We start from the raw sequence: 227,597 nt of genomic DNA, 5'->3' as shown, positions 1-227,597 counted from the left end.
AGCAATCCTAAGGAAAAAGAATAAAACTGAAGACATAATATTACCTGACTTCAAATTATACTACAAGGCTATAGTAACCAAAACAGTGTAGTATTAGTTAGTATAAAAGTAGACACGTAGATCAGTGAAACAAAATAGAGAACCAAGAAATAAAATCACATACTTACAACCAACTTATCTTTGACAAAGCAGATGAAAACATACATTTAGGAAAGGATGCCATATTTAATAAATGATGGATAAAAGGATAGCCATATATAGAAGAATGACACTGAATCTCTATCCTTCACCATATACAATAATTAAAGACTTAAATGTAAGACCTGAAACAATAAAAATCCTAAGAAAAACTCTTCTGGATATTGGCATAGACAAAGAATTTCTGACTAAGCCCCCAAACCAAATGCAAGAAAAACAAAAATAGACAAGTGGGACTTAATTAAACAAAGAAGCTTCTGCACAGCAAAATAAATAATCAAAAGAGTAAACAGGCAAACTATGTATCTGACAAAGGACTAATATCCAGAATCTACAAGAAACTCAACGACTCAGCAAGAAAAAACAACCCCATTAAAAAGCGGGTAAATAACACAAACAGACATTTTTCAAAAGAGCATATACAAATGGCCAAAAATCAGGAAAAAATGCTCAACATCACTAATCATCAGAAAAAAAATTAAAACCACAATGAGATAACATCTTGCTCCAATTACAATGGCCATTATTTTAAAAAATAGATGTTGGCATGGATGTAATGAAGAAAGAACACTCACATAATGTTGGTAATAATGTAAATTAGTACAACCTCTATGGTGATAATTATGGAGATTACTCAAAGAACTAAAAGTAGATTTACCATTTGGTCCTGCAATCCCACTACTGGGTATGTACTCAGAGGAAAAGAAATCATTATATCAAAATATACCTGCACTCATATATACACATCACAGTTCAAGTCACAATAGCAAAGGTATGGAATCAACCTTAGTGCCCATCAACTGATGAGTGGATAAAGAAAATGTGGTATTGTATGTGTCATGGAGTACTACTCAGTGATAAGGGAGAATGAAATAATATCTTTTGCAGCAACTTGGATGGAACTAGAAGCCATCATCCTGAGTGAAGTAACTCAGGAACAAAAAAACAAATGCCACATGCTCTCACTATGGGAGCTGAACTATGGCTACGCAAGTACACAAAGTCTTATAATAGACATTGGTGACTCAAAAGTGTGGAGTGGGAAAAGGTGAGGGATGAAAAATTGCCTATAGGGTACAATGTATTATACACTATTTTGGTGATGGATATAATAAAAGCCAAGACTTCACCACTAAACAATATATACAAGTTAACAGAATTTGTATCCCTACATCTATTAAAAAGAAAAAAGAAAATGGCATAATATTTGCACACAATCATCCTCCCATATACTTTATTTCTTTCCTTTCCTTTTTTCTTTTCTTTCCTTTTCCTTTTCTTTCTATTCTCTTCTCTTTTCCCTTACATTCCCCTCCCCTCCACTCCCCTTTCCTTCTCTTCACTTCTCTTCTCCCTTATATTCCCTTTCCCTCCACTCCCCTTTCTTTCTCTTCACTTCTCTTCTCCTCTTCCATTTTCTTTTCTTGATAGGGTCCTGCTATGTTTTCCAGGCTGTAGTGCAGTGGTACACTCAGAACTCACTACAATCTTGAATGCCAGGACTCAGGTGATCTTCCCATCTCAACTTCCTGAGTAGCTAGGACTGCAGGCATGCACCACCATGTCTAGCTAAATTTATTTTGGTTTTTTGGTTTTTTTTTTTTGTTTTTTTTTTTTTTTTTGTAAAGACACAGTCTCAGTATATTGCCAGGCTGATCTTAAACTTCTGGCCTTGAAAAGTCCTGGGATTATAGGCATAAGCCACCATGCCCAGCCCTCCCAATACTTTAAATCTTCTCTAGATTACTTATAATACTTAATTCAATATTAATGCTATATAAATAGTTGTACTATATTAGTTTTTGTGTTATTATACTGTTATTTTTTGTTGTTTTTTTTCCCAAGTATTTTCGATCCACGTTTGGTTGAATCCAGGGATGTGGGACCTACAGATATGGAGGTCCAACTGTATTTGATAACAATTCTCAAATACTTTGTGCCCAACCTCCTACACAATCTGCTAGGTTCAAACCTACTTTCAGACCCACATCACTGGGTGCTGGTCATTAGGATAGCAACTCATGACCCTCGATATATTTAGAATCTAAGTCTCGACCTTTTTATACAGGTCTACATGAACAATCCATTGCCAATGCTATAGCTATTGTTATCTATTGCTGTATTACAAACCATTCTAAAAGCTAATAACTAAAAACAACAATACTTGCTTTTTCCATTGGACCAGGCTTGGAAGAGGATTATCTCTGCTTCACAGTCAACTGGAGCAGTTCAACTGTGGCCAGGAGGACCTCTTTCCAAGAAGGCTCTCTTGCGTGACTAGTGTGGTATGTTGAATTATGGGTATTCTGTCTTGGACAGAAAAAGGTGTGAACCAATGTTCTAGCATCAATGTAGTACCCAAACACTAGCTATTTAATGTTGGGAGCAAATGAAGTTGAAGCCAAGCCAGGGCACAGGAAGCCCTGCAATGTTTCCCTGTTTGCTCACTCAACTCTTCCTGGCACACTCATGTCAACAGTTTTAGGTACCAAATAGTAAGTCACAGCAAACATCTGGCCTCTGCTGATAGTTCTTCTGGGCTCATATTCTCCCAGGCTTATCTTCTCCCCTTTTGATTTCAAAGTTTGACTTCTTTGTTCACAAGTTGACTTCTCTTTTCTCCGCTAGCCATGCTGGAGTTTGTGAACCTTGTTTCAGGCTCTGCATGCTGACGCTGACAAGGCAACCCTAAAGATGGTTTCTCTGGCCCCTCAGCCTTCACACATGGTGAACACTCATCTGAGACACTGACCCCTCAGGCCTACCCAGGCTCCCGGGTGCCATACTGCACCTTCTTATGCAGGAAATGAGACTGACATAATAGACATAAGGCTCCAACACAGGAGGACAGACCATCCTCTTATCATTACCCATATCACTACAGAAAATTGTACCCAAAGTGATCAGAGCAGGGGCAATTCAATCTACATTTGATTTGGCATGCATGATGATGCTACAGAATACTTTATGTTCTTAATCATGTTTAGCTGAGACTAATTGTTAAATTTAATTTTCTTTCCTTCAGTAGACGCTATTTGGGTAGTGAGGCCAGCCAAGCATATATGGACAAATAAAATCGAGAGAACAGAGAAAATATTTTAACAATCTTTACCACAGATAATCCACCAAATTGCTAATAACTACAAAAAGTTGGCATTCATTATAAATAAATGGGTAAATGCTCTCAGAATTTTTAAATTCTCCAAGTCAGAAATCCTTGAGAGCAAGCAAAAAGCTGAGTCATTTAAAATAAAGGAATTTTATATAACGGTTAAGAGCTAAATTCTAATATCAGTTCTTTCACTTGCTAACTGAGGACAAGATTTTTATACTCTGAGCCACAGTTTCCTAGGATAGTATTTTTGAAGCCCTCTCACTATAACGCAAGTAGATTCTGGATAAATTAAAGAAAAATTTCAAGCTTTTTGGTATATTATTCCACTCCCAAGAAAGTAAAAAAACCTCCCCCACTGCCTAATAATAATAATATAATAATAAAAAGGGACCATTAGCAGAAACTGAGTGGTGAGCACTCAGCAAACAAGCGGACTGGAATTGTGCTTGTGGTAAATGCCAATGGTCCAGGCCAGGGGGAAGGGGGCCTACGGCCCACAAGAGAGTGGAAGCCAGACTTGAGACTTTTGAAGTAAGCCACAGTAAGCCTTAGTGAAAGGTTGGGCCCCCAATAAATGGCATCAAAGGCATCTTATCTACACCCAATCTGTCTCTACAAAGGTTCTGGGTAAAAAAAGATTAATATGAAAAATAATAATAACAATAATAATTTCCCTGACAATTAAAAACATCCTTTCATTTGAGTCTGAAACAAGGCTGAAAGCTTAAGATCTAAAAATCTAGCCTAATAAGTTAGAAAAATAACACAAAAAATAAATCCAAAGGCACCGATGATAAATACTCTCTCATACACATTGTTAATGCCTGGGGTCATTTAAAAGCAGTTCCTTTAAAGCAAAAACAGTAAAGACTCTGGAGTCAAACCACTTGCATTCAAATGTTCTTTGCTACCTGTGTGACTTTAGGCAAGTTAAAAAAAACTTCTATGTCCTTTATTTTCATCACCTGTAAAGTGGAAGAATGATAGCACCTACCTCACAGGGTTATTGTCAGGATTAAATAAATTGATCTATCTAAAAAACATTCAAGCTACACAATAAACACTATATGCATTCCCTATTAATGTTATTATTGCTTCTATTCCACATTGACCAGTGACCCAGATGGCATATTGAGACAAGAAAAAAGTGTCATTATTCACATATGATATGGCCATCTTCACAAATCATTCAAAAAGTATTTTGGAAAAATTAGAATTTAAATTTGTTATTATAGAATTAATATAAATTTAGTAGAATTAATGAGAGGGCTTAGCATAGCATCTAGCTATATGAGCAATATGCAAAAAGACACTCATAATAATTAGGCAATTCAATTCAGCAATGTATATTAAACATATTTTCTCAGAACCAAGTTCTAACTTAGTGATGTGGCTAGTTTTATAACTTAGTGATGTGGCTTGTAAGGTGTTGAGGTTTAGAAAAGATGTCTTATATAATTGTGGGAATGAAACATGACTAGGAGTTAGGAATGGTACATAGTTATACTTAGTGTTAATCAACTCAAAATGAACTTAAAATTATCTTAGTTGATTCCTTCCTTTTCCTTTTCAACCTTTAAATTGAAAAAACATTTTTGTCTACTTTCTTCTCACTGCAGTATTGATCTACCTTTTTCCCATGGCATAAATTATATAAACATACTTCATATACTTTCAAAATCTAAGACTCATGTTTGATTTTCAATATTATTAACCATAATGTAACACTGCCTTACCATATTAGACCACTTTATCCCTCAAAGTTCTTTCCACATCATAAATTAGCTCATTCCCATAACTATGAGATGAGTAATATATTTCCAGAATCATATCCCAAGAAATATTAAAGATCACATTCTTCAGAATTTAAAAATGAAATAAAAGAGGACCATTTACAAATAACAAACATTACTGTCATAAACTAAGGTCTGTGACTGATCCACTTTTGTACTATAAAAAATATACATTCTAATGAGGCCATAAAATAAACTAAGACAGCAGAAATGATTAATTATGAGAAAGCATGTTAAAGTAGGTTATTTTGATCAAAATTACACTTGATGAAATATCTCTAACAAACTCCTTGGTAAACCCCTCTCCTGTATAATGCAACTTCATTATGTCTGGTATCACTTACATTAATTACATGGCTTATATTATTGAAAAAGTGCTTTCAACATTTTCACCCTCAATTATAATATTCAGTTTAAAACCATTACCCTTTCTTACCCACCATGTTCTGATATTAATGGACTTTATGAATATAATAATGCTGGCATTAACCACCTAGTTTCAAATTACTGCACAAAGTACACCAATTTTTGAAAACATAGAGGTTTGTGAACCAGGTATACTAGTAATCTGTATTTAGCCATCTCATTCAGATCAACTTTAAAGTGTAGCATATTAATATTAAAAACACAATTGCAGGTCGATTTGAAGATGATATAATATAAAAAGTTAATCACAAAGAATGAAAAAAAAAAAACCCTGAGAAACCAATATACAAATGAATAAAAAAGTATCATAAATATAAATTAATCATTTGAAAGATGACTATTTCCCCTATATATTTAAATTATTGATGGGAAACATTAAGAAAAAAAGGATTTGGGGCTAAAGTTGCTAATGTTAGTTTCTCTATAAATTGCACTATAATTTAATGCTTATTCCACTAATCATTTTAAGTATTTTTCAATCAATAGCTTAAACTCAGTAAGAATGTACTATAAAAATGTGCAAGGCAGGTAATCTTGAAACAGAAGTAGATTATTTTCAGATGATTAAAAGATGAAATGTGGCAACAACATTTACCATTTGCTTCCTCCTGTATTTTGGGATGATGATTTATTTGCATTTCTGCAAAAATAAAAGTGAAGTGCAGTTAATAATAGATCTGATGACATTATAAGTAAGGGGAAAAAAAAGAAATGCAAGTTTAACTCTTTAACAGTGCCAGATTCTTAGGCTGATTTTTAACTTGGAGGAGGGCATACAACATTGCCAAGACACATATTTATATATGTTTTTATTTTCACTGTTAGGAATAACTATAAATCCAACATAAAAGGTAAACTATCACAGGGGACATTCTGGGGCAACTGGGGAATCAAGTTCCATGACGTCCAGATGTGATAAAATCATCTTGTACTTTCCTCTACTGATGGTTTCACTAATTCTCACCTTGAAGATAAAGTTCAATTTCTGAATGAATTATTCCTTGAGACATGAAAGGAAGCCATCTGAGGAAAAGGGGAAAAAGAGAGAGGTAAGAAAAAAGAGAAAGAGAGAGAGAAGAAAAAAGAAAATTATTTGTTTTCTCAATTTCTATAATAAGCTTGATTCTACATTAATTTTGCACATTATAAGGTAACTTTATAAAAATAGCTTCTTACACAGTCAAACACAATCCAACCTATTCCATACTCATTTTTGTGCTAAGAATGACATTGTAACTGTGGCTTGAAGAATAAAAGATATAAGTTGCTGACCCTGCTAACCACCTCTCCCGGCTTATCAGTCTGTAAATGCAGCCAGGGCTCCAGCAGAGCACTCACAGCGCCCAGCTGGAGCAAAGGCAAGAGCAGGTTTAAGATTTTGAGCAGGATACCTGGGCCAGCCTAGAAAGTGTAGCCTGCTCACTGGTTTGAGAGAAACTTGGCACAGAAAAATAAATTACATCATTTTAACATTTCCTCTATGAGAGTCTGTCTTGTTTTCACATGGCTTCCTCTAAAATCTTCCTCAGTATCTGCAAAAGAATATCAGTGAAAATATTGCCATTTTGAAAGATATGTTTAGTGTAAATAATAGGCTTAAAAGTCAGTGAAAATATTGCCATTTTGAAAGATGTGTTTAGTGTAAATAATAGGCATATGGGGAAGATTCCCCAAAACCCAGTCAAACTTCTGTGTTAGAGGCTTCCTTTTGCAGAAAAGTTCAGGACTGGACTCAGAAAACCAACTTTAGCACTAATTGGCTTTATGATCTTACCTCTTGAATCTTAGTTTCCTTGACTAAATTACCTCCCTGATAGAACTATTGGGAAGCTGAAATGAAAAGTCATGTACAAGCATTTTTTGTACTATTAAGTGGTACATAAATTTTATTATCATCCTACAAAACCACAATTACTGCTCTCTCACATCCAAACATACTTTTATTTCTTCCATCCATCCATCCATTCAATAAATATTCAGAAAATGCGTTCTGTGTGCCAGGCACTTTGCTAAGTGCTGGGACTACAAGAAGAACAACAGATAAGGAACCTGACCTGAAGAGCTTCCAGTGTAAAAGAAGGAACAGAAGTGTAAAGACATAAATGTTATGAATTGCAGTGTGTGATGTAAGAAACACAAATGCTACAGGGACAGAAAAGGAGACTGACCAAATCAGTGGCAGGAATGGGGAAGTGCAAAGGCTTGAAGAAAGAGAAATTTCAACAGAGAGGTGATGTTTGAGCTGAAGGTTGGCAAACTAGAAGTCAGGAAGAGCACCACATAGAAATAGAACAGCACTGCCAAAGGTACCCAAGTATGAGATTCCAGGTGGCTGAAGCACAGGAGGCTGCTGGACAAGGCAAGATCAGGTTAAGAGCTTGTGTGGGGGTTACTTTAAGGGGAGATCATAGGATCTGAAAATATCAAGCAACTTAGAGGTTGCACTGTAGGGTTGACTCCACCACACTAGCCTTGAAACTAGCAGATAATGGCAAGATGTAGGGTATAAAGGTAAACTGTGAGCTACATAGTCCTACCCAGCTGTCACGGTCACTCATCTCTCCATTTTTCAAAAACTATGAGATCCCAATTCCTTCTGACCACTTCAGCTCACAATATTCTTTCTCTTTCTCCTCTGGGATCTAGCAACACATACAATTTATTTTACACCTTTAGTTAGCTTCTAAATATGCAATCTTACTTTATTAGTTATGTTTTGGTTTATGTATCCCATCTTTCCAACTAAATTGTTCTCTCCATAAAAAGTTTACTTTATATGCCAGAATAAAGGCAGCCAGCTTTATGTTTAAGAATGCAGGCTTGGATTTGATGTGGAATCAGACTGCCTTGTTTCAAAACCTGGCTCCAACACCCATGAGTTGCACAATCTTGACCCACGTTCTTGATCTCTCTGAGCTTCAATTTCCTCAATTGTAAATTATGAATATTAACAGTACCTGCATGATAGCAATACAGGAATAGGTGTATATAAATTTACCATGGTATAATAATTACTATTATATTTTCTCATCGTCAAACACAGTACCTTGTATATACTGTTAAAGTAAATATATTTGGAGTGATTGCCAGTCAACTAACAATCATCCTCCTTTTTTCAGATGTGCCATAAAGAGGTGGGTCTTGAATAGTAAACCATATTTTTGCATTAGGATAAGAAAATTATCCCAAAAGCCAGTGAAAAGATGGGAGAATTGGAGCAGTACAGTCTAAGAGGTACAGTGATAATATTAAGGAGTGGAATAAAAAGCAAGCAGGAGAAGATTGCTTGCCCAAGAACACTACACATTCTATGCAGCCACCATGCACAAATAGCCATAGATCACCAGGGAGTTCTCTTTCGCTGGCCTAGCTAGTAAACATAAAGACAGGGGGAAAATTCTCCAAGTCTTTTAAGATTAGAGTAGAGAACCATGGATGTTTGGGTGATTCTGCCCTAAAACATGTGGGGTGTTTTTGCTAGGGAAGAGGCATAAAAAGGTACTCCTTATAGATTAGATTTTGTCCAAGATATGTTTTAGATATGGCAACCACACATTTCAGATTGGAAGTGGTGGAAGAAATACTTGAAGTTTCTATGTCTCCACCCCCATCCTGAAAAATGAGCAAGATTCATCCCTGCGCCTCATTCTGTCAGTTTCCCACCATCACTACTTGTCACTTTCGCACCAAGGAATGGCTCAAACTGACAAAGAAGAGCACAGAAATCTGCAGCAGCACAAATATATACTCAGAATAGCAAGAAATGATTAATAGTGGCCTCTTTCAGGAAAAATAAATCAGTAAAGTTAAATGATTGCTCACTGCCTCATGATAATTTTTATTATTCTCTTCTCCCCATAAAAATAGTATTTTACATTTCTATACTTCATCAAAATTTCAATATCCTTTTTTATCTATATCATTCGTCATTTCCCCCAATTTCCCAAAAAGAGAAAAGAAATCATTTGTATATAAGCCGAACTATTTTGAAAATAAATAAATGCATAAATTATTTTCAATGAGACATCTGAGGATGTTATAAAGAGAACTCATATAAAGATTAGGTGACCTCTAAGGTTTTTCCCAATTTGGAATTCCATTATGTTTTCCCTCCCTCCCTCCCTCCCTCCCTCCTTTCCTTCCTTTCTTCCTTTCTTCATTCCCTCCTCCATTTCTTTCTATAAACATTGGCCAAATTTCTACTTGGAACAATAACAAAAAAACATTCTGGACAATACAAAGAAATGTATGAGACCCTACCCTTAAGAAGCTTATCTTCTGGTACCTGAGATAAACATTCACAAGCCATGACCATGGATGACATTATACGGTAAGAATTGCACAGAGGTCTATGTCAAGCCCTGAAAGGTTTTAAATAGCGTAAAGATGAGCTCACTTTTGGCTGAGCAAGCAAAGAAAGCTTCATGGCATGGATAGCATTTTATTCTGGACCTTGAAGGATGAGAATAAGCAGAGGAAAGAATAAAATGAGCTAAGACATGTGAGGTCAGAGAGTACCAATGTCCCTTGAGACTATCTAGGGAAAGGGGCAAAAAAGTATCTGGGAGAACTGGAAATGAAGCCTAGAAAGGCCAATGGCCGGCAGGGGATAAGGGGTAGGGTAGGGGTGGCTAGTTAATTTCATTTTAAACCTGTTGCCACAAACTAACAACTTCAGACTGAGCAGGCCTAGGTGCAAAAGTTCCTTTGGCAACTGTACCTATGTTAAAGAAGGGTGCTTTTCAAATATGGCTATCTTTTTCCTGTCCTTCTTCACAAGTGGTATACTCAGCCCTGCTCTGTAAAGGACTCAGTTTATGAATTTATTTACAAATTCACTAATTTGGCATATACTTCCTGAGTACCTACTCTGTCCTATGTTTGTCCTATGTTGTCCATTGAAGGTCTTGATTACAACCTCCTAAGTGCATAGGCCTTCATGTCTGATTTTCTTGGAATAACCACAAGAGTTGGCACAAGACAATTTAAGCAAGAAAAATGCTTTGTGAATAATAATGATGGAATGATGCAAGGGTGATTATCTGTCTTGCTTCTTTTTAAGAATTTCTTACATGAATACTGGCCCTGCCGGTGCCGGCCACAGTAATTGAATAGTCAAAATGCCCCTCTTCCATGCAGTCATGGCAGAGCCCTGCTGTAGTTGTGGTCAGTCAACTAGCAACTTTAGTATTTCAAGACTGAGATCCTGAGAACTATGTTTTGCTTAAAAATCTACACCAATGGGACACTTGCCTTTTTTTTTTTAAACTCTCATGCTAATTCAAAGAATTATTCTTTGGCTCTTTATTATTAACACTTAAAAATGGGTATTAAGTGACAATTTTTTACATATGTATTAATTAGATTAAGGCATGCTTAAAACTTTAGATTTCACATTCTAATTCTAAATCCATCATTTAACATGATTTCCCTTAGGGTTTACAGTGTCTTGATTAATATATGCTCTTTGGTTCAAATTATTACACATGTAAATTTAACCTATTCTATTCCAGAAACCATGGCAGAGAGTGAGAGTAAAACTATAAAACATTAGCCCAACCTTGAAGAAAAGTCAACTGAGAGTTAGAGAGGTAGGACAGAGACATAAACACACAAATACAATTTAATGTAGAAGTCTGAGTTAATGTCATGCACCTTGTGAAAGGTGTACAGAAAAGCAGCAGTCTCCCAACCTGAGGCTTCAGGAGAGATTTCCTGGCAGGGTAGACATGTTTTTTGTCAACTCACTAGTAAACATATCTGTGAGAGCCTCTAGGAATCCAGGCACCAGCAAAGGGCCAAGAGTTAGGAGCACCCAGAAGTGACAGCAGCACCTGAGAACACATCACAGCTGATGAGGAGCAGAGAAGAACATGTCTGCTGCAGAGTCTAGGTGCAGCCTTATTCTGTGGCCAAAGCTGGCTTCAGGTGCAAGGTTCCCATAGAGGGCAAGCCCAAGGGGGTAAGGCCTGCCTCACCTGCCTGAGGGGCCTGTAATTATTTTAGTGGAAAACTAGGCCCTTTTTTCAACCATTAGTAAGAAGACGCTGAGAACTATGAAACGGGCCGGGAGTAGAGGCAGCATTCCACCTACCAAACACACCCAGAATTTTCTAAGAGTCTCTTCTACCCCCAGTGGAAACCTTTTTAAGTCTTCTTTTCTTCCACTGTAGACAAAGGAAATAATCTCAATCTTTCTCAAGAAAAAAATGGGAAGAATCCTGAATAGAAATGAGGCAGGAATACTTCACAGGCACTAGCTGCAACATCAACTCTCAGGAGCCCTGTGCCGCATCGTGTTCTTCTTTCTCAGGTGACTATGCCTCCCTCAGGGTCACTCCACCTATCTGACCAGTTTGGTCTTGAGAGGACAAAGCTAGTCATGCTTCTCTGCCTTGACAAGTTAGATAGTTTTCTAAAATATTAGTTATTTTTGCATCTATAAATTGTCTTTCTATTTAGAATTGCCTTTATTTCAAATAACTTGCTCCTGTAAGCTCATGTCAATGTCATTTCCCAAAGCTGTCAGGAGTGATAGGAGGTGACACTGACAGGCTCCTGACTCTCCTAGTCTCTAGGTTGAAGAGCTTGGCCCTCCTAGGTCAAGTGGGTTAACAAATATGTATCACAAATGACATTGTTTCTATTAAAAGAGAAATACTAATTTATATTTAATGATTTCATCATTAAAGTCAAAGCTCACACATATACACACATACACAATACTACAAGTTTGGTAACACAGTAAAGTTTAGAGATCCCTAATTTAATGCTAACAAACTTTGCATTGCATAGTACATTACAGGATCTACTCAAATAGTTTACTGAATTAGTGTTCTTCCAAAATTCATGACCACAGAGAATCTCACAATATGACCTTATTTGGAAATAGGGTCATCGCGGTTATAATTAGTTAAGGTGAAGCCATACTGGAGTTGGTTGGGCCTGGTCCAATGACTAGTATTTATATAAGAAGAAAAGAAACACAGTGACAAAGACACACAAAGGGAAGACAGCCATGTGACAATGAAGACAGAGACTGGAGTGATGCATCTGCAAGCCAAAGAATGCCAAGGATTGCCAACAACCCCCAGAAGCTGAGAGAGGCCAGGAAGGATTGTTTCCCAAAGGCTTCAGAGGGAGTGTGGCCCTGCTGACACCTGGATGTGGCCTCCAGAACTATGAGAGAATAAATACATTTCTGTTGTTTAATGCTATGAGGTTTGTGGTAATTTGTTATAGCAGCTACAGGACACTAATACAAATAGTATATAGGAATATTTATGCCAACACATAAAATCAGTTGACTGTCTGCCTTATTCAAATACAAATGTTTCATGCTACAAACCTCAAATAGCCAAACGTTCAGTGTAAATGGTAGAAAGTCAGTGGTGTAAACCTCTATCTATATTAAATGTACAAAAGGCAGAAAAATATCTTTAGGCATAGAAATAAAATAAAACCATAGGGACGTGGGTGTTCAATTGAAGAGGGGAAAAGAAAAAGAAGCTGTGCATGCTCAGGAGGAAGCCACTGTGATGCGGAAGTGTTCACCTCCCCCCAAAGCTCTGCTTTGTATTTCACCTAAGCATTTCCCCTGAGTGCACAAAAGGAACTAGCACTTGGTGGTCTTTCTCTCCACCTTAATTCAGCTGTGCTATAAATTCCCACTCTTTGAGGAAGCTCCAAGGAGCATGACCAAGATTTTCTTTCCTTTTCCTTTCTGTGAAGTGTCTCCCTGAGCATATCTGTAGCCTGCACCCCAGAACTAATTACCTACATACAACAAGCACGCCCAGCATCATGCCCCACCCAGTTCCAGCACCAGGACTGCGAGAGATTGTCCAGTCTGGCTCCTATGTGCAGCCACAGCTTTCCTTCCCCTCAGAGAAGAGTTTTAGACTCTATCTGCTTCAGAGGACACTGTCCTTGACCTTTCACATGCATAGAAAAGGCTCTGGGAGGAGAGAAGCAACTACATGTGGCCTCAGAGTAGTCTTATTCTGTTGTAGAAAAGAAACTTCTATGCCCATATTTTCTTCCTAGTCCCATACTCTTTTGCTTCTTTAAGAATTATGGAAGTAAGACCTGCCCCATCTCTTATATCTACAGAATAGGAAGGAATGATTCTTACAATTTACCTTCTTCATCAGAGTATTGTATAAATGAGCACTGGCTACCATTTCTTTGAACCCTATTATATTCAAATATTAGCATTTGATTATTAGGATCATACATCTCTGTTATATTGTTTTTCATTGTTTAACATATTTTATAACTAAATTTTTTCAGATGCAACCCACTGAAACTACATAAGCTACTACATATGTCTGTTCCTTCCAGAGGAGGTCATACTGGTACAGCACAAACAAGAATAAGGAGATGAGAGTGGAGGCAGCAGGGCAAGGGTGGTGGGCAGCCCTGGTGGCACGAAATGCATATGTCAGCATGAACAGTGGCAATGAACACATCTAAATTATCCCCCAGAAGATTTCATATTTAAAAGAAATCAACTAAATTAATGTGATAAAGTATATCAAAAAATAAAGAAAAAAACACTGGATGAAGTACTTTCTAGCTTTTCTGATGAGGGGAATAAAACACAACTATCACCTTGCCTCTAAGAAGCCTATGTGCTGTGGATGGGAACAGGCAGGAAGTTGATGCTGGGTCCTCTTCAGTGCTACGTGTCACTAGTCAGTGCTACGTGTCACTAGTCAGATGGAGGTGTCCATGCTGTCCTGAGTAAGCATTGAGAGAAGAGATAAGTTATTTCAAATTGGGCCAATTATTTCATGCTACAGGCCAAATTTGAATGGACACTTGAAAAATGGGCAAGATATTGATGGAAAGAGTTGAATGAGATAGGGCATTCATTCCTCTGTGAGGAACAGCACACTCAACAAAACAGAAGCAATATGGAACAGAACTCGTTCAAGTAATGACAAGTAGACTAAATTGACTAAGATTTTGCACTTCATATGGAACCAAAGAAGACCCCATATAGCAAAAGAAATCTTACACAAAAAGAATAAATTGGGAGACATCAATTTACCAGACTTCAAGCTATACTACAAGGCTATAGTAACTAAAACAGCATGGCACTGGCACAAGAACAGAGACATACCCCAATGGAACACAAGTGAAAACTCACGGATAAAACCATCCTCATATAGCCATCTAATCTTTGACAAAGCAGAAAAAAACATACAATGGGAAAAGAATCCTTATTCAATAAATGATTCTAGGAAATTGGATAGCCACATGTAGGAGACTCAAACAGGATCTGCACTTCTTACCTCACAAAAATCAACTTGTGGCGGATAATAGACTTAAACCTAAGGCATGAAACTATAAGAATCCTAGAAGAAAATGTTGGAAAACTCTTATAGACATTGGCCTAGGCAAAGAATTTATGAAGAAGACCCCAAAGGGAATCATAGCAACAATAAATATAAATAAATGGGACCTGATCAAATTAAAAAGATTCTGCACACCCAAAGAAACTTTCACAAGAGCAGACAACCTACAGAATGGGAGAAAATGTTTGCATGTTACATATCTGATAAAGGGCTGATAACTAGAATCTATATATATAACCCTATCAAAATGTGGGAAAAGGACATGAACAGAAATTTTTCAAAAGAAGATAGACTAATAGCCAACTAACATATCAAAAAATGCTCAACATCTCTAATCATCAGGGAAATGCAAATCAAAACCACAATGAGATATCACTTAACTCCAGTGAGAATGGCCTTTATCAAAATGTCCTAAAACAATAAATGTTGGCGTGGATGCAAAGAGAAAGGAACACTCCTACACTGCTGGTGGGACTGCAAACTAGTTCAACCTCTGTGGAAAGCAATGTGGAGATACCTTAAAGCGATACAAGTGGATCTACCATTTGATCCAGCAATGCCATTATTAGGCATCTACCCAAAAGAATAAAAGACATTCTATAAAAAAGACATCTGCACTAGAATGTTTACAGCAACACAATTCACAATTGCAAAGTTGTGGAAACAACCCAAGTGCCCATCAATATATGAGTGGATTAATAAAATGTAGTATATATATACCATGGAGTTCCACTCAGCCACAAAAAACAATGGTAATATAGCACCTCTTGTATTATCCTGGATAGAGCTGGAATCCATTCTACTAAGTGAAGTATCAGGCGGGGAAAGGGCAATATATGTAACCTAAACATTTGTACTGTTATAATATGTTGAACTAAAATGAAAATTTTAAAAAAAGACCAAAAAAAAAAAAAATCTTGCAAGAAGACAGTTATAAAAACAAATTGGGGCTGGGTGTGGTGGCTCACGCCTATAGTCATAGAACTCTGGGAGGCCAAGGTAGGAAGATTGCTTGAAGTCAGAAGTTCAATTACCAGCCTGAGCAAGAACAAGACCTGTCGCTACAAAAAAATAGAAAAATGAGCTAGGCGTGGTGGTGCATACCTGTAATCCCAGCTACTAGAGAAGCTGAGGCAGGAGGATCACTTGAGCCCAGGTGTTTGAGGTTGCAGTGAGCTATGATGACATCACTGCACTCTAGCAGGGGTGACAGACAAAGATTCTGTCTCCAAAACAAACAAACAACCAAATAAACAAAAAATAAATTAGAGGGGAAAAAATAGAATCAGAACATATAAACCCTTGAATAGAAGATCAGGAATTTTTGTTTTGTTTTGCTTTTTTGGTAGGCAATGAGGATTATTGAAGATTTTTAAACATGGGAATAGAATAATTAAAATACAGTTATCAGAACAATACTTTTACTCACATTTTTTCTTAAAAAATTTTAGGGCAAAACTATACAATATAATACTAAAGAATAAAATTAAAAAGGAAACAAAGGAAAAATGAGAGAAGAAAATATAAGGTCAAGTCAGGATGATGCTATTATAATATGATGAGCTTGGAACTGGTGGTCAGTAGGCTGTAGAAGACAGACTTGGGAGACAATCAGAAGACTGTTGTGATGAGCTAGTCTTAATGAAACAGGGGCACCGATGGGAAAGAGGTAGTAGTAAGAGAAAAGAAGAAATGAATTAAACAGACACTCTGAACAAGGAATTGACTGAGTTTAATGACTAAAAAGACAAAAAAGGGGGAAGGGCCTACTGTTGTCCCCATTGTTCCTGCTCATCTGCAGTCATCTCCTGTCATCTTTGGTGTCTGCGTTTTTGAGTGGCATGCCTTTAGTAATTTTAATTGAATTCCCTCATTTTTTGCTCCACTTTTTGCTTGCTACTTAAAGTTGCAATTGCCTGGGCATCTCCAAATACATACCCTTGAATTTCCCAATGCCCAGTTTTGCCTGTATTTTGTCTTATTTCCTATTGATTATCTATTTGAGAAAAGGGCTGTTGGGTAGCCCCATACACTGAATATTCAAAATTTTGAAATGGAGCCCTAAGTTTCTCACTCTCACATCTACAATAGATAGAGTTTTAATGTAGAAAGCTGCTCATACTCAAGCCCATTCATGAGTCCAGGTCCCATCCTCCTCCTTGTGATTAACAGACCAAGCAACAAGACACTTAAGTGCCCATCTAGCGAAGCTGGGAGTTTTCTTGGGTTAGCGGGCTCAGCAGAGAGCCTGGCTTCTTCCTGGGAAAATAAGTGACACTTACTTAAGCAAGGAGGTGTGAGGCTTCTGCCAACGAGATTTCAAGAAGGGAGTCTGTGTGAGACTGGGGCTCAAACCTAAAGGCAGTTGGGCCATGTCAGGAACAGAGAGTTGTTTCCGGGATTTACCCTTATGGGGCTCCAGGGAAAGCCCAACTTACCTGGAATTTAATCTCTTTCTTATGTTCTGCTCTGAAAATTCTCCATAGAGTTTTCTACACTTAATTCCCTTATAAAATTGTTATCACACTGTAATTTTAGTAATGTAAAGAAACAAACATTTAAACAAATATTCTCACTATATATGAAATATTTCCAATATTAAATTTTTAAGGCTTTTGTGACACATAGAACATTGTGATAATAAGAAGTTACAAGACAAGACTTCCTTACGATGGTTAGCAATAGATTATTTACTTAAGTAATCAATGAGTGATACATGATGTGGAATCCTGAGTGACACAAATTCATCACTTACACACACACAGAGCAGCATCCACAGCGTGACACACTCTCGTGAAGTACCATAGAGAACAGCATTACCTTTCACAGGTGAAGATGGACTCACATAAGGTATTGGGTTCTCTGACGATGACCTTTTCACAGTACCAGTACTGTGATTTGTCACTGGCCTCACAGCGCAACAGCACCTTCTGCAGCTTTCCAAGCGACACTGCTTCTATTTGAAATTTATCAATCTAGTGCAGGAGACAGAGAAAAAACCCCACAGAAATAACTAGAGTCTAGCACATGACAAATTCAGGCAATAATAATAGCCCTAGGACTCCCAGAAGCAGCACAAGACTTTAAAAGAGAGAATGTTACTACAGTAGTATCAAAAGAGGCAATGGAGGAAGAAAAATAAGCAGATTATTTTTTATCTAATAAAAATATATTTCTGGGTGTTTTTTCTCTCTGGCAGTTTTATTTTCTCCATTTGTAGTAGCATCCAGTGTAACAAACAAACAAACTCTAACACAAAGGCTTCCAGTCTGTAGCTTTTCTGTCTCTTAGACCCCTGCCCATGAAAAGCAGTTAATTAGATGGTCAGGTTGACAACCACGTGGCCTAATGCACAGTACATTTCCTTTCTATGAATGCTGATAGACTCTGAGGCATGTGGGACAAATTTTCTCTCCTTCCTTCCTTCCTTCCTTCCTTCCTTCCTTCCTTCCTTCCTTCCTTCCTTCCTTCCTTCCTTCCTTCCTTCCTTCCTCCCTCCCTCCCCCCCTTTCTCTTCCCCCCTTTTCTTCCCTTCACTTTCCTTCCTTTAATAAATCCCTCTCCTACACCTTCCTCTGTAAATAAAAATAGAATGTATTGCTGGGTTTCTTGTGAAAAAGCATCCTTTAATCCTCATCCCTAAATAGAACCAGTATGTCATATCAAAATGCACTGCCATTTCTGGAGAGATGCAGGGCCTGAAGTAAATGCTACACTGATTGGAATAAAAAGAACTCCTTCACATATCACTTCTTTATAGACTGTTGTTAAGAATAACCATCCTGAATCCTCTGAGAAAAGGGTCATGAATTTAATTAAGTCTGAGAAGTTCCCAGAAATTACAGTTTATTCTTGGCCATTGTTACTCTACTTGAAGGTAAAACTATGAATCCATTATTGTTTGTGTTTCCTATACGGCGGGCTGTCTTAACAGCTGCCTGTACTTTTACCAGGTTAGATTTCAATTTGATATTTGAAGATATACTACCTATGTCTCAACTGTTGGTTCCACAACGTTGATGGAAATCTCTTGTTTAGGCCAGAACCAAACGATTACTAGTTAAATAATGACGTTTCTATAAACCTTATGACGATTGCATGTGCACTGTCTTGAGTGTGCCTAGATTAATCTCATTGTTACCATCCTGCATTCCCAGGGTGCCTCTACAAGGGACAATTTATGATGTACATCACCTGTTATAGCAGGTGCCATTTATGCCCTATCCCATGTCCTCTGGGTCCTTTCTGGATTCATCTGCTGCCTTAGTAGATAGTTTAGGCATACTGATGGCTTTTTATCTCAAATCTGTGTCTCCTACTTCTTTGCCTGGGGGCGTCCCCTGGTGGGACAATTCTAAAAGATGTTCCATAGGGTTTCTGTGGCTGTCCTGAACAAGGAGGAACCCCAGCAGTAGCTAGCTCACTGATGTCCCTATATTGACTTTTTTCCTCTTGCCTCATTGTTCCCAATCCTTCCTGTCTCAGGTGCCTGCTGGGATTATCTTCCAGACAAATTACCTGCACCCAAGTCTTTGTCTCATGTTCTGCTTTGGGCAAAGTCAAACTATAATACCTTGAGGTCTGGAAAGACAACCTGAATTAGCTTTCTGCTTTTTCTCTTTTATCTTAATATAACTTTAGGTTTGAAGACAGAATTAAACTGCATCTGTTATGTATGTTTCTGCTTTTGATTACTCTTCTTTATACGCTGATTGCAGCTATACTTCCTACCCAATTCTAATTTCAGTCCATCATATACCCTCCCCACTCTCTGCTAAATGCTAAACACAACAATGAACTGAAGAAGATCAATCATGAAATGACTTGTGAGATCTTAGCGTATAACGTGAAACAGCACTGCTATAAAATGAAACATGCTGGCTGACCAACTAGCAGGCACAGGGCAGATGGAGCCTCTCCATTTATGTGAAGTGATGTGGAGGAAGAGCCTGGGTCTGCTGCAAAGCTAGTGGGGCTCTCTAGGCGCTAACTTCACCCATTAGCACAATAATAATTATCATGGTATGTAAACTTTTGTTTCTGTTCCAAATTAATAATTCACTTGTGATACCAAAACATAATTTTGTTTTTGTCTCACTCATTCATTCTGATGTAATCTACAGTGGCAAATAAAAGGAATAGGTCAGCTTTAAAATTTCTGATGTTTCATAATATTTCACAAACTATAACAAAGTCTGAGAAACAGCAATCTCAAATTGGTTTAAAGAGTCTTCTTTCCTAAAAATATACCTTTAGTTTACATAATCCCTAATCTTAACTTCAGAGCCCCCCAATAGTACCTTCTTTCCAAATCTGACAGAATAACATTACAAATTAACTGGGTGGATAAATATCTCACTGCAACTTTTCAAATATCTAATATATAGAAATAGTTATGCTCATATACAAAGGATAGAAAGAATTAATGAGAGGCTTGGGTATGAAAATAATATACTTGGCTCCTTCATGATATTTTATTTTCATTCAGCTGTTTTTAAAAAACATCATTGTATTATTATATGAAATATACATTATGTTTTATATGAGAATTCCTGTAATCTGAATTCATTTATCAATTCAAGGAGTCTCTTGGTTGAATCCTGAATTGATAAATGAATTTATGTGAGGCATTCATATACGCCAACAACAGTAAAAGTGAGAACCAAATCAAAGACTCAATTCCCTTCAAAATAGCAACAAAGAAAATAAAGTACCTAGGAAAATATTTAACTAAAGAGGTAAAAGACCTCTACAGGGAGAACTATGAAACACTGAAGAAGGAAATAGCAGAGGATGTAAACAGGTGGAAGACCATACCATGCTCATGGGTTAGCAGAATCAACATTGTTAAAATGTCTATACTACCCAAAGTGACCTACAGAGTCAATGCAATCCCTATTAAAATACCATCATCATTTTTCACAGATATAGAAAAAATAATTTTATACTTCGTATGGAACCAGAGAAGACCCCATATAGCAAAATTAATCCTAGGCAATAAAAACAAGATGGGAAGTATCAATTTACCACACTTCAAACTATACTACAAGGCTAAGGTTATTAAAATAGCTTTTTACTGGCACAAGATCAGGGACATTGACCAGTGGAACAGAACAGAGAACCCAGATATAAAACCATCCTCATATAGCCATCTAATCTTTGACAAAGCAGACAAAAACATACACTGGGGAAAAGAATCCTTATTTAATAAATGGTGCTGGGAAAACTGGATAGCCACATGTAGAAGACTGAAACAGGACTCACACCTTTTACCTCTCACAAAAAGCAACTCATGCTGGGTAAGAGACTTGAACCTTAGGCATGAAACTATTAGATTTCTAGAGGAAAATATTGGAAATACTCTTCAAGACATTGGCCTAGGCCAAGAATTTATGAAGAAGACCCCAAAGGCAATCACAGCGGCAACAAAAATAAATAAATGGAACCTGATCAAATTTAAAAGCTTCTGCACAGCCAAAAAACTGTCAAGAGAGCAAACAGACAACCCACAGAATGGGAGAAAATTTTTGCAAGCTACATATCCAATAAAGGGCCAATAACTAGAATCTATTTAGAAATCAGGAAAATCAGCAAGGAAAAATCAAACAACCCCATCAAAAAGTGGGCAAAGGACATGAACAGAAACTTCTCAAAAGAAGACAGAATAATGGCTAACAAACATATGAAAAAATGTTCAACATCTCTAATCATCATGGAAATGCAAATCAAAACCACAATGAGATATCACTTATCTCCAGTGAGAATGGCCTTTATCAAAAAGTCCCCAAACAACAAATGCTGGCATGGATGCAGAGAGAGAGGAACACTCCTACACCGCTGGTGGGACTACAAACTAGTTCAACCTCTGTGGAAAGTAATATGGAGATACCTTAAAGCAATACAAATGGATCTACCATTTGATCCAGCAATCCCATTACTGGGCATCTACCCAAAAGAACAAAAGTCACTTTATGCAAAAGACACCTGCACTCAAATGTTTATTGCAGCACAATTCACAATTGCAAAGCTGTGGAAACAACCCAAGTGCCCATCAATACATGAGTGGATTAATAAAATGTGGTATATGTATACCATGGAGTACTATTCAGCTATAAGAAACAACAGTGAAATAGCACATCTTATATTTTCCTGGCTAGAGCTGGAACCCATTCTATTAAGTGAAATATCCCAAGAATGGAAAAATAAGCACCACATGTACTCACCAGCAAATTGGTATTAACTGATCAACACATAAGTGGACATATAGGAATAACATCTATCGGGTGTTGGGCAGGTGGAGGGGGAGAAAATAGGTATATACATACATAATGAGTATGATGCGCACCAACTGGGAGATGGACACGCTTGAAGCTCTGACTCAAGAGGGGAGGGGGCAAGGGCAATATATGTAACCTTAACATTTGTACCCCCATAATATGCTGAAAAAATAAATAAATAAAAAGAAGTCCTCTAATCTGGACTTTCTGACCTTTTAGAATAATGCCTTGTACTTTTCAGTCCTGACAAAGCATATTCATATATCTTCCTTATTTTTTCAATTCATTATTTTTTTCTTTTTATTACATGTTCACTTATTTTTAATGTCTTTTTCTTTGTTCTATTATTTATTATTGGTAGTGTGTCCCACTTTTCTTTCAAGAAAAACTTCTAAAACAGAGCACATTAGGAAGTCAAGTCAGGAAAACTTGTGTTAAAGATGTCTTAAAACTAAAATTGGAGAGTGTCAAGGACCTTTTAAATTTTAAATCATACATGGCCATTTTCAGAGAGACTGCTAGGAACCTTAGAGGTTATTTACACAGACATACCTGTCCTCTTTGAAATTTTACTGGCATGTTAGATTTGTACAGTTGTCTAAGGCCAGAGTCTCCTCTTTCCCCATAGAGACAAAGGAAAACCTCAGATTCTGTCTCTGCTTGCTTCAGTTGCCCAGTGTACACATCAATCTGGTATCTCACCACTGGCAAAGCGACATGGAGAGAAAAGAAGAAGAAATCTGTTACCTTGGAATTCATATAAATAGAAAGCAGATCCATGGGTTTTTAGGCTATAGTAAAAAAACATCATATGAGAATTCCTCTAATTTGTACTTTCTGTGTCTATGGAGAGACTTTTAATTATTAATTTTAATAATAAATGGGCATTTTTACACCATGAATTAATGCCCAGAAGGTTTATAGATTTTTCAGAAAGAAAAATAAAAGATTTTTTTAAAGGGTGTTCTTCTCTATATGACTTAGGAGGACATTTAGTGCTTAGAATTTTAGTGGCTAGGGAGACAATGTTATTGCACATGATGCTTAAAGTTTAAAATGATACAAGGTTTGATGAGGAAATAAATCAAAAGTGAGATGCTGGCAGGAGGAGGCCAGCAGTCCCAGACAAAGTTAGGTAAGGCACAGCCATGACATCTCTTATCTATCACAGCCTTAGCCTTTGTGACTATAGCTGGGCCACAAGAACCACTGTGAGATTACATTTAATCCCAGATCCACCAGTGACTCATGCTGTAACACTAGAAAAGTCACTTCTCAAGGGATAAAATAACTCTCTTAGACATAGGAAAAATATTCTATAACTAAATTGTTCAGATGGAAATGTAAGCAACTATAAACCAATTTTTATATGGAATATATGCTATTGAAGATTAATAACACACATGGAAAAATAGCTTGTCCTTCTTTTACTACAGGAAGCTCACAGACAATGTCCCCTTCTGCTTGGATCCGAGACAGCCACATGTTTGCTACAAAATTGAAGATCTTCTTGCTTTTCAAATGTTGCATGGTCACCTGGGATTAGAAGAAAAAATGGGTACATTGTATGATTTCCAACTTCTCCTAGAACCCAAATTCAAAAGGTACCCCAAGGACTGCTAAAATGTACTGCATATTCTCATGATGGTGGTGGCGGTGGTTGTTAGTTATAGTGGTATTACTAGTGGCTGTTGCTCATTAGGCAATTATTATTCACCAAGTATTATGTTTAATGATTTTATTTTCATTATCTTTTAACTGTCACCACTTAGATTGGTAAAGTTCTTACAATTTCATAGATATGACAATGGATGCTTGAAGATTTGAAACAGACTCTGCCTGATTCAAAGTTCTCAATTTCACCTATGGTAGTGACCAAAATAAGCAATCTATATGAGGAGCTCCAAAGAGATTTTTGTGTTCATGTTATTCATCAAAGCAAGTCATAGAGGAGAACTTTTCAAAAAATCTCTAATGCCTTTTAAGTATATTTATAACATCTGTAAGCTCTGAATAAGCCCTCAGTTGCCGCAGCCAAATTGCCTGCCCTTCCCAGCACGTGGCCAGTTGCCTTTGCCTCCCACTCAATGAATCCTCCACAGACCCCTCGTTAGCCCTTGCCCCTTTGCTCACACAAAGGCCCCTTTCCCTTTCTCTTCCCCTTTACCTCTCAGTAGAATAGCAGAGGACTTCCAGATGGAATTTCATAATTGTTTGCCTTCCCTCCCTATCACCAATGGATGAAATATCCCTGTCCTTTTAAGATAATAGTTAATCTTCTAAATAAGTACCTGTCCTTTCTTAATTTCCTCTGCCTCCTGGCCTTAGGAGCTGGTGCCATCACTTCTTAGGTGGGTTATTCTTAGAGCTTGCTGCCATAACTCACTCTGCCATTCTTGCTCCCCTCTAACCCTTCCTTTAGGCTGTTTCACAAGGGATTATTCTAAAACAGAAGTTTGATCATTTTGCACATTGCTCACAACTTTTTCAACAGTCCTACCTATAGTATAAAATCTAAAATCCTCAACACAATGAGCAGTTTGTGGTCAGGCTGTTAACTTGCTAAATACTTCTCCTTTATCCTGTATTCTAGTTGTACTGATCTGTTATCTGGTCACATTCCTTCTCATATCAGTTTTCACACACACTTGTATCTCTGCTTATGATAACTTTCACCTGACTCATTACCATGATAATCTGCCCATTTTACATAGCTTAGACACAGTCCCTTCTAAGAAGTTTTTTGGTGAGCCCCTAATCTGGTCTGGCACCCCTGCTGTATGATCCATGGCAGCCTGCCCACTCATGACTTCACACCTAATATTTGGCTGACTTGAGGGAAGGAACCATGTCCTGCTCATCTTGGTACTTCCACAGGCTTTCATGAGGAAGTTATGGGGTTGTTTGCTCAATGAATCAGTAAATGAATAACCATGTGAAACAGGCATTTGTCAACACAGGCAATGAGACTAAATCAGCACACCATTAATGCCTGACTGCATCTTTATTTGCTCCAGGCAAAAGGACATGAAAAAAACTCTGGACTTGAAGTCAGAAAAACTGTGATCAAAATCTAGATCTGCCATTTTCTAATTGACCATGAGAAATTCATATAACTACTTTGAATATCAGTTTTTTCATCTTTAAAATAGAAATAATGACTATCTCACATGATTGTTGTGGAGATTAAATGAGATTATATGTCAGAAATGTGTAATACTTTATATAAACTGTACAAATATTTCATACTAACATTAGCCACATTTATATATGCATACATACATAAACATAAAATAGGTTAATATATCCTACTAAACATGGAAATATCCTCTTCCTGGATGATATTATGCTTTATTTTATAGCAATTAGATAAAAAATTCAGGATATGAATAGAGACCAGTCATAAGGATTCATACGTTTTTTAGTCCTGATCAGAAGCAATGCTCAAATAGAATTATTTTTAGGCCTCTGCCTACTCATAAGAAACTTCAGTTGTTCCAATGGTCCTGAGACTCAGAGCCTGAGTTGCTTATTTGGAAATTGGAGAGATAGCAGTGGCGGATGAATGAAAGGAAAGTGAGGCTGAGGCCCTATTTTATGGGTCATCTTGTAGCTAAGGTTTCAGCAGTGAGAGAGGGTATTTAATCCTTTCTATTTCCCTTCCTTCCTAGAGCCTGTTACATTCATTACTTTGTTTTATTTGAGACAAGAAAGAGATAAGTCCCTGTGCTATTAGTAGACAGAGGGGCACATCTCTCAAGGACCAGCAAAGAGAATTCCTAAACAAAAAGAGCTAACCAAGGGTGCAGGGGAGTTCCCAGCCGCTGCTACATGTATGCAAGAGGCTGATGCCAAGAAGCGCATACAGACCCTTAACTTCTTTGTAACCACATTTCTTACGATGGATGCACACAGCACTACACTGGCACGGTTGGGAGTTTGACAAGAAGAAACTGTCTCTACCATCAAAGAAATTTTATAGATTATCTCTGAGGTATAGACCCCAAACATTTAAATAACATGAGACTGTAACAGTTGCAGTTACTCCAACTTGAAGCAAATGATCACTCTTTCTTTTACAATGTCTAATTGTATGTTTGCTTAAGAATTTCAGGACAAGCTTTGAGCAGTTAACTATAGAACCGAGATCGTGGGACCCACTCTCCCCAAGAAAAATGCTAAGCAGTTAATCTTCAATTCTCTTGTAGTCGGTCTGACACCAACCACACAGTCAGATGGCCCTTTACTCAAGGTAACCAACAGAACAAGACATGCTGATCTGGAGGCAGCCAGCCCCTTTCCCCTTTAAAAATCCTTCAATCAGCCAAAGGAACTTGAGATGGTCTTTGGGACATTAGTCCACCATCTTCTCAGGTTTCTGCCTCTTGAATAAACTTGCTTTTCCTTCCACCAAATCATCTCTCAAGTTTGGCTTTTGAGCAGCAAGCAGCAGACCTGAGTTTGGTTGCAAGACTACATTAAAGCAGCATATGAATACACAATTACTAATACAGAGGAAGTTTTGTAGGGATTCAGAATAATGCAAAGGTCATGATACAGTAAGAATAATTTCAGATGGAAACATGTTTCAGATAAATGAGGGTTATAAACAGGTGAATGGGAATCTCTTAGATTCTGGACTTAAAGCCTTCACCTTGAAATACAGTAGATCCTCAAATAACATTGTTTCATTCAGTGTTGTTCTGATGAAAAAAAAAAAAACAAACCAGTTATGGCTGGGGCCACTATCTGTGTGGAGTTTGCATGGGATTTCTCTGGGCCTTCCAGTTTCCTCCCATGTAAAGATGTGCACATTAGGTGAATGGGCATGTCTACATAATCCTGATATGAGTGAGCATGGGTGTATGTGAATGCATCTTTTGATGGGATGGTGTCCTTTCCAGTTGGCTCCTGCCTTGCGCCCTGAGCTGGTGGCATAGGCTCTGGCCACCTGGGACACTGAATAAGCAAGTTGGAAAATGAAGGAATGATAAATTATTGTCAAATAAAAATGTGTAAAGTCTGTGATAATCACACAAACATATGACAATAAACAATGCAGTAGAGTCACAGAGTAGCTACTGGTAGGACACAGTAAAAAACACGTGGCAAATTGAACAAACCTGGATTTCAGAAAAGACTTTGGTTTATGGTCTAGCACTTCTACTTACTAGGTATATGGTGTTAGTTTTATAAAAGTTCCACAAGATGACTTGTGATCTTCAGACTCTCATTTGCAAAATTAGCTTTGTAACCTATCTTGCCAGGTTGAATAGTGCTTTAATGTAATAAAATGAGACCAAAACACCTTATGGAAAACAGTTTGTAAACTGTAAGTGATTAGACAGAGGAAGTTATTTCCCTATGCAGAGTTTTGTAAAGAGTCTGGTGATATCTAGGAATAGTGTTAAGAGAGCTTCATTTCAGAACATCTGATTTTCCCAGTTGGCAGTAAGAGGGTGGTTCATGTGACTACTGGTAGGAGCCAGACCACTTCTTTTCAGAGCCACATGCTAGCTATGAGATATCGGCATTGCTTATATTCTCTAATACTCAATTTTCTCAATTGGGATAATAATACTATCTATTTTGCTGTAGTCTAAACATTAAAAGTGATAATGTATACCCCTGAGTGGTCAATAAACGTTTATTATTAGTAGTAAAAATAGTATCGAAATTAATCACAGAGATTAGAGAACAGAATTCTTAACTATTACTTGGGATTGTTTATAGTTCTTCACTCTTCAACATCCTCCTAGAGATTGCACAAGGAAAACTTCAGCCAAATGCTCAGTTATTCACTACCAGAAAGACAAATTCTATTCCGAATCCCTGACTCCTACTCTACTCGGGTAAGCTGACCAGGACCCTCTGGGCAGACACACAATAGTTTCCTTTGCTTCTCTTCCCCTTAGCCAATCTGAGGTAGCTTCTCCTGCTTCCTCTCTTCTGGGCCCCTCCCTGAATTCTCTAGCTCATTAGTTAAGTGGTTCATAAACAAAAGACTAAACTTCTCATTGAAAAAGAAAGAAACCTACAAAGTCTTTGAATCCCAAAGCTATACTCTAAGATTTCTCTCCTACTCATCCCAACACTCCAAGAAAGATCTCCAGCGCGTCTAGTCTCCTGGTCTCCTAGATCCCTATATAATCCTCACACGCTTTCTCTAAGATGGCTCCCATTCTGGTCCTTTGTAGCTCAGGCAAGAATAAGAAAAAGGGTGTCCATTCCTCTCTAAACCGTAGGGACTGGCATGGTCCCAACTCTTTTCCAAGGCTTTACCTCTTCTTTTATGTCCTTCCTTGAGCCCTCTCCTGTCCTCAGTGCCTAACTTTACTGTCAACTAACACAACCAATGGAGCAAGGATCACATCCAGGTGAGCTGGAGGGAGGGCCATGACTGTGGCCAGAACACTCAGGGTCATGAGGACAGAGTGAGCCAGCTGCCCTGTGGCCTAGCCTGGCTCCACATCTTTCCTGCCTGTTAGGATAGAGACTAAATGTAATTAATAACCAACAATAAAGGCCACCATCTATATGTGTATTCTACTTTGTTTTACAAAACAATCTCCATATTTTTATTTAATCCTAAATTTACTTTTTTTTTAATTTTAGCGTATTATGGGAGTACAAGTGTTAAGGTTAGGTATATTGCCCATGCCCCCCGCTCCCCTTGAGTCAGAGCCTCAAGCGTGACTATCCCCCAAAAGTTGGACATCTCACTCATTGTGTTTGTATATACCCATCCCCTCCTGCCCTCTCCCACCTGCCCGACACCCGATAAATGTTATTCCTATATGTCCACTGAGGTGTTGATCCGTTAATATCAATTTGCTGGTGAGTATATGTGGTACTTGTTTTTCCATTGTTGAGATACTTCACTTAGTAGAATGGGTTCCAGCTCTATGCAGGAAAATACAAGAGGCGCTATATCACCATTGTTTCTTAAAGTTGAATAGTACTTCATGGTATACATATACCACATTTTATTAATCCACTGACGTATCGATGGGCACTTAGGTTGTTTCCACAACTTTGCAATTGTAAATTGTGCTGCTATAAACATTCGATTGTAGGTGTCTTTTTCATAAAGTGACTTTTAATCTTTTGGGTAGATTCCCAGTAGTGGAATTGCTGGATCAAACAGTAGATCTACTTGTATTGCTTTAAGGTATCTCCATATTACTTTCCACAGAGGTTGAACTAGTTTGCAGCCCCACCAGCAGTGTAGGAGTGTTCCTCTCTCTCTGCATCCATGCCAACATTTATTGTTTTAGGACTTTTTGATGAAGGTCATTCTCACTGGAGATAAGTGATATCTCATTGTAGTTTGATTTGCATTTCCTTGATGATTAGGGATATTGAACATTTTTTCATATGTTTGTTGGCCATTATTCTGTCTTGAGAAGTTTCTGTTCATGTCCTTTGCCCACTTTTTGATGGGGTTATTTCACTTTTCCTTGCTGATTTTCCTGAGTTCTAAATAGATACTAGTTATTAGCCTTTTAACAGATGTGTAACTTGGGAAAATTTTCTCCCATTCTGTGGGTTGTCTGTTTGCTCTCTTGACAGTTTCTTTGGCTGTGCAGAAGCTTCTTAATTTAATAAGGTTCCATTTATTTATTTTTGTTGTCGCTGTGATTGCCTTTGGATTCTTCTTCATAAATTCTTGGCCTAGGCCAATATCTAAAGGAGTATTTCCAACGTTTTCCTCTAGAATTCTAATAGTTTCATGCCTAAGGTTCAAGTCTCTTACCCAGCATGAGTTGCTTTTTGTGAGAGGTGAAAGGTGTGAGTCCTGTTTCAGTCTTCTACATGTGGCTATCCAGTTTTCCCAGCACCATTTATTAAATAAGGATTCTTTTCCCCAGTGTATGTTTTTGTCTGCTTTGTCAAAGATTAGATGGCTATATGAGGATGGTTTTATATCTGGGTTCTCTGTTCTGTTCCACTGGTCAATGTCCCTGATCTTGTGCCAATGCAAAGCTGTTTTAATTACTATAGCCTTGTAGTATAGTTTGAAGTGTGGTAAATTGATATGGAGTCTTCTCTGGATCCATATGAAGCGTAAAATTATTTTTTCTGTATCTGTGAAAAATGATGATGGTATTTTAATAGGGATTGCATTGACTCTGTAGGTCACTTTGGGTAGTATAGACATTTTAACAATGTTGATTCTGCCAACCCATGAGCATGGCATAATCTATGACCTGTTTACATCCTCTACTATTTCCTTCTTTAGTGTTTCATAGTTCTCCCTGTAGAGATATTTTACCTCCTTAGTTAAATATATCCCTAGGTACTTTATTTTCTTTGTTGCTATTTTGAAGAGAATTGAGTCTTTGATTTGGTTCTCACTTTTGACTGTTGTTGGCGTATATGAATACTTAAGATTTCTGTGTATTCATTTTGTATCCTGAGACTTTACCAAATTCATTTATCAGATCAAGGAGGCTCTTGGTTGAATCCTTGGGGTTTTCTAGGTATAATATCATGTCATCAGCCATGAGTGAGAGTTTGATCTGTTCTGCTCCCATTTGGACGCCCTTACTTCCACTATCTTGTCTGATTGCTGAAGTGAGGACTTCCAGCACTATGTTGAATAGAAGTGGCGATAGTGGGCAACCTTGTCTAATTCCAGTTCTAAGTGGGAATGCTTTCAATATTTCCCCATTCAGTATATTGGCTGTGTGCTTGTATCGTTTTTAGGTAAGCCCTGTCTATGCCTATTATGTTGAGCATTCTTATCATAAATGGGTGTTGAATTTTTTTAAATGCTTTTTCTGTGTCTATTGAGAGGAAAATATGGTCGTTCTTTTTGCTTCTGTTTATATGTTGAATAACATTTATAGATTTGCATATGTTGAACCATCCCTGCATCCTTGACATGAATCCCACTTGGTTGTGATGGATTATTTTCTTGACAAGCACCTGGATTCAATTGGCTAGGATTTTGTTGAGAATTTTTGCATCCATATTCATAAGGGATATTGGTCTGGAGTTTTCTTTTTTTGTTGCATCCTTTCCTGGTTTTGGTATCAGGGTTATGTTTGCTTCATAAAATGTGTTGGGGATTCAATCCTTCTCGATGTTGTGGAATAATTTCTGCAGGATAGGCACCAGTTCTTCTTTGTAGGTGTGGTAAAATTTGGGTGTGAAACCATCTGGTGCAGGACTTTTCTTTTTAGGAAGTTTTTTATTGCTGTTTCAATTTCAGTACTTGACATGTTCAGGAATTCTATTTCTTCCTGGTTGAGCCTAGGGAGGCTGTGAGTTTCTAAGAAATTGTCCATTTCCTCCATATTTTCCAGTTTGTGCGCATAGAAGTTTTTGTAGTATTCATGACTTATATCTTGTATCTCCATGGAATCCATTGTAATTTCTCCTTTATTTTCCTGACAGAGCTTATTAGAGATTTTTCTTTTCTGCTTTTCATTAGTCTAGCCAATGGTGTGTCAATTTTGTTTATTTTTTCAAAGAACCAACTTTTTGTTTTGTTAATCTTCTCTATAGTTTCCTGTTGTCAATTTCATTTAGTTCTCATTTGATATTAATGATTTCACTTCTTCTACTGGGTTTTGGGTTGGTATGTTCTTGTTTTACCAGCTCTTTGAGACGATTCATTAGGTTGTCTATTTGTGATCTTTTCGACTTTTGGATATGGGCATTTATAGAAATGAACTTTCCTCTCAAGACTGCTTTAGCTGTGTCCCATAGGTTTTGATAACTTGTAAATGTCAGTCAGGCCCATTTGTTCTAGAGTTCTGTTTGTCCATTATTTCTTTGTTGATTTTCTGTTTGGAGGATCTGTCCTGTGCTGTCAGTGGTGTGTTAAAGACATTTACAGGACCTTCTACCCCCTAATCACTAAATATACGTTTTTCTCATCAGCTCATGGGTCATTCTCTAAGACTGATCATATCCTAGTACTCAAAGCATGTGTCAAAGAATTTTAAAAAATAGAAATCATACCATGTGCCTTTTCAAATTACAATGGAATAAAAGTAGAAATCAAACCTAACAGGACCTCTCATTTCTACACAAAGTCATGGAAACTAAACAACCTTCTGCTGAATGATCACTTCATAAGAGGAAATCAAGGTGGAAATGAAAAGATTCTTTGAACTAAATGACAAAGGAGACACAAGGGTTTCCCCCATGATATCCCTGTTGAACACTACAGTTTTTTGAGCACCATAGTTTTAGTCTCTCAGTACCAATTTGATGGTGAGTAGATGTGTAGCCCATTTTCCAGGTCTTGTGTCATCTTGCTTTGTATTACAGGCTTAAGTTTAATCCAAGATAGCATAAACAATGCTAGTTCACTATCGTTTCTTAGGATTGAATGATATTCCATTGTGAGTATATACCACATTTTAGTTATCCATTCATGAATTGACGGACACTTGAGTAGTTTCCATGACCGTGCAATAGTGAATTGTGCTGCCATAAACATTCGAGTGCAGATATCTTTATAATACAGTGACTTATGTTCTTTTGGATAGATGGCCAACAATGCTATTGCTAGGTCGAATGGTATTTCTATTTCTAGTTGTTTGAGATATCTCCAAATTCTTTTCCACAAAGGTTGAACTATTTTGCAGTCCCATCAGCAGTGTAAGAGTGTTCCTGTCTCTCCACATCCATGCAATCATTTGTTGTTGTGGGATTTCTTGATACAGGCCATTCTCACTGGGGTTAGATGGCATCTCATTGTGGTTTTGATTTGCATTTCTCTAATGATTAAAGATATTGAACATTTTTTTTATATGTTTGCAGGCCATTATTCTGTCTTCTTTGGAGAAGTTTCTGCTCATTTCCATTGCCCATTACTTGATGGGGTTGTTTGATTTTTTTTTTTTTTGTTTATTCTTTTAAGTTCTAGATAGATTCTTGTTCGAATATTTTGTCCCATTCTGCGGGTTGTCTATTTGCTCTAGTGATTGTTTCCTTGGCAGTGCAGAAAATTTTTAATTTGATCAGATCCCATTTGTTTATTTTTGCTGTGGCAGTGTTTGTCTTGGAGGTCTTCCTCATAAATTCTTTGCCTAGACCAATGTCTGATAGGGTTTTCCCAACATCTTCTTCTAGGATTCTTAAAGTTTCATTTCTTAGGTTTAGGTCTGTTATCCATCTTGAGTGAATTTTTGTAAGGGGTGAGAGGTTGGGGTCTTGATTTGCACTTCTGCATATTGCTAACCAGTTTTCCCAGCACCATTTATTGAAGAGAGAATCTTTTCGTCATGGTATATTTTTGTCTGCTTTATCAAAGATTAGGTTACTATATACAGATGGTATGATCTCTGGAATCTCAGATCTATTCCAGATATCGATGTTTCTGTTCCTGTGCCAATACCAGGCATATTTTACTATTATTGCCTTATAATACAGCTTGAAGTCAGGAAGACTGATCCCTCCCAGTTTGTTCTTTTTACTTAAGATTGCTTTGGTTATGCGTGGTTTTTCTCTGGTTCCATACAAAGCGAAGGATTATTTATTCTAGATTTGTAAAGAATGCTGGTGGTAATTTGATGGGAATTGCATTGATTCTGTAGATCACCTTAGGTAATATTGACATTTTAACAATATTGATTCCTCCAAGCCATGAGATGGTAGATTTTTCCATCTGTTTAAATCATCTGCAATTTCTTTTTTTAGTGTTTCATAGTCTCCTTGTATAAATCTTTAATATCTCTCGTTAAGTATACTCCTAGGTATTTAATTTTCTTTGGGGTTATAGTAAAGGGTATTGCATTTTTGATTTGAGTTTCTGCTTGATGGTTTTTGGCATATGTGAATTCTTCTGATTTGTGTATATTGATTTTATAACCTGAAACTTTACCAAATTCATTTTTTCAGGACTAGGAGTCTCTTGGATGAATCCATGGGGTTTTCTACATATAATATCATACCATTGGTGAAGAGTGAGAGTTTGATCTCATCTGACCCAAGTTGGATGCCCTTAATACCCCTCTCATGCATGATTGCTATAGCTAAGACTTCGAACACTATATTGAATAGGAGGGGAGAAAGTGTGCATTCTTGTCTAGTTCTGGTTCGAAGGAGGAATGATTTCAATTTTTCCCCATTTAGAATGATGTTAGCCATTGGTTTGTCATAAATGGATTGGATAAATTTAAGGTATGGGCCCTCTATGCCTATTTTGTTAAGGGTTTTTATCACAAAGGTATATTGGACTTTATCAAATTCTTTTTCTGCATCCATTGACAGAATCATATGGTCTTTGTTCTTGACTTTATTTATAAAATGGATTGCCTTTATAAACTTGCATATGTTGAAGCAGCCTTGCATGCCAGGAATAAACCACATTTTGTCATGGTGAATTATTTTTTTGATGTTCAGCTGAATTCTATTTGCTAAAATTTTGTTTAGGATTTTTGCATCTATATTCATGAGGGATATTGGTCTATAATTTTCTTTTTTCGTTGCATCCTTTCCTGGCTTTGGTATCAAGGTGATATTGGCTTCATAGAATGAGTTAGGAATGATACCATCCTTCTCAATGGTGTGGAATTGTTTCTGTAGTATAGGTATGAGTTCATCCTTGAATGTTTGGTAGAACTCTGGGGTGTAGCCATCTGGCCTAGGACTTTTCCATTTGGGGAGGTTTTTAATTACTGCTTCAATTTCTGATCTTGTGATTGGTCTGTTCAGGAACTCATTTGCCTCCTGGGTGAACTTAGGGAGATTGTGTGATTCCAGGAATCTATCCATTTCGTCTTTGTTCTGTAGTCTTTGGGCAGATAGATTTCTATAGTAGTCAAACATAATGTTTAATATTTCTGTGGAGTCTGTTGTGATCTCTCCTTTTTCATTTCTTATTGAAGTTATTAGAGTCCTTTCCCTTTGAGTTCTTGTCAGCCTAGCCAAAGGGCCGTCAATTTTGTTGATCTTTTTGAAAAACCAGCTTCTGGTTTTGTTGATCTTCCATATAATTCTCTTATTCTCCATTTCATTTAGTTGAGCTTTATCTTAGATATTTCTTTTCTTCTTCTAGGATTGGAATTGGTTTGCTCTTCTTTTTCCAATTCCTTGAGTCTATTCATTAGGTTGTCGGTGTGTAATCTTTCTGTTTCTTGGATGTGAACATTTATTGCTATTAGTTTTCCTCTCAGCTATGCTTTTGCTGTATCCCTAAGGTTTTGCTAAAATGTGGCTCTGATATCGTTTGGTTTGAAGAAATTCTTGATTTCCTTGTGAATTTCTTCCTTGACCCAATAGTCATTCAACAGTGGGTTGTTCAGTTTCCATGACTTAGTGATATGGTGTGAATTTCTGTTAGAGTTGAACTCTAATTTTATACCACTATGGTCAGAGAAGACACAAGGCATTATTTATATTTTCCTGAATTTTTTTGAGATCTGCTTTGCAGCCGAGTATGCAATTAAATTTTGAGAAGGATCCATGGGCTGCTGAGAAGAATGTAAATTCAACTTATTTGGGTGAAATGTTCTGTATAGATCTGTCAGACCTTTTTGTTCAATATCTTTGTTTACGTCCCTTATTTCTTTACTTAACTTCTGTTTGCAGGATCTATCCAGTTCATTTAGTGGTGTATTAAAGTCCCCTGCTACTATGGCAGTATTCTTTAGGGTGGTATTTAGCTCGGCAAGGTTTGCTTTATGTAATTGGGTTCTCCTGCATTGGGAGCATAAATATTAAGAATTGTTAGATCTTCTTGTGGGATCTTCCCTTTCACCATTATAAAGTGGCCTTTTTTATCTTTTTAACTTTTGTGAATTTAAAATTAATGTTGTATGCAAATAATATAGCAACCCCTGCTTTCTTTTGACTTCCATTTGCTTTGACAATAGTTTTTCATCCCTTGATCTTCAGCCAGGAGGCATCTTTATGGTTTAGGTGAGTTTCCTGTAGACAGCAAATACTAGGTTTGTGGAATTTTATCCACTCTGCCAGCCTATGTCTCTTCAGAGGACAGTTTAAACCATTTACGTTTATTGAGAGAATTGAAATTGGAGGAAGATTTCCGTTCATATTGATGGGTGAAGTCTGTTGCTTTGACTTAGAGCTTGAGTCATCATGAAGTTCGAGATCTAGACTTTAGTTCTTTGAGTATTTCATTTTGAAGAATATCTATTGCCCTATTCACTATGGAAGGTAGGTCTTGGAATTTCCTGTAGTGCTGGTCTGGTCGTTGCATATTCCTTCAGCGATTGCTTGTCTGAGAAGGATTTTATTTCACCCTTATAGATGAAACTTAATTTTGCCAGATAAAGAATTCTAGGTTGGGCTTTGTTCTGTTTTAGAAGATTAAGGATAGGCACCCACTCCCTCCCGGCTTGTAGCATTTCAGATGCGAAGTTTGCGATTAGTCTGATAGGCTTTTCTTTGTAGGTTATTTGTTGTTTACGCCTTGCTGTATGGAGTATTGTTTCTTTCACATTTACTTTGGTCAGCTTAATAACCACATGACGAGGCAATTGCGTATTCGCATTGTGTCTCCCAGGAGTTCTGTGCGCTTCTTGAATTTGGATATCCAGATTTCTAGCTAGGCCCGGTATATTTTCCTCCAGTATGCTGTAAAATAAGTTTTCCAACCCTTGTGAATGTTCTTCATCCCCTTCAGGAATGCCAATCATTCTGAGGTTCCACTTTTTTACATAATCCCATATTTCCTGTAAGCTTTGATCTTGTCTCTTGTTTCTGTGCATCCTTTCTTCCTCTGATTTGTTTAGCGTGTAGATATAATCTTCAATCTCTGAGATTCCTTCCTCAGCATTATCTATCCTGTTTTTGAGGCTTTCTACTGTGTTATGGAGTTCCTTGACTGTTTCCTTCATTGCTAGAATTTCTGCTTGGTTTCTCTGAATTACTTCTATATCTTTGGAGAATTTTTCAGTCATTTCCCGGATTGTTCTTGTGGTTTCTCTATGTTGGGATTCTATTTACTCTTTGATTCCATTGAGCTTTCTAACAATCTATATTCAGAATTCTTCCTCTGTTAGTTTAATCATATCATGTAAATTGGTGTCAGTTGGTGTAGAATGAGTATATTCTTTTGGAGGTGACCTTTCTCTCTGATATTTCATGGTTCCTGATGTTTTTCACTGGTTCTTCCTCATCTGGACACTTTGTTGAGGACCAGAGGTGTTGGAAGTGGATTATAAGCTGTGTACTTGGGTTCAAAGGAATGATTCTTGGAAGACCTGGGGAGGATGTGTTCTGGTCATGTGTCTTCTCTCCCAAGGGTTCTTTGAGTCCTCAGAAATAGCAGCCTCCTTTGCTTCTCTGCCTTGCTAAGACAGGCTCTACTCTCCAGGCACAGAACGCCAACCACTGAGTGCAGCAAGATACCACTCAGGTGCAAACTTGTGAGATAGCTGCCGAACAAAGCACCACTCTCAACTTTCCACCCTTATAAATTCAGCTTTCAAGGCCACCTGCCTGATTAGGGCAGAAGGGAAGACTGAGTTTACTACCAGGGCAGCCCTCCGCAATGTTTTCACACTAAGGAGTGGCTTGGTGGAGCTAGGAAGTAGCTGCTGGGTTTGGACCCTCTCCCACTTGCTTCTGCTTTAGCGGAGCGCTGGGAGCTCAACACGTTGCCTTCTCCGGAGGCCCAAATAGATCTGCCAGTTTAGGGTAGACGAGGTGGCAGAGAAATGCTTGAGCGCTGCCCCCCACAGCATCTCCAAGCATCGGGGCAGTGTCGCAGTGCTAGGAAGCAGCTGCAGGGTTTGGACCCTTTCTTTCCCCGCTACTGGTTCAGTGGGGTTCTGGACGTTCAGAGAGGTTCCTTCTCCAGATGCTCCAAGAGTTTGTCTGGTTTAGGGTAGTGGAGAAGCCTGGAAAACTCCTCCAGCGTGGTCCTCCACAGCTTCTCCAAGCCTTGGGGATAGGGTAGCAGGCCAGGGGAGCGGGCACAGAGCTGGGCCCTTCTCCCTACCCACTACTGCTTCAGCGGCGCTGTGGGCTCAATAGACTGTCCTCTCCTGAGGCAAGAACAGTTCAGCTGGTTTGGGGCACTGGGAAAGCAAGGAGAACGTCTCCCACACAGCTCTGCACAGAGTCTCCAAGCCACGTGGGCTTGCCGGGGGAGCAGGAGAGCAGGCACGTGGCTGGGCCCTTCTACCTACCCACTACTACTTCAGAGGCACTGTGGGCTCGATAGACTGCCCTCTCCTGAAGCAGGAACAGTTCAGGTGGATTGGGGCCCTGAGTAAGCCGGGAGAGCACCTCCCGCAGGGCTCTGCACGGAGTCTCCAAACCGCGGGGCTGGGTGGCAGGGCTAAAGAGCGGGTGTTAGGTTCAGACCCTTCCTGCATTCCCCACTGCTTCAGCAGGGCGCTCTGTAGAACTCAAAATGCTGCCTGCTTCAGACTCCCCTCCAAACTGCTCATCTGCCCACGTTGCCACCACCCATCAACTTCAGGCAGTTCCCTGCCTGCATGGGCATTGGGACCAGTGGGGAAGGGATCATCTCCTCGTGTGGGGGAGAAGGGATGCCTTCTCTGGCCAGCCCGTGGGACATCTGATGGGCAGGTGTGCTCCTTCCCCACTATACTTCCGACTCCCTGGGTTTTGTGAAAGAATTTCGTTCCACCTTTAATTGTTGTCCATATTTCTGTATCCCAGTGTCTCTTTGCAGTCCTGCAAATCTGCTCCAAAGTAGGTGCAGATGGCCTGCATGTGGTCGTCCGTTGTGTGGTCGTCCGTTGTCTTCACCCTTCACCCCAAGAGCCGAGAGTCAAGAGGTCAGCCCTATTCTGCCATTTTCCAAGCACTCTTCCAGCCCTATTCGCCATTTGTTTAGATCAAGTAGAGTTTGCTTTATAAATCTGGGTGCACCTGGGTTGGGTGCATATATTTAGAATTGTTATGTCTTCTTGTTGAACTGTACCCTTCACCATTATATAGTGACCTTCTTTGTCTTTTATTACTTTTGTTGATTTAAAAACTAAGTTATCTGTAATCAGCACCACCACGCCAGCTTTCTTTTAGCTTCCGTTTGCTTGAAATATTGTTCTCCACCCCTTTACCTTTAGTCTAACTGCATCCTTGCAGGTTAGATGTGTTTCCTGAAGGCAGAAGATACTTGGCTTGTGTTCTTTTATGCATTTGGCCAGCCTATGTCTCTTGAGTGGGAAGTTCAAGCCATTCACATTTATTGAGATAACTGATAGGTGGGGCAGATTTCTGTTCATTATGTTGGGTTGAACTTTGTTGCTTTGTTTTCTCTCTTGTGCCATTGTGGTTTCTGGGCTTTGATCTTTAGCTTTTGAGTAGATTTACATTGGTGATTGTTTATTGTGCTGATCTGTGGGTAACACTGTTTTGAGTACTTCTTGAAGGCCTGGTCTTGTCTTGGTGAATTCCCTCAGTCTTTGCTTATCTGAGAATGTCTTGGTTTCTCCTTCATATACAAAACTTAGTTTAGCAGGAAATAAGATTCTAGGCTGGGAATTATTCTGTTTCAGAAGAGTGAGAATGGGGCCCCAGTCTCTCCTTGCTTGTAAAGTTTCAGTAGATAAGTCTGGCGTTATTCAGATTGGCTTTCCTTTGTATGTTACTTGCTTCTTTGATCTTACAGCTTGTAGAGGGGCCTCTTTAGCTGATATTTTGGTCAGACTGATGACTGCATGTTGTGACATCTCCCTGTTTGCATTGAATCTCTCAGGGGTCCTTTGAGCTTCTTGAACTTGTATATCAAGATTTTTACCAAGGCCTGGGAAATTTTTCTCTATTATATCTTCACATAGCTTGTCCAACACTTGAGTGTTTTCTTCTTCCCCTTCTAGTAACCCTATAACCCTCACATCAGGTTTCTTCACATAATCCCACATCTCTTGTAGGCTTTGCTCTTTTCTCTTGTTTCTCTGCTCTATCTCTGTGACTTATTTATTTAATTGGAAGGTGTTATCTTCAATCTCTGGATTCTTTCTTCCGTTTGATCTACCCTGTTCTTGAGGCTTTCCACTATGTTTTGTAGTTCCCTGAATTGATTCTTCATTTCAAGGAGTTTGGTTTGATTTTTCTTTAATAATTCAATTTCTTTAGTGAATTTTTTTTCCAGGTCCTGGAATCTTTTTGTGTTTTTTGTGTTGGTTATCTAGTTTTTCTTGCAAATCATTGAATTTTCTTACAATCCATACTTGAAATTCTTCTTCTGTCGTTTTAGTGGTCTGATTTTGGTTGATGTCCATTTCTGAGGGGCTGGTGTTCCTCTTTGGGGGTGTGCTTTCCATTTGGGTTTTCATATTTCCATAGTTCCTTCACTGATTTCTTCCCATCTGGATCAGTTGTTGCTTCTTACCTTTAGGTTTTCATTTGGGTAATGATACACCCTGTTTAGTCTCTGAACCAGTAGGTGGTGTTTGTGTGTGACATTCGACCACACCCTGTATAAGTCAGTAGATGTCATAAAAGGGTGTACAGAATGTCCTCCCTGTCAGTAGGTGGCACTTGCTGGGAGGAACAGGCTAAAGTATTGTTTTGGGGTCCTGTAACCAGCTCTTGTTCCACTGGAGAGGCACTCTAGTGCCTCAGGTGGTGGGTGGGGCCCTGGGACTTCCAGGTGTGTCCTTATTCTCCACCTCAGTGAGGGCTGGTCTGGGAGTGAGTCTGTGCGGAGCTGGGTTGGTTAAGCCTGCCCTCAGGCATCACCAATGCCTTTAGCAGGGGTCAAAGTTCTGTTCTCTGCTTTTAGGAAAAGCTGTAAGGGAGGGGCTGGAATGGCCCCACCCAGTCAGAAAGTCTGCGTGTGGTGGGGGGGCTGTCCGAGACCCACATTCTCGAGTGGGCCCTGATCGTTTCCACTGTCCCCAACTCCGTGGCTTCTCCTGGGCCTCTGCCAGCAGGCCAGACCCCACACCACCGGGTCTACCCTGGCTGAGATGTAGGCCGAGAGGCTCCCTGCACCAAGTTACTGCCTGGGCTGGGCACATGGCCCCCCTTGGGAGGAGATTTGCCCTCAAGGATGCTGATCTGCCCTTTAAGGCACACACACCCTAGCAGGCTCCTTCACGAATATCCCCTCTGTGCTCTGGGCAATGCGAGACCTGGGTGCATGGGATCTGGTCAGCAGGTCTGACCTCTGGGCCCCAGAATTCACTCCCTGACCCCCCAGGGAGAGGAGTGCCAGTCCCAATTCACCCATGGGAGCCCAAGCTGGGTCGATGTCTCTCAGCCTCAGGGTCTGCCCCGTTCTCCTGGAATCACCCAGCCAGCAGCACCTGGTTGGGCTGGCGGGTAGGGAGCTCACAATCTGAGTTCCCCTCAGTCAGCTGAAAGGCCCCAATAGGGAAGGTCCCAACAGGGAAGGTCTTGTTCCTTGGAGATGCCTCCAGCTGGTGGCTGTATTGTCTCTCTCAGCAGCTGTGGATAGGGAAGGGGGAGGGGAGAATGAAGCAATATGGCACCTGCCACATGGCTCGGGTCTGTGCACACGGAGGTGCCCTGAGGGAGTTGGGAGCCTGGTGCCACGTCCGCTACAGGCTTACTGCTCACTGGCGGTGGCCATCTCTGGGCTGGTGTCCGCAGGTCTCTCCTCCTGCTGGGGAGCCCACCAGCAGTCCGAGATGCAAGGGAGGGGGAAGTTGACTGCTCTACCTATCCTTACTGCTGGTCTCCAGGCTGCTCCGGAGGTTTCTTCTTCCAGTTCTCCTCTGCAACCTCCTCCTGTGGAGTCTCCCATAGTCTCTGGTACCCCTCCTTCCAACCCTCATCCAATGTATGCTCTTCTGCTTGCTTCTTTCTTCTAATTTCTTCTAGAAACTATCTTTTTTGCAAAGACACTCTGTCTGGAGATGTTTCTTGTCTGCCATCTTGCTCTGAACCCCCTAAATTTACTTTTAAAAAAAATGTTTAATGTTTAAATTTGTTTTTTGTAGAGACAGGGTCTTGCTATGTTGTCCAGGCTAGTCTTGAACTCCTGGCCTCAAATGATCCTTCTGCCTTAGTCTCCCCCAAAGTGCTGGAATTACAAGTATGAGCCACTGTGCCCAGCCTTATTTAATCTTATCTTTTCTTGGAGTAAAAATTATATACAACTAAAGTTGATAATTTCTGAGAGCTATACATGTAGCCTAGTGCCTGCTGGACACTGGATATAAGATAAACACTGGATAAAGGAGATAAAGAATATATTAGGATGAAAAAGGTTGAGAAAAATGCTTTTAGAAATCCTACTCTGGAACATTATAAACTTTTGTTTTATAAAACAAAAGAATTTGTAATACTGCTATTCTCATTATATATTTGACTTATATAAAGATTTCTCTAAAAAATAAAGGCAAATAGTTACCAAAACATTTGTTGGACATAAAGTATTTACAGTACTCTACAAGATCTGGTACTAAGGAAGGAAGAGTGAGTTTTGATGTTAGTATTTATTTTTATGGAGACAGAAATATGAAAATATAATAAGCTTTAAATGTGTTCTTAGAGAACAGTTTAAGTGTTCTTGAAAATCATATACAAAGTCAAAGCTTGACTCTAAGTCTCCTTATTTCTACATCCTGTGCCTTGTGATAATACCCTATTTGTTACAAGGACTGTACAGGGGGATCAACTATGGTATTTACAATTGACTGAGGAACTATCAAATGCATGAATTTATCTTTGGTTCAGATAAGCTGGCACAACTTTGAGAATGTTTCTATCAACTGCTGGAGTCCTTTGAGATTAAACATTTGACTGGAGATTTTGTGAGAAGCTGGTGCTTCCTGCTGTTCATTGAACTAGAAAATCCTCAAAAACAAACTATTTTTCTTACTGCATTTCAGAACTTGTTCTCTCCTTTCTGTGGTTGTTTCTCGAACCCTGAACTAAAGAAGTAACTGAAAATAAAAAGGAACTGAAAATATTTACAAGATACTTCAAAACTTGAAAAAAAAAAGTTGTTTTGAAAAACAAAGCCATTTCTTACTTAGTTTAACTAATCTCAAGACTCGCTGGAGCTCATTTCAAGTAGGTTATTTCAAGTAGTAGTAGGTTAAAAATAATAACAAATTCACTAAAACCTACAACACACTTCAATTCAAAGGCTCAGCAGAATCAAGAAGGTCCAGAGAGTTCCGAGTTCCTATTCCACGAGAGTCAATGTATCCAGTTAATGTACAGCACGTGCTGCAGAGGCAGTGTAGACACTGAGGAAAGCACCAGGCAAGGAGCCAGGAGAAGGTGCCCTGGCCTCATCTCACTACTGACTCTGTATGACAAGGCCAAGCCTCTGAAACTCTCTGGGCTATTTCTTCTCTCTCTCTTTCTCTTTCTCTTTCTCTTTCTCTTTCTCTTTCTCTTTCTCTTTCTTTCTCTCTCTTTCTCTTTCTTTCTCTTTCTCTCTTCTCTTCTCTTTTCTCCCCTCCCCTCCCCTCCCCTCTCCTTTCCTCCCTTCCCTTCCCTTCCCTTTCTTTCCTTCCTTCCTTCCTTCCTATTTTGTCAAAGAAATTCCAGCCCATATAATTGGAAACTAATTATGGTTTTAAGTCTGGTTATGAAAATAAATAAAACATAAAATTACTTTAAAAAGATTATTTTTTCAATTATATACAATCTTGAGATAAAATATAAGAAATACTAAAAAGATTTAGAAGTAGGTATAATATAGAGGAAGAGGGTAAAAGGAAGAGAGTGAAAGTGTTCTAAAATCCTTATCTGTTTAAAAATTTCAATACATTTGGGGCACAAGTGTTTTTTGTTACATGGATGAATTATTTAATGAAGTCAGGGCTCTTTAGTGTACCTGTCACCAGAATAGTATACACTGTATCTGATAGGTAGATTTTTATCCCTCATCTGCTTCCACTCTGCCCCCTTCTTAGTTCTCAATGTCCATTACACCACTTTATGACCATATATGCCCCTTGTTTAGCTTTCACTTAAAGAGAGAACATGTAGTATTTATTCCATTCCTGAAACACTTCATTTTGGATAATGGTCTCCAGTTCCATTGAAGTTACTGCAGAAGACATTATTTCATTCCTTTTTATGGCTGAGTTATACTATGTGGTATATACATACCACATTTTCTTTATCACAGCTGATAGGCACTTAGGTTGATTCCATATCTTTACATTATGAACTGTGCTGTGATAAACATTTGGGTGCAGGTATCTTTTTTATAAAATGACTTCTTTTCCTTTGGGTAGATACCCAGTAGTGGAACTGCTGGATCAAATGGTAGGTTTATTTTAGTTCTTTGAGGTCCCTCTAGGTTGTGTGGCAACAGTCACTCTGAGGCAGAAGATGAGTACAGCTCCAGCAGAGTGAGCCAGGGCAGAGTGGTTAGAGAAAGGTCACAAAGGTGGGCAGAGACAGATTAAGCAGGGGGAGAGATGATCTGATTGATGTTGATACAAGATCACTTTGGCTGCACACTGAAGCCTGGATACAGGGAGAAAAGAAAAGAAGCTGAAAAGTTATTATTATAGGAGACCTTTGCAGCTGAGAGAAGAGAAAGAATGGCAACTTGGACTAAAGTGATGGTAATAAGACGGAGGAAAAAAATACACAAAATCAAGATAAGTTTCAGCAATATAGTCAGTAGAGGATTTCCTGAGGGATTGGATTTTGGATGCAAGGGAAATAAGACAATATAGGAAAATCTGTAGGGTTCTGGCTTATATAACTAGTTGGATAGTGACACTACCTACACAGATGAGCAAGACTGAAGGAGAAGCAGGTTGGGTGGGGGAAATCAAGAGTTCTGATTAAATGTTATTCAATTTTTTCACTTGATATCCACAATTGTGAGATCATCAGGGTAGGTATTATTGAGCCCTATTTTAAAATAGGGAAAACTTAAAAAGTGATTGGATGACTTTTTAGGAATTAAACATCTTTCAAGTCTTTTGACTTAAACTCTAAAGTTTCTTCTGTTTTTTGAGACAGAGTCTCACTGTGTTTCCCAGGCTAGAGTGCTGTGGCATCAGCCTAGCTCACAGCAACCTCCAACTCCTGGGCTCAAGCAATCCTCCTGCCTCAGCCTCCTGAGTAGCTGGGATTACAAGCATATGCCACCATGCCCAGCTAAGTTTTTCTAAATATTTTAAGTTGACCAATTAATTTTTTTTCTATTTTTAGTAGAGATGGGGTCTCCCTCTTGCTCAGGCTGGTTTCGAACTCCTGACTTCAAGCAATCCACCCACCTTGGCCTCCCAGAGTACTAAGATTACGGGCATGAGCCACTGCACCCGGCCAAAAGTTTCCTGCCTCAATTTAAATAGTCAAAGTCAACTCTAGAGAAGAAACCTAAGATTAAAAAAAATAATAATTAGTTTTATATAACATCATTTGCTAAAATACATTCTTTTCTTTCTTTTCTCAATATATAAAGTTAATTACTATCTGTATTCAGTTATAAAGCCATTTTATTTTGGGTCCAGGCTACCTGTTACTTGGAATCAATTTGGTGACTTGGATTAATATTTTGTAACAGTATTTTGGACACTAGACAACATGGTTGGCTACTGTTTATTAATATGGCTAATACAGGAAGTCAGGACTCTGAGAAGGCCCCTAAAGTATGATAAAAAAAAAAAAATTTTAAACCCTGAATAACACTGATCTACCACTAGACTAAAAACTCCAAACTGCCAGAGTATCATGAAAGGATGCAGCTGTTCCCTGTTCAAAATCTAAATGCTATGCAAAAGGGATTCACTAATTTTAACTTGGGACACTAGGAATAATTTTAACAAACACTTGGTATAAGCACTGGCTTCCTCCAGACAATGACATCCCAGAAGTGCTTTCACTGTTCACCACAAGGCTATTGGTTATAAACAGTTCCTCATCATCAAAGGGGGAAACCTTCACGGCCTATGTCCTAATAATGGTAGACTTCCACATTTTCTCAGTCCACAAGGGGCAGTCTTTGATCATTATAAAACCAATCATTCTCTTTTTTGAAAATGTTATTTTCTTTTGGCTTTCAGGTTGAAGCATCATCTAGTATTATTCTATCTATACTAAAAAAGATCCAAAGCCTTGAGCTTTCCTTTATCTCTGATACAGAGCTGTCAAGTGTGAATACTCTGAGAAATTCAATATGGCTGAGAAAAAATGCACTGATATTAAGCTTCAAAGTCAAACTTTATGTTGGCATAGATCAGGAATATAAAAAAGGTGAATTTCTAAAACATTTTTTCATTGAAGCATATACTCCTTTTCCTTTAAACAAATGAATGAATAAAATGCTTAAGGAAACAGCAGTGTCTTTATCACATAAAATATTCAGCATTTGTTTTAATTTCCTAAATTAAAACAAGAGACTATTTTAGGAATGCCCTCAGTAGAAACTAAGGCTCATTTGCTGAGCTCCCCCTGCTGATTTACAACAGCAAATATTAGTTGTTTCACAAGAGAACATTACCATTAAAACTCACTCTTAGTTTCTCAGAAACTTAAAATTCCTGGATTACTTTTAAAAATTTCAGCCAAGTAGTTAAATACATGTCCTAAAAATAGCTGACTGGAACAGACATATGGTGGTACATACAATGCCTGAATTAGCATATGAGAATTCAACACTAAGGTTATAACTTCTAGGTCAGATTACCCAACCTTTCTGCTCAGAACCTGAGAGTAAAGGAGAAATCAATTTAGTTCCTTCCATAAATCTCTTTGAAGACATATATAAAGAGAGAAAGAGGCATTTTCACTGGGATAAGACAATTAAAATCACAACTCTAAAGAGAACTAAAAGCACAATCTGGTTTATAGTCGGATTAATGGTGGAATGAATTCTTTGAAGACAAGAACTATATCTTAGTCATGCTAGCATACTCAAATATCTAGCAGAATCCCTTCCACATAGTAGGTGCTGTTGCAGTATGTGATAAAATACTTTGAATATGAATACAATTGTATGCTTTTACAAAAATCTGTGCCATTATTAATTTTAGCACCAAAGTAAAGGAGAAACCTGATGCTCTCTTCCTCCCATCCTAACACATCAAAGTATTAAAAAAAAATTACTTTGGTCCTAATCTGTTCTGAAATATAATTTGACTAGCATAGTCCATGTAATATATGAAAAGGGAAATACTGATTAAAAGGACTATATCAAAGACATAAAGATTACTGACTTACGCCATTGAGCAAATGAATGTGAATGAATAAAATTTGTATTGCATAGTGATAAACTTCCAGTGCATTTGTGAAGTACTGAGATAAGAGATAATGACTGGAGTTTATCAGACAGAAGATGGTAGTCATATATAGAGAATTCTTTCTACATGCCTGAGTAGAAATGCAAGAGAATGAAAGATCTAGAAGTCTATGTATTTACCAACTGACTCTACCTAAACAAGGTCAAGCTACTTGTGTCTGACAAATTTTAGTCTACTGAAAGACTATTCAAACACAAGGAAACTATTTCAGCCCTGCAAGAAGACACTTTCCCTCTTATTGAGGAACAAATCATTTTATATATGCAGGTATATAATATTTTGTGACAATCCATGAGTGTCACTGATCACTGAAATATGGAATCTCCAAATAACATTCTATTCTCCACTCTTCAAGATCCTTTTTGTCCACAAGCCTTCCCAGTTCCTCCAGGGACTACACTTATCTTTCTTATTGGAAACCTACTGCTATTAGCACCTCTACATAGAGTTGGGACTTTAACCATCCTCAAATTACCATATGTTTGTTAATTCATCTTGTTTCTCCATCTAGATTGTAAGAATAAACCAATGTTCACTCTCATTTTGCAGCATTGCAGTAGTTAAGGGCAGACCTATGGACAACTCATCATTTTCTCTTAGATATATCATCATCACTCAATAATTCACCCACCTAGCTGTTTCTAGGTTAAAGTGGCTCTTTGGCATCTCATGTTGATTACCTCTCCCAGATTTATACACAGGCCTATGGAGCTCAAAAGAGTGAATTGGTATATTATCTAGTCATTTTCTAAATCATATAAGTTATAAACTCCTATATACTGTTAACTATGATTAGGTTCATACAAACTTAAGTCCTTTTTCCCAGTGCATAAGTGTTATATAAATGACTCAAAGATAACCTCTGTATATTGGCCCCCATGTTGTCTATTTCTTCTTGCAGGCTGAGACTCATCAAGACAAAAGCCCATGGGCACAAAATTCAAATTTTTAAAAATCCAATAACTTTAAAAATAGCCCAGTTTTTACCACAATAAAAGCATAGCCCCAACAAGCACATCTTTAACCATTTAGAGACTGCCTGTTCTGCAAACCCTACAAAACCTCATTCAACAGCTGTTACACATTTGTAGGATAGGGCCTTTACTTATAAGGCCCCAAGCTGCAAGGGCACTTTGGAGTTCTCTGACACATGTCCCTGCTGTGAGTTTGAAGACATCACCTAGACTCCATAGGAGCCTCTTGCCCTCCTACCCTTCTGAGTATAGCCCTACACTGTAGCCTCTGGAAAGACTCTTGCTGGAAGGGACTTCTTCCACATGCAAACTTGTTAACACATCACCCAATAATACATGTGTGTTATTGCCTCTGCCTCATGGTCATATCTTTTTCCTTCTGCCCCCAAATGCTCTTAAGGATACCTCTCTACTCTTCAAGATCCTTTTTGTCCACAAGGACAAAACCCCTACAGTAATGTACAATATTCATTTCATGGGATGTTAATAGATTTTACCTGAAAAATATGGTCCCATGTTGAAGTTAGTTTCGGAAATGCCATTAAACAGATTTCTTTACCACAGGGCATCTCAGAGCCTTCACTATATTTATTTGCCTTATGACTCTCCAAGAGAGCAATGAAAAACTCAGTGTTTCAAAAACTCATTTCACCATGAAAACATTTATTGGGGAGCACCTTGTGAAAGCAGGGGCACCACATCAGGCTTCTCACACCAGGGAAAGTGGCCTTTGGGACGAGATGAGTGGGCATTAGGGGGAAAGATACTTTTCTGTATGTCTCACATAAATACTGGTTTCTAAATACCATTCTTCACTAAATTAAACTAGGGGCCCTTCAGAAATAGCAGATTCCAGGATTAGAGAAAATAAAGTACTAGATGAACCTGAAAAATCTTTTGATGGCAGAAAGTAGTCTTCCAAGAATGCATGGTGACATGTCAAAAGGATATAGGAGTTTAAAGGACCAAAGTAAGGATGATCTTAGCTTCAAAATAAATTATGATAAAAACAGATTAACCCGTCGGGCGTGGTGGCTCACGCCTGTAATCCTAGCACTTTGGGAGGCTGAGGCGGGTGGATTGCTCAAGGTCAGGAGTTTGAAACCAGCCTGAGCGAGACCCCGTCTCTACCAAAAATAGAAATAAATTAATTGACCAACTAAAAATATATATACAAAAAAAAAAAATTAGCCAGGCATGGTGGCGCATGCCTGTAGTCCCAGCTACTCGGGAGGCTGAGGCAGTAGGATCGCTGAGTCCCGGAGATTGAGGTTGCTGTGAGCCAGGCTGATGCCACGGCACTCACTCTAGCCTGGGCAACAAAGTGAGACTCTGTCTCAAAAAAAAAAAAAAAAACAAACAAAAAAACCAAACAGATTAACCCATTAAATAAAATAAGATTCTGCAAGTACATGCTGGCATACATAAATAAATGAAATTTTTAAGTGGGGAGAAGGGAAAATTCTACCTTGTAGTGAGGATGCCAGCTAATAAATGGAGAAGTGACAATAGAATTTAAAAAAATCACCATGTGGCAACCATCATAGTAATGACTGATTCAAGCAACAATCATCAGTGAATGCTAAAATTACATGAAAATTTTATGATGAATAAGATATTCATATAGTCAAAGTATCATTGGGTACCATGTCAGTTAATCTCAAATGACACACACATATTTTAACAGGTAATAGTAAAATAGATGGAGTGCATCCTTAACAACTAGGGAATGTGGGTGAAATTAGAGTTCTTTGTTCCATTAGTATAATTTTTTTAGAAATTTAAAATCACTTAAAAAAATAAATTAAGGTATAGGAAATCCCCTTCTTTCATATCACTTGGATGGTTTAACCACAGTTCTAGTTGCTCGATTCATTCACCAAATCAATTAATTAATGTTCTATCCACTTTACTCTTCACAGAGGCCTTTACCACCAATCAAAGGAATGGATGGTGCTTCCTTCGGTTCCCAGGACTGAGTGCCCCCTCCTTGGATAGCTTCTGCTACAGATGTTTTCATCCACTGGAGAATCACTACACAGTGATGTTGCTATACCTCTGGAACATCATTGCCACTCAAAGTTCTCAGAGAAAGCACAAACCATGCTAGTGACTTGTGCGTTCTCCTAACTCATGGGTAAGTTTTTTCTAAAATGTTCTGACTTGTCTTTCTCAGTAATTCGCAATTTACAAGCATAGGGGTTGTAATTTTACTAAACTCTGCGGCATCCATGATTTTTGCATCTTCTTAAAAGGTCGTTGTTTCTCTCTCTTTTAAACTCTTTCAATGCTTCTGAATAGAAAAACTTTAAAGTCAACATATGGTTTCCTCCCATTCTAGCACATTCTTTCCTCATCTAGCACAATGCAGGGCATATATTAGGGACTAATTAGATACTTCTTGACTAACGGACTGGAACATATTTACCTGTTTCTATACTATAAAAATATACTTCACTATATTAGGCAGGTAAGAAAGGCTATAATAAACATTTCAGCAAAATTAGCATATTCTCATTTATTTTCTTCATGACACAACCAAAGACACAATAACAAAAACCACAGATAAGATTAAGAAACATTTAAAATGAAATAAAATATTTTGCTAGATTCTATCACTGACATAAGAAATTTAAACCTCAAACATTTTAGTATAACATATCATGTACTGTAAAGGAATCAGTGACAAACATAGTATCTTAAGCTAGAGAGAAGAAATGTTCTATGATTCAAACTATGTCATCTGACATCTATATTGAAGTCTCAAGTCTTCTAAGATTTCAATTACCATTTATTTTTGAAAATAAACTTAAGGCCCAATTATAGTCCTTAAGATCTCAGTCTCCGAGTTCAACATACAACAAGACCATTTACTAAGTAATCTCAAGCAAATTATTTAACTTTATTGTGCCCCAGTTTTCTCTTCTATAAAACAGGATATTACTATTACCTATATCAGAGAGATACTATTAAAGACAAATACAATAGTATTTGTAAGGTAGCTAGTATATGTTCACCACTCAACAAACATTATTATCATTATTGCAATGATTAAGTAAAAACAAACAACAAAAAATCAGAATCCCAAAGTTCATACATAGCATGATTCAATTTCATTAAAATGGCAAAATACATATAAATATGCATATATGTATATTTATATGCATAGTCAGACATCATGCATGGCTTAACAATGGGGATACATTGTTAGGCAATCTTGTCATTGTGTCATCAGCATGCACTTGAGCAAGGCTAGATGTTCTAGCCTACTATACACCTGGACTATATAGAAGACTTTATTGCTCCTAGGCTACAAACCTGTACAGTATGATACTGTAATGAATACTATAGGCAACTGTAATACAATGGTAAGTATAATATCTAAACATACTTAAATAAAAAGATCCAGTAAAAATACAATATAAAAGATGAAAAATGGTATATCTGTATAGAGCACTTACCATGGGTAGAGCTTGCAGGACTGGAAGTTGCTCTGGGTGAGTCAGTGAGTGAATGGTGAGTGAATGTGAAGGCCTAGGACATTACTGTACACTACTATAGACTATAAACACTGTACACTTAGGCTACACTAAATTTATAAACATTTTTCTTCAATAATAATTAAACTTAGCTTTCTATAACTTTTTACTCTAAACTTTTACATTTTTTAACTTTTTGACTCTTATAACATTTAGTTTAAAACACAAGTACATTGTATAGTTGTACAAAATACTTTCTTTATATCCTTATTCTATAAGCTTTTTTCTATTAAATATTTTTTTATTTTTAAACTTTTTTTGTTAAAAACTAAGACACAAATGCATATATTAGCCTAGGCCTACACAAGGTCAGGATCATCAATATCACTGTCTTCCACCTCCACATCTTGTCCCCCTGGCAGGTCTTCAGGGGCAATAATACACATAGAACTGTCATCTCCTATGATAACAATGCCTTCTTCTGGAATAACTCCTGAAGGACCTGTCTGAGGCTGTTATAAAGTTAATTTCTTTTTAATAAGTAGAAGGAATACACTCTAAAACAACCATAAAAGTATACAGTATAGTAAGTATATAAACCAGTAATATAGTTTTTCATTATCAAGTATTATGTACTGTACAAAATTGTATATGCCATACTTTTATACAACTGGCAGTTCAGTAGGTTTGTCTACACCAACATCACCACAAACATGTGAGTAATGTGTTCTGCAACAACATGATGGCTACAATGTCAATGGCACTAGGCAATAGGAATTTTTCACCTCCATTTTGATCTTACAGGACCGTGTGGTATATGTGGTCCGTCATTGACCAAAAAACATTATTATGTGGGTCAGGGCTTTATTTTATATTTATATTTTACATATATATTATTGTATATAAATATATATACAAACAGAGAGAGAAAGAGTGAAGACATATGTGAGCACATGAGAGATTCATAGAAAAAAGATTTGAAGAAAATGAACCACCAGAGTGGTCATCTAATGATCAGTGAATAATAACTTATTTTTGTTCCTATACTTCATTGTATTTTCAGATTTTCTCCTATGAACACAGATTACATTTACAACTATAACTATAAATATGCTATTTTTAAAAATATCTTTCACAAAAATGAGCCATATTTGTGTAGAGTGTTATGTCCACAAAAATTTTGTTCACATTATTTACAATATAGATAATCCCCAACTTACCATGATTCAACTTACAATTTTTCAACTTTATGATGGGTTTATTGGGATGTAACCCCTTGTAAGTTGGGGAGCTCCTTATGACTTACAATGGGGTTACAGTTTCTACTGCATGTATATCAACTTTACACCATCCTAAAGCTGTAAAAATTTTAAGTCAAACCACCATAAGTAGGGGACCTGCTATTGTGTTGCTAGCATTAAATGCATTTTCAACTTAGGATATTTTCAATTTATTAATACTATAGATTCATTGGGATGTAACCCCAAGTAAGTCAAGTAGCATCTGTAATTAGAAAAATATGTTATCATTCTCATAGCTTTATATAGCCTGCTTGCTTCTTTTCATCAGAGAATAACTATGAAACACAAAATAAAAAACATGATTACCTTCTCCAAGTTCCACTCAGGTTGCTCACTACTTCCATCATGCTCTATTCTTATCTTATATATCTTTCCAATGCTTCTTAATTCAACCTTAATGAAATGCAAAAAAGAAAAATTACCAGAATGTTTTAAATTAAGCACATTAAAAAATTCTTTCTCTTCTTTATACTAAATTAATTTTTCGCTTCCTGGTAGTTGAAAAGCTCTCAGGGACCCTTTCGAAGTCTAGAAATGAAGTCCTCTTAAGAAGCTATCAGTGACTCTCATAGAAACAGAATATGAGAAAGAAATACCATGAGACTTAACTAAAAATATGCAAAAAGAGTCAAATGAAAGAATAGGATAAAGAACATACATATGCTCAGTTCTCTGACTACCACACATTTCTCACTAGAAGCCAACACTTTGAGTTCCAGTGACAGAAAGAGGAATTCATATTTTAAGAAGGAAAAAAAAAGCTATTTTCATCAAAGAAAAGCTAAATATAGTAATTTCTACAAGTTTAAGGAAAGTACCTATGAGTCTAGAACTTCCTTCTACTCTGAAAATCCATTCTTCTTTTACTCCTAAGCTAAGATACAGATGTTCTAGGTTCAAGGAAGAGAAACAAAACAGAGTATGTGTACTGGTTAATTTTTGACATGGCCCAAGAGTATTTGTTAATCTGGGTATTGTAAAGAACCAGCTTTGGAATCAATTTTGACTCAATTGGAAGGCAGGCTGTTGTAAACTGCATAAAACATGGTGTTTCACATCTCTGGTCTTCAATTTCTTTATCTTTTGAATGGTCATAATACTCACAGCATAAAATTTTCAGCTCAACTAAATAAATTTTTATTCAAACAATTATCTATACCTGTGCAAGATCACAGGTATACAAAGATGAAAAGGATGGCACATTCCCTAACTAGAAGAAATGTATAACTAGCAAGGAAGATGGATTTACATGCAAATATTTTAATTATAATAAAATACATCCAGGACACTGAACTATGAGGATTAAAAAATGTCATACACCACCTTGTTGGCTTACATAATAGCCAACATCATTATTTCTACTACAGATGCCCATCTACCTCTATACTAGATATGAGATACTATACTAGATAGATAGGCACTTGCTTATTATGTTTGATTTACATTACTGCCTACCTGTGGACTAGACCCTGAAAGAGCTGGGATGGTTAGGTGATCCCAAAACCATCAGAATTCCTTCATGCCCACTTCCCATGCTTAGAATTCTCTTACTTAAGTGCCTATCGCCACTTTCCCCACTACAATATAGTATTATAATAGCCCTGGACCTGTTACAACACCAAGTCATAGGGATTACACTGGCATTGACTTAAAGAAAGAAACAGAGGGCTGTTAATCCCCCATAGCCAATTTTGCCCTACTTCCCTATTCCCAGAGCTGGTGTCATAGGCAGAACTCAGAAGCTAGCTCTTCCTTCCAGAGGAAGTAGGAAAATATCCCACAGCTTGGACCTGGTTTGTCTCTGAAAAGTAACCGAACCTTTAGATGGTCTTTCATTGTCTCCAGAATCTATTAGCCCTAAATGTAAACTTCCCCTTTCTTCACATTCTAATGGAAAACAATAAAGGGATATCTGGTCAGGTTACCAAGCATATGTAACTTCATGCCCATCTGCATGTTACTTCAGGAGACCAGAGATACCATGCAGCTCAGTGTCAGCAAGGGGAAAGAACCTGACATGCATGGTCTCTTCCAATCTGCACAGCAGCTCCATGAAAAGTAAGGCCTTTTTAAGAGTTTAAAGGATGAAGAAACTCACAGGTTAAGTAATTTCTTTAAGGATACACAGCTGAATACACAGTGAGTTCCAAAAGTAAAACCTGAACCCAATCCTGTTTAATCAGAAATAACACACTGTCCTCAAAAATGGCTACATGCTAACTTCAGGACTGGAAGGAAGAAAAGAGAATGAAAGAAAAATTTAGAAATAGCAAATGATGCCAATAAAAAGGAACAAGGGAATCAATGCCCACAGAAGACAGCAAGAGAGTATGAACTACTTAAGTAACCCTAATCTAAGATTCTTAGACTATCAAGAGGCCTAGTCCCAGTGTTCCTTAACCCTTAGGCCAGTGCTTCTCAAACTTAAGTGCCCACGCAAAGTACCTGGTGATCTTGTTACAATGCAGATTCTGATCCAGTAGATCTGGAGTGGAGACCATCAGTTTGCATGTCTAGCAAGTTCCCAGGTGATGCCTATGTTGTTGGCCTGGGGTCCCCAAGACTCTAGACTCCTGGGGGCTTTCATACCTGGCCCTAATTTCCACCACTGAGGTAATATCTTGAAACTATTCACACTTCACAATAAATGAAAGAGGCTGGTAGAAAACATATCCTGATGCCATTGACTAGGAGAAGGAGAGTCCTTGTTGACTGTAATGACATCTGTCATCCACAGAACACTTTCTATCTACCTGGTACAAGGTACAGCACACACATTTCTAGACTTTCTTTAAATTTTACAGCAAGACTTTTAAGTGAGTATCAGTACCCACTTTGTACTAAGGAGGAAACTGAGGATTAATGAGGATAAGCAATCTATTTAAGGTCACAGAACTAGTAACAGGTTGATTTGAAGCTGGTATCCATGATTCCAAGGCCTCTATTCTTAACCAACTTAAGACATCTCCTATATGTCAACAGGATTCTTTTTTAAGTTATACATATTTTCTCTTTTTGCCATTAGACTACCATTAAATTTAGAAAGAATGGATATTACTGCTTCCATTCTATACATAAAGATAATGCTGGCTTAAAGAAATTAAGCTATTAAATATATACTTAAGATCATATACCTAATATATGGGAAACAAGGACTTCAAATCCAGCTTACCCAATTTGCAGTCTAGTGCTATAACTGGGATTCTCAACCTTGGTTGCATTTTAGAATAACTTGGGGAGCATCTAAAAATCTCAATGGCCAGGCTGCACCTCAGACAAATTAAACTAGAATTTCTGGAGATAGAATGAGGCATCAGTAGTTTTTAAAGCTCCCCAGGTAATTCCAATGTGCAATCAAGACTGAGAATCTATACCATTCATTCCAAGATTTGACTTTGGGTAAATTTTTCCAGAAAAACACTGATAGGATTCATCAGCACATAAATATATATGCCACAAGGTATATTGCAGGAAATAATAGACTTTCGTGGGTTGACATATGAATCTAACCATACATGTGCATTCAGAGTTCTAAATCATTTTTTGAAATAAATATGTGTATAAGGTATGACTGCCTATGCATTGAGCCAAAGTGCTCTTCCATGACTACAGATAACTGCTTTTCTTTACTAAAACTTAATTTTTATGATTGTAAAAGTAGAATAATAGGCTAGGTCTGAAGATCTAGAAACCATTCAGGTATTAGTGATTGCTCGGTACTGTAGCCCCAAACAGCTTTGGCTTCCTGGAGACACAAGGTGGCCTCATTCTCTATCTTCTAGTCAGCCTTAGGATGCAAAAGGAACACTCTATGGCTGCTGTTTAACAGTACACCAAAGAACCATATAGCTTTCATCATGTTGTGGGGGAGGGAGCAGAAGGCTGGATTAGTGAGGTGGAATGTAATTGTCCTAATTGAAATTTGGCCAAAGCTCTGAGGAACTAGGAGAGGCAACCAGCCATACTCAAGCCTAGCAGCCCAGTATTCTCTGACTGTAAGAAATAAAGGAGAGATAAATTAGAATGATCATGGGCAGAGCTTCAAAATACTGCCTGTGAAGATGCCAAGAAAATTATTTCACACCCATACAGCTCAGCTGAGCAACATCTAAAAGTATATGCAAGTAAATGAAAGAAGGGTTTTAATTACCAAAAGAATATAGAGATATGGTTTACAATCTGGTTATAATTTGAGTTGAGGCTGATGGTTTATAGGGCCAGTTGCAAACCAATGGCCAAAACAAACTGTCTTTAAAGAAAGTAATTTTCTTCTACAACTTTCCTTGCTTGTGTAAGATATGTGAATAAAAATATTTCCTTTGATTATTACAACAGGCATTAAGATAACTAACTTATGGGGATTCTAATAGATCAGAGATTCATTTTATATAGGACACACACACACACACACATACACACACACATTCCACACTTTTATATTAAAGAAATGGCTTTGAAATGTTCAAAGAAAAATATTACTGCCGATTTTGTTTATCTGAAACTCATCCACCTGTCTTGGAAGGAAGAGTGGCTCAGGGCTGTCCTTGCTAAGACTTATTGGTCCACTGACTCCTTCATCTCCATACACCCAGAGCGTGACATTGGCTTGAGTCCCTGTATTTCCCGTCAGCACTAACACCTTCCATTCATCTTCTGACAGAAGAGTCTCACTACTTTGGGAATGTCTGATTTCTTCTATGGGGGACAAAAGGCATTAGTAGCAGGTCAGATACAATATCAGGCTGACAGAATCCTTTGTCATACTGGAGCCAAAGGACACCAAAACCAGGTGGGGTGGGGTGATGTGAGGTAGGGGGTCACTGAACTGCAAGGACACCAGGGAGCTAATTTGTGTTTGTCTGCTCATAGCAAGGTTCTGGTCAACTGAAACTCAACCACTGAAGTAAACTGAATTAGAACAATAAACATCTGAAGTGCCTGCCAATCTTTCACTTATCCTCAGTGCTTCAACACAAATGGGAACACTGGAGTTTGTGGTTCTGTAATCCATAGATTTTTTTAAAAAGCCACCTGCCTGGCTTACAGATTTTATATAGAACTACTACAATATAAAGTAACCAAAAAAAGTGGAATTGAAACATGCTTTCAAATGAGATACAAAATGACAAATTGAGAGCAAAGAAAAACTTTCTGAAATATTTCTGGAAAAAAAAATACCTACCGGGAGAGGGCAATGGAAAGGATCGGGAACTAAAGACAGAATTTTCATACATACAAATGGCAAATGGTCCTGAGGTACTTAGAGCAGTTATCCAGAAGAACAAAAGATGCACAGCACTGGTATTTCAGAAGGCAGCCTCTAGCAGCCAGTAGTGCCCAAACAGCCACTCTTTGTTTGTAAAGAATGTTGTGAAGTCCAAAACTAGAATGGTCACCTTCTTTACGCTTTCTTTAGCCTATTGCCTCACCTAAGCAGATTACCAGGCCCATGCAGGGCTGAGAGTATTTCCCAAACCACTCTACATGAGTTCTCTGAAATTGCTACAACTATACCTTAATTCTTAACTGATATTTTCAAGTACAAATCTTACACACTTAAGATAATGAGGTAAATTTCCTCATGTTAAATGGTTAAAAGGTAACCAGAACTCTTTTCTTTCCTTTAATTCTGTGGTTTGAAACTATAAACAGCTGTAGGCGGCATCTAGGATCTTATCAACAATGACAACAAACCCAGCAAATAAGTAGTTATTCCTGCTGAGTTATAATGAACTAATTTTAAAATAAAAGCTATGCAAAAACTTACAAATAAAAAAATGCTATGAAAGAACTGACATTCATTTATGAAAGTTATTTTCCCTTTATTGTCCTGGGTAATTTCTGTCAATATAACAACAGGCATTTTCCCTTCAATTATAATAACAACTATCACTTTTTAAGCTCCTACTATATGCTGGGCTCTGTGTTGAATGTTTCATATGCATTTCTCATTCAATCCTCATTACAAACCCATGAGGTGTGGCAAATTGCGATGTCCATGTTAAGATGAGGAAAAGAGGCAGAAAAGTTAAATAATACGCCCAAGTCAAATAATAAGTAAACTATAGAATGTTTAACTCCAAAACGTCTACACTTAAACAAGCTTGATGCGTATTCTGTGTTCACCTAAACACAATTCAAATGGACACAGCAGCAGCAGCTTTGCCAGCATTTGAGGTTTTCTTTTGTGCTAAGTTCTGTCTTAAGCACTTAACATTCATCACCATGTCACTCTCACTCAAACTTCACACTACTCCTCCAAGGTACTGTTCCCTATTAAGCAGGTGGACAAACTGGGACTTAGAGGTTAAGTGACTTGCCCAGAGTTACACAGGTAGTCATAAAGAACTAAACTTCAAACCTAAGCAAAGCAAATGTGAATCCCATGCCATTCTGGGTATAATATCTAAGGTAGCTGACTGGAAAGAACACAAAAATTTGTGTAACAAAATTTTATGATACAACCTAATTTTCAAATCTCAAATATTACATGTGGACACCTGACTGCCTTGCCTGCTATTTCTACTCAAACACACCTGGAATTTTCTCAGGCCCTACACAACAGTGTAACCAGATCTCTACTGACAAAACTCCACAGCACATTCAAGAGTTCCAGAGAGTACGTGCATAGAGTACTTTTTAGGATACTAATCATATACTTCCTTAATATCTTACGAATATCTTAGTCATCTAAAAGGATCTCAGTTCAAGAAATCAGCATTTACTCAGTTCAAGAAATCTTATTTAGTCCCTGTTATTTGCTGGGCACTGTGTTAGGTTCATTGTTCTTTTATAATAATGGAAATGATTAAAAGTTTGAAAGATAAGTAATGCCAGTCTCACTCTAGAGATACAGGCTATCTAGTGGAGAAGAAAGACATATAAATATTTGGATTCCAAATATCCAAATACAACCATAGAAAACAAAAGAAGCACTGCAGGTGCAGAAGTCCAGGTGCAGGAGAGAACAGGGAGTGATTGACTGAAGGAATGGGCAGAGAGGGCTTTATAGAGGGAACCTCAGTGCTGGATGTAGGAACTCAGCATTTTGCAGAAAGACAGGAAGGGCATTCCAGACAGAGGGAACAGCATGCCTAGCATATGCACAGCTTGAAGCAGTGGACATGCTGGAAGAACTGCAGGTGCCAATGTTGAACAGAACATTAGACATTATGTGTGAAGAGGAAAGAGGGGAACGTGAGATCATGAAAGGCACTGGCAAGTTGGAAGGGAGCTGGCCCGTCCTTGCAAAGACAACAAAGAGCCAGTCACAATTTTAAAGTGCAGTGGTGATATGAGCTGAGTACTAGAAAGATCAGTCTATAAAAGGCTGAGCTATAGCAGGGAGAGACTTGAGGCAGGAAGGCCAGTGAACACACAAGGAACACTGAAAAGTGAACAAGCACACAAACAAACAAACCTCTGGAATGGAGTCATGAGACCATGGTTAATTGGTTTTAGTTTTTTAGGTATCCATACATGAGTGCACATACATCTGTGTATGTGTATTTAGCTCGTTTGCTTGATTTAACCTGCAAAAGACTTAATGGCTTCTAAGGTCCCTTCTTCCTGCACTAACATTATGTCATTTGCACAAACATAACATGGGGTGCACTCATGTTATAAAAATTGATGACTTAATATGATATAATCTATAATATAGAATGAGGTATTAAAGTGTGTGCTGTTACCAATTAAATATGAATACCATCTAAGGCTATGATCTTTTGGACATGAACCAAAGTCCATTAGTCTCACACTATAAATTTCTTCATCTGAGAACTATAAAAGCAGTTGCTTTTAGTTGACTACAAGTTTAAAATACTTTTAAGCTAGGAGAATATTTGATGGGGACCCAAGATTAGTCAAAGGACTCCTTTAGTGTCTCCCTGAATAAAATCTATGGTACTGAAAATGTATTCAGATGACTCAAAATTGTTCTCCTATTAAACACCAATCAGATTGACTCACATACACACACACAAGTGCTAAGCTACCTTTGTGCTGCTGGTCCTCTGAAGCTCTAGAGGAAGAAAAGTTACTTATAGAAATAAACAACAAATTAGCTAATTCTAATAGTTCATGGTTGATTATGGTCAGCTTAAGGCATAAATCACCATCAAAGTGTGGCCATAAAAAGGCAACTTGTGTAAGCCTTTGTATGCTATTCCAAGATAGCAATTGAGAAAGCTGATTTGTACTAAAAGGTAATGAAGCAACTGAAAAAAAAGTCTCTTAACATTTGATAATACAGTATCAGAAAAACAGTGATTGTTTAACCATAATTTCAAAAAATATAAAATAATTTGGAAAAATACAAAGTGTTCTCCCTATAATCATCTTGCAATGGAAAAATGTCTATTTTTACACAATTAACATAAATAGTCTTATTTTATTCATAAACTTATCAGTTTCTCAATTTAAGGTATAGTAGGCATTTATACAAAGCACAAACCTGGTAGGGATAACTAACAAACAGAAAACAGGATCAAATAATCACAGATAAATATTAAATAATATCAAAGTAAAAGTCTACATCTTGGTTGAAAACATCAGTTATATATTTTATGCTAAAAGTATATTATGAATAAATATCCTAATGATCTTAATATCAACCAAGAATGCAATAAAAATGCCTAAAACTGTATTCCAAGCCTAGATTGTATTAACTGATATATAAGGTCCACATAAAAGGAATGCTATTGTTCTGAACTCTGAAGATTATATGAGAAGACAGGTCTCTACTTGGAGATTCACACTTTAAGAAAAATATTCATAAGGTAAAGATTATAAAATCCATATATAGCAAGAAACTATTAAAACAATATATTTCAGGGCTGGGAGCAGTGGCTCATGCCTGTAATTCTAGTACTGTGGGAGGCCAAGGCAGGAGGATCACTTGAGACCAGAAGTTTGAGACCAGCCTAAGCAACACAGTGAGACCCCATCTCTACCAAAAATGGAAAAAGTAGCCTGGCATTGTGGCGCATGCCTCTAGTCCCAGCTACTTAGGAGGCTGAGGCCAGAGGACCGTTTGAGCCCAGGAGTTTGAGGCTGCAGTAAACTATGATAGTGCCACTGAGATCTAGCCTGGGGGACAGAGTGAGACTCTATCCCAAAAGACAAAAACAAATAAAAATATTTGACACAGAAGAGAATATACTACAAAGAAATACTAAGAATCCACTTTTGTGTGTGTATATGTGTGCATATATATTTAATATATGAAGAATATACTATAAAGAAATGAGAATATACTAAGAAAAAACAACAAAGGTTGTTTTATAGTGGAAGATATTGACTTCCTGTGGGCCAAAAGAATTTGAGTAGGTTTTCTGTTCAACATAAGTGATTAGGATTATGTGAAATGGAATAGTTTATTTCTGCACTGTTCATGTGAACTCCTACATTGCTTTTGTCATATGAAAGGTCCCTTCAAATCTTCATTCTATGATAAATGAAAACATACACTACCTTCACACCGTAATTTACTACAATAGCATAGGCATAAAATAAAAAAATCTACACTTCACTCTAGATGGTGAGTGCTATTTTTTTTATGCTAAAAGGAAGGACACAAAAATCACAGCAGAAAGAATAATTAATATAACCCATTCCCTGGTAATTCCATTTATAGGAATCACTCTAATGAAATAATATAAAATATCAATGAGTATCCATTGCATGTTATAGTAAGGGACTAGGTAAATAAGAATGGTACATCTATACAATGGATTATTGGTAGTTATTATTTTATAAAAGCTATGTAATATTCAAAGCAGTTGTAATGTTTATTATCTTCTATTAATTGAAAAGTAGATTACAAAATTATATACTCAATATAATCTATATGTATGTATATATACATAGATACACAAATATAAATAAATTTTAAAGTATTTCTTGGGGAGGTAGTAAGATGATATAATTTTAATATTTTCCTATATGTTTGTGTGTTCTACGTTTTTTCAAAATAAATTTAATTTACTGACTACTGCAACTTAATAATAGATTTCATATTTTTTTGGCCCAGGTTTCTTTGTTTTTTACAGAGTTGGCACCGAAATAGTTTTAAAGAAAGAATATGCTCTAGCTTAGACTTTGGCACAGATTAGGGCTTGCTCAGCAACACTGTCAAGCACACCACCCCAGACAGATAAGGACGAGTGTGACTGCTGCACTGCACTATTCAAGTGCCCATGCACAGAGACCAGGTACTGGAGGCGAGACTTGAATCACATTTGTCTTCCTGGGTTTTGATTTACTCATTCATAAAAATAAGAGGTTACAGTAAAGGATTTTAAGGACAGTTTCAGTTCAGAGCATCAAGTCATAAGTCTCTTCTCTTTTTATATTTAGTTTGAACATGTTTAGATGCATTGTTTCCAAACCTAAAATTATACAAAAGTAATTTATATTTTCAAATAGTTTTTAAAATATGAGCTTTCAAAGTATTTATGAAGTACTATAATATCTTAGATTTGCTTTAAAATAATCAAATAGAGGGCAGTATGGGGCATAGTGTGAAGGACCATAACTCAAACAAGATTAGGCACAAGCTGGTAATTGTTGAAGCTGGGTCATGGATACATGGGGATTCATTATTCTATTCTCTCTGCTTTAGTATATGTTTTAAATTTTCTATAATATAATAAAAATTTTTCTTTTTTAAAAAATAAGTTTCCTTCCTCAAATATCACCAGCATAACAAAACTACGATCATAATTCAATTTTGCCCTAAAGGGAAACCCAGCACATGTAATGGCACCTTATCTTTATTTACTACTACAAAAGAACTATTTATTGTACATTTGCTATTTTAAGTTCTAAATCCTCTTGCCCCTTTGATGTATGTTCCATCTTTCTCTTTAGTAAATAAGCATTTTGAATGAAGTGAGGACAGGTTTATTTTGTCAATAATTCCTAATCCCCAAAACCTTATACATCTTACCCTATCCCCACAGTAGACTGACAAACATAATTTCATTCTTCAGGAACTGATAATTGTTTTTAGATGTCTTTAAAAGTAGAAAATAAGTTTTCTAATATATTTTTCAACTAACATATATTTTAATATAAATGGCTAAAATAACCCAAATCTATCTGACAGAACAGTTAAATGTAAAAGCAAGAGGAAGATATCTCTTGCAAGAAGCAACTTTTAACTACTGCAGCCATCTGATACAAGTAAAGGGAGCCATGATCTAATTGTTCAGAAATGGATGGGAGCCTTCTAGGTAATATTCAAACATAAAAACATTTTTTTGTCACCTAAAGTCATGGATGCTCATAAAACTATTCCTACTGCAATCAGAGACGGTAAAATTTAAATAAATCATGGGCATTTGTAGGTGGCATTTGTATTAGGGAAGCTTCATCATCTGGACTTCCAGGATTTCATGTCCAAGTACAAAGTCTGTGGTATGTCAATGTTTTTAAAAGCTCAAGAATAAATTAAGCTCAATCTCCCTTTCTCCTCTCCATTTCTACTGAATTGCCAATAACTACAAAGAAGAACTTAAAAGTTTTTTTACATGAATTAATGACTTAAATTTTATTTTCTGTAGAGTATTCCCTGGATGTTTCCTTCATCTCAATTATCAGTTTTAGCCTTCTAGTTTTGCATGACTGTTTAATGTTTATCTGATCTGCTCAGCTATAAATTTCAAGAGGGCAGAACCCAAGTCTGTTTTACCCATCAGTGTATTTCCTTATATATGACATTTAGTAGACACACAGTGCATATTTGGTGACCAATTAAGTGAAAGAATGAATTGAAAAGGTCTATATTTAACATGAGGGCTAATTTTCTCATTTTTGCAAATTAACTTAGTATCCTTTAATAAAAAAATGACATCTTCCAATTCTTAAATCTTTAACAATGGTAACACTTTTTAAATGTTTTTGGCAAAACGGAAAAAATTTTATGAGACATATATAAGTTTTTTTTCTTAAGCATTTTGCCATTTATTTAAAATGTGTCTTTTCTTGGAGATTTTAGCTACCATGCTATTTTCAAGCAAGTCAAATTTTACTTGAGGTGGCCATCCCTGATTTAGATGCCATTACTTCCTTACACAAGATTGAATTCTTCTGCAAGAAATTTTAACTAAGCACTCATGCAATGTGATTGTTCACACTGCTCCATGGATTCATGACATGCCATGGAGATATAGAACTGGGACTAGGGCAATGCAGCAAAAACCAAGGGGCTGATTTCTCTTCCCTATGGTTGATGTGATAATACCACAGGATTGTCAGCAAGAGACATTTATTATCTTACTATCTGAAAGAAAAGCTAGCACACCCAATAACTAATTTATGAAAATCACTTTTTTAAAGGTAACATTATAATTTATTATTCTCCCAAGATGAGTTTTTAAAAAATATTCAGAGACAACTGGTCACTGTTTCATTTTACCCAAAAAAGACTAGATTCTGATGCACAGAACTTATCAGATATCATATATTATATTTAACAGTCAGAAAAAAGGTAATACATTTAAAAGTAAGAAAAATGATCAAAAAAACCAATACAGAAACCAGAAATTCAAGCCTCTGGAACCTAGAGCCCTTTTTTCATGCTTCAATTTCTATATCAGAGAAATTGAGATTATTTTTGTTGTCATTTATACTTTGGTGAGAATTTACTCTTTTTCATAAAATATATTCATAAAATATTTTGTAGGTGATAGTCTAATCAATGTATAATACTATATTCTTTTGAAATTTTTCTGGAGGGAACATTAAATTTAAGACAAAGAAATAAACATGTTCTTAAATATATGTATCCTTTGAATATAAAAACTACCGTGTTTCCCCAAAAATAAGACAGAATCTTATATTTATTTTTCCTCAAGAAGACACCCTACGGCTTATTTTCAGGGGATGTGTTATTTTTTTTTAAGTTCGGTACAACAATCTACATTTATTCAAATATAGTTAAGTCATTTTCTTCTGGAACATCATCATAACTCTTCAAACCCCAAATTGCATCCTGAATTTCTTGCGACTCTATTTCCTTTAGAACCATTGGCCCCAGTCTCTCATGTCAAGGAATAGAGCTCTCATGGGGCAGATGAGAAGGGCTGCTCGTCTTCTTTACCGCTCCACAACGAAATGCATGGGTTGTGCAAATACTCTGCGTAGCCATGCCCATCACTAGGTCTTATTTTCGGGGTAGGGCTTATATTGCACAAATGCTTAGAAATCCTGCTAGGGCTTATTTTATGGGTAGGTCTTACTTTGGGGGAAACACAGTAACAGCTTATAAGCAGTTCATGTGGAATAACATAATATATATTATAAAAATAATTTGATGTTCTTCCTGAGCTGGCCACATGACAGAACCAATGCAGTAAAACAAACCAAAAAAAGTAGGCAAAATAACAAAATAAAAAGCTGTTGCTTACCTGGAGTTGAAGAAAGTAAGGTACTCCTGGCCTCAGATTCTCGTGGTAGTTTTTTCTGTTTTTTTGACTCATGGATCTTTTCTTCCCCTTGACTGGGTATTGCAGACATTCCCATTGGGTTTTCTCTGCCAACTGAAATTAAGATTTTAAAAGATGCCATCTTTTCAAAATCACTTGTTTCCTCTCAGAATACTCACCATATGTTCAGCTATGCAAGTTTAAGTTTTGTTATTGTTTCCATTTCAATGCCTAGTCAAATCTTTTTACTCCGCATTACACAGTTAACAGAAAGTGACTTTTTATTCTTACCACCAGGCTGTACATGGATGGTATCCCTATAAAACCTATTCATTGCTTTGTAAATACAAATAATAGTTTCACATCCCAATATGAATCAAATGACTTATTCAGGATGTTTTTCTTACAGATTCTTTTCTTATAGATTCTACATGGGAATTTCTTTAATAATCTGGTACTCTGCCATTCTCAAAGGGGGAAACTGACTAAAATGTCATTCAAGCAGAATTTCATGTGACCTTTCTGAAATATGAGAATCAAAGAAAAATACACACATCTATAAATAAAGAAAAACATCAGCCACTTTTCTGCCTTTTATTTAGAAGCAAGTTGTTTAGAGTCTTGTTCAGAAACAGAAATTTCCAACTTAGTTGAATAATGACCTCAATTTTATAGTTATATGCTCATGAATGCTATTTATATTTAGGATTTCAAAGTTCAAGTTGTTTGTGTTCATTCTTTAGGATCAGGCATAGGATGGTTATTTACTTTTTAAATGGTGGCAATTCACACTATAAATGTTAAGTTTTAAAGATCTCATCGGCAAACAAAATATTATGTAGATATCTGATTCTATAATATATAATAAAAAGTAATAGTAACTACTTCTTAACATATTTTTATACAACATAATAATACAATATTCATAACATGCAAGTCATTTTCTGGAAATGTCATCCAGGACATCCCTATTCCTTTTGCAGAGAAGGCTGCTCAATTTGCCTTTAAGCCAGGTGGGTCCAAAATCGACCATCTGGGGGATGAATACACTTGAAGCTCTGACTCCGGTGGAGCAAAGGCAATATATGTAACCTAAACATTTGTCATCTGTACCCCCGTATTATGCTGAAATTTAAAAAAATCCAAGTACTAAAGCAGCCATCCAATAATACTCTGAAGCAGAGCAACTCTTAGCAGTATGCTCTCTTTGTCTGACTTTCACAATTTAAAAGGAATGTGAAATCAATAGCAATGTAAAATAAAACCTGTGATGAAGGAACGAGAACTAGAATTTGATAATAAAAATATTACCACAAGGTATATATTACACATATAGCTTGATTTAAATGATTAATTAATCACTTCAGGTAGCATCTCATTGTACCACAAATTTAAGTTGTATCCAGAGCCACCAGACTATAAAGGCAGTAACTCCACAAAGTCAATTAGTAAAAATCTTTTGTCTAATGAAATGTCAGCTATTTAAAAAGTAAAATACATAAAAACTTATCAAATAGCAATTATTCTAGTGCCAAGTTACTAGTGCATGACTAGTTTAAATCTATATAACCTATTTTATTATCTGAGGCATATTTTGTTATATTTTTCTAAATAATATTGTTATGTACATAGCCAGGATGTGATGAATTGGATATGTGACAGTATTTCATTTAGATTTGTATGCTTGAATGATCTCAGCAGACTAGAATGAAGCAAAAATAAATTTTCCAAACATTTTAATATGAACTTCCATAAGACTTGAACCTGAAATAAATTCTTATTGTAATGAAAATGTAACATCTGAACCATATATTCAGTCCCGCATTTTTTCAAGTTACTAATAGCCAGAGTCTCCTGATTTGTATACAAAGTGTGGCTCAAATCATAAAAGTCGGCTGAAATTAGAATTAGAATCAGAATTAGAATAAGAAGAGGCAAATTTCTGTGCATAAGTCTCTGTTAAAATATTTATAAAAACTTGAATATGTTCATTCTTTCCTAGGTTTTCTACAAAAGTAATACTACATTGAAGTTAATGAAAAATTACATGTTATATTGATCCAAAGTTCTTTAAACAATACCTAGCAGTGGGTCTTATTACATGGAATTGTAAGTGTGAGCTTATTATCTGAAGCAACGGAATGAACAAAACTTCCCAATAATCCACATTTCCAGATAATCAATGGAGAACCTTGACCACAGGCTCAGTGTAATAACTGGACATGTTAGCCTAAGGGATCAGATCTTTCCACACTTTCTCCTATATATAAGGTTCGTAGTGCTGTAAATATAATGTCATGAAAGAGATAAGAGGTTTTGCTGCACAAGCATAGCTAAATAGTAGTGGTATAAATGACTTTTATTATAAATTCTCAATATACAATAAATTAAACCAAGTCCTAATCAAACTATAGATAAAGAAATCAAGTTACAGAGAAGTCATTTATTCAAACTGATTAAAAGAGGAGATGAGATAGTATCTCTTGCCTTCCAAGAATCTGTCAATTCTATTTAAATTGCAAAAGATATACTAAGAGGTGCTTTTCCTTTCTTTAAGAATCATAATAGCAAATACTTGTATAGCACTTACTGAGTATCAGACACTCTTCTAAGCACCTTATCTATGTTAACTCATGTCATTCTTACACCAAAACTGAGTCAGGCACTCTTGGTCCTCATTTCACAGGAGAGAGGCATGCAGCACCTAAGCTGTGAGAGCATATCACTGGCAAAAGGCCAAACCAAGACTTAATACTGGCAGTCAGGCTCTCAGAGCCTATGTGCTAAAATACCTTCCTTCTCTCTCTACCCTGCTATAGTTCTGAGACTCTTATTGTTTGATGGGTGGACCCAGTCAATGGGATTGCCCTCATCCTAGGCTGGACATAGCTGTGCCTCCATACACTCATGTGCCTTATCAAACCAAACAGTGTTTAGACCCTTACTTGAAGCACTGGTGCTTCCATGGAAGGCAGGACCACTCATTCAGGTTGCATGCTAGGAGACAACAGGTACCTTCTCCAAGGGACAGTCTCTACTGGAGTCTCTTCAAATACAACCTTACTGTTCTCTTCCTACCACAATCTCTTCCCATTCCCAAGTCCCCTTATTCCTCCATGTGCCTCAGGACTTTAGCTCTTATTTCCAGAAAACTATAAGGAAAAGTTTATGCTGCTAAAAAAAAAAAAAAAAGCTATGGAGTTGGGCTGCTCTATCTCTGTACTGAAACACAAACAATTCAAAATTCCCAATTTCAAGGAAATTTACTTGTTTATTATTTAGGTATAGGGAAGATTCTATCTATAATATGTAGATAGTGCAGTTAGAAAAAATTCTAAAGTGGAAAAAAATGACTTGGGGAATTACTACAAACTTGTAAATAAACATTCTGTTAATCTTCACAAAACCCTGTAAGAGAGAGTTTTTAACACTCAGAAATCCCACTGGGATTCTCTTCTTGTGAAAATGGGAAAATACTACTAGAAACTGTATTTTGAAGAATTGTTGATGCTTTCATACCCTTCCTCAGAATTCCTAGGATTCCTAATGCTCCAATAAAATTTCTAGAGCAATGTCTCCTGTATTCTTGACCTTGCTAAAAATAGGAGGTTGAAAAGAGAAGAAAACACAATCCATCCATGCTCTAATAATAGAACTAAATTATAGAGACTATAAAGATGAATGCCTTCATTTCTATTGGATCTGTTAGTACTAATACCCAAGTTGACAAATGTAGCCTTTTATTGTCTCTCTGTTATATCTTGCCACAAATAACTTTTCTTCTTCTCATTTCCTTTTCTAAGTATTGCAATCTCTTATTTCTCATGGTTTCTTCTCTGCTCCCTTCTTTCCTATTTCTCCTTTCTTCCTGCACTGCTATTTCTCACTGTTCTTCTTCTACTCCACCCTTACCCTTCTGCTTGATTTCAAGTCGTCTGTTCCCCTGTGGAGCTCCAGCAGCAGATGGCACGCCCACTTTGTTGAGTAGGAGTGCCATTCTGTGCCAGCCTGCGGGAAGACAGAGGGTGGAGGGAGGGGTGGTAAGCATGTCAGCAAATTAAGGTATACTAGCCCAACAATTTGAAAAATTTTAAATATAGCAACTAAAGGCTGAAACAGAATTGATACAGATATAGCAAAGAACAGAGCCAGCTATACCATCATGTTAAATTGAGCCAATTAACATTCTTATTTTAAGCTATCTTCTGTAGGATATTATACACACACACATAAAACATAGGTGGATTCTGATAAGAAAAGAGAAGCTAAATAAAAGTCAGACTAAGAAAATCACCTAGATTTTGACTGAGCCAAAATACATGGAACCACATCAGGCAAAAATTAGCAAACTAAACTTCAAGATGACTTAAAAACACAAGAGTTACTTCATTAACCTTTGAGTTCAAGCAAATACATCTTAAGATTAAATTGCTTAAATAAGCTCCTCAGATCTTCACTTCAATTTGCTAAAGAACCTGAACTTAGATATGAGAGAAACCAGTTTTAATGTTTCCCTGAGACTTTTTACAAATTCAATTTATAATCTAAATCCCATTTGTGTTGATCTTTATTCCATCTCTTTTTATACCATGAGCATTAAAAATTAATAGCAATGAAGCTCAGAATATATCTAACAGCCTCATCCCTCTCAGTGTATATGCACATATACTTAGAAAACAAAATACTCAAATATATACATGCACACACACGAATGCATATACATACAATTTAAAAAGTTATAAAGGAGCTCGATGTAGCAAAAACCCTATACCTAACATTATCTGAATATTTCAGACAAGTGGTCTTCATTATGTTTTTCTTCCATTGCTTTTAGAATTATAACAAACAAAAAAGCCTAACAGCATGGTTCGTTCAGTAATAATGTGATGAAATTATCAGTAACTATACACAAACCATCATAAATCAAACCAAAATCAAAGTATCTCAGAGTAAACATACATTGGATAACTTGTGGATAGAAGCAAACATTCTCATCTTTGGTATAAATCACTGGTTTTGCCTGTCCATCTGACTGAAGTCCAACAAACAACCCTGGGCTATCTGTAGATTCCAGGCTTATAGATGCATTTTCCAAGTTCTTCTTAATTTTAAAATAACAATCAGTATCTCCTGTACCCTGCAATCAATACAAGAAGATTTCATAAATGAGAGAAAACACAAAAGGACAGAATTTAAAACCTGTTACTTGTAAGAATTTAAGTTTGCTTAATTTTCCAGTAAGCATGATAAATCTAGAATCTTTTTGCATAAATTGTCCTGTGTGCTTTATCCTGTTCTATAACATCCAGAAAGAGAGACCACACAATGGGCTGCATACAAGGACATACACCTTTAGACAAAGTGCTCTGAATCACAGAGAAGCTTCCACTAAGGAGAATGTGTATGCTGTATTTCCTTTCAAAGTTGCTCACCTCTACATGTGAACAAAGAACATTAAAATGTGAAATTTTCCTTTTATAAAGTACTCTAAAAGTGATGGAACGGTGGGCAGTTCTTACCATAAGTCCACTTACATTTAAATATAAACCAATTTTCTGTGCTATTCTGCATGTTCCAGATTAAATTTTCATAAATAGCATATACATAAATTACCCAAAGATGATATAGGAAAACATTTAAGAATTGGATGCCTAGCAGTAATCTACATGTCCTTCGATCATTTGAACACCTTTCCCTTCCTAAAGGCATTTATAATCTAATATTAGAAAATATTTTGCCTTTCATTGCTTTGAAAGTTTCTCTTATATTAATAGAATTTCAGAGCTCTAGTAAATGAGTTTTGTGAGAATAAGTTAAAATTTACAATAGCAATTACTGTTTTATTTGTAATAGAAAATTATATTCTGATCTCTGCTCAAATGTGAGCTTCTTGTTGATAAGAACCAAGTCTGTCTATCTCTCTCTTTCATTTTATAAATATAAATTAAGCAACTTTTCTCTCTTCCATTCTTGTTATGGATACAATGAGACTGTGGCCTTGATTTGTTCATGGCAAAGTAGAGAAGATGACCACACATATAGATAATAATAAGCAGAGCAAGGTGGCTGGGGTGTGGGGATAGGACATTTCAGAGAGAAGGATACCATGAACAAAGGCAGGGAGGCAACAGGCAGCATGGTATGTGATGAACAAGGATCTTAATGTTGCTGAACAACAGAGACAGGAAGATTAGCCTCAGTTTGTATACAACACAGGGAGTTTTGGTCTTATTTTAGACCATGGGAGCCACTGAAGAATTTTATGGACAGATCTCAAATTGCTTATAGGACATTTCTTGGATGCCCTTCTAATACCTCTCTAAAAGAAAAATCTCATTATTTACTCAGTTGGTTATGTACTCCTTTGTAGTTTTCTAATACCTATCAACAGAACCTCAAGTTCCTCCTATTCTTCAAGTATACAGTCTTGGAGCTCCTTATTACTTTTTCTTTTTAATAAACTTTATTTTTTCAAAGTTTTAGATTTATAAAAAATTGAGAAGATATTAATACTACAGAGTTCCCATATACCCATACCCATTTCCTCTATTATTAACATCCTATATTAATATGTTGTATGTTATAATTAATGAATCTATGATGATATTTAATATATTATTAACTAATATGTTATTCAAATTTCCTTAATTTTTACCTAATATCCCTTTTCTGTCCTGGATCCTATCCAGAGCCCCACATTACATTTGGTAGTCATGTCTCTTTAGGCTTCTCTTGGCTGTGACAGTTGGGTAATATATGTATGACAGATATTACAGACTCATAGACTCTCCTTCCTTTTAGTGACCTTGACAGTTTTGATGAGTAATGGTAAAGAATTTTATAGAATGATCCACTATTGGAATTTTTCTGATGTTTTCCTCATGATTAGATGGGGGTTATGGAATACTGGGAGGAGGACCACAGAGGTAAAGTTGCATTTTCATCACAACAGCAAGCATACATAATTTATAACTGCTGATGTTGGCCTTGATCATCTGGCCAAGCTCTGGGCCAGCAGAGCTTGCTAGATTTCTCCATTATAAAGTTACTCTTTTTCCCCTTTCTACACTGTACACACAGGAAGGAAGTCACTATGCTCAGCGCACACCTAAAGAGTAAGAAGTTGTGCTGCAACATCCTGAAGGCAGAGTATCTTATATAGTTTATTTGTAATTATTCTACCAAAATATTTGTTTCTTCTCTCCTATTTATTTATTTATTCAATCATTTATTTATATCAGTATACACTTGTGAATATTTATTTTATACTTTAGGTTATAATATAATATTTCTTATTTTGTTGCTCCAATTGTTCCAGCTTCAGCCCTTGGGAGCTTGTTCAGCTGGCTTCTGTGTCCCTTTGACATACCCCCATTAATAGGAAAGGCGGCAAGAGGGAGAACAGCCAAGGGGGGAGAAGATTTTGATTTTTTGTTTGTTTGCATTTTTTTGTCTGTTTGTTTAGTGCTATCTTAACTTTCTGGTGCCACAAGATGCTCGAGCTTTATCTTGTATATTTTCTGTCACAGAATCAACTATTTCTCCAAGGAGCCCTGGCTCCTTTTATTGAAGAATAACATTAGAAACCAAGATCTGTGTACTAGGTCTGCTTGTTGTTCAGGGGTTTTGTTACTTCTAGGCCCTCTTATCTGATAAAGCAAAAATATGTGTTTATCCTAATCCACATATATACATATTTATAAATATTTCTATATGTAACCATCCATATCTATATTAAGCCAAACATGAACTTATACTCATGTCTCCAATTCTAATGGATTTCCATGGATCCATTAGATCATTCTATGAATTATTAATTATTTGGGCTTATTTTCCTTGCTTACCTGTAAACTCCCACTCCAAGAGTAAGAAATCTGGCTCCTACCATCTACCATTCACTTACTTGTTTCATTCCAATATACGTATATAGTATCATCAGAATTGTTAACACTTATCACCATGGGAAACAACTTTATCAACCAGAGTACAGGTCTTATGTGCAATTCCCTTTTGCCTTCAGTCTTATCCACTTCATTCATTTCCAAAGATAATTAGGTCAGCATATTCTCCACCATCCCCTTCATAGAAGATCTTTTATACATTTGTATGAATGTCTCATCATCATCTACATTCTTGTCTCAGACTTCCAGCCCTCCTAAATGATATTTTTATTTGCATACATAAAGGTTCACTCTTCATACTTTACAGTTCTATGGGTTTTCACAAATGCAAAATGTCTTGTATCCACTATTACAGCAGCTTACAGATTAATTTTATTGCCCTAAAGATACCCTATTCTTCACCTATTCATTCTATCCTCCCTTCCTTCAAACCCCAAGCAACCACTGATCATTTTATTGTCTCTACAGCTTTGTATTTTCCAGAATATCATATAATTGGAAATTGTATAATATGTAGCCTTTTTACACTGGCTTTTTACACTTAGCATTTAAGTTTTCTCAACGTTTTCTCATTGCTTAAAGCTCACTTCTTTTTATTCCTGAATAATATTCAATTGTATGGATGTACTACAGTTTATTCATTATCTACTGAAGGACATCCTGGTTGTTTACAGTTTGTGATGATTATGAATAAAGCTGATATAAACATTCAGGTGGGAAGGTTCAATTCTGTGAAAATTATAAGGTCTGTTTCTACATTCATTGTTTTTGCATATGGACATCTAATTTTTCCAGCACGATTTGTTGAAAAATCTATCCACTAGGTTGAATCAACCAACCCTACCACTCTCATGGCCCTCCTTCTGCTTCTGAGGCCCGGATCAGAAATCTTGCTTCTGGCTCCTCCTCAGTCCAGGCTCTGAATTCGTTACGTCAGAGCCCAAGACTCTATCTCTATGCCTCCAGAGCTCCCATTAGGCCCTGGACACTGTCCTGAGATTCTGGCACTGCACTGGGACCCCCAAACCACACTCCAGAGCTGCCACCATTGCCACAGGGCCAGCAAAACTACTCCAAAGTCCAATGTCCTGTCAGGGACACCCCTGTGAGTAGAACATAAACAAAGAAAAAATGAACTTAAACTGAACTCTAGAACAAATGGGCCTCATTGACATGTACAGAAAGTTCTACTCAAAAACCACTGAATATACATTTTTCTAATCAGCTCATGGGCCATTCTCTTAGACTGACCATATTGTAGGCCACAAAGCATGTGTAAAGAAATTTTAAAAAATAGAAATTATACTATGCATCTTCTCAGACCACAATGGAATAAAAACAGAAATCAACTTCAACAGAAACTCTCATCTCTACAAAAAGTCATGGAAACTAAACAACCTTCTGCTGAACAATTATTGCGTTAAGTAGAAATTCAAGAGGGAAATCAAAGATTTTTGAAATAAATGATAAAGGAGACACAAGTTATAAAAATCTGAGGACACAGCTAAAGCACTCGTGAGAGGATAATTTATATCCATCAATGCCTACATCAAAAATAAAGAAAGATCACAAATAAACCATCTAGTGAATCATCTCAAAGAACTGGAAAAGGATGAGTAAACCAATCCCAAACCCAGCAGAAGAAAAGAAATAAAAAAGATCAGAGCAGAACTAAATGAAATTTAGAACAAAAGTATATATACAGAAGATTAATAAAACAAAAAGTTAGTTCTTTGAAAAGATAAACAAAATTGACATGCCTCTTGCTAGATTAATGAGAAGCAGAAAAGAAAGAACTCTAATAAGCTCCATCAGGAATGAAAAAAGCAAAATTACACCTGATGCCACAGAAATACAAAATATCATCTATGAATACTATACAAACCTCTATGCATATAAACTGGAAAACAGGAGGAAATAGACAAATTCTTAAAAACACACAGCCTCCCTAGCATCAATCAGGAAGAAACAGAATTCCTGAAGAGACCAATATCAAGTACCAAAATTGAAATACTAATAAAAAACTATCCAAAAAAAGAAATGTCCCAGACAAAATGCTTTTACACCCAAATTTTACCATACCTACAAAGAAGAACTGTGCCTATCCTGAAGAAATTATTCCATAACATTGAGAAGGAAGAAATCCTCCCCAGTACATCTTATGAAGCCAAGATTACCCTGATACCAAAAACAGGAAAGGATGCAACAAAAAAAGAACAGACTGATATCCCTTATGAATATAGATGCAAAAATTCTCAACAAAATCCTAGCAAACCGAACTCAGGTACTTATCAAAAAAATAATCCATCATGACCAGGTGGGCTTCAGTACAGAGATTCAGGGATGGTTCAGCATATGCAAATCTATAAATGTAATTCACCATATCAACAGAAGCAAAACAAAGACCATATGGTCCTCTCAATAGATGCAGAAAAAGCATTCCACAAACTCCAACACCCTATTATGTATGATAAGAATGCTTAACAAAATAGGCATAGACAGGACTCACCTAAAAATGTTACAAGCCATATATGACAAACCCACAGCAAACATCATACTGAATGGGGAAAAACTGAGAGCATTCCCAGTGAGAACTGGAACTAGAGAAGGTTGCCTTTATCAATGCTTCTATTCAATATAGTGCTGGAAGTCATAGCCAGAGCAATCAAACAAGAAATAAAGGGTATCCAAATGGGGCCAGAAGAGGTCAAACTATCACTCTTTGCTGATCATATGATCTTTTATCTCAAAAATCCCAAAGATTCTACTATGAGACTACTGGAATTGATAAGCCAATTCAGCAAAGTCTCAGGTTACAAAATCAAGGTATAGATATCAGTAGCATTCCTATATACCAACAACAAACTGAGAAACAAATCAAAGACTCGATACTCTTCACAATAGCAATAAAGAAAATAAAATACCTAGAAATATATTTAACTACAGGGAGAACCACAAAACACTGAGGAAGGAAATAGCAGAGGATGTAAAGAGGTGAAAAACCATAGCATGCTCATGTGTCGGTAGAATCAACATTGTTAAAATGTCTATACTACCCAAAATGATCCACAGATTCAGTGAAATCCCTATTAAAATGCCAACATAATTTTTCACAGATCTAGAAAAAATAATTCTATGCTTCATATGGAACCAGAGAAGACTCTGTATAGCAAAAGCAATCTTACACAAAAAGAACAATTCGGGAAACATCAATTTATCAGATTTCAAGCTATACTACAAGGCTATAGTAACTAAGGCAGCATTACACTGGCACAAGAACAGAGACATAGACCAATGGAACAGAACTGAGAACCCAGAAATAAAATCATCCTCATATAGCCATCTAATCTTTGACAAAGAGGACAAAAATACATACTGGGGAAAAGAATCCATATTAAATAAATGCTGCTGAAAAAACTAGATAGCCACATATAGAAGATGGAAACAGGGTCTGCACCTTTCACCTTTCACAAAATTAAGTCATGGTGGATGACAGACTTAAACATAAGGCATGAAACTATAAGAATTCTAGAAGAAAATGTTGGAAAAATTTTTATAGACATTGGCATAGGCAAAGAATTCATGAAGAAGACCCCAAAGGCAATCACAGCAAATAAATAAATAAATAAATAAATAAATGGGACCTTATCAAATTAAAAAGCTTCCGCACAGCCAAGGAAACTACCATGAGAGCAAACAGACAACCTACAGAATGGGAGAAAATATTTGCATGTTACACATCAGATCAAGGCCTGATAACTAGAATCTATATAGAACTCAGGTAAATCAACAAGAGAAAATCAAACAACCCTATCAAAATTGGCCAAAGGAAATGAACAAAGACTTTTCAAAAGAAGATAGACTAATGGCTAACAAACATATGAAAAAACGGCTCAACATCTCTAATCATCAGGGAAATGCAAATCAAAAACAATGAGGGCGGGGCGCGGTGGCTCACGCCTGTAATCCTAGCACTCTGGAAGGCTGAGGTGGGCGGATTGCTAGAGGTCAGGAGTTTGAAACCAGCCTAAGCAAGAGTGAGACCTCATCTCTACTATAAATAGAAAGAAATTAATTGGTTAACTAATGTATATAGAAAAAATTAGCCATGCATGGTGGCACATGCCTGTAGTCCCAGCTACTTGAGAGGCTAAGGCAGCAGGATTGCTTGAGCCCAGGAGTTTGAGGTTGCTGTGAGATAGGCTGATGCCACGGCACTCACTCTAGCCTGGGCAACAAGGCGAGACTCTGTCTCAAAAAAAAAAACAGAAAAAAAAACCACAATGAGATATCACTTATCTCCAGTGAGAATGGCCTTTATCAAAAAGTCCCAAAACAATAAATGTTGGCATGGATGCAGAGAGATAAGAAAACTCATATACACTGCTGGTGGGACTGCAAAGTAGTACAACCTCTGTGGAAAGCAGCATGGAGATACCTCAAAGAGCTAAAAGTAGAACTACCATTTGATCCAGCAATCTCATTACTGGGCATCTACCCAAAAAGAACAAAAGACATTCTATAAAAAAGATATCTGTACCAGAATGTTTACAGTAGCACAATTTACAATTGTAAAGATGTGGAAATAATCTAAGTGCCCATCAATACAAAAGTGGATTAATAAAATGTGGTATATGTATAGCATGGAGTTCTACTTAGCCACAAAAAAACAATGGTGATATAGCACCTCTTGTACTATTCTGAATAGAGCTGAAACCCATTCTGTTAAGTGAAGCATCCCATGAATGGAAAAACAAGCTCCACATGTACTCACCATCAAAGGCATTAACTGATCAATACTTAAGTGCATATATAGTAATAACATTCATCAGGTGTCCGGCAGACGAGAAGGGGGAGGAGAGGATGGATTTATACACACATAATGGGTTTGGTGCGCACCATGTGGGGGATGGAGAGCCTTGAAGCTTGACTCAGGTGGGGCAAGGCAATATGTATAACGTAAAAATTTGTACCCCTGTAATATGTTGCAATAAAAAAAATTTAAAGTAAAATAAAATAAAGAAGCACATTTATGGTCAAAAAAACCTTAAAGAAATGTAAGGGTCATTTAGAGAATTTCAAAACACACCAGAGATCTTCAGCAACAGACTGAACCAAGGAGAAGAAATGATCTCAGAGCTTAAAGACAAGACTCCTGAGCTAACCAGTCAATTAATGAGGCAATAAACAAAAAAAGATGGAGTAATCACTTAGGTCGATATGGAACTATGCAAACGGAACTAAGGTATGAAGTGTAGGTATCCCTAAGAGAATATAAGAATACTAAAAGCATAGAAAATCTAATCAAGGAACTTATCAAAGAAAACTTCCCTGGTATTGCCAGAGATCCAGACATCCACATACAAGATAGTCACTAAACACCGGGAAGATACATAGCAAATAGGCCACCTCCAATACACACAGTAATCAACTGGCCAAAGCCAAAATCAAGGAGAAAATTCTACAAGCAGCAAGACGTAAGGAACAACTGACCTATAAGGGAAAAAACATCAGGCTAATAGGAGAATTCTCAGTGGAAACGTTACAAGCCAAAAGGGAGTGAGACCCCATCTACAATCTTCTCAAGCAGAACAACTGCTAGACTAGAATTTTGTATCCTGCAAAACTAAGTTTCACAATTGATGGGGAAATTAAGTCTTTTCCAGACAAACAAACACAGAGGAAATTTGTCATTACCAGACCTGCCCCACAGGAAATACTCAGAACTGCATTATACTCAAATGACAACAATACATACCCACCAGTAAAAAACTACTCAAAAAACTAAAGCTTATAACTACTATAAAACAATACCATAGTAGAAAAACAAAGCAATAAGGTATTACCCAACATGATGAACAGAAGAGCATCTTACATATCAATTCTCTCTATTAACATTAATGGTTTAAATGCACCATTCAAAAGATATAGGCTGACTGTGTGGATGAAAAAAAATGCAACCCAAGTATCTTCTGCCTCCAGGAGACACATCTTAACCTCAAAGATGCACACAGTCTCAATGTGAAAGGATGGAAGATAATATTCCATGCAAACACCATTCTCATATCAAATAAAATTGACTTTAAAGCAACAACAGTAGATAAAGACAAAGATGGTCATTATATAATGATAAAGGGAACAATTAAACAAGAAGACATAACAATCCTAAGTATTTATGTACCTAACACAGGAACTCCCAGATACATAAAACAAATTCTACTAAAGCTAAGCAAGGAAATTAATAATAGCATCATAATTGCCAGGGACTTCACCCCACTATCAGAGCTAGACAGATCATCAAAGCAAAAAATAAATACAGAAGCACTAGACTTAATTGGGACCCTAGAACAAATGGACCTAACAGATACTTACAGAACATTCTACAAAAAAATATTACTAAATATACATTCCTCTCATCAGCACACAGGACATTCTCCAAGACTGATTGTATCTTAGGCTACAAAACATATCTCAACAAATTTAATGAAAGCAAAATTATGCCATGTATATTCTCAGACCATAGTGTATTAAAACTAGAAATAAATTTCAAGAGTGACAATTCCAAAATCATGAAAATTAAATAACCTGCTACTGAATGATTACTGGGTCAATAATGAAATTAAGATGAAATCAAAAGATTCCTTGAACTGAATGACAAAGGGGACACAAGCTACCAACATCTACAGGATGCAGCAAAAGGATACATAAGGGGAAAATTCATAGCCTTACAGACCACATCAAAAAGTCGGAAAAATCAAAAATTAATAACCTAATATTAAGTCTCAAAGAGCTAGAAAGGAAAAGCAAACCAAACCCAAAGCCAGCAGAAGAAAAGAAATAACGAAGGTCAGAGCAGAAATAAATGAAATGGAAAATAAAAAAATATCTAAAAGATCACTGAAACAAAAAGTTGGTTGTATGAAAAGATGAACAAAATTGATAGATCTCTTGCAAGATAAATTAGGGATAGAAGAGAAAGGACCCAAATAAGCTTAATCAGAAATCAAAAAGGAGATATTAAACTGATAGCACAAAAATAAGAAACTTCATCCATGAATACAAAGAAAATCTCTGTGTACATAAACTAGAAAATGCAGAGAAAATGGACAAATTCCTAGAAACACAAAACCTTCCAAGGCTCAAACAGGGAGAAACAGAACTTGTGAAAAATCAATAATGAGCAGTGAGGAGATTAAAGCAGTAATAAAAAGTATTCCAACAAAAACAAAAGCCACAGACCAGATAGGTTCACAGCCAAATTCTACCAGACCTACAAAGAAAAACTGGTACCTATAGTACAAAAATTATTCTATAACATTGAAAAGGAGGGAATCCTCCCCAACTCATTCTTCAAAGCCAGTATCACCTTGATACCAAAGCCAGGAAAGAACACAACAAAAAAATCAAATTATAGACCAATGTCCCTTATGATTATAGATGCAAAAATCCTCAATAAAACATTACCACATCAATAATAAATCAAAAGAATAATCTACCATAACCAAGTGGGCTTCCCCCTAGAGATGCAAGGATGGTTCAACATATGTAAATCAATAAATGTGACTCAGCACATAAACTGATGCAAAATCAATGACTATATTATCATCTCAATAGATGCAGAAGAAGCATTCTACAAAATCCAGCACTCTTTCATGTTAAAAACCTTCAACAGACTAGGCATAGAAGGAACATATCTCACAATTATACAAGCCAAATATGACAAATACCGAGCCAATATCATACTGAATGGGAAAAAGTCAAAAGCATTCCCATTAAGAGCTGAAACAAGACAAGGATGAACACTATCACCACTACTATTCAACATTATTGGATGTTCTAGCCAGAGCAATCAGGCATTAGAAAGAAATAAAGGGTATCTAAATCAGGAAAGAGGAGGCCAAACTATCGCTTTTTGCTTTCAATATGATCTGGTATCTATTATAGAAAACCCCAAAGACTCCACCAAGAGATTTTTGGAATTGATAAATAAATTCAGCAACATCTCAGGATATAAATCAATGTATGCAAATCAGTAGCACTGCTATATACCAATAACAGCCAAGTTGAGAGTCAAATCAAAGACTCAATACTACTCACAATAGGTACAAAGAAAATCAAATACCTAGGGATATACTTAACCAAGGAGGTAAAAGATCTTTACAAGGAGAACTAAGAAACACTGAGGAAAGAAATTGTGGATGACAGAAACAAATGGAGAACCATATCCTGCTCATGGTCGGTAGAATTAACATTGCTAAATGTCCATACTACCCGAAGTGATTTACAGATTCAATGCAATCACTACAAAATACCAATAGCACATTTCACAGACCTAGAAAAAATAATTCTGTGCTTCATTTAGAAACAGAAAAGAGCCCAAATAGCCAAAGCAATCCTAAGTAAAAAGAAAAAGAAAAAAAAAATCTAGAGGCGTCACATTACCAGACTTCAAACTATAGTATATGGCTATAGTAACCAAAACAGTATAGAATTGGTACAAAAATAGAGACATAGACCAATGGAACAGAATAGAGAACCCAAACAAAACCATCTACCTACAGCCAACTGACCTTTGACAAAGCACACAATAATGTACACTGGGAAAAGGAAACTCTATTCAATAAATGGTGCTAGGAAAACTGAATAGCCACATGCAGAAAAATGAAACAGAACCCCTATCTCTCAACACTCACAAAAAACAATTCAATATGAATTAAATACATGAAATCATAAGAATTGTAGAATAAAATGTGGGAAAAATTCTTCTATACCTTGGTCTAGGCAAAAAAATTTATGACTAAGTCCCCAGCGGCAATTACATCAACAACAAAAATAAATAAATGGGACTTGATTAAATTAAAAAGCTTCTGCACAGCTAAGGAAATAATCAACAAATCAAATAGACAACCTACAGAATGGGAGAAAATATTCTCAATCTATATATTTGGTAAAGGGTTAATAACCAGAATCTACAAAGAAATCAGCAGGAAAAAAAACAACCCCATTAAAAAGTGGGCAAAAGACATGAACAGAAGTTTTTCCAACAAACATATGAAAAATACTCATTGTCATTAATCGTAAGGGAAATGCAAATTAAAACCACAATGAGATATAACATTACCCCAGTTAGAATGGCTTTTATTAAAAAGTCTAAAACCAGTAGAGGCTGGCATGTTTGCAGAGAGAAAGGAATGCTTATACACTGTTGGTGGGACTGCAAATTAGTACAACCCCTGTGGAATACACTGTGGAGATTTCTTGAAGAACTAAAAGTAGACCTACCATTCAATCCAGCAATCCCACTACTGGGTATCTACCCAAAGGAAAAGAAGTCATTTTATCAAAAAGATACCTGCACTTGAATGTTTATTGCAGCACAATTCATAATTGCAAAGATGTGGTATCAACCCAAGTGCCCATAAATTCATGAATGGATTAATAAAATGTGGTATATGTATATCATGGAGTACTACTCATCCATAAAAAAGAACAAATTAATGCCTTTTGCAACAATATGGAAAGAACTCGAGACTATGATCCTATGTGAAGTATCTCATGAATGGAAAAACAAACACCACATGTACACTCTAATATATTGGAACTAACCAGTGGGCACACAAGTGCACAGAGGGAAGTAAAAGTCATTGGAAATCAACAGGTGGGAGGGAGGAGGAGGGGATGAGCAAAAATCCACCTAATGGGTACAATGAACATTATTAGGGGGATGGGCACATTTATAGGCCCAACCCAAGTCATATATCAAAAACATTTGTACGCTCTAATTATTGTGAAATTTAAAAAAATCTCTGCTTCACTGCTAACCCAATTATTATTATCTTCTGAACAGAATAAGAATTTATTTATTTATTTTTATTTCAGCATATTATGGGGGTACAAATTTTAAGGTTTCGAATAATGCCCTGCCCCCCCACAAGTCTGAGCTTCAAGCATGACCATCCCCCAGACAGTGCACATCTCATTCATTATGTATGTATATATATACCTGCCCCCTCCTCCCCTCTCCCACCTGTCCAATACCCAATAAATGTAATTCCTATGTGTCCACTTAGGTGCTGATCAGTTAATAACAATTTGCTGGTGAGTATATGTGGTGCTTGTTTTTCCATTCTTGGGATACTTCACTTAGTAGTATGTATGGGTTCCAGTTCTATCCAAGAAAATACAAGATGTGCTATATCACCATTGCTTCTTAGAGCTGAATAGTACTCCATGGTATACATATACCACATTAATCCACCCATGTATTGATGAGCACTTGGGTTGTTTCCATAGCTTTGCAATTGTGAATTGTGCTGCAATAAAATTTCGAGTGCAGGTGTCTTTTTTGTAGATTGTCCTTTGTTCTTTTGGGTAGATGCCCAAACGACTGCTGGATTAAATGGTAGATCTACTTGTATCACTTTAAGGTATCTCCATATTTCTTTCCACAGAGGTTGAACTAGTTTGCAGTCCCACCAGCAATATAGGAGTGTTCCTATCTCTCCACATCCACACCAACATCTATTGTTTTGGGACTTTTTGATAAAGGTCATTCCTACTGGAGGTAAGTGATATCTCATTGGGGTTTTGATTTGCATTTCCCTGATGATTAGAGATGCTGAGCATTTTTTCATGTTTGTTAGCCATTATTCTGTCTTCTTTTGAAAAGTTTCTGTTCGTGTTCTTTGCCCACTTTTTGATAGGGTTGTTTGATTTTTTCTTGCTGATTTTCGTGAGTTCTAAGTAGATTCTAGTTTTAGCCCCTTATCAGATGTGTAGTATGCAAAAATTTTCTCCAATTATGTAGGTTGTCTATTTGCTTTCATGACTGTTTCTTTGGCTGTACAGAAGCTTTTTGGTTTGATCAGATCCCATTTATTCATTTTTGTTGCTGCTGTGATTGCCTTTGAGGTCTTCTTCATAAATTCTTTGCCTAGGCCAATATCTAGGAGAACATTTCCAACATTTTCCTCTAGAATTCTAATAGTTCATGCCTTAGGTTTAAGTCTTTTATCCAGTGTGAGTTAATTTTGTGAGAGGTGAAAGGTGTGGATTCTGCTTCAGCCTTTTAGAAGTGACTATCCAGTTTTCCCAGCACCATTTATTGAAAAGGGATTCTTTTCTCCAGTGGATGTTTTTGTCTCCTTTGTCAAAGATTAGATGGCTATATGAGCATGGTTTTATATCAGGGTTCTCAGTTCTGTTCCACTGGTCAATATTCCTATTTTTGTGCCAATACAAAATTGATTTAATTACTACAGCTTTTTAGTATACTTTGAAATCTGGCATATTGATACCTCCCATTTTGTTTTTATTGCTTAGAATTGCTAACCCAATTAAAAGGATGTAGATGAGAAATAAAAGAAAATATGTGGTTTCTGGATGCAAAAGGGTTTTCCTCTCTGTGTGCTCTCCTTCACATTAGCAACAAATGCTGACTAGACAAAGCCATGCTATAATATCTGACACATGCTCACAACACTGCAAGCTAATATAATATCTAATGCCCATTTCCTTATAGAAGGATAACTCCTAGTTACCATCACCCAAGTGGTATTTTGAACTTCTCACGTTCAATATTTTTGAGCACCTACCAAATGCCAGGTCTTGCTGTAGAATTTCAGATATTTTAACAAAGAAAGGAAACAAAATTCTTCCCCCTGTGGTGCCTGCATTCCAGTAGTATACATCTGTATACTGAAGTATTATTAATGGTAGTTGTCAGCCTTCTCTTTTCCAAGTGAATCACTTGACAATTTATTCCTTTCTTAAAAGCCAATTTTCTTTTGAGGGGGAAAATCTTCATTGTTGTCCTCAAAGTGCTCAAGTATAGTCTTCAAATTTCTTTTATTCTGTAAAGATTAAAACTAATGCATAGACTGTAGTCTTCTATAATAATGAAATGTCAGACCAGTTTGTAGAAAATTCAAACAAAATAATTAATCTTGCATGTGGATACCTCTACGTATGCAAACACCATTTATTAAAATTAGTTTCTTTAAAATTTTTTGATTAGGTAAAACATTATTTATAATTATTCACATAAAACTAAGTAAGACTTTCACTGAATTTTATACTTTTGAACCCACTTGTCTAGCAATAACCCATTTGTATGCTTTCATGTTTTCATATTTCAACTTAATATGAATTACCTTTAATTTCTAAACTATTTGAATGTGTAGAAATATATTTTGAGTGAAGAGGCAAACTCAGATAAATCTACAATGACAGAATATTTCCAAGTTTCTACAAACTAAACTCTTGCTCATATACAAGTATCCTCTAGTGACAGTGTGGGGTGTGTCTATGTGTGTCTTGAACTTATTTTTCCTACAACTCCTACATCTTTTTTATTTTGTACTCATGCTTAGCAAGTTCCACCCATGTTGTTTTGAGGCTTATTTTTCTTTTTTAAGTTAACAGCTTTACAATTATCTCTAGTGAACTGCATGCTGTTTTTATTGCTTACTTGAATCTCTACTACATCAAAATCTATTAAAGTGATTTACTCCTCCAGGATAAAAATTTTGTAGTAACAGAAATAGAAATATTTGTTACAGGATCAGAGTCACTTGATTTAAATGTGTGTTTGCTTATAAGAAATATTTTCAAATGTACAATGGCAGACACACTGGAATCATCATACTTTTATTCGGTTTATTATAATAAGCATTTGTTGAGTAGCTACAAGGATTGAAGCAGTATTAAGGTATCCGAGCATGCATTTCTATTTACCTTTGAATGCATCTTAAATCCCTTTGGAGATTATAAGCATGCCTTACCATAGCCTTTAAACATGTGCAAACTTCAGTAATTAAGAACATTATTACCAATCTGTTTATAAGAATAATGCCAATCCAGTCTAGTGATTCCTGGTCAGATACAATGGAAATGAAAAATAATATGCTTCATTGTTATGTAACAATACTAGTTCTTAAGAGCAAAGAAGCATATGCATTTTGACTAAAATGTCTCACTACAAAAATTTCACATGAAGAATTTTAAAGTCAGACAAGTAAATTAATGAGTCATTAAACAAGTCATAATATAAAGGAAATACTACAATACAAGGGACAGAAGATATAAATGATGAGTTTTCTGTGTAGGCTCTTCTCTATAAAAGTACCAGGTAAAGGTTAAAAATCAATGTTTGAGTAACAGACACCATCAGGAGGTAGCCTCAGAGTGCTCCTTTAGGCTTCCACTAATATTAATAACACAGGTCTGGTATGCACAAAACAACTGGCCACATGGGACCCAGAAGAGAAGCTCTAGCTGACCCTGATGTGCAGTGACAGGGTGTGTGAGAAGCCATAGCCAAGGGCCCAATGAAAATCTAGGATAGGCCTGATCTGTACCATGCCCAATAATGATGATGGAATATAGGAAACACTACTCAAAAATATGGCACCTTGGCATACTAAGTATTTTAAGCTGAAGGAAATTGAGAAAACCACAGAAGAACGAAGGTCTCACTGAACTTCTCCTGCCCATTTTCTCTTGAAGCAGGCCATAGAAACTGAAATTCCTCTCTCCTCTTCCTCCTCTGAAATAAGCCACAGAAACTAGAATTCCCCTTGCCTCTTATTCCCTGAACCAGGCCCTCAAATCTGAAAGGTCACTCTCACACCTTCTCCCATTTTCTCCACTAAAGACCTTCATGTCACAAATGTCCTCCACTATACCTGGAGAGAAAAAAATACCACACAAGGACTCCAAGAAGAATGTGAACAGATAGCCCTCACAGTTTCTCACCATTAGATGATACCCTTTTGTTCTCTAATCATATTTTTGCATAATTGTCCTTAAAAATGACAGTTTTTCTTGGGTTTAGGGTCTTCATTTCTGGAGGTTCCTGTGCTACATAAAATTTATATTAAATAAATTTATATGGTATTCTCTTATTAATCCTTTTTTTAATAGAGTCTCAGTCACAAGCCTAGTGATGAGTGAAGAAGATATTACTTTTTGTTACCTACAATTAAAAGCATTATATTTACAATAAAAACTCTTCAACCCATTCAATCTTTTAGTAACTACACAAAAGGAGTCATAAGATCATTTACATAGATCAATTTTAGGTGAAGACCTATTGCTGCTATATGCTTGCCTGACTGCGATGTAAGCTTAGGATTAAGGAGTGTCACTACAAATGTAAGACAGCTTGCTCAGGCTTGGCCACGTGCTAAGCATGAAAATACAGTCTGCCTCCTCCCTTTGCTTTCCTTGCTGATATGGTTATGGTATCAGGGAATTCACCATTGGCCAGAGTGGTGGCACACTTTCCTACAATTTACAGAGTATTCAGGAAAATCTGGCTTTGTGGACGGGCTCCTTAAAATTTCAAATCTTTATTGCAATAACTTCCCAATGTAATAATGTTTTTTTACAAACAGGTTTGGAATTTTTTAACAAAATAACAGAAAACTAGAAACCTCTACAGAATGTTTACACCTCTGAGTTCAAGAAGTAGATGAGCAAAAGTTACTGACCTGTAAGTATGTCAATGGCCAGGAAGACCTCCCAAACCTTACCTTAAGACAAAGATTTTTACCAATGTATAAAATGATACATAGTAACAGTATTTCTTCTGCAATCCTCAAGGAGTATACCCACCTCACCTTATGCTGGAAGTTGATATTGAACTGGTACACATTGGTAGAGCCATACCCATTTTTTAAATACTGAAATACTTTTATATTTGATGTTGAATTACCATAGTCTGAGCCCTTTGTGTCTCTCTGAGGTTCTGGCTGCCCCAGAATGTGAGAGCCCCCAAGGTCACAGGCCACTCCAGGGTTAGGCTGGATCCCAGCAGGAAGAATGGGGGACTGACAGCATGGCCAGGCAATGCCTCATTCCCATCTTGGATCCCCAAAGCTCCTTACTCCTTTTTTTTCCCCAGAGTTACATTCTAGGAGTTGTAGTACACTGAACTGGTTGTTAAATGCAGTATTTTGAATATCACCTCAACATATATGGCTGGTTTGTCCTTTTATATGGCTCCCCTTACCAGTCTCTTTTCTGTTACATTCCTGCTTCCTACATATCTGTTGCCTTGAGAGGCCTCAGAGGAGTGACCTTAACATTCTGGACAAATCACATGTAACTAACATGTGGCATGTTCATCTCCAAAAGGCCCAGAGAATCTCTGCCTCATGTCCTGTATTCCCTATTTTAAGGTTCTCTATATCAAATTCTGTGTACCAAAATCATTTATGCTCCTTTGCCTTTATCTCACTGGGTTCTCCTTTTTGGCTCTCTCTGTCCACAAACAGAACAGATGAATCTGCTTTTTTACATATTGTGAAATATTCTTAAGACATTAATACTTGGGTTTAAAACGCCAATGCATGATTGCCTGCCTCAGTTTCAAAGTGCATAGGAAATACTGAACTAAGCATTTCATGCCGAGAAGCCTTTCAGTGAAGGGAAAGAGAAAAGGTTCCCAGCACTGACACAAAGCACAACACAGGCTAGAATGGCACAGAGCTTCTCCTACCTATTTATTTCAGATCCAATCACTCACCTGCCAAGCTGTCAACAGGCTGGTTCTTGGAAAATTGCGGGAGCAGAAAATCTTGGTTTAGTATTTGGAATCACTGCCCCCTCTCATGTATCTGGACCCTGGTCTCCTCATGGGGGTCAACCCAGTGTCTCCATTCTGTTATCCTCAATACTCCACAACAGGGGCTTAGTAAGTGAGCCAATCCTGGGTGAAGTCTCAGTTCTGACACTACCTGGGGGACCCTGGGTAAATCACTCACACTCAGCTTCTGCATCTGAAGATGAGCAAGGCAACATTCCTTTGTGGTAGGATAATATTTCTGTTTTAATCTGTTTATTTCTACCCATCTGCCTATGCTTACCAGATTCTTTCATATGAACACCAAGGACCTCTTCCATTCCCTCAGCCTAATCAGATACAGCTGAGTCATCCACAGCACCAATAGGAAGAAGAAGAAGAAAAATCACAAGTATTTAGCATAGGACAGAAAGATTTCATTATAAATTTGCAGAGGAAGTGTATTCACTTGGAGGGTCAAGATAACCAACACACTAAGAAAAAAATGGAAGACACAGAGAGGTGCACACAAACTGGAAAGGGAGGAATGGAAGAACCATGAAAACTGTCATCTAACTTGAGTATGAGGCAGTTAAACAGAGGGTAACTGACCACTGAGCTGTCCCTTTGGTTTCTGTTCAGGGATGACACAAATTTCCAGTGCCGGCCCACCCCCCACATTGGAGTGACACTTCTCTGTGCCCCCAGAAACTGCCCATCAACTTCCAAAGACACATACTGATATAGTTTAGGTATTTATCCCCTCCAAATCTCATGTCAAAATGTGCTCCCCAATGTTGAAGGTGGGGCCTAGTGGGAGATGTTTGGGTCATGGGGGTGGATCACTCATGAAAAACTTAGTGCCATCCTCATGTGACACGCCTGCTTCCCCTTCATCTGCTGCCATGATCAGAAGCTCCCTGAAGCCTCACCTGAAGCAGATGCTGGCACCATGCTTCTTATACAACCTGCAGAACCATGAGTCAAATAAACCTCTTTTCTTTATAAATTACCCAGCCTCAGGTATCTTCTTTATAGCAATGCAAATAGATTAAGACATACACCATAGCATGTATCATACAGTGACAATTTACTTCATGGTTCTGAATACTCCTAAAAGCCCCAGAAAAGAAAGGTTTTACACTTGTAAGTCAATCAGGGATGTTATTTAAATGTGCGTGTGTGTGTGTGTGTGTGTGTGTGTGTGTGTGTGTGTGCGTGTGCTTTTCCCTTTTGCTTTGTGAATATTAGTGCAGCTTACCATACAAAAACTTGCCAGTTTTCAGGAAAGACAGGGGCTCAGAGGATGACAAAAGGTCTAAGTCCTCCCTCTGCCTACCCCACAAACTCATGCAAGTTCCCCCATATAGCTACATGTCATACTGGTAAAGAGAAGAGAGAAGGAGGACCTCTGAATTTATACAAAAACTTTGGTTTAAATTATACTATTCAAACCAGAGTAGATGGAGACAGCCTTAATAGGAAAGTCAAATGTGCAACCTTATATGTCCTTCACCCTATAAGATTATGAATATATAAAACCTGTTATGTGAGTTGCCTCCCAAATCCCCTCCTAAGGCTCAAGATGCTAGAGAAAAAAACACTAATATTTAGAATTTAAAATTACTTCCTTAGTCAAAGTGCAAGGTTTCCAATGGTGGAAATTTGGGTACCAAAAGGAGCAAACATTGTTGAGTTACTTTCTAGAACCTTGGTTCTCAAAGTGTTGTTTGCAGACCAGCAGCAGCAGCAACAGCCGAGAGCTGGTTAGGCATGTAGACACTCAGGTCCCACGCAAGTCTTTCTGAACCAGAATCTGCTTTCTAACACTATTCCCAGGTGACATGTATACACATCATGTTTCAGAAGCGCTGTCTGTAGAGTCAGGCACCCTTTCTTATACCAGGCATGTGGCTTGCCCTCCTCACTTATTAAAAATGCCAGTTAAGGGGGGACCACCACTGATAACATCCAATTTCCCAAAACCACTCAGAAAGTGCTGTTCTCAGGTTTATTAATGGCAAATGTCTTAAAAATTTGCTGAGAGAAATAAGAGCAGATGCTTACTGTTCCATCACACCGACCATCCTTAATCCTTAGATACATCTGTGCATTTTTCACACTTTCAAACATGCAAATCCCAGAGCTGATTTTATGCACTTTCCAGTAGGATTTTTCAGACTGGTTTCCCACTCCAGTGCAGCTCCCATCAGGCTGGAGACACAGGGCCTGACACAGGCTTGTAGCAAGTAGAACCACAGCACTGTTGAGGAACATTCCCTTCAGAGCAACAAACAGAAGAGAAAGGCAGTAAAAAAACAGGCTCACATTTTGCTAGAGAGAGGCCTATATAGTCAATTCTCTTTAAAGGGCTGCAGTCATAAGGATCTTATCGGAAATTTGGTGGCTGAAAATTAGCAAAAGAAATAAATAATTTAACAGCTACACAAAGCTATACAAAACTAAAGAAGGTTGATTTACTTCAACCATTATTTATTGAGAGTATAAGGAGTCAGAATCAGATGCTACAGATTTAAGAAAGATATAAAATATAAATATTTCTCTTAAGGAATTTACTATCATAAACAAATAATTTTAATATTAATACAAACCACAATAAAAAGAGTGTGCCATAAGAGTACCTGAATGATTAAATGTATGCTATTGATATTATTTAAATGTATGCATGTAGGAATGAATGAAAAAGACATCAACCACAATTAAGGTATATTTAAGTAAATCATAAGTTAATTGTTAATCTAAGAGGAAGATATAAAAGACTCGTGAAAGTTAATTAGAAATATGCTAACATGGCTGGGAAGTGTGGGTGAAGGGAGAAAAAAGAAATATATTAATATTGCAAAGAAGTGTATAAAAGACAAATATACAAATCACAAAAGATAAAATACAAATGGTCCATAAACATAAGCAAAGGTAATCCATACTAGTAATAAAAAAATACAAGCTAAAATTAAATGTTTATTCCTCTAGAAAATTGTCAAAGATATTCTCTTTAAGGGACATACTCAACACCAAGATCAGTGAGATGAGCATTTTCCTAAATTGCCAAAGAATAGTGAAGAATTTAATTTACCTAGAGAAGCATGGCCTTTGCCTTGGCTTCTGAGAGGTAATCTCTATACCCTTGGAGCATCATGCCTGATAGGTGTGTCTTTGTTTGCTTGGGGACCTCAGGCCAGCCAGACAGTAACAATGTGACTTGGGGGGGGTATGGGTCAGAAGGCATCAGGTGACCTCCTGAGATGCTGGAGACTGAGATCAGCCACATGGACTCCCTACATGATGGAACTCTAATAAAGACTCTGAACACCAAGGCTTAGGTAAGCCTCTAGGATGGCAATACTCGCTGCACACTGTCACACATCAGTGTGGAGAAAGTGCCCTGACTCTTTCAGGTGGGGAGAGAACAACTGGCTGTTCCATATTTGGTGCTTTTCCTAGACTCCGCCCTATGTGTCTCTTTTTTAATCTGTATTCTTTCTCTATAATAAACTGTAATTGAGTAACTATGAGTAAACATCTAATTTTAGCTTGTAGTTTTTCTGTTACTCATATGGATTACCTTGCTTTATGTTTATTCCACTTTCAGTGAGTTCTGTAGTCCTTCTAGTGAATTATTAAGTCTTGACAGTGGTCTCAGGGACCCCCAAACTCAGGGACCCCCAAACTCTACAGTTGATGTTAGAAGTGAGGGCAGTAATATAGAATGTTCCCTCTAACGTCACAGTTGCCTTAACTTTCATGGGAGCGAAAATTGGTACATTTGGGGAATAAAATTTGGCACTATGCTCCCAGAGCCTTAAAAGTTTCATATTCTGGCCTTTAAATTCAATTTCTAATTTTCTAGGCTAAGAAAATAAGAAAAGATGTAGTCAAAGGCATATGTCAAAGTACATATTATAGTATCATATGCAGAAGTGGTAAAATAAAGAAATTAAATGTTCAATAATAAAAACACATATACATGTGTATGTGCATATATATATACACACACATACATATACACATATAATCCTTGTTTGGGTATTATGAAACCATTAAGTTTCATCTCAAGTTAAATAACATGCTTTGAGTTAAAATTATGTTCTTTTGGGATAAATAATAATGTGAGGAAATGTTGATTATATAGTAAGTACAGGCATACCTTGTTTAATTGTGCTTCACTTTATAGTGCTTTGCAGACATTGTGTTTTTCACAAATCGAAGGTTTGTGGGAACCCTACATTGAACAAGTCTATCAATGCTATTTTTCCAACAGCATGGGTTCACTTTGTGTGTCTGTGTCACATTTTGATAATTATCACAATATTTCAAGTTTTTCATTATTATTGTATCTGTTATGATGATCTGTGATCAGTGATCTTTGATGTAAGTATTGTAATTGTTTTTAGGGTCCATGAACCATACCTATATAAGATGGCGAACTTGATCAACAAAAATTATGTGTGTTCTAACTGCTCCACTAATCAGCTTTGCCCTCATATCTATCTCAATCTCTCTCTCTCTTTCTCTCTTTCTCTCTCTCCTCTCAGGCCTCCCTATTCCCCAAGACACAACATTATTGAAATTAGGCCAATTAATAACCCTACAATGCTCCCTAAGTGTTCAAGTGAAAAGAAATCACGTATCTCTCACTTTAAATAAAAAACTAGAAATGATTAAGCTTAATGAGGAGGGCATGTTGAAAGCTAAGAAAGGCTGAAAGCTAGGTCTCTTGTACCAAACAATCAACCAATTTGTGAATGCAAAGAAAAAGTTACTGAAGAAAATTAAAAGTGCTTTTCTAGTGAACACACAAATAATAATATTGCTGATATGGACAGAGTTTTAGTAGTCTGGATAGAAAATTAAACCAGCCACAATATTCCCTTAAGCCAAAACCTAATTTAGGGCCTTGCTCTCTTTAATTTTATGAAGGCTGAGAGAGGTGAGGAAGCTGCAGAAGAAAAGTTGGAAGCTAGCAGAGGTAAATTCATGAGGTTTAAGGAAAGAAACCATCTCACAACATACAAGTACAAGGTGAAGCAGCAAATGTTGATGTAGAAGCTGCAACAGGCTATCCAGGAGTTCTAGCTAAGTTCACTGATGAAGGTGGCTACACTAAACAACAGATCTGACATGTAGATGAAACAGCTTTACATGGAATAAAGGTGCCATCTATGACAGAGAGAAGAAGTCCATACCTGGCTTCCAAGCTTTAAAGGACAGGCTGACTCTCCTCTTAGGGGCTAATGCAGCTGGTGACTTTTACTTGAAGCCAATTTACCACTCTGACAATCCTAGGGCCTTTAAATATTATGCCAAATCTATTCTGCCTGTGATCTATCAGTGGAACAATAAAGCCCAAAGAACCGCACGTCTATTTATGGCATGGTTTACTGAATATTTTAAGCTCACTGTTGAGACTTACTGCTCAAAACAAAAAGATTTCTTTCAAATATTGCTGCTCATTGACAATGCACTAGTTGCCCAAGAGCTGTGGTGGAGATGTTCTAGGAGATTAATGTTGTTTTCGTGCCTGCTAACACAACACCCACTCTGTGGCCCATGGATCAAGGAGTAATTTTGAAGTCTTATTATTAAAGAAATACATTTCATAAGGCTATAGCTTCCATAGAGAGTGATTCCTCTGGTGGATCTGAGCAAAGTAAATTGAAAACCTTCTGGAGAGGTTCACCATTCCAGATGTCTTGAAAACATTCATGATTCACAGAAGGAGATCAAAATATCCACACGAATAGGAGTTTGGAAGTTAATTCCAACCCTCATAGATGACTTTGAGGGGTTCGAAACTTCAGTGGAGGAAGTCACTGCAGATGTGGTGGAACTAGTAAGAGAACTAGTATTACAAGTGGAGCCTGAAGATGTGACTGAATTGCTAGAATCTCATAATAAAACTTTAACTGATGAAGAGTTGCTTTTATGGATAAGCAAAAGTAATTTCTTGAGATAGAATGTACTGGTGAAGATGCTATGAATACTGTTAAAGTGACAACAAAGGATTTAGAATATTATATAAAGTCAGTTGACAGCGTAGCAGCAGGGTTTGAGAGGATTAAAAGAAATTGTACTGTGGGTAAGATTCTATCAAATAGCATTGCATGCTACAGAGAAATCTTTCATCAAATGAAGAATCAATTGCTAGGGCAAATTTCATTGTTGTCCTATTTTAAGAAATTGCCACAGATACCCCAACCTTCAGTAACCCTGATCAGTCAGCAACCATCAACATGGAGGCAAGATCCCCCACCAGCAAAAAGATTACAACTTGCTGAAGGCTCAGATGATTGTTAGTATTTTTTAGCAATAAAGTATTTTTAAATTAAGGTATGTACATTTTTAAACGTAATGCTATTGCACACTTAAGACACCACAGAATAGAGTAAATGTAACGTTTTTATGCACAGGGAAACAAAAAAAATTCATGTGACTAGCTTTATTGAGATATTCGCTTTACTGTGGTGGTCTGAAAACAAACCTGCAATGTCTATGAGGTATGCCTTTATAAAAAATTTTAAAAACTAAAAGATTTTAGTTTGAATCATGATCCACCATTTACTAACTATGCTATACTAATCAATATTATTAATTTCCCTGAAAACCTTTTCCTTCACCTTTAAAATATAGATAACAATATCTGTCAGTATTTTTATGATGATTAAATTTAGTTCTGTGTGTGGTGAAGTTCTCAGTAAGTGCCTGGCACAAAATAGTAAATTTCATAAATGACTACTATTATATTAATATCTTATTTTTAAGATAAATTTACAAATACATACAATAAAGAAGCATAAGCAATATAAAATGATAACATGACATAAGACTGAAAGGGTATAAATTCTAATTGTTAGAAAAGTTAAATATATAAACATTTGTTTGATTCCCAAATGTAAGAATCTCTAACTTTTTATTAAGAAGTCCCACATCCATAGTTTTAACCTTCAACTTCAATCAGATACAGAATGTTAATACTATCGCAGCATCATTGCTGCTAAGGCTGCCATCTCTGTTGCCTTTCAAAGACTGGGCAAATAGAATGGTAATCGGCACCACGCCACCTAGTGGGAAGTGATCAGATTACTGCAGTATGATTCAATTCGCGTGTTTTCCTCAATAGCGCAAAAGAAAGTAGGTATTTAGCAATATAAATTTTAATGACTTTCCTCCATTTTACCTTGACAAAAATCACAAACTCTTTTGAAAGGTCTGCACAGCCGGCTGATGATTCATCAGCTATTCTGCCATGACGATCAAAAATAACCCTGTGACCAGGAACTAGTGCAGACTCAAGAAGTGCACAGCGGTTGGGCTGATAAAGCACCTGCAGCTCAGTGGCGGCTCCACCACTAGCCTAAAAGAAAAGAAAAACTCTAAATCAGCAAGAGAAAAAAAAATTAAAAGTTGACATTTTACACACACACATACACACACACAGGTCTACTTTACTTTATAGAATCCTTGTACTATTTATAAAATATCACAATTTTGTATGAATAATTCAAGGGTTTTTATTCCCCAGCTTTATTTCCAGTGACTTGTTTCAAGGACTTTCTTCTCTTGATTTCTCAGAACTCACGGCAGAGTGTTGAATAACACTAAGTCCAGTGGCAAGATAATTTCATGAGATGTTAATATGTATTTTATCACTGTTTATTTCTCATTTCTTCATTGTGTCCTCCTAACTTAAGACAATTTGGGACTAAAAACTGAGATTAACAAAAATCTTAACTCAGTCTTAGGTTTTGCTTTCAAAAGACTAAACAAATTAAGGAAGTTATGCTACAAGTTTCATAGTTTCAGGCAGTATTTGAGGTTCTACCCCATCCCACATCCCCTCAGTGCCCCAGGGAGGCAGTAGAGCCTGAAGAGGAAGGGCCCACTGGTGCACCTAATATGGCTGGGTCCAAGACATTAAGTCTACCAACCTCAGCAAAGTTCTATTGACCAAATACAGCAGGGAAGCAGAAGAGCTATTCTTCTTCAAGAAACTATCTGACATTTCATGAGCACAGCAAAGTGATCAGTGTGGACCAAAGCTATCAAGGCTATCACCAGATATCCTAAGGCCCCATATGTAAAGGTAAATATTTTACCCCATAGGTAAAATATTCTGTGAAAGAAGTTTGGTCATTGTGGATAACCACAAGAGTCTCAGTGTCCCCATCCTTGAAAAGGAGATAATACTTACCTCTTGGGGTAGTTCTGAATTTGAAAAAGTGTGTCGATATGACAAGCACCAAAAATGTTTCAAAACTGGCCTGGTTTGGGGGTTTTTTTGCAGAGTTTAACAGATAAAATTAATCTATTAGTCTGTTTTCTCCTTGCTAGCAGAGTGTCTGCCTTATTCTAGGGCACAATGTGAGTTTTACCATTCATCTGAACAATTAGTTGTCAACCAATGAAAATAAAACATTTTTAGCCTCATTTCACTAATATATTTTTTTCAAATATTGCTAAAAAAAAAAAAAAAGATGAGTCTCTTAGTACATAAGATAGAATTCTCACCAACCTGGTATTAATAGAATAGGAGCTTAAAAGTAGAGAATTTGATTTTAGAAAAATGTAGTAATAAGAAATTTCTTCAACTCCTAATTCAATTGAGTAAATTCTATACCCACTACATTCATATTTATTATGCACTTACTATGACTGGGCTCTGTGCTAACCAGAATGTGCTACAAAGTAGAGTGCAAGATACCTTACTGTAATGTTCAGAGCCAAGGAGAAAAGGCTTCACTAATCACTTAGTATGAATTTCAGGCCTATAAGTAACACACATTTTCTTCCAATAATTTTTACTTTCTTTTACGTGAAATAACATGCTATGAGTTAAAATCATTATGTAATCTTATATAATGTTACATGAGTAAGCTGTAGCATGAGTGTTAGTGTCAGATTGCTTGTGTTCAATTTCTGCTTCCACACTTACTAGCTTGTGACTTTGTGCAACTCACTTAACGTACTTTATATTCCCCTTCTGTTAAATAGGGATAATAATGAATTGTTTCATACCATATATTTAAGGATTAAACATTATAATATATATTAAGCACTTAAAACAGTGTGTTAAAGTTACACTACGCTGTATCATTTTTCAGAATAAATAACATGCATGCATTTTATAGACAGTTTTACATATTAAAAGCTACTTTTCAAGCTGGCTCATGTTTGTAGTCCCAGCTACTCAGGAAGCTGAGGTGAGAGGATCACTTGAGGGCAGGTGTTTGAGACCAGCCCAAGCAATATAGTAAGACCCAGTTTCTTAAAAAACAAACAAACAAAAACCCTGCTCTTTCAAACCTAAACTAAGCAACACAAAACATAATTAGGTAAAAATTACTGTTTTTCCCCCAACACTATGCTTCCTATAGGGTCCACTGAGAAGTCAGTCTCCTCTTGAAAGCTCATTAAAATTTTGAACATTATCAGAGAATTGATCTATTTGTCCAAATTCCAATTGCTGAAATTTAGGACCATTTATGGATCAGAATCTCAAAAATTAGTGAAAGAAAACAGAATAATGAAAAAAAGTACAATCACAAGCCAAAGGAAAATATAATTTGATAATCTTACAAAATATTTTATGCAAAAACAGATTATATACGGACACAATACTACTGATATACAGCAAAGAGAAAATTTACATACCATTCCAGTGACAAAGCCATTGTCAAGAGCAAGAGAAAGATGCCTCATCTCATGACTTTGGAAAATGCATATATTTCCTTTGTTGAAAATAACATCAAAGAGACCTGGAAAACATTTTTCAAGTATTAGCAAGTAATTTGGACTTTTAAAACTTTTCTTCTTATTCAATTATATACTGAAATCTCCTAATTATATTTTATGACATCTCTCAATAAAATGTTTTCAGTCAAAAGTAAAATGTCTTCCCACAGTATGTTCAGTTAGTGAAAATTCATAACATGTGTTCTTTTTCCATGTATGTATAATATATCTGAATAACATCATCTTAAAAATAGGTGATTCCCTGAGTTATGACTTATTTCCTAATGAGTTGCTGAGGTCTGTCTCTATGTGTTGTGTATATATCAGTGTGTGTGTTGTGTATGTACACATCTGTATATATATATACATCAATAATACACAAATACATTAAAGTATTTATATAGTATAAAGTATACAACATAAAATATGTAATGTAAATTATATAATGTCTTTATAATGATTTCATGGTAGCAAAGTTGGATTTTCTGAAATGAATCAATCCTTGTTTTCTTATCATTGTTAACATAGCTCATTGCGTATTCACTCAAAACTTTGAGCCTAGTCAATATATACCAAAAAGAAGGATTATGATAGTTATTGGGTAATTTAGAGTTCCAAATCACAATTTTAACATGGAGTTATTAATACATTTGGTTGAATTATTCACTTTATTATATGTGTATATTTGCCTAACATTAGTAAATGCAATTAATTAATTCCATCTTTGTATTTTTATTCCAATTAACCACATGGGCAAATACTTTTAGTTAAGAACAAGGTCTGATGCAGAGGTTAACTACAGAACTCTAAATTTTAAAAAGATTTCACTATATGTTTAAATGATCTTATATTCATTTAAGATCATATTTCTAGAAATGAAAGGCTTAGTTCATAGACCACTCCAAATGGAAAGCTTTCTGCTTAATCTCTATTTTTGTCTATCTAATAAAATATACCTTAAATGTTAAGAAATAAGGATCTTCATAAGATTATACCATGTCAATAAGGCCTTACAGATATACTGGGGGCTACAGTGTTCCTGAAATAAGGAAGGAACCAAGAAGCAGGAATTCTGACTTTGAGTCTGACAGAGTCATTAGATAACCTTGGAAAAAGCACTTTGCATCTCTCTGTGTACATTTCCTCATCAATAAAATCAAGCAATTCTGAAAGGAATTCTTGGACAAAGAACCAGACAGAGAAAAGAATTATAGCTTATCATCACCAGATATTCATCAGAAATAGGGCTGAAAACTATATAGATCAATCACTAGCTATGATCTAAGAGAGGAATCTGAATTCCATTAGTACCAAGTAAATAGGTAAGAAAATCAAAGAAAATCCACACAGGTGGTAAGTTTTAAAATTGGCTATATTTTTCTATATTCAAAGGAAATTAGAGAATAACCAGCACAAGAACATTTTTTAAAGATGCAGCATAAGAGAAGAGAAATTATTACCCTCTTCAGCACACTGTATAAATTACTTACTAAATAAGCAATAAGAGAAATTCAGAGGCCAGGCACAATGGCTCATGCCTGTAATCCAGCACTTTGGGAGGCTGAGGCAGGAGGATTGCTTGAAACCAGGAGTTCAAGACCCAGCTGGGCAATACAGCAAGACCCTGTCTCAAAAAAATTCAGTAGTTTGTCTACAAAACCCTAAGGAGATTCAAGTAGCTTATGTTCTATGAAATAATTCTCTTTAAATTCTCACTTCACTTTAATTGAAACTGAAACTGGAAATTGAAGGGATGTATTAGAGGTATGGTGACTGTATGACTGACTTACAACCAGAACACTACTGAGAGTGAAAAGGGATGCCAAGGAAATGGAAAACTGAGTCACAAACAAAAGTGGATGAACTAGGGTAGGGTCCCTTTAACTAAAGTTATGCTTTATGCAAGAAAAAGACCTTAGTCTTACCTTTTAAAAATTAAAGACTATGTGTGCTTTTATATGTTCCAAGTATACATAAAAATTTAAAGTATATTTTCATCATTATTTCTACTTTAATGGCAGGAATGTAGTGAGTTTAAGACTCATGCACCACTGATATAACTTCTGGAAAGAGATGTGACAATATGTATTAAAAAACTTAAAATAAATCTTTATCTTCAACCTAGTAATTCTATTTTTCAGGAATTTTTGCTAAGAAAATAATGTGATAAAAACATCAGAGATGATGGAACATACAGGTATGTCTGTAAGACAGACAGCATCATATCCCTTGGCAAGTCTACACAATGGTGTATACACAGTAGTCCCTATTTATCCACAGTTTCACCTTCCACAATTTCATTTTCCTGTAGTAAACTACAGTCTGAAAACATATTTTGAGAGACAGCATGATCACATTCACAAAACCTTTATTACAGTATGTTCTTATACTTGTTCTATTTTATTATTATTTTTGTTAATCTCTTGCTGTGTCTAATTTTTAAATTAAATTTTATCATAGATAAATATGTATAGGAAAACATAGTATGTATAGGGTTTGGTACTATCTGTGGTTTCAAGAATCCACTAGGGGTATGGAAATGTATTCCTCCTAGATAAGGGGGGACTGCTGTATAATTGTAATGCCTTTGAGAATATGTAATGCTATCGAAAAATACTCATGTAATAATATTAAGTAGCAAAATTAAACTTTATGTTGAATATTCTGCTTAGTCAATTGTATTTTAAAGATTACATGTATATACAATATGTATATTTCATATAATACTATATATGTTTACATATTTGTATACATCAAGACTATTAGAAAAATGCAACAAATTTATTGGTTCCCTCTAAACCCATTATCTAGGGTTTAGAGGGAAGTTTTCACATTTATGTTTTAATGTATTCCCCAAATATTTTACTATGAGTATATTAATTTCTTATAATTAGGGAGAAAAGTTATATCAAATTGCAACTAAAATTTTCTAGACTTTTAAAAGAGATAAATAATTTCAAACTATGGAACAGAAAAATAAAGGCCTATATAGGAAAAGAAATGGAATAGATCTTCATAACAAAAGAGAGAAAGTAAAAGAAACAAAAAGCATAATACAAAATGTCCTAAGTTAGATACAAACATATGCCCTTTGACTATAAACTTCCCCACCACAGCAAAAGATATTCATAATTAGCTTTTACTTTTTTAATCTAAACATATTACAATTTTTTTACAAGAACACTGAGAATTAACAATGTATATATGTGCACTGGACTCACATAAACAATAGGAAACCATATATGCAATATTAACATCAGTTATGTAGAATTAAAGGCACACAGGATTGAGACACTGAAAGCCTTAATAGTGAGAAAATAAATGAAGTAATATTTATGAATCTTTATACATCAGATTATAGCATCAAACATATAAAACAAGACCATTAGAAACAGATATAAAATAGTAATAAAAAATTTTAACACAAAACTCTATTCAGGCAGAATAAAAATGAATGCAGACAAGATGGTTAAGCTAACATAGTAGTTAAGGTCCTAGATTCTGGGGATAGGCCACCAGGGTTTGAACGTTGGTTCTATAACCTGATAGGAAAGGGATCTAAATCTCCTTGGGCCTCAGTTTTCTCATATGTTAAATGATATTAGTATATAACTTATTAGAATATTGTGAAGATTAAATGAATTAATATTAGTAAAGAATTAAGAATAGTGCCTGGCACATACAAAATGGTATATATTATTAATATGTTTGCTTTATCAAAATAAAAGTATGTAACTTAAATTACTTATACTTCATATACACACATTTATAATTTTATTCTCTATATATAGAACATGTATCTTCAGAATATAGGGAACATTTGAAAAAACATACCTTACAATATACCACTTAACTAAAGCCAAAAAAAGCAAATTTTACAGAATAGGCAAGATTCTCTGAATATAATGCAAATAAGGCATCAACACAACTAAGTTTAAAAGAAACAACAGAGAAAATAAGAAAAAGAGAAATTAAAAACTCTCCCAAATAACCTCGAGCCAAATAAAAATGAAGCCAAAGTTACAATGAGAAGTAAATGCGTAGTTTAAAATCAGTGGTTTTCAACCAAAAGGAGTACTCTAGAAGAGCATATCTGAATAAAAGGACAGATTTTTTTTTTTCAAATTACACATATTCACACATCTGCTCCCCATGGATTGATGTTTATCACCCTAGAGGTCTGACTAAGTATAATTGCAATAAAAAGCAACTATGATTGACAGTACTGTTTTATATCCTTCAGAGGCATTTGGATGTCTTATAAAAAAAGCTGATACCTGTTGCCTCAATTGCTTTCAATTAAAGTTTCAGGCTCAGGTTCTTCTATGCACAAGTTCTAACTTGGAAGAACCACATACTTCCTGTGCTCAATAAACCATGAAAGAACAGCAGACTATGGTACAAAAGGCCTCAATGCATTTCCTAAAATTAGAATAAGCTGAAATAAGTTGAAAAGACTTCTCCTCTCCCCAGAATATAGGTAGAGCCACACAAATCTCATTTGAATGTAAACTCCAAGCAGACAAAAATTTTACTGTAATATCCCCTGCACCTAAAACACTATCTGGTACATGTTAAGTACTTAAATGTGTGTGTGTGTGCATATGCATTTAACAAATCTCTTCTGTGAACAGGTTTATAATTTCTTTAAAAAAAAAAACTAAAAATCTCATTTAGCCTATGAAGAGATATCCATTATAAATAAGTAGGTTTTACAGGAATGGAAAGATTATTTAGTTTTAAGAAAATGTTTATTCAAGCAACATAAATTAACTATAAATCTAATATGAAAAACAGCATTATAAATCCAGTAGATGCCAAAGAAAAATTTTTAAAAATTTAACATTCATCAGACTGAAGAATCTTAACTAAAAAAAAAAAAAAAAAAAAATTTAACATTCATTTCTCATTTTACAGTCATATTTAAAAGGGTTCTTCGTAAAATTATATTACTTTCTTATCACCCTAAAGAACAAGTATTTAAAAATAAATAATCATGCTTTTTGGTGGAAAACGGTGAACTAGAAGCAGCCTGTGAGGACTCGGCTCTCAAGGAAAGGAGTGTGAATTGCAAGCAGATGCCTACCTGTGGAAAGCTCTTCTCAGAAAGAACACTGCGAAATCGCAGAGAAGCAACGTGGGACAAAGAAGGTGACCAGGCAATACATTCAATAAGATGGAAGAGATCTGTGAGGAGGCATCTACACACAGGGATGAATGGGATAGAGTGCTAGGGTGCTCACCCAGCAGGCACCGTGGCCAAGTTGTAAGAGCACGGCAGGCCTCTGGATGGACTGCCTAGAGCCTGCACAGAGCCACTGCACCAGAACACAGGCACAGTAAGGATCTACTGGCAGCAGATCGCAGGTTTCTGCAGCTGACACAATCCTGTGCTCTCAGGTGAAGGCACTAGTTGCGCTTGACTCAGCTTTGCAGCAGTAGCCTTCACATCACCTCCACTGGGCAGGGGAGGGAGCAGATTGAGCAGAGGTTCCTCTGAGCCATACCCTGTGACTGGAACCCAAGCAGCCCTTCCCTTCAGTGCAGCAGGATCTCAGCAGAGGAATTGCTTTGAGCGCTTCAGTCCCTGACCTGTGAAGCTTTGGGTGACTGCTTCAGTGGGACCTGGGAAGATGGGGAGCAGTCCACTGTCCCTGGGCCACTGGAACCAACCCCAACCCACGTGACCTGGCATCCACAGTCCTCAGCCAGCAAAACAGCCTGCCGCCTGCATAGACCTGTCTCCATCACCCAAGTCAGAACAGCTCACCACCTCTGTGGTCCAGGTAAAAACAGCCGGCTGCCTGTGTGGTTCTGCCTGCATGGCCCTGCTTCCAGCTCTGAGACCCTGCTTCTGGATCTTTCCCAATCCCCGCTCGGAAGTACTTGCACTGGTGCCTGAGGCTCCACCCCTGTAGTCCCACAGCTCCTGCCAGACACAAGACCCTGCCCCTGCAATTCCAGCGCTGCACCTGGACCCTCAGACACCACCCCTGAATCTCCACCACTGCCACAGGGCCCGTGGAACTGCCCCAAGGTTGAACACACTACCAGGAACCTTCCCAGCCTCAAGCCAACAAAGCACCTGGACTCGGTTTGAGCAAACACCCACAACCCAGGAGCCAACAACCACTGCCGAGATAGCTTAACTCAGCTGCACTGTCACCTTTGCAAGGAGACTCCAGGCAGAGCAATCCCCACAATATCAGCCTCCGAGGAGAGGGTCTCACCCAGCCCCCAATTTGAACTTCATACAATGACCTGGAAAACAACACCCAGCATAAAGATCATCCGGCACAGGCTTGCACTGTGGCAATCAGGTGAACACAACAAATCACAACAGCTGCACTATGTAGGCTTTTAGTGCACACACTCCTCCCTTATCACAGCAACATTTAAGAGTAGAAAAAAAGTACCATCAAGGGACCTCCCATTCTTTAAACAGGAGAGTTCCCAGCAAAGAATATGTGCCCTGCAAACCTATTATCCCTGAGACAAGAAAAGAGGTTTCAGATGAGAACTCAGCAAAAGAACCTTGGCAACATGAAAAAACAAAATAGTTCAACATCCCCAAGGGATCACAGTACGGCTACAGTAGTGTACTCCAACAATAAGGAAATTACCAAAATGAGAGAAATTAAATTCAGAATATGGATGACAAATAAGATGAATGGAATTAAAGAGAAAGTAACAAAAACAACAAAAAGAAGCCAAAAAAGTATTTCAGGAAATTAATGAAAAAGTCACTAAAGAGCTAGACAACATAAGGAAGGATATAATAGAACTTAAAGAAAAGAAAAAGTCATTTAGGGAATTTCAAAACACAGCAGAAAGCATCAGCAACAGACAAAACCAAGGAGAAGGAAGAATCTCAGAGCTTGAAGACAAGGCTCTTGAGCTAAACCAGTTATTCAAAGAGACACAGAACAAAATAAAAATGGCTGAGCAATCACTTACATATGAGACTATGCAAAGCGAACTAACACACAAATTGTAGGTAACCCTGAGGGACAAGGAGAAAGAGCTAAAGCATGAAAAATCTAATCAAGGGATTTATTGAGGAAAACTTCACTGGTATTGTCAAAGATCCAGACATCCAGATACAAGATGGTCACTGATTACTGGAAAGATTCATCGCAAATAGGACATCTCCAAGACACATAGTAATCAAAGTGGCTAAACTCAAAATGAAAGAGAAAACTCTAAAAGCAGCAGGACATAAGGAATAACTAACCTATAAAGAAAACCCTTCAGGGTAACTGCAGACATCTCAGTGGAAACATTACAAGACAGAAGGAAGCAGGGCCACACCTTCAGTCTTCTTAAGCAGAACAACTGAAAGCCTAGAATTTTGTAGTCTGCAACATAATTGATGGAGAAATTAATTCTTCTCCAGATAAGCAAACACTGAGAGAATTTGTCATGATCAGACCTACCCTACAGGAAATACTCAGAAATGCATTATATACAAATCAGCACAATAGATACCCACCAGTATAAACCACACCAAAAAGCTAAAGCTGGCCGGGCACGGTGGCTCATGCCTGTAATCCTAGCTCTCTGAGAGGCCGAGATGGGTGGATTGCTCTAGGTCAGGAGTTTGAAACCAGCCTGAGCAAGAGTAAGACCCTGTCTCTACTATAAATAGAAAGATATTAATTGGCCAACTAATATATATAGAAAAAATTAGCTGGGCATGGTGGCACATGCCTGTAGTCCCAGCTACTCGGGAGGCTGAGGCAGTAGGATTGCTTGAGCCCAGGAGTTTGAGGTTGCTGTGAACTAGGCTGACGCCACAGCACTCACTCTAGCCTGGGCAACAAAACGAGACTCTGTCTCAAAAAAAAAAAAAAAAGCTAAAGCTCACAACCCATATGAAACAATAGCAAAAGTAAGAAAACAAACCAATAAGTTACTACCCCACATGATGAACAGAACAGCATCCCACATATCAATTCTATCTCTTATCATTAATGCTTTAACTGCACCACTCAAAACACACAGGTTGGTTGAATGGATGAAAAAACACAAGCCAAGTATCTACTGCCTCCAGGAAACACTTCTAACACACAAGGATGCGCACAGGTTCAATGTGAAAAGAAAGAAAAAATATTCCACGTAAACAGAAACCAAAAGAGAGCAGGTGTAGCCATTCTCATATCAGATAAAACTGACTTTAAATCAACAATAGTAAAGAAACACAAAGATAGTCATTACATAAAAATAAAGGGAGCAATTAAAACATAATAATCCTAGATATATACACACCTAACACAGAAGCTCCAGATACATAAAGCAAATTCTACCAGAGTTAAGCAAGGAAATAAATAATAATATCATAATTGCCAGGGACTTCAACATCCCACTGTGAAAGCTGAAAAAATCTTCAGAATGGAAAATAAGCACTAGACTTAAATGGGACTAAAAAAAAAAAAAAAAAGGACCTAAGGGATATTTACACAACATTCTACCCAAAAACTACTGAACATACATTCTTCTCACCAGCTCATGGGACATTCTCCAAGACTGATCATATATCTTACGCCACAAAATACATCTCAAAAAATTAAAAAAATCGAAACCATACCATGTATCATATCAGACCACAGTGGAATAAAATGCAATCAATTTGAAGAGAAACACTGAAATTTACACAAAGTCATGGAAATTAAACAACCTTCTGCCGAACAATTATTGGGTCAATAATAAAATTAAGATGATATCAACAGATTCATTAACTGAATGACAAAGGAGACACAAGCTATCAAAATCTATAGAATTTGGCAAAAGCATATTTAAGGGGGAAATTCATAGCCTTTAATGCCCACAACAAAAAGACAGAAAGATCACAAATTAAAAACCTAATGTCAAATGTCAAGGAACTAGAAAAGGAAGAGCAATCTAAACTGAAAGCCAGCAAAAGAAAACAAATAACAATGTTCAGAGAAGAAATAAATGAAATGGAAAAAATAAATTAATACAAAAGATCAGGCCGGGCGCAGTGGCTCACGCCTGTAATCCTAGCTCTCTGGGAGGCCGAGGCGGGCGGATTGCTCGAGGTCGGGAGTTCAAAACCAGCCTGAGCAAGAGCGAGACCCCGTCTCTACTATAAATAGAAAGAAACTAATTGGCCAACTAATATATATAGAAAAAATTAGCCGGGCATGGTGGCGCATGCCTGTAGTCCCAGCTACTTGGGAGGCTGAGACAGAAGGATCGCTTGAGCCCAGGAGTCTGAGGTTGCTGTGAGCTAGGCTGACGCCACGGCACTCACTCTAGCCTAGGCAACAAAGTGAGACTCTGTCTCAAAAAAAAAAAAAAAAAAAAAAAAAAAGATCAACAAAAAAAAGTTGGTTCTTGGAAAAGATAAAATCGATTGACCTCTTGCTAGATTAACCAGGAATAGAAGAAAAAGAACCAAAATAACCTCAATGAGAAATGAAAAAGGAGATGTTACAACCAATACCACAGAAATACAAAACATCATCCATGAATAGTATGACTATTTCTGTGGACATAAACTAGAAAACACAGAGAAAATGGAGAAAGTCCTAAAATAGCACAACCTCCCAAGACTCAATCAGGAAGAAATAGAACTCCTGAATAGACCAGTAATCAGCAGCAAGATCAAAGCAGTAATAAAAATACTTCAATGATAAAATGCCCCAAACCAGATTAATTCACAGCCAAATTCTACCAGACATACAAAGAAAAGCTGGTACCCATACTACAGAAAGTATTCCATAACATCGAGAAGGAGGGAATCTTCTCTTAATCATTCTATGAAACCAGTATCATCTGTATACCAAATCCAGGAAAGGACAAAACAAAAAAAGAAAACTACAGATAAATATCCCTTATGAATACAGATTCAAGAATCCACAATAAAATACTAGCTAAACGAATCCAATAGCACATGAAAAGAATAATCCATTATGACTTCATTCCAGGGAGGTGAGGATGGTTCAACATATGTAAATGAATATATGTGATTCACCACATAAATAGACGCAAAAACAAAGACCATATGATCATACCAATAGATACAGAAAAAAACATTTGACAAAAATCCAGCACGCTTTCATGTTAAAGATCCTTTAAAAAAAACTAGGCATAGAAAGAACATATGTCATAATTATAAAAGCCATATATGACAAATACACAGCCAAAATCATATTGAATGGGGAAAAGTTGGAAGCATTCCCAATACGGACTGGAACAAGACAGGGATGCCCACTGTCTACCACTTCTGTTCAACATAGTACTATAAGTCCTAGCCAGAGCAATCAGGCAAGAGAAATAAATAAAAAGAAAAGAGGAGGTCAAATTATTGCTTTTTACTGATGATATGATCTTGTATCTACAAAAACCCAAAGACTCCACCAAGAGATTCCTGGAATTGATAAATTCAGTAAAGCCTCTAGTTATAAATCAATGTACACAAATTAGCTCTTTCCGTGCTTAGCGCAGCCATGGCCCGCCGTCCCAAGAAGCATCTGAAGCATGTAGCAGCTCCAAAGCATTGGATGCTGGATAAGCTGACCGGTGTGTTTGCTCCTCGTCCATCCACCGGTCCCCACAAGCTGAGAGAGTGTCTCCCACTCATCATTTTCCTAAGAAACAGGCTTAAGTATGCCCTGACAGGAGATGAAGTGAAGAAGATCTGCATGCAGCGCTTCATTAAAATTGATGGCAAGGTCCAAACTGATATAACCTACCCTGCTGGATTTATGGATGTCATCAGCATTGACAAGACTGGAGAGAATTTCCGTCTGATTTATGACACCAAGGGTCGCTTTGCTGTTCAGCGTATCACACCTGAGGAGGCCAAGTACAAGTTATGCAAAGTGAGAAAAATCTTTGTGGGCACAAAAGGAATCCCTCATCTGGTGACTCATGATGCTCGTACCATCCGCTATCCTGATCCACTCATCAAAGTGAATGACACCATTCAGATTAATTTGGAGACTGGCAAGATTACTGATTTCATCAAGTTTGACACTGGTAACCTGTGTATGGTGACTGGAGGCGCTAACCTGGGAAGAATTGGTGTGATCACCAACAGAGAAAGACATCCTGGGTCTTTTGATGTGGTTCACGTGAAAGATGCCAATGGCAACAGCTTTGCCACTCGCCTCTCCAACATTTTTGTTATTGGCAAAGGCAACAAACCATGGATTTCTCTTCCTTGAGGAAAAGGTATCCACCTCACCATTGCTGAAGAGAGGGGTAAGAGACTGGCAGCCAAACAGAGCAGTGGGTGAAATGGTCTCCATGTAACATAATAACATGTTAAAAAGTTATTTGTACTTAATTAAAGATATTACAGTGTGAAAAAAAAATCTACACAAATTAGTAGCATTTCTATATACCAATAACAGTCAAGCTGAAAGTCAAATCAAAGACTCATTATCATTCTTAATAGCTACAAAGAAAATACTTAGGAATACACTTAACCAAGGAGGTGCAAGATCACTACAAGGAGAACTATGAAACACTGGGAAAAGAAATCGCAGATGACACAAACAAATGGAAGAACATACCATGCTCAGGGACCAGTAGAATCAACATTGTTAAAACGTTCAAAATGCCCAAAGTGATTTACAGATTCAATGCAATATGCCACAAAATACCAACATTGTACTTCATAGATCTAGAAAAAAATAATTCTATTCTTTATTTGGAACTAGAAATGAGACCAAAGAGCTAATGCAATCTTAAGCTAAAAGAATAAATCTGGACACTTCACATTACCAGACTTCAAATTATACTACAAGGCTACAGTAACCAAAACAGCATGTAATTGGTACAAAACAGAGACATAGACCAATGGAACAGAACTGAAAAGCCATATATAAAACTATTTACTGATAGCCAACTGATCTTCACCAAAGCAGACAACAATATACACTGGGGAAAAGAAGCAATATTCAATAGATGATGCTGGGAAAACTGGATAAACACATGCAGAAGAATGAAAGAGAACCCCTATCTCTCACCACTGACAAAAATTAATTCAAGATGGATAAAAGACTTAAATGTAAGGCATGAAACCATAAAAATTCTAGAAAGAAATATAGGAAAAACTCTTCTGGATGTCAGCATAGGCAATGAATTTATGACTAAGACCCCAAAGGCAATTACAGTAACAACAAAAACAAGTAAATGGGACTTGATTAAATTAAAAAGCATCTGCACATCAAAGGAAATAAACAACAGAGCAAACAGACAACCAGACAGACAATGGGAGAAAATATTTGAAAACTATACATCTGATAAAGGGATGATATCTAGAATCTATACAGAACTCAAGCAAATCAGCAAGAAAAAAACAAACAAACACATTTAAAAGTCATCAAAAGACATTCCAGTGCAGATGTCTTTTTATAGACTGTCTTTTTCTCCTTTGGGTAGATACTCAGTAGTGGTATTGCTGTATCGAATGGTAGTTCTACTTTTAGTTCTTTAAGGTATCTCCATACTACTTTCCATAGAGGTTGTGCAGTTTGCATTCCCACCAGCAGCAAATGAGTGCTCCTATCTCTCCACATCCATGCCAATATTTGTTGTTTTGAGACTTTTTGATAAATGCCATTCTCACTGGAGTTAAGCGTTATCTCATTGTGTATGGATTTGCATTTTCCTGATGATTAGAGATGCTCAGCATTTTTCATGTTTTTTGGCCATAAGTCTATCTTCTTTTGGAAAGTTTCTACTCATGTCCTTTGGCCATTTTTTAATGGGGTGGTTTGATTTTTCTTGCTGATTTTCCTGAGTTCTATATAGATTTTAGTTATCATCCCTTTATAAGACATGAACAGAAGCTTTTCAAAAGAATACAGATGAATGACCAATAAGCATATGAAAAAAAATGCTAAACATCACTAATCACCAGGGAAATGCAAATTAAAACCAAAATGAGATGTCACCTTCTCCCTGTCAGAATGGCTTTTATTAAAAAGTCCCAAAACAATAGATACTAGTACCAATGCAGAGAGAAAGGGATGCTTATACACTATTGGTGAGACTACAAATTAGTACAGCCTCTATGGAAAACAGTATGGAGATCCTTAAATAACTAGAAGTAGACCTACCATTTGTTTTAACAATCCCATTACTGGGTATCTACCCAAAGGAAAAGAAGTAATTTTTATCAAAAAGACACCTGCACTAGAATGTTTATTGCAGCACAATTCACAACTGCAAAGATGTGGAATCAACCCAAGTGTCCATCAACTCATGAGTGGAGTAACAAAACATGGCATCTGTATACCATGGAGTACTACTCAGCCATAAAAAGGATCATTTACTGCCTTTTGCAACAATTTGGATGGAACTGGAGACCATTATCTTAAGTAAAGTATCTCAAGAATGAGAAAACAAACACCACATATACTCTCAAATAAAGTGGAACTAACCAAAGGGCACACATGTCCACAGAGTGAAGTAAAAGTCATTGGAAATCAAGCAGAGGAGAGAGGGTAGTGGGAGAGGGAGAAAAATCTACCTAATAGGTACAATGAACATTATTCAGGTGATAGGCACACTTATAGCCATGACTCAAAAATTACAAAAGCAGTCAATGTAGCAAAAACATTTGTATTCCTTTAGTATTCTGAAATAAAAAATAATAATTTAGAAAAAATATTATTTTTGCTATTGACCTCAAATTTGAAAAGGCAAACTAATGATAGAAGTAATTTTAGAAACACCTTTAATACATATAATTTTGAAAAAATATTTTAAAAAGTCAAACATTTAAAAACCAAAACTAAAATAAAATAATGGCTAACAAACATATGAAAACATGCTCAACATCTATAATCATCAGTAAAATCCAAATAAAAACCACAATGAGCTATCACTTATCTCCAGTGAGTATGGTCTTTATCAAGAAGTCCCGAAACAATAAATGCTGGCGTGGATGCGGAGAGATAGGAACACTCATACACTGCTGGTGGGACTGCAAACTAGTACAACCTCTGTGAAAAGTAATATGGAGATATCTCAAAGAGATACAAGGAGATCTACCATTTAATCCAGCAATCCCATTACTTAGCATCTACCCAAAGAACAAAAGACATTCTATAAAAGACATTTGCACTCGAATGTTTATAGCAGCACAATTCACAATTGCAAAGATGTGGAAACAACCCAAGTGCCCATCAATACATGAGTGGATTAGTAAAATGTGGTATATGTACACCATGGAGTTTTACTCAGCCACAAAAAACAATGGTGATATAGCACCTCTTGTATTATCCTGGATAGAGCTGGAAACCATTCTACTAAGTGAAGTATCCCAAGAATGGAAAAACAAGCAGCATATGTACTCACCATCAAATTGGTATTAACTGATCAACACTTAAGTGCACATATAGTAATGACATTCATTGGGTGTCGGGCAGGTGGGAGGGGACAGGAGGGCATGGGTCTATTCGCACCTAATAGATGACATGTGCACCATGTGGGGGATGGACACATTTGAAGCTCTGACTCATATGGGGCAAGGGAAGTATATATAACCTACGCATTTGTACCTCTGTAATATGTTAAAATAAAAAAAAATTTAAATCAATAATTACATCATATATAACATAAGGGAAACCTGCTTCCCCCAGGCTTCCTCTCTCACACTTCCTTCAACTGCACTATAAGGCAGAGGGAGCAATCTTTGATTGGTGATTTTGAAAGAAGGAGCTGGTTATGCCAGCTTAGGCCCTGAGAAAGAAAAATAACTTTTTATCTGAATAATTCCAGCCCCTATAAGTTATTATACCCACATAGGCATATAAAATATAACAGCAATACTCTGGATTCTCTTCAGATCATACAAATCTTTTGTCTTTTAAAATATAACAGCTGTCACAGCTCACTCCCCCTTGAACCAAATAATTACCTCTTGAAGTCACTTGCCATGCCATGTAGACTAACTGATGACAAGTAGCTGTAAAATGCCATATACCCTATAGTCCAAAAGTGCATAGCCAATCACTAACCAATGTTATTTCTGTAAACCAATGAGAATTCCTGAGGAACTTTTGTAATTTCCCCCTCTCCTAATTTGTTTTCCGTTCTTTAAAAACGTGAGCCTCTCTTTTCTTCTTAAGAGAATTCTCCAATGCAACCTTGAAGTGTGTCCCTGGCTGCGGTCATCAACATTGGCCCAAATAAACTGTATTAATTTTGCCTCAGCTGCTTCTTTTAGGTTGAGAGCCCTTTCTAACTCCAGAAATGGCATCTTCCCAAAGAGTCCTCTTGTTATGCTCTCTGACACTGGTAAGGGGCAGCAGCTGAAAGTGATCCTGTGGTTACCCTACACTGCCTATGCTTGAGTAGGAAATTTCGTCTCATTCTTGGGAGGGTCAGAAAGTCCTTTGAGCTGAGTTATAAAGTCTCCACGGGACTCCACCAGCAATAAAGCTGAGATTTTGATTTCCATTTTTCTGTGTTCTGTGTCTTGCATCTTAATTTATTATGTATACAAGAGTGTAAAGAGGTAATATTATTTATCAGCTCCCCTTCAAATACCAAAATCTCAATAAATAATAAAGAAATTTCATTAAGATTTGCTACAAAAGAAGAATGCTACTATTACCAATGTTATTTCTCCTTTTATATTTATTTCAATAAATATAGGGGGTATGAGGGCAGCTTTGTTACATGGATATATTGCACAGTGGTAAAGTCTGGGCTTTTATAGTGTACCCACCACCAGTGTACATTGTGCACACCAAGTAATCCCAGAGGTTTTTATATGCTATCACTAGTTTCATTCATTTAAAAAACTTTGTAATTTCGATTTTTATTTCATCATTGACCCAAAAACATTCAGGAGCAGGCTGTTTAATTTCCATGTATTTGTATAATTTTTAGAATTCCTCTTGGAATTGATTTCTATTATAGTTTTATTCCACTGGGGTCTCAGAAGATACTTGATAAGATTTTGATTTTTAAAATTTTTGAGATTGTGTTATAGATTGATATATGGTCTATCTTGCAAATGTTTCATGTGCTAATAAGAAGTCTACAATTTGGGGATAGAATGTACTGTGTCTGTTAGGTTCATTTGTTCAAGTCCAGTTTAGTTCCAGTATTTCTTTATTGATTTTCTGCCTCAATGATCTGTCTAGTGCTGTCAGTGGGGTGTTGAAATCCCCCACTCTTAGGGTATTGTTGTCTATCTCATTTCATAGGTCTAGTAGTAACTGTTTTTGAATCTCGGTGCTCTGGTGTTGGGTGCATATATACTGGGGACTGTTATATCTTGTTGAATTTATTCCTTTATCATTATATAATGACCTTCTTTGTCATTTTTACTGTTATTTAGTTAAAGAATGTTTTATCTAAGTATAGCTACTTCTGCTCACTTTTGGTTTCCATTTGTGTGAAATATCTCTTTCCACTCCTTTACTTTGAGTCTATAGAAGTCTTTATAATTTAAGTGAGTCTCTTGTAGGCAACATACATTTGGATTCTGCTTTGTTATCCATACCACCAGTCTATATCTTTTAAGTGGGGCATTTAATCCATTTACATTCAAATTTAATATTGATACTTGAGGTCCTGTTCCTGTGATAATGCTGTTACCCCATTTCCCTATATTCTTGATTGTGTAATAAAACCTAGGAGTTTTATGATTTCATGTCATTTTTATAATAGCAAGTATAACCTTTTGTTTCCATATTTAGAATTCCCTTGAGCATTTCTTATAGGGCTAGTCTAGTAGTGATAAATTACCTTAGCATTTGCTTGTCTAAGAAAGACTTAATATCTCCTTCATTTATGAAAAGCAGGAAACAAAATTCATTGCTTGAAGTTTTCTCCTTTAAAAATATTGTATATAGGCCCCCAATCTCTTTTGGCTTAGAAGGTTTCTGCTGAGAAGTCTGCTATCAGTCTGATTGATCTTCCTTTATTACAAGTGATCAGATATTTTTCTTTAGTTGCTCTAAAACTTTTTCCCTCATGTTGACTTTAGATAGTCTGGTAAATATATGCCTGGTGAAGCCCATCTTGCAATATATCTTCCTGGTATTCACTGAGCCTCTTGTATCTGGATGCCTAAATCTCTTGTAAGACCAGGGAAGTTTTCCTCAATTATTCCCTCAAATAGTTTTTCCAAAGTTTTTACTTTTTCTTTTTCTTCCTCAGGAATACCTATGACTTGCATATTTGGACACATTACATAATTCCATATTTCTCAAAGGCTTTGTTCATTTTTTAAAATTTATTTATTTTTGTCTAAGTTAATTTGAAAAACCTGCCTTAAAGCTCTGAAATTCTTTCTTCTAGTTGTTATATTTTTTGAGCTCTCAACTGCATATTGTAACTCCTTCAATGAGACTTTCATTTTCAAAAATTCTGGGTTTTTAAAAACATCTCTTTAGTCAATTTTTCATTCATACCTTGAATTATTTTTTTTCTTTTTGTTTCCAACTTTCTCTTAGATCCCATCAAGTTTCCTTACCATCCGTATTTCAAATTCTGTATCTATCATTTCAGAATTTTCATTTTGGTTAAGATACATTGCTAAAGAGCTTGTGTGATCCTTCAGAGAGTCATTAGACTCTGTTTTTTCATACTACCAGAGTTCTTAGGCTAATTCTTTCTCATCTGGAGAAGCTGCTACTTCTTATTCTTGAATCTACTTTGGTTTGCATCACACACCACATGAACCCGTGCCACACTCTTCTCTCAGTTGACAGCAAGGGCTCCTCCCCCACGCAAAATCAGTTCGTAAATCTCATCCCCATGCTTTTGAGTGGCATGATCAAGTCCTACGGGGATGTGACCAGGCCAGGGGACCTGTCCTCAGGACCTTGATTTCAAGCATTGACTATGATAGGAAGGGAAGAGCTGGTCCTAGGCTGCCAGTGGAACTCTCAGGTGGCTCAAAGGCAGTTGTGCTGCAGGCCTGCCACCAGGAAGGGCATGCTTCTCTCCAGGGGATCAGATAGGTGGGCAGCTCTGGGGGAGGCCAGCAGGTGTGGGACACATGGGCCAAAAGCTCTTTGGTCCCACAGTAGCCCGCAGCTACAGTGGCATAACTTGTCTTTGAGGCATGTGAAAGCGTCCAGCCTCCCCACTCCCTACCTGGCCCAGCAGCCTGCAGAAGCGGTAGTGGCCTCAGGGAGAAATCAGACCCTTGGGGATGGGCTTTCAGAATGGTTCCACACTGCAGCTGCTCAAAGTTCAGAAGCCTGTGGAATTCCACTTGAGTTTGAGCAGTATCTCTGTGTGATCTCCAGGCAGCTCCTTATGCCAGTCTCGAGGCCAGTGGGGATTGAGGAGCTAGAATTGTAAAAGTCCATGGCAGGCGTGTGGAGCACCAGGGGTCTCTCACTTACCCCTCCCCAGGGTCTAGCTCCAGGGGCCACTCAAGGCTCTAGTGACCCAAAGCAGGCAGCCCTGCTTCCTATTCCTTTACACTCAGCATCTCTCATTGTACATCTGTTATATTACAGTGTTCTTTCCAAAATGATTTACTCAAAGTGTGGGTATCTTCTCAATATTTTGGTTCTTCTATGAGGAAGAGGCACATACCAGCTACATCTGGTCAGCCATCTTGCAGAATCCTATTTCACTTTCTTTAGGATGTTGTTAGCAGTGGAAAAGTGCTTGAAATCCAAATAATAGATGTAACTATAATATTAGTAAATAGTAGATAAATGTATTATGTTTCTAAAACTTGAAAAAAGTCTTTAATTATAGTACAGTTAAGAAAGTAGGTTTCAAGATAAATATATAAATAGATAAAAACTATACCTTTCTACATATTTTAAATATGTTAAATTTATAGTGAGAAAAGGTTCTATTTCCAACCCAAATAATTCAATTTTTAGCAACCAAAAATCTAGGAATAACATCAACAAGAAAATGAAGGTACCTACGTGAAGAAACATCAACAGCACACACAAAAATATACATACACACAAACACACACATATATATTCCTGAATCAATAGATAGGACATATAACTCCCTTCCTCAAAACACTTTACTGCCTTTAGAAAATTGTTAATAAACATATAAATCCATAAAAACTACAAATGTTCACAGTACTCCTACTTTTTAAAAAAAATTGCGATAAAATAAAATCCACCATTTTTACCATTCTAATGTATATAACAGAGTGGCATGTGGTTCATAACCATGTTGTGCAACCATCACCACTATCTAGTTCCAAAACTTTTAATCACTCCTAAGGAAACCCATTACCATTAAGCAGTCAATCCCCATTCCCTGCCTCCTAACAACCACTATTCTACTTTCCATCTCCGTGAATTTGCCTCTTCTGGATATTTCATATAAATGGAATCATAGAATATGTGGTCTTTTCCATCTTATTTCACTTAGCATGATGTTTTCAAGCTTCATCCCTATTGTAGCATGTATCAGTACTTCATTCCTTTTTATGGCTGTGTAATATTTCATTGTATTGATATACCACATTTGTTTATCCATTCATCAGCTGATAGACATTTGGGTTGTTTCTACCTTTTGACTATTGTGAATAGTGCTTCCATGGATATTTGTGTACAAGTTTTGCTTTCAATTCTCATGGGTATATACCTACTAATTGAATTGCTAAGTCACAAGATAGTTCTATGTTAACTCATTGGGGAAATGCCAAATTGTTTTCCAAAGAAGCTGAACCATTTTTATACTTCCATTAGCAATATATGAGGGTTCTAGTTTCTCCACATCCTTGTCACCATTTGTTATTGTGTGTTGTTTTTATTATAGCCATTCTTGTGGACATGAAGTGGCATATAATTTTGGTTTTGATGACACTGAACATTGTTTCACATGTTTGTTGGTCATTTGTGCATCTTCAGATAAATATCTATTTGGGTACTCTGTACATTTGTTTTAATTGGATTATCTTTTGTTATTGAGTTGTAACTTTTTATATATTTTGGATAATAAACCCTTATCAGGTATATAATTTGCAAATATTTGCTTCCATTCCATGTGTTGTCTTTTCTTCTCTTGATGGCATTTTTTTTTAAACTAGAGATACCAGCACAGATCTTGATAGTATCTTTTGATGCACAAACATTTTTAATTTGATGATGTCCAATTTATTTTTTCCCTTGTGCTTTTGATGTCATACTATTGACTATTGACTATTCCAAGGACATGTAGATTTATACCTATGTTTCCTTCTAAGAGTTTCATAGTATTAGGTCCTACATTTAAGTTTTTGGTTTACTTTGAGTTACGTTTTGTATATGTTGTGAGGTAAGGGTCCAACTTCATTCTTTTGCATTTGGATATATAGTTGTCCCAGTGCTATTTGTTGCAGAGGCTATTCTTTCACTATTGTATAGTCTTGGCACCCTTATTGACAATCAATTGACCATAGATTCATGGGTTTATTTCTGGACTGTCAATTCTATTCCATTGACCTATATCTATCCTGTTGCCAATACCACTTTGTTTTGATTACTTTAGCTTTGTAGTAATTTTTGAAATCAGGAAATTTGAGTCTTCCAATTTTATTCTTCTTTTTCAATATCATTTTGGCTATTCAAGGTCCCTAGAAATTCCTTATGAAATTTATGATTAGTTTTTCCATATCTGCAGAAAAAGGGTGTTGAAATTTTGATAGGGATTGCACTGGATCTGTAGATCACTTTGGGGAGCATTGCCATGTTGACAATATTAAGACTTCTGATCCACAAACATGAGATGTCTTTACATCTACTTAAGTCTTCTTTCTTTCAAAAATGTTTTATAGTTTTCAGTGTTCAAGTCTTGCTCTTCTTTGTTGAATTTATTTCTAAGAATTTGATACTATTATAAGTAGAACTGTTCTCTTGTATAAATATAAGTATTTTTTGTGTTGATCTTGCCTCCTATAACTTCTATGAATGTATTTATTAGGTGTGATAGTTTCTTTGTGTGGATCCTTGAGGATTTTCTATATATGAGATCTCATGTATAAATATAGTTGTACTGCTTCCTTTTCAACTCGGATGCTGTTTATTTCTTTTTCTTGCTTAACTGCTCAACCTAGAACTTCCAGTAAAAAATTTCAATAGAAGTGGCAAAAACAGGTATCCTTGTCTTGTTTTTGATTTAGGGGTATAGGGACAAAAAGAGAAATCTTCTCCCTTCACTCTCTGAACATTTGCTAAAAATGAACTTACAAAAAATAGAATAGAAGAAAAAGGCATATAAATTTATTTTAGCATGCATAGTATGGGGAAATCACAGGAGAAATGATTACCCAGTAACCCAGGGGGATAAAGATGCTTCTATACCCTTCTTTATAGGGAAAGGGTATATGAGGATATAGGAGGAAATGATTTTTAGGGGGAAAATAAATGGACTCAGGAGGTAGACATTATCTTGTAAATGATTCTCTTTAGAAGTTGAATGGGATCTAAGAACAAATAACAGTTTGGGACAATGTTTTGAAGTTCCTCTGGGCTTTAGGTGTCAGTGTTAAAGTCTCTTCCTCTGTGATATGAGTTTTAATCTTCTCTCATTAATGAAATTTTAGGAAAAGCATCAATGGTATTGGTGTTCCTTTGTGGGTGGGGTCCAATTTTTAGGGAGATGAGCAAACTTCAGAGAACAGTTCATCCTCTGCTTTGGGAGAGAAAGAGGATTAAGGCAGGGTGGTCAGAGAGACCCTGAAGCTGCTTCTTTAGTTCAGCATGTCAAAGCACAACATTTTGGGATATCATTTTCTGAGCCTCAACACAGAGAAAGCCTTCAGTCTTTAACCACTAACTATATTGTCAGCTGTGGATTTTTCATAAACGTCCTTTACCATGTAGAAGGAATTTCTTTCCATTCCTAGTTTGTTATGTGTTTTTTATCATGAAAAGTGTATGATTCATTATTTTTATATTAGAAATATTTTTTTCTAATCTTTGCACTACATTCTACAGGGAACATTTTGTAAAATACACCCACAGTCATTAAAAAGGCATCAATAGTAACATCATAGAAAAATTACACTGACTATTCAAGACTTTCCATTGCACCACTACAGAATGTAGAAGTAAAACAAGAAATAAGAAAGAAGATGAGGATCCCAAGTACAAATTAGAACAATACTGCCCTTCCCATACGTAGCCATAACATAGTGTGAAGGGAAGGTGAAGTTCTTCCTAGTGCCCAGAGTAGGAAAATATTGTGAGCAGTAACTTTACAGAACAGTGTATTAACTGTTATATTAGTGATTTATTGCTGTGTAACATATTACTCCCAAATTTCACAGCTTAAAACATTTATTTCTTACAATTTCTGTAGATGAGGAATTTAGGAGTAATGTGTCTGGGTGGCTCTTCATAAGGTTGCTGTTGAGTTGCTGATTGGAGCTGTAGTTATCTGAGTTATCTTGCAAGATAACTCACTCACATAGCGTTGGCAAGAGACTTCTGTTCCTTGCCAGGTCAGCCTCTCCATGGGGCTGCTTGAATGTATTTAGGACATGCTGGCTGGCTTCTCCCAGAGTGAGTGATCTAAGAGTGCCAAGAGAAATCTGCAATGCCTTTTATGACCTACTCTTGAAACTCACACACAGTCATTTAAACCATATTCTTTTTCTTAGAAGAAAGTCATTAAATCTAGCTTATACTGAAGGAGAGAAGAATTAGTTTCTACCTTTTGAAGAGAGCAGTGTCAAGTAATCTGTGGAAATATTTTAAAGCCACCACACTGAAGAATGGAATCATCTTTTCCATATGCAATAGTCTGACATAGCACCAAATAAACATTCCAAAAACAGAAAACAAAAATCCATTAACGGAACCTGGTAGAGCTATTTACATAGATAGATCCATGCATAGATAACAGAGGACAGAGGATAATGACACATTAGAAACTTCCAGTTACAGAATATATTATAAATATTTAAAATCCTTTTAATAATATAAAAATATATCTGAATCTAGATTTTAAATTTTTTTCTCTTGAAAAACTATTACTATAAAATGAGAAAACTATATGAATATATATCATATAATAAATCTTTTAAATTTCAGAAGATGTCAAGTTTGTGAAACTAGCTCTGATATAAAAGTAGCCATCAAGGGTTCAGTGTTAAAAAATTGAACAGCTTTGGTTGTCTGGTCCTTTGTTTTAGTTATAGGATCCCCCAAATAGACACAAAAGGACCTGTTTGTGACTGCCACTGCCAATATTGTTACAATATTGGTTTTAGTACCTACGAGCTTATGATCATAAAATAAACCTCCCTGTGGCATTTCAAAGAACTTCTCAAGCTTTGTGTCTGCTTTTAGATCGAGAAATGATTCAGCAGCACTCAGAGAAATCAACATTCAAACTCTCTGAGTATGGAAATAATTAAATTCACAATCAGCTTAATGACTAAATAGAAAGACTGACTTATGGTGACAAAATTATTGTTTTGTGGAGTGAAAATATCTCAGAAACATGCTCTTAAAATATTTTCCTGAAAAGATGTCTACAGGTCAGCATTGTTCACCACAACACTTTCTACGCATGTGAAAACTGATTCATGAGTTTATGGGACACTGAGCACAACATCAGGAAATAATCCTGCCAGTAATTATCACACATAAAAGACCTCCTGTTGCAAAAATGTCAGTTACAGTAAGGAAAATTACTCACACTCTCCTGCACCTGCCTTTTCTAGGACTGCTCATTCAGCTTTCCATATGGTGGGATTAAGCATATTAAGAAGCTAGAAACACTGAAGGATGAAGTTTCTCTATTTTCATCATCTACTGGTTAGTTTGGTCTACACAGAGGATCACATGCTGACAGCTAGTGCTGGCTGTGAAGCCAGTTCTTTCCTTAGGACCTCTCTGCATGGCCACCTGAGCTTCCTTAGTGCATAAGGGTTGGGTTCAAAGAAGGATTAGTTTAAGAAATGAAGGTAGAAGATGCAGATCTTACAAGTTAAGCTGTTAATTCAGCTGCATCCAATTATTCAAAACATGGAGAAAGAGCTGACTCAGAAAGGGGTGAGGAAATCAGCTCTACTTCTTGATATGGGGATAGCAAGTTCCACTTATAAACTGCCTGTGAAATGGGTACAAGATGACAATTTTCTCTATTCCCTAGATGTTTCATGTTCCTGCATGGTTCAGTCCCTCTGAACAAACGCATTTATAAAATGTTTATATGAGGAGACATTCCAGCATAGGAAAGCTTAAAGAAATCTCTCTCTTGAAATGACCCAGGAGAGAGAGATTTTCCTGAATGTTGGTACCCCCATAATATTCTGAAATTAAAGAAAAAAAAGACCTTTCCTTCCCCTCCCTGGCAGATATTTGCTTACATCCCAGAATAAAGACAGGTTCTCTCTGTCTCTGTTTCTCACTCTGTATATTTGTCTCATTCTCTGGAAGAAAGGATGGATAGCCCTATACAAGATCAGTTTCCTAATTTGTAAACTGTACACAACTGCATGTGCTGGTCTCACCAGGTCCTCACTTCATGACACTGCAGGACTAGGTTTTAGGGAACCTGACACAAGATATTTCTCTGGCTGCCACATTTGCTATGAGAAATAAACAGTTTTGGTCTCTGACCCAGTGGTCTCATGTTTCCTACAAGTAGGATAAAACTTAGATAGATCCTGATTTAACAATAGGAGGATGTTTTTGTGGCCATATTTTCAAATACATACGACCTACCCTACTAATAAAATAAAAGATTATCAACATTGGCAACAAGGAACCCAGGGAACAGGATATGAAGGACCATATTGACTGGTCTAAGTGGATAAGTAATCCCAAGTGGGAACCAACAGGTGAGGAAAATGTCTAAAGAATAATTTTGGAAAGAGAAGCTACTAGAAAGTATTCTTAGATGGCCATATATTTCCATAGAGAAGAAGATTGGAATATTCCCTATGAACTGAAATATGAGGTAGAGGGAGTTGCATTTTAAGAAAATGCTATAGGTTAATATTTCTAGTTCATCCTAGAAGCTATTTGAACAGCACAGTTTCTAACAAAGTATAGTGAAGTTGAATTAATAGATACAGCAGACAAATTTTGTGTAAATAGTAAAAGTCCAAATTTCAAAAAGAGTTGGAGGTTTGGATTTATAGTCAAAGATCTACATCATCAGTTTATTCTCTTTTTGTTAATTCTTATGGTTATAGCTTCATGACATGGATATTAAATATCAAATCCATCTTTGCTTTGCTTAGTTTTTCCTTTGTACCTTCATTATGACACTATCTACAATGGTTATTAGAATTGTGGTATGTATTTGTTTTCTTCATTAGATTATCAATCTCTGGACTTTAGGATAGTATTTCAGCTATTTCCATGGCTCTCAAATTATTTAACATGGTGTTTTGAACAGAATAGGCACTCGATGGTAGAACTGACTTAATTCCCTAAATTATCATATTCAAGAGCCACAACTGCTGCTCTTTATAAACAGTTAATATTCATTGCCTACATTTTATTCTACATTTAAGAAATACCAAATATAAATTTTTCCTAGTATACTGTTCTACATAATGACATTGTCTTGCCAGATTTAAAGCCTGTCATTTATTGATCATTTGTATTAATGCAGATAGTGAATTATTTAAATGGCCTAATACTGGTGTAAAGCCATAAACCCATATAAAAAATAAGCAAAACTATAAATTAAACTGTGTCTAGAAATCACCTTCCTTTAGTTCTAAGACCTGTCCCGGCACCATACACTTTGTCCAGCGATTTTACCGTATTTGTCTCTCTTCTCCCCAGTGGCATCAACAGTGCCATCTGGATGCAGACGGACAAACCCTCCAGTCAGCCTGTTGTAGAACTGAATAGTATTTCCTTCTCTGAACTTCCAGCTTTCTGCAGTCCACTAAAAAGAAAAACAAACAAAATGCCAGTATGATAAGAAACAAAGAGAAGAAATTACTAAGAAACATCCCTTACTAAACATTATACACTGTTTTGTTTTAACACATCAAATAGCCATTTGAACACTGTATTAAATAATTTAAAGCCCAAAGCAAAATCTTACTGTTTGTTTTCTCTTAAGTTCTACCTTCTTCCCTGAGAAAATAAAGAGAGGACCATTAATTTTGACAGCATCATGCTTTGTTCAATCATAATAAAAAATAATTTTCCAAGAAGTGTGTGTACGTGACACTTACTTGCAGAGAAGATACTGTTATCACTGGCATACAGTTCTACTACAATTTTACTATCATCTTCCCCTTGATCCAGCCATCTGTGGAAAGAAAAGTGTATCGATTATTTTTAGGCTTTATATTTATACCACCATTGGTAATTATCTACCTAGGTCAAAAATAATGGATAGCAGGAATAGGAAAAGACATGGATATCTAGCTGTTAAAAACAGAGGAGTACAGAATGAAAAACAAAATTCTAAAATGACTATAAGAGTACAAGGGAGTTGGAAGCAGCAGCTAGTATCTGGTAAGGATACAATATGTTTTTCCCTAATCCACTCAATCAGTCTGCTAACTGCCCAAGTCATAGATTTTATGTCCCTTGCATCAATTATTTTATCCTGTTCTTTGGCCACCAACTACAGTTCAAACTCCAGACAGTTATTTCATAAATGGCTATTATTGGTTCCACAGGGAAAAAGGCAGGAGGGTGTTGAAATAAAAAGCAAATCTATCATCACTACTGGGAAATAACTCAAAAATCAAGGCCTATTGACAGTGGGTCAGCAATATTATCGCTGCATAAAAAGCTACTTGTAATACCATGTACATTTATTATTTTTGAACCTAATTTAGGACCCAGTCCAAAGGGAATATGTTTTCTTATGAGAGCCTTTCATTATCCTTACTGATATGTAGAGAGATATATTTTAATTTACCATTAAATACTAAATTTATATCATCAAAAATGATGATAAACATATGGATATATTTTTCAATAGAAGCAGCAGCCCCTAAGATTAATGTTGACAAAAGTTATCCAACAAATCATCAATGACTAGGAATAACTGAATAATCTATCCAGTTCTCAAAAATACATGAACTTGTATTTTTGAAAAAAATGAATTTGTTCAATGTAAAAGCACACCTACAAACCTGTGACAAAAGAAGGCATATTTGTGGTTTGTAGTAGGATCCTTGATGACAACATCTTCAAGAAACCAGCCATTTCCTATACACAAATTAAAGAAAGAAAAGTGTAATGTGAATATGTATGGTACAGCATTATTTCAAGTTTTGAGAAATAGGTTCTAATTTCCAAATATATATAAAGGCTTTGTACAACATAATGCTTTCATATTTCAAATAAAGCAAGATGTAACAGAAGTAAACTGCAAATAACATTTAAACATATTTCTTATACATGTAACAAAAGCACAGCATCATTTTAGGGCTTCATGTTTTGTAATATCTATTTTAATATGTTTTTTCAAACAATTGAAAATAGAACAATCATGTAGCTGCTCTTGATTTCATAAACTGCATTGATAATCCTGGACCTAACATCTTCAAAAGAATATATACTTGATGAGTTAGCAATACTTTCCATTTCTAGAAAGTTACTAAAGTTCAAATTTGGACCAAGTCTACATGAACAAAATATATATTTTTTGATTGGCTAGAAATGAACATTCAGAATTCCTGTCCAAACACATAGACTGAGCTGGTATACCGAGGCAGTTATTTCTTTTTAAATGTTTAACTTCATATTAATTTGCAAACTGGAGTTGGTTAAAATATAATTTTATTTATAGATAAAATATTTTAATTAATCATAGTGGTTTTATCTATGTAAAGATCCAGCTCAAAATATATCCTCCACAATTAAAATCTTGAGTTGATGAGTTTATACTAATCATCCCTAGAAGAAACTTTTTGCTTACTCTTAAGCTTCATCCCTCATCACATTCTACCATCACTGAGTGATGCCAAACTTCTCATAGTTCCCTAGGTTAGTAGTTCTTAAACTTAGCATGCATCTGAATCACCAGGAGGGATTATAATAGCACAGAGAGCTGGGCTCCACATTCAGGTTCTGATTTAGTAGGCCTGGCATAGGGAGCCTATGGTGACCAATTGGCCCAAGGCAGAGAGGTTTCCCAGGATGCAGGATTTTCACTGCTAAAACCATGACAACCATAGGCAAACTAGGATGGTTGTTTATCCTAAATAAGACCTCAAGAACTGAATTTTTAACAAGTCCCCCGGCAATGCTGATGGTCCAGGAACCACACTTTGAAAACCACTGCCATAGATTATTCACATTCACAATTCTATGCCTTTACATATGCTATTCTTTCTGTCTGGAATGAAATCCCTCAAAATATTATTATTTAATTTCATTTTAAATGCTACCAAAAAAAAAAAAAAAAAAAGAATTACTTGTCTCCTTTAAAGAAAAATAAAATGTTACCAGAATTCTGAAGTGGGTTTTAAGAGCTACTGAGAAAACTCTTGGAGGTAATAAGGTATTGATTTTTAAAAAATTATAAATAAGTTAGATTAAAACTATTAATGCAAAAATATATTGCCTATATTTTGAGTATGTTTTTCATGTAAATAAGAAAGACCCAGGAGTAGATTTAGAAATAGAAAATACGAGTTCCTGAAGAAAGCTTAGGCTATTCCTGCAGGGATCAGGCAAAAAGAATAGGAGTTAAACAGTTATATAAAATTCTACTGAATGTGCCACTTTCTTATACCATACATAGAATAAGTAATTGTATATTATTAATTAATTAATGTAATATTTATTTTTATTGGATTGGGTTTAAGAAAATGGACAAAAAAGGTATTGAAACTGTATATAATGCCAGCACATACAAAAAAAAATCAGTTAATTTAGTCTATACATTTCTAATTTTGTTCTAGGCCTATATACAGCATGCCCATATGTATCAAATTGAATCCTACTGTGTAAAGGTGCCCTGTGGTAGTAGATATAAGCTATGTGCTTACCACATGGTTCCTTCTTTCTGGTTACACAAGATGGCTACATTTCTCAGCCTACTCTAAAATTAGGCAGTGGCCATATGATTCATCTCTTGCCAATGGAATGAGAACAAAAATTATATAAGTCACTTGCAAGCTTAGCCTTTAAATTTTACTCCATCCCCTGTGATTCTCTGGCCGATTCCACCTCCTGTGGTGACTTCAACAGCCATGTAGCACCTGGAGCAACCACACACTGACGAAGGCCTAACCCAGTTCACTGAAGAACAGATGCCTGGGAAACTTTCCAACTCCAGACTTGTGTGAACAATAAATAAACACTTGCTGCAGGGAGCCCCTCATATTTTGGGGAAGTTTGTTACAGCAACTAGTGAGTATTAATTACTCTAAATATATATCCGCTTTGTTCACTTGACATTATACACTAGCATTTCCATATTTTTTCTAAATATTCTCAGACATGATTTTTAAAGTTCTGTTGTATTTCAGTATGTGGACATACCATATAAAATATATTTCCTATTTTAAGATAGGGAATTTTACTATTATGCATAATATAGTTATAATTTTGAACATGCATTTTATTTATACTTCTCAATTTTTTGATAACTTTCTAGCTGGAATTACTGAGTTGAATTAAGTGGTATTTCCAAATAACACTTAATAACACTAATAATGGAACACTGCATTATTTGTCCACAGTTCATCCTCCCTCACCCCACTCTACCCCACTGACTTTGGTCTTGGCCATTTTCTTTGATGAATTCATCACAGCCCACAACCAGGAGTAATCCAGATGTCCTTCAACAGGTGAATGGTTAAACTGAGGGAAATCCATACCATGAGATACAAAAGGCAATAAAAAGGAAAGAACAATTGACATGCACAACTTGAATGAATCTCTAGAAAATTATACAAGGAGGGAAAAAATCAATCCCAACAGATTACATAAGATTACATTTATACTGCTCCTGAAATGAAAAATTTTAGTAATACAGTATAGATTAGTGGTTGCCAGAGATTAAGATCAGGGCATTGGGGAAGGGAGTAGAGAAGAAAGGAGGTGTATGTGGCCATAAAAGGGCAACATGAAGGATCATTCTAGTGATGGTATTCATCTGTGTCCTGATTGTATCAATATCAATATCCTGGTAGTGGTATTTTACAATAGCTTTGCTAGATGTTACCACTGGGGGAAACTGGGTAAAGCGTACAGAGATCTGCATTATTCCGTATAACTTCATTTGAATCTACAATGATCTCAAAATAAAAAGTTTAATTAAAAATGTAGCTTAGAATTGTTAAGTTTTTATTTCTTCAAGTAATAAAAATTTATTTTTGGTCATTCTGGATTTTTTTTAATATCCATTGCTCTTTTTTCTATTAAGTCCACTTAAAACCTAGTTTAGAGCTTATTCTGTACTACTGATTTAGCTGTCTGTCTATTACTGTACTTTTTACCAAACTACATTTAAAAATGATGACCTTTAATTAAGCATTTTAATATGAAAATCTGTCTTGTTAATTTTTTTACAAGATGTTCTTGGCTATTACATCCTTTTAATTTTTCCAAATAAATAATAGAATCATTTTAAGAGCATCATTGAGAAATAATTTACAGACCATAAAGTTTACCTGTTTAAATAGGTTCAATGGGTTGTAGTATATTTTCAGGGTTGTGCGACCATCGCCATAACCCCAATTCAGTACATTTTCATCAGCCCCAAAAGAAACACTGCATCTATTCATATATACCCTCTCTTCCCTCTCCCAGACCTAGGCAAACACTAATCTACTGCCTGACAGATATACTTCTCCATATTTCAGATAAACAGAATCACACAATAAGTGGTCTTTTGTGACTGGCTTATTTCACGTAAGGCTAGAAACGAAACTCTGCTACCTGTCTCAGAACTTACCTTTGGGTGAGTTGTGTTGCTCTGCATTTCAATTTTTCTCCCCTCTGAGTTTGTGATGTCTCTTGATTAAAATTAGTAGGTACATTTATATATTACTACTCCTCTCTATTAATTCTCTCATTTCCCCACTTGTGATGTTCCACTTGATTTTGGAGCAACCAATAGTCATTCTATAAAGAAACATTCTATAAAGTCGTTCTATAAAGAAACCACTGCGGCTGTCTCTTTCCTCTGTAGTCTGGGATATTATATAAAATGAATCTGGCAGCAGATTGCTATTGCCAAACAATAGGCAGGCATGGATGCAATTTGGCTTACCAAAATTCTGGAGTCTTTTTACTGCTGATACACCACAGAAACAGGCAACTGGGGCCTAAACTTAATATGTGGTGCATAAAACCTACACCTCTCTCACCAAATGAAGACAGTGCTTCTGGAGCACCATGAGGACTGGATTACACAGCCAGCCATGATCACTGGTAAATGAATCATTAAGGAACAAATAGGGTCTCTTATTCTAAAACCTATAAATCAAATTTTCTTGGTTAGAGCCCCCAGTACTTCTTAATATGCCCTTCAGATAAGGCCAGTCTAATAGAAACGGGACTGTATTTTTTATTGTTGATATTAATTATTAGACACGCATATTTTAGCTGCTACTCTGAAGAAGACATTTTTTATCTTATATTTTCAATCAAATATTACTAGTATATAAAACAACCACTATTGATTATATATTGATTTAATATTTAGCCACCTTATAAATTCTCTTATTTCTTTTATTCATTTTTCAGTTGATACTCCTTGAATCTTAATAGACATTTTTATCTCCTGTAAGCAATAATTTTAACTTCTTTCCAAAATATAACTGTTTTACAAATCTTATTATAATTCTTGGTATGATGCTTTCCAAAGAATAATTAGTATATATTCATAATGAGAAAAATCTTTTTCCTATTTCTGGTTTTAATGGATTTCATTGTTTAAGAGGTTGGCCTAAGTTAAATTTTTAAATAATTTTAAATAAATATTTTTTCTGCCCCAAATTCTTAAAAAATTTTTAAGAGGAAAAGATCTTAACTGTTATCAATTAATTTTTCTGCTTCAACCTTTTGAGGTGATGTATTTTATTAACAGATTTCCTTATATGGAACTATCCTTCAATTTCTTGGCATAAACCCTACTTATTGTTATGTATTGATCTTGTTATGTATTATACTTCTTGATTTACTTTTATACATTTCACTTAGAATATCTGTACATAAATTTATCAGTGAGATTGACCTGTAATTCTTCATCTAGAAAATGAAATCCTTGTGAAACCAATGGCATTGGTTTCTGCACTGTGCACAGTTGCTGAACTGTGCAGATTCTCGGAAGTCACACATCATCAATTTTATTTGAATATTTAGGGTAGGGGAAATGAGAAAGTTAACCTCAGTTTAAAATATTTTAAAACAAATATGAAAAAATTATCATAATTATTTACTTGAATTTTTAATCTAAAATATGAATATAACAAGAAAAATATTTAATAGCGCCTTTAGAATATGTCCTCTGAGATCCATAAGAGTTCCTGCTCACATTTTGAACATATTAGAAGACAAATGTAAGAATTATGGAATCACATTTCTATATTTTGTACATATTCAAGTTTTGGTACCATTAAGTCTATTTAGAAGCCATCTGGAACCTTCTATATAGCACTGGAACTGTCTGCTTCTTGAACATTTTAGAGCAAGTACTCATAAATTTAAACACAGCCAGTACTTTTTGGACATAATTAAGCCTTCTAAAAAATTTATTTCTATTGACCATTCTTATTTTCTACTTTTTCTTGGGTCAATATTGAATCATATTTACTTTCTTGGGTCACTCATAATTTATCAGGCCAAATTTCTTGGGTTGATTTTTCTTAGTCATCCTTTTCATAAAGTTTATTAGACTAAAACTGAATATAGTATTTTCAAACTTTTTATAACCTATGTATATTTACTTATTTTATCTAATTTTGGGATATATTTTCTTTCTCTATTTTATTTTTTAATTTTTTTAGAGACAGGATCTCACTATGCTGCCCAGGTGGTCTCAAATTCCTGGGCTCAGGTGATCCCCCCACCTCTGCCTCCTAAGTAGCTGGGACTATAGGTGTGCACCACCATGCCCAGTGACTATCTTTTTTATCAGATTTTTCAGTGTCTGGTTTATATGTGTCAGCTTTTTTTTCCCTAAGAACCAGTTCTTATAAGTGATGTCAATTCTTCTGTTTTTCTATATTTTGTCTTTGATTTCTATTTGTATCTTTATTTTCTTCCTCATAATTTTCTCAATATTTCCTTATGCTTTATATACCTTTTTGAAGTGTTTAATTCACTTATTTTTATTTTCTCTTTATTAATACTTCTCGTTGTGATTTACAATAAGAAATATATTTTTTGGTCTTCTTCCCTTCTTCTTTGGTTTCCTGGCATACAGCTCCTAAAATCTTTGGAATTGCCAAAATAATTAAGTGTCTTTTTGTATGCGAATGAGATGACTAATGGCTGCTGCTCCTGATTAGCCTTAGCCTCAAGGAGGGATCTGGGTGGCCTGAGGAACCAACCACACTGATGTGAGGGTTGGAACTTTCAGTTCCCCCTCCAGACCTGGGGGAAAAGAGGAGGAAAGAAGGGCTGAAAGTTGACTGGATCACCAATGACCAATGATTTAATCAATCCTGCCTATGTAATAAAGCCTCCATAAAACCCTAAAGGACAAAGTTCAGAGAACTTCCAGTTTGCTGGAAAGGTGATGCACCTGGAGAGGACCTGGAAGCTCCATGCACCATCCCATACACTTTGCCCTATGTACCTCTTCATCTAGCTGTTCATCTATATCTTTTATGATACCTTTTATAATAAACCAATAAGTGTTAGTGTTTCCTTGAGTTCTGTCAATTGCTCTAACAAATGACTAAAGTTGAGGAGGGGGTCGTGGGAACCACCAATTTATAGCCAATTGGTCAGAAGTTCTGGAGGGCTAGACTTGTGATTGACATCTGAAGTAGGAGCCAGTCTTGTAGCACTGATCCCTTCACCTGTGGGATCTGACATTAACTCCAGTAGATACTGTCAAAATTAAATTAAATTATAGGACACCCAACTTATTGTGAGGCATTGGAGAGGAATCCTACACATTTGGTCACAGGAATGTTGAGTGTTGAGAGCATAGAGAAAAGAGGTTTTCTTTTTTTTCCTACTAAACAATACTGAAAGTGAGTTTGAATATGGCTTTGAATTTTTATAAATTGTACTACTATTTTCTAAATAGTCAATGATACAGTCCTTATGCTAAAAGACCAGAATTCCACAGGGAAAAAAAAATATTTATTTTCACACCTCTATCCATGTAAATCTATTCACAGAACTGTTCCTTTTCCTCCCTTCCTTGAATGAAATCTAGAACACGTACTGTGATTTTTCTGGTCACTCTCAGATAAAAAGTCCATTGGGTTTTTTTTTTTTATCACAAAACTGGACACATTTCAACGGTTATAATGACCAATCCCATGAAACTATCAAAACTCTAAATTTCATGTAAAGATAAAATGTCTCCCCTCCCCCATCTGCAATTCTGAAACCTTCGGAGGTGGGCAAGCTCCCAGGCTGACTTCTTCTTCCTGCCTTATGCAGGCTGAATATTCCTCATCTGAAACGCTTGGGACCAGAAGTATTTCAGTTTTCAGATTTTTTCTTATTTGAGGATATTTGTGTTTATACTTACTGGTTAGGCATGACAAATCTGAAAATCCAAAATCTGAAGTGCTCCAATAAGCATATCTTTTGAGCATCATGACAGCACTCAAAAAGTTTCAAATTTTGAAGCATTTCAAATTTTGGATTTTTAGATTTGGGATGCTCAACCTAATACTACCTCCTCCTCAACCCCAAGCACTCAGATCATGATTTTTGACCCTTCCAAGTTAGAAATAGGATAAAACGGATGGGAAAAGAGAAGAGGTAATAATCTAGGAAAGTCTTATTTAACTGGCATTGTTTACATATATATTGGTTTAACAGATATTTAAAAGCAGACTATGAAGAGTTTGGTGGGTTCTTTGAAGACCTCTATTCTAGGGATCATTAACCTTAATATCTGCTCTGATTATCTGCCTAAAATTCTACATTGACTATTCTCCAGGCCTCCCTTCCTTCATGGCCAAAGGCCACTGAGGCAGCCTATAGACTGTTATTCAGGTAGGAGTCATGTAACAAATTCTAGATGGCATAGGTTCTTCAAGTGGTTTCTTCATATAGGAAAACACCTTCCACCCTCTCTTATTGCTGAGCGTTATACAGATATCCCAGCAACTGCTGACCTACTATAACAAAAACCTATACCATTTATACTCAATAGCGAACCCCTAATTTGTTGTTCCTTCATAAGTCCTATATTTGTGGCCTTGTGCCTACATTTGGGATGGTGCTGGGATGGGTTTGAATATATGTGTCCCTCTCAAAATTCATCTGTTGGAGCCTAAGACCCAATGTGATACTATTAAGAGGTGGGGCCTTTAGGAGGTAATTAAGTCAGCCCTCATGAATGAGATTAGTACCCTTATAAAAGGGCTGAATGGAACTAGCTAGGCCCTTTTTGCCCTTCTGCCAAGGGAGGACAACGCAAACTGCAAATGCCAGGACTTTGATTTTGGACTTCCTAGCCTCCAAAATTGTAAAAAATAAATTTCTGTACTTTATAAATTACCCAGTCTAAGATATTTTGTTATACCAGCCTAGAACAAACTAAAAGAGATGGTTAGACTCTGTTTCCTATTATTTTATTCTAGTCCTTTGCGACCTAAGCCCAAAATGAGACAGAAAAAATACCATTGTAACATTCTGTTAGACTGTAATTACAATTTTGATTTCCACTTTGGCTCCAAATTATGGAGAGTACTGAAATACCTAAGTGATTGAATTTTTTTTACTTTCATCTTTTTTTTTTAATAAATTTTGGTTTCATTAAATTGTGGTCAGAGAATGCAGTCCAATTTTGGGAAATTTATTCAGATTTCCTTTTTGGCCTAATACATGAGTCAAATTGTAAAAGTGTTTCATGGAGCTTGGAAATGAAAGTATTTCTCTGCCTACACACTACAAATACTTGAAGAAAGTAACAGAAGTACCTGACTAACCTGCCAAAATCTGAGACATATGATAAAATCCCATTCTATCTTCTGTTCATTTCTTTTTGATTATCTAAGAGGACTTTAATTTATATTTTTACTAGCAATGTTATCTACTGAATAAAAGCTCATGAATGATATAATCACATTGTGAATCATAAACATTATTTAAAAAATTACCCTCCTTGTGCCTTATAATGCTTTTTGCCTTGAGTTTTACTTTCTTTTGTAAATTACTATTATAACTAAAATTGTTTGTTTTATTTACATATTTCTGATATATCACTACCTAAACTTTTCTTTTTATTATTACTGAGCCATTTATTTTAAGTGTGTCTCTTACATAGAACATATAATTGGACATGAGAATTTTTCAGGCTGAGCATTTTTGCCTTTGTTTAGAAAAATTAACAAAAACCCAGAAATAAGGCCAAAAGATGACTACATGTCTTTTCAGTGTTGTAGTAGAACACTGACAAGCTTGCCTGAGAGTCATCTGACTCACTGTGAGAATGTAACATTATTTAACTTAATACTTACTACGGATTCAGGCCCAGACTTTGTAAAATTAGCTATCAACTGACAAAAAATAAGATGGAAATGGTTTATGTCTGGTCAAATATAAATGAATTTTGTCCAAGACAGAAGACTATCTCAAAGGTATACTTTTATTATCTATACAATATTTCATATTTTTTTATTTACTTTATCAATCTTATTCGCTATTCTTTTTGTTTTCCCTGATTATATGTAGATATGTTTTAGTTCCTTATAACCTTTGAAATAGCTTTGTCAATCTGCTAGTTCTCTCATTATTTAAACACATGTTCACTTTGTATTTATATGAGAAACTCATTCTTAACATTTTGAAAATTATACTTTGACACTACTTAGTAAGAAAATTTATTATCTTGTTTTATACTTTTTGGTTTTTTTATCCTTTTTTAGTATGTGCTCTTGAGTATTCTGTCTGCTGTTAAATGGATTTTGCTTATCTTATGGCTATTTTATGCAGTAACAGAAAATGAATTTATTGGGAAGCTGTGAGTCATCTCACAGAGCTGATAGGAAAACTGGGGAAGAAACATGAACAAAGTTGTAGCAGAAATCACAGCTGAGACCCCACTGCCAGGGCAGTCTCCTTACCATGCCACTGCTGGACAATCACTAGTCCTTACAGAATATCACCTCCAGGAGAAACTACTGATGCCTCCACTACTAGCCTATGAAATGCTACCACATGCCACAGTATATAAATACCAAATTCCCTCTATTTTTTTGAATCACTCTGTCTAGCATTCTAGACCTATCCTAGATTATCTTCTTGGCCAAGCCTATGTCATTTGGAAGAAAAATACATCTAGTTACATTTTAAAGGACATTAAGGACAATATTTTGATTTTAGACTGTCAATACTTAGAGATCAGTTTTCTACAAGTTTTTCACAGTATTTTCTAGATTTGGACAAGGTTTCACATAAATAGAATAAAATCAGACCTTCATTAATTCTCCATGGAAAAGCCTTACCTGGGCCAAGTCCATCATGGCCTATCACAATCTTGTACAAATCTCCAAGGTGCACAGCTTCAAGGAGAAAGGTGTCCGTCTATAACCAATCAAAAAGGTATATTTAGATCTAGACAATATCTCTAATTTCTACCAAAAATATAAATTAAGATGCAGTAAAGACTGACTATAAAAAGAAGTAGATTCACTAAGCAAATATACAAATCTGTCTATATTAAGAAAGTACAGGCAAAATGATAATATTAATTTCTAGAAAATAATCATGTTTCAAATATACCCCCTTCTTCTTTGTTGCCAATTTTTATTTATAAAAGAATATATTTGGGGACCCTTTGTGACTACATTTTTCAAATAATCATAGTAAAAATATAATAATTATAAAATATACTAAAAGTTTACAGTCAGGTCAATGCAAATAAGTCTTATCTGCCCTAGGATAAAAATTTTTTCAGCCATGTTTATGGGCGATATGCAAATATAACACCTCTGGAGTAAGTTTAGGATACTGATACAAAAAAGTATTTGAAAGTCATAACATTTATCTGGAACCCCAAATTTACTGCTACAATAAAAAGGAGCCATAGTCATGCTCCAGCGCTTTATATAGTCAGAATATGGATTAAAAGTGAGGGGCACAGAATACTTTTGATAAAATCTAAGATAATGCTATAGGTTTCAATGCAAAAAAAGAAAAAAAAATAGATGATGTAGCATATCCATTAAAAATATGAAAGCAAACAATTAATTTTGCATTTATATAGTGTACCATACATTTCAACACATTTTTACATACTTTTATTTTATCCTTAAAAATTGCTAAGTGAGGAAAAAATCCTTTCCACAGACAAGAATGGTGAGACACAGATCCAGGATTAGAGCTCACCTACTCTGATATGTAGTAAGACTATTTTCCTTCTGAACCACTTTGTCTCTACTTAAGTGAACTAGCAAGAGTATCAATAATGGGAAATAAAACCATTAGCATTCATTAACAAAAAAATATTCTTCATGCCTGGTACAGGTTAATGGGTACTATTGATATCCCTTTATCTACCAATTAGGTCTGGCATAACAGGAGGATTCTCTATACAATAACAGAAAATATTAGCAAAGAAAATTATGAGTCATAATATTTATGATAACTGACTTATAGAACTATAAGAAAAAGAGGGGAAAGAAACAATAAAAATATCCTGGCATACTCACTAAGAACTAGTTGGGTCGTCAAGGAAAGCTGAGATAAATAAAATATGGTAAACCCTCCATGCTTTACTCAGTTTAAAAAAAAGAGAGAAAGAAAAATTAAATATAATATGCATATCAATATTAATAATAAAATAATATGCATTCAGTTTCTATATTCTATAACAAAAGTTGTTATATATAATTATCCACATTTAACAATATAAGGATCAGTTTAAAAATCACAAAGGAGGGAGAGATGTCAACAAAATGGCAGACTAGAAAACTCTGGGCCCCAGTTCATCCCAGGAAATACTAAATTGACAATAACATAAGGGCTAGAATACTTTTCTTGAGAATTCTAGAGACCCCGTGAAAGATGCAGCACCCAGGCCAATGCATAACCAAGAAGGGACTCCATCCAAAAAGGGTAGAAAATTTCAAGGCATTTTACATGCCCATGTCCATGCTCTACCCCTACCTGGCATAGTACAATGTAATAGGAAGAGAATCTCCCAAATCCAAGATCCTCCCCCAGGACAGATACAAAAGAGTGGACCACACATCCAAAATTCTATCTTGTGTGAAGGCCTCCTGAGAGACTGGTTTATGTCTCCTCTGACTTGGAGCCATGACAAGAATGACAACATAGTTTGGAAGCCTGGAAAACAGAAGCCAGCTCTGTAGCATGTTAGAGCTACACAGATTCTAGTATGGCAGACAGATGACAAGAGAGCCAGAGATTGTGGGCCCCAGATAAGAAACAGGAGCAACCACTTAAGGAAATTAAGATAGTTAGAAACATACACATAAGCCCAGAGAAGACAATTGTCAGAAAAGATTTGAGAGGTCCTAAACCTCCTCCTAAGATGATTAGTGCAAGTTTTCCCCTGTACAAAGCCAGTCCATAAAGACTGTGAGGTATGGTTGTTTTCTTTGAACTCTCAACAAAAGATGACAAGGCCTACAAAGACACAGGAAAACATAGCCCAATCAAAGAAACAAATAGCTCCATGAAACAACCATAAAGAAATACAGATGTCTAAACTTCCTGATAAAAATGTAAAATAACTACCTTACAGATGCTAAATGAGCAAAAGAGAACAGAGAGAGACAGCTAAATGAAATCAGGAAAATACAGCATTTATAAAATGAGAATGTCAACAAAAGACAGAGACTAAGAAAGAACTAAACAGAAATTCTAGAGCTGATAAATACAATAACTGAACTGAGAAATTCACTAGAGGGTTTAACCACCAGATTTGAGAAGGCAGAAGAATCGGCTAACTTGAAGGCAAGTCATTTGAAATCATTAAGATAGGGGAGCAATAAGAAAAAAGAATGAAAAAGAGTGAAATGAGCATTAGAACTCATGAGATAGCATAAAGCAGGCCAATACATGCATTATGTCAATTTAAAGCGGAAAAAAGAGAGAGAGAAAGGGGCAGAGATCTTTTCTGAAAAACTAATGACCCCAAACTTCCAAAATCTCAGGAGTAAAATGCACATATAAATTCAAGAAGTTTAAAAAATTCCAACTAAAATAAAGCACAAGAAATCCACACTGAGACACATTATAACCAAACTATCAACTCTCAAAGTTAAGGAGACAATCTTGCAAGCAGCAAGAGAAAAGCAATTAATCATGTATGATGAAGATTCTATAATATTATGAGTGGATTTAGGTAGCAACCATGCAGGCTAGAAGGCAGTAGAATGATATATTCAAGGTACTGAAAGAAAAAAAAAAAAACACATCAAGCAAGAATTCTATATAAGGAAAAATTGTCAAAACTGAAGGAGAAATTAAGACTTTCCCAGATTAAAAAAAATCCAGGTCCAGAGGCTCAAGCCTGTAATCCCAGCATTTCAGTAGACCGAAGCAGGAAGATGGCTTGAGGCTAGGAGTTTGAGACCATCCTAAATAACATAGAGATCCTGTCTCTACGAAAAAGATTTTAAAATGATAGCCAGGCATAGCGGCACACACCTATAGTCCTAGCTACTTGAGAAGGGTAGGCTGAGGCTGGATGATTGCTTTGCAGCCTAGGAGTTTAAGGCTGCAGTGAGCTATGCTCTGGCCACTGAACTCCAGCCTGATGAGAGTGAGATCCTGTCTCAAAAAAAAAAAAAAAAGGCCGGGCGCAGTGGCTCACGCCTGTAATCCTAGCGCTCTGGGAGGCCGAGGCGGGCGGATTGCTCAAGGTCAGGAGTTCAAAACCAGCCTGAGCGAGACCCCGTCTCTACCATAAAAATAGAAAGAAATTAATTGGCCAACTAATATATATAATATAAAAATCAGCCGGGCATGGTGGCTCATGTCTGTAGTCCCAGCTACTCGGGAGGGTGAGGCAGGAGGATCGCTTGAGCCCAGGAGTTTGAGGTTGCTGTGAGCTAGGCTGACGCCACGGCACTCACTCTAGCCTAGGCAAGAAAGCGAGACTCTGTCTCAAAAAACAAAAAAAAAAAAACAAAAAAAAAAAAAAAGAAAAAGAAAGAAAGAAAGAAAGAAAGAAAGAAAGAAAGAAAGAAAGAAAGAAAGAAAGAAAGAAAGAAAGAAAGAAAGAGAAAGAGAAAAAGAAAAAGAAAAAAAACAGAGTAAGCTCATTACCACTAAACCCATAATACAAGAAGTGCTAAAGGAGTTGTTCAAGTTGAAACGAAAGGACACTAGATAACAACTGAAGCCATATAAAAACATAAAGTTCTCCAGTAAAGAAACTACATGGGCAAACATAGAAACTAGTATTATTGTAATTTTGATATATAAATCCACTTTAATTCTTGTATAGAATTTAAAGGACAAAGGCAGGTATACAATACATAAAGATGTAATTTCTGACATCAATAACAAACTAGAGGGTGAGGCTGTTAAGGAGTATAATTTTTGTATGCAATTGAAGTTAAGCTGTTATCAGTCTAAGACAGAATATTATATTTTAAAATGTGTTATATAATCACAATGGTAACCATAAAGAAAATATCTATAGAATACAAACAAATGGAAAGCAGGTCACTGCAAAAAAGATCAATGAGACACAAATGAAGGCTATAAGAAAGATTGGGGGGAGCTACTAGACATACAGAAAACAGTTAAATGACAATAGTTAAGTCCTTCCCTATCAGTACTTTCTTTAGGTGTAAATGGATTAACTTCACAATCAAAAAACACGGATGTGCTGAATGGATTAAAAAAAATAATATCTACCTATATGCTGCCTACAGAAGACTCATTTTAGAGCTAAGGACATACATTAGTTAAAAGTGAGAAGATGGAAAAAGATATTCTATGCAAATGGGAAGCTAAATAGGGAAGGAATGTCCATACTTATATCAGACGAAACAGACTTTAAGTCAAAAACTGTCACAAGGGACCAAGAAAAATATCATATAATGATAATAGAGTCAATTCACTAGGAAGATATAACATTTATAAATAAATATACACCTAACATCAGAGTTCGCGTATATATATGAAGCAAACATTTACAGAATTGAAGGGAGAAATATCAACAGAATAATAATAGGAGACTTCAATACCCCGTTTTCAATAATGGGTAGGAGAATAAAACAAAAGATCAAAAAGGAAAACAGTAGACTTGAACGACACCATTAGACCAATTGGACCCAACACATATACAGAATCATCAAACAATAGAATATACACTCTTCAATAGGAACCGACAGGAACATTATCTAGGGCAGATCACACGTTAAGTCACATGCAAGTCTTAACAAACTTAAGAAAATTAACACCATACAAAGTATCTTTTCCAGCCATGGTGGAACAAAACCAAAAAACAATAGTAGGAGACTGAATATTCATAAATATGTAGGAATTAAAGAATGAATTCTATAAACAATCATTGGGTTGGGTGATGTCAACAAGATGGCAGAATAAGAGGCTTCTGACTTTCAATCCTTCCATGGATACACTGAATAAACTCCTACAAATGCATCAATTCCTTGGAGAGAAATCCAGAAACTTACAGAGTGACTCCTACACACATGGCAACTGAGAAAATATACACATTGAAACAGGTAGGAAAAGCTGAGACAAGCTCAGGAAAAGCTGCCACAAGCCACGCCCCAGAAATAGCACTGCATAGTCAGGAGCTTCTCCCTAAGGAGTGAAGTGTTTAGACCAGGGGTCCTCAAACTTCTTAAATAGGGGGCCAGTTCACTGTCCCTCAGATCGTTGGAGGGCCGGACTATAGCTTAAAACAACTATGAACAAATTCCTATGCACACTACACATATCTTATTTTGAAGTAAAAAAACAAATGGGCAGAAGATGGCAGACGAATAACACCGCCAGACAGAGGGTCTCTGAAGAAAAGACAGATTCTAGCAGAAACTAGAGGAAAGAAGCAAGAAGACGAGCATACAGCGGACAAGGGCCAGAAGGAGGGGTACCTGAGACCCCGGGAGACTCCTCGGGAGGAGGCTGCAGGGGAGAACTGGAGGCTGAGAACACCGGAGCAGCCTGGAGACCAGCGGCAAGGGTAGGTGGATCTGCTGTTTCCCCTCCCCTGCATTCGGGACTGCTGGTGGGCTCCCCAGCGGGTGGACAGACCTGCGGACACCAGCCCAGAGACTGCCACCGCCTGCCAACGGTGAGCCTGTAGCAGACGTGGCACCAGGTTCCCAACTTCCTCCGGGCACCTCTGTGTGCACGGACCCGAGCCGCCCGGCAGACGCCATATTGCCTCCTCCTCTCCTCCGCCGACCCTACCCCCAGCTGCCCAGAGAGACAATACAGCCACCAGCCAGAGGCACCTCCAGGGAACGGGACCTTCCCGTTTGGGACCCCGCCCGCCCTCCCAGGTGCTGCTGGCACCGTGTTCCCAGGAAAAGGGTGCCGACTCAGAGGCTGAGAGACATAGACCCAGCTTGGGCTCCCTGTGGGTGAATTAGGACCAGAAATCCTCTCCCTGGTGGGAATACAGTTTGAACTCTGGGACCCAGAGGTCGGACCTGCAGACCAGATCCCCTGCACCGAGGGCTAGCATTGCCCGGGGCACAGAAGGGTTATACGTGAACAGCCTACTGAGGTCTGTGTGCCTCCAGAGGCAGATCGGCGTCCTAGAGGGCAACCCTCCTCCCAGGAGGAGGCCGTGCGCCCAACCCAGGTGGCGTTCCTGTGCAGGGAACCTCCCCGCCAGCATCACAGTCCGGGGAGGCCTGGTGGCTTCTGGTCTGGCCTGCTGGCAGAGGCCCAGGAGTAGCTGCGGAGGTGGGGAGGGTGGAAAGAAGCGAGGCCTGCTGCAGACTGCGGATCTCACACAGCCCCACCCCCACACCCAGACTTTCTGGCTGAGCGGGACCATTCCAGCCCCGCCCTGACAGCAGAGAACAGAACTTTGACCCCTGCTAACGGCCTGAGGGCAGGCTTACCCAACCAAGCTCCGCCCAGAAGGAGAGCTGATAACAGGACTCAAAGTCAACACCATAGCCTGTTCCTCCAAGCAAACACCACCTACTGACAGGGACAGCATCTTGCACAGCCTTTCCACGGCACCCACTGACTCAATATACAGGGAGTGGTCCAATTTCACCCACAGGCACCACCTAACGCCTCAGAAACTAAACAAGGTGTGTGAATACCCAAACAATAACCTAAGGAAAGAAACAACAACTGATCGACATGGGAAGAAATCAGCGAAAGAACTCAGGAAATATGAAGAACCAAACGGAAAACACACCCCCAAAGAGGAGCACCAGCCCCCTAGAAACGGACACCGACCAAAATCAGGCAACCAATATGACAGAAGAGGAATTTCGTATGTGGAACATAAGAACACTCACCCAGCTTCAACAACAACTCAATAACCAACACCAAGAAACCATAAAAAGTCTCCAGGATATGAGAAAAGAAATAGACACAATGAAGAAAAGTGTAACCGAACTCCTAGAAATGAAGAATCAATTCAAGGAACTACAAAATACAGTGGAAAGTCTCAAGAACAGGGTAGATGAAACAGAAGAAAGAATCTCAGAGCTTGAAGATAATACCCTCCAATTAAATAAATCAGTCACAGAAATAGAGCAGAGAAACAAGAGAAAAGAGCAAAGCCTACAAGAGCTGTGGGATTATGTGAAGAAACCTAATGTGAGGGTCATAGGGTTGCAGGAAGGGGAAGAAGACAACACTAAAGGGTTGGACAAGCTGTTTGAAGATATAATAGAGGAAAATTTCCCAGGCCTTGCTCAAAATCTTGATATACAAGGTCAAGAAGCTCAGAGGACCCCTGGGAGATTCAACGCAAACAGGAAGACGTCACGACACGCAGTCATCAGACTAACCAAAGTATCAACTAAAGAGGCCCTTCTAAGAGCTGTAAGACAAAAGAAGCAAGTAACATACAAGGGAAAGCCAATTCAAATAACATCAGACTTCTCTAATGAGACTTTACAAGCAAGGAGGGACTGGGGCCCCATTCTCACTCTTTTGAAACAAAACAATGCCCAGCCTAGAATATTATTCCCTGCAAAACTAAGCTTCGTATATGAAGGAGAAATAAAAACATTCTCAGACAAGCAAAGGCTCAGAGAATTCACCAAGACAAGACCAGCCCTACAAGAAGTACTTAAAACAGCGTTATGCACGGAACATCATAATAATAACCCACGGATATAAAAACAACCAAAACCCAAAGATATTAAAGGCCAGATATTACAATGGCTCAAGACAGAAATCATAGCAACAACATCCAACCCAACAGAATGATCAGTAATCTACCTTACCTATCAGTTCTCTCAATAAATGTGAATGGCTTAAACTCTCCACTCAAGAGACACAGGCTGGCTGAATGGATAAGAAAATACAGGCCAAGTATATGCTGTCTTCAGGAAACACATCTAACCTGCAAGGATGCATATAGACTAAAAATAAAAGGGTGGAGATCAATATTCCAAGCAAATAGAAGCCAAAAGAAGGCTGGTGTGGCAGTTCTAATTTCAGACGATTTAGTTTTTAAACCAACAAAAGTAGTGAAAGACAAAGAGGGTCATTATATAATGGTGAAGGGCACAGTTCAACAAGAAGAGATAACAATTTTAAATATATATGCACCCAACTTAGGTGCACCCAGATTAATAAAGAAAACCTTACTGGAGCTAAGCAAATAGATTAATAGCAACTCCATAATCGCCGGAGATTTCAACACCCCCTGACGGCACGAGACAGATCTTCCAAACAGAAAATTAATAAAGAAATAATGGACTTAAACAAAACTCTAGAACAATTGGGTCTGGCAGACATCTACAGAACATTCTACCCAAAATCCACTGAATATACGTTCTTCTCATCAGCTCACGGGACATTCTCTAAGATTGACCATATCCTAGGACACAAAGAAAATCTCAAGAAATTTAAAAAAATACAAATCATACCATGTACCTTCTCAGATCACAGTGGAATAAAACTAGAAATCAACCCTAACAGAAACACACATTTCTACACAAAAACGTGGAAATTAAACAACCTCCTACTAAATGATTACTTCGTAAATGAAGAAATCAAGACGGAAATAAAAAAGTTCTATGAAGAAAACGACAATGGAGAGACAAGTTATCAACTCCTCTGGGACACAGCTAAAGCAGTTCTGAGAGGAAAGTTTATCTCCATAAATGCCTATAACCAAAAGGCAAGAAGATCACAAATAGACAATCTAATGGAACGACTCAAAGAGCTGGAAAAAGAAGAACAGACCAACCCCAAACCCAGCAGAAGAAGTGAAATCAACAAGATCAAATCAGAACTAAACGAAATTGAAAACAGGAAAGCTATTCAGGAGATTAATAAAACAAAAAGCTGGTTCTTGAAAAAATAAACAAAATTGACACACCATTGGCTAAGCTAACGAAAAGCAGAAAAGAGAAATCTCTAATAAGCTCCATCAGGAATAAAAAAGGAGATATCACAACTGATCCCAAAGAGATACAAGATACAATTTATGAATACTACAAAAATCTTTATGCACACAAACTGGAAAATGTGGAGGAAATGGACAAATTTCTAGAAACACACAACCTCCCTAGGCTCAACCAGGAAGAAATAGATTCCCTGAACAGACCAATCTCAACAGCTGAAATAGAAACAGCAATTAAAAATCTCCCTAAAAAGAAAAGGTCCAGATGGCTTCACACCTGAATTTTACCATACTTACAAAGAAGAACTAGTACCTATCTTGCAGAAACTATTCCACAACATCGAGAAGAACGGAAACCTCCCCGACACCTTTTATGAAGCGAATATTACTCTGATACCAAAACCAGGAAAGGATGCAACAAAAAAAGAAAACTATAGACCAATATCCCTAATGAATATAGATGCAAAAATTTTCAACAAAATCTTAGCTAACCGAATCCAGACACTTATCAAAAAAATAATCCACCACGACCAAGTGGGCTTCATCCCAGGGATGCAGGGATGGTTCAACATACGTAAATCTATAAATGCAATTCACCACATAAACAGAAGCAAAAACAAAGACCACATGATTCTTTCAATAGATGCAGAAAAAGCTTTTGACAAAATTCAACACCCTTTCATGATACGAACACTTAAGAAAATAGGCATAGAAGGGACATACCTAAAAATGATACAAGCCATATATGACAGACCCATAGCCAACATCATACTGAATGGGGAAAGATTGAAATCATTCCCACTTAGAACTGGAACCAGACAAGGCTGCCCACTATCTCCACTTCTGTTCAACATAGTGCTGGAAGTCTTGGCTACAGCAATCAGACAGGAAAATGGAATCAAAGGTATCCAAATAGGGGCAGAAGAGATCAAACTTTCACTGTTTGCTGATGATATGATATTGTATCTAGAAAACCCCAAGGATTCAACCAAGAAACTCCTGGAACTGATCAATGAATTTAGTAAAGTCTCAGGATACAAAATCAATACACAGAAATCAGAGGCATTCATATACGCCAACAACAATCTAATTGAGAACCAAATCAAAGACTCAATTCCCTTCACAATAGCAACAAAGAAATTAAAGTACCTAGGAATATATTTAACCAAAGAGGTAAAAGACCTCTACAGGGAGAACTATGAAACACTGAGGAAGGAAATAGCAGAGGATGTAAACAGATGGAAATCCATACCATGCTCGTGGATCGGCAGACTCAATATCATCGAAATGTCTATACTACCCAAACTGACCTACAGATTCAATGCAATACCTATTAAAATCCCATCAGCATTCTTCACAGATATAGAAAAAATAATTTTACGCTTCGTATGGAACCAAAGAAGACCCCGAATATCAAGAGCAATTCTAGGCAACAAAAACAAAATGGGAGGCATTAATATGCCAGATATCAAACTATACTACAAAGCTGTAGTAATTAAAACAATATGGTATTGGCACAAAAACAGGAATATTGACCAGTGGAACAGATGTGAGAATCCTGATATAAAACCATCCTCATATAGCCATCTAATCTTTGACAAAGCAGACAAAAACATACGCTGGGGAAAAGAATCTCTCTTCAATAAATGGTGCTGGGAAAACTGGATAGCCACCTGTAGAAGGCTAGAACAGGACCCACACCTCTCACCTCTCACAAAAACCAACTCACGCTGGATAACAGACTTAAACCTAATATATGAAACTATTAGAACTCTAGAGGAAAAAGTTGGAAACACTCTCCTAGACATCGGCCTGGGCAAAGAGTTTATGAAGAAGTCCCCAAAGGCAATCACAGCAGCAACAAAAATAAATAAATGGGACATGATCAAACTACAAAGCTTCTGCACAGCCAAAGAAATAGTCATGAAAGTAAACAGACAACCTACAGAATGAGAGAAAATTTTTGCATCCTATGCATCCGATAAGGGACTGATAACTAGAATATACTTAGAACTCACGAAAATTAGGAAGAAAAAATCAAATAACCCCATTAAAAAGTGAGCAAAGGACTTGAACAGAAATTTTTCTAAAGAAGACAGAAGAATGGCCAACAAACATATGAAGAAATGCTCAACATCTTTAATCATCAGGGAAATGCAAATCAAAACCACAATGAGATATCACTTAACCCCAGTAAGAATGGCCTTCATCAAAAAATCTCCAAACAATAAATGCTGGCGTGGTTGCGGAGAGAGAGGAACACTCCTACACTGCTGGTGGGACTGCAAACTAGTTCAACCTCTGTGGAAAGCAATATGGAGATACCTTAAAGCGATACAAGTGAATCTACCATTTGATCCAGCAATCCCATTGCTGGGCATCTACCCAAATGATCCAGTGACACTCTACAAAAAAGACACCTGCACTCGAATGTTTATAGCAGCGCAATTCATAATTGCAAGGCTGTGGAAACAGCCCAAGTGCCCGTCAATCCAAGAATGGATTAATAAAATGTGGTATATGTATACCATGGAGTACTATTCAGCTCTAAGAAACAATGGTGATATAGCACATCTTATATTTTCCTGGTTAGAGCTGGAACCCATACTACTAAGTGAAGTATCCCAAGAATGGAAAAGCACGCAACAGATATATTCTCCAGCAAACTGGTATTAACTGAGTAGCACCTAAGTGGACACATAGGTACTACAGTAATAGGGTATTGGGCAGGGGGGAGGGGGGCGGGTATATACATACATAATGAGTGAGATGTGCACCATCTGGGGGATGGTCATGATGGAGACTCAGACTTTTGGGGGGAGGGGGGGAAATGGGCATTTATTGAAACCTTAAAATCTGTACCCCCATAATATGCCAAAATAAAAAAAAATTAAAAAAAAAAAAAAAAAACAAATGGGCAAAAACACCCGCATGTGGCCTACAGGGCATAGTCTGAGGATGCCTGGTTTAGACCACACATATAGCATCCCAACTTTTATGGATGCCACCCAAAGTACTGCCCTCTAAATTGACTACTTCTGGAAGTGAATGGGGCTCAGCATTTGAAATCCCCTGGAACCACAGAAAACAAGGAGATGGTTTTAAACAGGCAGCTATCTCCCTGGAGTCAGCAAAGTGAGCAGAGTAAAATGTCTAACTCCCACTTTCTCCCTGGAAGGGGTTTGACTGCATACAATCCCAGCTGTTGTCTGGGATCAGGAGGATCAGGATTCTACCTATCTGCATCTGGAAATCTACGAGGCAGATAATTAGTAAGCTTCCCAGAGCCTGAATGGGGCATGTGGGCATTTCCCAGGCCTTTTCACCCTAGCTCACAGCAGCAACAAATCCAAGTCTCCAGCTTCTCCCTGGAAAGTGTTTGTCTACACGTACAGCACCCCTACTTTATAGCTCTCACCTAAAGGATTGGTTCCTAAATCACCTAGCTCTGGGAATGTAGGGGTTCAGCATCTGAGGGTTCCCTAGGACCATATAGAACAGGCAGTTTTAAATGGGTGCAGGAACACTTACAGTAGCTATCCTCCAAGACTCAGCAGTGTGGCAGTTTCTCAAAAAATTAAAAACAAACTACCATATGATCCAGCAATCCCACTCTTGGGATATATATTCAAAATAATTGAAAGGATGGTCTCAAAGAGCTATCTGCGCATCCATGTAAATAATAGCATTATCCACAATCACCAAGAGGTAGAGGCAATCCAAATGTCCATTAATGGATGAACTGATAAACAAAATGTAGTACCGTAGTATATGTGCATATACACACAAAAAATAGAATATTATTCAGCCTTAAAATGAAAGGAAATCCTGTCACATGATTGAGAACATTATGCTAAAGTGAAATAAGCCATTCACAAAAAGACAATTACTAAATGATTTCACCTATATGAGGTATCTAAAGTAGTTAAACATATAGAAACAGAAAGTAGAATAAGTAGAATGTTGGTTACCAGGGACTGAAGGGGGCTGGAAGGGAATGGGGAGTTGTTATTTAATAGTAATAGATCTCCAGTTTTGGAAGTGAAAAAGTTATGAGTAGCTATTGTACAACAATGTGAATATATTTAACACTACTAAACTGTGCACTTAAAATTATTAAGATGGTAAATTTTATGTATTTTTGCTACTATTGATCTTTTTAAAATAAGAACTTTTGCTTACTTGTCCTCTTAAAAAGTTGAAGGAGCTCTTTGATCTAAATAGTTGTCTGGATCCTGTATCTCCTTTTTCCCCATGGATAGAAATGTAGACATTGGCTACTGTTCCAGCATTCCATAGTTCACCTGTTGCCACATACACTTCATATATTGTCACTGGCAACAAAAGAAAAATAAGTTTTAGGTACCAAGCACTACTTGTAACAAAAAAGTAAGTATAGTAGTCTCCCTGTATACACAGTGGATATGGGCCAAGATCCCCAGTAGATGCCTGAAACTGCAGGTACTAACAAATTCTATATACACTATTTTTTCCTATATACATACGTACCTATGATAAAGTTTAATTTATAAATTAGGCACAGTAAGAGATTAACAACAATAACTAATACTAAAACAGAACAACTTCAACAATAAACTGCACAATTTCATGAATAGAAGATGCATTCTTACTGTAGATCTTAGCAACCTCAGACTTAATATTGTTAAAATGTCCATATTACCCAAAGCAATCTACAGATTCAGTGCAATTCCTACCAAAATCCCAACAGAATTTTTTATAGAAATAGAAAAAATAATTCTAAAATTCATATGGAATGTCAAGAGACCCCCAAATAGTCAAAAGAATCTTGATGAAGAACAAAGTGAGAGGCTTCACACTTCTTAATTTGACAACATACTACCAGACAATAATAATAAAGGCAGTGCAATACTGGCATAATGACAGACAGACCAATAAATAGAATAGAGAGCTCAGAAATAAATTCTGAAGGACGTGCTCAAATTATTTCAACAAGGGTCCCAAGGCCACACAATGAGGGAAAGACAGTCTCTTCAACAACTGGTGTTGAGTAAACCAGATATTCACATGCAAAAGAATGAGGTTGGCCCCTTGTCTTCTATCATATATAGATATTAACTAAAAATGGATTGAAAAGCTAAATATATGACCTAAATACATTAAATTCCTAGACAAAAACAGGGGAAAAGCTTCAGGATATCAAATTTGGCAATGATTTCTTGGATATGACACCAAAATCACAGGCAACAAAACCAAAAGTAGACAAGTGGGGCTACATCAAACTTACAAACTTCTGCACAGCAAAGAAAACAATCAACAGTGTGAGCAGGCAACTTACAGCACTGCAGAAAATATTTCTAAATCAAGTATCTGATAAGGGATTAATATCCAGAAAATATAAGGAACTCCTACAACTCAACAACAAGAAACAGACAACTCAATTAAAAAATAGAAAAACAGCTTGAGTAGACAATTCTTCAAAGAAGATATACAGATAGCCAACAAGCCTATAAAAATTCAACATTATTAATTGTTAAAGAAACACATTGGAAAACCACCTCATACCCATGAGGATGGACAATATCAATAAAAGAAAAATCAAGCATTGGGGAGAATGCAGAGAAATTGGAACCTCTGTGCACTATTGGTAGGAATGTAAAATGGTTCAACTAATATGAAAACAGTGTGAAGATTCCTCAAAAATTAAAAATAGGATTACCATATGATCCAGCAATCCTATTTCTGGGTATATATCCAAAAGAATTCAAAGTAAAATCTCATAGATATTTATTATTTGTATATTATTTGTACACCTATGTTCATCACAACACTATTCATGATAGCTAGGAGGTGGAAGCAATCCAAGTATCCGTTGCAAGATGAATGGATAAAGAAATCATGGTATATATATACAATGAAGTATTATGCAGTCTTAAAAAGGAAGGAAATCCTGCTGCATGCTAGGTCATGGACGAATCTTGAGAACATTATTACATTAAGTAAAATAATCCAATCACAAAAGGACAAATACTATATGATTACACTCATTAGATGTATCTAAAGTAGTTAAAATCAAAGAAACAGAAAGTAGAAAGGTGGTTGCCAAGGGCAAGGAAGGGAGAAAGGAGAATTAGTATTTAATGGGTATAGAGTTCCAGGTTTGTAAGATGCAAAAGTTCTAGAGACCTCCTGCACAATAATATAAATACACTAACACTCCTGAACTGCACATTTAAAAAATGTTTAAGATAGTAAATTTAATGTCTGTGTTAGTTATCACAATTAAAAATAAAAATTTAAAAAAATAGCTCACACAGCCTGAGAGAGCCCACTTTTGGTCAGTTTACTTAGCAACCCTTTATCCTCTATAAGAAATTTTTCCATAATTACAAAACACATGTTTTCAGTAACACATGATAGTAATCTCATAAACCAGGTAGACTCTTTTATAGTTCCTTTTGCCTTAAATGACAAATATTACTGTAACTCTTTATAGGCTTAAAGGAACAAAACATGGCAAAAAAAAATTAATCCAGCTTTCCTTATTTGTACCACCTAGAACTGGTGTGTCTATCTCTAGTGAAGGTGTTGCTTGTCTGCAATGATATCATTTCAGACACAGCATCAATCTTTGCTAGAATACTAGGTAAAAATATGGCTAGGGTCAGCTATCACTTGTTATATGTACTGCTGATAACTAAAGGCTTGCCAAGTTTAAGCACATGACAGGGTATGGTTAGAATACCAAGCCATGTGCAAAAACTGAAAAGAAAAATATTTATTAATAAAGCAAAAGTACCGAGCAGGGAAAGCAAGTAAAATCTGTACACATTTGCAGAGTATGCCTTCTTTGAGGAGAATATTGCAGTTAAAATAGAGAGAGAAAAAAGCAAAAAGTGACCTTTGCATCATTATTAACAGTGGCTAAGAACACAGCACCAGGTGAATATCTCCTCAGGTGAAAGGAAGAATGGTGAGAACAATGCTTATAAATAGTGAGAAAAATGGTTATAAATGGCAAAAAACAATGTTCATGCAAGCCTAAATAGATCTATTCATGTCTTTTCAAAAATATCTTAACTAGAAACTTAAGAAGAGTTTTTCACACCTTATTTAAAAACCACAAATGAATTATGAGTCTGTGCAAATCTTTCAGCAGTTTATGTTCCCCCGAAAAGCTACACAGGTTGGTATGTACCTAAGACTAATGTCAGATAATACTTACCATTACTTATTCTTTAGAAAACTAACCTATCACATTTTTGGTGGAACATAGCCTGGACTGGAGAAAAATCTATTTTTACCAATTGTCCATTTAATAATTCTCATAGACCCTTATCCCATTCTCTTCCAAAACTGAGCCAGCAGATCCAAGAGCAAATGGCTCTTACGGACAGTCACCCTGAATTCTTGTGGTGGGGAGCAATGACTACCTAACCCTGAGTAGATCAAGAGCCTACTCTCAGCCATATTTACACAAGGCTTGAACACATCTCTACTTCTGGCCAAACATTTAGAAAGTCACTGAGCAGTTGTGTTTTCATTTCCTGATCAAATAGATAAATTTTCAAAAATAAGGCAGAGTCTGGTGGGCAAAATACACATTGACTTGCAATTCTTAGTCCTGGAGTAACTTCATTTGACAGTCAATTTTGTCATGACCTTTTAAGAATTAATTTCCTTATTTTGATGAAGGGATATTCCAGCTGACCTTCTAACAGGGCTAACTGTTGACCAGAACATATTCCTGAACGCCAGCATGTGAAACAACTAAAAAGCATTTAGATGCAGCTGCCACACCAGAGAGGTAGCTGATAAGAAGCTAGCAGTCCTTATTCATTCATTTATTCACTTATACATTTACTCAACATATACTTATTGAGTTCCCTGTCCTTCAGCATTTAGGGAAACAAGTTTTATATGTGTGTTCTAGAGTTGGATCTTCCCTACCTGGAAGGATAGGGTGTCCTTTATTTAAAATAGGAAATTCTCGACAGATTTCCCCATCTTCTTGATCCCGTGCCAACCATCGTTGAACAGGTATATAAAACTGACTTCCAGAATTCATGTTCTGCAATTGTATCTACAATAACAATAATATTACTTGCAAAAAATGTAGGAATGTGTTATCACAGAGACAAACAAACGTTTTTATCCAAGCCTGCCACCTAGCTCAAAGATCTATTTTTTATATTAGAAATTGATTACTTGACAGGAAAAGGACTAATTTCTTCTTTTACTGACATCTCAAGTACAATGGCATTTCTTTTCTCTATCTCAAAATTTGTATCTATTTATCTATTTACTTATTTATTTATTTATTTTAGAGACAGGTCTTACTATGTTGCCCAGGCTGGTCTTGAATTCCTGGGCTCAAGTAATCCTCTTGAGCAGCTGCACCTAAATTTCTCTATTTCTAATTTCTCTATTTTGAAATGTTTATATCAAACAATATCAATTTCCTCCTAAATTTTATATCATTAATATTTTCCTATTTAGAAAGAGATAGTTTCCACCTCTTAGAAATTTTTTTAAATGAGGCCGGGCGTGGTGGCTCATGCTTGTAATCCTAGCACTCTGGGAGGCCGAGGCGGGTGGATTGCTCAAGGTCAGGAGTTCAAAACCAGCCTGAGCGAGACCCCGTCTCTACTATAAAAATAGAAAGAAATTAATTGGCCAACTAATATATATATATAAAAATTAGCCGGGCATGGTGGCACATGCCTGTAGTCCCAGCTGCTCGGGAGGCTGAGGCAGGAGGATCCCTTGAGCCCAGGAGTTTGAGGTTGCTGTGAGCTAGGCTGACGCCACGGCACTCACTCTAGCCTAGGCAAGAAAGCGAGACTTTATAAAAGATTAGCATGAGGTAGATTTTATATACTACAGATTCAAACTGATATAGTTCCTTCCTTGGATCCCTAGCAATGAATAAAAATCAAATAATAATTATTTATTTGGGTACCTATTATATAACATATTATATCTATTTATCCCAGAGTTAAACAAGAATGTTAATAAATTCTGGTGGAAACTGAAAAAAGTAAAAAATCATCAAAAAGCAGAAATTATGTTTTCTGATTCTAAATCTTAGCCCTTCATGAGTAGGGTACTATTATTCTTTTAAAAGCTTTAGAGAGGTATTATTTTATCTAATAAATTAATCTTACTCCCTTTAAAATACCTTAAATCAGAGATTTTCAACTTTACTGTATTTTAAAAATCACCTTGTTAAAAAGGTAGATTTTCAGCACTAAGATTTATGGGTCTTGGACAGGTCCAGCAATTCACTTTTTTTCTTTTTTTAGAAATAAGGTCTCACTCTGTGGCCCAGGCTGGAGTGCAGTTGCATGACTGTAGTTCACTAAAGCCTCAAACTCCTGGGCTCAAGAAATCCTCCTTAGTCTTGAGTAGCTAGGACTATAGGTGTGTGTCACTATGCCTGGCTAATTTTTTATTTTTTTGGTAGAGATGGGGTTTCACTATGTTGCCTAGGCTGGTCTCAAACTCCCGGCCTCAAGTGATCTTCCTGCCTTTGGCCTGCCAAAGTGGAAATTCACATTTATAAATGCACATCAACTGTGATTCCAATGCAGTGTTACTTTTAGAAAAGGTTCCTAAGAACCACAAAGAATAACTATTGGTTTTCAAAGCCATTCTTATAAGACCTGATTTTGATATCATTTCTCTGCAATACAATATAATCTTTCCAGATAAGCTAACAGTTGTCTCAGTATCCCAGTTTCATAATGAATGTAATCTTGCTTAACAGTTATCAATCAAATGAGATGGCATAAGGATGAATGATAATTTTGATTAGTTTAGCTTACTGAGAGTCAAACAAGATATTATTATTATATATGATCACTTAAGAATTAATTTGAATATCATACTTCAAAAGTTCTATATAGCACAAAAGAGAGCATTGTTTCACATAGAAGCCAGGCAGTAACTGTGAATTTTGAAATCTGACCTCTTCATTCTCTATTTTCATAAAGTGAGTTTTATTTTATTACTCTGCTTCAGACTCCTTCATAGCTTTAATATAAAGAAGATGGCATTATTAACAACTATATATTCCTGCCAATGGAATTTTACAAATCTGTTTTTAAGGAATTACTCATCTTCCATGAATTTCCAATTAATTTTCTCATATATCATAAACCACAGAAGACCAAGTTTTCCAAGAATATTAGGAATATGGCTACATTTTCTTTGCATTTTGAAAACTTGTTTAGTTACAGATCATTTATTTTGAAGTGACAGAAGATATAAATACACTATACACAAAAATGGATGACAAGCTGGCGATGATTTCCAATGCTGGATATCTGCATTTACTGGCAATCATAGCAATAAGGAGAATTTTTCATTCTCAACAATGTAGAAAATTTAGGCCTTTTCTTTTTCTTTTTTTCCTCTTAAAAATACTCAAGGAACATTATCTTGCTTAGCATGAATAGACTAAATTTCAGAGCTGGTATTCAAATCTAGTAGATTATTACAACACAATGGTCTATCTTTACAATCTTTCTGAAGCAAATGACACACAGCTAGTCATCTTTTCATCAGTAGTGCAACTCTATCAAGAAGCTATATGAGTTTATCCAGAGTCCCAGTAATTTTGTTTTCCTTGTGGAGAGGTGAAAGGATTGTTTGGTTGAGGTGCTTCCCTCAATCAATTATGGATTAATTAATTAATAACAGCATATGATACTCCTGCCTTCAAGAATGCACCGACTAAAAAGGTCTAGGTTTGATTCCATCAGCTCACAATAGGCATGAAATGCCTCCTAGAGAGCTGATTCCTGAGACAAATTTGCAGAGGATTTTGCAAAGGATGGGAAGGTGTTGCTATATCCTTACCTCCTTACAGTGCCAGGAAGGTGAGCATCCATAGTTGGTATGACCAATACGAATCTTAAAGAGTGTTCCAATGTCACCAACTGTGATCTATAAAGAGCCAAGGAAACAATTTTCAATGTAATTTCACAAAATCCACTTAAAAGCAGTTTAGATCAGGACATTATACACTGATAAAGGGGTCAGGACATCATATACTGATAAAGGGGTTAGTTCATCAAAAAGATACAGAAATTATAAACATGTGCACACCTAACACAAAGGCACTGAAATGTAATAATAAAATTTAACAAAACTGAATGGAGAAATAGACTTCAACACCCAACTTGAATAGTAGATAAAACAACTAGAGAAAAGAATAATAAGGAAATAAAGGACTTGAATATACACCAACTGGACCTAACATCTATAGAACATTCCACCTAACAACATAAAATTCTTTTTAGGTACACAGGGAACATTTGCCAGGATAAATCACATTATGTAACAAAACAAGTCTTGAAAATTTAAAAACACAAATCATCTAGAGTCTCTTGTCCAAACACAATGGAATTAAACTAGAAATCAATACTAGAAGGAAAAGTGAAAAATTCAAAAATATGTGTAAATTAAACAACACACTCTTAAGCAACAAATAGGTCAAAAAAAGAAATTATAGCAAAATTAAATACTTTGAAATGAATATAAACAAAAACACAACATACAAAAACATATAGAATACAATGAAAGTAGAGGTCAGAGGGAAACTTACAGCTGTAAACGCCTACACTAAAAAAGAAGAAAAATCTAAAGTAAATAACCTAACTTTACATCTTAAGGAAACAGAAAAGAAAGAGCAAACTAAACCCTAAGCTGGCATAAGGAAGGAAATAATAAACATTAGAGTGATGATGAACAAAGTAGAGAATATAAAAACAATAAAATTAATGAAACCAAAAGTTGGTTCTTCAAAAAAGGTCAACAAAATTAACAGACTTTTAGCTAGCCTAAGTAAGGAAAAAAATAGAGAATTGCTAAAATCACAAATAAAAGCAGGGGTATGGCTACTGACTTTACAAAAATAAAAAGGATTGTAATGAATGCTATGAACATCTGTATACCAACAAATTAGATGACCTAGATGAAGTGGAAAAAATCTCTAGAAACAAAAAAACATTAAAAATGACTCAAGAAGAAATAGAAAATATGAATAGTCCTATTGCAAGTAAAGAGATTGAATCAGTATCAAAATCCTCCCAAATAAAAAGAAGCCTAGGACTGAAGTCTTCACTGGTGAATTCTGCCAAATATTTAAAGAAGAATTCATACTAAATTCATCCCAAACTCTTCCAAAAACATAGAAGAGGTGGGAACCCTTCTTAACTCATTATGTATGGTCAGCATTATGCTGATAACAAAGCCAAAGATGTAAATAGAGAAAATTACAAACCAAAACCCCTTATAAATGAAGATACAAAAATCTTCAATAAAACTAGCAAACTGAATCCAGAAGCATAATAAAAGGACAATACACCATAATCATCTGGGATTCATCCCAGGACTGGAGATTGGTTCAACATAGAATACCACTGTAATATACTATATAAATAGAATGAATGGGGGGACGCAAAATCAACTCAATTGATACAAAAAATACACATGTGACAAAATCCAACACCCTTTCATACTAAAAACATTCAACAAATTAGGAATAGAAAAGAATTTACTGAATATGATAAAGGGCATTTATGAAAAACCCATAGATAATATCATGTTCAGTGGTGGAAAACTGAAGGCTTTCCCCAAAATCAGGAACAAGACAAGGATACCAGTTTTTGCCACTTTTATTCAACACTGTACTCAAAGAGGGCAAGGCAACAGAAAGAGCTGAAATGTAGTTAGAAGCACTCAGAAAAATGCAGCATCAAACTATGAAAATAGTTTCTTGTGGGAGAAGGAAATGGGAATGAGGGGTTAAAGGTACTCCTTTCATATTGCAGAACTGAACATGATTTAGCCCTATAAACTATGCAAATGTATAACTGAACTTAAAAGTAAACATGCAACACTAAAATAGAAAAACAACAAAAACAGCTCAGACTCTTTTTGGTATAGTCATTTCTAAAATTACTACTTACTCATGCAAAAGAAGTCAATTGTTCACTTTTACTTGCAGTGACCATCAACACAAGAAAGAGTTTCTTTAAATATTGACTCATATAAAAAGTATGGAAAGCATAGTTTAAACTAATCTAATGAGAACAATGGTTCCAAGTGGTGTAGCCTCTTTTGTGGCATATGTGGGCCAAGTATGGGCTATAGTAAACCCAACATCCAGGATCACATTTAGGTGGCTGTCCTGTGAAGACTTAAGATACTGAAGGACACCTTTCCTTATTGTGATTTTATTCTCTCTCTCCACCTGGTTCAAACCAATCCTTCCATAAATCCAGTCTCATTCAACAGATATTATTAGGCACCTATAAAGTGCTAGGTGCTTGACCCATTTCAAGCCTTGCCCTTGATTGATTATATTTCTGATTTTAGTTTAACAACATTGTACTGGTCTCCCCTGCTTCATAGTTGTTGCCTCTATTTCTCTCTAAATCCAGATGTCAGTGTGTCTGGTGGTGGTCTAATAACTTGATAACAACTAATAACTAATAAAAATAACTAATAACTTGATGACTTCTTTGTCCTTGTTTGATCATTTTATTTTGCCCTTTTTGACTTGACTTATCTATAGAACCAGAAAGGCATAAGTCCTTGCTCCTGATAGCTACCCATATAAAAACAGTAAATATTGACACCCTAGTACTTCTCTCTAGCTATTGTCTCTTCCCATATTGCAGATTTACTTGTATTAAATCTGCTTGAGCAAAAACTTCCATAAATTACTTTTGATTGATCTTCTACAATGCACATGGTATTATAATAAGAAGAGCCCAATTTCATAAAATGGATTAATTCCAAAGTACCTATCAGCTGTATCACTTATATTAAGGTTTTATTTTATATTTATTTATATTATATTAGATTTTATTCAGTTTTATTACTTACAGTAAATATGTCTTCATGGCCATCCTGAAATCGAGCTCCATCTGTTTCACAAAGATATATGGGGGCTGAACTTCTATGTTCTCCATATAGTATAATATAAATCTGTGAGCTGGTCCCTGCATTTGGCAAGTCACTGGTGATTATGGAAACTTTCCATTTACTACCTATAAAAACAAAAACAACACACAGCACTATGGCAACTTACAGATATGGAAGACTGAGAATAAGAGGTCGTCATAAAGCTAGGAGAATTCAGGATAGATATAACTTACTCTTATTCATCTCCTCTGAAAAAGTGCCATAGCAGAGTATTTAGACTTGGTACTCAGTGAAATTACCTTGTCTCAAAATGTGACTGTGAGAATATTTCTTAGAAATATTTCTCATCTTTAATAAGGTGGCTAGAGAGATACCATTACACTATTATAGTTGGCCATGCCTGGATTTCAAGAATAACTATATATTAATAATTTCTCTGAAGCTCCCAGTGTTTTACCAAATATATCCAATATTCTTAGCTCTAACATGTAATATGTGCATTCAGAATTATACTTTTTAAGATTTTTTTGAATTTAGTTATTTATTTTCAAAAATAAAAAATTATATAATAATTTATATAAGAATATAAATGATAATCAGATGTGTTAGAAAGAATTTGAGAAATCATCTGTTACAATTTTTTCATTTATTATTTTAAGTATCCCCAATCAATAGATGAAGTAACTGAGTTCCACAAGCACTAAGCAAATTTTGTATCACCCAGAGACAAATGAAAACAATGCTAGAAAATATGTGGTTCACTGTGAATATAACTAAGACTAACTAAACATTATAGCACACTAATAGTGGTATGACATAACTTCTTAGAATTTCAATTTAATTTTGCCTGATTTCCTTAGAGTAAACATGAGCTGATCTTTAAGAAAAGTGAAATAATGAAAAATGAGGGAACAAACTCAAGTTTATATAAAATAAGTAAGAATACAAGGCAATAAAATTCAGACTACAGACTTAAAATGACAACCTACTCATTAGACAGTGATTTTCTCTCTCCCAAGTTTGAACTAAAATATATTTGCCATTTTGATCAAATAAGTAACCAAAGTCTAGAATTAAATTTTATGTATATGGTATAATAAATGTGTTAAATTAATTCTATCTTATTTGTTCTAAACATAAGAAAAAGCTATGTTAGTCTACCAATCATCTTGGTGGAAAATCAGTTAGCAAATAAAAATGTAATTTTAAAAAATTAGTAAAGGATCATAACTTATTTTTTGAAAAGCAGAAACAGTTAAATTGCAATTATAAACTATAGAGCTGGGAAAATTCTAGATATTTTCTATAAAATAACTAGTATGTTAGTATTTGTTTGAATAAAATAAAATAAAGCTCTTCAGCTTCTGCTCTCTTACAAATGCAGCAAAAAAGTTCAGGGGAGAATCAATACTTGCTAAATGTGCAAGGACCAAATCAACAGGGAAAGAAATTGCATTTTCCAACAACTAGGATGGAAAAGGATAAAGAGTGTAAGAATGGAAATAAGAATGAAAATAATGAAATACAATGGCTTTTTACTATAGGTTTCTGCACTTCTCTCAATCATTAATCTCATTAAAACCTCAGTCCTGTAAGAGTACTATAAAACCTGGAACAAAATCTAAAGATCATGAACCAAGATTCATCTTTCAGTTTATAATTCATACTGTAATCAACTGAAAGCCAACAAGTCATTGAGTCATTACTAGGTGTCCAGAGCCTAGGGCAGAGTAGATGAAAACCATAAGATAATGTCTTTGTCCACCAATAGTTTGTAATCTATAAGACATAATAGTTCAACATACCAAAAAATTTAAAAATCAAAACATTCTTAATGTAAGACTTTAGTGAGGTAAGAGAGATCACAGAAAAACTAACAATAAGGAGGAGGAGGAGAAGGAGGAAGGGGGTGATGGTCGTGGGAGGAAGGGGAGGAGGAAGACAACAACAGGCCAAAAAAAGAAAGAAAAAAGATATCAGTAGATGGAGGCTACTGCTTTCAGCACAGACAAAAACATACACTGGGGAAAAAATCCTTATTCAATAAACAGTGCTGGGAAAATTGGATAGCCACATGTAGATGACTGAAACGGGATCCACACCTTTCACCACTCACAAAAATCAACTCATGCTGGGTCATAGACTTAAACCTAAGCTGTGAAATTATAAAAATTCTAGAGGAAAACGTTGGAAAGACTCTTCTAGACATTGGCCTAGGCAAAGAATTCGTGAAGAAGACCCCAACGGTAATCATAGCAACAACAAAAATAAATAAATGGGACCTGATCAATTAAAAAGCTTCTGCAAAGCCAAAGAAACTATCATGAGAGCAAACAGACAACTATAGAATGGGAGAGAATTTTTGCATGCTACATATCTGATAAAAGGCTGATAACTAGAATCTATTTAGAACTCAGGAAAATCAGCAAGAAAAAATCAAACAACCCTATCAAAAAGTGGGCAAAGGACATGAGCAAAAACTTTTCAAAAGATGACAGAATACCAGCCAACAAACATATGAAAAAAATGCTCAACATCTCTAATCATTAGGGAAATGCAAATCAAAACCACAATGAGATATCACTTATCTCCAGTGAGAATGACCTTTATCAAAAAGTCACCAAACAATAAATGTTGGCATGGATGTGGAGAGATAGGAACACTCATACACTGCTGGTGGGACTGCAAATTAGTTCAACCTCTGTGGAAAGTAATATGGAGATACCTCAAAGAGATACAAGTAGAACTATCATTTGATCCAGCAATCCCATTTTACTCAGCATCTACCCAAAAGAACAAAAGACATTCTATAAAAAAGATATCTTCACTCGAATGTTTATTGCAGCACAATTCACAATTGCAAAGAAGTGGAAACAACCCAAGTGCCCATCAATACATGAGTGGATTAATAAAATGTGGTATATATATACCATGGAGTACTATTCAGCTAAAAGAAACAATGTTGATATAGCACCTCTTATATTATCCTAGATAGGGCTAGAAGCCATTTTACTAAGTAAAGTATCTCAAGAATGGAAAAACAAGCACCACATGTCCTCACCATCAAATTGGTTTTAACTGATCAACACCTAAATACACATATAATAATAACATTCATTGGGCGTTGGGAAGATGGGAGGGGGCAGGAGGGGATGGGGATATACATACATAATGAGTACGATGTGCACTGTCTGGGGGATGGACATACTTGAAGCTCTGAGTTGGGGGACAGTGGGGCAAGGGCAATATATGTAACCTAAACTTTTGTACCCCCATAATATGCTTAAATTTTTAAAAAGATTGAAATAAATAAAATAAAATATAAAGAACATGAAAAATAAACAAAAAGGACATATCAGTAGAAATTAAAGAAGTATAAAACCTTATGCCATAATATTTGTTAAGTAGAAGTCAAAAGGCAAGTGAGACAGATTTCAGAAATTTGTAGGACGTCTAACCTAGCTTTCTCAGAAATACTATGGGAGAAAGAAGGTGAGTAGACAAAATTCTAAAAATTTTCTTAATACTCATATTCACATTAATCCCAATTTCATAAAAAGTGTGTTGAAGGGGTGAGTAATTGAACTTGAGAAAAGCAGAATGCAGGTAGTGGGCACATAGCTTGATGAAAGACTGATATTACCATTACACACACAAAATAAATAGAAAAAATTGAATAGTTCTAGATTATCTAAAAAATAATGATAAATTTATAGTTTAGAATTTTTTTCACAAGGAACTTCAGACCCAGATGGCTTCACTAATGAATTTTCTATCAAACATTTAAAAATAATCTTACATAAACCCTTGGAATTGCTCCCAACTCAAATGTATGAGAGAAGTATTACTCTGATACCCAAATCAAAAAACATAAGAAAACTACAAAGCAATAACCCTCATGAACATAAATTAAAATATTCTCAACAAAATATTAGGAAATCAAGTGAACCACAATCTTTACATTTATTCCAGGAATGCAAAGATTTTTAACACTTGAAATCAATCAATTCACCATATTAGCAGAACATAGGAGAACCTGAAATGACACTCAGCATCATTACTCATTAGAAAAATGTAAATGCATTAAAAATACAATGAAATAGAGTACTATAACAATAGAATAACTAAAATTAAAAACAATGAAAATACCAACCTTGGTAAGAATGTAGAGCAATGGAACTCTCGTGCATAACCAGAGGAAATGTGGAATAGTATAATAATACTTTGGAAACAGTTTGGTAGTTTCCTGTAAAGTTAAACAAACTTACCATATATGCATGAAATTCCTTTAATTCCATTCCATTTTATTTCCAAAGAAATAAAACATACACACAAAAACGTGTACATGAATTTTCATAGCAGGTTTATTCACAACAGCCAAAAATTGAAATAATTTAAATGTCCATCAACAGGTGTTATGAGTTAAATTCTGTCTCTAAAAAAGATATGTTCAAGTCCTAACCTCTGGTACCTATAAACATGGCCTTATTTTGAATGGGGTTGTTAGGAACAGGTGCAGGTTGGTAGCCCTAACCACAGGAAAAGAAGAGGGGGGCAAAATTTAGGAGGCCAATGAGGATCTAGAACCAAGCCTACAACAGCAGGAAAGTGAGGTTTAGGGACTTTTCCCCACCAAGAGCACACATAAAAACTAGGAGTTCATGTCCAAAAGTAACCTTTCCCCATTAATATACATTAACATAGTAAAAATCACACACCCCCAGCACTATGACAGTTTGCAAATGTCATGGCAACCCCTGGAAGTTACCCTATAAGGATAAAATTGGGGAGGGCCCTTAGCTCTAAGAACTCTCCACCCTTTCACCAGGAAAATAATGACTATTCCACCTACCATTTAGCATATAATAAGGTATAAACATAAAAGTAGAAATGTGGTAAAACCCTAGGATCTTTTCCATTCATGGAAACAGACCTGTTTCCCCTCAGAAAATGTACTTTCACTTTGTATACTGAAAGCCTGCAATAAGAGCTGCTTGTGTGGAAGTACTAAGTGTCTGTCATCACTCTCTTGCACCAACCCTGCTTGCAATTTTTACAAGCAAGGAGCCAAAGAACCGGGATAAACCCCCTCAGAAATCAACCCTGACACAGTCATTGCAGATATAATTAAGATATAAATTTAGAAGAGGTCAGACTGGAGTAGGGTGGGTTCTTAATATAATATGACTTAGAAAAGAGACACACAAGGAAAATGCCATGTGAAGATGGAGGCAGATTAAGGGATACATCTACAAACCAAGGAATGCCAAGGACTGCACCAGAACCTAGGAGAGACACACAGAACAGACTGCTCCTCAGAGAACTCAGAAGGAACCAAACCTGCTGATATCTTGATTTCAGATTTCTAACCAACAGAACTATGCATTTATAAATTCTATTGTTTTAAGGCACCAATTTATAGTATTTTGTTCCAATAGACCCAGGAAACCAAAAAAGATTTTGGTAATAGGACGTGGGGTGCTTCTGTAACAACTTAAAATGTAGAAGTGGCTTTGGAATTAGGAAATAGGTAGAGGCTAGAAAATTTTTAAGGCACATGCTGGAAAAACCCTAGATTGCCTTGATGAGATTATTGCTACAAATATGAATTTTAAGGTGCTTCTAGTGAGGTCTCAGATGGAAATTACAAAGATGTTACAGGAAACTGGACAAAAGTGATTCTTGCTATAAAGTGGCAGAGAACTTGGCTGAATTGTGCTGTGCGGTTCAGTGATGGAAAGTAGAACTATAAGTGATGAACTTGGATATTTACCTGAGGAGATTTCCAATGAAAGTGTGGAAAGTATGGCCTAGTTTTTTCTTGCTGCTCACTGAAAAATTCAAGAGGAAAGAGATAAATTGAGGAAGAAATTGTTAAGCAAAAAGGAAGCAGCACTTGATGAATTGGAAAACTCTCAACCTCCCTAGATATCATGCTCTGGAAATAGGGTCAACAGTCTGTTTGGACAACCTCCTGCTAAAGAGATTCAGTATGTGATTTACGGATCCAATCAGCCACCGCAGCAGAAGCCAGGAATAGAGATGGCGCTATCCAGGAATGACCTGTAGAGAACCTTTTTGTCTAACACTGTGGATCACTTTAACATCCATAGAAGACCAATAAGGTTTCGAGAATTTTATTCCATCAGATGAAAGAAATAGAGATGTGACAAAATGAAGGAAGAATGACTCTGAGGACCAAGAAAATAGAGCCACTTCACTGGTGTGCTGAGGTGGAGCCGCTGCCCTAGCAAGGTCCAAAGAACAAAGCATTAAGTCATAGAATGTTATTCTAAGGCCTGGAAGTCTAATGGAGTTGTCTTGGTAGGTTTCTAACTTGCTTGGAAGATGTGATGCCTTTTTTCCTTACAATTTCTTCCTTTTGGAATGGGAGTACCTATCCTGTGTCTGCCCCACCATTGTATTTTGGAAGCAGATCATCTTTTTTCTAGTTTCACAGGTCTGTGAATGGAGAAGAATTTTGGTCCAACATGGATTATACCTAGAGTCTCACTCATACTGATTTAGATAACATATAAAATGAGATTTGGGACTTTGTGAGATTATAATATTTAGACATGACTTTGAATTTAAAGTTGATGCCGGAATGACTAAGACTGTTGGGATGGGGTAAATGCATTTTGCGCATAAAAAGGACATCAATTTTCAGAGTCTAGATAGCAAACTGCTGTGGGTTGAACTTAGTCAAATATAACTGGTGCCCTTATAAGAAAAGGAGAAGATACACAGAAACAGAAACAGAGGGAAGTATACCACATAAAGACAGAAAGGCAGAGATTTGAGCTATCTGGCTGCAAGCCAAAGAATGCCAAGGACTGCAGGCAAGCGCCAGAAGCTAGGGAAGAAGGAAGATCTTCCCCTAGAGTCTTCAGCCTCTCCCTCCTCCACAAAGGAAACCACTGTCCTGATTTCTGACACCATACGTTAGTTTTTGCCTATATTTGAACTTTGCATAAATGGAATCATACAGTCTCTATTCTTTTGTGTCTGGCTCCTTTTGTTCAATAGCACGTTTGTGAGATTTATCCATTTGCCTGTAGCAGTAGTTTGTTCATTTTCATTGCAGTGTTATACCCATTGCATACATACACTACTTATTTATCCATTCTACTCATAATGGACATGTGGGTGGTATCCAGTTTGGGGCTATAATGAAAAAATGCTATGAACATTTTTATACATGTCCTTGTTAGATATACGTATGCATTTCTGTCGAGTATACATGCAGTAGATGTATTGCTGGGTCACAGAGTATATGCATGCTCCAGTTTAATAAATAATGTCAATTTTTTTTCAAAGTGTTCATACCAATTTACACTCTGACCAGAAGTTGTTCCATTGCCTTGACAACACTTGGTATTGTTAGTCTTTTCTATTTTGCCATTCTGGTGAATGTGAATAGTGGTATAGAGTTTGCTTTGTATTGTGGTAAAAAAAAATAACATAAAATTCACAATCTTAACTAATTTTAAGTGCACAGTTTGATAGTATTAAGTATATTCATATTGCTGTGAAAAAAGATCTCCAGAACTTTATCTTGTGAAAGTGAAATTCTATACCCATTAAACAACTCTCTTTCCTTAGTCCCTTTCTCCCAGCCCCTGGTACCCAACATCTCACTGTTTCTATGAATTTGACTTTAGATACCTCAGATAAGTGGAATCATACAATATTTGCTTTTTATTTTATTTTATTTTATTTTATTTTATTTTATTTTATTTTATTTTATTCTGAGACAGAGTCTCACTCCATCACCCTAGGTAGAGTACAGTGGCATCATCATAGCTCACTGCAACCTCAAATTCCTGTGCCCAAGCGATCCTCCTGCCTTAGCCTCCCAAGTAGCTGGGACAACAGGTGTGTGCCACCACACCCAGAGAATTTTATGTTAATATTTTTAATAGAGACAGGTTCTTGCTGTTGCTCAGGCTGGTCTCGAACTCCTGAGCTCAAGCAATCCTCCACCTCAGCCTCCCAAAGTGCTAGGATTACAGGTGTGAGACAACACCCAGCCTGGTATTTGACTTTTTAAAAAATGTTTACTGTGTTCACCAGGGATTCGGGGGTTAAGCCACATCTTAGGGATGTGGTGAGCTTTGTAGAGGGGAAGGACATACCTCTAACCCTTCCTAGTGAGAGGCAAAGATATAAAATGTAACCAAAATGTTAAAAAAAAAAATTTCTTGGGTGGCAGGTGGGAGGGAGGAGAAGGGGATGGGTATATACATATATCATGATGTGCACCAACTGGGGGATGGACACGCTTAAAGCTCTCTCAAAGGGGGAGGGGAGGCAAGGGCAATATACGTAACCTTAACATGTGTACGCCCATAATATGCTGAAACAAAAATAAATAAATAAAAATCAATGTTTACTTATTTTTATTTTTATTTTTGCAACAGGGTATCATTCTCTTACCCAGGCTAGAGTGCACTGGTGTGATCATAGCTCACTGAAGCCTCGAACTCCTGGGCTCATACAGTCCTCCTGCCTCAGCCTCCCAAGTAGGTGGGACTAAAGGTATGCCACTGTGCCTGGATAATGTTTTTATTTTTTGTAGAGATGTCTGGGCATCTTACTATGTTGCCCAGACTAGTCTTGAATTCCTGGCCTCAAGCCATCTTCCTGCCTCAACCTCCCAAAGTGCTGGGATTACAGGTATGAGCCACCACACCTGACCCATAGAATTTGTCTCTTATTTCACTTAGCATAATGTCCTCAAGGTTCATCCATGTTGTAGTATGTGATGGCTTTTCTTCTTTTATAAGGCTGAATAATATTCTACTATATGTATACACCATATTTTGCTTATCCATTCTTCTGTCAATGGGCATTTGGGTTGCTTCCACTTCTATGCTACTGTGAATAGTGCTGCTATGAACATGGATGTGCAAATATCTCTTCAGATCCTGCTTTTAATTTTGGGGATATATACTCAGAAGTGGGACTGTCATATGATAATTCTGTTTTTAATTTTTTGAGGAACCTCCATACTGTTTTCCACAGTGATTATACCATTTTACAAACCCACCAACAGTGCATAAGAGTTCCAATTTCAAAGTGGTGTGTTTTTATCTTGCATTTATTTGATTATTAATGATTTGAATACTTGTTCACATGTTTCTTGTTCATTTAGATCTCCATTTTTATAAGGTGTCTGCTCTAGTCTTTTGTCAATTTTCCTAATGGCTTATCTGGAAGAGTTCTTTATTCTAGACATGAGCTCTTTATTCGTTGTATTTGTTGCAAATATCTTCTCCTACTCTCTGGCTTCCTAACTTGGGATCACCAGGTTTTCCACTGGCCATCAGAGGAGAAGGATGGGTGGTCCATTGGAACTTTCATCCGCCTCATCTCCAGGCTCTTCCCACTCGGGCAGCAGGGCCTGCAGCGGCAGTGGCTGGTGCTGATTCTGCTACTTTTGTTTCAGCATCATGCCTGCGGCAATGGCTGCCGCAGGATTTGGAGGACCTACTTTTATCTTTTTAAATAGGTTAAAGAGAAAAATATATAGTTTAATTGATGAATTGATGAAATACTCTTTAGGAGTATCAGGATATTAAAAAACTGTGCCTGAATTCTTCCAAAACAAACAAAAAAAATGTTTTTATCTTGTGATTGTAAACATCCTCTCTAGAATTATTATTTTATTAATGTATTTACAAAGTTCCTTATAATCATGTCAACTGCTCTTCTCAGTAGAGTATAAGCTATTCATAGACCAGAAAATCTTTGATGACCCATAAGTGATGCCAAACAGGATGGACAGAGCCATTCCTGGAGATCAATATATTGGGATGTCTAGTGCCACAATAAATTCTGTATCTCTAGTCACAAAATGGCTTGGTTTTTCTATTAATTTGAATAGCATCTTTATGAGGAAAGAGTTATAGAAGTTCTTCAAGGACACACATATCATCTTGAGATCTAGACTTTGAAACATGTTTTAGACAAGTTAAACTTTGTCTCAGTTTCTTTGTTCGGAGAATAGGAATAATGCATTCTTCATATGATTTTTATGAGAGCTAAATCAGACATTTGTTAAGCATATAGTACAATGACTGTTACATAATGGATAATCAATAAAGAAAAGTTATTATCATTGTAATTGTCATAGAATTATCAATTTTGCATCAATTGGACCATGCATCCTATCCTTAAGAGGGCAATATCACTCTCAGTCTCATAGGACAAAAACTGGTCCTTGGAGGCAAAAAATTTTAAATATATAATGGTTTGAGGACCTCCAAAACTCAGTGCTATCCAACAAAACATTATTCCTTAGTATTTTGTTTCTCTCATTAGCGGAAGGCAACAATGGGAAAAAAAGTTGACATATAAAGATTATCAATGTTGTAAATTTCAATGAACAAGTTTATTGTATAAATGAAAATTAATCTCTTGAAGTACAAAATTAGAGAAATAGTGCCTGTGTCTGTCTACATACCTGAATGACTGCAATTCATATACACAGCAATAAAATGAAACAGAAAAGAAAGATGATCAGCTTCCAGAGCAATAACTACATAGCCAATAGATTATAATAGTAGCTATAAGGAAATTTATATTAGTGGGCATTAGCCAAACATAAATCACAAATACTTGAGATTAAACCATTGGAAATCAAACTGCAAGCAATGCAACAAGCAAAGTGTTTAATCTTAGCGATTGTTGTTTGAAGAAGATTGTGTAAAATTGGAAGTAGCCATAAAATAAATCACTTCTGAGTAGTAAAAGATATAGAACTACTGTTAGATAACTTTCTCTTTTCATTCTGTAAAAGTCTTTTTTCTGCTCTTTGCCTCCTAAGCAAGAAAATACCAATTTGAGCATCTGAGATAATGACTGCTTTACAAATGGGCAGGGTCATTAGGTGCAGTTCTCTCTAGTAGGCTTCTGCGCACCACCTCTATGTACCAAGCTAACTTGACTCCATCATCTTTATATGGGATTTCTATTTTCACCTAAGAATATAAGGCCCAAGGCTACTTTTCTGGCTGTAGATAAAAATTCACCCACAGTGGGGCAAAATTCCAAGCTAGGCATTCAAGGCTTTTTTTTTTTTCAGGATATTATGGGAATACAAACATTTTGATTACAAGCTCTGACTCTGCCTCACCCAAGCCAGGGCTAGAGGCATGCCCTTCCTCCATACAATGCTCACTGCATCCATTAGTCATGAGTTTACCCGCCCCCATACTCCCAACACCCAATGAATATTACTACCATGTGAGCACCTTAGTGTTGATCAGTTAGTACCAATTTGATGGCGAGTATATGTGGTGCTTATTTTTCCATTCCTGCGATACCTCCCCTCGGAGAATGGGTTCAAGCTTTACCCAGGATAATATAGGAGGTGATAGATCACCATTGTTTTTTGTAATCGAGTAGTATTACATAGTATACATATATCATATTTTATTAACTCACACTCATGGATTGAAGGGCACTTGTTTCCACATCCTTGCAATAGTGAACTGTGCTGCCATAAACATTCGAGTGCAGATGTCTTTTGTTCCTTTGGGTAGATGCCTAGTAGTGCAATTTCTGGATCAAATGGTATTTCTATTTTTAGCTCTCTGCGGTATCTCCAAATTATGTTCCACAGGGGTTGTACTAATTTGCATTCCCACCAGCAATGTAAGAGTGTTCCTATCTCTCCACATCCTCGCCAGCATTTGTCGTTTGGGGACTTTTTCTTTTTTTGAATGAGACAAATTTATTTGAAACTTCATATGGAAAAATAAACAAATAAATATAGTCACAAAATTCTTAAACATAAGCTTTGGTCACAAATTCCTCTTTGATATATAAGAATTGTTTAACAGAAAGTGTTTAAAATTTCCATATGTAAACTTTTCCCTATTTTGTTTATGTTTAATTTTATGACATTGGGATCCAATACTGTAGTTTCCACCATTTATATTTCTTGGAATTTTTTTCAGAATATTATGAGGGTACAATGTTAAGGTTACATACATTGCCCTTAGTTTTGGGACTTTTTAATAAAGGCCATTCTCACTGGAGATAAGTGATAGGTCATTGTGGTTTTGATTTGCATTTCCCTAATAGTTAGAGATGTTGAGCATTTTTTATATGTTTGCTGGCCATTATTCTGTCTTTTTTTGAAAAGTTTCTGTTCATGTCCTTTGCCCATTTATTGATGGGGTTGTTTGATTTTTTTCTTGTTCATTTTTTTTTTTTGAGTTCTATATGGATTCTTGTTATCAGCCCTTTATCAGATGTATAGAAAGCAAATATCTTCTGTCATGCTGTAGGTTGTCTATTCACTCTACTGATAGTTTCCTTGGCCATGCAGAAGCTTTTTAATTTGATCAGGACCCATTTATTTATTGTTGCTGCTGTGATTGCTTTGAGGGTCTTCTTCATAAATTCTTTGCCTAGGCCAATGTCTAAAAGAGTCTTCCCTACATTTCCCTCTAGGATTCTTAATGTTCATGCCTTAGGTTCAAGTCTGTTACCCATTGTGAGTTGATTTTTGTAAGAGGTGAGAGGTAGGGATCCAGTTTCAATCTTCTGCAAGCCAAAAATCAAATAAAAAATGCAGCACCTTTAACAATAGCCTCAAAGAAAATTAAATATCTAGGAATGTATTTAACAAAAGAGGTGAGAGATACATATAGGGAGAACTACGAAACACTAAGAAAAGAAATTATAGAAGATATAAACAGATGGAAAAACATACCTTGCTCATGGATTGGCAGAATCAATATTGTTAAAATGTCCATACTATCTAAAGTGATCTACAGCATTACTGCAATCCCTATCAAAGTACCATCCTCATTCTTTACAGATGTAGAAAAAATAATTCAACACTTTATATGGAACCAGAGAAGACCTTGTATAGCCAAAGCAATCCAAATCAAAAAGAACAAACTGGGAGGTATCAGTCTACCAGACTTCAAGCTTAACTACAAGGCTACAGAAACCAAAATAGCATGGTATTGGCACAAGAACAAAGATATAGACCTTTGTAAAAGGAATGAGAACCCAGAAATGAAACCATCTGCATATCGTCATCCAATCTTTAACAAAGAAGACAAAAATATATACTAGGGAAAAGAATCTCTTTTCAATAAATAGTGCTGGGAAAACTAGATAACTATAAGCAGAAGATTGAAACTGGATCCCTAGCTCTGAAGGCTTTCTTTAGTCTCCAACTGCTGATTCAGAGTTTGAAGAGGGAAATGAAAGAATCTTGAATAGCCAAAGAAATTTTGAAAGAGAACAAGTTGGAAAAATGTACATTCCTTGGAGTCAAGATTTACTATAAAGTTACAGTAATCAAGACAGTATGATTTGGCATACGAATATATGCACAAATCAATGAAACTGAATAGAAAATGCAAAAATATATCTCTACACATAAGGTAGATTAATTTTTGACAAAAGACTATCTTTTTTAATTCAAAGTATTCCATGGGGAAAGGACAGTCTTTTCAACAAATAATGCTGGAATAATCGGCTATCCAGGTAAAATAAAATGAACTTCAACCCTCACCTCCTACCATATGTTTAAAAAAAATAGCTAAAATGGGACAAGTAGACCCAATGTAAGAACTAAAATTATGAAATTCCTGAAAGAAAACATAGGAGAAAATCTTGCCATTGAGATAAGTGAAAGATTTCATAGCTAGGATTTGAAAAGCATGAACCATAAAAAGAAAATTAATAAACTGGACTTTACCAAAATTAAAAATTTGCTTATTAAAAGTCCCACCATTAACAAAAGGAAAGGCACGTTATTAGACTAGATTCACTACAAGAAACTCATGCAACACATACATGTGAAGATACTGTACCTAGAATATATAAAGAACTCTTGCAACTCTAGACTTCAAATACCCAATAGAAAATAAGATTTGAAAAAGACACTATACCACAAAAGACATAAAAATGGCAATTGAGCACATGAAAAGATGTTCAACATCAATAATCATTACAGAAATGCAAATTAAAACCACAAAGAACTACTAATAAACATACAATAGAAGGGCTAAAATTTAAGACTGATAATAACAACAAGTGCAAGCAAGAATATACAGCAACTAGAATTGTCATATATTTCTGACAGGAATGCAAAATGGAACAGCTATTTTTGAAAGCAGTTAGCAATTGCTTATAAACATATGATTACCATATAAGCTAGTAAATCATTCCTAAATATTTAAATAGGAAAAATAAAAAATGTGTGTCTTACTAAAAGACTTGGACATGAATGTTAATAACTATATTCATAAGAGCCAAAAACTGAAAATAAATATCTATTAGCTGGTGAATGTATAAACAAATTACAGTATATACATACAATGAAATACTACTCAGCAATGAAGAATCAGCAAACTGATTCAGGAAGCAGTAATAAATCTAAAAATTGTTTTGCTAAGTAAAAGAAGCAGATATCAAAGACTATATATCATATAATTCCATTTACATGAAACTCTAGAAAAACACTATAGCCAAGAAAGTTGTTTCAGTGGTTTCCAAGGGCTGGGCAAAGCGGGGAGGGGATTAGCTATAAAGGAAAAGGAAAAGTAAGTTTTAGGGTGATGGATATGTTCAATTACCTTGATTGCTGTGGTGGTTACACGGATACATATATTCTTCAAATCCCATTAAATCATACATTTGAAATTGGAAAATGCTATCAAATGTAAATTATGCCTAAATTAAAGTTTCTGAGAGAGAGAGATAAGGAAATAGAAAAGTATGGAATAATCAGTTTGTCATCCTCAGGCAATAATAATAGTAGAACATACGCTGGGGAAAAGAATCCCTTTTCAATAAATGGTGCTGGGAAAACTGGATAGCCACCTGTAGAAGGCTAAAACAGGACCCACACCTTTCACCTCTCACAAAAACCAACTCATGCTGGATAACAGACTTAAACCTAAGGTAAGAAACTATTAGAAGTCTAGAGGAAAAAGTTGGAAACACTCTCATAGACATTGGCCTGGGCAAAGAGTTTATGAAGAAGTTCCCAAAGGCAATCACAGCAGCAACAAAAATAAATAAATGGGACATGATCAAACTACAAAGCTTCTGCACAGCCAAACAAATAGTCATGAAAGTAAACAGACAACCTACAGAATGGGAGAAAATTTTTGCATCCTATGCATCCGATAAGGGATTGATAACTAGAATATACTTAGCACTCATGAAAATTAGGAAGAAAAAATCAAATAACCCCATTAAAAAGTGGGCAAAGGACTTGAACAGAAATTTTTCTAAAGAAGACAGAAGAATGGCCAACAAACATATGAAGAAATGCTCAATATCTCTAATCATCAGGGAAATGCAAATCAAAACCACAATGAGATATCACTTAACCCCAGTGAGAATGGCCTTTATCAAAAAGTCTCCGAACAATAAATGCTGGCGTGGTTGCGGAGAGAGAGGAACACTCCTACACTGCTGGTGGGACTGCAAACTAGTTCAACCTCTGTGGAAAGCAATATGGAGATACCTTAAAGCGATACAAGTGAATCTACCATTTGATCCAGCAATCCCATTGCTGGGCATCTACCCAAATGATCCAATGACACTCTACAAAAAAGACACCTGCACTCAAATGTTTATAGCAGCACAATTCATAATTATAAGGCTGTGGAAACAGCCCAAGTGCCCATCAATCCAAGAATGGATTAATAAAATGTGGTATATGTATACCATGGAGTACTATTCAGCTCTAAGAAACAATGGTGACATAGCACATCTTATATTTTTCTGGTTAGAGCTGGAACCCATACTACTAAGTGAAGTATCCCAAGAATGGAAAAACAAGCACCAGATATATTCTCCAGCAAACTGGTATTAACTGAGTAGCACCTAAGTGGACACATAGGTACTACAGTAATAGGGTATTGGGCAGGGGGGAGGGGGGAGGGGGGCGGGTATATACATACATAATGAGTGAGATGTGTACCATGTGGGGGATGGTCATGATGGAGACTCAGACATTTGGGGGGAGGGGGGGAAATGGGCATTTATTGAAACCTTAAAATCTGGACCCCATAATATGCCTAAATATAAATAAAAAAAAAAAAAAAAAAAAAAAAAGCTTATCCAATCCTTGGGTTTTTTCTTCCTTCTCCGGAATCCAGTGGACCCAAGGGTTATTTTTCTTTGTATAATCCCACAATTCTTGTAAGCTTTGCTCATGTCTCTTATTTTTCTGCTCTAACTCTGTAATTAACTTATTTGATTTGAATGAGTTGTCTTCAACCTCTGAGATTCTTTTGTCTGTTTGGGCCACCCTATTTTTGAGGCTTTCCACTTTGTTTTGAATTTCCCTGAATAAATTCTTCATTTCCAGGATGTCGGTTTGATTCTTCTTCAAGATCTCAATCTCCTTAGTGAATCTTTGTTCCAATTCTTGTATCTTCTTTGTAGTTTCTTTGTGTTGGTTATCCAACATATCATTGAGCTTTCTTACAATCCAATTTTGGAATTCTTCTTCTGTCATTTTAGTGTTTTGGGTTTGTTCAGACTCCGTTTCTTGAGAGCTGGTGTATCTCCTACGGGGAGTATTTTGGTTTGATTTTTTGAATTGTATTGGGCCCTCCTCATCTGGGTCAATTGCTAGAGCTCAGACGTCCACTCTTTTGTAGTTTCTATATCAACCACTGGGGGGAGCTCTTCCACCACACTTGGAAGGTTACCCTGACAGAGGTAGTTTCAGCTGGTTATCCCTAGATTTGGAGGAGAGTGGGTTTTCTTGTTTCGCCCCGCCTCGGAGCCTACCACTTTTGGCAAGAGAGATGCAGGCTGAGGGGAGGAAGTATCTCCCCAGTCTACTCTGCACCCCAGCACCCTAGTGGCTGTAACTCCCCTCAGCTGTTAGACTTCTCAGTAGTTCATTGATAGAGCCAGGCCTGACGAGCCCATCGCAGATTGTATAGAGGTGAGATTTGCCAGGGGAGACTCTAGGCTGGGCAGGGAAGGGGGACTTGCCCGCTGCTGGTTGGGCTGTGGACCCCCTCAATGGCGACCACTAGCGCACTCGCAGGGCACCAGTAATGCGAGTGACTAATTAGGGTGTGGCAGGTGCCGGGTTGGGAGCCTGGGTCAATAGGATGCCCCGTAGCCTCCTCCATGCCGCCTGCCTGACCGCCTGTTCAGCCAGAGCCCACACTTTTACTGACCCGCCCTGTGTGGTTTTATTCGCCGGGGGCAGTTCCAGCTTAGAGCCCTGCTTAGTCTTGCTGGTTACCAGAGGCGAGACATCTAACTGCCTCCCCTGTCCTCACAGTTCAGTTTCCTCCCATCTTGGAGCCATCCTAGCATGGGGCTCAGGGGACATCAAGTTTTTTTTCACCATCAACCGCACCCTCCAGCACCCTCTTCTTCTGCTGCAATTTCGTACCAGTTTTAGACAGGTCTCTGGCTGGGTGGGTGTGGAGGTCAATGGGGAAGCAAAGATTTCTCCTGTGGGTCTGATCCCACTTCAACCCCTGGCCCAGTGGGCCGGCGCCCTCCCACACTCCCTATTGTTTGCTTTGCACTTTCCAGAGAATGAGATTTTATCTCCTGATCACCTTGTTTTTCCTTTTATGAGAGTCCCTCGCTGAACCTCTGCGGGTTCTTGATGCTGTCCTTGTAGTCAGAAGAAATTTATTATTCACAGTTCCCAGAGAGGTTAGGGGTGCCAACAGGAAGTCTAGGGGAAGCAGGGAGCTCAACTGGCAAGAGAGACAGACAGGGGGAGGGAGGGAGAGAGAAAAGGGGAGGGAGGAGAGAGAGAGAGACAGAGATGGGGAAATCTTTGGGACTATTCCTTTATTAAGGTCCTTGGCATTATTCCTTAGGCTTTCCCATAGGGGTTGGAGATAAACTGGTTTAAATAAATAACTCCCCCTCTTCATTACATTTCATCATGGTCAGGAGCTGTGGGTGTATTGAGTTTTGGGTCACAGAGATAAGGAACAAGTGGGCTGTATGGCAAACAACTACACGGGAAAGTAAGGTTTTTAACTAGACCAAAGGTGGCAGAACTGGGTTTCAAATAACTTATGTAAGGCCTAAAAAAATGGATGCTGAGGCAGCAACTATATCAAATTCACGACAGTTAGTGTGTGTGTGTACATATATATGTGTATATATATATATGAATATTCATATATATTAATATAAACATAGTATTTTGTCACTCATTTCTAACCACTTTTAGTGCTAATAAAATGAATTCCTGTGATATGCAAGTCATGTTTTTCCATCAATCTAACAACCCATCTTAATTTACTTGATTTTATTGATTCACCTAAGATTTAAGCAGTTTTACTCAGGTAGTAGTCTATAGAATCCAGCCATTCATCAACATTAGTGTTACAAAAGATAAGAACTATTCTCAAGAGGAAAAGCAATTAAATGATTTTTACTCCATTGCCTTTTGTTTTTGTTCTTGCTGTTATTATGATAACTTCTGCATGAATCAGAAAGTAAACATTGATAAGGTATTGAAATATCTATGCAAAGAGAAAAGGCTGATGGTGCATATCCTTTAGGAAGAATTCCAATTACTAAAATCAGTCACTGTATATTACATCTAAAGTTCATGCTGAGTATTGTTTACTATTTTCTATCTAGAACAAGATAACAGATCTGCTCTAAATTATCAAACATACTAAGATTTGTCCCTGCTTGAAGGTCTGCTGTTTTTTTGTTTAATTTTAGAAAGCTTTTTCAGTCATACACTATTTTCTATGACTTTGGAATATTACCTTAATAATTTAGCACTTAAGTCTTTGGAGGATAAACTCTTTAAGGGAAACATTGTAAAACACCTTGAAATGGACAAAAATATATATATTTACTGAATGCCTTGTCAAGCACATTCTTAGGGGTTATCTGTTTTTTCATTATCTTTAAATTATCTTACAATCTTATAAAATATTTAAAAAATTGAATAATGCAAATTATTCTTATCCATAGAAACATACATTAGTTATTTGTCTAGTAGAGTGTAATTAATTATTGTCCTGGACAGACTCAAATTCATTTCACCATTTCTTATTTGCATATTTTTGTTGATACTTTAAATTCTCCTTTGAACTCATTGTAATATGTTAATGGTTCCCTAGTTAATTTATAAGTTAAAAAAATCTTTGGTACATGTTCATATTATATCTATATATAATTCATGATTGTGCTTTTTAAAAAAAATTATCCTTTAATAACTTAATGAACAAAAGAGCAAAACAGTGGGAAGTACTAAGTACTTTGGACTAATATAACTTTGACTTACTATGCTACCCTGGCTAGTTATGATATCTCTCTTAGCCTTGATTAACAGGAAATAAAAATTCACTTCATATTTTCAGAGTAGAACTGTATATATAGTATCAAACCACAAAACTCAGGACTATTTATGAGGATTAAATATAGACATGAAAGTCAAAGTGCTTCTTTACTGGCCCCTATGAGTCGCAGTCAATGTACCGCTACATTGAAGATACTATTACCTATCTAAGGGGATTTTTGTAAGGACTGAAATAATATACATAAAGAACACAGCACAATATTTGGCACCAGTAGTACTCAAACTATTAGTCACTTTTACCTTTGTAAAGGGTCATATGACTAAATACTGAAGATATTACATTTCTTTTACAAATATGGACACATATGCATGCATGTGTGTGTGTGTATACATATATAAAAGCACCCAATAGAGCTAACTACCTGTTGACTAGAAGAACACCAACTCTTGAGAAGCCTAACAAAGGCATTAACATTAATGGCTTTATTTTTTATAAGTAGCTAAAATGTGATCGATACCATGTGCCAAGCTCTGTGCTAAGAGCTTTATATGCATTCTTTCTAATGATCCTTTCACAACTACCTTATGAGGTAGCTCCTCATAGGTATATTAAAGTGTTGGCCCCATTTTATAGATGAGGAAACTCACAGAATGAGTGCCAAAAACATGAAATGTGGCTTTAATACTTCAGTTTAAGCCTTGAAAATGGGGCACATGTTTTGTGTCACTGAAAAGTTAAGAGGTAAAATATCTGGAAGTGTCATGTAAAAATTAGCCCTATCCACTAAGCCAATAACTCATTACCTTAGTTTCAACTTGACTTAGGATTTGGGGTGACTCTGTTCATCACCAAGTTAGGCTTTCTTTGGGATCAACTCTGATGATCTCCATAGTTGGCCTTTTTCCTCATATCCCTCTACTTTTGAACTTCAGCTCCTTGTTTCTAATAATAGATTTCTTTTAATTCTGAACACTGCTATACCCTCTGGGTTTAATACTTGTAAAGTGCCTGCACAGTTGGGCTTTCTTTGAAGCAGAAGCAGAAAGCCCAGAAACTGTCCTAATGCTTAAGTCACCCCCTTTATCCATGCAACCCTCTTTTTGAGGGTGCCTGAACTTCTGAAAACACATAGCACAGCTGCCATCTGGTGGGCATACACAATAATTTCACCACTCCATCTTGAGACCAGAGACCCTGAATTCTGTTATATATTTCCCCGAGTACAAGAGCCTCGCTTCCCTTCCTGACCCCTGCAGGCACTTTATGTCTAACACAAAAGCTAGGTCTGTAAAACATTCTTAAATTTCCTCTAAAGTTTCGCTTACTCTTCTAAATTTCACAGTGTACAAGATTTTTTTAATACAAGTCTTGTAAAAACATCCTTTGAATGTTCAAAAGAAAAAGTCATCTCCATAGACATTTTAAAGAGTGAAATACTACTTTGCTTTTATAAAATACAAAAAACTTAGTTCTATCCCTCAGAATACTTACATATCTTTCTACACATATGGATCTGAAATTAGTAAGAGGTAAAGAAAAAATAAATGCCTTCAAAAGCACATCTTATCCATTCAACACACATTTACTAGGTGTTTATCATGTCCCAAGCAATATGCTAGTTCTAGAATATAAACATGAATAAGATGTTTATATCTTAGATATTTATACCCTAGATCTGAGATGTTTATACCCTAGATCTCAGAATTTAACACACATGAACATGTTCATTTTAAATAAAAAGTATGTTATATAGTCATGCATTACTAATTCATGACTATCACTCCAGATTCTTTGACCCAATTATTCTGTGGACCACCAAGGACACTGTTTGATCTAGTTTTACTGCCAAAAACCAAATGCTGCATGCCAAATTTTTCTAAACCTCCTGGTTTTTATGAGCAGTTTCCTCAATCTTCTTGGTATATCAAATTATCACACTTTCAAAATTTAAAAAAAGTAATAATTTCCTTATCTTTCTGCACTAGTGAACTAGTGCTAATTTTATAAAATACTTTATCCCTTCTTCCTCACATGAAAAAAAGAATAAAGATATAGTAAAAAGAGCACTTATTTTTAAGCATGAAGGATTAGGTTTAAATCCTGACATGATACCTATTGTAAACTAGTGATGAAAGTACTTTACCTCCCTGCTCCTAAGTTCTCTTATCTATCAAAAAAAAAAGGAGGAGTAGTAATAAACCCAAACTCACAGTACCCTATGAGGAAGGATTACATATAAAAAACCTGTAAATCTACCATAGTCCCTGGTACATAACAGGCACAAAATTAATGAGAATCCTTTTTCCCTTTTCTAGTACTTCTCCAAAATTTTATGCCCTTCTATTTCAGTACAATTTCTCATTGTTCACTACAGAAACTTACATAACACTGTAACTCCCATATTTCAATCAGAAGATAGCATCACAATGTAGAAAAAGCATACTCTATGTAGAGTACACCCTTCACCTGATAAAGTAGCAATTCATAATTTTTAAGAATTTATGCTTCATGCTGAACTGTAATTAATTACCTTTTGTTCCTTAATGCCAAATATATGTTATTTTAGCAACTCCATGTGTGGCTGGCTCCAAGTATGTTAATCATTCTACTTTGAGTCAGTTGTAGACAACAGACATAGATTTCCAAGTTTTCTAAGACTTGTTTCTATGCCACCATATAGTCATGGAGTGGAAGGAATCTTAAAAGGTTTCCTGGTTAACTCCCAGGCAATACAACACAATTATTCAAAACAATTTATGGTGGATAGCCTAATCAAATTTATTTATATTTCTAGGTAAAAATATGTTACTTATATCTAATAAAACGTTTTATTAATGCAGGTGTATACATAAGGAAATTTGTCAAATTCTTCACAGTAATTCTTTTTAAACTTGAAGAGAAATTTAAATTCACCATTCTTTTTTCTTTTCCATTTTAAATCATTCTGGCTCCTTTAATTTTCCTTCACAGAGCATCCTTAAATTTTTTCCCTATTTTTTTCCTGACCTCTTTGGATTTCTTGACATTTTACTAATGTTTAAAAGGTTATAATTTCTAGAAAAAGTATTGGAGAGGCAGCTAAGTGATGGACCACCATTATCTAATCATAAGAAAATGGTAAATCCTGTCCCATGGAAGTGCCTGAAACTTCACTAGACAGATGTCCTGTGGGAACTTAACTCCACACATTTGGCACAATAAACTATGAGATTGTTGTAGAGATCTTATAATCAGACATTTTTATCAAATCAGTAGTTAAAATTAATAAATGAAGTACTTGGAGACTGTGTCTATTCCATTTATTCACCAATATGTTCAATTTATTATACATTTTACACCAAGCAACATAAAAAGATAAAATTCTTGTCCTTAGCATATTTTGATTCCCTAGGCAAAAAGTTACATAAATTCAGAACAAAACCTCATAGAAACTTCCATAATAACAGAATAGAAACTGAGTCTGTAATTGTTGGAAAAATGAAAAACAGAAATGATGAAAGGCAAATTGATTTTATCCAAGTGTAAGTTTTCTTAGGGTAAGCTTATTTTGAAGAAGTAGGAAATTCTTAGAGGTTGTCCAGACCATATCCATTCCATGTGCTTCATCTTATTATGGGGGAAAACTGTACTGACAGAGAAAGGCTATGCTGATATTGAAATTATAAATTTTCCTGTTCATTACTGCTTTCAAGATCAGTTAAACTTAACTGGTTTTCCTCTTCCCAAATGCAAATACTTTCACCCTGAAAAACAGAAAGTATTTCTAATATAGTTCTATTGCTAATATTTAAAGATACCTCAACTTGGCAAATATCTAACAGGCAGGCTTGACCAAGCATTTCAAAAGAGAAACAATTGTTGATATTTTCTCTTACTACTTGGTTGAGATTTGTTCTTGAGCTCTGAAATCTATTATCTAATAAATTGTTATTCTCATCAACTGCTTTAAAGATTCCATTTGTCCATCTGCTGGGGTCTTGTATATTTGAATTTACATCACCCACAACTAACAATGATGTGTGCAAGAAATTCGTTAAAAAAGATTGAAATTTCTTTAAATCACCTTCTTGTATTAACTCTAAGAAATTAATTCTTTTTCGTTTTCTTCTTTTATCCATAAAGTCAAACATGTAATTGAAATAAAGTCTGTCAAATATATCCCCAATGTCATTATCAATAAATTCTTTTCTCATATCTCCTCCATTGTTCTTATTCCTGAACATGTTTTTGTTTGACTGCAGTAAATATGGGTGTGTTTTCATCCACAAATGAAAACCCAAGGAATTTTCAATATCAGATTCTTTGCGATATGCAAATCCTCGGTCTTCCTCATTTACAGGTTGGATAGTAACAGTTAATATTGGGCAATGTTGACCACAAAGAGCATAGAGTTTATCCAAAGAGTCACCTTCTTGCAGTGCACCATGAATTGCATTATTGCCAGGCAATGGCTGTTTTTTAATAGCATCATCAGAGACAGGGTGTACTTTGTTATCAGTAGGTATAAAGGCATGAGTGACAGATGTGCATACTTTTTCTGACTGATGATTACCCTTCTCCTCTATATGGTGATTTGGTATTCTTTCCTTGGCACAGGTTCTGTTGTGAACATCTATTGAATCCTCATGAAAAGGCTCAGAGTCACTAGCATGAGGCATGTTAAAGTAATTGCATTTTAGTTCAAGGGGTTGAGTCAGCTCCTCCAGTTCTGAAGAGGATAGTTCAGCCATGGTTGGGCCTGGGGCCAAATTTCCAAAATGTGAATATGGTACCTCATTGCTGTTATTATCAAGTAGGGTATCAATTGATGTGGTGTCTCCATTGCCACATATGCCAGGATTTTCAGATGACACCCTTAGCAAATGATTTTCTTTTAAGAGCCATTTACCTTTGTCAATCAGTACTCCTTCCTCTATGTCTCTAAGGATTCTGTTATGATCATTTTGTTTTGCACCAGATGCTACAACGTCACCCCTATAAAAATTATTCCTCACATCATTAATACTATGTTTACCCTGTCTTTCCTCCTGGAATTCCGGCAACATATGTGAACTATTAGATACCTGTTCAGAAGAGCCAAATGAATGACCTTCAGAATCATAAAGACCTGCTTTCCTGACACTCTGAAATTCCACAGAATTATAAGGGTAAACCTGAGATTTGTGTGTAGAACCAGGGAAAAAAGATGGTTTAATAATCTCTGCTTTACCATAAAGTTTTTCTATTGCCCTTTTAACAAATCCTATATTGTTTTCCTTCTCTTGGGCAAGCTCACCACTGTCACTGAGGTCATCACTGGATATTTTATATGGCTGCTCACTGTCACTGTCCGGCCTATAGTCTGACAAATCAGAAGTCACTGGAGTTTTGAAGCATCTTTTAAAATCAAGAGAGGACTCTGAATAACTTCCAGTTTCCATGCTTTTTACCACCATTTTTACCCTCATCTTAGTATCTCCTTCATTAGTCTCCTTTTCACTATTTAGTTTAGAATCATAGCAAAAAACTAAAGATGGTGGTGTTGCCATTCTCTCATTGATTGTCTCACAAATTACACCATTCTTTCTTTCTTCTTTTATAATGTTCTGACTAGAGATGTTTATCAGTTCCATATTTTTACTAGCCTCTAATTCCTTTTGGATTAATTCTGCAGCAGCTTGCTCTCCTACATTTACCTCTGTGTTAAAGATACCAGTGTCCTGGTTTTCTAATTCTTCAAAAGATTCCAATTCTGAAATGTTTCTTTCGCTTGAAGTCATGCTGTTAGTTATTGAGCCTGGTTCTTCAGAAGTCCTTGATTCTTCCTTATCAAAGGATGTACATGCATTTTTATCCTGAAATTTCTTTAGTGAACAATTTTTAAATTCACCTAGAAAACTGTATTTCTTATCAAATTCTGGTTCAGTTTCATTTAGCAAAACGCCAAAGGGGCTTAAATTAATGACATTTTGATGTGATACCAATGTATTAAAGCCATTTTTATACTCAGGATCTGACAAAATATTTAGGTCTTTCTGAACTTTGTCACCTCTTTCTAACCCTTCAGTTAATTCCAAGTTATCAGTACATGTGTTTTCTTCAGAATTTAAAAAGTCAGTGGTATTGCAGACTTTGACGGGAATGTATTTTTCTTCAATTGGGCAAGATGCCTCATAGATATGGTTCTCCTTTTGAGCACAACCCTTATGGGAAGATACTGTATCAGTAAGTGAAGAGACCTCTCCTAGGAAACAAATCTTATTCATGGAGGTCTGATCCATGGCAGAACCATCACTAGAGAAAAAAACGTCACTGAGGTTACAAGTCTCTTTTGGGGGATAAGTCTTATTTACAGAGCGCATCCCACATGGAGAACAAGTCATCTCCAAAACACAGACTTCAGGGGCACAGCCCTCACTGGCAGAGTTGCCTCCATCCAAAGAGGAGATTTTCTGTACTTTGCTTTCATTGCATTTAGGAATTCTCTGAATGCTGGCTGCGGAATAATTTGCAGAACCTACTGGAACCATATCTTGTTCTTTCTCACTTAGTCCAAAATGATCTGTGGTTGACTCGACTAAACTGGCAACAGCAGCCTTCAAGTCATCAGCTTCCTCTGTGATGGCAGTGTGCTTCAGAAGCTCCAACAATGCAAGTATTTCTGAGGATCTGTTGGTAGTCTTGTGAGCATCACCTTGACAGAAACTATTCATACTTCCCTTTAGATTTAGCACCAGGAGCCAAGCTAGAAGGAGATTAGTGGACGGATTACATATTGCAGAAGGAAAGGTAACATCTGCAAGAGAACATGGCATTTGAACAAGTCCATTCTGAGTCTTGTGAATACCAGAAACTGAAGCTTGCAGTTGGCGAAGCAACAGGACTGATAAGATATCTTTTGGAGTGCCCTCTTCTACAGGATCTACTTGAATGGCAGCCTCTACATTTTGCCCCTTTCTAGCTAGGTTTGTTTCTTGGTAAACAAGGTTTATCTCTGGTCCTGATTTTTCAGCAGATATGTGACTTTTAGTATTATGATCCTTAATAGCTGACTGTGACAAAGTATGACATTCATGCAGGGAAATCAAGTAAGCATCATTCAGAGATCCAACCTGGCTCTCACAGAGATTACTGGTAAGCTCTTCGCCATTATCTTTGGCAATAAGAGATTTACTTCCCTCTCTACATAGATTATCTCCCACCAAACTGGCATTTTTGGTTACGTACTTATTACTTTCTATACAAAAATTACTTTTTTTTCCAGAACTTGTAAGGGGATTATTCCCTGGAAAATCATTATTGTTAGAACTTACCACACTTCTTTCATTTTTGCATACTTGAGATGATTTTCTAGGTTTTAAAGTTGGATATGGATTTATGTTCTGCAACCAACTCTGTATATACTTTTGAATTGAATGACGGGCAATATCCTCAGGAAAATCAGCTTTTTTCAAACAAGCTAAAGAATTTTCCCTGGTTGTAGCATGTTGTTTACTGACAATAGCACCTGATTTTAATTTATCCCCTTTTTGTTTTTTCTGGCCTTTTAAAGTTATGTGTGAATCATTAACTCTTGAAGTTAAACTCTGCGCTGTCATTCCTCTCAAATACCCAGATGTCATTTCTGCTTTAGATGCTTTAGGTTTTTGCTCAAGGAAGTTAAACACATGAAATAAATTCTGATTTTCAAAAGTACTTTTACAATATTTAGATTCATTGTGGGGAAACGCTTTATCTCCTTGACCAATTTCTCTTTTTTTAGGTCCTCCTAAGCTTACTTTCTTTCGTGGTCTGGATTTTCTTTTGGCTGGAAGTCCTTGAACCTTAGGATTTTGAGTAGTATTTAATTTATTTCTATGGAAATTCTTGGAAATCATGGTATTGAGATTACTTTTGGAATAAAGACGATTTAATTCAATGACTGTATCATTTGCCTGGATGTCTTCTTCACAAAGTATCCCTTCTTTAAGGAGACTGTGTGAATCTTGCAATATGGTTTCTTGTGCAATTCTACATCCTGTGTTTATTTTCTCTTTCTTCTTGGGGATTCCTTTGGTTTTAACCTGTTCTTCCTGATACCTGGAGCTTATTACTTGCTGTGGAGACTTCTTTTTCTTTTTGCTGGAAACAGAAGATAAAACCTTCTTTTCATTTTTTGGAAATTTTGTTAAACCACACTGAGAAAATTCATTAATTAGTCTGTCAATTCCTGTGGTGACAGCAGAAGATGCTGCTGATGCTGGAGCCTCAGAAATACTTTTGCCACTTCCAGAGTTGTTACTTGAAGAATGAGTTGCATCTGCTGAAATAGGACTGAACCTATCACTGCTGTTATCACAAGTTCTGAAGTTCTTAATACCAGCTTTGTTGTCTAATATTACACTATCAACTACACCTTCCTCCACAATTGAATTCTCTGATATAGCTGATGACAAGTCATTATTATGGGACATTTCTAACACCTTCTGACTTGTAATTTCTATAACATCAGCACTTATTGCACTTGACTTGAGCAGTCTGCTTTCCTTTTTTCTTTCTAAAGATGACTCCATCTGCTCATTGTCACTGATCTGAACAAGTACTGGTTTGTTAGATACTGATGACATTTTACTGCAAGAATGTGTGAACATGTGATACTCAGATTTGTTTTCCCCACCTTCCCTTTCTTTGCTATAAGAAAATTGTCCAATCATTTTCTCTTGAACCTCAGTTTCAGATACTAAGGTCATACTCCCTACCACAGATTTCTTTTGTCTCACTCTCCTTGGTCCAGGTGTAGGGGGCCTATAAAAATGATGCTTCACTTGATCCTGACTTCCACGGATGATATCTGGGTCCACAGCACCATTTTCCCAACTAGTAGAACTGCAAGTTTCAGCCTCTTGATCTGTCATTTGAGTCTTTAACTCTTCTGCCAAACTGCCCTCTTGATTATAGCCTTTCTCCAGAGGTGAGACATCTGCAGATAATGAACATGCTGTAAACTTTAAACCAGATGATCGACTGTCTATTCTTCTGGGAAAACTCCTTATCTCACTCTTTTCATCATTATTACAAAGATCAGCTTTACTGAGGGTGGTTGTCCATTTTATGGTTTCCTCCTCTTTTATCTTGAATCGAACTTTCATTTCAACTGTCATAGTGCCATCCTGATTGAAAATAATTGATTTCTCAATATCATCTTCGGAAGGATATATTGATAAATTCTGAGAATCATTTTTTTCTAAGGTCAAGTAATGTTCAGGAGCAAAAGAACAGTCTGAGCAGCAATCATTATTATGAGTTTTGTCAGAAGAAACAGAATAAATCTGGGACTTTGGGCTTGAAGGCATATGTATGCTCACTTACAAGATTTTAAGAGTAAAAGATAGCCACATCAAAATATAATATGGAAGGCAGAGAAGTTGTAAACATCCAATAGAAAAGGCAGCAAAGAAAAAAGAAAAAAAAGGAAATAATTAGTATGAAACATATTTTCTGTACTTCATGGTAAAATATCAATATGTTTCTGAGCTCTACATATTTAATGGTTATTTGAGAAAACTTACTGTAATACCAGTACATTTCTTCAAACCACTCCTAAGACCTATAATTCTACTTCAATGAGGAGATTCACAGAATTTTCATTTCAACAAGTTTAATAAGGTAATTTTAATTAAAAAATATAAAGTAAAAATTCCTAAGGATTCTATCAAAAATAAGTTTTTTATAGGTTTTTGTTTTGTCATTTTGTTTATTGATACTGAAACTGGAGTCTAACCAGGTACTGCTTACCTATTCAAACAAGGCAAGTAACAATTTATGGTGGTATTTATTTTCCTATCTCCCCATATCCTAGAGAGTTTTATGAAATCAGAAACATTTTTAGAATTTATTTAAGACTGGGTTAATAAAGGAATAACTATTAATTTAATAATTCACTTTGTTTAATCAGTTCAGCTGATTTATTATAGGGCACAAAAGAGAACAGAGTTAAACGTAAGTCCAGATATTAGTTATCTTTTTAATGTGAATCTTTAGCATTAACCGTGGCACTCTTGCTTCTTAAAATTCCTATTACCAGTCTGTACAGATTTGTACACACTCGCCATCAGGTAAATACCTTTAACATTTCAGAGTAAAAACATAGAAATATTTCTTATTTCATTATACTTTCAATGAAATTGTAAATAAAAATGTCTCGTTCCTAATTTTTTGAAGTAAAATGTAACAAAGCCCTCAGATTCCCTGAAGTTATCAAAAATCATTCTTAACAACCTGTAGCAGACATAAAATAATAAAATCATTTTAGTAAAATGACCGAGGTGAAATAGTACTACCACATGCACAACATATATTTGGCAGCCTAATGCCTACAAAACAGGAGCATTAATAATTATCTATTGCTTATATCCATGAAGTAAATGATAACAATAAATAATAGATGAGTTCACATTAGCATTAAGGGACTAATACTACTGAAAATACAATTATCCCATGTCTAAAGAGAAAAAAAGTTAAAACTTAAGTATATGCCTGGCACAGTGGCTCATGCCTGTAATCCTAGCAGTTTGAGAAACTGAGGCAAGAGGACCCCTTGAGATCAGGAATTCGATACCAGCCTGAGCAAGAGCAAGACCCATCTCTACCAAAAAAAGAAAAAATTAGCCAGGCGTGGTGGTATGCATGTACCTGTAGTCCCAGCTACTCAGGAGGCTGAGGGAGGAGAATTGCTTGAATCCAGGAGTTTGAGGTCACAGTGAGCTATGATGATGCCACTGCACTCTAGCCCAGGTGACAGAGTGAGAGATTCTATTTCAAAAAAACTTAAGTATAAACAGCAATCAGTACTTTAGCAAAGAGCTAAAGTTTCCCTGGAAATACTGTGCACAATGAATAATGAGATTAGCCATGCCTGCATAGAGAATTTACAGCCTTGGGCCTCAAGAGGCCCTCTTTCTTCCCTTATCCAAAGGATAATGCCACCTCAATGCAGCAGAACCTAAGCAATTATCTAAATTACCTAAATTATTGTTAAGCAGCATGAATTGGCTGCATAAAACTTTTTAAAAATAAATAAAAAGTGGATCTAAGGACCTGTGATTTTTATAGGAATAACTTCAGAAGGTAGAGTGTATAGCATAAATCTGAAAAAACACAGTCACTCTGCTAACATGTTGAGCTCAGCTATGAATCATGAGTGGTATTATTTAGAGAAAACTCTGTAACTACCACGGGTGTCACTTACATAGATTCCACAGAATTTGTCTACAAAGCAAAAAATGCTGGGATTTTTATTTAACTATGTATTTTATCCCAAAAAAGCATGCCTCATCAATTTAAACAGATATATCATTGATTGATCTGGAAAAGACTTAAAAAATTATCAGGTAATCTCTATGATTTCTTTCAACTATAAATATAACCAATATCAGTTGAGAATGTTTTTAATCCTCTCGTATTTTCTCTTCTGTGATGAAGGAAATTGTTCTTTGTTGTTGAGGCAAAAAAAAAATCTCAAAGCTAAAAATATGGGCTATATATTTATAAGTGACTTACTCTTTCTGCTTTCTGACCTCGCATTTCCCTTGCGGTGCACACGATGAGAAATCCCTGGTAATCTAGCAGGAAGCAAGTACTTTTGGATGTCATAATTTCCCGGTTTAAATGGCTCCCTTCCTGCTGCTACCACAGCTCCAGAGCTCAGGATTACCGCCTGGAGACTGGAAACCTAAAAGAAACCAAAGAGTCACATCCTTACTTGGGCAAGTTTTGTTTCTTCCATAGGATAATTTTATAACTTTGAATCAATTCCACCACCTCCCAGGCTTTCAAGAAATAATCACCAAGCATTTCCTTAGGCACCAATGATGCATACAAAGTAAGTGGGAATACCAAATGTGCAGTGGTGAGGGGGATGTCAGCTACATACTTCTCTAGCAGAGATCCCAGAAAAATGCTTTCTCTATCTAGAAAAATACTACTCCTGGTCAATCCTTTTCAAAAAATATTCTTGATATTGATTCGGTGTCAAAACCTTATATACTCGATGCTCAGGAAACAGAGTGGGGGAGGGAGTGTGGGAGAAAGAAGAGACCCCTGTCCGGTTCTGACCAGGAAACAGATACCGTTCGCGGGCATACAGAACCTGCACACGCACACAGGAACACGGACCTCCCGGGACGACCATTCACATCGGGCACGAACCCACACGGTGCCTAAAGCGAGCTCGGGCGTGAGGAGCCTCAGGACCACTCACCCTCCTTCCGTCTGTGGTGTACAGCTTGACCACCCGGCACTGCATGACCACCGTCAGGTGCTGCAGAAAGGCCTCGAAGCTCTGGGTGACCCTCTTTCTCAGAAGAACCGCGCGCCTCGTCTTTGGGTCTCCGTTCCTGAAGACCAGGATCCTCCGCGGGCCGCGGGGCATGCCGGGAGCTGCGGCGGCGGGGCGGCGGGGCGCATGCGCGCTGACGGCCCGGCTGCTGAGCCAGGGCCGCGGGCGCTGACGGGCCTTATCCAGGTCGACAGGCTGCACCTTCCTGCCGTGGGAGCACAGGTAAGACTCGCCGTCCTCCAGGTCCTCCAGGCGCGTGATGCAGTGCCTTCCCCGAGGGGTGCTGATGTTCCTCACTCCGAAAGGCAGGGGTACCTTTCTGGACAGGTTATCCAGCAAAGCATCAAAGGTCTTAAAGGAACGAGGGTTGACCACCACCCTAACCCCGCCGAACTGGGGGTCTCCGCTCTTGTAGAAGCTGATCCGTTTGGCCACAACGGGACGAGTTACGCTCAAATGGCGAGAGGCGGGAACTTGACTTTCAGAAGAAGTAGGATGAATTGTAGAAAAACTAGTAGAAGGGGTTTCACTCATTTTGGCTGTGACCTAGAGAGGAAAGAAAAATGTGCATCTCCTGAATAACAGCACCATGGAGGGTACATGGTAATGCAAGAGCATGCTAAATATAGTTGTAGACATTGAGGATATTCCTGGAAGTTTATTCTTTCATTCATGTATTCATTCATTATACCTGTCGATTTTGAAAGATAATTTTAAGGGATTTACAATAAAGATACGTAAATGAAATAATTAAGGATATTTATAATTTAAAAATTAAAAACAACCTACACATGTTATGATACATAGGTAGATAAATTATGACATATACACCCATGCAATGGAAAACTATGCAACCATTAAACACAGTTTTATAAACCTGTATTTTTGGCATAGAAATATGATTATGACATACTGCTAAGTGAAAAAGCAGCTTGTAAAACATATGCCATGCCATTGCTTTATATGGATATAGTCATGTATGGCTTAATGATGGGGATACATTCTGAGAAATGTGCCATTAGATTTCATCCTTGTGTGAACATCACACATCTCGGTTTGAACCTACACAAACTTAGATGGTATAGTCTACTCCATACCTAAGCCATATGATGTAGCCTGTTGGTCCTAGACTATAGCTTATTCCTGTACAGCATATTCCTCTACTGAGTACTATAGGCAATTATAACACTATGGTAAGTATTTATGTGTCTAAACATATCTAAACATAGAAACGGTACAGTAAAAATACAGTATTATAATCTTCTGGGATGACCATCATATATGTATTATGTTGTTGACCAAAACGTCACTATGTGGCACATGACTATATCATGGGGATGGGGAAAAGTCCAGAAATATAAACAGCCTGGCGTTGATGGTGGTTATAGCTATAGCTACAGCTCTGGATGGCAAAGCTATAGATAATATTTGTGTTTTTAATACATTGTTAAACGTTGTGAATCTTTAAAATTAACAAATTTTATTGCACAATTTAAAAAATAACAAAAAGACACAAATCAGAAACCATCCAATGAGAAAAGTAAGAGGGTTTTGCTGTTCATCAATTTAGTCCTTCAGGTCCTGGCAGTAAAGGAAAAGAGGGGAAATAGGAAAAGTTTTTAAAGTTCAAATTGTCTGTTGGATGGAACCAAATGAGTTCATCTGGAGGAAAATGTACCTGGCATTAAGTTCTAGAAGAAATGTATTACATAGATACTTAAATAAGGGCCATATTAAGAAAGCATCAGATGTTTCCACTGCAGATTGGAGAAAATGCAGGCAAATCATCTGACACATCACTTATCCTACTTTGGGAAACACTTCACTAAACAAATGTTCTTTGAATGCAAGATAGCACTGCTATGGGCTGCTAACAATGGTGCAATCTGGTTATTGCTTCCACTAGTAGTTCTAAAATAAAAACTTCGGAGGGAATTCAAGAAGAGCCATTTTCAGCAAACCACTGAGGTTTCCCTTTTCCATTTCTCAGTGAAACCGGACTCTGACTGATAAATGAGCAGCTTGTGGAAGAGTTTATCTGGTTCTGGTCTTGTTTTTCAATTGTGGGATTTGTGGCTATTCTCTGTTATTTTAAATCAATTTAATTATTAATGTCTTTTGACAGAGTAAGAAAGCCCTCCAGCCTTGAAGACAAATGAAACAAACAAAATAGATGTAATTGCTATTATAGAGATGGAAAAACACTTGTTTATAAATCAGCTATAAATCTAGTCCAAATCACCTACATAAATGTTTGCAAGCTGTTTTCTAAGTATCTTCATATATCTCCAATCTGATTTGCAAGTCTTCTTTATATGTAACTTAGGAAAAAAGCATTTGAAGATCAGCCTAGAAATTAGATGTCTCCCCTTCTCTCTTCCACAAAGGTTTAAAGTAATTATAGTGCTTACGACTAAAAGGGGGCTGTAGCAAGCATGTGCATCAGGAGCTGGGGAATCCGGCTTTGCAATGGAGTCAGCAAAACTGCAACCTCTTCTCGTCCTTGTCTGATAAACTGTGGTCTGACCTTGGGTAGGCTGCTTAATCTCCATGCCCTCATTAACATTAAGAAGGATGAGTTCCTTCAGTATTTGAATAAGATTTCAGAACTCTTTGCCTCCAGTTACTTTTTAGGTTGATTTACTTACATGTTTTTTGAAATTATTTTACATGAATAATATTTGAGACACATTTTTCACCCAATTTTAGAAAATGATATTTATCTATGTGTAATTATATCATGAGGCTTTCAAAGTCAGTAGTTTTCTGCTTGGATCTCACTACTTAGAGAACTGTTAACCTGGTAACCACTTTGGGAACACATTTGTAAGAGCTGATATGCTACGATGTTTGTGGATGGTCTTGTTTGTTCATTTCTAGCTATAATAAAACAGATTTTATCCAGGGACCAGGAGCGAGAACATGGAAGGTAAAGACAATAGGAGGAAAGAAGCAGCCCTTATTTTCCTAACCCACTGCTGCCCAGCCCTGAGCACTGGTTTTGAGCCTGATGCATGAAGGGCAGAAGCTGAAGGTACCATGTCTGGGGAAGACACCAAATGCCCAACAGTGGTAAAACATTTTCAGAGCAGGTACCTACAACAAGTGGTTGCCAGGCAGCAACCTGTTGATGGGGAAGTTGTAGCAAAGACAAAACAAAAATATGAGTTCACGTAATTCTTATTGCATATAAGAGAATCTCTGGGAACTCCTAGAAATCACTGGGGGAAGTTTCAGGGAAAGTGTTGAGATTCTGTGGGGTGAGGCTTAAGAGCCCATGGTAAAGTGGGCTTTGTGTTTAAAACACAGAATATGATGATGATTCATGTTCATTCAATGCACAGTGTCATCATTAGGGAAGAGGAAATAAACCAGATTCTTTCTGAAGAAAGTGGATCAGCCTTTGCCCTGCCCTAATCATGTGCATTTCCCACTGAGTCCATGAAAAATTCAGAGAATAATTCAATAACAATTGAAGAAGAGTAGAGTAACAAGATAATATCAAGGACAGATGGCTAATGCAGCCTGAAGGATTGGAGGTGAGGATCGGAATAGACAGCAATTTCAGAGGAAAGCTTGTATAGCTAAGATGCCAGAAGCAAAGAGCAGTGGAGATGCCCTCCAGGAAGAAAGCAGAGGTGGCGTGCATCTAGCCCGTGCACAGCAAGACTAGCAACGTGATCATTAAGTCTTGACAGTATAGTGTCCTCGTTTGTGAAACAGAGCTAACAGCCCTCCATAACTTTAAGTTATCCTGTATTAATTGTGCCCCTTTCTTAATCACTTTTAAAAACTAATTAGGATATGGATGGAAATTACAGTGTTTTTTTCACATACATTTTTAACAATAAGGTTTATTCTGTGCCCTCTAAAGTTGGAATAAGGCAATAATATACTTAGGGGCTACCTAGAGAACAACCAAACTAAGCAGCCTAAAATGGTTTAATTCTTCTCCTAGAAGTTTAGGCTGAAGGAGAAGTGGAGGTGGGTGTACAGAGGTAACCAGTGGAAACTGTAGAATCTTAAGGTCTTCCACTTTCCTCACCGCTGACTTCCCTAGAGGTAGCAAGGAAACTGGCTTACAAAATCGCTTTGCCTCAGCCCAACTTACATTAAAATATGCTGGTAATGGCTTACCAGCATGATAATGGCTTACCACCAATATCTTCCCTTCTTCTTAGCAGAGCCTCTTCATTCCCTAAAGTTAGACTATGGAGCTGTCATAAATACTTTCATTGCTTTTTAAGATTAAGCAGATTTTTTTAACACCCTTAGGCTCAACCATAGTTAGGCTCGTCTGTGCCATCACCCAACTCAATCAACAGTACATTTAAGGACGTGCTGCTTACAGCTAAATAGTTGCCTCTGCCAAGAAGATTGTGCTTTCACTCCCCCACTTACTTGACAAAACATGACAGATTTATAAGATACATATGTCATTTCACTAATTATATTTTAAATTTAATTTTCTACCACATAGTAAAATTTAAGGCAATTCATAAATAATGAAATAGAACAAATAGACAATTGATAAATATAGAATGTTCATTCTTATGGCAATTCAAAGACTCAATGTTACAAGAATTAGTTCATTTCAGATTTCTATAACTCTATGGGGTAGAATTGGGGGAAGGGGATTCAGAAAGGAAAGACACCAATTAATCACTGTGTAACAGTGATTGCACACTGTGCAACAGTAACAGCGTTGTTGAATTATAAGCAGCTTCCTTCTTTGATGTATCGCACAGATTTCTATAATAAGTATATGTAAGTATGTATAATAAGTATATAGTGCTTTTATAATCAGAAACAAAATAAACTTTAATCATTTGAATAAACTGGAATTGTTTGATTTCCTGATACTGAAGTTCCTTCTTGCTTCAATATCAGCATATTGTAAAAGTTGCTAGCATATTTGGGTAAAAGACAATAATTATTAGCAACATTTATTCTTTTTCTAATAGTTAAAGATAGAACACAGATACATGACCTAGACATAAAATGGACAACAAAATACAATTAGTGAAACAGATTATTTTCAAAAGAAAGATTTCAAAAAGCTCTGTACTTACCAAAACTTGAAACTTCCCTTATAAAGAAAAGATGTTTAAGTTGTTTGAATAGTTCAAATAAATGTCACTGGATATGCAACCTCACTTTGTGCAAAGAACCTAGTCTTTGGATTTATTCTCAGTGTGTCTGCCCGGGGATTGAGCACAGCCAATTAGTTTAATCCAAGGTGATGCTAATCACCAGACAGAACTCATGTTAAGGGGACCGCAGCCAGAAACAAACCAGTTCCTAGCATGCTCTACAGTTCTGAAATCTTCCTCATGAGAATTTCCCTTGCATTATCTTGCTTGCTTCAATGTCATTATCTGGGAAAAAATACTTGACAAATTCACAAGTGTTTTTCTCCCAGACAACTTTAAGTCCTCATTTATTTATTTTAAAGGGAAAAAGTGTTATCCTGTTGCTAAAAATGAAATTGTTTGACATTTTACCTTTCTGATAAGTTATTCTAAGTAAGTATTTGTTCCTGGTAGTCATGAGAAAAAGAGAAGAACCTAAGCCTTTTGTTTTATTTAGGATCTCCTGCCTATTACCTCATCAGTGTAATTCTAATGAAAATAGTTGTGCATGTAAACAAGTTGGCTACTCAGCATGACACAGGACAAATAAGAGGGGTGCCATGTGATGAAGTAAAGGTGCAATGAAATAAATGAAATAAAATGAAATAAAATTATGCTTCTCCATGCCCAGCACTCTCCTGCTGCTTGGCTTGCTTGTACTGGAATCTGAACATGTTTCAGGACTTTGTCACACACAAAAAGTCCCCAGATGGCACCTGATCCTTCTAGGGACTATCTGTGTTCTAATCTGATTTGAAGATACGTCATCTAATTGGGTTTCCTACCAGGCTTCCTACCTCAGCTCTGAACAACAAGAACAACAAGTTAAGGGTTCCTCTGGGGAAGAAGGACCAGGTTCAAGCATGTGCTCCAGAATATTGTCTCCAAACAAATCACAAAAGGAAAAAGATCATGAAACCATACACTTCATCTCATAAATACAGACTTTGCCACAAACCACCTATTAAAAAGTAAAAGAGAAAGAAATGGAAAGAGAAGAAGGAAAGGAGGGAGAATGAGATAGAGAGGTATAGATGATTGAAACAGTAGTGTTTAACTTTGATATATGCCTGTTTATAATTATCACTATCTACACAAAGACATAGCTGTTGAATCAATAAGGAAATTAGTGTTCACAGGGTAGCAGTAGGCATGCATGGCATCAGCAACTCCAAATTGAAGTACAAATTTAAAAGGTTTGGGGCTAGATATGATTTTCCCTTAATAGCTAAGGATTGATGAGACATTTCTCTTGATTTTATCTTGAGTTCTATAATCCATGTCTGATAAACAATTCACATTGATTGGTTCTGTTTTAACACTGAAGGAATTTTAACTAAAGTGATTCTTTGGGGGCACTTTTAGGAAAAGTACAAATTGTTGCATATAAGACAACAGAAAAGGAACTCTCCTTTTCTAAGCATCTCCCATAATACACACTCCACTCCCACAACCCCAGTTGGGAACAGAGAGCAGGTGCACCTGTTCCCCAGTGGTGCCACCATACACTCTCCCTGGCATTACTTGTCTCTGGCATATGCCTTGTGAATCTAAACCACTGCTTCTCAAGCTTGACAGTATACATGAATTTCCTGGGGTTCTTGTTAAACTGCAGTGCCTGACTCAGTAGGTCTGGGGTGAGGTGTGAGAGTCCGCATTTATAATAAGCTGATGCTACCAACCCTGGCCCACACTTTGATTAATGAGTCTAAGGAATGCTAGAGGTCTCTATGACATTCACATTAGGCTTCTTTCCTGCTCATGCCTTCAACAGCCATGACCTCTCAGACTACCTGTTCATCATGTCTGAACTCTATTAAATTCTGTTCTGGTCACTGCTGACAGAGTAGCCAGATCACAGGGATCCCATGGATGGTGGTTAAGCATACATTCTTTGAAGTTGGTCAGACTTCAGTACAAATCCTGCCTCTCCCACTTAGCTGTGTTATCTCAGGCCATTTACTTAATTCCTCTGTGTCTACTTCCCTGGCCATTAAATGTGGGAAAATATCTACCTTATAGGCTTGTTGTGAGGGTTAAATAAAACAATATATATTATGTGTTTGGCAAGTGCCTATATGTCATAATAAGTTTCAATAAATAGAAATTACTAGTTTTGCCATAAATATGTTTTGCCATAAAATGACTCCAAACTCTAGCTTGCCACACAAATTGTGATCTGACTTCAGCTTACTTTTCCAATTTTGTCACAACTCATATATTTTACTCTGTATCTTGAATTACTTGCCATCTCCTAAATGTGGCTCTGCGGATATATATATATATATATATATATATATATATATATATATATATATAATTTCCTTTCCTTGGAATGCCTCCTCATAGCCGTCCATCACTACCCACCTTTCTATCCCTTCCCTTAATACTCAGTTCATCTCAGAAACCATTCTTGCCTTCTTACTATGTCAACATTCCTTGCTGAATGAAGTAGGTACCCTCCACTGTGCTCTCTTATCTAGTTATATAAATATACTCTCTAGTACCTTCCATACTGCATGATAATTGGTGTCTTCTTAGTCAATAAACTCATTCAGTACTGGAAGTGTAAGTTATCTATCATCTCTGAATTTCCAGAAACAGCTCAGTGTCTTGTACATAGCAGACACCAAAAAAACATCTATTAATGGAATGATCCTGAGGCTGGGTGCAGTGGCTCACGCCTGTAATCCTAGCACTCTGGGAGGCCGAGGCGGGTGGATCGCTAAGCTCAGGAGTTCAAAACCAGCCTGAACAAGAGCAAGACCTCGTCTCTACTGAAAACAGAAAGAAATTAATTGGCCAACTAAAAATACATAGAAAAAATTAGCCGGGCATGGTGGCACTCGGGAGGCTGAGGCAGAAGGATCGCTTGAGCCCAGAAGTTTGAGGTTGCTGTGAGCTAGGCTGACACCATGACACTCTAGCAAGAGCAACAGAGTGAGACTCTACCTCAAAATAAATAAATAAATAAATAATCCTCTGCCTGTGTTTAATATACAGATATTATAGAGATGCATATGCCTGAAGAACCCTGCCTCATTATAACTGCTAGAATTTACCTTTCCAGGTAGGTCCAAGGAATCTAGGGCAGAGATCAGATTATATCAAGAAGCATAATCAGTCTGTATAGTTAGTATGGAATATTCCCTTTGTCATTTTCCATCCAACCCACATGGAATTCAGCATATAGTCCCTTCTGATGAAGATAAACTACTGCATGTTGAACCTGGATAGCCTTTACCTTAGAAACCATTCCCCATATTACAGATCTCCTGGATTCTGCAATTGGCATCTCACTTTAGACTTGGGGTTTTTCATACAAACTTCCTTATTCAATCATTTTTTCCTTCACTCAACAGACATTTAAGGCATACTCACTGTGTATAAGGCACACATAGCAACAAACACAACAGGAAAAATCCTTGCCTTCATGGGGTCACATTATCCAGACAAACCATAAACTAACAAATCTGCAGTATGTTAGATCATACTGAGTGCTATGGGGGAAAATGAAATGAAGTAGGAGTGGTAGTGGTACAGGTCAGGAAAGACCTCATTGAGAAGGAGGCATGTGAGACAAGATAAAAAAAATAGGGGAAAATGATAGTCAGCTATTTGAGGGAAGAGTGTTCCTGGCAGGGAGCATAAATGTAAAGGTCCTGATTGTGGAAGCTATTTGAGAAATAATAAAACAAGTGTGGCTAGAATGGCAGGCACCAAATTACATAGGGCCTGAGGCCTTGTTAAAACTTAGGCTTTAACTTTGAGTAAAATGAGAAACCAAAGAGAAAGGTTTTGAGAAGGAATGATCTGATTTACAATTCAAAGGATTACTTTGGTTATTGTGTTAAAATTTAAAGTTAAAAATATAGGTAGACCAGAGGGAAGATGGCAGAGTAGGAAGTGCCAGGAATTCATCTCTCCATCTGGACAACAATTGTTCTAGCAGAAACTGTCTGAAGTTACAATTTTTGAAACTCTGAAGTCAATTTGCATACTTGCAGCTTCCAAAGGAAGGCTTGGCTGGTAAATTGTAATTAATTTTTATTGATTCAAGCCATTAGTGCTATAGTGGCTACCCATCCCTAAACTCCCAGCCCCATGGCAGGCAGCTGTGGGGACAGCAACCCAAATTTCCTGGAGCAACTTACAGGAGATAATGTGGGAAATAAGGACCTTGTCCTCCAAATGTTTGGGTTTTGTGTTCTGATTGCTAATTGCTGCTTCTGTTTACAGAGATGCATACAGAAGTGGGCCATTGTTGTAACCCTGACTGGCTGAAGTGGCTTCCAGAGTATTTAAAGGGATAGCACTTGGATTTTTTTTTTCCTTCTTTTTAAACCCTTTTCCCCCTTTTGGGAGCTAGGCTTTTAAAGACTGTATATATAAGGGAATTTAGAAAGTCATTTCATATGCCCAGAGAAAAAATACAGACTCAGAAAATACTTGAAGACCTTAAGCTTTCACTTCATGCTTATCCTTGGCAAAGAGACACCCTATAAATCAAAAAGGAAAAAATAAATAAACCCTGGAGAAGGGGGAAATTTGATTTCCAGAGCTACCAAAGTATAAGATTCAAATGTACACAGTTCAACACGTAAAAAATGTCACAAGGCTTATTAAAAAAAACAAAAATAAGAAAGTATATCCCATTAAAATGAACAAATAAATTAATAGAAATATCCCTAAGGAAGCCCAGATGGAAGACTTACTAGACAAAGACTATAAAAGAACTGTCTTAAAGATGCTCAGAGAACTAAAAGAAAACATATACAAAGACAGGAAAACAATGTATGAACAAAATGAGAATATCAATACAGACAGGAAATATAAAAATGAACCAGAAAGAAATTCTGGAGCTAAAAAGTACAATAACATGAAAAATTCACTACAGGAGTTTAAAGACAGATTTGAGCAGGCAAAAGAAAGAACCAGCAGAACTTGAAAATAGGACAGTTGAAATTTCTAAGTTGGGTGACCAGAAAGAAAACAGATTGAGGAAAAGTGAAGGGAGTGTAAAAGACTGGTGATACTGTCAATTGGACCAAAATATACATTATGGGAGTTTCAGAAGGAGAAGTGAAAGAGAAATTCTTTGAAGAAGAAATTTTTCCAAATTTGATGAAAGATATGCATCTACAAATTCAAGAAGTTCAATGAAGTACAAGTAGGATGAACTAAAAGAGACCCACACTGAGCCACATTACAGCATCAAAAAGGAAGCAATTTGTCATATACAAGGGATCCTCAATGTGATTATTAGAAAACCTCAATGTGATTATTAGAAAATTTCTCATCAGAAACCTTGGAAGGTATAGGATGATATATTCAAAGTGCTGAAATAAAATAATTGCCAGCCAAGACTTCTGGCAAAACTGTCCTTCAAAAATGGGGGAGAGATTAAGAAATTCCCAGATAAACAAAAGCTCAGGAAATTTGTTACCACTAGACCTGCCCTGCAAGAAATGCTAAAGGAAATCCTTCAAGTTGAAATGAAAAGACACTAGATTAGATTAGATTGTTAAAAAGAAATACAGGCAGACCAATTAGGAGTGTATTGTGATAATCCAAGCAAGAGATGTAGATGACTCAGACCAAGACAGTAATGGCTGCAGTGGAGGTAGTGGGAATGGTCATATTCCACACATTTTCACTGTAGAGCTGACATCATTTGCAGATGGCCTAGAGATGGATTGGGTATGGATTGGTTGTGAGGAATGAAAACCAAAATAATTGTTAAGAAAGTAAGATTTTTTCCAGTGTAACTGGAAGAATGGAATTGCTAATTATTCAGCTGAAGAATACCTCAGAAGTAGCAGTTTAGAGAGTGGGAGGTGATGGTAAACATCATCTTGAAAATCATGATGGACCTCAAAAACAGAAATATCAAGTAAGCAGTTGAATATACCCATATTAGCATTGGAAGCTAAAGGTATAAATGTATAATTCATTGATATACTGATGGTATTTAAAGCTTGGATGAGTCTGGATGAGAACTTCTGAGAAGTGAGTATAGAGAAGAGAATTTGTTCAAGATCAGAGCCCAGGACACTCCAAAATATAACAGCCACAGAGATAGAAAGGAACCGGCAAAGGAGCTGGTGAAGAAAAGGTGCATCAACAGAGTGGTAGGTAGTGTCCTGGAAGCCAAGGGAAACAAGTGTTTCAAAAAGGAGGTAGCAGTGAGCCATGTCACATGTACTCATAAGTCCAATAAGAGGAGAACTGAGAATTAAGCATGGGCCTTAGCATGATGGATTTATCTATAACATCAGCAAAATGTTTGGGCAGGACAGTGGGGATAAAAGCCTCACTGGGGTAGGAGCAAAAGAAAACTAGAAGAAGAGAGATTGGAGCTAGCAATATGAATACAACTTTTTTGCTAGTTTTCTTTGTTTTTTCCTATTTAATATCAGATACAGTTTGGTGTGTGTATGTGTGGTGATAGGAATAATCCAGTCAGAAGGGAAGACAATGCTGCAGGTAAGAAAGGAGAGACTTGCTGGAGCCATGTCCTTCAGTGGATAACAGATAGATGGGGTGTGATGCACAACAGAGTGTAAGTCTTTGCAAGGATTACAGAGAAGGTCATCCCCAGTAGCAGGAAGGAATGCAGAGAGGCAGATGAAGGTGCCCTTCCCCTCTGAGTGCTTCTCTGTCTCAGCAACCTAGGATGCAAGGCCACTGAGGGTGCAAGTGAGGAAGAGAAGATGTTGTACATCTGATGGGAGAGGAAAAGCCATGAAATAGTCACAGGCAGCACTGAGAACTGCTGCAGGTTAGCAGCCACCAATATGAAATGACACCAAGCAGCACCCAAAACAGACTAGCCACACAGCTGCTGTTTTCCGGCTCTTGCTACACAGCACTGATCTTCTGTAATCTGATAGGGTGGCACCATTTCCTGGTAAACACCCTGATTTTCCCTGACATCTATCCATCATAGCTTACTTCCTGTACCTAGCCCTCCTGAACCTGCCCATCCTCAGCCCCAACTACAAGGCTTTCTTTCCCAATGCCCTCAGCATGCCTATTTACAACCTAGAGTCCTGTAAAACCAAACAAAAGAGCCTGATCACTACCCTCTACCAGATCCTGCCCATGTGACAACAGACAAGACAGGCACAGCCCCTGTTCACATGGTGCTTAGATCTAGAGGGAAGGCAAACCCAGCCCAAGTACACTTTACTAACCAGAGGTTGTAGTATGGAATGTGTTATTTGAAAAGAAGAAAAAACTGGCAAAGATTTGAGTACTTTTGACAGCTGTTGTTGTCATTAAGATAGTTAATACATTTAAAGCTTATTGCTGAAGTTTCACCAGATTCCCCCCCTTTTTGTTACCACGTTGAGCAAATATGTGTAAGCCAACTTTATTTTTCATAGTGTGAATACAGAACCATCTCATACTATTCTTTCAGCCAAGTCATTCAATTTGTGATTAGTTAGGCACAAATAATTGCCTAGACTGAAAACAAAGGACCAAGAAGCCTCTGACATGTTTCCTTACATTGAACATCCCACCATGATCATCTAGTTTGTAAATAGCTATATTGATACATAATTTACATATCATAAAATTAACTCATTTAAAGTTGATGATTCAGTGCTTTTTAGTGTATTCAGAGTTCTTCCAAGATCTTAATAATCTAATTTTATTAGATTTGGAACACTGTAATTTTCGAATACCCAGAAAGAAACTTTCTGTACCCTTCTCACCACCCCTACATCAACCCTAGGCAACCAGGAATCTGCTTTCTGTCTCTATGGATTTGCCTATTTTGAACATTTCATATAAATGGAATCATGCAATATGTATGATTGACTTCTTTCACTTAGCATAATGCTTTTGAGGTTCACCCATGTTGTAGCATATATCATTACTTCATTATTTTCATTATTGTCAAATAATATTGTATGAATTATTTTTTTATTTTGTTCATTGATTCCCAGTTGAATGACACATGCGTTGTTTCCAGTTTGGGAATCTTACAAATAATGCTTCCATGGATGTTCATGTACAAGCCTTTGGTAATATTATCTCTTTTTAAAAGAAAAAAATACATACATACACATATTGAAAATACTTTAGGTTTTCTTTCTATTTATCTTGCTTTCTTAGAATTTCAAAGCTTACATTTTTTTACAACTTTACTTATAATAAAGAAGTATCTTGGATAAACTCCATTACTTGCCCTTTGTATGTCATTATACAAGTTATTTGTAGACCATGAAAATCAATACTACTACATTATAAAGCAAAATGGCAAAATGAAATAGATTAGTTGCAAAGAATTTAATGGTCTAGAGACCAGGATGGAGAAGATGTCTCCCTATTCTGATCACTAAGTACTACTAAAAACCATGGAGATTATATATGAAACAAATGCATCAAAAGATACAGGCAGGGAAGCAGAAGGACTGTGGATCATAGGATCCAAGGAATGACATAGCAGTGCATTGTCTGGATTTTCTTTTTGCCCCATGTATCTCAAACTAGGTACTCAAGAAGTCAGTAACCCAGAAACACCAATGGAAGCAGATTTAAAATGTCCCAACAAAACCAGCTTTCTCTAGCCAAAGGCCCAGGAAATGAGCAACCTGGCAAGACAGAAAACACTTATGCAATAACCGCCTTACCCTGGCCAAACATCATGGAAAAAAATCCAACCCCCACCCCACTTTCATCTCTCTTGGTAAGCCTTCACTTCTACCCTTGCTGAGCTATCATGTGTCATCTCTCCCTTCTCCACACTGGGGTGATATTAGTGAAGACAAGGTGGGGAACCAGGACTTCATCCCCACCTGGTAGTAACCATCTCCCCTTCCATATTGGTGTCAGAAAGCCCAAAAGGAAGCCAGAACTTTCACCACCATTCAGCAGTAATGAGGCCACCCTCCCAGGGTAAGTGAGACCGCAAAGGAAGGCTGAAATGCCACCTCTACCTGGAAGTAATGACACCCTTCTCAGGGTGTCAAATGAGGCAGTGTGGGTAGCCTGGGCTTCCATCCACACCTGGCAGTAAAGTCGCATGCTGCCATTTCCCTGCCAGCAGTGTCAGAGGAGGTCTGCTAAAACACAAGATTTAAATAGGACCTAGAGTCTCAATAACAGTAACCTAAATGTCTAGGATACAATTAAAAAAATCACTCATCATACCAATAATCAAGAAAACCTCAACTTCAATGACAAAAGACACTCAATAAATGCCAACAACACATGAGACAGAGGTTGGAATTATCTGACAAGGATTTTAAAGCAGCCGTCATAAAACTACTTCAACAAGCAATTACACTTGAAACAAATGAAAAAATAGAAAGCCTCATAAATAGAAGACATAAATAGGAATCAAATGGAAATCTTAAAAATGAAAAATATAATAACCAATTTTTTTAATTTCAGCATATTATGGAGGTAAAAATGTTAAGGTTACGTACATTGCCCTTGCCTCCCCTCCCCCTTCAAGTCAGAGCTTGAAGTGTGTCCATCCCCCAGATGGTGCACATCGCACTCATTATGTATGTAAATACCCATCCCCTCCCCCCCCACCTGCCCAACATCCGATAAATGTTTTTGGTTTTCTTTAACATTTTGGTTACATTTTTTATCTTTGCCTCTCCCTAGCAAGGGTTAGAGGTATGCCCTTCCCCTTCACAATTCTCACCACATCCCTCAGATGTGGGTCCACCTCCCCAACCCGTGAATCCCTGGTGAACACCACCACCTTTTGAGCACCATAGTGTTAATCAGTCAGTGGCAATTTGATAGCGAGTACATGTGGAGCCCATTATTCTGATCTTGTGTCACTTCACTTTGGATAATGGACTTAAGCTCAATCCAGGATAATACCATGTTTCCCTGAAAATAAGACCTAGTGATGGGCATGGCTGCACAGCATATCTGCACAACCCATGAATTTTGTCGTGGAGCAGTAAAGAAGATGAGCAGCCCTTCTCATCTGCCCCATGAGAACTCTATTGCTGGATATGAGATTGGGGCCAATGGTTCTAAAGGAAATAGAGTCGCAAGAAATTCAGGATGGAATTTGGGGTTTGGAGAGTTATGATGATGTTCCAGAAGAAGACAACTTAACTATATTTGAATAAATGTAGATTGCTGTACTGTACTTAAAAAAATAACACATCCCCTGAAAATAAGCCCTAGGGTGTCTTCTTGAGTAAAAAAAAATATAAGACCCTGTCTTATTCTCAGGGAAACATGATATAAGTGGTGCTAGCTCACTATCATTTCTTAGAATTGAGTAATATTCCATTTTAAACATATACCAAATTATAATAATCCACTCATGAGTTGTCAGACACTTGGGTTGTTTGCACATCCTTGCAATAGTGAATTGTGCTGCCATAAACATTCGGGTGCAGATGTCTTTATAATAGAATGTCTTATGCTCTTTGGGGTAGATGCTTAATAATGCTATTGCTGGGTTGAATGATATTTCTATTTTTAGCTCTTTGAGATATCTCCAAATTCTTTTTTACAAAGGTTGCACTAATTTGCAGTCCCACCAGCAGTGTAAGAGTGTTCCTGTCTCTCCGCATCCTCGCCGGCATTTGTTGTTTGGGGATTTCTTGATACAGGCCAATCTCATTGAGGTTAGGTGGTATCTCATTGTGGTTTTGATTTGCATTTCTCTAATGATTAGAGATGTTGAGCATTTTTTTATATGTTTGCAGGCCATTATTCTGTCTTCTTTGCAAAAGTTTCTGTTCATTTCAGTTGCCCATTTCTTGATGGGGTTGTTTGATTTTTTTCTTGTTAATTCTTTTGATCTCTAGATAGATTCCTGTTATCAGACCTTTATCAGAAGTATAGAAAGCATATGTTTTTTCCCATTCTGTAGGTTGACTCTTTGCTCTAATGATAGTTTCCTTGGCTGTGCAGAAGCTTTTTAATTTGATCAAGTCCCATTAGTTTATTTTTGTTGCTGTGGTGATTGCTTTGGGGGTCTTCTTCAAGAATTCTTTGCCTAGGCCAATGTCTGAAAGTGTTTTCCCAACCTCTTCTTCTAGGATTCTTAAGGTTTCATGCCTTAAGAATAACGAAAATTTTTAAAAAATCAGTAGATAGGCTCAGCAGCATAATGGAGAAGACAGGAAATAGTGAACTTGAAGATAGAACAATAGAAATTACCCAATCTGAACAGCAGAGAGAAAATTATATAGATCTTTTAAAAGCTGAACATAACTTCAGGGACCTGTGGGACTATAACAGAAGCTAGAAGGAAAGGAAGAATCAGGTGGGCATGAAAAAATAGTCCCAGAAATAATAGCCGAAAACTTCCCAAATTTTACAAAAAGAAAATTCCATAAACTGTAAATTTAAGAAGTTAGTCAAACCCTAAAGGTAATAAATCCAAAAAAATTCACACTAAGACACATCTTAATCAAACTGCAGAAAACTAAAGACAAAAAAAAAAAAAAAAATTTGAAAGCAGCCAGAGAGAAGACACATTACCTACAGAGGAAAAGGGGAAGAACAACTTGAATGTCAGCAGATTTCTCATCAGAAACCAAGGAGACAAGAAGGATACTGCAACCATTTTCCAAGTGCCGAAATAAAAGAACTGTCAACCAGGGTTCTACATCCAGCAAAAATATCATTGAGAAATGAAAGGTAACTGAGACACGTTCAGATGAAGGAAAACTCCAAGAATTAGTCATCAGCAGACTTATTCAAAAAGAATGGCTAAAAGAAGATATCTAACAGAAAGACATGATAAAAGAAGGAATCTTGGATTATAAGAAAGGAGAAAAGAAAACCAAAAGAGCAAAAATGTGAATAAATACAAGACTTCCCTTCTCTTGAATTTTCTAAATTGTGTTTGACAGTTGAAGCAAAAAGTGTAACTCTTATGTGGTTTTCAATGAATGTAGAAGAAATAAATAATTATAAATGAGGGTGGGTAAAGATACTTAAAGGGAGCTAAGGTTTCTACATTAAATTGGTAAAATGTCTACATCAGTAGACTGACAGTTATGTATGTATAATGTAATACCTAGAGCAAAGACTAAAAACATATCCAAACAGATATGCTCAAAAACAATATAGAGGCTGGACATGGTAGCTCACGCCTGTAATCCTAACATTTTGGGAGGACAAGGCAGGAGGATCGCTAGAGGCCAGGAGTTCAAGACCAGCCTGAGCAACATAGCAAGATACCATCTGTACAAAATATATATAAATTAGCCTGGCATGGTAATGCATACTTGTGAGCCTAGCTACTTGGGAGGCTGAAGCAGGAGATCACTTGAGCACAGGAGTTTGAGGTTACAGTGAGCTATGATAATGCCAGTGTACTCTAGCCTGGGCAATAAAGTGAGACCCTGTCTCAAAAAAAAAAAAAATATATATATATATATGTGTGTGTGTGTGTGTGTGTGTGTGTGTGTGTGTAGATATATATGTGTGTGTGTGTATATGTATAGATATATATGTGTGTGTGTATTTACATATATAGTGTATATTTTATATATATAAAATCAAAATGGAATTCTAAAATCTGTTGAAATGTTCTATAGGAGGACATGAAAGAAAAAACAGAAATGAAAAAGCAGAAACAACAAAAAATAACATGGCAGACTTAAACCAATATATCAATAATTACCGTAAACATGAGTGAACTCACATACTGTATGATTTTATTTATATAACATTCCCAAAATGACATAATTACAAAGATGAAGAACAGTTTGGGGGTTAGGGATGGTGTCAGGGAGGAGAGTGGCTATGACCATAAAGGGGTAGCCCGAGCAGGATCTTTGTGAAGGTCACACAGTTCTGCATTTTTATTGTGCTGGTGGTTACACATGTGATAAAATGGCATAGAACTGTGCACACATATTTCCATCAACCCAAAAAGACACTCTGTCCCCATTTTCAGTCATTTCTCATTTCTACTCACAGCCCAAAGCAACCACTAATCTAGTTTCTGTCTTTACTCTTTACTTACCGTCTTTACTCTTCTGGACATCCCATATAAATAGAATCGCACAACACGGAGTCTTTTGTGTCTGGCTTTGTTTATTTAGCATAATGTTTTTGAGACTCAGCTAGGTTTTAGCATATATCAGTACATCATTCTTTCTCTAGTGGACATTTGTGCTTTATGAATAATCTCATTAGACAAGTGAGCACGACAATTACAATGTGCTCCACACAGAACAACGGGCATAGTCCATCATCTAGAAAAAATTGCTAGTGAGAAATATTAATATATAGGAACTGAATGGTGAGAGAACCATAATTCCCAGTCCTACGGCAGACTCCTGTTCCCATTTCTAAAACTTATAACGAGAGTAGAACTGAACTGATTCCAAGTTCATAAATATGCAACATTCATTTATCTATTCATCAAGCAGTGCTGTGGAGGAGATGAGGAGGAGGAGGAGGACAAGGAGGATAAAATGTATTGATTGCCTACTTTGTGCCAGCAACCATGCTTAATATTTAAGTTAATTATTTCATATAACCCTCACAACAACTCTAGAAGGTATGTACTATTATTACCACTTTTCGAAGTAGAAAAACTGGGGTTGAGGAGGAGTAGTAATTTACCAAAAGACACATAATTAGTAAACAGTGAGGACTCTTTAACCACTTTGCAGTAATATTCTGTATCTAACGTTGAAACCTGTGTACTTATGTGTGGAAACCATATTGTGGGGATGAAAAATCCCAGGCCAAGGAGTTTGGGTTCTGTTCTATAGAAACAGAATATGGAAATGCACCGGAGGTTTTTGAGCAGGGAAATGGCACCATCAGAACGGAACACTTCCCTGCATTGCTATGTCAGATGATTTGGAGGGAGGAGACGGTGGTGACAGAAACTGTTGAGGTGGCTCTAAAATTAGTGAAATCCAGAGTTCATGAGGGCTTGCCTTAGAGTAATGAGATAGAAAGGAAGGAAATTATTTCTCAAAAATTTCAGAGGTGGATCCAAAATAACTTAACAATAGATTGGTTGTGGAAGGGAAGGAGATAGGTAATTTATTTAATCTTTTAAATGAATAACGTTTTGTAAATAAAGAATCCAGCACAGAACATAACTCAGCAAGTTGCATGGAGCAGGAAGGTTACAGATGACCGCAACTAGAGTTGGCTTTTACTGAGTACTTGCTTTGTCCCATGTTTAAATGGGAAACTCAAATTTTACAAGCCTGTGGTGCCACTAACAAAAAGAGACAACATAATCAGGAGAGAATGTTAAATAAGGAGCTGCATATATCCATTCCTTTTTTAACATACTTATTTTGAGGTTATAGAAAGAAACCCAGGCAGCGATGTCAAAAAAACAGTTATTAATATGATACTAGGGATTGGGAGAGAGGTCAGAGTAGCAGAAGATTTGAAAGATATTCAAAGAGAAGAGGTAACTTGTATCATTGGATAGCTAAGACAAAGAATTGTGAATGAAGTGAATATTATTGTTTGTGCAATGAAACAAACTCTAGAAATCAGATTTACAGTTATGATATGGATAAGGCCTATAATGGACAAAATACTCAAGGTGATATAACAAATACACTCCAAAATCACAGTAAAATTTTACATTTCTGTAATATATACATAGTTCTGTATATCCCATGAATTTTTTAAGCAATGCTAAATTACAATTTATCATTCCTGATGTTTGAATAATACTTATTTTTAATTCAAACCAAATTATTTAAGTTATAATCACTTGGTCAGAATTCAATAAGGATTTGCTAAATGAAAGAATGAAAAAAAGGATTACTCCCAAGAATTTGACTGTCAGGGATAAATCACCTCTTCCATAGTGAGTGTTCCAGAGTTCTTAAAATATTACAAAAGAGTATATTTAATTTTATCATAGAAATAAATAACTTCACTCTTAATAAAAGAAATATAGCTATCTTAAAAAGATATAACCAAGTAAAGTTTAAGGGAAAAGTCCATCCACAAAATAATTCCTAAATATCTTGGCAGAACAATATAGCAAAGTTTCTGCTTAAAATAATCAGGTAAGTAGACCCTAAGTTTATACTTTTCTCTTTAAATTAATAGGCATTCATTGGAATTTCAAATAAATCATTAGAAGCAGCCAGAGGAAAGAATCATTTTGGATAAATCTTTCCTGGTATGTCCCTACCACCCTGCCACAAAAAAATATTTAGATGGTAGTTTTCAATTGGCTATAAAGATGACACCGGAAAGTCTCATTTATCCAAGCAATTAGATTAAGTTGTTAGTTTAAAAGGGTTTAAAGATTCTTCTCACTTAGGGGAAATAGACTTTCTATAATAAAAGTACCCCACTCAGAAGGAATAATTTATTTTAAGAATTATTTCTTTTAATATTTATTATAGGTTATTTTTAAACTGAGAAAAACACCTTGAAATTCTTCTAGGCTGACTCGACATTTTTGCCTTAAAAAGAAGAGATTTTCATATTCTCTCCAAATAGCAGTTTTATTCTAATTCTTCCTACTAAATGGTATCATTAAGAATTCTCCTTTCCTATTAAAGAATACTTTTTAAAGTCTCAAACACAGTCTTTTTAATTCATTCCAAAAATGGAAACTTCTGAATTCTCATTTAAATTCCTAGTACGTATATTTCTAATGATCAACTTCCATAATAATTACAATGCTTCTAGTGGCCCTTTATTTGCCTTAGAATTCTGTGTTCTCAAATTGTTCCATCAAGTACCCCTAATGAACGAGGAAAATGAATTCATAATCATACACTGGAGTTTTAATCAGAGCTTGAAATTTAAGTCTTAATTGAGTCTAAAAAATGGCATGCCAATATTATTCACGTCTATACTGTTTTATTGTAAAAATGGTCTAAATTATTTTTTATCAAACAAATTGAGTTGTATCACAATTGTCCCCTTTGCTTTTCAAAATGTCTCTCATGGAACACCAGCAAAGAATGTGTTTCTAATAAAAAGTAGGATACTCATAAGGGTAGAAAAATAAAGGCAAGCAGAAGATGGACCAATCCCTGCCTGATCAGCACAGTCTGGCTGCCAACACCGAGGCCCTACAAAGTGTCTGCCTCACCAGCCTCAGGCCAGCAAGAGCCAAGTCTGGCCATCCCTGGTCCCACACTGTCTGGGAGTCTAGTTAGGAATGGCTTGGTTCCTGCTGGGATGACAGCAAGCCCCTGGCTACCTCCATGCCACTGACCTTCAGCCTTTCCCTGTAACCTCTGCCCTGTGGGCCAGTCTCTGTGACAGTCTGCTGTTTTGCATCCTAGTTTATGCTCCATTTCTCCTCTGGGATGACATGACTGCTGTGAGTACCCTGCGGATTAGACTGAGCTAGCCCAGTCCTGCTTCAACCCAGTCAGAATCTGCCTACTGTGAGTCATACTGATGAGGTTGCAAACTAAACACAAGTTCAGAGTGAGTGGTCACTGGCCCTACTCTTTTCAACAGAGCAACTGGCCTGTCACCTATGTCGAGGGTCTTCCCTACACTGGTCTCACTTATTCTCTTCACAGTGCACCCTGCTGTCCTTGTCCCAGCAAGCCTGTCCCTCTGCATACACTGGATATAAGCATGCCAGATGGCCATGAGATTAGCTGGACTTATGAGTGATTACCAAACAAATTGCTGATGTCAGGGAGGTAATAGAACAGCTAATGCAAGGAGTTGGACGCTAGGCTGAGAGACTGAGATTTACTATAAGACCGATAGAGACTTTTGAGAAAAAGAAGGGAAAATTGAAAATGATATTCAAGATGATATACTTACTAGTAGCAGAATGTAATGCAGACAGGGGATGGAAAAGACTGGAGAGAAAAATAGAGCATGAAAGCAAATCTTTAATAATATACTATGGGCCTGGAATAAAATGGTGGTTCTGTAATGAAAGGAAGAGATAAGACATATTTTCAAGAAAGAATCTCCAGGTGATGATAGTGGATTAAAGATCAGTCAATTAATTTTGAGGCCACACATTTTGCGGTCAGCGTTCTCGGACTTGAAGAGATGGTAATGAGTAAAGCGAAGCCCTGCCCTCCAGGAACCGTCATTCTACAGGGGGAAACTGCGAATGTGACAGGCGCTGTCCATCACCTAATTTGACACACGTTCTCCAGCTTGCTACTTTCATGCCTTCCTCACAGAGGTGAGAAAGCCAGTTACTCGCCCCCACACGCTGGAGTCGGGAAAGGGACCAGCTGATCCATTTAAGCCCCTTTTCTTGATAAAAGGAGCACTTCTTAGAACCTTTTGCTTTCTTGGTAAAAGGAACAGACCCTGCCGGTACCACCCCATTTTCTCCCTTCCTGCCTGGAACATGGAAGTAATACCTGGAGCTACTAAGGGGCTGTAAGCGTGAAAAGAAAACATTAACACACTAAGGAAGGCCAAGTGGGAAGACAGGAGGAGAGTCCTTGGTAGCTGTGTGAGCAGCTGGGCTAATCTCGCAACCACCTCGCTCTAGTTATATGAGAAAAATTAACCACATTCCTGGTGCCAATGGATGAAACAGAGCTCTTCTCTGCAAGCAGCCAAGTCTTACCCCTAGGGAATTACACAGAAAAGGAGTCTTAGAAGAATATTGAGTGGCTCACAGAATCTTCAGGAGGACTAAAGAATAAGGCTCAAACTTAAGATTCCAGGAACAACATACCTTTCCTAGAATTGGCCCGGTGAGAAAACCACCAGCACATTGCAGCAGGGGCCAAGATGCTACGGCTACACCCTTGCCACTGTTCCACCAGGAACGTAATCACACTGCAAAGAAGACCAACCTGGCACAGTCATCTTTGCTGTCACCCTAACCAGAAAATGAATTCCACAGGGAGCGTGCTATCTTACCTTGCTCACTTCCGAACTGCACCATTTCCTGTGCCCATAATGGAAAGAAAATATGTAGCTTGCTCAGCTCCTATAAGAAGACATATTCTTTGGCCTACAAAGATTCATAAGGCGAGTAATTTACCAAACTCAAAAAGGGATTCAGATGCTAAGAATACAAAATGAATTGCAAATATACACCATTGTGGTAGGTTGTTTGCAAAAATGATTACAATTCTCTCCCTATATCCACACCCTTTTATAATGTAATCTGTAGCTCCTCCCATTAAAAGGTAAAGTCTCTTTCCCTGCTCCTAGAGTTTGGGCTGCTTTGACCAATAGCACAAGGCGGAAGAGACTTTATGTCAGTGCCAAAACCAAACCTCAGGAGAACTGGTATACTTTTGTTCTTTCAAGAAAGCTGTTATCCAGAAGGGCACGGTGGTGTGCACCTATAATCAGCTACTTAGGAGGCTGAGGTGGCAGGATTGCTTGAGCCCAGAAGTTCACATTCAGCCTAGGCAATACAGTGAGACTCCATCTCTCAAAAATGTTTTTTAAAAAGTATCCTGTTATTCACCATATGAATAAGCCTGGGCTGGCCTGCCGCATGCTGGAAGAAAGCCAGCCAACCCCCAGAAGCAGAGCCACCAACCTGCCCACTGACACATGAAGGTTACCCATTTGGGCCCAGTCCGATTAGCCCACCAAACGATTGTGAGCTCAATACATGTTTGTTTTAACTAGGAAGTTTGGAGTATTTCTTATGCCATAAAATCTTACTGATACAACTACAGACAGCAAAAACAAGCAAATTAGTAAATAAGATCATTTCAGATACAGAAATGATTTTAAAAAGATCAAGTAGGGTAATTTTGTAAAAAGTGATGGGGGCCACTTAACTTGTCAAGGAGCTCCTCTCTGAGAAGGGGGCATTTAAGGTGAAACTTAAATCTGAAGGAGAGAAAACTATTCATTCTTCAAAGATATAGAAGAAAATGTATTCCAAACAGAAGGAATAGCATGTGCAAAGGCCCCGGGTCAGGAATGGAGATATTTAAAAGACTAAAAGAAGGCCAGTGTGGCTGAAAAATATGAAAAGGTAGAAAGTGAAGGAAGATACCATCAGAGAAACAGGAAGAGACCAGACTACTACGGGCCCTCTGGGCCGTGGTTAGGAGTGTAGATTCTATTCTGTTGAGGCATTTTGATTTACATTTTAGGGAGATCATTCTGTTGCTATGAGCAGGATAGATGTTAGAACAGCAGGAATAGAGGCAAAAACCTTGTTACTGTCATAGATGGAGCAAAAAATTATGGTGGCTTAGATTAGGTTTGTAGCTAGGGAAATGATGAGAAGTTAGTTGCTTTGGGAGATACTGGGGTGTGGAACTGTTGAGACTTACTATTATGGATCATAAAATAAAGGATCAAATTTGACCTCTAGGTTTGGGCCTGAGTGGATGGTAGGACCATTTACTAATATGAGGAAGGCTTGAGGAGGGGAGAGTGGATGGAGGCTGGCATCTATAATTATATTTTGGTCATATTTGAGATACCAGTTGCTGTCAAGTAGGCATTTGGTTATCTGAATCTGGAGCTCAGGCTAGAGGTCACAGATGGAGATGTATAATAACTTTGAGAGTAATATGCTTACAGGTGGTACTTAAAACCATGTAACTGTGGTGGGAAGGGACTACAAAACTGAAGAGAATTTCCTAGGAAGAGAATTTAAAAATTAAAGAAAAGAGAGCCTACAATACAGCCCTTGGGCTTTTCAAGGTCTTACAGAGGAGAAGAGCTTCCAAAAGAAACTGAGCTTGTGTGGCCAACTAAGTAGGAAGAAAACCAGGTGGGCAAGGGTCCTGGAAGGCTTGAGAAGCAGCACTCTAAGGAAAGGGGATGGTTGAGCTATATGAGCACCTCTGAGTCCCTGCTTGTGCAAGAGGGAGGTCATTGGTGACCTTGACAATGGCCATTGTGGTGGCATGGTGGGAAGACAAACCAGTCAGGAAGGGCTGAGGGGAGAATAGGGAATGAGAGAGGCAGACGAGTCTTTCATGGAACGTTTCTGTGAAGGGGAGCAGAGGAATGGTGTAATTCCAGAGGAGGATTTTCTCTAAGATGGGTGATATTAAGTTGTACTTGTGTGTTTAGCAGAATGATCCAATAGAAAGAAAGAAATAGATTATGCAAGACAGGGAAGGGACAGTACCTAGTGAAAGTCATTAAGAAGGTGAGAGAGGATGAGACCCTTAGCACAGTGGAGGGACTGGCCTGAGACAGGAGCAGGAGCCTTTGCTTCATAGTAGCAGACAGAAAGCAGAGGATGTGGAGCCTGATGCTTGACGTCAGTTCAGTTGAATTATTGGGAAGATAGAGCTTAGGAGATCTGAGGAGGGAAGGACAAAATCATCTCAAACAGAAAAAAGTAAATTTACTAGGGAACTGTGTTAGGATTTTAGGGCTATGTTGGGTGCCCACTTGAGACTTATGATTATTCATTTTAAGTAAGTCCATTCCAGGGGCAGTGGAAATTACAGGAAGTGGTCAAAAATTATTCCAATATGGACCAGAAGAGCATTAGAATGCCAGCATTGAGAAAAGAGACATACTTGTTGGGGAAAGAATGAAAGAAAAAATGATAGACTTGAGCTCCAATAAGAGATGTCTTGTAACCATCTCCATCTAAAAGTACAAGGCTGGAAAACAAGTTAGAGGGCCAGCAAAGTGAAGATTTCACATTTGCATGACTAGGAACAAGAGCACGAAGACCTGGATGGCACAGAAGAGACCACCGTGATGCAGGGAAGTGAGCCTCAGACATGTGGAACTGTGTTGAAATTGGGCCCAAGGAGCTAACTCATACATTTTGAACTCTCTTTTTTTTTGCCACATTCGCAGAAAAATTAGAATATTGTTTCATGAATTCCTTAAAAGTCATTATATCCTGAGAGTCTGGCTTTTAAAAATAAGATAAAATGTACCAACCATCTCCACCCCCCCAAAAAAAATAACCCAAAATTTCCAAATTCAAGACATCATCCTCTTCCATGAAAAGAAAGAGAATATGCAGGTAATTTTATAATCTAATGCAGTAACTGTATAGAATCTACTGAAAACTTCTAAAAATGGAAGAATGGATTTTTAAGAGGTTATTGGGGGCAGGGAGGAGATTGATTGATGGATAGATGGAGGGAGCCAATGAGGGAGGGAAGAAGTCAGCGGCATCTAATTTACTGAGGGCCTGTTGTGTGCAAGGTCCACCCACTGCAGTCTGATCCTGGACATCTGTAGGAAGCAGTGAAAAGAGCAAAGACTTGGAATCACAAACACCTAGAAGTGAATCTAAAGGCCACCACTTATTCACTGTGTGTACTAGGCTGAGTTGCTTAACCTATCTGACCCTACATGTCTTTCTGTGAAATAAAGACAACAGTAACCAATTTATAGCCTGCTGTAATAGGTCAGTGAGCACATATGTAAAATGCCTAGCCAAGTACCTTTTAAATGGTAAATATTCTAGAAATGTTTGTTTAATTCCCTTTCACTTTACTTCCCAGATAGAGATCCTATATCTGAATAAAAGTTGAAAATCAAAGTATATTGAAATCAAGGTAGACCTATGTCTGGAGATGTTATAAAGCCAGTAACTATCTCTCTTCCTATAAACCTCACTCCATAACAGTCCCTCTTACCTACTCCTGTACCTTCAGGCTACCAACACTGTCTTACAGCCTAACACGATGATTATAAAACTTTAGAGCTAAACTGACATGTCAATTTAGTGTCCAGAGCCTTTCCCACTGCCAAAGCCATAGCCTGTTAGCCAGCCCCTTCTTGGGCCCTGCTTCCCCCTGTGGTGAGCTCCTGACACTACAGCTACTTTCCTAAACTCCAGCCCGGCTATTTGTTCTAATATTTAAAATATGCTGAAATCTCAGGCCTTGCCTCCTTCACCGATCAGACCCTGAGCCCAGCTCTGAACCTTAGTGCTATGATTAACCTTCTCTGAGTCACTCTCATTCTATGCTGATCACTCTCATGTTTCCCCCAATCTTGCTTTTGCTCTTTTGCTCCAAAATCCATTCCATATAGTCCCAACCAATTGCAGTCTTCCCTGACATCCTATCCTGCAAGCATCGTCCACCATGGAAGTATTGTTTCTATAACATTGTTTCTTTAATCTTTATAGCACAAAGCTTTTCTTCTGCATTTGGACCAGCTATCTATCCCAGGGAATAACCTAAATTGAAAGATGCACCATAATTTGCAGATATATTGGCAGCATAAAGTCACAAGATGACCTGCCAATGGATACTAAATTCCTTATCAACGGTGCATTAACCTCACTGTAAATGTAATTCAAAAATAGTAACATACTCAAGGCAACATGATGAGACAGCTTTGCTTTGCAGGAGGAGAAATTTGCAAGACAGGATTTAAAATGGACTAAACTTAATAGTGGATGAAATGGCATTTGTGTTATAATTTTAAGCTTTGTAAATAGAATCTATAGATATATCTGAGGGGAAAAAATGTCAAGAAGGTTAAATAAAAAATATATATTAGAAAATATGAAAAAGAAATAAACCTTTCTATAGACGCACAGAAATTAGAAATGGAAAAAGTCATTAGGTCACCTTCCTCATTTCCCTGTCAGCATAGCTCATTCTCAAGTGTTTGTCCAGTCTAATTTTGGATGACCCAAGTGTCTTGACTTCAGGCACTTCATTTGTAAAACTGTTCTGCTGTCTAATGAACCCTTGCAGCTCCTCAACCTAAATTTTCAGCTTCCCAGTAGGTTCCACTGGTTTACTTGGCCTCCCCTAGCTGCATCTCCAGGTACAATATTAAGGGGAGAATTTTCACTTCCTTGTCAGATTTACCTTTAAAATACCTAAGAAAGGTAAGACTTCATCAAAGCCAAGATAGGCATCCTCTAAAAATCACTGGGGCTAGTAAATGAAAATTCAAGTCTTGATTTCATTGCTTCCAAGATTACAAACTATCCTGAAGGCTTAAAGATGTCTGTTAACTTTTGCTTCCCACTGTCCAAAAAGTTCACTGAAAGATATGATAAACACTACTGGTTATTAGGAACTAGACAAGGATGCCCACTATCTCCTCTTCTATTCAACATAGTGCTTGAAGTCCTAGCTATAGCAATCAGGCAAGAGAGGGATATTAAGGGCATCCAAGTGGGTGCAGATGAGATCCAACTCTTGCTTTTCACAGATGATACGATATTATACCTAGAAAATCCCATGGATTCCTCCAAGAGACTCCTAGATTTGATAAATGAATTCGGTAAAGTCTCAGGTTACAAAATCAATACACACAAATCAGAGGCAGTCATATATGCCAAGAACCGTCAAGCCGAAGCTCAACTCAAAAACACAATTCCTTTTGCTATAGCCCCAAATAAAATTAAATATCTAGGAATATATCTAATGAAAGTTACGAAAGACTTATACAAGGAGAACTACGAAATGCTAAAACAAGAAATTGTAGAAGATGTAAACAGATGGAAAAATATACCTTGTTTATGGATTGGTAGAATCAATCATTAAAATGTCAGTATTACCTAAAGCCATCTACAGAATTAATGCAATCCCCATCAAAGTACCACCATCATTCTTCACAGATCTAGAAAAAAATAAGTCTCCACTTTGTATGGAACCAGAAAAAAACATGTATAGCCAAAGAAGTCTTAAGTAAAAAGAACAAACTAGGAGGCATTAGTCTTCCTGACTTCAAGCTGTATCATAAAGCAATAATAATTAAGTCAGCCTGGTACTAGCACAAGAACAGAAGCATTGGTGTTTGGAATAGTTCTGAGATTCCAGAGATGAAACCATCTGCATATGGTAACCTAATCTTTGATAAAGCAGACAAAAATATACATTGGGGAAAGGAATCTACCTTCTAAATGGTACTGGGAAAACTGGATATCTACATGCAGAAGAATGAATCAGAATCCCTACCTCTCACCTCTCACAAAAATCCACTCAAGATGGATAACAGACTTAAACCTAAGGCATGAAACCCTACGAATCCTAGAAGAAGATGTTGGGAAAACCCTTTCTGACATTGGCCTAGGTAAAGAATTTTTGAAGAAGACCCCCAAAGCAATCACTGCAGCAACAAAAATAAACAAATGGGATCTGATAAACTAAAAAGCTTCTGCCCAGCCAAAGAAACTATCATTACAGCGAATAGACAACCTAGAGAATGGGAGAAAATATTTGCTCTCTATACTTCCGATAAAGGTCTGAAACACAAATCTATCTAGAACTCAAAAGATTTAACAAGAAAAATCAAACAACCCCATCAAGAAATGAGCAACGGAAATGAACAGAAACTTTTCCAAAGAAGACAGAATAATGGCCTGCAAACATACAAAAAAAAAAAATGCTCAACATCTCTAATCATTAGAGAAATGCAAATCAAAACCACAATGAGATACCATCTAACTCCAGTGAGAATGACCTGTATCAAGAAATCCCCAAACAACAAATGCCGGCGAGGATGCGGAGAGACAGGAACACTCTTACACTGCTGGTGGGACTGCAAATTAGTGCAACCTTTGTAAAAAAGAATTTGGAGATATCTCAAAGAGCTGAAAATAGAAATACCATTCAACCCAGCAATAGCATTATTAGGCATCTACCCCAAAGAGCATAAGACATTCTATTATAAAGACATCTGCACCCGAATGTTTATGGCAGCACAATTCACTATTGCAAGGACGTGGAAACAACCCAAGTGCCTGTCAATTCATGACTGGATTATTAAAATTGGTATATGTTTACAATAGAATATTACTCAATTCTAAGAAACCATAGCGAGCTAACACTGCTTATATTATCCTGGATTGAGCTTAAGCCTATTATCCAAAGTGAGGTGACACAAGATCAGAAAAATGGGCTCCACATGTACTTGTCGTCACATTGGTGCTGACTGATTATCAATATGGTGCTCAAAGGGTGGTGGTGTTCACCAGAATTTCGGGGGGGGGCAGGGTGGTGGATAGACCCACATCTGAGGGATGTGGCAAACAGTATGGAGGGGTAGGCCATACCTCTAACCTTTGCTAGATAAAGGAAAAGTTATAAAATCTAGCCAAAATGTTAAAAAAAAACACATTTATTGGGTGTCAGGCAGGTGGGAGGGAAAGGGATGGGCTTATATATATACATTATAAGTGCAATGTGTATTGTCGGGGGGATGGACGCTTGAAGCTCTGACTCAAGGGGGGAGGGAAGGCAAAAGTAATGTATGTAACCTTAACATTTGTACTCCCATGTTATGGGGGTATGAAATAAATGTTATGGGGGTATGAAATAAAAAAAAGGAAAAAAAAACACTACTGGTTATTAAATAGCTGTTACATGCCAGGCACTATACCAAGTGCTTTATATACATTGACTCTGACCTTGTAACAACTCTGCACAGCAGTTCTTCACTTCATTCTGTAGATGAGGAAACCGAGACCTGTCTCCAAGTCAGCTGAATGTGTGTTGGAGCCAATATTTCAGTCAAGTCAGTCTAAAAAAAAAGCCTTGCTTGCTCTGCTGCTCTGGTCCATTACTGCAGCACCTTTATCAGGGAGTGTTGGTACCTGGTCCAGAGCTCCCCAAGTCCAAACAGAAGGTCCTCCCCTGTTCCAGAAGAATGTGAGGGTGAGGATGAAGCAGAGCACTCCACTTCCCAGGAGACAGCTGCCTCTAAGAGTCCCGGAGATGCGCACAAGGAGAAGTGGGCGAGCACTGCAGCTGCACGTGTGCAGGCTGGTTCTGTGCGATTGGTGGTTGCAGTTATCTCCAAGGAATAAGGAACCTAGGCTGAGAGGCCAAGGGAACACGAGTGTATGGGGTGGGGTAGAGAAGCCCCTGCCTCCCTAACTACGAGCAGGACAAAAGAACAGCAGCTCCTGACAACCCAGCGACTACATTTAGATTGGTGACCATTCCATGGTGGCTTAAAGTATTCTAGACCCATCCAGAGCTTTTGAGTCAGGATCAGAATAGACTTATGAAACCAGGTGTTACAAAGAAGTTGGCTCGGAACTCCTCCCTGATCAAGCCCTAAGAGCCTATTAGGACTCATTCCTATAGTCAACTCAACAATCCCAAATGCTCCAGACTAGCCACAGGGTGGAAAAATGTCACAAGACATGAAAACCTTTATTAACCAAAAACAACAAGAGAGGAGTAGATCTGCCTAGGAAAGTGAGTCATTTATACCTCTCAGCTATTCAGCTTTTAAAATTTATCCTACATTTCAGCTTCTTGAATCATTATGAATAAAATGTGGTGACTAGTCTCATCAACAGTTTGCTTAGTTTCTCATTTGGAGGGAAATGTTAAGAATCATTAAACAAGGCTGTCTGAAGCTACTGATTTGCAGCTGTGTGTCTACTGAGATAACACAAAGTGGAAATCTGGACACTTCAGGCTGCTGATTTCTGTTTCCTAGACAAAGGCTATCGTGATTAGATTGGCAGTTCTTGAAACAACACACCAGTGCAGCTTTTCAAACTTTGCAGCAGATTTTGAATTAGAATTCATATTGACTATGTATCCAACCTTAGGAATAAAGCACTGGAACAAAGAGTGTTGGAAGTTTAACTGAAAGAATCTGCTTATTCTGGGAAATTGTTTCATTTCCCTCCCTTTTCAGGGGGCAGTAAATCTATTTCTACGAAGGGGGTAAGGCAACACGAGTTGGAGTCCCAGCTCAGGGGCTGGCACTACTGTACGACTCTTGTTAAGGTACTAACCTCCCCTGAGACTGTTTACTCAGCTGGAGCAATGGCTGCGTGCTCTTGAGGCTTCATGGGAGTGACCTGCTTAGCATGGCGTCTTGTGCTTAACAAACACTGAAAGCCCTCCTTTGATTGACTGGACAAAAGAGCACAGCAGCTGGTTTTGTGAAGTCATGATATAAGATATTTTTATTTGAAGGGTACCACATGATCCTCAGACCCTCGTTAGAAATTTCGAAATATTTCACCTCCACAGTAAAATTCAGAGGCAAAAGAAATGAAATATACTATGAGATATAGGATTTCTTTTGAGAAATTTCAACTATTTTTTGTCAACTAATATTCTAAAAAAATTAGTTGATTCCTCTGAGCCCCCTTTCTCACTCTATAACTCGACAGTATTTGTAATGTTTCCATCTTCTTTTCTCTGAAAATGTCTAGTGAAGCTTATCATTAGAATTTATCCAAGTCTATTATTAAGGTGCGTAGGAAAAGCCAATGAAGCAGACCGACTGGAAAGCACAGGGTGACAATTCACACAGCTGGACCTGAGCCTCTCCTGCAGACACCCCAGCTCTGTGACCTGGGCAGTCACACAGTCCAAGCCTCCATTTTCTCAACTACATATGGAGAGACTATCATAATGTATATCTTGTGGTATTATTTTGAGGATTAAAAAAATGAGACAAAGTAGCATGACATCTAGTAAGAATCATGTCAGCCATCATCATCAATAAACAATTCATAACGTGCGACTGCTTCGTAACATGCTATTTAAGAAGGGAACGTTAATGTGAGAATACACAATTCTCAAAACTTCATGCACAAAAAGGTATATATTCATATGAAAAACCACAGACTATTAATTTCAAATGCAGATTCATTTTTTAGGCATTTATCTTTCAGTTAATATGACAGTAAAATTTCTTCTCTTACATGTAAATCACGTATAAATGGTTGACTTTTTTTTACACCAGAAATAGGCAGACAGTGGCTTCCCATCTATTCAGATAGCATTCTCTTATTTAAAGAAGTTTTCATTTCATATTTACAATTTTAGAATAGTAGATAGAGCAACTACAAGTAACAGCATTCATTACAAAGAAACCTAAAACATATTCTGATCAATTTAATCAAGCCAGGTTTTCAGAAATGTCTATCAGTTTAACCTGGCGCTGTTGATAACACCATCCACACCTAGAACTGCCTGCCACCACATTCCTGTTGGCCAGTGCTGTGGGAAGTCTAATCTAAAAAACAAAACTCATGAATTTCCAGACCCAAAGTGGAAAGAGATTAACTCCTGCTCTGAAGATAAATCACTTCCCAGTGTTTTCACTTCCAGACAGCTAACATTTTCCCTGCTGTTTTGGCTGTGAACAGATCTGGTACATGTCTGTAACAAGGATAATTTATTATACTATCATCCCGAATTAAAATGGGAACCTGTAGGTTACAGTCTCTTCATTGTGACCCCTATGGCATTTTTTTTACATGACTGGTGATGACTTCTCTGACATCTAACAGATCTTTGAAGAGCATCTCTAAAGCATGAGAAAAGGCCCATTGTAAATTAGGTTGCCATTAAGTAATGCAAGAGAAGTGGAAGCAGACGCTCCGTGGTTGCTCATGAAGCTGTTAAGCGAGCAGCTGTTGCCAGGATAATTACCAGCATTAGTCAGTGCGGAGAGCCTGACATCTTCATTTCTTCTTTTTCTTTCTTAGTACATGTAAATAGCACGTAGGCTGGGAAATTTTCTAGAGCGGCAACTAAAGAGTGATTGAGAAAGTGGTCCCTTTCTTTTCTCTGCTCACACCCTTGAGTGAGAAAGACTTCCTCTCTCACAAGGTGATCGTGGTGCTGTAGAAGATCATGGCGCACAGAACATCCTCTGTGCTTCCACCTATCAGTACACTGATCTTTCCTGATGCTTCCTTGGTTTTTCTCCATCTCAATAGCTTCATTACTTCAGGAAACGACTAAGTCAGGACCCTTTGCTTCTAAGTCATCATAAGACCATCTTCTAGTGCAGTGGAGTCTTGGAGTGAAGGATTTACTCTTGCAGAATCCCTGAGTCAGTTATCCATCCTCTCCCTCAGTTCATCTAATAGTAGAGGATTCATGGACTTAGGACAAAGTTCATAGTTGAACAGCTCTAGATAAAAGAAAGTTATTTACCTATGTTGAGCCAAAACTGGCCTTTGAGATGCTCACTCTTTTATATAATTTCTGTACTTGACACTAATGGGAGTTTCTCATGAAAGGTAGAAATGCCCATAAAGATGGTCTTTGATGCGAAACCCTTGGATAGGGGTAGCTTTTACTTTAAACTCTCAGCAGGAGGGCAGGCACTAGGCATGATGGAGGCCTGACAAGAGGTGGCAGGGCCCCGAGCACCAAGCTGGCGTTCTGGGGCAAATTCCTAGTCCCTGGCTGAGCCAGCCCAGATTGCAGAATTGTGAGAAAAAAGTTGTTGTTTTAAGCTAGTTAATTTTTAAGTTATCTCTGGAGTAGCCTTTTATGCACAATAGATTACTAAAACATGCACATATACTTAGGGTTTCAAATAAAACTTTATAGACTAACTGAAGCCCAGGAAAGCCATGAGACCAAGTTTGAAATCCCTGGAATGGAATGCCCCCAGGCCCTGATCTTACCAACTTAGGGCTACATATCCCAACGTTTGTCTTTAGTGAAGCTACTCTACAGAAAGGGTTCCCACCTTTGTGCCTCTCTCTTATTATTCCTTCTGCTCAAAATGTCAGCGCCCATCCCCTTTTTACTTACCAAAAACCTAACCAGCCTTCAGGCTCACCCCACATACCCCTTCCTCTAACAGGCCTCTCCTCTCCTGTCACTCAATGCTGCAGCCACCAGCAGCAATAACTGTACACCGAATCGGGTTCAGAAAGGCCTTTGCTACCAGGATCTTGCCCCACTAGGCTCCCAGTAGCATCATTTCACAGTTGTTTGTGGCACTGATAGCCTCCCTTTTACCAGGATGTGTGTACTTTCTTCCTAAGAATGCCCTGAGGACCTGTTCCCCTTGTCTCTGCATGCCCTGTAGTGTCTATTTCTAGTCCTTCTCCTCTAACTCTACCAGTATTGGCCTGGTTTAGATTAGTGATGCCATAAGAATCAGTGTCACAACAAGGTCTTTGTACTCATCTGCTCCCCACACCTGGGAAGCAGCATAACAGCAGCATTTGCACAAGTGCGTGCCCCCTTTAATAGGAAAACTGGAGTATCTGGAAAAAGCTCATGGCTGGAGTCAAATAGTCTTGTTCCCAGGTTGATTCCTGAGTTTGCTATTTCCAAATTGGATGAACCTAAACACACTATTTAACACCCACCTCTATGTTACATTTTTTTTACCTGTACGTCACAGTTGTTGCATCCTCACAAGCTTGCTTTGTACTTTAAATGATGTCATGTATATTCAACACTTAACCTGGTGACTAACACATACCACTATAATATGTTGGAATAAAATACTTTGATGTCTGACTATTATTATGTTACTGCGAATCCATTCTGTGCATCATTATGACCTTGTTGAATGGGATTCTTTCATTTATTTATTTTTTGACAAAAAGGAAAATTCTAACATCACTATTTATTAATATAAATGTAAATCTAAGCATTCTCATATTTGAGAAAAAGGCCACTGTATTAAGAGCTCATCTCACTAGTTTCATATCAAAGTCTACACTCCTCTCAAACATTAAACTGGAACTGAGTTCATTAGTCAGTTCTCTTTGCCTTTCTCCTGAGGTTGTTATTTTTGGTCTCAGATGCAACAAAACACTCACAGTTTGACCTCCTTCTCTTTTCACAATAACGATGGTTGCATCCTTAAGGCTAAATGCTACAAGCTGACAGAGTACAGTTAGCAGACTTTTACCTCTTGGTTCTGTTTGCTTTGGAAAGACCAATTGGAAAGTAAAGTCTATGCCTCACTTAAGCTGCGATGCCTCATTCTTCTTGGAAAAAAGAAGGTGATGACTGATTTATCCAGACTGGTTAAGACATCTGGTCTATTTTATATACTTCCCACAATCAAAGGTCACAGTTTATGGCAAAAAAAAAAAAGAAAAAGAGAG

General features: G+C 36.8%; 3 protein-coding genes across 3 annotated transcripts; 1 reads left to right on the top strand and 2 right to left on the bottom strand.

Annotated features, from left to right (window-relative positions):
• Positions 1 to 57,485: 57,485 nt before the first annotated feature.
• Positions 57,486 to 177,340, bottom strand: LOC105884903 (uncharacterized). Its single transcript, XM_076005346.1, has 18 exons — positions 177,198 to 177,340; positions 165,976 to 166,033; positions 164,665 to 164,731; positions 160,164 to 160,327; positions 157,128 to 157,214; positions 154,215 to 154,347; positions 150,468 to 150,619; positions 137,230 to 137,308; positions 126,763 to 126,838; positions 125,848 to 125,924; positions 125,715 to 125,746; positions 125,423 to 125,552; positions 99,645 to 99,748; positions 97,171 to 97,347; positions 92,043 to 92,255; positions 71,469 to 71,646; positions 66,492 to 66,623; positions 57,486 to 57,774 (listed from the first exon to the last, which is right to left on the bottom strand). Exons 1-18 carry the CDS (start codon positions 177,338 to 177,340, stop codon positions 57,542 to 57,544), a joined length of 2,235 nt encoding a protein of 744 aa, XP_075861461.1. The 3' UTR covers positions 57,486 to 57,541.
• Positions 110,198 to 111,061, top strand: LOC105884904 (small ribosomal subunit protein eS4, X isoform-like). Its single transcript, XM_076004678.1, has one exon. The coding sequence runs from the start codon at positions 110,198 to 110,200 to the stop codon at positions 110,915 to 110,917; it is 720 nt and encodes a 239-aa protein (XP_075860793.1). The 3' UTR covers positions 110,918 to 111,061.
• A 5,448-nt stretch (positions 177,341 to 182,788) lies between the features above and the next one.
• Positions 182,789 to 196,978, bottom strand: RP1 (RP1 axonemal microtubule associated). Its single transcript, XM_012789283.2, has 4 exons — positions 196,871 to 196,978; positions 191,721 to 192,344; positions 191,021 to 191,192; positions 182,789 to 188,825 (listed from the first exon to the last, which is right to left on the bottom strand). Exons 2-4 carry the CDS (start codon positions 192,330 to 192,332, stop codon positions 183,163 to 183,165), a joined length of 6,447 nt encoding a protein of 2,148 aa, XP_012644737.2. The 5' UTR covers positions 192,333 to 192,344; positions 196,871 to 196,978; the 3' UTR covers positions 182,789 to 183,162.
• Between the last annotated feature and the right edge of the window lie 30,619 nt (positions 196,979 to 227,597).

This window comes from Microcebus murinus, chromosome 7 (assembly GCF_040939455.1).
Source record: "Microcebus murinus isolate Inina chromosome 7, M.murinus_Inina_mat1.0, whole genome shotgun sequence".
NCBI lineage: Eukaryota > Metazoa > Chordata > Mammalia > Primates > Cheirogaleidae > Microcebus > Microcebus murinus.
Note: the sequence above shows the minus strand (reverse complement) of the source record. Positions and strands in the feature narration are given on the sequence as shown.

Bases quoted from the DNA above. Each gene is read 5' to 3' on its own strand.
- LOC105884904 (XM_076004678.1), top strand. From the start codon at position 110,198: ATGGCCCGCCGTCCCAAGAAGCATCTGAAGCATGTAGCAGCTCCAAAG.
- LOC105884903 (XM_076005346.1), bottom strand. From the start codon at position 177,340: ATGGAGGAGGCTACGGGGCATCCTATTGACCCAGGCTCCCAACCCGGC. The intron at 97,348-99,644 runs GTATGTAAATTT...CTTTTCTTTTAG, and splicing joins ATGGCTTTGTCACTGGAATG to GCTAGTGGTGGAGCCGCCAC. The intron at 66,624-71,468 runs GTATGTTTACTC...TCTTAATTTCAG, and splicing joins CTATCCACAAGTTATCCAAT to TTGGCAGAGAAAACCCAATG.
- RP1 (XM_012789283.2), bottom strand. From the start codon at position 192,332: ATGAGTGAAACCCCTTCTACTAGTTTTTCTACAATTCATCCTACTTCT. The intron at 191,193-191,720 runs GTGAGTGGTCCT...GGTTTCTTTTAG, and splicing joins ACACCACAGACGGAAGGAGG to GTTTCCAGTCTCCAGGCGGT. The intron at 188,826-191,020 runs GTAAGTCACTTA...AAATCTTGTAAG, and splicing joins GAGGTCAGAAAGCAGAAAGA to TGAGCATACATATGCCTTCA.